The 280,353-nt window shown below is 39.8% G+C and overlaps 12 protein-coding genes across 26 annotated transcripts; 9 read left to right on the forward strand and 3 right to left on the reverse strand.

Moving 5' to 3' along the window:
• Positions 1 to 833: 833 nt before the first annotated feature.
• On the reverse strand, positions 834 to 85,136 carry adamts6 (ADAM metallopeptidase with thrombospondin type 1 motif, 6). Its single transcript, XM_022198339.2, is given in 27 exon segments — positions 834 to 4,658; positions 6,279 to 6,435; positions 11,061 to 11,237; positions 11,320 to 11,524; positions 15,404 to 15,533; positions 18,188 to 18,326; positions 21,609 to 21,772; positions 24,550 to 24,630; positions 25,322 to 25,445; positions 34,444 to 34,577; positions 35,925 to 36,027; positions 41,873 to 41,936; positions 44,946 to 45,091; positions 48,521 to 48,628; positions 53,809 to 53,950; positions 61,907 to 62,053; positions 64,790 to 64,895; positions 69,382 to 69,400; positions 69,402 to 69,426; positions 72,913 to 73,058; positions 74,939 to 75,022; positions 75,151 to 75,302; positions 75,305 to 75,373; positions 76,013 to 76,187; positions 80,754 to 81,136; positions 81,229 to 81,635; positions 84,437 to 85,136. Coding segments are annotated over 26 exon segments (3,390 nt in total). The 5' UTR covers positions 81,329 to 81,635; positions 84,437 to 85,136; the 3' UTR covers positions 834 to 4,548.
• A 13,469-nt stretch (positions 85,137 to 98,605) lies between these two features.
• On the forward strand, positions 98,606 to 102,166 carry plac8.2 (placenta associated 8, tandem duplicate 2). Its single transcript, XM_022198315.2, has 3 exons — positions 98,606 to 98,690; positions 99,439 to 99,563; positions 102,062 to 102,166. Exons 1-3 carry the CDS (start codon positions 98,606 to 98,608, stop codon positions 102,164 to 102,166), a joined length of 315 nt encoding a protein of 104 aa, XP_022054007.2.
• Positions 102,167 to 106,768: 4,602 nt separating this feature from the next.
• Positions 106,769 to 107,257, forward strand: LOC110954035 (lactose-binding lectin l-2-like). Its single transcript, XM_022198319.1, has one exon. The coding sequence runs from the start codon at positions 106,769 to 106,771 to the stop codon at positions 107,255 to 107,257; it is 489 nt and encodes a 162-aa protein (XP_022054011.1).
• A 1,510-nt stretch (positions 107,258 to 108,767) lies between these two features.
• LOC110954034 (lactose-binding lectin l-2-like) lies at positions 108,768 to 109,268 on the forward strand. Its single transcript, XM_022198318.2, has one exon. The coding sequence runs from the start codon at positions 108,768 to 108,770 to the stop codon at positions 109,266 to 109,268; it is 501 nt and encodes a 166-aa protein (XP_022054010.2).
• Positions 109,269 to 122,383: 13,115 nt separating this feature from the next.
• Positions 122,384 to 128,494, reverse strand: cops4 (COP9 constitutive photomorphogenic homolog subunit 4 (Arabidopsis)). Its single transcript, XM_022198338.2, has 10 exons — positions 128,331 to 128,494; positions 126,077 to 126,156; positions 125,831 to 125,982; positions 125,633 to 125,736; positions 125,395 to 125,548; positions 125,095 to 125,245; positions 124,815 to 124,985; positions 123,465 to 123,580; positions 123,295 to 123,379; positions 122,384 to 123,017 (listed from the first exon to the last, which is right to left on the reverse strand). The coding sequence occupies exons 1-10, from the start codon at positions 128,402 to 128,404 to the stop codon at positions 122,884 to 122,886; spliced, it is 1,221 nt and encodes a 406-aa protein (XP_022054030.1). The 5' UTR covers positions 128,405 to 128,494; the 3' UTR covers positions 122,384 to 122,883.
• A 2,589-nt stretch (positions 128,495 to 131,083) lies between these two features.
• Positions 131,084 to 154,054, forward strand: lin54 (lin-54 DREAM MuvB core complex component). 2 transcript variants are annotated; one of them, XM_022198336.2, is made up of 16 exons: positions 131,084 to 131,205; positions 133,772 to 134,556; positions 136,322 to 136,433; positions 136,564 to 136,694; positions 137,304 to 137,459; positions 138,594 to 138,795; positions 141,650 to 141,723; positions 141,813 to 142,010; positions 142,113 to 142,204; positions 142,944 to 143,015; positions 143,555 to 143,657; positions 143,748 to 143,885; positions 144,517 to 144,719; positions 148,768 to 153,116; positions 153,680 to 153,730; positions 153,935 to 154,054. In XM_022198336.2, exons 2-14 carry the CDS (start codon positions 133,801 to 133,803, stop codon positions 148,967 to 148,969), a joined length of 2,439 nt encoding a protein of 812 aa, XP_022054028.2. In that variant the 5' UTR covers positions 131,084 to 131,205; positions 133,772 to 133,800; the 3' UTR covers positions 148,970 to 153,116; positions 153,680 to 153,730; positions 153,935 to 154,054. The 2 variants fall into 2 exon arrangements, with proteins under 2 accessions (XP_022054028.2, XP_022054029.2); XM_022198337.2 differs by having other exon boundaries at positions 133,781 to 134,556.
• A 1,547-nt stretch (positions 154,055 to 155,601) lies between these two features.
• sec31a (SEC31 homolog A, COPII coat complex component) lies at positions 155,602 to 183,254 on the forward strand. 4 transcript variants are annotated; one of them, XM_022198332.2, is made up of 28 exons: positions 155,602 to 155,827; positions 158,324 to 158,403; positions 159,132 to 159,255; positions 159,348 to 159,546; positions 160,550 to 160,645; positions 161,904 to 162,044; positions 162,157 to 162,299; positions 163,135 to 163,234; positions 163,333 to 163,494; positions 164,254 to 164,406; positions 164,503 to 164,733; positions 164,842 to 164,916; positions 165,020 to 165,061; positions 168,892 to 169,188; positions 169,913 to 170,036; positions 170,337 to 170,515; positions 170,600 to 170,726; positions 170,811 to 170,956; positions 173,157 to 173,330; positions 174,140 to 174,382; positions 175,668 to 175,757; positions 176,222 to 176,324; positions 176,874 to 177,287; positions 178,842 to 178,897; positions 179,754 to 179,999; positions 180,134 to 180,253; positions 180,339 to 180,410; positions 181,687 to 183,254. In XM_022198332.2, exons 2-28 carry the CDS (start codon positions 158,325 to 158,327, stop codon positions 181,864 to 181,866), a joined length of 4,116 nt encoding a protein of 1,371 aa, XP_022054024.2. In that variant the 5' UTR covers positions 155,602 to 155,827; position 158,324; the 3' UTR covers positions 181,867 to 183,254. The 4 variants fall into 4 exon arrangements, with proteins under 4 accessions (XP_022054024.2, XP_022054027.2, XP_022054026.2 ...); XM_022198333.2 differs by having other exon boundaries at positions 155,603 to 155,827; positions 176,874 to 177,236; XM_022198335.2 differs by lacking the exon at positions 176,874 to 177,287.
• A 2,453-nt stretch (positions 183,255 to 185,707) lies between these two features.
• tmem150c (transmembrane protein 150C) lies at positions 185,708 to 195,096 on the forward strand. Of its 3 annotated transcripts, none has more exons than XM_051938201.1 (9): positions 185,708 to 185,931; positions 186,504 to 186,585; positions 188,175 to 188,228; positions 188,314 to 188,349; positions 188,434 to 188,501; positions 190,995 to 191,122; positions 191,212 to 191,395; positions 192,717 to 193,466; positions 194,917 to 195,096. In XM_051938201.1, the coding sequence occupies exons 2-8, from the start codon at positions 186,509 to 186,511 to the stop codon at positions 192,923 to 192,925; spliced, it is 756 nt and encodes a 251-aa protein (XP_051794161.1). In that variant the 5' UTR covers positions 185,708 to 185,931; positions 186,504 to 186,508; the 3' UTR covers positions 192,926 to 193,466; positions 194,917 to 195,096. The 3 variants fall into 3 exon arrangements, with proteins under 3 accessions (XP_051794161.1, XP_022054022.2, XP_022054023.2); XM_022198331.2 differs by lacking the exon at positions 185,708 to 185,931 and adding an exon at positions 185,993 to 186,054; XM_022198330.2 differs by lacking the exon at positions 194,917 to 195,096 and having other exon boundaries at positions 192,717 to 194,380.
• A 317-nt stretch (positions 195,097 to 195,413) lies between these two features.
• Positions 195,414 to 204,442, forward strand: enoph1 (enolase-phosphatase 1). Of its 2 annotated transcripts, XM_022198328.2 has the most exons (7): positions 195,414 to 195,535; positions 195,670 to 195,853; positions 198,201 to 198,302; positions 199,768 to 199,970; positions 201,952 to 202,084; positions 202,225 to 202,348; positions 203,585 to 204,442. In XM_022198328.2, the coding sequence occupies exons 2-7, from the start codon at positions 195,770 to 195,772 to the stop codon at positions 203,722 to 203,724; spliced, it is 786 nt and encodes a 261-aa protein (XP_022054020.1). In that variant the 5' UTR covers positions 195,414 to 195,535; positions 195,670 to 195,769; the 3' UTR covers positions 203,725 to 204,442. The 2 variants fall into 2 exon arrangements, with proteins under 2 accessions (XP_022054020.1, XP_022054019.1); XM_022198327.2 differs by having other exon boundaries at positions 195,517 to 195,853.
• A 2,651-nt stretch (positions 204,443 to 207,093) lies between these two features.
• hnrnpd (heterogeneous nuclear ribonucleoprotein D) lies at positions 207,094 to 214,549 on the forward strand. Of its 8 annotated transcripts, XR_002595901.2 has the most exons (9): positions 207,094 to 207,602; positions 208,822 to 208,990; positions 210,326 to 210,487; positions 210,676 to 210,807; positions 210,890 to 210,989; positions 212,479 to 212,634; positions 212,716 to 212,809; positions 213,157 to 213,258; positions 214,059 to 214,549. XR_002595901.2 is itself a non-coding variant. In XM_022198322.2 (8 exons), exons 1-7 carry the CDS (start codon positions 207,436 to 207,438, stop codon positions 212,781 to 212,783), a joined length of 954 nt encoding a protein of 317 aa, XP_022054014.1. In that variant the 5' UTR covers positions 207,094 to 207,435; the 3' UTR covers positions 212,784 to 212,809; positions 213,157 to 214,549. The 8 variants fall into 8 exon arrangements, 6 of the variants coding, with proteins under 6 accessions (XP_022054014.1, XP_022054015.1, XP_022054016.1 ...); XR_007937425.1 differs by having other exon boundaries at positions 212,716 to 213,258; XM_022198322.2 differs by having other exon boundaries at positions 213,157 to 214,549.
• On the reverse strand, positions 214,401 to 220,142 carry si:ch73-234b20.5 (uncharacterized protein LOC449923 homolog). The gene is made up of 3 exons (XM_022198325.2): positions 220,003 to 220,142; positions 219,070 to 219,240; positions 214,401 to 214,993 (listed from the first exon to the last, which is right to left on the reverse strand). Exons 1-3 carry the CDS (start codon positions 220,003 to 220,005, stop codon positions 214,856 to 214,858), a joined length of 312 nt encoding a protein of 103 aa, XP_022054017.1. The 5' UTR covers positions 220,006 to 220,142; the 3' UTR covers positions 214,401 to 214,855.
• Positions 220,143 to 226,852: 6,710 nt separating this feature from the next.
• On the forward strand, positions 226,853 to 239,791 carry mat2al (methionine adenosyltransferase II, alpha-like). The gene is made up of 9 exons (XM_022198321.2): positions 226,853 to 227,218; positions 229,413 to 229,490; positions 231,287 to 231,409; positions 231,497 to 231,609; positions 233,182 to 233,325; positions 233,451 to 233,669; positions 236,703 to 236,885; positions 238,640 to 238,773; positions 238,864 to 239,791. The coding sequence occupies exons 1-9, from the start codon at positions 227,143 to 227,145 to the stop codon at positions 238,964 to 238,966; spliced, it is 1,173 nt and encodes a 390-aa protein (XP_022054013.1). The 5' UTR covers positions 226,853 to 227,142; the 3' UTR covers positions 238,967 to 239,791.
• The last annotated feature ends 40,562 nt before the right edge of the window (positions 239,792 to 280,353 follow it).

The following is a 280,353-nucleotide window of genomic DNA, read 5'->3' on the forward strand; positions in this document are numbered from 1 at the left end:
GAAACATTGATCTTGCATTTTATAGACCAGACAATTATTTGCTTAGTCGAGAAAGTAATCAAATAAAAAATACTAATTAGTTGCATCCCTAATGTGTGTCCATATAAATGTTTCGTGTAAAGCAGCTACATCAGGACCTTGAGGTCACCTGTAGATACAAGATCCCTCGGCTTCTCCTTCTTTTTCCTCCCAGCCTGTCGCCCTGAGCTCTGCAGGTTAGGACTAATGTAATCACAGACCCCTGCAGAAGCTGAGCCAGACGTACAGGTATTCTAAACTGGTTACATTAGACCAAACAAGCCATCCGTCTCCCGCTGTAATTGGACACTGTGGATTAGAAGGAGACGGCGGTGTTTCCCAGCCAAGTGGGCTGGTTACTGTTTATTTGGAATTAATTATCAGGGAGAGTGGAAATCTCACAGCTCCCAGAGAGCGAATCCAGACACTTGGGGTCAGGATGAGTGGAAGGAGAGTAAGAAGACCATGGCAAGAGTCTCTGGGATGGTTCAGGAAGATGTTTGAGGCTGCTCAGTAACATTCTGCTCAAGCTTTAGATGATGATGCTGCTGGAGTTCGATTGGAACAAAAGCTCCTTCTCCGATTCGGTCACCCTAAACTGAGTGAATGGATGGTAGTAACGGGTATCCTGGTGTGATGCCAGTAGCTACTCTTATGTTGTGGGTGCTTTCCAAGAGTTGAATGAAAGGACAAGAGTATAAATCTCCTCGAGCCTGTGAGAACGGGGCATCCACGCTGGCACCGTGGGATTTTCGGTGTACGTTCTCACAGGAATATCTGTATCGCTGAAGAAGAATGAATCCACTGATACGGAGTCTCTTTAAAAGCTGCTCTTTTTATTGTATCTACTTTTTAAAAAAATGTTGGTGAAGGGCTGCATCACTGCATTTTTTTTCACTATGCTAAATTTCAGTTTGCATGCAGTGAAATAAATGTACAAGTGAGACAACGCAATAAATTATATAATTTACATTTGAAAAAAAAAATTAGTAACAGTGTACCAACATTAATACTGAATATAAAATATACTAATCACATGATGCCTCTCATTTTCTCTTGCACTTTAGGTACAGGTATAAGCAATGTGACATTCAAACATCCAAGTTCACAGCAATGAGTACCAGTTTGATTGAGTTCACTTCTCTTTTTCTGGAGGCTCCTTTATCCCACGGCCAGCGGACGAGTCAGTCCAAGCACTTTGAATTTGAAACGCTTCATGGCGTCCATTGTCCGCTCTGCCCCTTTAACCAATAAAATCTGTCATACTGAAGGTGGCTACAAAAAAGTAGCAGCAGCAAAATTTCATTGTTAACAGCTTCGATGAGATCCTCTCACACTCCTACACTGTCTCTCAGGTTTCTCTCCACAACAGGTGTGCGATGGAGACATTTCATAGGTGTTCCCTTTCACAGCCCTAGCAGGAAGGGATCAGCGACGACCGGGCGAGTGTCTATTTTGTTGGTCGCACAAACAACAATACAAGGTTAACAATGCAAATTCCCAGTGTGAGGTATAAACAGATACAAACAAAAACAATGACATGACCAGCATTTTTACCAACGGAGATATTGACACGTATATTATTTCATATTGTTTGGATCCAGCCTCACTTTTAAGCACACTGGCGAGGGTTTGAATGAAAGCACCCACTTGATAGCACCAGAAGCCTGGGAAGGCCGTAACCCTCGGAGCACAGCGGGAGGAAAAGAAGAGGTAAACACAGTACTCCATGGAAATAAAATTTAAAAAAAATTACAATACAAGAGGAGGGGAAGCACCATTGAGTTTGCGGTTTTTGTTCTTTTCAGTGAAGATGATGGGAGGGAAGGGAAAGAGGACGAGAGGGTAACTTTATCTGAGGGAGGGTGTGTGAAGCCCGGATGTGTGGTGTGTATTCAGCAGGAACAGCTCAACATTTTGGGAGATATGCTTTTTTACCTTCCTGTGACTAATCTAATGTCTGTAAAAGAGATGTTAGCCTACAGTAAACAGTGGCAGCAACTTTAAAACCCAATAATTATTAACTACTGTAATCTTATGAATTTAATCCAATAAAACAAATCTATGTTTTGGAAGGAGGTTGTGCATTGGACTATTTCTAAGGAAAAACATACTAGGAATAAAGGAGTGGCTGAACAGGACTGATAAGTAGCAGCTTTGAAACAAAGCACACATTTTTCTGAGCATCACAACTCCCCCCAAAATGACTCTTTTTGTAATCAGAATTTGTCCATTTGGTCCAGTAAGTTTTAAAAAGTCTAGTAAGAAATATATTTAAATTATTTTAGAGCGCAAACAACAATTCAACTAGCTCGAAAGGTACAAGTCTTGGACACGTGCTCTCTATTGACTCAGCTGGAGACTCTAGTCCTGCAAATGCTTGTATCAATGCTTGCATCAATGGTTGTATGTGCCCAATGAATGGCTGTCCGATACTTTAAACTTGGTATCAGATCTCTTCAATACATCTATTAGCCAGACACAGTGAAGTCCTCGAGTCAGATAATCAACAGAGAGTCCAGGCTCAGGACATCACCTCCTTTAAGCTGCAATGAAACATTAAGTCTTCAGATGAAACTAGTGGCTGTATTATCACTGTCATTACTCATGCTTCCATGTCATTTAACACAAACGTTTGAAATGTGCCCAAAAAAAAAAAAAACAGAATGGGAGTACGGCTCGGTTTTTTTAACTGCTTTGGAGTGAATAAACTGGACTGCATGGTGTCATCAGAAGGTGGTGGCTTAAGCTACATGACAGTGATAAACAGAGGAGAAGAAGTTGGAAACAAAACCAGTTGTCTGCTAACTGCTACGAAACCTCAGTGCTGAACGGAAGACAGAATCGGCAAAAATGTTACAAAGCTATCATTGCTTACCAGCCTTGGAACTAAAACAACCTGACAGCTCAGTCTTGATTTAGCAGAATAGGTCGCCTCCCCAACCGTTCCAACAGATTTCCACCTGGCCTTGCTTAAGCTGAGCCAATTTAAACCATTTATCTAATACTAGGCAGGTTTGATACAAGTGGAATACTACTGAGACCTATCACATTGCTGGTAATTGAAAATGAATTGAACGACTTTTGAATAATTCACATTTGTTTGATGATGCCAGACTTATTTCCTTTGTTCTAAAATGGATTTGAATGGTGGCGCGGTTATTAGTGCGTTTAAATCTTTAAACCTCTCTTTTTAATCTCTGATTTTGTAGAAATATATAATTTAATGAGCTTTAGAGGAGCTGCTGGTGAGTTGAATCTTATTACCTTCAGACAGAGCCCTGCTAGCAGTTTCCCTCCATCTCCAGTCTTTATGCTAAGCTAAGCTAATCCTCTCCTGACTCTACTCTCCCATTCAACTCGTAATCTCCACATCTAATTCTTGACAAGAAGGCAAATGGGGACATTTCCCAAAATGTTGAACTGTTCCTTCCACTCTTGCAGCTAAAATACAAAAAAATCTGAGCAACTCTTGACAGAGAAGAGTGAGAAATAGTGACTGCACTGTGACTCCAATGAACAGGCTGCTTCATAGAAAATGCTCCTTCAAGATGAATCCTTCAATAATGAACTGAAAACTCCTCAACTGGATGTTTAGTAAAGGCCATCTTGGTAACAGTGTTTCACATGGCCCAGGCACCGTCTGACAGCATATTGTGGACTAATGATTGACACTAGGGGAACTTTTACGTGACTGAAGGCACCAGTCTGGGGAAAGAAAAATTAAAAATCCTCTAACCGTGTGGTAGTTTCTGGTCCTGGATTAACATATATATTAATAATATACAAATCCTTACAGTATATAAGGGTTTAACGTATGTTACAGTATGTAATATTCTCATTCCAGCACGTTGAATATGAATTCAATCACATTACATTCCCTTCCATGACAGTAGGCTACTATCTGACGAAAACATGACAGAGGACAAAATCTCAGCTCTGTTTGGAATTGTACAATAAATATACAGTACACTGATGGGCTTTCTCTGTCGTTTTTGAGCGGTACAATTGGCAAAAGTATTTACACGAAAAAGTGCACCGAAGCCAAAAGTCTGCCTGCCAATAGCACCATCACAGTCGTCCCACAGACAGGAGCTGGAGCCTCCCGTCCCCCTCCTCTAATCTCCGGGTACATCCTCTGTGAGCGATGTGTCCAGCACTTTGGATTCATTAAACACGGAGGAAGACTAACAATGATATCAATAATTATTATTATAATAAAAATAACATCACCAACAAATAATCTTCCACTTCACAGAAGTGAAAACTTAAAAAAAAAAAAAAAAGTGTTTGTCAGCGTTGCGTGCTGAGCAGTGGTTTGGATTCCACCATGATGGAGGGCAGGAGGACCGGTGTGATCAACAGGAAAATCCTTACTTCTCTCCCCCTCTTTCTGCAGCGCTGATCCTTCTATCTTTCTCCCACTGGTCCAGAGATGGGTTGGCACGCTGTTTTCTTCTTCTCCCTCTCAGTGCCGTTTCCCTCCATCCTTTTTGCCTTTGTGTCCGAGCTTCTCTGTTGCTCCGAGGGTCAGTGCCCCTGACAAGTCTTGCAGCACATCTGTCTGAAGTACGCTCGGCTGCAGAACTTGAACTTCAGCACCAGCGGGCAGTAGGCCACTTTGTTGACATCTTTGCATTCTGCAGAGACAGAAAGGGGCTGGTTAAAATCTTTTATTCATGAAGAGGTGACCTGCTCATAACCCTAGCTTGTGTTGCTCTCAAATTCAACTCAGTCCACTTCAGTTATATTTAAATAGCACCAATTCAGAACATAACTCCTCTCATCTCACTTGGTAAGGTCAGGATTTTTTAATATTATATGATGCAGACAAACCCAGGGAATCTAAAGACTCCCTTTAAGCAACACCTTTGCAGCAGTGGGAGGAAAAACACGAATCAGTCTGTCATTTCAGACGAAAGCTTTTGAGAATTTCCTTTCTGTAAATCAATTAAATGTAAATCCACTGAGGAATGATGACTGAGATCCTGTTTTACTCGTCTTGCTATAGCACTGATTTCTTCAGTACACATGAGTTTTATTGGGATGTGTGTTGAGTTATCATTAGTTTCTCTGTTCAGTGTATGTCTGGGATCATCCACTGAGACAGAATAAGCTTGTAATTTCACACATGCTGTATACTGACAATATACAGACCCCTATGCATGCCATTTTTTGTGGTTTTGTGTGTGTGTGCTGTATATATTGATGTTTCTTTTCAATTTTTCATGTTAACACAATATAAAGCGCAGATATCTTGCTTTTGTTTCAAATTCAAAGCAAAATATCTTTCAAGTCTTGTTTAGGGAACACAGTTTTGAACTTGGGAAATAGGTTGAAATCTTTTGTATTGTGCAAGAAATGGAGTGTTTTTCTACTCCGATGGTTAGAGTAGTCTTTAAGGATTCAGAAAATATCTTCAGGATAAAAGTAAGCTGTTACACGACCTGGTGTATTTGTAGGAAAATTGCTATTGCTGCACAAACTGGGGCTAACCTGCTGCACGAGGACCAATGCATCTCCCTCAGGCCTGAACAGAATGAAGCTCTGCAGCTATACTTGGACGCAGAGGCTAAGACTGAGACAGATCCTGGCCTCATTCTCTAACTGGGCTGACTGCCATCCCTACGATCCACACTCACACACACACAAACTGTGTGCTGGATGCCTGACAGGCAGCGCTCTAAATGCCTTATCACGATCAGAGTGTCTTCCCTTATTAGGCTTTGGCCCCTGCCTCTGCAGAGCCAAATGAAACGAGACAATGCTTCGCTGCTGTCCGTAAAGGAACAATTAGCCTGCAGCTAATCCCATTAGCCAGCCTGTAAACGCTGCTCACGTTTTCCATTCAGGCTAATCGAAAGGCCCTTCTCTATGCATCTGAATAGCCATCCATCATGTGTAAGTGTATATGGAGGGCTGAGCTGTTTCGCTTTGACCAGGAGCCAACCTCACTGGAAAGATTAATGGAGCTGATTAGTGTAGAGGAGTGTGTCATCCAAGTGTGTTTAGGTCATAGCAGAACAGTGAAGATGAAGATAGAGACAGTTTATAACCTTTTCAATTGGGCCTTTGTGTGCACAAACAGCACAGTATGTGTTCACATAAAACCATCTGCCTGTGCATTCAGTGGAACTGCACACCGTCTGGTGGCCACAAATTTTCTCCTCAGCTGTGATGAAAACTGCAAGCAGACAATCCGTCACACAGTTGAGGTGAGCCAGCACCACTAAAGTGTGATGGCAGACGCTTCGTCTTACCGTCGCCGTTGGAGATGGGGGTGGCGTCACACTTGCTCTCACACTGCTGCATGGTGGTGGGTCGGAGGGACTCTGCACACTCATTAGAAGGCTGTCCGGTGTACGACAAACACTGCACCGTCCTCATCTGCTGGCCAAGGCCACACTGAGCTGAACACTGCAACAGAATACAGAGGAAAAGTTCAACCAAACTGAAATGTCACGTAAACGAGGACCATGTTTCCCCTATGACCCTGAGCGTACCCAGACACACACTCAGTCATCCCGTAAGCAAATCCTGCACATACATCGCAAGGCTTGATCCAATCAAACGATAATCAGCGCACAGAAACGGCAAGCAGTCACCTTCCTCAGATCTGATCTTGCTTGTCACTGTCTGCTTCCCAGCTTCAAATAAACAATTCAATTCATGTTCAAAGAGCATCTTAACCTTCTGAGTTACTTAAATGTGTTTGAAAGGCATGCTACCTTTAAAAATGCACTATTTATCAGCCAGAAACTGTTAAAACAGAAGGAATTGTCCGATTACACTGGAAAAAATGCCCTTCTCAAAACAAGGAAAAAAAAAACTTATTTCAAAGAACTTTTACCTTGAAATAAGATATGATATTTAGAATATTGAGATCTTAAAATTAGTTGGGAAAACTTATTTTAAGCTCTATTTTACCAGGATTGTCAAGATTAGGTGTCTTAACCCTCCTGCTGTCACTAAAAAATATTGTTGCCTTGTCTGAAAAAAAATCCAAAAATTCAGCAAAAAATTCCCCAAATTTATAAAAATTTGCAAAATCTTCTGGAAGAAAATTCCTTAAATTTCCCTTAACAGTTTTATTTTTATTTAATCTGCAAATTTGGCAAGAAATAAAATTTTTACAAATAAAAATAAATCAAAAAATTGTAAAAAATTTCTAAAAATGAATAAAAATTTTCCAAAAAATCCTAAAAATATCTAAAGTGATTTCATATATATCATTAAAGTTCTAAGATTTTCTTTAAGAACATTCGGGTAAAAATCAGATTTTTTTTTCTGAATGTTCTTAAAGAAACAATTTTTTTAAGCATTTCTTTTTCTTCCATCAAAAAATGTTCAAAAATTTCCCCAAAAAATTTGAAAATGTGGAAGCTTTCATTGTGAAAATATATATATATATATTTTCACATTTTTTAAATTTAAATCAGGTCAGTTTGACCCACAGGCCTCGAGGGTTAAAACAAGATAATTTCAAGATTGTTTGACTTAACAAGATATTTAAGATGGATTGTCTTAAAGAAAGTCCCTCCATCTTGCTGAAAAGTCACTTGTTAAGTTAATTTATCCTAAATCAAGTGGGATGAGACATTTGGACTAAAAATAAGACAACTAATCATATGTGAAATGCTGTTTAATCAAAGATAATTAACCAAGTTTAAAATTGCAATATTTCATAAAAAATGCCTTATTCTGATAAATGTTTGATTTAAAAATTTGTCAAAAATAAAATGTTTACACTAACCAGATTCTGAAAAAAAAAAATTGCACTTCTCAATCAAACTGCGAAGGTATGATTGACTCTGCTGTGAACAGGTATGTGGCAAAGAAACAAAAACAAAGAGGGCACAAAACCTAGGATAAAGAAAATTAAGTCAAAAAATGAAGATGTAGATTTTGGAAAGGACACGGCGGATGTATCCCCCTCAATATTTAGAGCGTGTGCATTTGGTGACGAAGTTGCATTATGACACAACAGTAACATTCACTTTTTTATGTCAAATGAGTGGGTGCCTTTTCAGTACTTTCAGGTTGTTGTTGATTGATACTTTCTTTAATCCACTTTTTCTTCAAAAAAAATATACAATAAGTATAAACATCTACAGGGGTTGTGCTGCATTCTTATTTAGAATTTGTTTGTATTGTATCTCCAAACACTGGAACAGCAAATGTCATAAAGTCGTAATTACAGCAACCTTAAGATACCTCCTTTAGCATGTGGTCCGTATTAGCGTGACTTTCTAAAGTGGACAAGAATCAAACAAAGACGTAAATGTTTGTTGACACGTGAAAAGTTTGCTTTTGCGAACCCAAAATGTGCTCCCGCCTGTCTTTGACTAACTCCTATCAGTGTGCCAGTTGTAATAAATGCTGAGATTGGTCCTATGGGCGGCCATTAAACTCCTTTGCAGAAGAAAAGACCAATAAAAAGCAATAACGGCCGATAGGTGCCAACTCACCTTCGGCAAAACACGAGCCTGAAACAAACTGTCTCTGTAATGAATGGGAAACACTGAGGAATAACACACCTGTCAGCCATCACCATGTGTGTGCGTGTGTGTGTGTGTGTGATATGAACTCGACTACCCCCCCTTTCCGTCACCTTCAGTGATCCTCTCTGGCTGCCTCAGATCAGCGAGCCTGCATGTCATCCCTTCCCAATTAGACCGTCTTTATTAGGGCCCGCTGCCGGCCATGACAGATGGTGTACGTCAATGGCGCAACTTAAGCGGGATTTGAACCAGTGACCTTTTGGCCTGCGAGACCAGGCGCTCAGTAGCTGGCAACAATCTCCCCTTTCTGGTGCTTGGAGGGCCGGGACTGGAGCGGCGAGGGCGAAGCTTGTAATTACAGCCAGGAAAGCAGAAGAGGTGGAGACGGACGCACACACACTGCTGCAGCGGATCAGAAATCGCTGTGTAAGAGCAAATTCCAACTGTTACTCGACGAGGTATTAACCTCCTCTGACGGACCACACTGAGGTTATCAGTTTTCTTTATGGCTGTTCTTAGCATTGACTGAATCGTAAAAGTGCATCACTGGCGTTTGTGAGCACATGTGGCCGATAAGAGGAAAACTGCGACCCAGACAGCCCGACTCTTGACCTCTGACCTGAACAACACAGCTAAAGCCATGATGTAAGCTCCGCCAGAGCACGAGCGACTCACGCGGCCACCTTCTAAACATTAGAGCCCACTGTTTAAAATTTTACACTGAATTATCAACAAAGGCTCCAAAATAACAAGCCATACTTTTTGCAGATACAGCCATCTCTGACGCACGACTTTTTGGCGTCGTCTCCTCAACATGAGTCAGCTGTGTTGTAAAGTGCTCAGCAGCTTTCTTTGAGCGCACTAAGATACGACGGGGTGAGTCTAAGAATCCTCTGTCTTCCTCAAAACCCCGTTCCTGGAAGTGACAGAGAGGCATGCTCTGACGCAGAGATAAACTTCAAACAGCTGGGAGGATATTCCTGCCACCAATCACACACTCCAGGCATGCCGCAGCTCTTGGACACACAAACACAAACACAACCTCAGGTCTGTTTGGAACCTCCTCCGCATGTCATCCAGGTGTAAATTACACTAACCATTCACCTACACATGGGATCTATCTGTGCGTGTTTTGTCTTTTAAACATTCAAGCTATCCTTTTAAAGGATTAACCAATGCTGCTTTGGAAGTTAACCCTCTGAACACCAAAACCCACCAGCAGGTTTGAAAAGTGGGTTTCGTTTTTTTTTTTAAACAATCCTCCAAATTACACTACAATCAGGTCAGAAACCGCAGAGACTAAAAAAATGGATCTCTGCTTAAAATCATATTTCATTGAAGTAACATTGGTGTCTGCAGCTGTCTGTGTGCTCAAGCTGGTGAACATAATGGAGCATTTAGCAGCTCAGGAGTTGATAGAGACCAACATCCATCCGTCCATCCATTATCTTTACACTGCTTAAGCCTCATCAGGGTCGTGAGGGGCTGGAGTCTATCCCAGGTGGCTTAGGGTGAAGGCAGGGGATGCCCTGGACAAGTCTCCAGTCTGTCACAGGGCTACATATACAGACCAACAATCACACTCACATTGACACCAATGGGCAGTTTAGAGTAACCAATTAACCTCAGCATGTTTTTTGACTGTGTGATTAAGCCAGAGTACCCAGAGAAAACCCACACATGTACAGGGAGAAAATGTAAACTCCATGTAGAAAGATCCAGGAGAACAGATGTAAACCGTGGATCTTCTAGCTGCAGGGAGATGGTGCTAACTCCCAAGCCACTGTGCAGCCCTAGAGACCTACAACAGTGCTAAAATAAAGTACCTAAATTCACCAGTTGGCCAGAATATGACTGCAAATCAACGTAAATGCCTTCACCAGACTGGATAAATATAACAAACATTCTACTTTCCATGTCATCACTGTGAAACCATAGTTACTCCACTAGTAACCAACACTCATGGGACAAAAGTTCCTTGAGATTTTTCAGTTGAACTGCAGACTATGACTACAAGTGAAATTGCAGGGAATTATAACATACTGGATCAATAAAATAAAGGCAGCATTGCTCAGGTATACAGAGGAACAAGTTGTTGGAAGATTCATTCAGCATGGTGAAAAGTCTTTCTAGAGCTGATTTGCAAAGTGAAGTGAAAGGAAGTGAAATATTTGAGCTATCACATTCGAAGTCCTTATTTTTTCAGTTTTCAGAACATTTTTTGGCATTTGCAAAAACACTGCTTATTTTTTCCAGTGCTTTTTAAAAAAAATTGCAAAATAATGTATTAAACCATTTTAACTTGTTTTTTTAAAAACATTTCTGGTATTCTGAACTTTGTCATACACCACAGAAGACATTTTGAGTTCTTTCTAGTTTGACCTAGTTCTAGTTCTTTCTAGTTCTGTTTCCACAGAGGTGCAGGACTTTATATTACAGTGAAAAATGAGCCCACATTCAGGAAAATGTGACTGTTTGGGGTTTCGAGGATTCACAAAGAGCGATTGTGTTCTTGATCATATGAAGGAGGCGCAGTCCCACCTGTCCCCATTCTCCAGGGATCCAGCGAGGAGGAGGGCAGCGTCCTAAACTGCAGCGGATTCGGACTGGAGGTTTGTTGTTGCTCGGGCAGTGGGCGGGAGGGAAGGTCTTGGTCAGGTCGCTGCTCTTACACAAGGCGATGCGGTGTTTGAAGCCGGGACCACATTTCGGCGTGCACTGAGGAGGGAGGAGAAGGTGTGAGCGGAAGATCTCGACAGCAAAGGGGGCGAGAAGAAACAGTTTAGGAGTCTCGTTTTACCTCAGACCAGTCCAGAGTGACCCACTTTGGCGGGCAGGACTGGTTGTTGCAGGACTCTCTTTCGATGGGCCGGTGAGTCAGACAGTGGGTGTCCTCCAGCGTCTCCTCCTCAGCAGGGCCGATCTTCCTGATGCACAGGACTGTCCTCGTCCTTATACCGCCATCACACGTCTTCCCACATTCTGACCAGTCGCCAATAAACCACCTGGAGGAGAGATGAAACGACACCCACAGCTCAGTTGGAGAACGTTCCTGTGATTTCTGAATGTTGTTTCTCTGTGTACCATTTGTGCTACACTCCCTGAGATTAACTCCTTACAAACAGGGCATTGGTACTGTACATTTAGGTCACTTTATCATGGTCAGACTACCAAAAGAGCAAAGGAAGGCAGTCCAAAAAGTTGTTGAGGTTAATTGGTAACTCTAAATTGTCTGTAGGTGTGAATGTAAGTGTGTTTGTTTGTCTCTATGTGTAGCCCTGTGATAGACTGGTGGTGACCCTAAGTCAGCTGGGATAGACTCCAGCCCCCCTCCCACGACTCCAATGAGGATTAAGCAATGTATAAATAATGGATGGATGGAAGATGGCGTTGATTCTCTATTTAAGTTCATTATCTCCTTTCTTCTTCTCCGATCAGACAGTTCCTAATTTATGGCATTTAATTAATCTTAAAACCTTTGATCATAGAAAAAAGTGTGTGCTCATGACATGAAAAGAGAAACCAGTATCTATGAGCGTCAAACCAAGTGAGCACTCTGCTCCATGTCAACAAATTCAGTCCCCTGAGGATCGACCAGCACAGTGTTGTTTGGGAAATTAATTCTCTGAACCCCAGACTCTCCACTGGAGAGTTTGAAAGGCATGTTTTCTTTTTAAAATTTGCCAAACTTGCACCATTTATCAAACCCAAAAAGTGTCAAAACAGACAGGATTTTCAACTTTCTGCCTGCTTTTTAACTACTCCTCTGACATGTGGATCCACTGGCAAAATGAATCCAATCAAAGCTTAAAATTGCTACATTTTTTGATCACATTCACTTAATTCTGCATGTCTCGTTCAAATATTTGCCCAAAATAAACCATTTGCACCGGAGTCCGCAAAAAACTAAGAAGCCATTAGTGACTCAGCTGTCGTGTAAAAAAAAATTCAAGGACTTTTTAGGTGAACGGCAAGCTGTGTTTACACAAAGCAGAGAGGATGTGCAGATGAGTGTATTTTAGTGTCCAGTGCCATGCCAGGCCACCGAGGTTGTGACATCGAGAAAGCCTTCAGAATGAATATCATAAAACTGCACAGACAACAGCCCTCCAAACACATCCAGGCTGTGAGATATTACATCATGTGAAAGAATGTATACAGCATTAACGACGTGTTAAACATCTGTGTGAGCTTTCATTACCCGAGCCCATAAAAGCCTGGCGATTCTAAAACAATCGTGTTTACATGACCTGCTTTAGTTGGCCTCTCCTGACGCTGCAGAAGAGGTGTTTGCCTTCTGAACAGACACAAATACCATGTGTGCACTGTGACTTAGTACACACATGCACTGCCGTATCCTTCAAGTACTAATGAGTCTGTGTGCACTGAATGCAGATGTGAAAATAAATAACCCAATCTGTAGTCTTAACATGTGAAAACAAATTACCACCGATACAGTAGATTTACAGTGCTATCAGTTTTTTTTTTTGACTGAAACCCAGCTGACAGACACCGGCACCCGCTCTCAGGCACAATTAATTGTCAAGACAGTCTGAAACTAATTAACCTGATGCATTTAATCCCACTTTTTCCAGACGTGATTGAAGCGAGTCTGGCGGTGCTTCCAGCTGAAGCGAAGGGTTTACGGACATTTGGCCACCAAACACAAGTTCATATTCCACCTGTATACGTGTATATTACCCCTCGAGGATCGGCGAAGAAGCCAAAACAATCAAACACAGGTGGCCATTTTCGGAGCTCTTATTTTTGGCGTGAAGCAAACACTGAAAATAGTTAACATATGAAGTTATAAATCACTGCCGTTTTATTATTTTCTTCCAAACACATTTTACAACTCGGGCTCATTGAAGGTGAATTAATATCATGAGTCAGTCTCATTTTTACGGAGGGTTTTTCTTTTGAAAGTATTAACTTATGCTGCTATACTACATATTTTATATTAACAGCAGATCAAATGTCTGTGTGTAATGCTATGGGTGTCGCTCACAGAGACAAACCTACAGAGAGACATCAGCTGATGCAATTCTCCTCAGCTCTGGAGAGCCTTTTAGCCGGTTTCAGCTTTAGGTCTACTCGCTTGCAGTTTTTGTTCATTCTGCCTGCGCTCAGCAGCATTTTTTTTTTAACTGTTATTAGCAAAAATAGCTCTGAAAGAACCCTTTAAGTCTTGATGATACTGAATGTGCAAATGGAAAGCTGCAGACACCACATTCATTACAATGGTAGTACTTTTAAGTCTGCGGGGAGGATATAATTAATCTTCCAAAGAAGATTTAGAGTGGTATCCTGGCCACCAGATGAATTAAGAGTGTATATTTATCTCTTTTTAGTTCTATTTTTATGCTCTACCAACAGATGAGCTGCTACACTATCCAGTGTGTTCACCAGCTAGCTGCCAATTGAGATTTGTTCCCGGTGTTACTGGGAGGTGACAGGAGGTCACTGTTAAACCTTGTGAATTAAGGACGAGCACACGGACATCTGTGGACACTGTGGATGCAGAGTTGTTGTCATATAACTACTGTTCTAGGCTAAAAGAGTGCACTTGGTGGACTCTATTCCATACATGCACAGTTGGTTGGATCTCAGGATGTCCTACACTAATGCTGTGGACATTTGCCCTGTGCCAGTATTGCTGTAGTAACAGCAGGCACAGTTAGCAACTACCTAGTGAGCACACTGCAGCATTTACCAGTTCAGGAGTTAGTAGAGACCAAAAACAGAGCTAAAAGGAAGCAAATATTGGGCACTCAGATAGCTCAACTGGCTGAGCAGGTGATCCATGAACAGAGGCTATAGACCCTGAGGCAGTGGCCTGGGTTTGATTACAACTCATGGCTGTTTAGTGTATGTCTTCTCCCTACTTTCCTGGCTGCCTCTCAACTATACTTATCTAATAAGGCCAAAAAATAACTTTAAAAAGAAGAAAATACACCTAAATTCAAAATTAAATTGGCCAGAACACAGTTCCACATCAATTCAAATGTTGCTCTGTATTTGATGTGTAAATAACCAACCGTTAGCCTATCAGCTTTGGTCACATCAGCCTGTCCTCATCAACACAGCACTGTGGTTATGCTCTTTTTTTAAATCTTTTTCTCTCTGCTGTACTTTTTTCTCTACTCTCCCCCCAACCAGTTGAGGCAGATGTCTGTCCTCACTGAACCCGGCTCTGCCAAAGATTTCTTCCCATTTAAAGTGGGTTCCTCCTTCCCAGTATCGTCAAGTCCTCGCTCAAGAGGAATCATCAGATTTGCTGGTTTTCTCTATATAATATTTTTGGGGTCTTTTCCTTAATATTTAAAATAGGTCAATTTATAAACGTCAGTTTTGTTTCTCTTCTGGAAGGCACTTTGGCTCGACATCTGTTGCTTTAAATGTACTACTTAAATAACAGCGACTTGACTTTGAGGTGGCAATATGTCAGCATTTAGGTTAGAACTTGTTTCCACTAGCAAAAGTATAATTTACTGCCTTTTAGAATTAATAAATACTCCCTAAAAGGGTTCAAGAAGCATTTTTGACACCTTCACTCTCATTTTTCTTAGACAAAAGTACAAAACTAAGCAGGCTAGTTGGAGAGCAGGACCTAGCTGTGAAACAATGAGTCATAAAGTTAATCATTTATCAAGCAAAAAGTCAAATATTCTCTGCTTCAAGGTTCTAAAATGTGAGGGACTGCAATTTTTTTTCTGTTTTATATCATTGTAAATTGACTGTTGGTGAGACAAAACAAGCAATGTGGAGACGCCACCTTCACCTTGGGCCCTATAAACGTGCGAGTCATTATTCTAATGCCTGACATTTTACAGATTTTGCAAAAGCAATCAGCTGAAAATAAATCAAGCCTCGGCGTTACGTACTCCGGGGGACACGGCTCAGTGTTGCAGTCTCTCTGGTTCTCTGGAGGTTTGCCGTCTGGGTCGCAGTAGCTGTTCTGCACCACCGAGTTGTCGTCCAGCCTCTTGCACACCACCTCCTGTTTCTGAGCGCCTGCAGGGAGGGGAAAGGCTGATCAATAAGGCGGCACAGAGCTCAGCTGATCTTGCATATTAAAACCCTTCAGGAACACGGAATCAGGGCGAGCAGGGGGCGTGTCGAGTGCTGTGTTTGAGCGGAGATGGTATCGTTTTCAGTCTGTAGTAAATCCAGACATGTAAATTCCTGATTCTTTGCAGGATATGTTGGCAAATCACTTTTACAGAGCGGAGAGCTCTTTACTTTGGCTGCTACCAGAGAGAGTGAGGGCTACCGTATCGGTGTCACACCTCCCACTGTGTATGTGTGCGTGCATGTGTGTGGGTCTGTACTGTACCAACTAAGAAAAGGGTCTGTTTGGACCCTCCTGGGACATATCCCACGGCAGACTTGTCTGGCAGATGTAATGAGATATGGATGTGTGTGTATGTGTGAAGTATAGAAAATCTACCCATCTGTGCTCGCAGTGAAATACAGTTTAGAGGAACAGTGCAAAGCATGGGGTAAAAGAGTTTCAGTTGTAAGGCTGTCAAAAGGTGTTTTTCATAGATTTTATTACTGTAGTGATATATTAAACAACACTTCATGATTAGCTGAGCTTGCTCAATCGAATGTGTGCACGATTAAATAACATTTTACTGATTTAAAGCTCCGCACGGCCAGAGACGCACGGTAGGCACAAATTAGATCATTTGGATCAGCAATGCAAAGGCATGTTTATGATGCTGGAAGGCCAAGTGTGCTTCCCCATCTAAGGAATAGCTTCAAACTCCTGCTCTGGACTTGGAAATCCTTCCTCGGAGAAACCCACATGCTTATTCAGTCATGCTTTTACAAAATATTACAAACCCGTCCAGGCCACGCTTGACAACTGGGAAGAAACACTATTTATTGTTACATGAAACCCATTGCTTTTGGGCTAAAAGGTTTGGTTTAGTCATTCTTGAGGCCACGGTCAACATTTCACTGCGGTTTCAGATTCTGAATGTTTGACTTTGCAGGACAAGCGCTCTGGAAGAGTGGCCGCGTCTCTGTGCAGCGCTGGTAAACCAGAAGCTATGCAGAGCAGCCCATTCACAGAACCTACACCATATTCATTACTTTGGTTAAAATATGGAAAATATACATGCTGAATTTATTAGAGGGCTGAATCTCCAGCTATAAAGGAATGATTCTGGAAACCCGGCTCAAATTATGATCCTGGGTTTCCGCACTCTGCTCCTCAGCATTTGTGGAAATATTGGTTGGGGAAGATTTACAGAATGACACACACACACACAAGATATAAAGAATTAAATGTTTAAAAAGGTTAGAAATATTCAAAAGGAATTTAAACACCCCCAGTATGTTACGGTATTCAACACCAAAATGCTTTGAGTTCTCTTTTTCAAAAGGCAACTGGTCGCTTGAGCTCAGCAGAAGGTCGACACAGAGACAGTGATGTTGTCTGTAAAGAAATAAACTGGAAATAATGGCAGAAATGGCAGTACTTAATAAAGATGTATTCTATGTAAATATATGCTGAATAATAATATGTGGAGTGTTAGAATTCATTTACAAGTTCATTTGAATCTATTAAATCTGAACCTCAAAACCTGCTGCTGGGTTTGAAAGTGCAAAAATGATACCAATTATCAGAGCCAGTAGCTAAAAAAAATAAAATGTTCAACTTTCTGATTGCTTTGAACTACTCATTGTGATGTGCCGTTTTAACTGCAAAATCAAATCTAAGCTTAAAATTGTGATATTTCATCAAAATCACTTCAGTTTGCTCTAATCAGTGAAAAATTAAATGCTGTGCTCTCCTGTGCAACCATAAAGATATGAGTGACTCAGCTGTGACCAACAGTGACATAACAAAAATTCAGGAAGTCCTTTGGCAGAACGGGGTGTTTTCTGTTTGTTTTTTAATTTTGTACTTTCTTTGTAAATACCCAGCTGTTCAAAAGTTTGAGGTCACTCAGAGATGTCCTTATTTTTAAAAGGAAGGCATTTTTTCGAATGAAGATGAAATTAAATGAATCAGAAATACAGTCTAGACATTGTCAATGTGGTAAATGACTATTCTAGCTGGAAACGGCTGATTTTTAATGGAATATCTACATAGGAGAACAGAGGAACATTTCCAGCGACCATCACTCCTGTGTTCCAATGCTACATTGTGTTAGCTAATGGTGTTGAAAGGCTCATTGATGATTTGAAAACCCTTGTGCAATTATGTTAGCACATGAATAAAAGTGTGAGTTTTCATGGAAAACATGAAATTGTCTGGGTGACCCTAAACTCAAAAAAAAAAAAAAATCAACAGTTGCTTTACTCTTCTTTCATAATTTATAACATTTTCACTTTGGCATTAAGGTGCAAAACTTTATATAGCAGTGAAAAATGAGTCCACAATGAGTAAAAATGTGAGAAAAAAACACCCAGAAACTGCTTCGAGTTCAGAGGGTTAATATGTAAAAAAGTTTTACTGGTCCTGATTTTTTCCACCAGGCTGACAGATGAAAAGAGAGAAATTGTGGTGTAATTAAGAAGAAATAAATCACAGAAAATACAGCGCATAAACATTTAAGAAGTACAAAAAAAGTCCAAACTAGTAGCAGTGGCAGAAGACTAGAAGAGAAGAGTGGAGGGGAAAGGTCCAGTGGCGGTTTGAGCTGTTGACTCACCTCCAGCGCAGGTAGCTGAGCATTCAGACCAGGGCAGGTGGTGCCAGGAGAAGCCCACCTCGTTGTCACCGCTGCCTGTGCGCTGGATGGGCACGTTGAACTTGTAGCGTATTCCGAGGTTCTGCTCCTGCAGCAGGACCTGCAGCGGACAAAAGTTGATTCATGTTGTTAAATTTCTACTCACTGTTTATTCGGACCACTTGAGGAGCAGCCCAACAAGCAGCTGATGTATGATGAGCTTAATGGCTTGTGTTTTGATTGTGTTAGTAAGAAGTAGACTATTTAGACATCAAGCAGACAGGGAGCAGCATTAGCATTAATTTAACTGCAATAATCACTCGCCTTATTTGGTCTCCATCAGCTCCTGAAGGAAAAAAATGTCTCTTTAGCTTCTAAGTGCTCCACTGTGTCATGTCTAACCCTGCTGTTAGCTGGGTAGGTAGCAAACAGAGTTTTAATCTCTTTTTTGCTGAATCCAGCTGATGAGAGCACCAAGAGTGAACCAAAACAGCAACGTTGTGGCCAAAACATTGACCTGAAAGGTTTTACAAAGCTCCTTAGACCTGAGGAGGGATACAGAATCAGGTCAGATCACTCAAACGAGACCAGAACAGTCCATATTAGTGAGGTTCTGTGGGTTTTATATCAGTCTGCTGGATGCAAGGAGAGACTGAGGAAGTCGGGCTTCAGAAGCCACAAAGAAATGGCCAGTGGTCGAGTGGCCGGTTGCTTGTCTATTCCAGTGGTGCTGTGTGGTCTGGTATTTTCAGCGTTTATGTCGGGGCAGAAACCGCTGAGTACTACGACAAGAAAATGCTCAGCAGCCTCACATCAGCTCAGAAACATGCGGGGAAACATAAAACCCATTTAAAATAAAGTGTGCATTCACACTGACATGTAGCTGGCAGATAATATCCATGAGCAAACTACCATACAGTAATGTAGTCGTTCTCCAAATCATGCAACATAGCAGTGTTTTCACCCTCCACATCTGAATAGCTTTTAACCCCAAACCACAGGCTGAGGGTCAGCTGAGGTTAACACCCAGATGTTGTGGACTGAGACACAGCAAGAGTATTAACAGTACATTCAAAAAAGATATGAACACAGAGCTGCAAAGTAAGAGGAGATCTTTAGGTGTGGCAGATGTCAGTGTCTGCACAGATTCTATTTGGAGTGCTAAAAGATAAGCAGCTACTGATTCTTTCATAGAAAGTTAGAGATGAGTCAGTGCGCATGAAAAATTAACAGTGCCCAGTGATGCTTTTAGCCACGATTACTGTCACATTTATGAGCAGGTCCCCCTATAGTTTCACAGTTTTCCACTGACCGTGGACAGAGGTCATCTTCAAGGAGATAAATCAAGTCTACTTTTGAAGGATGTATACAGAAAGAAATGCTCAACAACAGAGCTTAACCCCTTGACGCCTGAATTTACTTACAAACAAAAAACATTTTCTTGTGTGTTTTTGTTTTCCAGCTGATGTGAAAATAAGTGGAAATTATTAATTTATCTATCTAACATAGAACATAGATACATAAGTATATAATAATAACAACAGATATATAATAATTAGGTCCCATTCCGACCGGTCCTACTAGAAACCAGAGCTGTCAAAAGGTTCCGAGGTACGTATTAAATATGCACAAATTGGCAATGGGGGAATGGATACGCTATCTCAGCAGCAGTTTGAATCAAAGTGGTACGTTGCGAATTTGCAACAATAGGTGTAAAGGGGTTAAAATTCTCCGAGCTAGCACTGACAGAAACGTGGAGTTTTTGACCTTTAGTTTTTGACCTACTTTTGATGCACACATGAGGATAAACACAGATTTGTATGCATCTGACTGCCAATGGTCTTACCCAGTTAAGTGAGGCTATATAAGCATCAATTCCCATTTTGAAAAGCATTTTAAAGCATCTCAGCACTTTTTGAGACACACTTGAAAAAGCATATTACATCTATCCATTCTCTATACACCACTTAATCCTCATTAGGGTCGGGGGGGCTGCAGTCTATCCCAGCTGATGTAGGGTGAAGGCAGTGGACACCCTGGACAGGTCACCAGTCTATCATAGGGCTACATATAGAGACAAATAATCACACTCACATTCACACCTACGGACAATTTAGAATCATCAGTTAACCTCATTAGTTCTTGGACTGTGGGAGGAAGCCGGAGTACCTGGAGAAAACCCACGCATGCACAGGGAGCACATGCAAACTCCATGCAGAAGGATTCGTGGCCCATATCACATGACATGCATAAATATGAAGCAGAAAGTTGGTTTGTCGAAAATAACACAAAGGTAGCACAGCAATGATGAAAGGCAAGACCAAAGAATTCATTAACTGCACAGCAGCTGCTGTTGACATCAACAACCAGGTCAGCAGTGCCTGCAGTCTAATTCATTATCTGTCCCTGCTTTTTAGATCACATACTATTTCTTCTTACTTTCAGTGCAAACTGCAGCTGCTCTTACAGAGTACATACTGTTACATGCAGTATGCAAACTGCTTGGACATGTTACTTTGTCTTAATGCTGTTACACAGTGTGTTCTATCCTCAGCTGTGCAGAGGATTGTGAGTCAGAATGGTTAAAAAGGCTTGCAGTCTTTAAAGGCATACTAGCATACTGCATTTGACACACTGGAACATAGCGAATCTCTCTCTTTCATACAATATAATATAGTGGTATGACATCTGTAACATACTATATTGAATTAGCCACTGGTATTTAGTGTCTTTGTCTACCAAAAACAGTCACATGATGCGATCATGATGAATCAGAGACCAAATGTAGTGAAAGTAAGGCCCAAGAAAAAAGAAATATGGCATCTGTGTTATATTTCCAAAGTGTTTCTTTCCTGCACATCCAGACCAAATCAGATCTTTCACACTAAAACGGGCTCAGCAACATATCCAAAAATCTCTATTTAAGTGGTTCTAAAACACCAGAGCAGCATGGAAGATGATTAAAAAATGGTTTGCAATGCAGCAACAAATGTAAGGAAGATGAGAGCTGTGAACCAATAAACATGAATGTAAACAATGCTGGATTTAGGACACTTTATAGGAGCTTAGGGTTTCCACAATGCATTTTTGTGAGTAATAGTGAATGCAACCATAACTTTTGCTTGTTTAAAAGAAAACTCCACAGAGCATCAAGTCACTGAGGAATTCTGAGCCGGTTTTGTATGTATGGCACAGTGATAATGTGAACACTGCAGAGACGATGCTTTTTTCTCAATCTGCACTATTTCGGTTCTTGTGTATGTGATTTATGTGTATGTAGTTATATTTTCATGGTATTGTCCACTCACTTTGCATCACTGCAATGGTGATGAAAAAGAACATAAAAATTTAACTCAAACTGTGTTTCTAGTGCACATACAAAGGAAAAGAGCTGCTACATTACCATGACAAACAGGTTTTCAGTGGTGGCCCCCAGTGCCTCTAAAGACTCCGGTTCATCCGAGGGTCGCCTGTAGTGGAAGGCCGTCCCTGCGATGTCAAACTTTCTGGGCCAGTCGATGGTCCATGCTCCGTTGATGTAATAATCATCCCCCTCGGATTTCAACGCTGAAATGAGAATTACTTTCAGAAAGCTGCAATCAAAAGCGGACAGGAACGGTAGCTGGAGACAATCACTCGGTGTGATGTCACTGCCAGTGTCCGTCTCCTTCACCATCATCTTCAGCCTCCCTGATGTCACTGACAACCTTCCACCCTGACAGACTCAGCAGAAACACACACACTGCCAAAGAGGACGTGCACGTGCGCCGACACGTATGTACGTCTAATTTAGGAAGAGAAAGAAAACACAGCTCAGGTGAAAGCCTGGACGAACCTCATGAATACCACTCTGTCTGGTTGTCAAAACAAAAGCCGGTCTCCAAGCACAACACATCTGAATATATCCACTTTCTCTTGAAATGGGGCCAAATTGAGGAGAAACAATCCAATCATTGGCTATTCTGACTCTCTGCCTCTGCAGACTCCTCTCTGCAGCATTTAGATAACATGAACAATAGTGTACTGCTCTTTAACGTATCACGATCTCAGTGAATTATTTTTCGGCACATCTGGCACTGATTGTGGGCATTGTGATTTCTGAACAGTTTACACAAGTCTTCACAGCCTCTGGATTTATATTGTCTCACGTAGTCTTAATAAAACATTAAAAAATGCAAACTTTGCTGACCTAAATAGCAGAGACCTAGACAATGCTACATAAGAAAAATATTATCATTATCACCGAGGTCACAGATGAAACTCATAACAAAGTTACAAATTGCTTGGACAGGAAAATCAAGTCCAACACAATAGCTGAAATTGCACTCTTTAAACTTTGATATATAGACATCATATCCCCCGTAATCCTAGTGGACCAGGCAGCTGTCACCACGGCCCTATAAATCTGATGCAGCTCTCTGCTTCAAAGTGTAACTTAAGCCCTCCATCAACACCATCCGCTATAAATTCAACACGCTGTCACATGTCCTTCTCTTGTTAATGAAAAGACACAGAACCACGTTAATTGAATCCGGTTGTCTGATTGTTTTGATTGTGACATTGCCAGTGTTGCAAATAGTTTTTGTTTAGTCTGGAATGAAAGCGGATGAGTGTGGTGCCAAAGCAGCCATCATATGTGCAAAAATTCCAATTTCTTTGTCACAAGCTTGTTTTATGGCCTCACATTAGGCAACAGGAGATTAAATGATGGCATCCTCTAATTCTTTCTTGACAAAGTCACAAGGAAATCCCTGGAAATGTGGTCGACACCGAGGAGAACAGATAATGTGAAACAGCCGCGAACTGCCAATTCATCGCATTGCAGCGAATTACAGGGCCTACAGTGATTGATGGATCGAATGTGAAACAAGGGTTTGCAGCAACACGGGTGAATCTGTGAAACTGTACTTAGACAAAAAGGCTCAGTTTTGCTCCTTATGCAGGTCACATAGCTAACCACTGGCTTCTTAAAAAGAATTTTAAAAAACCCAGAAGGTTCTGTGCTGAATGGTTTTTTTTTTCAGAAACTTTAGAGAATCCTTTAACCATGTGGATGACAAAGTGTTTGGTGTGCAGACTGGCAAAAATATTTTTGACCTGTTTTTTCAGCTGTTTTTTGTGTTGTTTTTTTTAAAATCCAAGTAGTAATCTTTGTTTTAAATGAGAAACAGATGAGGCTTACAAAATGGCTAAAAATCCAAATAGTTAGATGGTTACCCATCGGTCCAGATGGTTGGAGGAGTCTTTAAAGTCCTTCTGGTTGTTGGTCATCCTGCTTCTGCCTGATGTTTCCTCCTTGTAAAAGGGATTCCTCCCACTGTTGCCAGTGTGTGCTCAAAGGGAGTCTGGAGGAAGATTTGTTGCACTTCTCTGTACAATTTTTAAGATTCTCACCTTACTATGTAAAGTGCCATGAAATGACATATGTCTAAAATTGAACTGAATTAAACTGATTTAACATTTTAAAATTTATCTTTGGGCATCGAAGTTACATATTTAAAAGGTTTTTCCACAAAAATAATCCCTTTCTGCCTTATAAAATGGCTTAGATTTATCTCTACACCAGTGTTTCCTCGAGAATGTGTAGACCTGTCAAGTCTCTGCCACTTTCTCAACTCAGTTTTCCACACTCACTGCTGCTCGAGCACACCAGCTGACCTAAGACGCTGTTCACACACTGTAAAGCTACTTTGGGAATTTGGAATATCGAAGTAATTCACGTTTAAACTGCAAACTGACTATAAAGAAAAAATCCCATCCTGCACACACAGGACTGATTTCTTCAGTGTTTATGTACAAAACCCTAAAAGTCTGAAACAGTGTTATTGAGACAGTATCATCAGTACACATCTGTTACAAAGTGGAAATACTCTGCCATAGTGTTGACTGTGTTTTTTTAAACTCAATAAGTGTCTTCTCGCATATACAATTCGCCATATGGCATTTCCATCCATCCGTTATCTATCAGAAAGGTCTGAAAAGGCCACTTCTGAGGCTGTACTTGTAAATGTTCACACCATCTCGTGCCCGCCCGGAGTTTCTACACCTCTTGTCTTTGCAAGTATTTGGTCATGAACCAAAGTGGAGTCAGTCATTCTCAGGAGTTCATGAATGTCTGCGCCAAAGTTCAATTTGCAATCTAATTAAAAGCGGGTTCTGAGGTCAGAGGGTTCAAACCACAAACATCAACCTCATTGTGATGCTCCGATGTGGAATTTTACATCGATGCATCCTGTAGCTGTTAATATATTCCAGTCTGGACCAAAGTCCCATCACCATGATTAATAAAAAATAAGGCTCAAAAAAGTCTTATTTCATATAATAATTCTAAGACTGCCACTTACCAATGTAATTCTTTGACATGGCAATTTCTTTAATCTCAATGTGAACCGATCCTTTTGGGATTTGAACCACCTCCATGTAGCCTGGAAAAAAAAAGACAGGCATCATTACAGTCGTATTTCTCCCACTCAAGGCCCCCAGCATTCATTTCTATGTGACATATTTTACAACAAAGAAGACATAAAGTTGGGTGGGAGTACATATAGAATCAATTCCAAATCACCCAAAAAGGACAAAGCAAACCTGCATGAGGACAAAACAACCCTCTCCTTTTTTTTTTTTTACAGTCACACACACACAGTATTTTTAGATGGTTTACCAGCCATACCATAGAAGGAGAAATATGTTTTCTCTCTCTCTCCTGCTCTCTATAGACAACCTCAGGCAACAGCCAACACCAGGTCCCTATCTCTACTCCTGATTTCTACACCCCATGATGTAATTAATTTGAAAAATATTATGTTTTGATCTATACTCTGACAACATAATTCTAAATAGCTAAAAACATATGCTCCGTCGGTGGGTGACAAAGGCCAAAAAAAAGACACACTTCCATGAGAGATTATCTTTCTGGCTTCAGGGATGTGCTGGCTGTCAGACAAAAGCCTCTTTGCCAAAAAGGACGATGAGTTTCCTCGCAGTCATCTCCGGAGAGTTTAAGTTTGTCACATGTGGCCATCAGACCAAAACACACTATCGCTGCTCTGTAGTATGTCAGTAGATTTCTAACAGAAACCTGAGGTGACCTGAAGCAGCAGGTCTGGAGCTACGCACCTCCTCTGGGCAGGGAATCGTTGAAGAGTCCCTCGGTGGCCTCACAGGTGCTGCCATCTCCTCCACACACACGGCATCGATCCTCTTTAGCATCAGAACCCAGGATGTTATCGCAGCCCACATGCTTTAAAGCCAACAAACAAAGCCGGAGAATGAGAGTCAGACTTGTTTTAATTGAAAACTGGAGAAGGGATTTGGATAATTTGGCACTGCGTTATTGTGAAAATATGAGTTTGTTACACATCAGAGGTCAGATTTCAGAGCACAGTCTTCAGGGTCTTTAAAAATAGTTGGAAAATATGGTTATTCATTTTCCTGCTGAGAGAAGATTGATACCACACTAAAGTGAATATTCATTAAAAACAACATAACTGTCTCAGTTTTCGAAATGCCAAAAAGCTGATTGGCTTTGCTCTGGAAAAACACACAGATCAACCCTTTCGTAATAGAAAAATTACAACCGATACAACACCAAAAAAACTGAAGAGGTCTGGCAACCCTTTCAATTCACTTCCATTTATTACTCTGTCAAGGAACGTGGCGGAGTTATGTGACAATCGGTGTATGTTTGTCAGTCTGTCTGTTAGCAACATTGCTCAAAAAACAGACTAACGGATTTAGATGAAATTTTCAGGGAAGGTCAGAGATAACACAAGGACCAAGTGATTAGATTTTGGCAGTGATGCAGCTTATAGTCTGGATCCATGGATTTGTTAAAGATTTCTGTACCACTGTGTGATAGTGGCACGCGTCAATGTAACTATGACAACAAGTGAACACTACTCACCTGTTCACATGAACAGGTGCGGACTTATCCATCGGAAATGATACAAGGAACAATTGATTAAATTGTGGGGGTGTTTCCGAGTCCCATCAATTCCTGCTGCCCGCTTCATATTTAGGTCACACAATTTGGTATCCGTACATAACATACACATGCAGAACACACACCTGAGCTCAGCGTAAGGTCATTTTGTTTGCGGGTACATCTATATTAAACGGCCACATTCTAGGTTGCTGTGATTTCCGATCATCAATAACTAACAAATAAATGCTGCATTTAATAAAATGTTGCATTTCTGACAGTGCCATATGGGGGAATGAACAGCCTTTGTGGAGTACTGCGCTCTCTGAGTGTTTTTCTAGTTTATATAGTGCCAATTCACAACATTTTACTTTATGACCTATGTGAACGATCTGGATTTAACAAAGAATCAAGCGAATGAATAAGTGGTTGCTTTTAAAATAAGTAAAGATATTGATGGAAAAAAGCATAACTGGAAGCGGCTAGTTAGCTTAGCTTAGCTGGAAACTGGAGGAATGTGCTGGCCTGGTCCTGTCTGTGTCTAAAGTTCACTAATTAATGCGTTTCTTTAACCAGTACAAAAACCGCAGTGTAAATTTGGCTCATTGTAGTTTTACAGAGTTTTCTAGACGTGACAACACTTGAGCTTCTACATGGACTAAACAACAACACATAATGTGCTAATTACTGAGCTTTACAGCTGCTGGTAAGGAGTATTTTTTCACCTTCGGAGCCAGCTTGCTGTTTTGACTTCTTCAACACCATTTTACTTTGACTTTGTTGCAAATCAAAGGTCAGATTTCAGAACAAAGGCTTCAGAGACTTAGTAACAATTTAACATTTTGGAAAATATGTTGATTTACTTTCCAGCTGAGAGAAAATTGATACCACTCTGGTATGTATATTCATTAAAACCAACATGACTATCTGAGTTTTCGAGATGCCATAAAGTTAATTTGTTTTGCTCTGGAGAAAACAAAACTCACAGATCAACCATTTTACATTGGATGACATCAGACCTTTCATTTGGAAGATTAACACATAGATATTGAGAGATAAATTAAAAAAAATGAAACAGCTTGGGGAAAGATTCTGGGTTTAACAGAGAACCACTGAGAAGTATAACCTTTTGTTTCTTATTTTGTTGAGATAACCTAAATTAATTTTGAATGAATTTTACGTGACCACGAATGTAAAGAGTGTAAACAGGTTGCTTTCGAAATGCTAAAGCTACTGATAAAAAAAAAAAAAGGAGAACAGAACTGAGAGCAGCTAGTTAGCTTAGTTTAGCATAAAGAGAAGGAAAATGCTGGCCCACCTCTGTCTAAATGTAACAAAAGACACCGCCTGCCCTACTGTTCATGTGGTACCAAAACTGGAGTATAAAAATGGCACATTGTGGTTTTACAGGGTTTTACAGAGGTGACAAGACTCCAGCTTCCACATAGATTAAACAGCAAGACATAATGTGTTAATTACTGAGCTCTAAAGCTGCTGGTTGGAGTATTTTGTCAGCAACAGAGCCAGGCAGTTTCCCGCATGTTTCCGGACTCTATCAGCTGCTAGCTGTAAAGTAATATTTAACAGAGTGGCATCGATCTTCTCATCTAATTCTCAACAAACAGCTAATTAACACATTTTCTCAAATGTTCAAACTGCTACCTAAAAGCACATAAAGCCTGTTCCTTTAAAAAAAAACTGAGCTAAAACAGGAGTGACTGGCACAGTGAGGGGGATTTTTGGGGGGAAGGATTTGTCTTGTTTGTTTATAAAGGAAATCACCAGAATACAATGCCCTCCTTTTTATATTTATACAGCATTCACACAGTCCCATGCAAGTACAGCCCTCTACTGTTCGGGCAGCTTCAGCTGAGACATCATTTCACTCCAGATTCCTACGATTTACTCACAAACTGAAAGCCAGAAAAAAGCTAGAAAGTGGCGCTTAAGTTCAAATTTCTTTTCTTAAAATTCTGGCACATCCAAAAATGGCCAAGCTACAGTTGCACAGGAAAAGAACTGCTATCGGGCTATCAATATTAGCATATGTATTTTGATTCCATAAAAAGACATTTCTTTTGTTCTGTTCAGCTCCACTGAGTGACATTTTCAATGACTGGATAAGGAAGCCACAAACAACTAGCTTGTTCTAACACTATATTTATCTCCTAAATTAATAAATAGCTAAAGATAAATTAATACTTGCAGTTATGGCTGCAATTATTAGTCACTTGGCAGGTTTTTTAGATCATAAAAAATGATAGACTCAGAGTTGAAACTATCCAGCGTAATGGATATAAAATGTGTTGGCTTCAGATAAAATTTAATATGGAGGTCGCATGGAGCCCATTAAATCTTTATCTGTGCTCAATTTGGAGTGATTGCTTCATTTCTTGATTGGTAATGCCTCAGAGCGTCATGGGGGGAATGCTGCTATTCAGTAGACTTTGACTGAAGGTTTTCATTATGTCATTATTTTTCATTACTTAGGGGTCTTTAAGGCCCGCTACACTAGCAGTGTCTTCTGTTGATGGTTAAGCAAATGCAACGTGTATGCAAAGCAACCATTCCTCACGTGTACATTAAAACTTCTAAACATATGTAAATACTTAAACTTATGACAGAGTGGAAAGCATTAACTGGTTCCTCTGTGCAGTGGTTTTTATGCACAATGTTTAAATTATTTTGCATCTTGAAATATATTTGCCTGGATGTACATAACTTTTACCATCTACACTTCCGTTATTCTGCTTCTTCAAATAATTTGCACACAATTTTAACAGTTCTTGATTAAACACAGATCAGGCAGAACTTCATAACCACCTGCCTAGTATTGTGTTGATCTCCCTCATGTCATCAAAAATGCCCTGATCCATTCGTCCTGGGCAAGAAGACCTCTCAGGACGTTGGCAGTGGATCCTTTGGGTATTTTGGGTTGTGCAGCGAGGCCTCTACGAATCAAACTTGTTCCACTGCATCCTGTTGATGCTTGACGAGAATGGGGTCTAGGAAGTTCGGAGGTAAAATCAACATCTTGGGTGATTGTCATGTTCCCCAAGATGTTCCTGATTGTTTGATGTTTTTTGTGAGGTGGTGGGGTGCATTTTCTTGAAGTGAAAGGCTAGGGATATTTGGGATTTCCATTTGCATGGAGTAGTGTGCTTGTTCTGGGACAATGTTTATTTTGGCGTCTATATCTCATCAACATGAATGTCAAAATTCAAGGTTTTCCAGCAGAACACCACATAGCACCAGTAGGATCAACGTAATTCACTTCACCTGTCAGTGGCCATAATTTTGTGGCTGATCGGTATATGTTGGGTTGCACTATCTTTGAATGGCAGAACAATATTTTGGTACTTGTGTGTGTAAAGGCAGCAAAGTTAAGAATCATTCTTTCAAAAATGTTTCACTACTTGGTAAGTATAAGATCATCATGTTGCATTATCACTGGTGTGTGGATTATTTTAGCCATTTTTCATTCAAAAAATAAAAATCAATCAAATTCTATTCAGTTTAAGAACCACATAGCGTTGATGCCTAAACCTCACCAGACAGTGTGAAAACTCCTGCTGCTGGCCTCCATGCTCTCTGTGTCAACTCAAGTACAGTCTCACTTGGTGAGAAAACGCATTTGTTTCACAGTGTAAATGAGAAAACATTTGTCTTTTACACTGCATTTCTTCTGTAAGGTGAGGTCTAGAGGTCTAGAATTTCACACAGGTGTGGTTGACAAGATGTACAGTAGAAGGTTACAGATGAGTTCTGGCATAAAGCATGTCTTAGTTATTGTTTAAATATGACTTTTTACAGTTGAGGGAAAACAATAACTGTTTTGAGGCATTTAGAGAAGAAGTTAGCTCTCTTACATGTAAGTGGCCACACAGCTCCTCTGGTATAAGCTTTTCCAGTTTGGATTTGCCAAATAGGCAAAAAAAAACATTACACAAAAAAGGGCATATGCAGGTGTTGACCTATTATTATCATCAAATTTGGTATTTAACCTGTTTTTTATTATCAGCATTGTTTTTGTAACTACATTTTTTACAACTAAGATCAGTTAAAAATGCATTTGTGGAGCGATTGCCTCTTTTTGTCTGTAGTCATGAATAATTTCTAATCAACACTGAAGAATAACTGTTCAGAAGTTCACTTTTAATGACTCATACATACAAAAAAGGTCAGTTGTCATTCTCTTTTGATTACTAATAATTTGTGTCAGCCTTGATAAAAGATATCTGTGAATGCTAAGATGTTACGTATCATTGTTTTGTATTTTTAAAACTGATTTCTTAACTCACGGCTAACTCACTGAACTGCGAGAGATTATTAAAATAAGTGGCACACTGCTCTGTAATCTCCGCTCATATTTACACTTCTGCATTAATGTGAGCGACATGGCAGAGATTAGACGCAGTGCAACTTGTAGTAAATGGAGTATTTTTGGACACGGCTGCCGTCTCTTAACAGGGTCATAACAGCTTTATCAAGTGCAGCAACAAAACTCAAGTTTCCAAGTGTGTCAGGATGAATGTTGGGGAACTTTATATAAAAATGATGCCTCAGAGATCAAGAATATTTTCATTTGATGGCATGTTCATAAAAAACTTGTGGGTTTCCATCCAAAAAAGACAGTTTTCCTGATGGAAAAGGTAACGCTCAAGTCCAAAAATTAAATCGGAGAAAAAGGTGGCACTCCATAAAAAAGTTGAGTTTCTCTCAGCTGAAGCACCATATAGATTTAATGGAGTTGGATTTAACCGATACTGTCCTACAGCGAGGAATAAGGTGATTTTAACTATTTTAAAGCTACTTAAAGAGGGGAAAAGTGTCTGTTTATGCTATGTGAAGGATTTCTGTTGTTTCTGACACTGCTTTGGATCTCAGCTTCTTTGTAATGTCTATCACTTTCTCTCCTGTCTCTCTGTTATTCATAACCTGTCTCTCTCTCTCCACCACATGTGCACAGCTTTGCGTTTTGAGTGTTTCTGAGAGCTTTCCAAGCAGACAGAGATTTATCACAGTGTGGCAGCAAAGTCAGAGAGCCAGCCTCTGGAATAAAACGACGGGCTGGACTCTGACTGGAAACAAACCTGAAATGCTCCTCTGGTAGGGAATATTCCACCTCTTGGGAGTTTTTCTTCCCATTAAAACACACATCATGTTGTGTTTTTATATTAGAATCAGAGTAATGTCGCGGGCACGGACGCCGTGTTTTCATGCCAAACAGGAATCAAATCGTATGGTGAGGTGGAAGTCAAAGCAAATACTTGAAGTGAGGAACCAAAAAGTTATTTCAGCTGCATTTCAGAAAATACTCAGAAACCCGCGTCCATACACACACACACACAAAGTACACAAAAATGATTTATGCTCATGAAAACAAAGACAGCACCAACTGCCAACCTCTTTAAATAAAATCTTATTTGGCCTTGTTATTAAATCTGCCTTGTCAAATATATATAAAATCATTATTCAATAAAACAACAATGATTTTTGTGTTTTATTTACCACAAAACAATCCTGGCCGAGGCTGCAGAGGCCTGATAAGAGTCTTGTTCGATCACAATCAGCAGCTCAAAGGCCTGATTGTTCTTCACTGGAGAATGGTGTGGTTTTGTGCTTTGGCTGCTGTGTTATGTGACCAGTATCTAGCCAGCAGAGCTGTCAGAGATAAGAAACTGACTGAGAGGCTGAGGAAACTCTTAGTAGGTCAGTTTTAATGCAGAGACAAAATGTCACTCTAGCAGAAATTTGAGAAAATACACTGCCAGTCACACACTCTAATATTTCATTGGACCACCTTTAGCTCTGATAATAATACACATTTGCTGTGGCATCATTTCGATAAGCTTCTGCAAAGACACAGCATTTATTTCAGTTCAGAGTTGCATTATTTTTCTACCACGATCTTGTGTTGATGATGGGGAGTCTTCTCCAGAACATCCCGAAGATTCTCAATAGGCCAATCCATGTGTGAAAATGATGTCTCATGCTCCCTGATGCACTCATTCACAATGTGAGCCCCATGAATCCTGACATCATCATCTTGGAACATGCCAGTGGCATCAGAGAAGAAATGCTCCATTGATAAAAAAGACCTGGTCATTCAGTTTATTCAGGTAGTCAGCTGACCTCATTCTTTTGGAACAAAACACTGCTGAACCTGATCATAACCCGAACCCCCACAGACTTGTAGGCACTAACCGTGGTGAGTGCTTCACTTCATCTGCCACTATTCTTACTCTGATGCATCAATCACTTTGGAACAGGGTAAATCTGGACTCATCAGACCACATGACCTTTTATTGCTCAACAATCCAATCTTCATGCTTTATAGTAAAGTGAAACCTTTTTTTTCCTGATTAGCCTCACTGATCAGTGGTTTTCTTAGAGCTACACAGCTGTTTAGTCCCAACCCCTTGAGTTCCCTTCACATTGTGCATGTGGAAATGCTTTTGCTTTCACTATTAAACATAGCTGTGAGTTCTACTGTTCATTTCCTACGATCATCTAAGAGTTTGTTCCGACCACATTTGTTCCTCAAACATGATGGTTCACCACTATCCTTCAGGTTCTAATAATGCACTGTACGGTTCTTAACCTGATTTTAGTCGTTTCATCTCCTTAGTTGTTTTCTTTGCTTGATGCAGGCAGATAATTTCACCCTTCTCAGAGAGATTAACATCCTTTCCATGACTAAAGGATGTTAATCATTTAAGAAATAAGAAGCTCCTCACTGCATCAGCTGGGGTTAAATAAGTTGTTGCAGCTGAAACATATTTATCACTGCAATAATTATCCAATGGAAAGCTCTTATCTATTTGCTCAGTTCAATCCAAGTGGTGACTTTTTTGGACAGGCAGTGTTTCATATTTATCAGCCACACACAATCACAAGAGCCCAATATGGATAACGTCATGTATGGTGTGTCTGTTTATTTTTTAATTGCATTTGATGCACAAATCAATCACTATACTAAAAACATTTGGCACAGTGCAAGATTTGGCATCCGCGCATTTGCAGTAGTGACTCATCACATATGGGTGCTTGGTCACAAACCCTCAGCTTTAGTTGCACTGGGTTCCTTTTGTAGCATTTTTCTTCGACATTAGTGGGTCAGACTGACATAGTCCTGGTAGGGAGGCTGTGCTGCTGGTTGCATTAGTCAGAGATGAGACAGTCATCCTGGATAACTGGGTTGTTGGAAAATTCAAAGCAGAATTTTTTCTTTTTCGCTCAGCTTTTTTTTTAATCATTATTTGTGTCATTTTCCATGGCACTTTGGTGACGTTTAAGCACCAATACTACTGAGCTAAGCTCAGGATTAAGGATGTGGTTTGCGCTACAGTACAATCTTTTTAGGATGATCCAGCAACCGAAAGTAAGTTATCTGTATAGCACATTGCAACCACAAGGAAATTCAAGGTATATTACATAATACTTAAAGGCACCAAACAAAGTCTAAGAAAACTCAGAAAAAAATCATTTCAGCACAAAAAAAGTAGACAGTAGATTTGTAAAATAAAATAGAAAGTGCAGGTTACAGTGCAGTTTAAGATAGCCTCAGATTTGGTTTAATGAAAGGCTAAAGAAAACAGAAGAATTCAGGAGCACCAATTATTGCGCGCTTTTTTTCTCTGTTGCTTTTTGTCTAGGTTTATGCAACAAACTAGCATAGAATATCAGAAAATTTATTGGATAAGTCAGAGGGCGCTATTCTTTATCCTTTATCAAAATAGTCTGCTGCATAGTTTTGTGCTGATTGATTCATCACTTAATCGACTAATTGTTTCTGCTCTGGTGAATACACTGATGAGATATTTGATAGCACATGGCCGGAATGAGGACATGAAGATTGTAAATAAGTTTCCCCTGCAAACACTTAACCCCTTGATGCCTGAATTCATTTATAATTAAATAAAAAACCTTGTTTTGGGTATTTTCGCTTTCCAGCTGATGCTAAAATAAGTGGAGATTGTTCATTTATCTATTAAACATAGAACAGATATATAATAATAATAATAATAATAATAATAACAGATATATAATAATTAGGTCCCACTCCGACTGGTGCTATGAGAAACCAGAGCTTTCAAAAGGTTCCGAGGTACGTATTGAACATGCACAAGCTGGCATTGGGGGAATGGATACGCTATCTCGGCTGCAGTCTGAATGAAAGTGGTACGTTGCGAATTTGCGACAACAGGCGTCATGGGGTTAATAAAAGAGAATCGAACAGACATCTCCAAGCATATCCAGTGTTTGACACTGTGGTTTTGGCTTTTAAACAACTTTGAAAGCAGTCTTTTCTTACCTTACACTCTCCATTGATGCAAATGTCCAGAGAGTCGGCCTGACAGCGGGTGCCATCGATGACTGCTGGTGAACGCTCTGTGTAGAAGTTATAACCCTCTGCCAGGCAGTTCAGAGCGCAGGGCTTCACGCCACCTAGGATGCACAGAAAACACACACACACACACACACACACACACGACTATCACTATCTGTAATTTAGCCTGCACACAGAGAACAGACAGCATGACCTGAACCCTGTCAGACCCCAACAACACACAGAGACCAGCAAACTCCGGTGTCGTCCCGGGCCTCACAGCCAGCTCTGGGATCTCCTTTGCACTTGTTGACAATAATAATCATGTGGAGGAAAGTCAGCGGCTCTCAGATCTAAAACACCGAAGCTGACGTCACTGTAACGCCGACACCAGGAGAGACAGCGCGGCCTGCCAACAACAATTAACACTGACATCCACACGCAGGTTATCTGCTGTTTTTACATGACGGCTCCCAGCCCACAGAGCGCCGCAAGTCAGGAGGTGATGGATTGGACAAAACAGACCCCTTTGATAAACCAGATCAAACTTAAGCTCCTCCATCTCTGAAGGAAAATAAGAGCCGTGTTTACATGCTTCGAACTTCATCACTTTTCTTTCAGATATTTGTGTTTTTAGTTAAGTGGATATTTTCCATGATCTGCAGACATCAAGGAGAGAACATAGGGGGAGAATGACCTCAACGCCTGCCAATAACTGAGCGTACAACAGCACTTCCACCCATTCTGGCTCAGTCTCATGGAGCTGATCCAGAGGGAAAAAAAAGAGCCTCGGAGCTTCTTTTGGGAGAATCTTGACTTGAAATGTGTCAAGATGTCAGTTCAGCGAGAAAAATCTCCCAGTTTGGACCAGCAGCAGCAGCTAGACCAGCAACTGCTCAGTATACAGGAATCTGAAGAATTCTCTCCCCATCAAACAGACCTTCCCTCTGTTGCTGTTGACAGAGAACAGAAGACAGAGCAGCCTGCAAACTGTCATGTGTGACACAAAAAGGATGACAGGACGGTTTTACAGCTCAGTAACTCAGACTGGTTATAACGTGAGCATTTGATAAGTGAGGATTAGGAGAAGTCAAATCTGATCAAGGGCTGCACAGTGATTTGGTGGTTAGCACTGTCGCCTTGCAGCTAGAAAATCTCTGGTTCGCGCCCTGGCCTTCCTGGGATCTTCCTGCATGGAGTTTGCATGTTCTCCCTGTGCATGTATGGGTTTTCTCTGCGTTCTCTGGCTTCTTCCCACAGTCCAAAAACATGCTGAGGTTAATTGGTGATTCTAAATTGCCCATAGGTGTGAATGAGGATTAAGTGATGTATACATAATGGATGGAGGATGGAAATCAGATTTTTTCTGATTTTTTTAAATTTAGAAATTAATAGTTTTTGTTGTAGAGAAATAACACCAAAGATATACCTCACAAACAGCAGGTGAAACCCAGTCCTGAACTCACCACCAGTGTAAGGCTTCCAGTTGTAGTACTTCCCACGGAAAGGCATGCTGTCGAAATCGGCGCACTGCTTCTCTCGGAAATCACGAGATCCTGCAGGACAGGCCTGAAAGAAACAAACAAAACGAATGTGAATGTTGGATATTTAAAGGGTAATGATTTAGTTCAATTCAGTTTTATTTGTACAGCGCCAATTACAATTCAAATTGTCTCAAGATGCTTTACAGAACCCACATGCCTGAAGCCCCATAGCAAGCCCTAAGGTGACAGTGGCAAGGAAAAACTCCCTTTTAACTGGAAGGAACCGTCAGCAGAACCGGGCTCATGTGGGGGAACCTATCTGCCGCTGGGCCGATTATAGGAGGGTTTACATGTTTCATCCCTGTTTGAACAACTCAAATGGATAAAACGGTATATGTGTTGGACTATTTAGCACTTAGCTGCTGATTGGCCTCTCATTCATCTTTAGTTTTCGTTGCATCTTTTGATGTCATGAAGCCTGGAAACAGTGTTGTTGTATTCTTTAGTTGAAATTGAAAAAAAAAAAAGATTGTCTAAATTTTTAAAAAATTCTAAAATTATACTTCAGTATCAACTAAAGGAAACAAGTTGTCAAATGTATCACATTGAAAAAAAATCACACCTGTATTACCAAGCAATGACAACATAATTCTGTCAAAAGCTTTATATGATTTTATATTGATGTTCGCTAATCATGGCGAGTAGTTATTTCCTCCACTCCTGGTATTTTGGAGCAAAATGTGGCATACTTAAAATAAAAGAGTTGGTGCCTGAGATGTTCCCAGAAAAAACAATAAGTGCATTGTCAAAGAGGCAGAAAAACCTGAATTTTTGTTTACCCAACAATAAAAAAGTATTTCTCAGTATGGATAAACTCTGTACAATTTGTATTCCTATAACTTACATCGTAAAAATGCAAGTATGACTCACAGCAGTCATCACAATTTTGAATAGAGTAAGTTTAGACAGCTCTTGTGTTTTTTTAAATGTAAGAAATAAAAGAAAATTAATGCTATTTTTGTGAAGAAAAGCACTTTCTGAATCCTTCCTTCCTGGGATACCAATGTCCATGTTTGGTGACATTGTGTGCAAACCAAAAGACAGAAAATCAAAAAATGCAGGCGTCCTCTGGGAGTTTATAGAGTTAAGAGGTTGTCCGTTGACTTTTGTATCACACACAAAACATTATGAAATGCAAAAAAGCCAGAAAAATGTACAGGATTTGCAGTCAAAAACTAAAACTTGCAGACACACTGGTATGGCCCTGAGATGGAGGCCTGCATGTTGTTGCCATTAAAGCAAGTAAATTATCTGTAAAAACTATTTCTTTATTTGCACAGACAACAGCTTTATTAATAACTGGACAGAGTCCGTATAAAATGTCACATTTTATTTTCACACACTAAAACAGACTTGTTTCTTGGAAGCTCTAACTGAGAGCCGTGTGTTTTGCGTTTGGAAGGATTGCTCATGTGTGGATTTATGATGGATAATGAAGCATTTCTTTGGCTGCGTAATTAGAAACACAAACATAGCCAGAGGAGGTAGAAAGGCCAGCGTGGTGCAGGCTGGTGCAGGCCTCGCTCTGGTTCTGGACTTATCTGGGATGGCACTCCACTGTGTGCATACTGCCCCAGTAAGGGGAGGTAAAAAGTGGAAAGAAAACACTTTATTGGTGTGAAAAGGTCCTCAGAAACCCCAAAATGCTCTCCCTCAGGACAAATAAAAGCTCTCAGGTCAAAGCTGTATTTCACATGCTGAAAGCGTTCCATGTTGGAGCGAGCCAGGGGGAGGCCAGGCCACTTTCATTACCGTTCAAGTGTTTTGCCAATATGGCAGCTTTAAACTTGCACATCAAACATGCAGATCAAGTCCGAAGAGACAGAATAATATTGTTGCAAGTGTGTGTTGAAATGACAACGCAGGGCCAAATGAGATTAACACGTGCTAACACGTGTTTGAAGAGAGGAAAAACTTAATCGATCACATTAAAAAGGCTGAAAGTAAGTATTATTTGCATTATCAATTATCCCTATTGATTAATAGTTTGGTGTACAAAATGGAAGAGAGTGTAACCAGAGCAGGTCTGGTGTTTCTTTATAATAAATCACTTTACGTAGAAGAACCGAGTCTTATATTTTAAGAGGCAACACCAGTGTCCTCAAACTACAGCAATGTTACACATCAAACTCCAGGTGTTAACTATGCATGGTGTTGTATAATGTCATCTGTGGCGCTTGAGCAGCTTTGTCAAGCTGGGGAGAGTTCAGTAATCTCAGTTGGAGCTTAGAGACAACTAATTGTTCCTGCATGGTCCTGTGGATGGCCGACAGATGGATCTCCGTCTCGGTCGGTTAACCAGTTTGGTTCAGACTGAAACATTTAAACAAACACTAGATGCAGGATGCATGTCATAAAATTCACACTGAAGATATTTATGGTGCCCTGAGGATGAATCCTGGAGATTTGGGTGATTTTTCTCCTTGCATCACTGGCGGACTGACATGTTTTGAGTTAAAAGGCTTGAGAAATGAAATGAGTTTCATAAAATCGGTACACTGGTTCATGTCCTCCTGAAGATAATTCCTCCAACAAGACGCGGTTTGTTTTTCTGTTCGTCAGCAAGATTGCGATGAATGTGAGCACGTCCATGCTAGCCACATCACTACACCACTAGATTTAATGTTGACACTTACATCATCAGTATACATTTTCCTGCCTCAGTATATGTGCTACCAAGGTTTTTTGCCTTAGTAGCACGTACATATGGTGTTGCTAGAGGACACATCATGACTGAGCATTTTAGCCTTGAAACTGCAGTGTACTGATGACAAAAACACGCACTCAGACTTCTGGGGTTTCATATGAAACAAACCCAAGGAACCAATTCTATCATCTTGCAGGTTGGGGCTTTCTGTATCGTTATTCTTCTTCAGAATCGATTATATTATAATTGCCATTCCTATAGCAATGCAAGATTAAGTTTGGAGTTGGTCAGAGGTGAGTTGGTGTGTTCAAGTTGCAGCAAGTGAGGAGGAGTGGGTGGAGAGGGAAGCAAGGACTAATGAGTTACATCAAGAACATTTTAAGGCAAGATGAGATTTTCATGGATCTCGAAACTTTGACAGACATCCGTCCATTCATTATCTATACACCGCCTAATCTTTATTAAGGTTACGTTGGGCTGGAGTCTATCCCAGCTGACTTAGGGTGAAGGCAGAGGACACCCTGGACAGGTCACCAGTCCATCACAGAACTACATATAGAGACAAACAGTTACAATTTAGAGTTACCAATTAACCTCAGCATGTTTTTTTGACAATGGGAGGAAGCTGGAGTACCGACACATGCACAGGGAGAAAATGTAAACTCCAGGCAGAAAGATCCCAGGCCCAGGCCAGGATGTGAACCGGGGATCTTCAAGTTGCAACGCGACAATGTCAACCACTTACCCACTATGAAGCCCAACTTCGACACACAGAGATGAGTTTTTATTTAAATCAACGATTGGAGGGGAATTTTATTTGAAAGCTGCACAAGATGATTTGTCTGGTCAGGGTTATATTCTCCTACTTATCTGATCAGTCATCTCTTAATATAAATACAAATGAAACCAATTTAAAACCAAAAAACCTGGGCAAAAGTCATATAAAGCTTGCTGTGTTTAGAAAAGAATGAACACTTCTGAGGTTCGGTTTGTCTATCTTTTTAGACCAGAGAGCGACTTTAAATACAAATTTGTGGTTATGTACGTCCTAAGAAATTACCACTTAGCATTTGCAAGATGACCAGAGAATCAGGTCAGCAGCAGTTTGGGATCACCACAACAACAGCAGAAAGGTTTTAGGAGAAACTCTGGGAGCTGACAAACCGTCCTATGTGATCTCAACTTCAACTTTTCAGCATTACAATAACGGTACTCTCTTACAGTTTCAAAACAAATTATGTTCACGGAAGTTCTCAAGAGAATAGGATAATATGGTAATCTGTCCCCCAGTGGATTTTCGTTTTAGAGATGCACTAAAATAAACACAGTACCAGTCAAAAGTTTGGACATGCCTTCTCATTCAATGGTTTCTTTTTAATTATTTTGTAAAATGTAGATTGATACTGAAGACATCAAAACTATGAAAGAATACATCTGGAATTATGTGTAAACAAAAAAGTGTTAATCTTCAGTACTAATCTACAATGCAGAGAATAATACAAATAAATAAAAATCACTGAATGAGAAGGTGTGTCCAAACTTTTGACTGGTGGTGTGTGCCCACAAAGATGCTGGTGTTGTTGCCAAGTACCGTGGCAGCTTTATTCTGGTTAAATTGTCTGTCACAGTCCATCAAACTTCATTGGAGAACATAAGTAAAGTGCTGGAGTATCCCTTTAGTGTCAGCTATAGTCTGCATACAGTAGATAACTGTGTCCCAGTTTCATGACCTAATATCCACTCATCAGATGAGTCTCTCTCTGATAGCTCTACATGCTAATAAAAATGTAAAGCAACATCCCACAGGACGAATGCAGTAGCAACAAGAAAGGAGAGACATGCAGTTAACAAATAATATCTGACCAGAGATCAAAATGAAAACAGGAATGTATAAACCTCAATCGATGCATGTAAATATGGGAGTATTTGTCATTGCATCTACATCTGGTGCTCTCTCGTCACACACACACACACACACACACACACACACACACACATTTCCTTGGAAGAGGTGTGGTCCGTGTGATGAAATAGCGGTTTGGGACGTTGTTTGTTTTCCAAAAATAACACTCAGCTCTTGCTCTGAGCTGTTATTTTTAAGACTTGCGGTTAAATGTCCACTCGGGCCCTAACTATTTCAATTTTCACCTAGTGAAAAAAGGCCACCTAGAAATAGTTGAACAGAGATCTCAGCTTGCAGCCATGTAAAATATTTGTTTAAAGCGTTGCTCCAGACCTAAAAAAAAAGGCCTGTGAATTGCTTTTCATGAAACACACTGAAACTGTCAACATTGTTTGACTCAAGTGAAATGTCACAAACAATATAAGAACCATGAAGAGACAACGGGGCAAATAACCCCAAAGTCACCAGGGGAGTATTGAATCTCTGCCTGTGCACTTTTATCATTGTCTGTCCAACGTTCCAGGAAGAAAATATGTCAGAAAGCTTAACGGCGGCATGATGCTGTGAGCTGATGTGCAGCCTGTAAAGCTTTTCCTATGATAACATGTTCTGCAGAAGAAATGTGGAGCAGCTGAGAGGAGATTCGGCAGTTTTCAAGTCACTTTGAATTAACTCTCTGAACTCCAAGCAGGTACTGGATGTCTGCTGGTCCTGTTGCATATTCACCCACTGAGGACTCATTTTTTTACTGCAATATAAAGCCCTGCACCTCTATGGAAACAGCAGATACATGGATGGAAGCAGAGAGAACTCAGAAATGTCTTTTGTGTAATAAAACACTGTTGTAAAGTTAAATTGCTTTGCAACTTGTTTCCATACTTCTCTCCTATCTGCTTTGTGTGAACACAACCTGCAGTTCAGCCCAGTTCAGTCAAAAAGTTTGTGAATTTCTGACTGTTGGCTGCAAATGGCTTCACTGCTGCAACAAGAAGTTCTGAATTTATCGTTTTTTACAGATTCTGGTTGGAGCAAACCGTTTGTTTTGGCATTTTTTTTAGAGAAGATGTGGAATACAGTGATTTTGATGTAATATTTTGATTGCAGCTTAGATAAGCTAAGTGATGCATTCAAGGATTGTTGGAAGTTACAAATCTGACAATTCTTTCATTTTTTATGTTTTTGGCTCCAATAAATGCTGTACTTTTTGGCAAATTGTATAAAGACAACATGTCTATCTACCATTTTGGGGGTTTTGGGGTTCAGAGAGTTAAACACTAAGCAGAAGATAAAACAGGGAGGTAAAGAAATGAAGAAACTCACGTCGGTGTTACAGGATCTGTATCGTTTTCTCTCTCCGAGACAGTACTTGCCTCCTCCAGACGGGCTGAGAGACACAAGAGAATTAAATGAGAGTGGAATTGAAAAGAATGTGAAATCACAATAAATTACAATCATAATTTCGTCGAAGAAATTATCTTTAGGACGCGGAGAATACATAAGGAAAAGTTGGGTAACAACAGGTCATGAAAACTTGCCTGAAAAAGTCTCTGCCAGAAGACAAAGTGTGTTTGTGTGTGTGCATGTGCTGCTTTGTGTGCCAATGATTCATTCATGAAATCCAAGCTGCTCTAAGAGCTCTTAAGTGTGACATGACATTTAGATTTGGGAGAGAGACTAAAGTCTGTAACCTCAGAACGACTCGCTCTTTTCCCTCATCCACTCTTCACTACACATCTACTACATCTCCAAAAGGTTTGTTTTTCTTCTCTTATCACCTCTTTCCTTCTTCTCACCTTCATTAGCCTCCATGACTATTTCCACTTCACTGCGAAAAACTGCGAGACAGCCTGTGTAATGGATGTGTTCGAAGCTGGTCTGCCTGTGTTTTTTCTGCCTCCCTCCTCATTGCCTGATGCCTGAGCAGCAGCGATCACCTTACACAGGTGTTCCACATTATGCTGGTGCCTTCTCCTCTTCCCCCTCGTCCCTCCTTCCCCCTCCTTTTTTTTCCCCCTTCCCTCTGGTTCACCCTGGCTCTTTCCCTTGTCTTCCCATGACGTGTTTGACGTAATACCTATCTTCCAAAACAAAGGAATGCAACGATGGAAGAGTGATAATGATCCCAGATGTCTACTTGCCAGCCAAAGATGCACTGGTCAATGATTTGTCTAGTGAGGACACATGGGAGGCTTTAAAACAAAACTACGCATCGCCATAATCTTCGGGGGGGGGGGGGGCTGTGTCTTAACTTATTGCACATGCTACATCACTGAGATAATCTTAAAGTGCATGAACCGGCTTTTTGCACAAGAAGTTGTACTCTAAACAACTAATATGACAGAATTTGTAGTGACTTTAGGTTGTGATTCCATTCAGACTTGAAGAAAAAGTTTTTGTGTGTGTTTGTCTTGACAGTCTGTCATATTGGTCGCCCATTCATTTTCCCGCCTCAGATCCACCCAGAAAAGCTCTAATTCAGAAATAAATTAAATGCAGGCTTGAAATAGATACTTTCAAAGCCCATGTCTGATACTTCTGCAAATTTGCATTCTACTTCAGTCTGTGGAGCTGTCTTCTAGGTTTATTTAACGTTACACATTGTACGCTCTACCTTTTACTAGACTTGGAAATTAACTGGTAATAGCACAATGAATTTCCTTTTTCTGCTTTGTTTAAATCTGATTCTAAATATTAGATGTTGAAATAGGAAAACAGCTGCTTATTTACATAACCAGCAGCTATGAAGCAACATTATTAGTCATCGAGTCCTGCTGTTGACCTCCAGACAAATGTAAGTCACATGTTTCTCTCTCTTTCCACTCCAGTTTTGGTCTCTATAGAGATGGTATGCCATCCCCTGAGTGAAATATCTGGCTCTTCAGCTGCTAAATGCTCCATTCTGTTCGCCAGCTAGCCTCAGATTGTCCATTGTTTGCTGCTGAGCAGGTAGCAGGCTTTTGGAGTCACCATGAGAGCAGTGGAAGATAAATAGACCAATAAAGTTGCAACTGAACAGTTAATCAGTGACCTGAAGCTCACTAAAGCTTTGATAACACACTTGTATGGATCCACACGACACCCACGGATGAGCAGTTTGTTGTTATTAAGCCACTAAAGTCGGACTTTGGCAGTAGGTTGCATCTGCATATTCTGCATGTACACTCTACTGCCGTGTGTGTGTTGTATCTACCCCACAGTAGGTAAGTTTTTGCCCTAAAAGATGGACATGACATAGGCTTTACAAGGGCAAAAAGTTGATTCTGAATTTCATTTGCAGTTTGATTAGCTGCTCAGCTGATCACTGCCTGTTTGTGGCATTATAATTTAGCAAAATCACAAAAGTCGGGATCCCATGAGCACGTAAATCCTACATTAGCTCCTCAGACATAGAATAAGCAAGCACAACAGCAAATTTCTTCCCCACACCATTCATGCTCTGCTTGTGTTCGGTGGAAGGTTGGAACAACTACATTTACACTACCATTCAAAAATTTGGGGTCACTTAGAAAAGTCCTTATTTTTTTTAGAAAAGCATTTTTATCAAAGAAGATAACATTAAATGAATCAAAAATACAATCTGAACATTGTTATTGTGGTAAATGACTATTCTAGCTGGAAATGGCAAGATTTTTAATGGAATATCATCATAGAGGTTAGGAGGAACATTTCCAGCAACCATCACTCCTGTGTTCTAATGATACATCGTGTTAGATAATAGTGTTGAAAGGCTAATTGATGATTAGAAACCCCTTGTGCAGTTATGTTAGCGCATGAATAAAAGTGTGAGTTTTCATTGGAAACATGAAATTGTCTGGGTCACCCCAAACTTTTTAACTGTCGTGTATATGTCACCAATGTCGCTCCTGAACTACAGGAAAGGTTTTCAGGAGAGTCTGCAGATATGAGCACTCTTAGAAAGGGCATCGAAACTTGGACCATAATTTGGCGCTTTGAGTGGTTCATAAGTTAATGTAAGTGCTTCATTATGTCCTGCGACAACAAAAAATATCAGAGAAACTTAAAAGTTAATCCTTCACTTAAAAGTCATTAAACAGACTGTAAGAGTTTCTTTTTCCCAAGGAGGCATTTAGTGCTGGAAATATTTAACAGCTGCTTCCGACACAGTCTAATTACTGCGCTCTGCTCCCACAAGGATGTAACACACACACACACACACACACACACACACACACACACACACACACACACACACACACACACACACACACACACACACACACACACACACACACACACACACACACACACACACACACACACACACACACACACACACACACACACACACACACACACACACACACACACACACCCTGTAGGCAGGACCTGGATGTGTGTGTTCAGCTTGCTGTGGCTTACTTTGCCTACTTACGCTGGGCTGTCACAGTGCCTCATGGAGGAAGATACACCGCCCCCACAGGTCCTGCTGCACTCCCCCCACAGCGACCACGGCCCCCAGCCTCCGTCCACGCTCTGAGGCCAGGTACCGAACGCCACGCACTCCCCCTGGTAGCACCACTGTCCGGACACGCACAGAGAGACGGGGAAAACTTTGGTTATTCCAGAAACACTGAGACACGTTAACGCGTCTTTGGTCACAGAAACTCACAATAACACACAACTTATTACAACAGAGAATGCCTAAGTGTCAGTTTTACAGTTTTCCAACAGATGTGAGCTCGCATAGATTTACTTGCATCTGTAAACAGTGAAGTGCAGACTACACAGAAGCTGACTGTTGAAGTTTTCCTACAATAACATATTCTCTGTCCCTCCTGCTGTGTTTCTTTAAAAACACACACACACTAGCTTGTGATTACACTATTACTCACCCTATAATTTTATTGCTGCATTAGTCCTGTTATTTTTCCCCTGCTACCGGTCATTTTCTGTTTTGTTGTTGCTGTCCTGGTTTCCCCTTTGTCCATTTTTTTGTTACTGTTTATGTAACACAATTCAGGTCATGTCCATTTTGTCACTGAATAAATAGTCACACAGTTACTGGTTCACATGTTTACGTTTCTAAGATGCTTGATGCTAATATGCTGGAAATTCTAAACTCACAGACAGTGTCCAGAAAGACTATAATGAGGAATTATGATGTTTGATAACTGTCTGAACTCCAAGAAATTTCTGGGCTTTTGTTGCTCCTGTCACATTTTTATTCACTGTGGACTCATTTTTTACTGCAATACAAATAGCAGGACTTCTATGGACAGAGGGAGAACTAAAAAAATGTATTTTGTGCAGTATGACGCAGCTAAAATACCAAAAAGTACAACAAAAAAAAGTTACATTTCTTTGATTATTTATTTTGCCCCCCCAAAAAAAATGAAAACAACTGCAATGTTTCTTTCCAAATGTCTGCAAGTGTTAACAATGCTAAAAAAAATACTGGTGACGCCACATATTATCAATATTTTAATTTTTAATTTTGATTTTGATTTCATACTCGTTTCCTTTCTGCTCTGTGCAAACACAACCTACAGTTCAGCCAAAAAAAGTCCCAGAATTTTTAGCAGGTAACTCTTGGTCACAGCTGAGGCTCTTGTGACTAATCAATAAAACAATAAAACATCAGAAAAAAACATTAAAAACATAAGAAATTTGACAGATGAGGAGAAAACAAATGATAGTATTTCTTAAAGTGTTGAACAGTTCTTTTAGTTTTAACTTTTTATTGTGCACCTTTTTTATGATTATTGGTGCGGCGAAATCTTAAATAATGGAATAAGTTGTCATATTGAAACTGAATGGTTTTACTTGTATATTTAATGTTTGCACTATGAGGTGGCTAAAGTGTGTTTCGGGAATGTTTTAAGCCTCGTGTAAAGCTGTTCAGAGCTGCAGAGAGGGAGAGGGGATCAGAGATATCCAACTGTGTCAGTAGGTTAATAACCCGGAGAGACCGGGACAGTCAAGGTGAAGGCTACGTTGGGCCACTGTCCTCTTTATTGGAGTTACTCATTCACGTCCTGAGATGCTGTCTAAACAAGATTAGCAGAGGGAGAGGAGGATCAGGACACGAAATCTTGGAGTATACTGTCCGTCAGTGTGTCCATTTGAGCTCCCAGTAAAAACACAAAACCTCCTCTTTGTTGGTCAGTTTGTCTCCCTCTGCCCCCTCCCCCAGTCTCCATCCCTCCCTACTCCTGTTGGAAGGGCCTCTCTCCATTACACGCTGGGTGAGAAATGGCTGACATTCATATTCCTTTGAAGCTGCCCCCGGCAGCGGCAGACAGGGTATGCCACTGGCTCTCCTAAAGCTGCTCCAAAAGCTGTTCCAAAGCCCCCCAGGCTCAACCTGGGGCCCCCTGTGTTGTCCAGGACTCTGTCCGCGGGCCCCGGTCCTCAAAGGCTCCACTGAGCTAATGGTAATGACGGGTGACAGCTCGTGACACTCTCCTATTCTTCCCTTTTAGACCTCGGACCATCCGGTGACAATGGCTGCCGTAATCCGTGTTAAAACTGTCTCCCCTAACCTGGCTGGCATCAACAGCGGGACGATGACCTAAAGCCTGGCCTGCATGCAAGTGTGTGTGTGTGTGTGTGTGTGTGTGTGTGTGTGTGTGTGTGTGTGTGTGTGTGTGTGTGTGTGTGTGTGTGTGTGTGTGTGTGTGTGCATGAGTGCACACTCAGGGTTTGGAGTGTAAGTGAAGGCAGTGAGGTACCACCAGTTGATTGCTGCACTGATTTCACATCACCAGGTACTTCATTTAGTATATATGCAGTCATTAAAGGACCTATCCATTCAAATTACAAAAAACATGAACTTTAGTTAGGGCTGAACAATTTGGGAAAAGTATCCATTTGCAGTTTGATTTGCAGTAAAAAACAAATTAAGTTTCCATTGTGATGTTGGCTTTGTAATAGATGTAAAACGTGATGGAGCATCATAAGACACAAACAAAAGTATGAAGGTCACACAAGGAGGACTGTCAAACCACTGACACCACAGTTCAAATTTTGGGTCTGACTCTCAGCCTTATCAATTTAAAAGGAATCCTGGTATGAACGCATTTAGGCTGATCTTGAAATAGGAAAGAAATCAAGAATCCTGTAATAATGATGTTCTCTGTAGATTGATTCAGCTTTTGTTATAATTTAAATAAAAGCCGTTCATGCTTGAAAACCTTCATGTGCTGCTGTTATTTACTACGACACTGTCTCTAACGGTATGCACCAATACAGATAATCTAGGTTTGATTTGTGGTTATTTTACATGAGTCTTCTGAGTGCACTCCAACAAATTTATATAACTGTATTTGTTGTGTTCCCATATATGTATATTTATTGTTTATCAGAACAAAAACTGTAAAAACTGAAAAGAACTATTAGATTTTCCCATTTCTCACTCACTAATGCACAGTTCCATGATGAAAATTGACCAAATACAAGCTTAAAATCATTACATTTTAATAAAAATGTAACTTCTACACTTGATTGAGAAGAAAGGATTAAAATATTTATACTATGTAGAGCCACCATTTTTTTCCAGTGTTGATAACAACCATGGACATTTGGAAAATGTTGTACATGCTAAAAAATAATCAAAGGAATTCAGTGCGATTCACATCATACATCATAAGAGATATTTCTGAGTTCTGAGAACCCTTGTTGACAAATCTATATCCTTTTTTTCTCAGACTCATCTTGAAGTTTGAAGCGGCGGCAGAAGCGTATTTATTTCAGTGTTCAACTGGAGTGTTCAGTCATCGTTCTTAGTGAACGACAGACTGGTATCATCGCTCAGTCGTGTGTGTGTTCAGATGTCAGCTTAAGAATGTGTCTGAGGTCAGTTTATCCATTTTTTCATAACCCTGAGCTAACAGCATGGTGGGGAAGATGTAGGCAGATGAGGAGGCAAGAACAATGTAAGAAAATGTGGTTCTTCTGTTGGGGATTTTGTTGAACCTTTATGTGTCTGAGATGCACAGGAAGACTTACCCCCTTCTCGATGCTGCCTGTCTGGCACAGAGTCCCCTCTGCAGCAGGGATACTGTTAGTTACACAGCGGTTGCTTTTGCTAAGGCACCAGAGCTCTCTACACACTTCCTAGGAAAGAAGGCAAAAGCAAGTTGGTCAGAATAAATCAATTCAAAAGACTGAGGGGGGGTTGGATTGTTAAATAAGGGTGAAAATGATTTATCAGAGGCCTCTGGTGGCTTTCGTCTTCGTGTTTTTCTTCTGCAGTCCGACAGCTGTGAGAAGAAGAAAAAAGAACACAAAAACAGCACAGAAATTCATCTATAAATCTACATGATTCCAGATCAAATCAGAGGAGGAGAGGAGTTGATGAGACCACATCAAAACTGCTTCTAACTTCAAGAGCCCATATGCTTTGGATCACAGTGCATCTTGAGCAATACGCCAAGGGTCATCGGGTGCTCTTCATGTTCTCTTATGAGAAATGAAGAGTCAGCTGGATCAACACCATGACTAACGTTTGCTCACGTTCACCTCAGGACCACACGGGACCGTGACATCAGTTCAAGAAATCCCATTCTGGCTTCTTATGGGAAATCAAGAGTGAGCAATAGGCCTCCCAAGTCTTAGATAAAGACGGCTTGTAGGCCTAACAAATATCTTTAGTATTACTGAGTGGTCTGAGTAAACATCATCTCTCCTCAGTCTGCAAGACAAGGAGAATGCATTTAGATCACTAAAAGAGAAGGAGGAGCGCTCTAAGTTGCTCCCAGATAGATAATAGTACAAAGTGAACACATGTTACAAGGACAGCGCTGCATAACCTTGCATTAGATTTCCCATTAAACCAAAGCGGGGCTACTCGAGTCTCGACTTCAAAGGCTTTTACAGGACAATTGTGTACAGCAGATAAGCAGGCCCATGAAAAAGAGTTATGATCCTACGCATAGATTCTGACCCCCGGGGTCAGTAAATATGCCACGGCCCCACAGCTCCCTGAGCCTATCCAGATTAAATAAAGCAGCAAACTGCCACTCTCTGGTTGCAGTGACTCCCCTCTGCCAGCTGGTTTCAATAAGCCGCCCTGCTGCTCCATTCACTATCTCAGCCATGGTAAAAGGTCAGCGGCTCGGGCCTTAGCAGACAAGGATGTGGGTCTGATAGATTTACGCTAAGAGAGAACACGCTGGCGATAAAAAGGCAGAGGCCCTCGCTAATATAGCCATCAAAGTTTATTTGTTTTTCATACCTGCAACCTCCAGGTTTAAAAAGCACTCTTATGCTAGACTGAAGTCTGTGTTGTAGACTACAGTCTAACCGAGAAGTGAGGTGCATCATTGTGACCAAAGTTTTGCTATAAATTACCCCAGCTTCCTCCCCTGACATCTGTATTAGTTTTCCCACCTCTTGACACAGTCTCATGCTGTGATTTAAAGTCTGCGACACCCCCACGGTTCAACGGTCTTTAAAATCTTTGCATTTAGCTCAACCCTCTGCAGACTTTGGGGGTTACACTCAGAAATATCGCTGTTGTGTCGCTCTACTTCAGTGGTTCCCAACCTGATCTTGGCAGTGACCCCAAAATGCAAAACAACACATACTTTAGAGCTGTTGATCTGAAGTGATATATTTTCTCTTCTTAAATTGCTTGAATTTATTGAATTCTGTCCAGTTACCTAAACAGAGCCTCAACACCATCCAATCATCAGGGTTGTTTATTTTATTTTGCCAACTCTTACTGACGTAAATGTAATGCTTATAATAATATCATATAATTAAGCAGTGCAGCCTCCTACTACATCCTCTGAAATGACAGTAAACTTGAATCCTCTCTGCAGTATGTTATAACCTCCATGAGGGGGAGGATATATTGCAATACTCTTGTATTAGATTGCATTATTTTTAAGCTAGGTGTAGCTAATAAACTCTTTGTATATATACTGAATGCATGTATGAACAACACACCTCTGGTATTCTGTTTTATCAGTGTAAATTTAGGCAAACAAAAACTAACTCTGTGATAAAAAAATTCTCTCTGAACAGATGTAAGAGATTAAAAGGTCTTAATGCTAGAAATGTGATGAAAAATACATCAAATGGATGTGAGGTCAGATATCCATTCAATAATAAATGATAATAAACAAGAAGTTTTACCAAACTTGGACCGCCCGGCGACAAAGATGACCCCTGTGACCTTGAAAATGAGGTCACGGTCACCAAATGCGAACTTGACCTGTGTCTTATTATGGTACACCTGTGTACCAAATATGGTGAGGCTACATCAATATTTTATCGAGTTATCGTGCGGAAATCAAATTGTTACAGACAAGCAAGCAAGCAAGCAAGACCATGCAGCTCAAAACAATACCTTCTGGAAAACGATGTTCGCCGGGCGATAATAATAAATATATTCTGTAGCCATAAGTTATTTATAAATTGCATTGTTTCAAATTGTCATTATGATTTTAAATAAATTAATTCTTCAGTTCGGGTCAGGACCAAAGCGGTGAATGGATCAACCAACACTTTCATCCCTATAGCCACACCACTATCATGGCTAAGAATGTTTTTGCAATGAGCTGAGATGTCACTTGTTTTTGTTGGTGACCTGAAATCTTGTCTGTTGTGATACTCAATCAAAAAAAAAGCAGGCGTTGAGTGATGGCGAACTAAATATTTGGGGAAAACGATTTGCACCAAACGGTACAAAAAGCAGCCCAAAGTATCACAAGTCTTCCAAAACTAGCAGTAGGAAAGCAGTAATGTGTAGCAAGAAAGTCTGAACAATAAATCTCAGTGTGTGCAGATGAAATTTGATTTTTTTTTGCTTATTTCCATTCTGATTATCATCTAAGAGCCACAGCTCCCAGTCTGAGGGTCCACTCTGGCGCTGTTCACACCAGGTCATGTGTGGTGGTAAATTTCCAACCTGTCCTGGAGATAAATGAATTTGCGGCCAAAACTGAACATTTTCTGTGGCTGCAAAACTTACAAATCATCCCGTTATCTCACAGTCTGAGCCAGAGGAATGGTGTCTTAGGCAACATCTTTCACCAGAGAAATATCCCAACCACAAAATGATATTATTTATAGATATATTAGAGATAAACTTTGATATGCTGTGGCTAAACGTCCCTTCTTTTCTTATCACTGTTTGTCTGCAATCTTTTGCAGCACTGAAAAATAAGAAAATATTCCTCCAAATGTGGAAAAGTTCAGTGGCTGAGCTTCAGAAAGAAGACTCTTCCAGTTATTAGAGCTTTTATTCTCCTCTGAGGCTGCGTCCGTCCTGTCACAGAGGGCATCTCTTTCACAGATGGCTGTATGAAACAGATCTGATTGTCAGATGAAAAACTCCAATCTAGCTGTGTTGAATCAGCGCTGGAATCCCATCCGCTCATAAATGTGTCTCTTTCATCCTGATCTAAAACCACAATTATGAGCTTAGGAGCCTAAATAACAGGGCTTGATTTGGGGCCTGTTGTAATCTGCTGTCAGATATTTCTTTCAATGAAATGAAATAACTCTATGATCTCAGCTAATCTCCATCCCCTTTCTTTGGCCTCATCATCCCAAATATTTATGTAACGCAAAGCAATATCACATTATTGTTCACTACATCTTTGAGGTCTCAACCGCTCATTTTATGGTGCGGTTGTTCCCCGTCTTTCACTGCCTGTGTCACCTCATGTGCAGAGGTTTTCTCATTAGTCGGGCAGAGGGGCTGAATCATTATCATCACAGACTGAAGAAAACACAGATGAGGGGAGTGTTGACTTCATCCCTTCATCTCTTTGTCTGGAAAGTTTCTAGATGAAACAGAAGAATAAGGCAACGTGTGGACAGACACCTCTTAAAAGGCTCTGGCTGTCAGACAATAATAAAACAATTATCTTTCTCTCATTTTAACTCCCTATTTTAATCTCTACTAGGAAATATACATTTGAAGGAAACCGTTATTATCCCTGCAAGGCTTCAACAAACTGTAAATGTACATCAACACTTTTGTTTAAACCTCTGAACTTCGAGCAGTTTTGGGGCGTATTTTGCTCCTGTTACATTTTTACTCACTGTGGGTTCATTTTTCACGGCAATATAAAGTCCTGCACCAGTATGGAAACAACACAACTATGGCTGGAAGGAGAGGGAACTCAGAAGTATCTTGTGTGCTGTATGACACAGTTATTATCTCAAAAATCACTCCGAATTTCTTTGATTATTTGCTTCACAACATGTACAACATTTTCCAAGCAGACATGGGTGTTACCAACACTGAAAGAAAATGGTGGCTCTACATACTATAGATATTTTACTGCCTGCATTGTAGTTTTTTGTTTGCTCTCTGCACTGTGTAAACACAACGGCTCATAAAGTCCCCTGATTTTTTGTTCCAGAATTGTTGGTCATATTCACTACTGGCATTTCATTTCCACTTAGTTTGGGCTGTCACCCTCGAAAAAAAGGATCAAAAGTTCTAAGGATTAGAAGAATATATATATTGTTTTGCCATTTCTAGGGCTAAAAATAAAATGATTTTCTATTTTATTGATGACCTGACTCTTATTCTCATAAATAATTGTAATTATTTGGTGTATAAAATGGGAAAAATGACAAAAAAATAACAAATAAATGATCAACAGTCCAAAACCCAAAGGTGCTGCATCTTCCTATGACACAAGACAGAGATAAGAAATGATGTAACAATTAATAAATTTCCTTTCAAATGACTGAATCATTCTTTGTACCAGTTTCAGCTCTGAGGTTGTTTAAAACAGATTTATGGACTTTTGCTCTTGATGAGTTTTTGGAATCCTGACACCGACTATAGCACGGTTTCTATGGAGGAATATTATTGCAAAAATTCAGATCGATTTATGTGGAAACAACATATTTATATATATGTTTTAATCTACTTTTAAAGTAAAGTTCAGCCCCGTGTGGCTACTGTGAAATGTTTTTGACTTTAGCAATTATTGGTAAAATGGGACACTTTGTAAAAATTTGTATTTTGGAGCAATTTACACAATCATTCCAGTCATTCCTCAGCTCCCAACTATAAACATTAACCACTTCATTAATATATTTTTAACGTCAGAACATGACGATCACTGTGATTCAAGGATCAAGAGTCCGTGTATGTGGTGTTAGGCAAACTTCATACCCATGTGAAGTTTTTGTCTTCAACATATTCCCGTCTGAAAGCGTACGACCGCGAACTAGAAAACTGCATCCTAATTTAAAATAGGGGGCCAGTATGAAGAAAAGAAAACGTGAGCAGCAGAGCGGCGTGAGAGTTGCTGGTTTCTTACCCCATACTTGCACTGGCGTGAGGAGGCTCCGTACTGGAAGCGGCACTGCTCGTCTGCATCGTACACCTGCCCCGGGGCCACTGTTGGGTACAGGAAGTCTCGTTTCAGAGGTTCATTGTCCAGACACGTCCCCCGACCTGAGCTGTCAAAAAAACAAACCTACAATAGGATTGTTTCTTACACAAAGGAACCTTTCTGCACTTGGCTAATGGCAGAGCTAGAGATGCCAAGATCGGACAATTAAAGTCACCCCCCTCCAAGACCTTGGCTGGTGTTGTTTGACTCGTTTAATTTTACCACCAAACTACCATTGTAGGAATACTTGTCAGAGATCTCAAATGACATGTAATTAATGTTGATATTACACATCAACGCCTCCTCATCAAAGGGAGTGTTGAAGCACAAGCAGGGACATTTTACCGGGAGGCAAAGGGGGCAGGCTGTGGGCCCAGAAACACCGACCTCCCTGATTATATGGCTCTGAGCTCCACTGTTCTGTATGTCGCTGCTCGGAGCGAGTCCACCGAGGAGCCAATAAAATGACAGTGCAGGGAGAGGAAGAGAAAAATCTGGAGTGAGCTGTGGGTCATACATCCAAGCCTTGGATTATGTTTAGTCTGTTTTGTCAAATAGAAATATGTGGCTCGCTAAAAACTCAAAGAAAAGAAAACACATGCACGCACACAGCAGTTTTGTATTCTAGTAGCTAAAACAGTGAAAATGCTTGTTTGCGTTTGGTTGAGATGAGGTTCGTGCAGATGCTCTTCTTGTTCCATGCATGAGGGCAGACACTTGCTAAAAAGAAAACTGATTATTTCTTTCTGACAGGCTGCCAGAGACTCAAATCACACGAAAGACAAGCGCCAATAAACAAACGCAGACATATCTCCTTTCAATCTCTGCCTCCTTTGCTTCTCTCTGAGTCAGAGGATTCTCTCCAGGCAAAATATTACTATGACTATTTACTATAACACTGTGTTCTTTCCAGCTGCGGCAGCTGCAACATGCAGTGGAATGCTTCCCATCCCTCGAAAGGAAAAGTGGGCCTGGTGACAACAATAACGTAGTGCTCGACTTTATGATCGAGCAGATTGCAGCTCAGGCCCAGAATACAAGAGAAGAATAGAAGACTGGATGCAAAAAGTCAGAGAAAACTTAACAGCTGCTTCACCCTAAGTACTATACATATATATATAGTCCTATATATACATATTCTCAGTTACCTGTGATGGTTTCATGCCAAGCAAATAGTTTTAAGACTATGTGCCCAGGTTTTAGCGATATCTATCCTGAGATTTCTGCCTTCAAATCACAGAAGTTAACTGATGTTCATTTTGGTTTTTGGAAACGACCATTTAAAAGGTTCCTACAAACATTTAAAGTTAGAGAGACTTATATTCATAGACAACTGGAAAAAGTTCAGATTATTATTATTGATAATGTATTTATGGCTTTTGAAGAGTAAAACCTCCAGTCATCTCCACAGTAAGGAGTTGGACATCCTAAAAACTCCCATATTATACTGAAAATAGAGTGGAACAATTAACTGAAACTGCAATCTGGCCAAGAGCAATATCCAAACTGCAGATACGTGTCACAACATGCAATTCTAAATAAAGCACTGTGATGCTACAGAGATGCCATGCCAATAGTATTCTCCAGATACAAGGAAACATGCTTGTACTGTTCAGACTGCAGCACAATCACGTTATAATTTGGTGTAAAAATAAAGTAAAACTCATAATTCACACTAAAAATTGCGACTCATGTCACACTTGCAATATGATTTGTGTACAGTTCAGCCCTAATGGAGAGTACAAATGTGTACTTCTCATACACATCTGGGTCTGTCTCAAGACTGGACAGCATCTGTCTTTTCTACATTTCAAGTACTAGCTAATTCCAAACTCTCTACTTTCTAACTTAGGTTACACCACCAAAGGAAAAGGTTGACATCTTAGGATATTGTAAATAATTGTTTATAAATCTGGCATTACTTTGTCATGTACAAATGATATGGCTCTGGGATAGTAGCATGTATGCACCTTAGAATTAGCGTAAAATACGTGATGCTAACCCCAATGCTACTACCATAATATTTTGTAACTAGAGGTATAATGTGTCATGTATTGTGAAATGTTATTCAAATCTAACTTCTTACTTTACATTGTTTTGCATTTATATTCATAGACAGAAAAATACTGAGTTAGTGGGAAATATCCAGTTTTGTCATATAACTGATGCTATTCTAGCTAGTCATTTCGCTATTCTAATGAGATCACACACAAAAAATTTTTTTGAATTGAGGTATACTGTGTTAGCCTTGTAAAATGTAAGTTAAAATGTTTATATCAGTTCACATATTAGCAAGCTAACTTTAGTAGAATTTGTTTTAGTCAAATAATAATGTGTTACTTGTGTAAAATTTAATTTAACCCAAAACTTTACCAATAACTTTGCAAATTACTACATTATTTTGCATATATATCGGGCTTTGCAAAAGTTCTGTTACACTTGTTGAGACATTCACAAAAATTGACACTAAGATTTTTTGGTGCAATAAGATAAAACTTTTGGGTGGCCACATTTCTGATTAATATTATCATTAACACATATATTGAAATATTTAGAAAATAAAAAATTTCAAATATGTAATTTGAGATATAATTATACTTGTATGTTTTATTTTTTTTCCAGTCAAAATGTAAACAACATTTAGACTTGCATATCAGGGCAGTTGTGTCAATCCTGTTTTTTTCATTATTCAGTATTAATGGTTCATATATTGGCAAACTACTGTACAAGTCACTTGGCTTAATTATGCACGTAGTGGCAACATCTCTACAAAAGACCTTAATTTATTTACAATTATACAATTATATTAATATTGTAAGTAAGTAAATGTAAATAACTGAGGTCTTATGTGCAGAATAGTTATTACTAAATGTAGTTGCGTGTAGTAGCAACTATTCCCTACATAAGACCTCAATTTCTTTCTTGTTATATTAAACAAATGTTGAACTGTCAAACATGTAGTGCAACAGTTTGGCAATTTGATTATGTTAGGTGTTTTAACTGCAGGTACACGTAATTGAAGATTTCAATTTATTCCAGAAAATGTGACTACATAAATTTACTGTGACATACAGTACAACAGTCAACAATCAAAAAATGTATTAAAGAGGAGGGAATACAGGTGAGTGCAGTGAAATTTTAAAGATATCACCCTGAAACACTCATATGTAGAATCAATACGAAAGGTAGGAGAAAAAAGTAATCTTAGGTAAATGACCTTTAATAAACTGTTTTGCAAAACTTATTTTTATTGGAAAGTGCTTTTAGGGGTAACAATTCTAACTGACGTCTCCATGACACAATTGATAATTTACATAAAATATGAAAAAAAAATCTAAACATAGACTCGTGCATGAAAAAAACAATGGTTTTGTCTATGGTGTCTTGCTTTAAGCAGAATTTATACATTCTACACCAAGAAGAGCACATCTTTCTACCTTCCTTTTTCACCTCTCTGCCCTCGTACTTTTGTCTTTCTTCCTCTCTCAATCTCCTGTTCTCATTTACCGAATAGAGTAATCCAATTTCTTGACTCCCGTTCCTCTGAGAGCCTTCTCATCACAGGGAGAAGCAGACAAACCAGCTTCTGAGGCCCCCAGACTCCCTGTGCACTGAGGGAAAGTCTGACTATTTATTAGTTTGGAGAGAGTCAAAATAGTCAAAGTTTAAACATAGAAGCTATTATTTGACATCGTCGCAAAGGCTTCCTGTCCAGTGGATTCAGCCAAATTCATTATGCTGAGCGGAAATATCTTTTAATAAGAGGGAACATCAACGGTCCCTGAACTCTGGCGCTGATCATTCATGGACATATCCTGAGTGGATCCAACCATCGGTGAGACGGCAGCATGATTTAATCAGACTAAACCTAACAATTATCATAAGGCACACAAGACTCATATCAAATTCAAGTATGTGTATGTGGTCTCAGAGTTTAATAAACCCAAACTGCCTGCCTTTTAACATTTATAACAAACTGGCATGTAGACTTGGGAGAGTAAACTATGACTAAACTGTGAGTGCATTCATAAACCATTCCTAAAAAACCCAAACAAAGCACCACATATTGCTTGACCAAGACGGTGAATCTAGGCCAATACCACAGCCAAAGTTGTTTACTTGGCAGGGGGAAGCATGTGCAATATCCAAAACTCTGATTGAGGGAGAGAAAGGGAGGATAATTGGAGTTTACACACAGAACCCTTTTGTAAGAAACATGAAAGCTAAAGGCAGTAAAATCAAAATGAAAAGAAAAAGCTCAAGACACAACTCCTACAAATAGGCTTGTAATATAAGATAACGGCAGTCTATTCTGCTTACAGATGAAGTAAAACAACTTTGTCTCTTTTTTGTTAGAGTGCAGCTTCGGTCGTCCTCAGATACTGGAGCCAGAAATGGACAGGAACCCGACGGGGCGGTGGAGAAGCAGCTCTTTGTGTCCCAGTTGGAAGCTGGCATTTAATACTGTCATCTCTGTCACAAGTGCTGTTCACTAAACCTTCTCTAACAGCTTTCAGCCGGAAACATCATCTGACAACCACAGCTTCTATTATCCGCTTTCTTGGAGAGCCTCGCTAACACAACATGAATGCACAAACAGACACACACACTGCAGACTTGCCACCAATACTTCACCACAAGGATGTACAGAAGAACATGCAAGCAAGTCTTAGCGATGAGAAATTAAGTTGAACTTTAGGGAGAAAAATGTGTGCCAATGTGTTCTAAGTGAGATTTTTGCAATCCCATGTGTATAAATTAATAGGCTCTATTATTCAGGACGTAACAAAAAGTAACACTCTGAATGGGAGTAATGTTTGCTTTACATTTTGGTGTTTTTCTACACTCACATCCAGCCAAATAAACTCAGACTAACACTCACAGGTAAATGTGCATTACTTGCACAAGCATGCAAAAGGCCGTACTAGAAAGTTTTTGTTTATGCTCTCCTAACTGTTAAGTGTTTCTGACCTCTTGTTCTCTGTCTGAAGCAGGAAATAGTCCAGAAAATATGTAAAATTGTTCTGCCTGACTTTGCTAATATTTCCATTTGTTGCATGTCCAGTTCATTCAGAGAACCAAAACTGTTCTAACAAAAGAAACCTGTATAAATACAACAGACTCCAGCTCAACGATACATTAGGCCATTATCCACTGCAGGAAATTGTTGGCCTTTTCCAGTTAACTTGAACGTGTGTGTGTGTGTGTGTTCCACTTGCAAGAACCAACCTTGTAGAACCTCTATCAAGGCTGATTGTGCGGAAGAGGTGCTGGCACCAGACCTAAATAACTACTCATGACATTGAACCTTTATTCTGCCTTCTGGATGTCCTCGACATGTAGCACTCTCCTTCCCACTAACATCAGCATCAACGTGGTAAAATGTGTTACACAGGTTGACAAAACAAACCCTCCATCGCTCCATTTCCTTAGTGTTCACAGGACTGAAGGTATTCCGCCAAGGAACGCCACGGAGTTAAGTGACGATCTGCGTCAGAAATGGCACAAGGCCCAATTGATTAAATTTTGGCAACGATACTGCTTACAGTCTGGATCCACGGATTTGTAAAAGATTTCTGTATCATTGACAGATAGCGGCACGGCGTCACTGCAGCCCTGACAAGTGAACTTTATATCAGCTGCCTGCTGACGATCACATGATTGCGATCCGAATACAAATCCACCGTTGCCGACTTATCAGAACTTATCCATCAGAATCGATACAAGAAACAACTGATTAAATTGTGCGGGTGTTTCTGAGTCCCATCAATTCCTGCCGGCAGCTATCTATTTAGGTCAGTATTCGTACATAACGTACACATGCATAACACACGCCTGTGCTCAACACAACGTCATTTTGTTTGTGGATCCATCTATATTAAACGGTCACATCCTGTGTTGCTGTGATTTCTGATCATCAGTAACTAATAAATAAACAGATGCTGCATTTCTGACAATGCCATATGGGGGAATGAACAGCCTTGGTGGAGTGCTGCATTCTGAGTTAGTTGTCACTGTTTGACTCAACAGATGTTGGATCTGACACATCATTGTAAAACAGAACGGACGTAAGGGCCAGTTCACAGTACGCTTTTGTCTTGTGATCACTTGTTAGACAATGATGCGGCCGATATGTTAAGGTGCAGTAACAATGACCTCCAGGACCTCAGAGATGTCTACAGTGTTGGCTGATAACTTCACTGGCCTTCTGTCTTTCATAATTTGCACCAAAAATGATCAACGAATCTACTCTACATAAAGCAAAGACACGCAGATACCAAAAAATAAGAAGTTGTAACAGTCACTCGTTTTCAAAAACACGCAGTGGGTGGCGGTCTAACAAGCCTGCTTCTAGAATATTTTCTTAGGCAACAACAACATTAATAACCGTACTCTCAGTCCATTATGAATGACGTTGGACAATGGCATATGTGGGTCATTTTTTGCAGTGAATCTTAAAGCTGCAGTCAGCAGAAATCTTGAAAAGGCAACAAAAAGCCAACAGAATTTGAAAATACAGGCTCTTTCTCACCTTCCTGTGTCCTAAGCCCCTCCCACATATACAAGCTGTAACTGTTTTTATTAACTATATCTTCCTTTTTAATTAATGCGCATTGCTTTTGCCATCTTGGCCATTTTGCTACTCCCTGGCTGCACTAACATTGCAATTTTTCCCTCTATGGGACAAAAAACAGACTATCGTATTGTATCAAACCGTAGTGTATTGCATGTTATCTTATAGCAAATCCAACAACAATTGTTGGTTGAACTGCACTGTGGGGAATGTAGGTTTTGATACAGAAGAATTATCTAGAATGACAGAGATAATGGTTATGGTTCTGGAGCACTGACATCCATCGTTTGCTCGTATTTTCCACATTTGCAGATTCATGATTTTTTGCGGGGGTATTGCTTTAATGGACACACTTTAATGTTCAGAAAACACTTAACTGTATTTTCATCATTACTGCAGCACCTTTTCTCGGCCACTGTTTGAAATGGCCTGTTTGAGTTCCTGTCTCTTTAAGGCCCTCCTCCCAAAAAGCTCAGTGTGCTCTGATTGGTCCAGTGGGCCAACAAAAGCAACGGTAGGTTGCCTGCAGTAACCCAGAAGTTTAGTGATGTGGTCGCAGCAGTAGCAATTCTAGCGATGAAATAATGGTAAACTGCGAGGAAGCAGTTCATTCATTGTTTGAGGGCCAAACTATCCACCATGCAGAGGTTATGCAGATGGGCGACATGGTGACATAGATATGTAACAAAAGAAAAGCCTGAACTTCCAACAAGACATTTCAGGCAAGTAAGGAGCAGAGTTCTTAGTGGAACTCTCTGCTGTGGACTTTGGGCTTTTAAAGTTTGCACAAAAAAGCAGCGACAGAACACACTAAAGGAAAGGGAAAACCCAAGAAACAATAAAAGAGGCTCTTTAAACTGCCACATCCCAACAATGTGTCAGGACAATGTCATAAATTGGTAAAATGGTCTTTTAATCATCAGATTCTGGGGCACTCTAATTGTCTGTCCTATCAAATAAAAATGGATTTATGTGAGGTATCTGTTTATTCAGTTATTCCAGATGTTTGGTCTGGCCTCAGGAATAGAAACAAGTGTGTTACCATTCCAGGTTGGCATTCTGCTTTTATTTATTTGTGTGCTCCATTTTTTTTTTGTCTCCTTTGACCTCTCCTCCAAACAGCAGAGCAGTGGTCCAAGCCAGCTGGCCAGCACATCGCCACCGAGGACCACATGAGCTCTAACGTCACCCGCCTTGTGGTGCGGGGATGCAGGAGTGGAAAGCAGTCGGTTATCATCCACAGCCACAAGGAGGTCTGGCAGGAGTCTCAGCGATGAAATGGATGTGAATAAGACAGCCGAGCGGGTCACCACAAGGGCCAGCCAGTGGCAGCGGGTTGTAAAGCGAGACAGCTGCAAGCAGTGCACCTTTTCCTCTCCTGCACACACACATACACACAATCCAAACACGCCCAGACAGTCCCACGGGGAACAACCATCATCCACTTACTCGAGAAAGCTGGTGATGTAGTCTTTGCTGCAGGCAGACCAGGAGAAAGGGTTGGTGTTGGCTGTTATATGAGCGGCCATCAGCTTGGCTGTCTCATGGCCTTTGGTGCCGCAGGAATTCCCGATCCCATCGTGGTTCATCCCAAAACTGAAACACACAAATTAAAAAGTGGAATGACTGCAGCTGGGAGTAATGATCCACAGTTAAATACACAGTTTTGATAGGAGGATGCCGGTCAGTCCAGGTTTCTGGCTGGAGGATGTCTACCCCAGTGGCTGTAAAGATCAAGCTCTGTGGCTCTGAAACAGCTGTGTGGAGGGGTCAGAGGTCAAACCCTGTCTGGTGCTCAGCAGGAATGAAAAAGTTCTAATCACCACTCTGATGCCTGGCTGTCAATCAGCGGCTGCAGGTCTGAGCAGGTCGTGAGCGGGAGTCACTGCCGGCTTTAGATCAGTCGCTGAGAGAGACCCAAAACCCAAACAGCTCCCAACCTCAAGGTCTGTTGTTAAATCTGCTCATTTCATATTGAATCCACGCTCGAAATAAATCATTTTAACAATTCATTTTTGAAAAACCTTATCTGTCTGGATATCATTGGAGAGAAAATCTCATGTTACAGCAGGATGTCAAAGCTCACTTTTCCTTACAGTCCAGCAGCACAAATCAGGTCTAGTGTATATAACAAACCCAACCACATTGCACAGTCTGAACCTGTTTTTCTAAGGCCGGCATTTATGACATTTTACCCTACTCTGGAAATAAATCAGGCCGGTCAAAACCCCGCTGCAGTGTGTTTTTTTTATACATCCTCTAGAAGCAGAGACTATTTTTACAACTGCCCCACAACAGAAGCAGACATGAGACATAATAAAGGAAATCGCCATCTTGCTGAACTCTCTCGAGAGGGATACGTAGACTAATACATCATCATTATTTTGCTTTATATTCAGAAGGAGAGACCCAGAGGTATGTGGACACTGACATTTGCATGAGGAAATATGTGGAGATACAGTTCAAGACGTCTGCGGGGGGGGGGGGGGGGGGAGGCTGCACGCAAGTCTGGTGAACCCGAGTAGTAAGAACTGTTTGTTTAAGAGCAAATCACAGCTGTAACAGCGATAAAAGGATTGAAGATAAAGTGAAATAAAGAGGAATTACAAGAGGTGTGGACATGAGTTAGAATCAAGTCTGATTTCTTTGAGCTTCATTTGATAAAATCAAAAAAAGACTCACAACTTATCCTCCTGTTAATAATGCCAGAATCGTAATGTCACCGTTGATGTGTTAATGTTACTACATTAACCATCTTAGTTTAGCATGTTAGCATGCTAATATTTGTTAATTAGCTCATTACAACCAAGGCTAATGGGAATTGTGTCGATTTGCAGGTCTTTAATCATTAACCAAGGTTCTAGGGCAGACATGGTTCAGGATTAATCCACACTCACAGACTTACATACTTTTAGGTGCATTCACGCTAAGTCCAGGGCTTAAGACTGTGCATGAGGATCTCTCACAGACATTTGGAGCCCTTCATGCAAATTTTCCATTAGTCTGCCTGTCTGAAGACTGACGGAGGTAATTACCTACAATTTATAGTACTGTGACGAGAAACACGGGGTTACCAGGGGCAGCTCAGAAGCATGAAACCGGAAAACAAATAAGCATGGAAGAAGCAATGAACCCCAGTGATACAAGAAAAAAATAGGTCTACGCCTAGGTATAAACACAAAGCTCATAGGTAATACCCAGAGCTGTGCATTTGTGCTTGATGGCAAAATGATGAATTCCAAATATGTTTTTCAGGCCCTGGGTCACAAAGAAAGTAAAACCTACAGTCGCACAAAGCCTATCACATTTGTCAAGCTAACATGACGGGTATGTCACAAAGTTGTGTGTGCCGTTTATAACATTTTAAACCATGCTGGCTCATCATGTAGTACAATGGTATTGGTATCTGACAAACTCAGGATGTTTGTTTCAACCAGATGATACCACATGTTCATGATGACTTTCTGAGATTAGATCATTAGTACACTGTAAGCACTTAACATTTCCGTACAACGTGTTTTGATTGACTTCACACCATAGAGCCTCCAGTCCTGCTGTCAGAAATGAGCAGAGTGATAACAGCAATGTCAGGGCATCCATCAGCTGCTGGCGACAGCAGCTTCAGAGCAGTGATGCTCTGGGAATGAAGTTCGGCACCAAAATACATCTTTCAAAAGCAACTTTAGTTGATTTACACTATCGTTCAAAAATTTGGGGTCACCTAGACAATTTCATGTTGTCCATGAAAACTCACACTTTTATTCATGTGCTAACATAATTCCACAAGGGTTTTCTAATCATCAATTAGCCTTTCAGCACCATTAGCTAACACAATGTAGCATTAGAACACAGGAGTGATGGTTGCTGGAAATGTTCCTCCGTACCCCTATGGAGATATTCCATTAAAAATCAGTCATTTCCAGCTAGAATATGTATTTATCACATTAACAATGTCTAGATTGTATTTCTGATTCATTGAATGTTCTTCATTGGAAAAAAAGTGCTTTTCTTTCAAAAATAATAACATTTCTAAGTGACTCCAAATTTTTGAACAGTGTATATCACATGACAGACACGGGGATGGATGAAATATTATATAGTAGATAATGGTACACTGTCAGATATTATAAATATTTCTCTGGTTAAAAACTTGCAGAAAAACCTCAAGGCTGTCAGAATGAGAGAACTCTCCAAGCTACTGCTTAAATCACTCGCACTTAAAAACAAATCAGTTTGAGGCCCTCTGACTGTGTCCCACCTCTGCAATTTGCATCAGTGAGCAATGTCACATTTTATATTTTATATTAGGATCTTAAAAGTCTTAAAACTCACTTGTGGCCGATCTCATGGGCAATGGTGAAAGCAGAGCCGAGGCCGATGTCTTCATTGATGCTGCAGCTTCTCTCCGGCTCACACATTCCAGCCACTGAGGCCAAACCTACACACACACACACACACACACACACACACACACACACACACACACACACACAGACACACACACACACACACACACACACAGACACACATAAGCCAGACAAACATGCAAACACAGGGTCAAGGCGCAGCATTCTCAGGAGTCGTAAAATTGGGATTCCACACATATGATCTTCCGTTTACAGCGGTGCTGCAAGACAGTTTGAGCTAGTCACTGTTCTAGGTTCACCAGGGAGAGATGAGTTTAGCATCACCAGCTCAGTTGCCTCTTTTTTTTCATTTTTAGCAAACTGCAGCGACTGCTGGAAAATGTCTAGACACGGCTTAGATTTATACATTTCAATTCATGTAACAAGGGATTGCCTTCAATGTGAGCCAAAGAAGGGAATATAAGAAACCCCTCACCAACACTGTGCCCCACCAGAAACCTGTCAGGAAATATCAGTGTTTTCCTCATTTCAAAACTGGAGTTGGAGTACGAGGGAAACAGGAGAGGAGAGGGTGTTTAAAGCTAAAACCGCTCCACAATCCAGGTGTCGCAGGTCCTTTTTTCCTAAAGCCTGACAGGTCAGATAGGGAGACTGCAGGCAATTCTTCACAGATTACATCTACAGGTGACTGAAGAGTGGATCGAATGACAGTGAAAAGCAGGTGTGTTTGTCTGCTTGCGAGTGTGTGTGTGCAATAATGTGTAAAGGTTCAGTTCACCCAATTTACAAAAAACACATCTGCTCATTCATTTCTTGGTGTGTTGAGCTACATATACAGCTTTGATTGTTTTTTCCAAGACTTCTGTGTTCTCTTCAAAGAATAATTAAAATAGCATGCAAAACAATGTTCTTGATACTCAGAATAATAATTACAATGTTATTACAAGTGAAATTTCCTTCCAATTATCAACCAAATTTCCAGAATACTAAAAAAATAAGCAATAAATGTCCAGTCAGATGCTACAAGTTCATTGCAGCCAAGGGCACAACAAGATGACATGATTAAAAGAGCTCCAGTCAAACCTCAAAACATGAATGAAATATGGCATTTGTTTGTTTCCTGTATCTCATTAAACCCTGATTATACTTTGTTGCTATATGATACATGTCCACAGGATCCATCACTTCAGTAATTCTCACTTATTACTCCGGAACGTGACGATCTGCGGTGGTCTGTCTGTCTGTCTGTCTCCAACATTACTCAAAAACGGACCAATGGATTGGACGAAATTTTCAAGGAAAGTCAGAAATGACACAAGGACCAACTGCTTAGATTTTGGCAGTGATGCAGCATATACTCTGGATCCACGGATTTGTTAAAGATTTCTGTTTCATTAAGAGATAGCGGCACAGTGTCAAGTGAACGTTATGTCAGCTGCCTGCTGACGATCTCATGATTGCGACTACTAAAAGTCGATCGCTGTGGACTTTTCAGGACTTATTCCTCGGAAATGATACAAGGTACAATTAAATTGTGAGGATGTTTATGAGTCTGATCATTTCCTGCCGCCCATTACATATTTAGGTCACATGATTCGGTATCCGTACATAACGTACACATGCATAACACACGCATGTGCTCAGCGCAAGGTCATTTTTTATTAAAGATTTCTTCCGTTGGACATGATACAATGACTGAGCTCTCAGAGTGCTTTTCTTGTTGTCCATTTAAGCAGTCTGTAATGCATTTTGATAACAAGGACACGGGGTATCGCATTGCCTGCTATTTCTATTTCATAAAGTTGAGGTCTAGACTACTTCATGCAAATCAAAGGTGTCCAGATACCGCTTGCCACCTCTGAAAACTTCCAAGCTGTCAGTCCACAAATGAAGTGGCCAATTCATGCTTTCCACATCCACAAGGGACAACCTTAACACAAGGCTGCCATGGTCCATATGGACCCCTCTTCAGCATCCCAAAATCTGCACATACAGATTGTTCGTATTTCAAGTGTACCAACTGCATGCGTTCGGAGCCAAATGTTGCTAAAAAAAAAAAAAACAACAGCTTGTTATGAGGAGAGGGTGTGTTTCTGTGTTCAAAATAAAGGGAAATCCAGCCATCTGAAGCAGACTGATGAGTACTTATTGTAGTATGAACAGAAATATGTGCATATCTGCGGTCTTCCTTCAAAGCACACATCAGTCATTCAGAAACCATGAGTTGGCTTTTGGTCCATGTAGACTTAATGTTTTCATCTGCTGCAATTTTTTACCTCTTCAACAGAGAGGAAGAACCATAATCCATCTGCTACATCTGTTTCCGTTGCTCTTTGTCATGATTTGTTTTTATCGACACAACTTTTCCGACTTTTTTGCCATATTTCGTGTGTACAAAATCAGGTAGATGGAAGCACATTTACAGACAGCAGCTTGCAACTGGACCCTCGTTCTACTTAGCAGGAAGCAGATATCTGGAGGCTGAATATTTGGATAAATACAACAAAGGGTACGTGGGAAAATTTGGATGGACTGACCCTTCAGACTTGGTTTCAAATATTCAAACACTCAATGTGGCTTGCACGTAGAAACAATAGGTTTTTGCCAACTGTAATAACGACATGCCCCTCAGATTATCCTGTAGAGCTTTGGTGAACTCCCTTGACTCCACTTTTCTTTATTAAAAGCTAAAGGCTCGTAAATCTAGTCAAGTGTTATTCCAGATTTTAACCAAATTTCCAGAAAATAAATACTATTGCAGTTTAAGGCACAACAAATCGAAAGCACCAGTGGAACCTCGAACAAACAGAAGGAGAAAAAAAATCTAAATACGATATTTATGTTTGTTTCTTCTTCAGCAGAGAACTACAATATGCTTGCTATATCTGCTTGCATTGCACTGTTTCACGTTTTGTTTTTTTCCCCCAATTTCAGGCATTTTTCACGCACTAATTTGTAATATGTATAAAACAAGGAACACTCCAACAGCTTGTGACTGGACCTTCTTACAGATATCTGAAAAACTGAAAGTCTGAGTGACTTCATACGACAAAGAATAAATGAGAAAATTTGGATTTGGATGGACTGACCCCTCAGCTTGGTCTCTAGTAACTTAAACTCTTGTTGTGGCTCGCATGCACAGACACTAAATTTGTGCTAAATGTGATATCGCTGCACTTGACACACCACCCTTCACACATAAGTTATTGTTAGTTGGTCAGCGCCTAATGCACATTGTCCTGTATAGTTTGAACAGCCTTGACTCGGTGCTAAAAGGGGCACAGCTTTTGTATCCTCTTTACTAAGAGGCTAAACAAGAATAGACTCGCAAATCAGGAGGCCACTGAAACCATTACTGCAGGGAAGGAGGGAGCCTGAAGGTGAAGAAAGGAGGAGGAGAGGGAGGGAAAGGAAGGAGGGTGGCTACTCTACGATTAGTTTAAGAATGTGTGTGTGTGTGTGTGTGAGAGAGAGAGAGTTAAGTGAGTGTGAGCGTGCACACATTCTCACACACACACCGAGGTGGACTGTGTATTATCTCCAGCGCCGTGATTACTCGGCGACCCTAAAGGCCAGCGATCTGACCCGAGAGCACGATCCCCGAGAGGAGAGGGAGGGGGGAGAGGAGAGGGAAGGAGTAGGGGGGTGAGACAACGAGGAAGCCAAGCAGATGCCAGGGCAATTAAAGCGACTGGGGAATGTGACGAATGCGGTCAATCTGTCAAACCACCCCTGAAGTCACAATATTACCTCCAAGATATACTGTGGTGCCTGCGGGGCCTTTACAAAGATAAGATGGGGAGAGGAGGGCTGGGTGGACAGGAGGTTTGGGGTGGAGCTGAAGGGTTTTCAGAGAGAGAGGGGTGGTGGTGGGGGGAGAGTCTCTCTCTCTCTCTGTCACTGCTTGCTTGTCCTTTTCCCACCCCCAATATCACCACAGCCTGCATATCATCCACTCTATCTCCCTCCTGCATACTCTAGCACTCCCTGTAATTGTCCTTTTCCCCTTCCATTTTCCTTTCAACTCCTCCTCTTCTTCTTCTTCTTCTTCTCCTCCTCCATCTCCTCCTTTCTGCTTCCCCTTTCCTACCTTTCTCTCCTGCCTTAAGTCTGCCTCCTTGGCTTTCCAACGCATGCCTTATCCTTTCTGTCTCTCAACCCCCGGTGGAAGTGTAAACACCTTAGACAAACTGAGGTTAGAGGAGGAGGACGCAGAGAGAGAGGAGTTTTGTAAAGTGGAGGAGGTGACTACGGCTGTCCAGGTTCAGGGCTCCGGGCCTCAGCCAAGATGGGGCGAGCCGGCGAGGAGCTATAATAACACAAGTGAAAACATCCTTCTCATTATGTCTCACAGGAGCCGTCTGGTGTTCCTCTAAAGGAGGCTGCGAAGGTTCCTAAATAAGGTTTGTCTGAGGGCACGCTGAATGTGAAAATGAAAACCTCTCCGGAGGGAAAAGAGAAGGATGAACTCCTAAACCAGAGATTCATACTGTCAACATCAGATAAGATTACCAATTTGGCAAGAAAACATGTGTAAGCAAGTTTTACTCCACTCACCTAAAGTACCACAGGGTTTTGTTCTTGTAGGTGCAGATGTCATATCTAAAAAGAAAAAAGTGGAAAGAACAGAAAAAATTGAATTAACTTTACTTTTTTTAAAAGATTTATACAGTTTTCTTTCACTGGCTCTTTGCCTTTCCATTCTTTCCCTGTTTAATCACCTAGTCTGGCCAGATATAATCTCAGCCGTTAGCATAACAATAGCATGTAATGAAGTCATGACAGGTTTGGGTCTAGAAAACACCTGGTTCACTCCTCCATCCATAGCTTTCTGCAAATGTCACTTAACCCTCTGAACCCCGAGCAGCTTTTTGTGCATTATTTAGCACATTTTTTTCCCTCAGAGTGGGCTCGTTTTCACTCTAATATAAAATCATGTACCTCTATGGAAACAGCACAACATAGCTAGAAGGAGAACCCAAAAATGTCTATATGCAGGATGACTCAATTAGAAAGCAAAAAAAAAAAAAAAAAATCAAGAAAGCTATTTCTCCATGCAGAATGTGTCTTACAACAACTTGCTTCTCTGTATACCATTTTTATGCTGCATTTATTTTACTGATTTTGCACTCACTCTCACTGAAGCCGAGAAGTCCTGAATTTTGTCACATGTCGCTAATGGCTTATTGGTTGTCCTGAAGAGCTCACATTTTTTTTGTTCATTTCCAGAATGTGATTGTTGCAAATTTTGGCAATTTTCTCATGATTTAAGCTTCGATTTGGTAAAATTTGTAGACTGAACTGCATGTCACAGTAACGTTGGAAATCTTTTGGTTTCTCGCTCTGTTTAATTCCTTTTTAGCATTTTTTTTAAACATAGCACCCCTTTCAGACCTGTGGTTAAAAGGGTTAACTAACGCACATTGCTCAGACATGAATGTGAATCCACAGAAAGGCTTCGGTCATGCTGTGTCCCTACTGTTAACCCCTGTAACCCGCATACAGGTAATCCAATAGAGCCGCAGCGCTTCAAGAACACATCATACATTTCAAATGAAGGATCCGATCAATTGCTAAAGCTTTTAATCTATTAAAACCAAGGGCACTGCAAATTTAATTCATTCTCGTTCCTCCCCTCCCTCCTTTCTCCTTCCCTCTGTCTCCCCATAAATTCCTCTTCCTTCCTTCTCCTCTCTCTCTCTCTCTCTTTCCTCTCTAGTGGAGCAGCTCCAAACCAGTCAGGTACAATCATGACCTCGTTTAGGACGTTCTGTTTGTTTTGATTTATTTCCCCCAAATTTCCCTCTGTGCCTTTTTTTGAACGTGACAAGCCACATTCAAACAAGACTATCTGACTCAGGAACTGATGCATGAAGCAGCAGTCATATTTCTTGGAAACTTTTGGTCTTAAGACAAACTTTTTGCATGTTTCTGTTAGCAGCGATCAAGCTCTAAAAATTTCTAGATGTGTTAAGTACGCCCAATATTTGCAAGCAGCATTACTTACAACAGCTTTATAGTGTGTATTATAATGCCAGATTGTTGGATCTGGCTTGCTTTGGAGTCAAATCCATCAAGTACCCAAAAACTGAAAGAGACGCAGGTTTATACATCCCCCTTCAATATTTAGAACACATACATTTTGTCAATTAATAAACACATTAAAGAAGCAGCAACCACTTTGGATGTATTGTACCATTCAACAAGTCTTATCATTGTACATCATTTCCATACATATAGCAGGTAGATCTTATCTTCTAGTAGTCTCAGTAGGCACACTAATCAACCTATTGAACCATCTGAAACCCAAATCCATTTTATACTTTTAAAATGACCAAAACTGCACCATTATCAGAGCCAGGAACTGTAAATTGTCAGATTTCTTGATGATCCTTGAGGTTTGTCAGAAAAATCTTAGCTTAGACATTTTTTTTTAAAGTAGTAAAATAACTGTAGTATGCAGAGTGGCTTTTCGCAGTACTGGTAACACCTGTGGCCACTCGGAAAATGTTGTACATGCAGATTTTTTTCAGTTTTGCATTAAATAATATTTTTTAATGATTCATAAACTATAACCGTGTCATACTTACACAGAAAACATGTTGGAGTTCTCTTCTAGCCATGGCTGTTGCTGTTTATTGAGGATTTATCTGCAAGGTAGCATTTAGAAAGCGCAACAAATCTACTTTTTAAAGTTTAGAGGAGTGGTTCAAGGAACAGACTTTCAGCCTGAGGACTTGAGTTCGAGTTCTGTCTCAGGCCATATTTTCTTTTGACAAGATGATCATTTTGACTTTTGCTCTCACTTGCTGTTCATCATTCACTGTTTGGTTACATTCAGGCACCAAACTACTAGGATAGAACACAGCCAACCACGCTATTTGTTAAAATACACCCTGCTGCCTATGTTTGCCGCTTAGCACATGTTACAAAACTCCATTTTGTCTGGTGCATGTAAAATCTCCACCACAGACATGACCACAAAATGTTGTCAGTATTGTTGGAAGCTAAAGGTGTTCCTACTAGAACACATGAATGGGAATGATCTGCACAAATGATGAGCCACTTATTGGTCTATTAAAGTCCAAATCAGATGAATGTAGAAGATTTTATTTTGGAAAAAAACCTGAAAGCTGTAGTGTATCTAATAGCAGCAACAAGGTAGGTGTCTGCACAAATCGCGTGCACAAAGGACCAGCAGCCTCTAACCAATATTCAAATAAAAACCTACGCCTGTGATTGTCATAAATGCACCTTAGCTAATCAGACAGAAAGAGTTTAACTTCAGAAGCTGTTTGCTGGTAACACTAGTATGTCTGCTCGTAGGCTGCTCGACAAGTTACGAGCAAGTCTTGTCACGAGGTGTTTGGTGTCAAAAACAATGAGAACAGGCTATCACCGTTCTCATCTTTCTGCCGAAAAGGGATGCCAGAAAGATAAACCTCCATGACCACTGCATGGAGACTCTCCTGAGCAGCCTTTGGTGCTGGTTTCTCCCTCAGTGAAGCTAAAACCAATAACAAAAACAAAAGCCAAAGGAGCTGGAGAGCGTCAACTGACAGACAACAAGCAAGAGCAACACTATGATAGAAAGGCTGCTTTGCACAGAGCCCAGAGAGTCAAAAGTCTTGGCTTTAGCCCATGTCAATCACAGAACGCCATCCTCTCTCTAGACATAGCCAGTGGGGGGAAACAGAGCTACACTTGAGTTGCTAGGTTATGTGGCCAAACAGTTCTGGCAACAATGAAGCCTATTCCAGGTAATGACAGCGTTTTGCTGTTTTATGGCAACACCTTGACATAAATTGCAGGGGTGACAGGTACAGGAGTGTCTGTAACAGCACATTTTATTTTCAGAACTGAGGGCTTTATTCTCAGCTGCAGGTACAGTGTGTGCGCAAGAACTGGAGCTGCCAGTGTTGTAGCTGCAGCTGAAAATAACCTGCAACCTATTTGCTCAAAATGGGGAAATTAGCACTACTTACAATGAAGGTAACAACTGGAAAAATAACTCTTGAAGCTTCCAGACTGGATCATTACAGTGGCGTGTGAGCAAAATGTGGTTGGTAGATGCAGCCAGACTCTTACCGGGTGATTAGGACGGCATTGTCATGGTGAGCCATCCCGTTCTCTGGAATACTGTTTCCATCGCTATGATGAGACAGGATGGACTTCTGCCACTTACAGAAACTGTCCAGAGACTTGTCGGCATGGTGATTAATTTCCAGGTTTGGCTGCAATAGACACACCAAGAGTGCGACGTGATGCAGCAGAACAAAACAAAACCAAATGATACAGCACCAAAATAGTTCAGTACAGTACAAAATCATAGTGTCTTGCAGTGATTGCAGCATGTCATGACATACAGCATTATGTGATATTGTGATGCACTGTGTCGGATCTCGTTGTGTCGTTTTGTATCAAGTTGTGTTGAATCATTTTAGATCAAATTATGACTGTGTAGAATGGCTCACTTTGTAGCATATTTCTTTGTATAATCTTGCGTTGTATTGTGCCATATTGTGTTGTGTTTTGTTGCAACCTGTAATAGCATGTTGTATCTTGTCCTACCACATTGCGATCGTGGTGCATCGTTATATCTTGAATTGTGCTTGTATCTTATCGCATCCTTGTGCATCACACTGCGTGGCATCGTTTTATATCGTATTACATTATAAATTGGCATTTTGTATCATGTCTTATCATATTGTGTTGTACTGTAAGATGCCGAGTCATGCTGTGAAATGCCATAAACATGTTGCATGTTTTCGTATCGCACTGGAACCAGTATATGTCATATTGTACTGCATTGCATCCTATTGTATCATGTTGTGCAGTGTTGTACTGTGCCACTTTGCATTATTGTATTGCATTCTACCACATCATTTCATCATCATGCTATACTGGATCGTGTTGTGTCATTTTCTAGCACATTGTGTCGCCGTGTTGAACTATAATAAACTCAAACTGCATTGTGTAGTACTAGATCTAATTGTACTGCATCATATCTGATCATGCTGTGTCTTAATTTGTGTTGTAGCTTGTACCATACACCTTTGAAAGACATTTTACATGGAGAATAAGTTTAGATAGTAGTAGTGATATTGCCTAGAGGTGAGTTCCGGTCTCCACGTGGTTAAGACACATATTGTACTGTGGACCTAGAACGTCTCTGGTTCATGTCTCAGGTGTCTGATGTCCAATAATGGCCGGTGTGCAAAAACAACAACAAAAAAAAAATCTCTTAAAAATTAAAAAAAAATAAAAACAGCATAGAAGTTATTGTCCTGTGTTGACAGTGCTAACCACAGAGCCAGAGCAGAGCGATTATCTGGATGAATTATTTGGAGGAGTGCTGTACTGGGATCAGAGGGAGGTTAGAGGACCAATTTTTGGAAGAGAAAAGGTTTTCGATATGATTTAAGAGTAGTTGCAGTTGTAGTAAAGGTAAACAATTTATCGCAGGGGGAGATAGATGAGTAGTAGAGGGGGAGTAGATCGAGGACTTATGCTGTTAAAAATAAAAAGTAGGGCAATTGGGGAAGTTGTAGCGAGTCTGCAAAATGCATCTAGTTCCATGAATGTAAACAGCAATCATGTAGAGCTGGTTCCAGCTTGCCCACTGTGCAGTTATAAGAAAATAGAGAACAAGTCAACAAACATGTCAGGGATTCACTTTTGCTATAAAGTGTGTATTCAGCTTATCCAGCACAGGATCAAAGTTTGACGCCGCTCTACATGCAGACTTGATTTTTGGACCTGATGCTACATAAAGAGCCGCTATGACCCTTTCAGAAAAAGCAGATGGCAGGAGGACACTCTGTTTCTCCCATCACACATACATACAGATGTACAGTGCATGTAAAATCCTCGATCAAGGCTCCCTGAGGGAAGATGCCTGAGACATCTTTCATCTGAAGTGGTGGCCATATGGTGAATAGTCTCTCTTCTCTCTCCCCCTTCAGTCGCAGCAGTCACATAAAATACTGCAGCTTACTCACGCCAAGCGCATCAGTTATTCACTCACTACAGGTGAGGGCACAGATACTAAAAAAACAGGCTAAAAACTTTAGCGCAATAGAACATTTGGAATGAAAAAAAGACTCTTTCTCACCTGATCTTCAGTCAGAACAATCAGCCGGGTCACAATAATGTTCACAACATTTCCTAGACTGGCATCACGGTAAAGTTTGGCAACCTGACCTCCAGAAAAGAAGAAAAGACACAAAGTCAGACAACAGTACGGATACACAAACAAAACATTCATTAATAGAAGGACCCAGCAGTGTGGTGAACAACATAAGCAAAAAGTAGGATCAAACTTACAATATTCATTACAGACAAGATGTAGTGCTCGATGTCTTTGCGTCCGTGGTAGCCAACCATCATTTTATCAGCGACCACAAGCGTCTCAACGAAGCGCTCGGTGCTGACAGAGCGTCTCTGTCTGTGGGTGCTGTTCGACTGCTCGATGTCGTTTTCGGAACAGAGGGCGAGTGGACAGGGGAAGGTGTGCTAAACTGGCAAGGTGCACTGCTTTTAATGAGGTCTGAGGATGACAAGCAGACACAGACGGGTTGGTGAATTATTATATAACAATCTACAGCAGAATTGTGGCACGTCTTCTGTTTGAGGGAGAGCTGGTTTGTGTATGATGGATGCAGATAGGCAGTCTGGCCCTTTGAATCTTGCAGCCAAAGCCTTTGTTTTATGACCCAGATGCTCTGGGAAAAAGCTATAAGATGGTACATGTTAGGGCATGCTAGCTTCCTGGCGATGACAGCCTTCACTGTTTCTTATAAGACCTTGGCCCAAATACCTAAATATCCACCTGGTTCTTTTTCCAATTCGTCATATCTCAGCAGACACAGCAATCGGTGGAACCAAGTCATCTGACTTTCAGAATCCGAACGTGATTGTTGGTTTCATAAATAGGACTTGTGCTTCGATTAAAGTCAGAGTCAAGCAGTCTCTATGCACTGAGGGGCCATTTATGAAAACTGGCGCGAGACTTTCTCTTACAGGTTGAAAGGTGTCCAGGCCAGGAGCAACTATAGCACACAAGAGGCCCGGTCATGTCCAGCACAACATGGGCCTAGAACCAAACCAGCACTTCCTCTAACCTGCTATGTATAGTTATTCCTTTACGTCAGTTCCACCCACACAACCCAGATGGAGGTTCACCAACCTGAAAGGCCACAGCTGAACTCCTGGCTATGCTCTTGTGGTGAGGGAATGGCAGACATTTTATAAATAACATGTTGCTGTGCTTCTTCCAGGTTCCATTCACTGGAGGTGGCGGAGGATATGTTCTTTAAAGGCTCTATTAAATACTGTTCTTCCTCTGTTGTTATAACACCATGCTTGTCGAGGGAGAGAAAATCAGTGAAAAAACAGATTACAAAAAGCAAACATTGGTGCTAAATGCCTAATATTAACAAAAATACAGGAAAAAACAACTTACATGCTGGGTGTATCGGACTGTCTTGTATGCACTCATTTTATTAAAGGAGCAGTCCTATTTTAAACATGAATTTCAGTTTGCACGGGACTGAAATTGAAGTTCAGCGACTCACAGACGAGCAAGTTTGAAGTGCGTAAACTACAGATTGGGGTGACGTCACCCACAGGTTTGTTAACTCCAATTTTGAAACCTTGAGTCTGTATTTTTCAAGTTGTTGTCATCACGGTATTTTGAAACTGAATGCAACAAGCGAGGAGTGAATCTGACTGGAGAACCTGAAGGCATTATACACACCCATCACACCCATGTACTAGCAACCTGTCATCACAAGGGAGCCACGCCCCTAAAACATACCCTGCTTTATCAACTATTTCCTTCTAAACAGGACCTTCATTTGCTAAATGAGCATCATGTTGTATTCAAAAAGTCTTTAAACTAGCAAACAAGCTCATGAACTAATGTGGCAAATGTTTACTGAGGTAACAGATCGAGTAAAAAGTAGGGTTGCTTTCTCCTAGACTTCTATGCAATCTGACATCTTTTTGCAACCAGAGGAGTCGCCCCCTGCTGGCTGTAAGAGAGAATACAGGTTTAGGGCACTTTTGCATTGGCTTCACTTTTCAGTTCCTAATGAAAATCGTCTCGCTATGGACTCTTGGGCCAGCCTTAAGTGGCCACTCACAAAGCTGCAGGTTTTGGCACTTCCGCAATTGCTTCCATTTGCTGCTTCAAAGGCTGCAATTTGGTTTTAATTTGAGAACTTAAAAAAAAAAATCAGCTTGACATAAAAACGCGAAATGACAGAGGGTGGAGGGACACAACAGAAAAAGCTTAAGTTACTGGGTGAATTCTGAAACCAGTCAAAGGTTGAGTTGAGCAGCTAGATTGCTAGCTACCTTAAACTGGGATGACACTTCCTGCCAGTTGCTCACATGTACAGTTGTGGACACCGCAGTGCAGTTGTTTAAAAATATTATGTTCTAATCCGCTTACAGGACTTCATTCTACACACTTGCAGTAGATCAGTGTGTATATTTTTCCACAGTGCACACTACTGACCTTGTCCACAAGGACACTTTGAGATGCATACAGGAAACTTGCAGGAAATACAATCCTGGCCTTAATCTAATATCCAATATCTTATTCAGTTGCAACCATAGACTGTATATAACAGACAGACATAGCCAGAGATGATATAAAGGCCACAAAGCTAATCGTCTGCTCTGTAACAGCCAAACTGGCATCCAGTCAGCTATGTTGCTGCACTGACGGGAAACCAAACATTTTAAGCAGAAACAGCAGCTATGGTGCTCTCCTTGTTTACTTAGCTAGGAGCCCAGCACTGTAAGTTCCAAACAACTGAATAGGAGTATTATCAAGACAGCTGTTGGGCACTTTCACGTAGCTTCCAGGTCTGAAAAGTAAAGCCAACCTAGAAATATCTGAAGCCTGCGTTCTAACAGACAGCTGGGGGCGCTCCCCACTCCACTTCTCACTTGATTTGTTACCTTAGTAAACATTTTCCAAATCAGCTAATGGACTCAGCCAATAGTTTCAAGTCTTCTTCAATACAGAATGATTTAAGTTTGTAAATTAAGGTCCCATAAAGTGAAATAGATAAGAAAGGACATTTTCTTAAGTCTATAATTATCTTAACATATTAGCCTGATAGCATCCTCAGGGTTATCTCAGCATGGGCTTGTATGCTTTACATTTTTCCAGGAAGCTGAAACATACTGTGGCTTTAAAGTTTAAAATACTTGAGCATTTACCCAAAGTGTAAATAAAGGTTGAGTTGTTGAAATGGGAAATGTAGAATCCATCATTTTGCAAACTAAACAACTGGATAGCCCTTTTATTGCTACTTTAATTTTAATGAATCTTTAAACTTTGTGGAGGTACAATACTAATTAGCTGCAGTGCCTCTATAAACAGCTAATAAGTTCCCTCATGACCTCCTCTTCTTGATGTCATGAAGGACATGTTTTCACACATACAATCCATTAGTCACTAATCTGCAGTCAGATTTAAGAACCCCCAACAATCAATTACATCAAGAGCAACATTAAAACATTCTTCTCTCGCCTTTAATACCCTCCTCTGGGGCAAAAACGGGGAGAAGTCCTTCATATTGGGTTTATAGGAAACACTGGTCTGGCTCTGTAAAACCCACAATAAAAGCAATTAACCACATATCACACTAGTATGCAGAAACATTTTGGATTTAGGGTTTTAATAGCGTGTGATGTCAAGATCTCAAACTGTCCAGACAGCTGATTACATTAAAGCGCAGACACAGTTTTGTCCATTTTTGGTGCTGTAAGAAAAAAGGGCAAACACTAATTCAATTTATGATGCTCAGTGCAGGTCCTGCCAACACATTTGGCTACATGTTTTCTCCACATGACTACATTTGCCAATAAGAAGCAGGGCCTTTTTTAGAGTTATTCTGAAGCAAGGAGGGATAGAAGCTATTAAAATTTCTTCCAATTCCTTGATTAGCAAAGAGACGCTGGACAGCCTGTGGTTTAAAGCCCGAGGAATAAAAGCATAGACGGGATAATTAGTTGCCTTGTTAGTGCTGTTTGGTTTTGTTTTAGAGCACTTAAAAACTACACGTGGAGCACAATCTATGGTATTTAAAGATCAACGAAAGAAACGCGATCTCAGCTACTGAAGTGTGATATTCGGTGCTTGAATGGGAAGAAAAGCCTAGATGCTTATCACTAACAGATCACTGAGATGATGTGATTTTTCGACATGTGCATCACCTCACTCCAAGTCGCCTGCAGGCTCAGTGTGCCAAATGGAAAGAAGCCAAGTTTCTGTTAAGCAAACTACAATTGGTCTAATCCTCAGAGAGCCTGGCTGCAATGAGAGCAGCACAAGGCAGATATATGTTAACATTAATACGAGGGTTTATTTGAGGTGATCAGTGCAGCAGTAACCGGTCACTTGAAGTCATAAGTGCAGATTTAACGGGGGACACAGATGATAAGCCCCATTCGATATTTAGCACATGTATATTTGGATATTTGCATTATAACAATAGTCACAGATGAAGCAATGTAGATGTACGCAAATGAACAAATTGGTGCGTAAATCATCATCATGACGAATATTCTGAAAATCCCATGCTTAATCCTCTAAGCCTCAAGTCGTTTCTAGGTGTTTTTTTGCTCCTGTCATATTTTTACTCACTGTGGGCTCATTTTTCACTGATATATAATGTTTTGGAAACTGCACAACCAGTTAGAGAATTCAAAAATGTCCCCTCTCCAGTGTGATAAAGTTCTAATACAATATTTACAAATCATAAAAAAAGACAAAAACAAAAGTTTAATTTCTCGATTAGTGACTGTGCAAAAATTTTAAAAATCTAGAATCAACATGTACATTTTTCCAAGTGCCAAAAGGTGTTACCAGTACTGGGAAACTATACGTATTTGCCTTTTTACAAGCAAATGTTTTTCATACTACTCTGCACAACTCCATAAAGATATTTCACTGTGCTGAAGGTACCTTCCAAAAAATTTGCCCGTAAATTGTTCTTCTGTATACTGTTTTTCAACCAGTATGAATTTAATTTATTAATCAAGAAGTGCATTTAATTTTGCTCTCAGTCTCTCTGATTTGTTTGCATGCTTGTCCCCTCGCCACGTTGTGGAAACACTGCCTGCAGTTCAGTTGAAAAATCACAGAGTTTTTGTCACATGACTGTTGCAGATGAGTCTCTACTGGCCCTTAGGTTGTGCCCGGGAGCTTAAAAAGTGTTTGTTAATGGTAAACAGTTTGTCACAATATCTGACCTAAGTCTTTGTCATGTGACTGCTGATCACAGCTGAGTCACTAATGACATCACAGTGAGGAGCGCAGAATTTATTTATTTTTTTTACAGAATCGGATTTGAGCAAACAGTGTAGTGCTGGTGATTTTTTTTTAAACATCTATCTTGGCCTTTATTGATAGGACAGCAGTGAGAGAGAGAGACAGAAAAGTGGGGAGAAGAATGGAGGTAGCACCTTCAGCAAAGGGCCCTGACCTAGATTCAAATTCATGACCGCTGCGTCAGGGACTATAGCCCCCGTTTATGGATCGCCCGTTCAACCTGTTGAGCTACTGTGGCGCCCCGTGTTGGCAAATTTTTAAAACAAAAGTAGTATAAACTGTATTAGATGAAATATAATTTTACTCTTAGATTTGGGGATTTTCCTGATGGAACTGTGCACCACAGATGAGTCGCTTAGGGACTGCTGAAATGTTGAAAGTCTGACTGTTCTTTAAGTTTTTATGGTTTTTGACTGATTAATGGTGTAGTTTTGGCAATAAAAAAAATCGCAAAAAACTTGCCTTTTAAACCCACTGGGGGGTTTTAGGGTTCAGATAATTAATGTCCTCCCAGATTGTTCAAACAGACCCTACACCTATTCTTGGAACAATAATAAAACAGCCACTTTGTACTCACCAGGCCCTTGCAGTTGCTGAGTGCCACTCGGGTCGTGCTGTGCTGATTTTGCAAGAATCCCACATAGTGACAGTTATCTGCCATTTTATGGCGCCACTCCAGCCCCTCTTTGCCCCAGTACTCCACTGTGAAATGTTTGGACACCAGGTGGGGGCTGAGAGTCAGGTTTAAGTGAAAGTGCTTTCCGTAGGCTGACAGTCTGTAGAACAGCCGGGGCTCTGGAGGGTCTAACGTTGGCTGGGGTCCCATCACGGGGTCCACCGCCCCCCGTCTCCGTCGGCCCGGCCGGTGGTGCTTCACAGTGTAGCTCAGGAAGTCTCCGTTCTCATCCACCCGCATCGGGACAGTCAGCTGGTAGTGCTGCAGGTAGGACAGGAACTCCTCTTTTACAGGGGAAAAGAGGAAAGAATTGAGAAGACAACAAACACACTGTTGGCTACAATAGAAGAGCTTTCTGACCACGTCACCTTCATACCTTGAGAGTTGTGTGAAAGTCTGTTGACGCTCTGAAATTCGGAAGCAGCCATCACCACCAGGCTCAGTGTCCAAGTCAGCGTCTTCCACAAAATTTCCATAATTCAGGGAAAGATGTGACATGGGGTGGGGGCAGAGGGCGCTACAGGCGGGTTAACAGCACGGGATCAGTCCGACGTGACACCATAACAAGTCCATGGTTCTACTCCTTCACTTTAAATGCTACAAGGCTCATCCGGGTCTCAGATTCCTCCTGAAGGCGAGCGCTTCCACATGTCAGTGGCCTCTGGATTCATGTCAGCAGCTCGAAGAAAACACTGTAATCCATCAGACAGAGTCAGGCTCAGGTGTAACTCCAAACACGAAGCTCTATATTGGAAACTTGTCTTGACCGATCCATCTGCATTCCTGTGGAGGAAATCAAGCACAGATTATTGCTCAAGAATGATCACTCAGTCTGATCGGCTTCTGTTCCAACAATTAATTCATGGCTTAAATCACATTTTAAGTATTTGTTGCAGTTTCCCAAATGTTATTTTCTGCCTTTTAAGGCAAGATAAGCCTTTGTTAATCTCACAGTTGGGACATTTGCAAGATGTGACAAAACATTAGACCTCTTGATCTGCAGGTTGTTTCTGACAGCTGACATTTTTCTCTATTTTCTGTTACTGTATTGACTAAACGTTGAAGAATAACGGTTATGATGACTTTCATAACTGACTAGCCCACTTAATCATTGTCACAAAATATCACCAAATAGAAAAAAGTGGCTTTTAACATTTCATAGAACACAAAGATATTGGGTTTAGAGCCACAACAACTAATCAGTTAGTAGTCAACGATTAAATTAATGGCCAACTGGTTTTGAGAAAAAAGTTTCAATTCCCGAATTCCAGCTTCAAAAATGTAACTCTCTTTTACTTTTTTCATCCTCTATCACAGTAAACTGAATATCTTTGGATCGTGGACAAAACAAGACATTTGTCATCATGGCTCTGGGCAACGCTGATCAACATTTGGTTTTCTACCATTTTACACACCAAGTGATTCATCAGTCAGTCAAGAAAACAATCCACAGATTGACAACAATGAAAACAACCTTTAGTTGCACAGAAAATAATTACAGACACTACTGTTCAAAAGTTTGGGGTCACCCAGACAATTTCATGTTTACCATTAAAACTCACACTTTTATTCATGTGCTACAATAACTGCACAAGGGTTTTCTAATCATCAGTTAGCCTTTCAACACCATTAGCTAACACAATGTAGCATTAGAACACAGTAGTGAAGGTTGCTGGAAATGTTCCTCTGTACCTCTACGTAGATATTCCATTAAAAATCATCTGATCCCAGTTAGAATAGTCATTTACCACATTAGCAATGTCTAGACTGTATTTCTGATTCATTTAACGTTATCTTCACTGAAAAAAAATGCTTTTCTTTCAAAAATACGGACATTTCCAAGTGTCCCCATACTTTTGAACGGTAGTGTATATTTAAGAAGTTGACAGTTTGGGCATTTTTGTTAATGAGTTGTAAAAAGTGATCTTTTCATAATCGATTCTTGACCAGGTGGTTGGTATTTTTGAGTTTTCATCAGTTCAAAAGTAGTGTTGCATTAGTGCTACTTCAGTGATTCAGGGGACCCTAAGAGCGGAATTTTAACTTTAAATTGCTAATTGCATCATTAGTTGACTTTCTACTTAAGTAAAGCAACAACAAGCAGCATAATCTCACATTACTGGAGCCCCTTGTCCTTTGTGTTGAATCAATTAACAACTAACTGTTGCAGCTTCAATGAAGGAGTCATTAGCTGCAGCTGAAGATAACTTTAAATTAATCAAAAATACAGTGTAGACATTGTTCATGTGGTAAATGACTATTCTAGCGGGAAATGGCTGATTTTTAATGGAATATCTCCATAGAGGTACAGAGGAACATTTCCAGCAACCATCACTCCTGTGTTCTAATGCTACATAGCTAATGGTGTTGAAAAGCTAATTGATAATTAGAAAACCCTTGTGCAGTTATGTTAGCACATGAAAGTGTGAGTTTTCATGGAAAACATGAAATTGCCTGGTTGACCCAAACTTTTGAATGTAGAGTAGATTTAAGAAGCTGTCATTTTTGTTAATCAGTTGTCTAAAGTGATCTTTTCACAACCGATTCTTGACCAGGTGGTTGATATTTTTTGAGTCTTCATCAGTTCTAACTGTCCCTTTGGTGGTTTCCTCTCAAAAGTAGTGTTGTATTTAGTGCTACTTTAGTGATTTAGGTGCCCCCAGAGGCTGAATTTTAACTTGAAATTGATAGTTGCATCCCCAGTAGACTTTAAACTGAAGTAAACCAACAACAAGCAGCACAATCCGACATCAGCGGAGCCTTTTTCCTTTCTGTTGAATCAATTAACCGACTAACTGTTGCAGCTTGGGTGAAGGAGTGATCAGCTGCAGCTCTGCTCTGCGTTGAATGAATGAAAGCTGAACACGTTTCAGCTCGGGTTTAGTTTGATCATGTCTCTCACTCAGCACTTTCTTTAACGGAGCTTCCAGGAACAACACTGATCTTTAGTGCCATTAGCGCCATCATTAATTAAACACTGACGACAGTTTGATGAGTAATTCGGTGACAAAAACGTTGCTGTGCGATGGAGCTGTGAGGTGGATGCATGCATCTGAGCTTCGGCGTGATATCATTCGTGCACATTGTGGGGGTTTTTTTGGCTCAGTGACGCGCTTCACGGCAGCATGTGCAAACTCGAGGCTTTATAAACAGACGTCAGGTGATAGAGGACTGGAAGACTGCTGTATTTCCTGCAGCGGTCCAGACAGACAGACAGACAGACAGACAAGACAGCGCTACCTACTTGGCCACTCTGACCCAGACAGTTGGCAGCCGGCCCCGAATGCAAAACACCGGCAACTAAGATACGAACTCTCAAGGAGCGTCTGCAAACTCACAGAAACTTGCACAAAGCGTGGAAGTTTTCCTGGTTTGCCGAGGCAGGCAGACAAGCGGAGCGTTGCGCATGGAACGTTGCAAACTTGACGTGGATACGGTGCGTAAATGTTGCTGAAAGTACGCGTTTTTCCATGCAAACTCTGTCTCAGCTTCAAGCTGTGCCCGCTTCCCTGTGAGGGTTTAACTGTGCTCCGACTAAACTACCAACAAAACACACGGACGTGGGAGTGTGAGGAGATATTTACCAGGCTCATCTTCATTGTCAGCTCCAGTCCAAGTGTTGCAGCTCAGGACAAAAGAGTTGTGCAGTTCTCTGGTTCCTCACACAAACCTCCTCTGCTCATCTCCTCCTGAGCTCTGCCATCCTCTGATTCTCCCCCCCACCTCTTCAGCCCACCGCGGCAGTATCTCAGCACAGAGACAAAACAAAAAGAAGAATTCAGCTGTTTCTGTCTTGGATCTCCTCCAGCAGGGCTTCTCTTTTCTGTCTGTCGTCTCTATGATGCGTTCATGGCTCAGAAAAAGTGGAGAGGGGAAAAAAGTTGCATCCTAACAGCAGCAGGAGTTGTGTTGCAGCTGCTCCCCCTCTCTCAGACACCGGGTCTGTCCCAGTGCAGGGCAGCTTCAAACTGCCAGCTTTTTCAGGGGGGGGAGATGACGTCAGTGCAGATGTGCCTCTCTTCCATCAGCTGTGCGCATGTCTATCAGTGCTGCCCTCAAACAACAAACTTCAGCTCCAACAGCTCACATCCTCCACTGGTGCAAAAACAGCAAATCCACACATAGGAAGACCTCCGTTACATGGACCCTACAGCTGGAGCTTCTCAGAGTGAGACTTTTATGTTCAGAAACACATGGCAGGTTTAGTTAACACAACAGGTTATTAAAGATTAAATCACTGGATGCCAGATGTTTAGGGCCGCAGAGGTGGAGCAAGTATTCAGATCCTTTGCTGAAATAAAAGTAGAAAATCTACTGCTTCTTTCCACATTGTCATTTTTACCTGAAACACATATGATTAACTCATAAAACACAATTTATTGTTATAAAGATTAAACGCTGGATGCCAGATGTTTTCATCTGCAGCGTCAGAGGAAAGAATTCACATCTTTTACTGAAGCAAAAGTAGAAAATCTACTCTAAGAACAAACTATAAACTGATTGTCCTCTCTTACATTCAGTTGTTTTTTCAGATTAGATTATATATGAAGCACACATGATAAACTTATAAAACTCAACATGTTATTATAGATTAAATGTCCGTAACTGGATAGCAGATCCTTTGACCTGCATACTTTGAGGAATCAACACTATGACATTGTACTTCATTATATTTATTGCTTTTCAGATTTATTTATTTATTTATTTATTTTACATTTTTTTATATGAAACATAGATCAAAGTAACCTATTATTAAGTAGTGGATTCCAGATGTTTTGACCTGCAGTGACAGATAAAGCTGAGCCTTTATTTAGGCAAAATAGGTAATTCAAAAAGCAAAAAGTAGTGCATTACAAGTATTAATACGAGTATATTTATTTTGTGTGCCGCTTTTCAAAACACTCAAAGACACTTTACATAGTTTCGTTACAAAATCAGCAAACATTAAAACATCGGAGCATCATGAAACAAGCCATAAAACAAACTGGTATTATATATTAAAAGCAGTTCTGAACAGGTGGGTCTTGAGTGAGTTGAAAGTGGTCGGGTCGGTGCAGTCACGGGTGAAGTAAAAGTTGTGTTTATTTTTTATATATTTGAAAATAAATTGAACTGTGAGCAGTGGAGGAAGAATTTAGATTCTCTACTTGAAGAATAAGCAATAAAAGTATGTTTATTTATCAAACACACTTAAAAACAACAAAAATCCTGCATTCAGAAGTTTTTGTAAGAAAATCTGAAGTGAAAAATACATCTACTCGAGTATTTTCATCCTATTTCACTATATGTACACTACTGTTCAAAAGGTTGGGCTCACTTGGAAATGTCTTTATTTTTAAAGCAATGCTTTTTTTTTCAATGAAGATAACATTAAATTAATCAGAAATACAGTCTAGACATTGTTAATGTGCTAAATGACTATTCTAGCTGGAAACAGCTGATTTTTAATGGAATATCTCCATAGGGGTACAGAGGTACATTTCCAGCAACCATCACTCCTGTGTTCTAATGCTACATTGTGTTAGCTAATGGTGTTGAAAGGCTAATTGATAATTATAAAACCCTTGCACAATTATGTTAGCACATGAATAAAAGCATGAGTTTTCATGGAAAACTTAAAATTGCCTGGTTGACCTCAAACTTTTGAACAGTACTATGCTTCTTTTTCTCCACATTTCAGAGAAATATTTGACTTTTACCCTACCGGATTTACTCCATTGCCACACAGACATGTGTGATTATGATTTGACATGAAACGCATGACAAACTTATGAAACTCAACCTGCTATTCAAGAGTTAGCTAGTGGATGACAGCAACTTTGAGCTGCCGTACGTGAAAAAAGAATGTTTTGGCTCAACAACAACAAAAACGTATATGAATAATGCAACAGAGATTTAAAATCCCAAATCACACCTGAAGAAACATGTAGTTTTCAAGCCAGTTTCAATACATTGCATCTGTTACCTTTCTTTTATGCTTGAGGCAATGGATGGAAATGAGCCGAGTGCTAAATCCAGTTTATTAATGGCAATCTTGTGTAAACTGCTATGAGATCGTATATTCATTAGTATGCCAAATAAATACATTTTTAAAAAATAATAAGAATAATTATGTCCTATCAGCTTGAATTTAGTTGCTTGCTTCAGGTAAAGTATACTGTATTTAGGACAAAATGTATTTATTGATCCCCTTTAAAAGTAGCAAAAGTCCTGCATTCAAAAGTATTTGCAGGAAAATCAGAGGTAAAAAAAATTACATTCACTGAAGTGCTTTACCTTCCTCCATTTTCTCCTACTGTCTACTTCTATTTCACAATGTTTAACAGGCAAATATTTGAAATTTTACTTGGTTCTCCACTACAGTGTCTTTATCGTCAGATTAGGAATTAATATGTAACACGCAGAATATTGTCAAAGATGAATCCACTGGATGCCACTTATTTTGACTCACCTTGGCAAAAGAAGTATTCAGAAGTAAGTATAAGTTAAAATGCATGTTTCACCAACAAAATTAGATACTAGATTAGTGAAACTTGATTAAAATATCAAAAGTAGAGCACCTGGAGCAGAAAATAGCCTCACTGAGTGTTACACATTTGTATTATTTTACTGTAATTGTTGACACATTCATTTTCAAGTAGCACTGTGCTGTTTTAGCTGATCATCATAGCACTATTTTTAAACTCCTTTATATTCCGATTGGCAGTTTAATGTCGCAGTACATCACATTTTATAAGCTGTTCTTGTATATGTAAATCAAAGTTAAAATAATCTGTTGAACTAAAAATGATTGCATTTCCCATTGAATTTGTGAGGAAGCAGAAATATAAAATGGCATTTAATGTAAACTGTCACATAAGTGTATTTACCTCAAACTGCTACTAGTTATTGTTGAACCGATCTTATATAAAAATCTGTCTAGCTGAGATTTTCCCTCTAAACTTCTCACGTGTTCATTTAATCAACAATACAAGGCGCAAAGACTTGACATTATCTACATCCTACAAGAACAACACAATCTTGAGCACACAGAATATGTTATACCTTCTTTCACTCAGATTAATTATCTTTCAACGCCTTATCATGTGAGTCTTTCAGTGGGACACGACCCCTAGGTTGGGAAATGCAGGAAAGTGCTGCTTACACACAGATGCTTTTTTTAAAAAAAAACAATCTAATAATGGTTTATAATAATAGTGATAATAATAATAATAATAATAATTTTAAAAAATGTATGCCACAAAGCCGCTTTTTTTGCAGAAAAAGTACTTTTACATTGTGCTGATCAAAATATACCCTCATCATGGAGAACACTTTCTGAGCATTAACTTTGAATGTATCCCATGAAAACTGGTCACACTTGCACATTAGACAGACTTTACTTGCCTTAACCCTGCAGTAAGCAACACTTATCCACTGTCAGTGAGCAGCGTGTTTCACAGTGATGCCTGAATCGTTGGGTCTGTATATCTAAGGGTCTCCTGTGGATTGCAGCCTAATAGCCACCCTGTGAATTTCAGTGTAATTCAGCCCACGTCTATCTTTAGTCTGTCGGAAATTGAAAATCATGCCTGTCCCTGAGTTCCAGTCACAGCCGCTCATTATGTAGGAGCCTGTATCATTACAGTCGGCTCCTCATTACATGCTCTCCTGCTGAGGAGGTGGCAGCAAGTTTTGTGGGAGGCAGCGCCACCGTGTGTCTGAAACAAGCACAGCAATTGTTTGAAATGTGTTTTAAGCTGATTTTGTGCAGTGCAGTTCCGCTCTGTCACTTAAGGTCACTTCTGGTTGATTACTTACTGGAATACACTACCGTTCAAAAGTTTGGGGACACTCAGAAATGTCCTTATTTCTGAAAGAAAAGCAGGTTTTTTTCAACGAAGATAGCATTAAATGAATTAGAAATACAGTCTAGACATTGTTCATGTGGTAAATGACTATTCTAGCTGGAAACGGCTGATTTTTAATGGAATATCTCCATAGGGGTACAGAGGCACATTTCCAGCAACCATCACTCCTGTGTTCTAATCCTACATTGTGTTGGCTAATGGTGTTGAAAGGCTAATTGATGATTAGAAAACCCTTGTGCAGTTATGTTAGCACTCGAATGAAAGTGTGCGTTTTCATGGAAAACAGGAAATTGCCAAGGTGACCCTTAATTTTTGAGCTGTAGTGCCTATTCTATTGCTGTGGATGAATATAAGGTGTGTCGGCTGTTTAGACTCAATGTTTATGACAATTTACTACATGAATGATAAAAACAGTGTGACCATCCACCTCCTACTTACTGGGCAAATTATAATTTTGAAATAATTTGTCATTATATATGGGCCGCAGAGTGACTCAATGGTTATCACTTTCGCCTCACAGCGAGAAGATCCCCAGTTTGCCTCCCGGTCTTCCTGGGATCTTTCTGCATGGAGTTTGTATGTTCTCCCTCTACATGTGTGGGTTTTCTCCAGGTATTTGGCTTCTTCCCACAGTTCAAAAACTGTTAATTGGTAACAATTTAGGTTAATTGGTAACTCTAAATTGTCCCTATGTGTGAATGTGAGTGTGATTGTCTGTATGTGTAGTCCTGTGATAGACTGGTGAGCTGTCCAGGGTGTCCTCTGCCTTCATCCTAAGTCCTCTGGGATAGACTCCAGCCCACTATGACCCTAATGAGGATTAAGCGGTGTACAGATAATGGATGGATATAATGTATTTATTTCTGTGCACTGTTGGCATTGTGTGCTGCTCTTTTCTTTGTACTGTTTTATTCTATCTGCTGCTGTCACACAGAAAATTTCCCATTGTGGGATCAGTAAAGGTTTTATCTATCTATCGATCTGTCTGTCTTTCTACTTAACATTTACTTTGGTTAAAATTGTATAATGAATGTAGCCGCAAGGGGACACAAGCCAGTGTCTTATTGTGCCGGTCCCAAGCCCGGATAAATACAGAGGGTTGTGTCAGGAAGGGCATCCGATGTAAAACTTTGGCCAAATCAAACATGCGAATCAAATGTATGACTTCCGTACCGGATCGGTCGAGGCCCGGGTTAACAACAACCGCCATCGGTGCTGTCGACCTACAGGGTGCCGGTGGAAAATGAACGACTGTTGGTCGAAGAAGGCGGGGAGGAAGGTGTGTTCGTAGGGAGAGAGAGAAGAGGAACACCAAGAGTCTAGGACTGAGATTAGGGACTTTGAATGTTGAAACTATGACAGGAAAAGGTAGAGAGCTGGTTGACATGATGCAGAGGAGGAAGGTGGACATACTGTGTGTCCAGGAGACCAGGTGGAAAGGTAGTAAAGCTAGAAGTTTAGGGGCAGGGTTCAAGTTGTTCTATCATGGTGTAGATAGGAAGAGAAATGGAGTAGGAGTTATCTTGAAGAAGGAGTTTGTTAGAAATGTCCTGGAGGTAAAAAGAGTGTCAGATCGAGTGATGAGCCTGAAGCTAGAAATCGAAGGTGTGATGTTTAATGTTGTTAGTGGGTATGCTCCACAGGTAGGATGTGAGCAGGAGGAGAAGGAGAAATTCTGGTTGGACCTTGATGAAGGGATGCAGAGTATCCCTAGAAGTGAGAGAGTTGTCATTGGTGCAGACTTCAATGGACATGTTGGTGCAGGAAACAGAGATGATGAGGAGGTCATGGGCAGGTTTGGTATCCAGGAGAGGAACGCAGAAGGACAGATGGTGGTTGACTTTGCAAAAAGGATGGAAATGGCTGTAGTGAATACTTTCTTCCAGAAGAGGCAGGAACATAGGGTGACCTATAAGAGTGGAGGTAGGAGCACACAGGTAGACTACATCTTGTGTAGACGGTGTAATCTGAAGGAGATCAGTGACTGCAAAGTAGTGGTAGGTAAGAGTGTAGCCAGACAGCATAAGATGGTGGTGTGTAGGATGACCCTGGTGGTGAAGAAGATGAAGAGGGCAAAGGCAGAGCAGAGGACCAAATGGTGGAAGCTGAAAAAGGAAGAGTGTTGTATGACTTTCAGGAAAGAGTTGAGGCAGGCTTTGGATGGTCAGGAGGTGCTTCCAGATGACTGGACAACGACAGCAAATGTGATCAGGGAGACAGGTCGGAGATTACTTGGTGTGTCATCTGGAAGGAAAGGAGATAAGAAGACTTGGTGGTGGAATGAGGAGGTGCAGGAGTGGATCCAGAGAAAGAGGTTAGCTAAGAAGAAGTGGGACACTGAGAGGACTGAAGAGAGTAGACAGGAGTACAGGGAGATGCAGCGTAAAGTGAAAGTAGAGGTGGCAAAGGCCAAACAAGGGGCTTACAATGACTTGTATGCTAGGTTGGACAGTAAGGATGGAGAGACTGAACTGTACAGTTTGACAAGGCAGAGAGACAGAGATGGGAAGGACGTGCAGCAGGTTAGGGTGATAAAGGATGGAAGTGTGTTGACAGGTGCCAATAGTGTGATGGGAAGATGGAAAGAGTACTTTGAAGAGTTGATGAATGAGGAAAATGAGAGAGAACGAAGAGTAGAAGAGGTGACTGTTGTGGACCAGGAAGTAGCAAAGATTAGTAAGGATGAAGTGAGGAGGGCATTGAAGAGGATGAAGAGTGGAAAGGCACTTAGTCCTGATGATATACCCGTGGAGGTATGGAAGTGTCTCGGAGAGGTAGCAGTAGAGTTTCTGACTGGGTTGTTCAACAGGATCTTAGATAGTGAGAAGATGCCCGAGGAATGGAGGAGAAGTGTGCTGGTGCCCATCTATAAGAAAGTATAGAAGAAAACTCCAGTTCCACAGAGTATAATACTGCTGTCACTATGCTTGATGGTAGGTTTGGTGTTCTTGGGGTTAAAGGTCTCACCTTCTCTCCTCCAAACCCATTTCTGCTCAGTTTTTGTTCCATCTGACAACAGAACTTTCCTCCATTTTTATTTATTTATTTATTTTACAGTTGATCCAAAACGCTGCTGCGAGAGTACTGACAGGAGTTAGCAAAAGAGATCATATTTCCCCTATACTTGCTTCTCTTCACTGGCTTCCTGTTAAATCCAGAATAGAATTTAAAATCCTTCTTCTGACATATAAAGCTCTTAATAACCAATCTCCATCATATCTTAAAGATCTGATAGTACCTTATTATCCTAGTAGAACTCTTCGCTCTCAAGCTGCAGGCTTACTTGTTGTTCCTAGAATTTCTAAAAGTAGAATGGGAGGCAGAGCCTTCAGTTATCAGGCGCCTCTCCTGTGGAACCTGCTCCCAGTTTGGGTTCGGGAGGCAGACACCCTCTCTATTTTTAAGACCAGGCTTAAAACGTTCCTTTTTGACAAATCTTATAGTTGGGGCTGACTGGGTGACCCACAGGGGTTCGGCTTGTGTCTTCATTTGCACAGCTGACTCCCTCTTGGACGTCCCTTCGTTCTGCCTCTAGTCATGCTGCTATAGGCCTATAGGCTGCTGGGGGACTTTTCTTGACGCACTGAGCCCTTCTCTATCTACCTTTACATTTAATATGTATACCGTTATTGCAGTACATTCACTCTGTTTCCCCCTGTGCTATTTCTCCGAGTGTCCCTGGTCCCAGAGCTGGATGCTTCAGATCTGCGGTTGATGTTCCACCAGCTGGTCCAGTCTCCACCATGTCCACTGTGGGATGCTGCTGCTGACCTTCCTCCAGCCCTCTGCTTCCAACTCCCTTTTTCCACCAGTCAACTCTGCATTGCCTTCACTATACTGTTATGCTAACTTACATACTGTTTGAATTTTACTGCTAGCTATATATGGAGTATGTTTAATGTCAGAGCCGTACATCATAAGAGTAAATTATGAGTCAGTTTTCAATGTTAGTTTATACTTTGTCTGTGTCACATATCCTGTCATGCATGTATCCAAATGTGTGTTATGTTTTCCTTGCTTTCCCACCCCTCCCTCTTCTCCCATCCCTCCCCCTTGCCCTCTTCTGTCCCTCTCAACCCACCTGGCCAGCAGGCAGATGGGTCCCCCCTATATAGAGCCGGGTTCTGCTCGAGGTTTCTTCCCTGTTAAAAGGGTGTTTTTCCTTGCCACTGTCGCCTTTGGGCTTGCTCTGGGGGTCAGGCATTTGGGTTCTGTAAAGCGTCTTCAGACGAGTTGACTGTAATTGACGCTATATAAATAAAATTGAATTGAATTGAATTGAATTAAGAACAAGGGAGATGTGCAGAGTTGTGGCAACTACAGAGGAATAAAGCTGATGAGCCACACGATGAAGCTATGGGAAAGAGTAGTTGAAGCTAGACTAAGGGCAGAGGTGAACATCTGTGAGCAGCAGTATGGTTTCATGCCAAGAAAGAATACAACAGATGCAATATTTGCTTTGAGGATGTTGATAGAGAAATACAGAGAAGGTTAGAAGGAGCTGCATTGTGTCTTTGTAGATCTGGAGAAAGCATATGACAGGAGAAGAACTGTGGTTTTGTATGAGGAAGTCTGGAGTGGCAAAGAAGTACGTTAGAGTGGTGCAGGACATGTGAGAGGACTGTAAGACAGTGGTGAGGTGTGCTGTAGGTGTGACAGAGGAGTTCAAGGTGGAGGTGGGACTACATCAGGGATCAGCTCTGAGCCCCTTCTTGTTTGCTATGGTGATGGACAGGATGACAGACGAGGTTAGACAGGAGTCTCCATGGACTATGATGTTTGCAGATGACATTGTGATCTGTAGTGAGAGCAGGGAACAGGTGGAGGAGAAGCTAGAGGCGTGGAGGTTTGCCCTGGAAAGGAGAGGAATGAAGGTTAGCCGCAGCAAGACGGAGTATCTGTGTGTGAATGAGAAGGACCCAAGTGGAAGAGTGAGGTTACAGGGAGAAGAGATCAAGAAGGTGGAGGATTTTAAGCACTTAGGGTCAACAGTACAGAGCAATGGAGAGTGTGGAAAAGAGGTGAAGAAGCGTGTACAGGCAGGCTGGAACGGCTGGAGAAAAGTGTCAGGTGTGATGTGTGATAGAAGAGTTTCAGCTAAAATGAAAGGAAAGGTTTACAAAACTGTGGTGAGACCAGCCATGTTGTTTGGTCTGGAGACAGTGTCCCTGAGGAAAAGACAAGAGGCAGAGCTGGAGGTAGCAGAACTGAAGATGCTGAGGTTCTCTTTGGGAGTGACCAGGATGGATAGGATCAGGAATGAGTACATCAGAGGGACAGCACATGTTAGAGGCTTTGGAGATAAAGTCAGAGAGGCCAGACTGAGATGGTTCGGACATGTCCAGAGGAGAGAGAGTGAATATATTGGTAGAAGGATGCTGAGTTTCCCACTGCCAGGCAGGAGGCCTAGAGGAAGACCAAAGAGGAGGTTTATGGATGTGGTTAAAGAGGACATGAAGGTAGTTGGTGTGAGAGAAGAGGATGCAGAAGACAGGGTTAGATGGAGGCAATTGATTCGCTGTGACAACCCCTGAAGGGAAAAGCCGAAAGGAAACGAAGAAGAAGAAAATTGTATAATGAATGATATGGTCTTAACATTATTTATTTATTTATTTATTTATATTTTTTTTTTAGGGTGGGGGGGGGCAGCAAGAATGAAAAGAAAAGGCATTGAAAACAGTGGTGAGATCAGAGATGTTGTCTGGTTTCGAGACAATGACAATGAGGAAAAGACAGGAAGCAGAGCTGATGGTCACAGAAATTAAAATGCTGAGGTTCTCTTTGGGAGTGACCAGGATGGATAGGATCAGAAATGAGTCCATCAGAGGGACAGCTTAGGTTAGATATTTTGGAGATGAAGCCAGAGAGGCCAGACTGAGATGGTTTGGACATGCACAGAGGAGGAACAGTGAGTATATCAGTAGAAGGATGCTGAATTTTGAACTTCCCGGCAGGAGGCCTAGAGGAAGACCAGAGATGAGACTTATGGACGTAGTGAAAGATAAGATAAGATAAGATAAGACAGACTTTATTGATCTCACAAAGGAGAAATTTACCGTTACAAGGCTCTTAGAAACAAAAACAAAGGAGTGCAAAAGTCACAAAAGTGCAAGAACAAGATAATAAATAATAAATAAAGAGGACATGAAGTTAGTTGGTGTGAAAGAAAAGAAAGCAAAGAATGGGGTTAGATGGAAACAGAGGATTCACTGTGGTGACCCCTGAAGAAAAAAGCCAAAAGGAACAGAAGACCAAAGGTCACTTCTGGGTGATTACTGACTGGAATATATTCTGTTGCAATGGATGAGGACAAGGTGTGTCGGCTGTTTAAACTCAATGTTTACGACAATTTACTACATGAATAATAAAAAACAGCGTGATCATCCACCTCTACGTATTGGGCTGGTTCAAAGACCATTTTTGGATTTATTGAGGTTTTCCGCTGCATCTTAGTCTGACTATTTAAATTTGAATTTTGAAATAATAGTAAAAGTAACTTGGGTAAAACTGTGTAATGAATAATATGCTCTTAACATTATTGTTTAAACTTCTTGCACAAATTTGCCTTGTTATTCTGACAGGAAAATTCTTCGGTTCAATGTTTTAAATGTTTCATACAAATCACTTGACCATCACCTGTCCTCAGAAATGGAAAAATGGAAGTATTCCGATCAGAAGCAAAGTAAATTTTGTGCATTCAGTCTAAGCAAAAGTCAAAAGCTTTAATAATCACTGTAGTAAGGTTTCACGTAAAATTACAGTAAAATCTTATCAGCTGTGGTCACCATTAGTTCTATGACTGCGGTGTTAAAATTGCATTTATTAACAGCCAATCACTGTGAATTTAATTACAACGCTCCACAGTACAATATGGGGTTTGTTGTAACTAGACCCACAATGAAACATGCCTGTGCCAATTTTAAAGCCTGGACCTCCCTATCTTTAAACTGTCATGTATGAAGCCAATGGTATCGACTACAGAGCCCAGAATTTACAATTGTTAGGCAATTTCCTAACAATCCTAATCTTTTTTAATGGAGAGCATTTTGTCATAACGACTGGTGTTTACAATGTGCTGCGTAAAAAATACCTACTGGACTCAACTTCATATCACTTGTAACTGCCAATTAACACTGAAAGATAAATGCTTAAAAATTGTCCTTTAACCCTTCGATGCACGAGTAATTGGATCCTACACTCTTCCATAAGTGGCCCAAAAGTGATGAGAATCAATGTGTTTTTTTGCCATTGTCGTCATTTTGGTTGAGAATAATCCTTCATATTATTGATGTTTGTATTATAATTTTGTCCATACAAGAATTATTTCATTTTTGAAATATGTTTGTTACTTTTTACCATTTTTAACATTTTGATAATTGAAAAAGAAGGATATTATGCAGAACAGCAATATAAAAATGTCAAAATGCATTATTTTTCCACTTTTAAGCATAATACCCACATGGACAAAATTATTGGTACCCCTTGATTAATGAAAGAAAAACCCACAATAGCCACCGAAATAATTTCAATCTGACAAAAGTAATAATAAATAAAAATTCTATGAAAATTAACCAATGAAAATCAGATATTGCTTTTGAACCATGGTTTAGCAGAATTATTTTAAAAAATAAAATCATGAAACAGACCTGGACAAAAATGATGGCACCCTTAACTTAATATTTTGTTGCACAATCTTTTGAGGCAATCAATGCAATCAAATGTTTTCTGCAACTGTCAATGAAACTTCTGCACCTCTCGGAAGGTATTTTGACCCACTCCTCATGCATGAGCAGACTGTTCCAGTTGTCTCAGGTTTGAAGGGTGCCTGCACAGATTCAAGATACATTGTGCCAGATGCAGCAAAGCAGCCCCAGAACATAGCAGAGCCTCCTCCATGTTTCACAGTAGGGACACTGTTCTTTTCTTGATATGCTTCATTTTTGTGTCTGTGAACATAGAGCTGATGCACCTTGCCAAAAAGTTCCAGTTTTGTCTTGTCTGTTCTTAGGACCTTCTCCCAGAAGCTTTGTGGCTTGTCAACATGTAATTTGGCAAATTCCAGTCTGTCTTTTTTATGATTTGTTTTCAACAATGGTGTCCTCCTTGGTTGTCTCCCATCAGGTCCACTTTGGCTCAAACAACGACGGATGGTGCACTCTGACACCGATGTATCTTGACCTTGGAGTTCACCTTTAATGTCTTTAGAGGTTGTTCTGGGCTCTTTTGTTACCATTCCTGTTATCCGTCTCTTCCATTTGTCAACAATTTTCCTCCTGCGGCCCCGTCCAGGGAGGTTGGCTACAGTCCCATGGATCTTAAATTTCTGAATAATATGTGCTGCTGTAGTCACAGGAACATCAAGCTGCTTGGAGGTGGTCAAATAGCCTTTACCTTTAACATGCTTGTCTATATTTTTTTTTCTAATCTCCTGAGACAGCTCTCTCCTTCGCTTCCTCTGGTCCATGTTTAGTGTGGTACACGCCATGTTACCAAACAGCACAGTGACCACTTGTAACCCTATAAATAGGCCAACTGACAGATTAGAAGTTCGTAGACACCTGTGCTGCCAATTAGAGGACATACCTTGATTGAACATGTCCATATGGTCACATTAATTTCTGTCTTTTCTAGGGGAACCATCATTTTTGTCCAGGTCTATTTCATGAGTTAATTTTTGAAAATAATTCTGCTGAACCACGGTTCAACAGTAATGTCTGATTTTCATTTCTTAATTTTCATAGAATTTTTATGTATTATTACTTTTGTCAGATTGAAATTATTTCTGTGACCATTATGGGTTTTCCTTTCATTAACCGAGGGGTACCAACAATTTTGTCCACTAACCCTTAAATGCATATTTTGTAAAACCTCAATTAACAAAGGCTTTTCAACAAAATTTCATGCCAAAATTTGTTTTATTCTAAAATTAAACACCAGGATTTGATTTTAGTATCAGTTATCAGGATTGGGCATGAAACAAACACCATTAATAACTGAATTTTGTTCAATGCAGTTACTTCAATTGTAAAATCCAAGCTGTCTGATTCAAAATTTCTCGACAGATAAACTGTTTGTTTGGACAAGATTCTGTAAAAATAAAAATCCATCGTCACCTGTACACCCATGAAGCAAACTGTGACTCTCACCAACAGTCACAAGATCAAAATTCAGGGATTTTTCAGCTGAACTGCAGGAAGTGTTTACGCAGAACAGAGAGCAGACATTTTTTGCCCCAGTAGTGGTAACACCTGTGGTCACTTGAGAAATGCTGTTTGCAGTTTTTGTACAATAAGATAACTAAGAAATTCAACTTTATTGTATTGTTTTTATGTTATTTATGGCATTCTAAGTTCCCTGTACTACAGTGAAGACATGTTCTCTCTTGTTCTAGTCATGCTTGTGATGTCTCTCTGAAGATTTGTATTGCCATAAAAATGACAAAATGTGACAGGAGCAAAGAAAGAAAATACCAAGAAATGGTTTGGGACTCAGAGGGTTAAATTTGCCAAAGTACAGCAGTTATATAAAGTTAAAGTGTTAGGAGGTCATACTGTAAAACAGTGAAGGTTTATTACAATATGTGGGCTGGTTTTTGGAATATCTTTCCACAATAAAGCAGCAATAAAGCCAATAACCAAGGTAGTGACGTGCTGTGATCGGTTAAAAGGCTCTCCTGGTTCCTGCTCTCAGTCTGACATCCAGGAGCCTCCATCTCCAGGTTCACTCAAAGGTAAGGTGTATTAGATTACTTGTAGATTACTTGGATTTCCCACATTGTTTGATGTTCAAAAGAGGAGGAAATTAAAGAGGTTTCTACAGGAGAAGATGATCGCAAAATAGGCCAGAAACATTAATAACAACAAAACCCTTTTCACCCCACAGAGAGAAGTTTTAATCCCGATCATGGCTGTGAGAAACCAACCGGCAATGTACGCACCTTCTGACTTCCAGACTAAAATGACAGACTGCTGCAGCGACATGAGCGTTTGTAAGGCCTCCTCCTGCTTGCTTTTTCTCCATTTAAATTCAAATATACACACAGTTAGGGATACATTTGGGTGCAAGATGTGGAAGGATAGGATCACATTTATAGGTGTGTCTAAAAACTATAGGTCAGATTGGAAAGAACAAAAAATTTTAGATGTTTAAAAACTGCTGTGATGTTTAAAAACTGTTCAAACAGTAATCATGTGTTTAGGTCTTACATGTTCATTTGTTGTAAATAATATGCTAATGTAAAAACTGATTTTTTTAATGTGGATGTTATGTACAGTTTTGTCCTGTTTTTTTCATAGTCAACATGTGGTTCATACTTTTCTGTGATTTTACTTGATATTATGTGTAGTTGAACAAAGCAAGGAAATTACAGCAAATTGTTTAAAATATTTGTTGAACTTGTTAAAAATGCAGAGTTTGTACCAATATAACATCCCTGTCTGAAGAGCTTTTAATGTAACTGATAAAGAACAAAATCCTTAACAACGTATTAAAAAGTGTATCTGAAGCTGAAAGGAGGCTTCGGCCTTCAAAATGAGTCAAAACAGTTTTTGACAACACATTTTTCCTTCATAGCTGCTTATTTTGGTTAATATCATTTACATTTAAAATGTACAAAGCAAGTTTTAAAGGGCAGTGTGAACAGGAGCAATGACAAAGAAACCTTTCTATGTTCATATGGGCTTTAGTTTTATAGACTGAAGACTGATTGTAGGACATTTCCTTCCCCTGTTCCTCAGGCCTCTGTGGGTGGTTTTTACTCCCCTGCCTTGGCTGCAGCATCGCCAGTGACATGAACGAGTGCTGCCTGTGTGGATCGACTTTTGCCATCCGCAGTGTCTACAGGACCAGATACAACATCAATGTGAGTAGGAAATGGATGAATGTGGATTAAAAATGGTCTGCTCGGTGCAGAATTACTACAATTTGTTGATAATCTTCTGTCGGTTTTATCCACAAAATGTAAAGATTCCATGAGAAAATAGAGAAAAACTAAAAGTAAGATCTAAACATTTCACTTTAGCCTTTTTAATAACTTCTGAATCACTTTGAAAGGAAGCTTTTAACTCATTTTCAGTACCGGCAGATGTTGTAGAATTGTTAGGTATGACAGTGTTGCTGTTAGTGTTTATTATGTTAACTTGGGTAGACTATTCCATAATAAGAGCTGAGCTTTAAAAGAAACTGTAAACACTAACTCAAAAGGAACAAAAAGAAATTATATAGCGGGGTTTATGAATGATAAATTATTATTTATATCACTAATAGATCCTTAATACTAGCACATCAATGTGTAAGCAGCAGTTAACTGCTGAAGCTGCTTAAGGCAGAGCTAGTTTTATCTACATATACACTGATCAGGCATAACATTATGACCACCTGCCTAATATAGTGTTGGTCTCCTTTATGCTGCTAAAACTCCTCTGACCCAGTGGGGCATGGACACAGAAGCTCTGGGATGTCCTGTGGCACCAGGATGGTGGCAGTGAACTCTGTGCTGTTGCTAATTATGTGTCAGCAGCAGGCCGACTCTCCCATCATCAATATGAGATCTTGGTTGAAAATTAATCCAAATCTGGACAGAAATAAATGCGGTGACATTGCAGAAGCTTATTGAAATGATGCCATGGTGAATGTGCGCCATACTCAAAACTAAAGGTAGTCCTGTAGTGCCGAAGAACAGGAGTCTGAGGCGGAGTGTCAAATGCAGGTGCTAACCTCTTTACTGACATCAGTCGACAGAATAATAACTCTCAGTACATGTGGAGCGTAACTTATCAACATGAAGCGTAACAGCATAAACAGTCCGTGTGCAAAACACAACCACAACTCTCAACGTTCCGTGGGTGAATTATGTAAACCCACTACAGTCCAACAAAATATTAGAGTGTGCAATAGGGTTTTTTTTTTTAACCGGCAGTGTATTTCTGCCATAGTGGAAAGACATTTGTCAGTACATTAAGCACTCACTGCCACAGATCTTCCTAAATATAGTTTCAGATCTAGAAACTAAACAAAACCAAAAAGAACCTGTGTTTCTGCTGTTGTGAAATTCTTTGAAATTTCCAAATAGAAAAATGTTAAACTTCTAAATCACAGGAAGTTTTAAGGTCTTCTGTTGCTCATGTGACATTTTCAGTCACTGTTAGCTCATTTTTCGGTGCAATATAAAGTCCTGCACCTCTGCTGAATCAGCACAGCCATGACGGTCTTCACTGCAGCATAAAACAGTTTTAATGCCACAAACCATAAAAAAATTAAAAGTCCAGATTGTCTGTCCCATGACAGCTGAGTCAGTCATAATTTCTCATTTGGACCCAGGAGTGCAGACATGCAGAATGAAGGGATTTTACTAAAATATCTCAAATTTAAGCTTACATTTCATTAGAGGAATACACATGATTTATTCAAGGACTGCTGGATAGCTGAAAATCCAAAACTTCTGTTTTTACAGCATCTGGCTGGAACAAAAAAAAAAATTAACTTTAGCATCTTTTTAAAAGATAACACACTTTTCAAAGCTGCTGGTGGGTTTTGGGGTTCAGAGGGATAACATTTATTATACATACACTACTGTTCAAATGTTTGAGGTTGCACAGGCAATTTCCTGTTTTCCATGAAAACTCACAGTTTTATTCATGTGCTAGCATAACTGAACAAGGGTTTTCTAATCATCAATCAGCCTTTCAACACCATTAGCTAACACAATGTAGCATTAGAACACAGGAGTGATGGTTGCTGGAAATGTTCCTCTGTACCCCTATGGAGATATTCCATTACAAATCAGCCGTTTCCAGCTAGAATAGTCATTTACCACATTAGCAATGTCTAGACTGTATTTCTGATTCATTTAATGTGGTCTTCACTGAAAAAATAATGCTTTTCTTTTAAAACTAAGGTCATTTCTGAGTGACCCTAAACTTTTGAATGGTTGCGTATAAAAGAAAATAGATTATTTAAAAAAGCATTTATAGCAGAGAAAGTAAGTAAAAGGGGCCCCACTTGCTCTGATCTGAGGGGTTTAACTTGATAGTGGAGACAAAATGGTCTTTTAAAACTGGTTTATTAGAAAATGCCACCTCCAACAAGTACATCATATCCCACCTATGCTTCAGCCTTTTCACATTCTGAGATCTGATATGAGACAAACCATTTCTGCAGTTCCCATCACAGACAGATAACACACAGTCAATGGCTGAACTAATGCGGCAGTGGTGGATATATGTGATTAAGGGTGACAAGATTTATCTGTAGTGTGTGCATATATACAATTGAAGCCATTTGAACAGGGAGGGCCAGGTGATTTGGAATCACCCATGACGCTGATACTGCACCTCTTACTTTGGCTGCTCTTGCTGACAGGGCTCGATGTGTGGAGATTATGTGGCGATGGTGTGCTGTGGGCCGTGCGCCGTCTGCCAGCTGAAGAGAGATATCAACCGCAGGAAGGAGCAAGGCATTTTCTGAGCAGGTAATAGCTGTAAAACACACACAAATAAACCTTTACATTCATGGAGCTCGTAAAATGATGGAAAATCTTGTGTTGACTTTATGCCCTCCAGATGCTGCCATGACAACAGAGATGCAATAAATCTGCTGCATTGCTGTGCTGATAAAGTCCAATAATATGTCACACTAGTCCTGTAAAGTTTTAACATCAACTGCACTCCTCTGAGGGGAATGACATTTGTCTTCTTGACTCGGTTAAACATTAGTCAGCTGGGAGTGGAGCATCGTGAATTACTGCTGCTAACTGTAATTGAATTTAGTTTCTGTTCTGTCCACATCCTACTGAGCAGTCAGTAGGAAGTGGGGATGACTGTTGTTGACTTTGACTGCTCCGGTGCTGTCGTTAACTTTTTTTCTGTGGCTAAAACTTGACATAAAGGCAGCAAGTTTTTAATGAAGCAATTATCGCAACTCTAGAAATCTGATTTTAGCTGAACTCTCATCAGGTTCTCAGTTTTGTTTGTGCAGCTCATACAAGTTGTCCTTAACAACGGACAAACCTGCAAGATAAAGACACAAATCAGACACTTATATTTTTGATGCGGTGTTGAAGGAAATTGCATTTTCAGCAAATTATTATTTTTTTTCTTCATTGGACCATATAGATTTGCATAGATGTATAAGAAACAACAATGTTTATACAATTTATGCTGTCTCATGTTTTACTGTACATAACGAATCATTCTGTGATAATAAATGTGATCAGCAGAGGAAAAAAAATCATGTCTTCTGTCGTGAACTTTAATTCATATCAGATACGACACTCATTGAATCAATTGACATTTATAACATTAGATCAAGCAGTTTTACTTCCTCTCTTAAGAACAGCTTACAAAGCATCAATTAAACTAATAGTGAATGATTCTGAAGAGATTTGAGGAGCACAGAGCAAAACTTCTCTGCTCTGACAACAAGATCATTTTAACACAGAAACTTAATAGGATTCAGAGCAGCTTTAATTAGGAATGTCATCTAAAGAAGGTACCTTGGATTGAACAGAAATGTAAGCTGCTGCAAGACAAACTCATTTATTTATCAAACAAACCCATGGCCATAAGTTTGGACACAAGTACCATGACGCTTGTGAATCTTAGAAAATACCACAAAATTGTCACTTACAATATAAATACCAGTCATAGCCATCAACCAAAATGAAATATATTTTGGTGCATTCAGAGTTAGTTAAACATCAACCAGGAAGGAAGAAGGAAATTTAAAATAAAAAACATGTTTCCAGTTCATTAACATGAGCTGAACTCCGACATTTTCAGATGATTTTTACTGTTTGCTTTGTCTGTGAAATTATATTTTTGTTGTATCATAAGTCTTCCTCCCATTCTGCTTCTTTAAACTCTGGGAATCACAAATATACTTGCTATCTGTTAAGATAATATGCTACATTGAGTGTTTACAAATTTTAGCAAATGGAGAGCAGACAAGCATAACAGAACAATGAACACTGGAGCTTTATGTTACGGGGGGGCAGCTGGAGAACCCAGGTGCAGACTCACAGTAACAGGCAAATGAGGAAAGAGATTTATTAAACTGGAACTAGAGCAATACACAAATGGTGAACAAGACTTAAGGAGACAGAACAAGGCCAAACTACTCAAAACTCTATAAACCACCACTAAAAGTACAGAAACGGGAATCTACAAAACTCAACTGCATTAACAAAACTAAGCTCTGGAGGGGTACTTACAAGGTGGGGGAACAGAACACAGTGGAGGGAAAACTGGCTGAGGAAGTCCATGAACACACAGGAGCACTACTGAGTCCAAAAGGGGGGGATCCAGGAGGGGGAGAGCAGCAGAGTCCATGGAGGCTGTAGAAGTCCAGAGGTGGCAGGCTTGGAGGGGAGAAACTAAATGCGGAGGTGCAACAGAGTCTATGCAGAGCCAAGAGTCTGTGAAGACGTGGGTAGCTGTGGAGATGAGTCTTTGAAGGGAAGTGATGCTTCGGGAGGCATGCAGGCAGATGATCCAGCGGGGTGTGAATGAATGAAAAGAGTATAAGTAGTGAAGGTGAGGTGGAGAACAGGTGAGTATGGTGAACTAATTACTGCAGCTGATGTGAATTGCAGCAATCAGCAGAGAGCAGACAGATGAGTGGGACAAGGGGCGCAGATACCAACAGAGGGAGCCAGAGGGACAAGATAAGGACAGCGACAACAGGGAGAGAAATGACAGGAATATCAAAGAGACAGAAGAAAAGGACAGGAAGAAGGAGGGAGAAGGAAGAAAAGAGGAAGAAGTAGAAGGAAGGGCAGGGCTAGAGCAGGATCATAACACTTTATTGTCTGTCTGTGGAGTTGCATGCTGATGTACCATATAAAGCTTGTCTGCAGAACTGAAGTATCAAATTCAATAGAGCTGCACAGAGGAGACAGTGATAGAATTTTGTCCAATGAGAAATAATTTCTCAATACCAATACTTCTCATACAACCTGTTCTCTGTTATTCAAAGAGGCTCTGTGCCCCCCAGTATTTAACATCAACTTTCCTGATGAATTAGGATTTCTTTCAGCCCTTTGGTTATTCTTGTAATTCCCTTTTAGCATCTGTCATAGTAAAATCCACATGCATGGTAAACACGTGTGAACACGTGGTTTAAAAACTTAGTTTTATTTCCCCACAATGCTGAAAGTGCCAAGGCCTGTATGTATGACACTGAATGTGTATGAGGAGTTTTCTTCAGAGCTTCAGTAGAATAAAATAGACTTCTCTTTTATGTTCTTTCTAAAACCTCAAAAGAGGTCATTTCTTCATATTGTTATTTCTGTGTTTTTATTTTGTAATTCAAAGGACCAGTGTGTCAGATTTAGTGGTTTCTAGTGTTGAAGTTCCAGACTGCACGTGTCAGGACCAGAACACTGAAAGGAAAACAAGAAAATTCAGAAATAATAAATCTTTAATATTCGTTAACAGTTGATAAACTCTGGCAGATACGCTCTCACATGGTAGAATAAAAGTGTAATTCCATAGAAAAACAATCAATAAAGTTCCAGTGAAACATGCCAGAGTTAAACAACTGTTAACGAATATTAAAGATTTATTACTTCTCTGAAATGTTCTTGTTTTCCTTCCAGTGTTCTGGTCCTGACATTTGCAGTCTGGAACTTCAGCACTAACTACTCAGTCCAACACACTGGTCCTTTGAATAATGAAATAAAAACACTGAAGCTCTGAAGAAAACTCCTCATACACATTAAGTGTCATACATACAGACCTTGGCACTTTCACCGTTGTGGGAAAATAAATTTAAGTTTTTAAACCACGTGTTCACAGGTGTTTACCATGCATGTGGATATTTACTATGACAGATGCTAAAATGCACTTACAAGAATAATCAAAGGGCTGAAAGAAATCCTAACTCATCAGGAAAGTTGGTGTTAAATACTGGGGGGCACAGAGCCTCTTTGACTAAAAGAGAACAGGTTGTATGAGAAAAATGTGTATTTAAAAATGATTTGAGTTTGGTCAAAATGCAATTCCTGTCTCCTCTCTGTCTTGAATTTGAAGCATCAGTTCTGAAGACAAGCTGTTTTATGGTCCAAGAAAAGTGTAATTCCACAAAAAAACAACCAATAAATCTCCAATCTAGCTGTGCTAGAAATTGACAACTGTTAATAAATATTAAACTTTTATTATTTCGTCTAAAATTTGTTGCTTTCCTCCGTAGTTCTGGTTGATTTTTAGCCATCACACATAGGAGGGGAGGGTGAGGAGAGGAATATTCTGCATGTATGACATCAGGAAGTGTTAAAATAAACATTCAACGACTGATGTAATAGCAGTGTTTGATCAAAGAGAATATTTTCTCTACTTTTTAATAGAATGTAAATAATATTTTAGCCTCTTTTGATTCTCCAAAAATGTTCTGTTATTATCATGAAAATACAAATATTTAGATGGTTACAACAGTAGGATATTTCAGTCTGTGTATTTTTTCTCTTGTGATTTGATGAGTGACAATAAATTTTTAACAACTTGTTTGATGTGAATGATGATCAGAAGGTGATTAAAATGCCAAAGGATCAATGCAAATATTCAAGCTGCACTTTGTTTTTTTTTTCTCAATACATTCAAAGTGACACATTATAAAGTACTACATATGAGAACACACAACCAAGTGTTTACCAAAGGTAGCCTTTTGCAATTTCAGCACATGGGTAATGCATGTGTTATTTTTCAATTCGTTTTTTCTTTAGTCCATATTGTCTCCTCTCTGCAGACCTTTCTACTTTGATACTTCAGTTCTGCAGATAAGCTCTGATATGGTACAACAAAAGTGTAATTCCTCAGAAAAACAATCAGTAAAACGTGCCAGAGATTAACAGCTGTTTTATTACTTCTCCTGAATTTCCTTGTCTTCTTTGTGGAATCCTGGTTGATTTTTAGCCAACACACGTGGAACAGGAGGATGACCACGCTCTCTGGAGGATATAAGAGGAAGCAGCTGTCACGTATCTCTGCAGCATTCTTGGAAACATCCAACTGTGCAGATCATCTCCAGCAAGACACTGACGTCTCCTCACACTTCGAGACTAAAGACTCCAACATGATCTTGCTCCTCTTCTTGTTCGGTCTGGCTCTGGGTGCCCAGATTCCTCCAGATGACCAGAGAATGAAGCTACAGCGAAGCAACTGTCCCACGTTCTGGTACAGCTTTAATGATCGCTGCTACAAGTACATCGCTACACGTATGACCTGGGCTGACGCAGAGCTCCACTGTGTGTCAGAGGGAGCCAACCTGGTGTCTATCCACAGTATTGATGAACATAATTTTGTCAATTCCCTGATCAGGAACTTTGACCCTGCTCGTGCACTCACCTGGATCGGACTTAGTGACCTCCATAAGGAAGGCAGATGGATGTGGTCTGATGGGTCAAAAGTCAACTTTTTCTTTTGGGCCACAGGACAACCAGATAATGCAGGAGGAAAGGAACACTGTGGAGAAACCAACAGGGGAACAAATTTTCAGTGGAATGACATTCCATGTTCACGCACATATCCTTTTGTTTGTGTGTCTCGTACAGTTTTTCCTTAACAACTAAGACACCTGCAAGATGAAGACACAAAAATCAGAGAATCATCTCATGAACATTCCTTCTCATGATAACTGGACACTTGTACAAATAAGTTTGATGCTGTGCTGAATGAAATAGCATTTGAGTTATCTGAAAATCTCTTTTTTCCTTCACTGAATCATACAGAAATGCGTAGATTAAGAAGAAACAATGATGTTCATACAACTTGTGTTTTCTCATGTTTTACTTTTCAAAACTACAAAATGAATCATTCTGTGATGATAAATGTGATCAGCAGATGAAAAACCATTCATGTCTTCTGTCGTGAACTTGAATTCGTATCAGATACGACACTCATTGAATCAACTGACATATTTATAACACCATTACAACAAACAGTTTTATTTATTCACTTTAGAACAGCTTACAATCATCAATTAAACTAATAGTGAATGATTCTGAAGAGATTTGAGAAGAATGCATTAGAGATACAGTGAAGAATGTTGTACAGGCAGCACAGAGCAAAAATTCATTACATTTCAGCATTTGGCTGAAAGTCTACAATATATTACTGTAACAATAGCACAAGTGGCACCTAAAGTTTGCCAAAATTAGTCGTCGTTCTCTGCTGGTCACAACAAGTGATGCTGTAGCAGCAGCAGCTTCTGAGTGAATGAAGAAACACTGTTTTGTTGCATTTTCTGTGAAACCAAGCCAGTGATTCTTTAACTCCTAGAGCTGATGATCTGTTGATATTCAGCGTCATATGAAGGCCTTGTGGTCATCATTTTTGCTGTCAACCTGTACATGATGCACACAAACACACACACACACACACACCTCTGCTTATTGTGTTCAAAGAGCAGAATAATTGCTATTTCAGTTATTTATCATAATATATTGTTTATTTAAGACAATAAATGTTTCGGTTTCTGTGCCATGTTCAGAGATTCAACAAGTGGAAGTGCACACGTGATAAGAAAAGGATGTTTTGTGGTTTGAAGCTGCAGCACTGGAATGTAAAAGTACTTGTTGTGTTTTGTGGCCACTTGAGGGCAGCACGAGAGCAGCTCAGTGTGACCACTCTCAAATCTCTCTGCTGCCGTCAGAGGCTGTAATTGAGAGGAAACCACCAGGATGCTATCGTGAACGGCTTCCAATAATATGACACTTGGTTCAGACACCCTCTCTGAAGAATATATTTCCGAAAGTGGTCTTTCAGCTGCATCTGATAAATTCTTGATAACATGTAACAGCTGATGTACTCGTGTACAGAGACTTTGACACAAACATGATGTAGATCCTCTTTTGTTGTTTGATTTGGATCTGAGTCCTGACTCCTTCAGATGACCATGAACTGGAGCTACAACGTGATGAAGGCCTTATGCTCATTTATTTGACAAATCCAGCAGGCTTATACTTATTTTTGTAGAAAAAATAAATGGAAGTGTATCTCTGGCAGGATTTTTGGAAACATCCAGCTGTGCAGATAAACTCATGCAAAGCATCAACCTTTCATTAACCTCCAACATGATCTTGCTCCTCTTCTTGTTCGGTCTGGCTCTGGGTGCCCAGATTCCTCCAGGTGACCATGAAGTGATGCATCAGCGAAGCAACTGTTCCACGTTCTGGTCCAGCTTCAACAGTCGCTGCTACAAGTACATCGCTACACCTATGACCTGGCTTGATGCAGAGCTCCACTGTGTGTCACAGGGAGCCAACCTGGTGTCTATCCACAGTGTTGATGAACATAATTTTGTTAATTCCCTGATCAAGAACTTTGATTCTGCTCAGAATTTGACCTGGATCGGACTCACTGACATCCATAAGGAGGGAGCATGGATGTGGTCTGATGGCACCAAAGTCAACTTTATCTTTTGGAGCACAGACGAGCCAAACAACAGTGGAGAACAGGAACACTGTGGACACACCAACCATGCAGCAGAATTTAAATGGAATGATTATTTTTGTTCACTGTCATTTCCATTTGTCTGTCTGACACTTATGCAAATAAGTTTGATGCTGTGTTGAAGGAAATTGGATTGGAGTTATCTGGCAATCATTTTTTTCTTGACTGAGCCATATAGATTTGCATAGATTTAGAAGAAACAACAATGTTCAAACAACTTGTTGTCTCATGGTTTGCTTTACATAACAACAGAATGAATCATTCTATGATAATAAATGTGATCAGCAGATGAAAAAGTTTATCATTACCATTATAACAAACACTAGGGCTTTTTTGAACAACAAACCAAAGTTCAACAACTGTTAAGACACAGTGATAAGCTTTTGTCTCCACTCAGACATATTCACTGCCGTACTAAGACCTTGTTGCTTTCAGCGTTGTGGGGAAAATATAATTACATTTTTAAACCATGTGTTCACATCTGTTTGCCATGCATGTGGATTTATAAAACGGCACATGCTAAAATACAATAATAACACATAATCAAAGGGCTGAAAGAAATCATAACTCATCATAGAGGTTGATGTGAAATACTGGGAGACACATAGCAGAGAGCAGGTTGTATGAAAAGATTGATGAAACTGGTGAACACAGTCCCTGAGAATGAGCAACTAAACAAAAACAATTAAAGACTAAATTTACAGAACAGAACTCCAAAAGTCAAAAACATGAAACTTCAAGGGAGACAAGAGACAGACACGAAATACATGGAGCTAAGAGACGGGCCTAAGACTCTAAAATGAAGACATAACTAACTGGAGAAGGTAGGAGGAAGGGCAGGAGATACATTTAATGATCAAATTATCTGCATGTTATCAAGAATGAAAAATTCCTGATGACGTGCAGAAGTGCAGCTCATCTACTCTTGTACAGAGACTTTGACAAAACAAGATGTTGATCCTCTTTTGTTGTTTGTTTTGGATCTGAGTCCTGACTCTTCCAGATGAACGTGATACAACGTGATTACGGCCTCATGCTCATTTATTTCACAAATCCAGCTGGCTAATAATGGAAGTATTTGCCAAGTGCTTTTGGCCAATGATCTCACACCAACAGTAAACACCCTTTCTCAGGCAAATAAAATTTTCTTCCAACACATCATGGACTAAATTTGTTGTTTGCTGTTCAGTTGGTGTGATCAAACTGGATAAATTCAAATTCTCTAAAAATTAACCTGACATATAACCTTTGATATGATGACTGTTTACACACAAGGACTCTTGAAGGAATTTGTGGAAGAAATCACAGCACCATAGAATGTGGCCATTTAATATAGATGCATCCACAAACAAAGTGACCTTGCGCTGAGCATAATCTTTTTTATGGTGAGCATTTTATTATAACAATTGTTGTTTAAAATGTGCTGTGTAAAAATACTGACTTGACTCAATTTCATGTCACCTGTAACTGCCAAAAAACTGAATGATAAATGCTGAAAAATTCTCTGTTAATTAAGCATACACTACAAGGGTTTTCTAATCATCAATTAGCCTTTCAACACCATTAGCTAACACAATGTAGCATTAGAACACAGGAGTAATAGTTGCTGGAAATGTTCCTCTGTACCCCTAAAATCAGCCGTTTCCAGCTAGAATAGTCATTTACCACATTGACAATGTCTAGACTGTATTTCTGATTCATCTAATGTTTTCTTCATTGAAAAATAGTGCTCTTCTTTCGGAAAAAAAAAGGGCATTTCGAAGTGACCCCCAACTTTTGAACGGTAGTGTATGTAAAACTTCAATAAACAGAGGCATATGAACAAAATATCATGCTGAAGTTTGGTGTATTGTAAAATTAGTTATCAGTTATCAGGATTGAGCAGGAAACAAACACCATTAATTACTCATTTTTGTTTAATACAATTAATTAAATTGCAAAATCTAATTTAAAATTGTGATATTTCATTAAAATCACTTTATTCCACGTGTCGAATTCAAAATTTCTCTACAGATAAACCAAATTATATGAAAACAAAAACAACAATCTGTTATCCTCTGCACACCCATGAATCCAAGATCAAAATTCAGGGACTTTTCAGCTGAAACGAGAGCAGATGTTTGTTTTTTTTGCCTCAGTAGTGGTAACACCTGTGGTCACTTGAAAAATGTTGTTTTGCAATTTTTGTACAATAAGATAACTAAGAAATTCAACTTTATTGGATTTTTTTTTTACATTATTTAGGACATTCTAAGTTCCCTGTACTACAGTGAAGACATTTCTGAGTTCTCTCTCCTTCTAGTCATGCTTGTGCTGTCTCTCTGAAGATTTATATTGCCATAAAAATGACTAAAAATGTGACAGGAGCAAAGAAAAAGAAATGCCTAGCAACAGTTTGAAACAGTTTGAGACTCTGGGGGTTAAATTTGTCAAAGTACAGCCGTTACATAAAGTTCCTCATAATGATAGCAGCTATTAGGAGGTCATATTGTATAACAGTGGAGGTTTATTGCCATACGTGGGCTGGTTGTGGGAGTGTCTCTTTTTAGAACATCTCTGTGCAATAAAACAGCGATTAAGCCCATAACCAAGGTAGTGACGTGGTCTGATCGGTTAAAAGGCTCTCCTGGTTCCTGCTCTCAGTCTGACATCCAGGAGCCTCCATCTCCAGGTTCACCCAAAGGTAAGGTGTATCTCCCAAACAGATTACTTGGATTTCCCACATTGATGCTCAAAAGAGGAGGAAATTAAAGCGGTTTCTACAGGAGAAGATGATCGCAAAATAGGCCAGAAACGTTAATAACAACAAAACCCTTTTCACCCCACAGAGAGACGTTTTAATCCTGATCATGGCTGTGAGAAACCAACCAGGGAGTTTCACACCTTCTGACTTCCAGACTGGAGTCACAGATTGCTGCAGCGACATGAGCATTTGTAAGGCCTCCTCCTGCTTGCTTTTTCTCAATTTACACACGTGGACAAAATTGTTGGTACCCCTCAGTTAAAGAAGGAAAAACCCACAATTCTCACTGAAATCACTTGAAACTCACAAAAGTAACAATAAATAAAAATTTATTGAAAATTAAATAATCAAAAACAGTCATTACTTTTGAATTGTTGATTAACATAATTATTTAAAAAAACAAACTAATGAAACAGGCCTGGACAAAAATGATGGTACCTCTATAAAAGATTGAAAACTATTTGACCAGAGTGACATGATTAACTCAGGTGTGTCATTTAATTGACATCACAGGTGTTTCCAAACTCATAATCAGTCAGTCTGCCTATTTAAAGGGAGACAAGTAGTCACCCTGCTGTTTGGTGAAAAGGTGTGTACCACACTGAACATGGACAACAGAAAGCGAAGGAGAGAATTGTCCCAGGACATCCGAAAAAAAATTATAGACAAACATCTTAAAGGTAAAGGCTATAAGACCATCTCTAAACAGCTTGAAGTTCCTGTGACAACAGTGGCTCATATTATTCAGAAGTTCAAGACCCACGGGACAGTAGCCAACCTCCCTGGACGTGGTCGCAAGAGGAAAATTGATGACAAATTGAAGAGACGGATCGTTGGAATTGTATCCAAAGAGCCCAGAGCAACCTCCAAAGAAATTAAAGGTGAACTCCAAGGCCAAGGTACATCAGTGTCAGATCGCACCATTCGTCGTTGTTTGAGCCAAAGTGGACTTCATGGGAGACGACCAAGGAGGACACCACTGCTGAAAAAAACTCTTAAAAAAGCGAGACTGGAATTTGCAAAAATGCATGTTGACAAGCCACAAAGCTTCTGGGAGAATGTCCTTTGGACAGATGAGACCAAACTGGAGCTTTTTGGTAAGGCACATCAACTCTATGTTCATAGACTCAAAAACCAAGCATACGAAGAAAAGAACACTGTCCCTACGGTGAAACATGGAGGAGGCTCAGTAATGTTTTGGGGCTGCTTTGCTGCATCTGGCACAGGGTGTCTTGAAAGTGTGCAAGGTACGATGAAATCTGAAGACTATCAAGGCATTCTGGAGAGAAATGTGCTGCCTAGTGTCAGAAAGCTTGGTCTCAGTCGCAGGTCATGGGTCTTCCAACAGGACAACCATCCAAAACACACAGCCAAAAACACCCAAGAATGGCTGAGAGAAAAGCGTTGGACTATTCTAAAGTGGCCTTCTATGAGCCCAGATCTGAATCCCATTGAACATATGTGGAAGGAGCTGAAACATGCCATTTGGAGAAGACACCCATCAAACCTGAGACAACTGGAGCTGTTTGCTCATGAGGAGTGGGCCAAAATACCTGTTGACAGCTGCAGAACGCTCATTGACAAATACAGAAATCGTTTAATTGCAGTGATTGCCTCAAAAGGTTGTGCAACAAAATATTAAGTTATGGGTACCATCATTTTTGTCCAGCCCTATTTCATTAGTTTGTTTTTTTAAATAATTATGTTAATCAACAATTCAAAAGTGATGGCTGATTTTGATTATTTAATTTTCAATAAATTTTTATTTATTGTTACTTTTGTGAGTTTCAAGTGATTTCAGTGAGAATTGTGGGTTTTTCCTTCTTTAACTGAGGGGTACCAACAATTTTGTCCACGTGTGTAAATTCAAATATACACACAGTTAGGGATACATTTGGGTGCAAGATGTGGAAGGATAGGATCACATTTATAGGCCTGTCTAAAAACTATAGGTCAGATTGGAAAGAAAAAACAAAACAAAAAAAGGACAACAGTAATCATGTGTTTAGTTTTTAGCATGTTCATTTGTTGTAAATAATATGCTATTTGTAAAAACTGTTTTTTTTTTATGTGGATGTTATGTACAGTTTTGTCCTGTTTTTGTCATAGTCAACATGTGGTTCATACTTTTCTGTGATTTTACTAGATATTATGTGTAACTTCATTGTTAAACCTGTTAAAAATGCAGAGTTTGCACCAATACAAAATCTGCATCTGAAGAGCTTTTAATGTAACTGATAAAAAAACAAAATCCTTAACAACGTATTAAAAAGTATATCTGAAACTGAAAGGAGGCTTCGGCCTTCAAAATGAGTCAAAACATTTTGGGCAGTTTGGTCTATATTCATTATAGATTGAAGACTGATTGTAGGACATTTCCTTCCCCTGTTCCTCAGGCCTCTGTGGATGGTTTTGCCTGCCCTGCCTTGGCTGCCGCATCGCCAGTGACATGAACGAGTGCTGCCTGTGTGGAATGACTCCGGCCATGCGCAGCGTCTACAGGACCAAATACAACATCAATGTGAGCAGGAAATGAATGAATGTGGATTAAAAATGATCTGCTCGGTGCAGAATTGCAAAAATTTGTCGAAGATCTCATGTCAAAAGGAAATTACTCTAAACTGATTCTGATAGTCAGTTAACTGCAAATATGCAAAAGGTTTTATGGTTTTAGCTAAAAAATATAAACATTTCATGAGAAAACAGAGAAAAACTAAAAGTAAGATTTAAACATTTCACTTTCGCCTTTTTGATTTCTTCTGAAGCATTTTGAAAGGTCGCTTTTCTAAACCTGGAGATGGTGTAGAATTGTTTAGTATGACAGTGTTGCCTTTAGGGTCATTCCAGAATTGGAGGACATTTGAGCTTCAGTATTTTTGAAAATTAAACCTTCTCTTTTACAATTTTCTGCTACATAGTCATCAATAATAGGTAATAAACTATAAAAGGCTTGACTGGCTCAGCTTACACATCAGTGGTGCCATTTTTATTCCATGCCCTGCTTTAATCACAGTAACAGGGTTGCTAATCCATGCTAATGTTAGCTTTTTCTCAGGAGGAAATGCTAGGTATTTAGCTAGCTGTTACTGCTGACCAAGAGGACAAACTTACTGATGGAAAAAAGTAAAGAATAAAGTAAAAAGAACTTGTCTTATCCTGATAGTATGAGGTAAAGTGAGGCATTCAATCAAGGCTGACAATGTTATGAAAATATGAAAAATAGAAGAGAGGACATAGCTTATGCTAACAGGATTGTTGTGGGACATAGGCTCCATGCATAATTATTATTCAAAATATTATGTTGATTTTAAAAAATGTTCCCACAATTACAAGAGAAATCAATGAAAAAAAATAATACCAAAAAGAGACTTAAATTTCATTGTAATTATTTGAGATGCAATTTGGTCATCAGGGGGGTGGGACAAGAGAAAAATGGCATTTCAGTGGGAATTCCGCTCTTATTTGGTATTTTAAAAATATTTACTCTAATTCTGGAATGACACTTTAGTGTTTTTTCTTTTTAAATTTAATATGGGTAGACAGAACAAGAGCTGTAGCCTAGCCGCAATAGACAACCCACGGCAACAAATTTAATTCTCTGCCAGGGAGGGTCTCGTTACCCTCCATAAGGCTCGAGGCTGGATTCTCCTAAAACTGGCCGGACCAATCTCTATGAAGTGTAGAGTCAGAAGGCAGGCGTAACGAAGTGACGACAGAGGCATGACGATTCTGACAGAAACAACCAGCGCACAATAAACAGTTATCTTTCGACTCGGCTTTGGCCACAGCCCTTAAAGATTTGAAGCTAAAATTCAACTTGAAAGATAAACAAAGGACGGCACTGAAGTGTTTCATTGAGAAGAAAGATTTGGACTTATGCCGATGGGATATGGCAAATCCTTAATATACCAGTTGGCTCCGCTGGTTGGGAAGCTAATGGGATTTAGCCACAATCCGCCGGTGCTCTCGGAACTACGTCAGCCTATTCGTTGCGTTGATTGGTTGTATGGGAGACGCCAGCGTGTCGTCATTTGCTATGGTCACGTGGTACAAGACTGCCACTGGTTGGCAAGAACTGGCAGTAACATAACGGCTTGCTACGAGAACGGTAGCGGGTTTGAAACAAATACGTACAGTTATCGCTTTTCATGAATGAAATTGCACATGTATTTACCACAATGGTAATAGCGTGTGTAGTTGTTGGTTGTACGAAGCGTTTTGAGAAGGGATCAAGCTTGGAATTTCACCGAATACCGATGTCAGGAGAGAGAAGATGGCGGTGGCTTCAGCCATCAACAGGAAAAATTGTACCCCAGTAAGCAGCAGAGATCGTGTTTGTGGCTCCCACTTTTCTTCAGGTAAACTATTCAATAGTTTAGCATGTTTAGTATGTCCAACTTTGAGCTTATTTACCAAAAGATATTGATTTAGTGTCGCATCCTTCGCGTGAAGCGATCTCTACACTTTCGGTTTGGTTCAGTGTTGTCATGTGTTACCGATCACTTTTTAGACGATGAAAGTATACTAAAGTCAAATGAAGCATATTCAGTAACATCTCCTTAAGCCAGCAGCCTCCTATTTGTCACCATATGTGTTTCTGTATGCGTCTAGCGGTCGTTTTTTTAGAATTGTCCTATTTTCGATCACCAATGCTGTGGGTCTGTTACTGTTACATAGAAGCCATACTGCAGACAAAAATACAGCAACTTCTTGACGTTTCTTTGACATCTTGTTGAAGATTAACAGAAGATATATTATTTTTAATTCATAATTATATATTTTTGGGTGGGTGAACTGCCCAGCGGTGTCAGTCAAGTAAAAATAAATGTCGGCGAAGGAAATGAAGGATCTTCAACCCACCCAGTCTTCAAATTGTAGGGATCTGGCAAGGTTTTACCGTTTCCCTGATATCTCAGCTTACGTATATTTGTCGGGCCTCAGGTGATAAGGATTGAGCATAATTGGACAATTTCACGGAAGGATAGTTCGCATCAGCCATTGTTCCTCTGGTTCCTTTTGGCAACCAGCGCGGTAATCACGTGACTTCGTGACGTCACTGTTTGTAAACACTGGCGTCTCCCATACCTACCCAATTGCTGCAGAGGGATTTGATAGACAACCTTTTAGCCCGCCTCCCTCCCTGTCGAGCTTCCCTTGACCCTTGTGCCGTCAGAAACATGGGTGTAGCATGGCTAGGCTACAAGAGCTGAGCTTTAGGTCAGTTACAACACAAGTAAACAGGAACAAAAAAAATCAGCTACACTTCCATCAGACCCTGTAATTAGGCTGCTCACTTTCCTCTTTTAAGCGTTTATTGCTGCTTCTGCTTCTGTTTTCTTTTTACTGCACAAACTTTACACTCTATGGTTTCATTGTTGCTTTAATGAGCAATTTGACGTTTAACGGTGATGTTTAGTGATTTATTGTGACTGGTGATACAAAATTAGTAACGGCAACAGCAGACAGATACAATATTTCCCCCAGAAATGCAGTGGAGTAGAAGTACTGCTCAAGGAAAAGGTACAAGTGACTAAAAATTGTGCTGAAGTATAAAACTCAGTCAGTGTGTTTAGACCCTAGTCAAAGCGGTCAAAGGTGGCTGGAGGAAAAAGTGAAGCTGATTTTTGTTCCCGTTTCCTTGTGTTGAAATAATTCCCGTAATAGTTATGACAAATCAAAGCCATAAAATTTACAACATTATTGCAAGCCATTTTTCAATATCCACACACGTATACAACTTCCTACTTATCATAAACATTGCATAACTGCGAAAATTTCCTTGACTAAATGACCTTATGAACTACCTTATCAAGAAGGCAGTTCTGGATGAAGATCATCAGCTGCACCCATCCATAGAAACTCATACTGCGTAAAAGGTCATTCAGTGCAATTATTTTTTCTCAACCAAAGGATCATATGAAAACATCTATCAAGCCTCGTGTTGTCCTGCGGGTGAAATTGACCCGTTTCAGAGTTATATATTTTCACAGTGAAACTTCTGATGTCCACATTTTCAACATTTTTGGAAAATTTTTGAAAATTTTTTGGTGGAAAAAGATTTTTTTTTTTAAAGTTTCTTAAGAACATTCACAAAAAATCTAACAAAATCCAGCAAAATTCACTGGATTTTGTTTGATTTTTTTGTGAATGTTCTTAAAGAAAATATTAAAAGTTTTACTGATATATATGTAATCACTTTAGATATTTTTAAGATTTTTTTGGAAGATTTTTAATCATTATTTGAAGATATTTACAATCATTTTCTTGACAAATTTGGGGGATTTTTATTCACAAAATTTTAAAGGGAAACATTTAAGAAATTATTGTAATTTTCTTCCTGAAGGTTCTGCAAATTTTTAGAAATTTGGGGAGTTTTTTTTATTGGGTTTTGGGATTTTTTTCAGACGAGGAAACAACATTTTTGGTGTCGGTAAATGAAGACAACAGGAGGGTCAAGTTCATGAGATGTCAGAAAATTCTATTTCAAGCACTTTTTTCATTATGAATTTTTGATGTTTGATTCCTTCTAAGCTTTATCAGTCTGTTCAGATTCAGAATCTGAATCAGTCTCTTATGTTTTATATTGGGTTGAAATTTGTGTTGACCATGAACATCACTTCAAGGATAATTTGAAATTAATTAGTTATTGTTGAATATTTTAATAACAATATATACTGTCAAGCCAAATGAAGAATCTTCAGCTTTGAAAAATGTACATCTCTCACTATTTTTAATTTCTTGCAGTTAAATTTAGATCTGTTTAGTTTTAATATTTTTCTGTCATAGTGGAAAGGCATTTGGCAGCACATAAAACACTCACTGCTGCAGATTTTCCCCAAATATACTGTAGTTTCAAAACTAACCAAGACAAAGAATAACCTGTGTTTATGCTATTTTTTAAAAAATTCTTTCCATATAGAAAAATGTTAGCCTTCTAAATCCCAGAACATTTCAGGATCTTCTTTTGATCGTGTGACATTTTCAGTCACTGTTGGCTCATTTTTCTCTGCTGAATCAGCACAGCCATGACGGTCTTCACTGCAATACAACACAGTTTTAATGCCATAAATCATTAAAAAAAAAGTATGGATCATATGTCCCACGACAGCCGAGTCAGTCATAGTTTCTCAGTTGGAAACCAGCAGTGCAGACTTTTTAGAGACATGCAGAATGAATTGATTTTATTAAAATATCTTGAATTTAAGCTTAAATTTCACTAGAGGAATTCACAATTCAAGGACTGCTGGATAGATGAAAACCAAAAACATCTGTTTTTACAGCATCCGGCTGTAACAAAAAAAATTTATATTGGCATCTTTTAAAAAGAGAACACAGGGGTGATGGTTGCTGGAAATGTTCCTCTGTACCCCTATGTAGATATTCCATTAAAAATCTGCCGTTTCCAGTTAGAATAGTCATTTACCACATTAACAATGTCTAGACTGTATTGCTGATTCATTTAATATTGTCTTCATTGAAAAAATAAGGCTTTTCTTTCAAAAATAAGGACATTTCTGAGTGAACCCAAACTTTTGAACGGTAGTGTAGAAAAGAAAACAGGTAAAGGAGCGGTCATGTTTCTAGGAAGTCGGACCCGAGCAGAGAGCACACCACCAAGGCTGGGTGAAATAAAGTGATTTTATTCCTTAAGGAGGTGAATAGTGGAGGGAGGTGAGAGGAACCAGAGTGCGGCGGGTGGTGTTCGAGGATTCCTGATGGCCGGAGGCAGATGAGGGCGAAGAGCCAGCGGGGAGGCAAGTGTAGGTTTAAGCCGGAGAATGGCTGGAGGATTAGGGAAACGAGCCGAGTAGGGGTGTCCAAGGGGAAAGGCTTGGTGCCGACGGAATCCAGGAGGGATTTTCGGGGAGGCAGGCAGATCAGGCGGGGTTCCGGGCAGCTGGGTGTTCTAGTGGAGAAGAGAACAGAAAGGCATGTTAGTATGGCTTATCTCTGAAACCGCAGAGAGAATCAGTGTGGCTAGAGAGCAACTGACAGTAGTGTCTAGTTTAACAATCTGGCAGTGTGTGGGAGGATGAGCCAGTCTTTCATTGCAGGTTGTGTGTAATCAGCTGACGAGCCACAGCTGCCCGAATCCTGGGAGAGATGGGTAATCACCTGAGTGAAGGCAGCTGTGAAGCCACACTCCACTCAGGTGCAGCGCTGAGGAGAGAGCAGAGGGAGAGGAGAGCAAGAGAGGGAGAGACAAAGGAGGGAGACAGATAGGATGGGGTATTTGGGATGCCAGGCAGGAATAAGGTGAGGAGAGGACCCTGACAGGAGCATTTATAGCAGAGAAAGTAAGTAAAAGGGGCCTCACTTGCTCTGGTCTGAGGCGGTTAGCTTGATGGTGGAGAAAAAAGTCTCTTTTGAAACTGTTGAATTCAGAACTGTCACCTAAAACAAGCGTATCTTATCCCACCCATACTTCAGCCTTTTCAGATTCTGAGATCTGATATCATGAGACAAACCATTTCTGCAGTTCCCATCACAGACAGATAACACACATGGCTGAACTAATGTGGCAGCAGGAGTGAAATAACAGGCCCGTCCACACACGTGATAAGATTTATCTGTCGTGTGTATGTGTACAACTGAAAGATGTTATGCCAGTCGTACATCATTTAAAAATAATTTTAAAGCTGTTTGAACTGGGAGGGCCAGGTGAGTTGGAATCACCCATGACACTGCTACTGCACCTCTCACATTGGCTGCTTGTACTTACAGGGCTCGATGTGTGGAGATTTTATGACGATGTGGTGCTGTGGGCCGTGCGCTGTCTGCCAGCTGAAGAGAGATATCAACCGCAGGAAGGAGCAAGGCATTTTCTGAGCAGGTAATAGCTGTAAAACACACACAAAACACCTTTACATTCATGGAGCTCATAAAATGATGGAAAATCTTGTGTTGATTTTATGTCCTCCAGATGCTGCCATGACGACAGAGATGCTATAAATCTGCTGGACTGCTGTGCTGATAAAGCCCAATAATTTGTCTGATAAAGATGGTAAATTATTTTGCATAGTTAACACCACACTAGTCTTGTACAGTTTTGAAACCAACTGTACTCCTCTGAGGGAAAAGACATTTGTCTCCTTGACAGCTGGGTGTGGAGCGCAATAAAATACTGCTTCTATCTGTAATTGAATTTAGCTTCTGTTGTCCTGAGTAGTCAGTAGGATGTGGAGATGACTGTTGTTGACTTTGACTGCTCGGTGCTGTCATTAGCTTCTTTTCTGTGAAGGCAGCAAATCTATAAAATTGATTTTACCTGAACTCTCAAGATCTTTTTTAATAAAAATCTTTTAAGCATAAGATGTATTCCCTTGTTTTCTTTCTGTGGGTTGCTTCTCAAGTAAATCAGGTGTTCATTTTATCTCTTCTTGCTGCTTCAGATCTCTCAGAGCTGCACATTGTTTCTCAAGGTACCACTGCTAATGCACAATGTTACACCAACAACATTCTAGAAAAGGCTTCCAGTATTGGGCAAGAGGAAAAAAAATCAAGGCCTGTCACTGAATGGAAAAAGTTTAACAAACGTTCGGAATTGATATTTATGCAAGATGGTGCCCCGACTCACACTGCCAGTGTGACTCATCAATAGTGTTCTGAGCATCTATCTGGCTTTCTGCCAAAGGAGGAATGGCCACCAAACTCCCTTGACCTCAACCCAACAGAGAACTGTTGGGGAATCCTGAACAGTCGCATCTTTACCAGTTCAGCAACGACCACCATGAAACAGCTCAACTCCAGAGCTGTGTGGGAGTGGGAGAAGATAGAACCATCCACACTCAAGAACCTCCTACATTCCATGTCTGAAAGACTGAAAGCCTGAAAACAGTTATCAAAGTGAAAGGGGGAAATAGGGGTTGTTGAATAAATTAATTATATTGCATATTCCGTCTTTGAGCTTTGTTTTTCTGGGGAGAATGAACTTTTGGGACATGTCGTTGAGCAACAGGACAGCAGTCAGGGATGATATAATTATTGAGATCAATGTCTGCAGTGTGGCTTTACTGCTCAATATATAGGCAAAGAGCAAACAAGGCAGTGATTTTAGTCATTTAACATCTAATACAAAGTCAACATTGTGTCCTTTATTAGAATCATTCCAGTATTGTCTTTAAGGACAGAGGTTCTCCATTTTTTTTAGGTTTGTACAGCCTTTAAATGTAGTGTTTTGAACTTTTAACTACAGAATGATCTCTTTGTTTCACACTAAGGACTTCATATGAAATATCAACATCACAGTTAAAAACATTTTGTGTTTGCATCAGCCAGTCATCTGACAGATTTTAAAGAAAACACAGAAATCTTTACTCAGAGGGCATCAAGAGTGGACATCCCGGACGATGCTGCTATTAAAAGTTGCCTTAAAACAAACTCAGAAAGAACATTTCATGACCTTGTCCTATAAATGTTGATGTAAACTGTGTAACATTTCAATGAATTGCCACTAAGGCATTGGCACAATAACAAAACAGTGAAGCTGAACAATTTCTCTCAGGTTTAAATTTAATTCAGCAACATGGGCAGAGAGGTGTACAATGAATCAAGAACCATTTCATAGCTATTGCTGTGAAGTTAAAAACAGAAGAATGTGTTGGAGCACAAAAGTTCCAATGTATCAGTGGTACATGTTTTCTTTTTGGCCCAATTTAAAGTCAACTGAGTAAATTTTGCTTTTTAGCATGTAAACAATATAATGTCACACCTAAAGGTACATTTATAGCACAGTCCAGTTACTATTTTTATATGCCAAACACAGATTGGAAATATTGGCCAACAAGTGAGCAAAAGTAAGAAAACTGCTCTTTAAAAGTTTTGCCAAAAAGAGAAACATCTTATGAGTGGTGGTGATATCAGAGGGTGCTCCTTGGTCGCTTCCATTGCTGAGACTGCAGTGGTGATGTTTTTTGTAAGCAGGAAGACAAAACTTCAGGGTGGGATAAGGGAGCAGTTTCAGGGCATTTATTGTCTGGGAGGGGTGGAGATGTTTACTGGGTCATCTGGGCTTCCATAGCCTGTGCTGCCCACTCTGGAGCAGCCTGACGGATCTTCTCTAGGAGGTTGTTGACCTGGAAACATAAAGACTGGATCTGTTTGTCCCAGGTGGGAAGGGGTTCACGGGCTGCCAAGGAGGAAAGAAAAGAGACTCATTTCAGTGTCATGACGTGCGAACGACTATTCAAACACACTGAAGGCTGCTGGAAGAGCTTCAAGTCTTTTCATTTTAGTTTGAAAAGCCCGCCCCCTTTTGGCTACAGACACATACGACATTCTTTGGTGAAAGGAAATCAACAAATTCTGCATCATACAACCTCTCTGACCAGATTTTCCTCTCTACTTGTCATTGATCTAGTCCACATAAAATACAGAAACCAAACACGCCAGCCATCATCACTCACTTTCAAAGTGTACGATGCCATCTATTTGGTCGATGAAGCCATTCATGCGTCCTTCAGTGATCATCTGGGAAGCAATCTTCTCAGCCTAAAAGACCAAAAAAACAAACTAGAATCTCCACACACAGCAGTCTGAATGCTTTGTCAGCTCAATAACTCAACCCACGTCTCACCTTTGCTGGGGGGATTTCCAACAATGCTCCTAGTTCTTCAAAAGTGATGTTGTTGTACAGTTTACTAGCAGACAGGAGGTTGTGTTCAATCACAGCTCTGTCGAGGATGCTGGAGCCTGTAACAGAGGGAGAGAGGGAGAGCTATTCATTTGCTCTTTCTTCCATTTATCTTTAAGGAAGTCCTTATCTATTTCTGACAATATGACCGTGTTACAGCCCTGGGACGCTGTACTCCTCCTTCTTCTGTCATGATCTACTTTGTTGTATACAGCTGGGCGCCTGTCAAGCACCTTCATCCATCTGTTGTCTGGTCCTGCCTACGATCTCTGGAGCTGAAGCTGGATTGGGGCAGGCCAAACTACTGCCTCCAATGACATGCCAGTTGGCTTTTATAAGTTTCATTCATAGGGGTTCCGGCATTCGGTGCTGGTTGAGAAGCTGAGCTGCACAGTGAACTTTTGCAAAATCTGTGCCAGTGGTTGGTGTATGTGTGTGGGGTAAAAGCTAACGAGGGACCTTCGAATTGTTAAGAAAACAAAATAGAATGAGCACTGTGAGTTTTGCGATGCTACTGCGGTGTATTTTGGTTTTGAGAAGTGAACAGTCAGGGTTCATTTTTTTGTATTGATTATTTTTTTAGTTTCTCACAGGTTTTGTAAAACACACATCAACTTCAGAGTGAAATTCATGTGTTATGTATGTGTACATTATGTACGGATACCGAATTGTGTGACCGAAATATGTAGCGGGCGGCAGGAATTGATGGGACTTTGAAACACCCCCACAATTGAATCAATTGTTCCTTGTATCTTTTCCAACTGATAAGTCCTCATAAGTCCGCAGTGGCCGATTTGTAGTCATAGCTACAGTGACGCCGTGCTGCTATCTCACAATGATACAGAAATCTTGAACGAATCCATGGATCCAGACTGTAAGCTGTGTCACTGCCAAAATCTAATCACTTGGTCCTTGTGTCATTTCTGACCTTCCCTAAAAATTTCATCCAAATCTGTTAATCTGTTTTTGAGTAATGTTGCGCACAGACAGACAAACCAATGCGGATCATCACATTCCTTGGTGCAGTAACAATTGTAATATTTTTTGTCTAGCATGTGAAATACAACACATGCAGCTCAAAATGCTTTAGCACTGAAAATAAAAAAATAAATTAAAATAACGACAGTTCAAGTAAAAGCGCAAATTTAAGTAAGATTAAAAAGCAAGCAGGTACAAAAAATGACATATGTCATAGTAGGTGGCAAAAGAAGAAGGCTCAGTGAAAAAGATCTACTTTATAGTGTCATTTAAGAGCCATGTTGCTGCTGTGTAAAGCTAATTATCTCGACTTACCATCCGCTGTGGTGGCCTTCTGGTGAGGCATCAACATGGCAGCAAACTCCTGCAGCTGGTTTCCTCTGATGATGCGGTCCAGGTACATCTTCTCCAGAATGCCATAAGCAGCCAGCTGCTGACAGCGCTCATCCTTAAAGAGAGTGGCCAACATACGGGAACGCTGCTGTCCTAAAATAAATCACATTTTTTCCATGATACATGAGGTAAAACATTAACATGTTTGCTTCTTTCCATTTGGATTATTTTGAAAATATATTTACAATAGTCCTAGTGTTACCTGCAGAGGCCAGTATGGTGCAGTTCAGGGCATGTTTCAGTGCCTCCAGACGTTCACTTTCATGGACAATTGACTTATAAGACAGCTCATTGTATCTTTGTGCAGCTTCAATGAACTTCCTTCTGAAGTCTAGGACTCTGGCATAGCACACCTAAGAGTGAAAAGCATTAGGTACTGATCCACACAATCAGAGACACTACATTGTAATGTTTCTACACTGCCTTTACAGGACTTCAATCCCAGGCAACATCGACAACAGACAGGAGTACGCGGCTATGAAATCATTCAGGAAGCACGTACCTTATAGTGTATCTGCAGCTGTTCATTGGAAGACTCATTCTGAAGCAATGAGGCTCTGTTGATGTAGGCCTCTGCCTGGACAGGATCGTCGTCTTCTAAGTAGAGTCGGGCGATTTTCAGGTATGTATCCAACTTATAGTCAACGTTATATTGTCTACAAGGAAAATAAAAAAAACAGTATTTAAAGACATGGAGATATCACACAATGAGGACATAACTCTGCAAATAGCTTACTTACTTCTGTCCTGTTTCCAGGGGAATGCCAACTAAAACCTGCGCAGCGTTTCTCCAGTCTCCCTCCTTCTCATAAATGGTTGCTAAGTGCTGTCTGATTGAGGCTACCTGAGGACGTGTAGGAGCATTGCTCAGTTATGTACTGGAATGATACTACTTAAGTTTGACTGACTGAGAGATCAACAAATCTCCACTGATTTACCTGCTCCTCAAAAGAGATGACTCTTGGCTGAATCTTCTCCAAAGTGAAGTGATACACTGCTTTAGCTGTGGCATCAGGCAGGTTGGGCAGATGCGTGCAGAAATCAGTGAGCAGCTGTCTTGAGATGACAAGGCTGACATTTTCATTGACCACTGCAAAAAAAACATTAGAGGTAAGATGCTCGGTTTACATCCAGATGCACTAAACAATACGCTGATCACACAGAAGAAAGCAGAGACAGCATACTTGCTTCAACAAAGGCCTTCAAGGACTCCAGTTGATCTGCATCTGTGAACTGAATGGCCTTCTCCAAAATTTGTCGATATCTACAACAGATTTTACCGGTTAGAAACCACACAACTTCAAAACTGATGAACACAAATTTTAACGGTAAATGCACAGTAACATAAGTTTGTGTATGTGGAGTACAGTCATTTCTGGCTCTCTATCACCTCTGCTTCATTATTAGTAGGTCACAGTGTGCTATTGCTGTTATTGATTTACACATTGGGTATTTTTTAGTGTAGCAGACTCTGGGATGAGCTCAGTTTCATCCAGTCACCACAAACTGTTGTTAATTTGTCACTAAACTGTGTTGCTGAGATTTTATCATTGTGTTGCTGGTTTAAAAAAAAAAAAAAGTACACACGCTCTGAATGCAATTGTGCATGTTGGAGCACATATTGTCTGTGGTGCTTTGTGTCTTATTAAACATCCAACATGCCCCTGTTGGTTAAAGAAGTTATACTAAAAATACAAAGACATTTTACAAAATGTGCAGATTGTGTTTCAGGTGTGAGCACATCTGGATACAAAGAGGATTTAGTGGAAGCAGACTGTCATTTTACACATCAGCAGCAGTTACTACTACCTTTTAGCACATGCAGTACAGTCCTCGAGCACTTTATTCAGAACATCTGTGCAGCAGATAGCATGCTCACTACTAAGGCTGTGACTTTAAATGATTTACAGTGTCAATTAATCTGTTGAATCCGAATAACAGATTAGTTGCTTGGTCTATAAAATTTCACAGCATGGTAAAGAACACTGATCAGTGTTAGAGGAGGAAAGAAACTAAAATAGCTTTAAAAGTAAGAAGCTAAATTCAAACTAATTACTGCCAGGGCTCAAGGCTGCGACCAAAAGGGTTGCATTTGCAACCTTTTTTGGAGAATGTGACAGTTGAAGTTTCAGCTGGACACATTGTGCCAGTGCATGATGATCACTGAGCTGTACTGGTGTCGCTCCAACCAGCACAGATAGCTACTGTGTAAACCACAGTGGTGGAAAGTGGTACATTTCTAATTTTAGTGCACTGTGGTATTATTGCTTAAAAATGTAGTCTTCTCGTGAAAAGTGGAGCACACCTATATGCGCTGCTCCTGACATGTAGGAAAAAATAACTCAGTTTCATCAGGGGCAAATCTGACATTAGAACGCCCTAGTTCAACTCTTTTCAAGATCTTTTTTGATCACACCTGTCTGAGTACTGCAGCTTCCACAGCCTGCAATGTGGGACGATTAGGGAACTTTGGTAAATTATTACAGTGTCTATCGGTAAGAAAATGCTCAGAAAGTGATGTGTTTTGACTGTTACAAGGTGGGAGGTGCGACCAAATGAGAAAGTTGGTCACACCGGTGCTACCCCTGAAAAAATTAGTCTGGAGCCCTGAATACTAATTAATCAAAGTGATTAATCACCTGTCTGAGTAGTTTGCGACTCATTTAAAAGTCGATCACTACTCAATTAATAGCTATTACTCTACCTCCCATCATGCTCACATACATGTGAGGGGAAAAATAGAAATACCACTCAACATAATACAGTCTATGCTATCCACTACAACCTCAATAACAAACACACATTTAAGTTATCATATTTGTGACAATGTCAACAAAAACTGAAAATGCATTATTTTCACAGAAGAAGCATTTCTAGCAGGGACGTACTGTTGGTTTTAACTGATCAGGTGTTCATCATAATGTGTTCTGTAAGTGTTTATCGTACACAAACACTCAACGTGGTTAGTGCGACAAAGATTTGTCTCATTGACACAAAATGGCCTAATATTTGGCGTTTGTAAATTCAGAATTTCTTGTCAAATATCATGTCACTATTCTTGAGCTGTTAAAACTCTGAAAGTCGAGTTGGTCCTACACCAAGTGTGCAGCTAAAGAGCAGGGGGTGAGCTTTGAGATAGCTACTAAGTAGCTAATATAATATAATCAGCTGTTAACGTCGGGTAGCCTCTAGACTTATACACCTCTTGGACGTAGTGTTACAGTAAAAACGAGTATTTTACCGTTAAAATGCTGTGACATACCGTTAATCTGTCTCGGGTAGCTGCATGTATGGCTAATGCAGCTAGTTGGCTAACGTTAGCTTAGCTTAGTCCATCACGGCTTTTCCGCTGCTAGCTAACAGTTACTACAGCGTTTATTTCTTAAACTGTAAGAGCGTTTGCTTATTATGTGATGGTATGTAATCAGCGTTACATACTTGGCAGCGAGATCTTTGTGAGATCCACTTGAATTCATCAGCTGTGCCAGCTCCTGCCTCACTTCGGTCGCCATTGTCGTTTGTGTCGAAGTGTCAACAACACCAGCTTCCTCCGCCAAGAGACGGCGAGCCTTCAGATGGAGTCCCGGAGCGCGGTCACAGCGCGGAGCGCGGTCGGTCCTCCAAAAGTGAAGCGCGCTCTGCCTGCTGGGGGCGCGCACAAGCGAGCAGTTATTCATCCATCCATCCATCCATTTCTATACACCGATTAATCCATAGATGCACCAATGATTGAACCCTACAACTCTTGTGGGTCAAAAATTACCAGTATAAGAATCAGTGTGTTTTTATTCCTTTACTGTCATTTTGGTGAAGAAAAAATAATTTGCATTACTGTTTATATTAGATTTTTTCCACACAAAAATGTTTTCATGTTTCAAATATGTTTTATTTTTTTGTTTTTTTGCTTTATAACAGATTTTGAACATTTTGTTCACTGAAAAAGAAGAACATTACACAGGACAGCAATAGAAGAATCTCAACATCCATTTTGTTGACATTTTTCCACTCTTTTCCTGCAGCTGTTGCTGCTCTCCGTACCAAGAAGTTTGTGTACTGCATCACTCCTTGTATGATATTATCAGTGATAAAAAGCTTGGGGTCGTAATACAAGTATTGCAATTTTTTTAAATATATAAATTAACTTAAAAAATTAAATGGAATAACATCAAAACATATTTTTGAGGAATCCTTGAAACATTAAATGATAAAAACTTTTCATGTCAAAGACATTCCAAAAAGTGACCCCACCGGTTCATTTTTGACCCGCTTATACATCTAAGGGTTAATTCTCATTTGGGTCTTGGAGGAACTGGAGTCTATCCCAGCTTACTTTGGGTGAAGTCAGGGGACACCCTGAATAGGTCACCAGTCTATCACAGGGTGACAAACAATCACACTCACATTCACACATACAATTTTGAATCACCAATTAACATCAGCATGTTTTTGGACTGTGGGAGGAAGCCGAAGTTATTATTTTTAGTAGTAGTAGTCGCAGTAGTAGTAGGAGTCATAGTAGTAGAAGTAGTAATAGTAGTAGTAGTTGTAGTTTCACAGCTTTCAAGAGAGTTTTCGGTAGTTCTAAACATGTTATGTAAATAGCTTGATTATATTCGATTAGATATTACTGTGTTTAAGTCATGTAAGTTTCCATCAATTCATAAACTTACTGCTTGGCAAACCTGGTTGCTACAGAAGGAACCTGTACTGTATTTAAATTGAAATAAATTAATGAATGTTAATAATGCTGACCCTTTTCTTATTTGTAGGTTTCTGCTTCTTTTTGTCTTTAAATCAAATATGACTTCACAAAAGCAACCCTGATTTATTAAAAAAAGAGAGATGTGCTTTGTCTTGAAACACAATCACTTTATTCTAATTCTGTTATATATTTTTATATTTTTGTAGATTTAATTATATCTCATAAGCCACTGAGTTTTATGTGTTCATTTAGTTAAGCAGTGGTGCTATGGAAGAAGTCAAAATACCCCACTGCAAGTGACAGCTCTGCATGAAAAAAACCCCACTTAAATAAAAGTACATAGATGTTGACAGCAAAATATAGTTGAAGTCCAAGTTTGGTCTCTTTGACTGATATATTTTTGTTTAATCTGCCACCATTACTGAACTAGTGAAGCATCTGTGTGTCACTAGTATGTTACTGTTACAGCTGCTGCAGATGAAGCTACTTTGAACTACTTTATATCAATTTTCATATATAGAGACGTTAGATGATCTGAGGATTTGCTACCTGATAAATGGGACAGGATAGAAGAAAAAATATCATTTCTTATATACAAACCTGTTTTGTGCTTTATTATTCTTTCTCTAACTAGGTCACGTGTATTAGGACAGCATCATAAAAGGACTAAAATCAACTTGTGTTGGTATTGCAGGTAATGTTCCACATGTTATTGCCTTTTGTGAAATGTCTGAAATGTTTGCACATAATGAAAACAGTCCTAAATAATGATGATGCTGGGGGTGGTGGCTCTGTCGTGCCTTCCACAAGGCAACAGAGAGAAGGTGATGACTGGGTTGTTTCATCATTAAAAAGGGTGAGTCTGCTTGTTTTCTAGAATCTGTTTAGGACTTTGGAGATTTTCTTTGTCTTCTTATGCACAGTTTGCATACCATTCTGTAATGTAGTTTTCCAGTATACTCTCAATAAAACAGTATTTTAAAAAAGCCTTGAGCAACAATATATGCAGATTGAAGTGGCCTTAAAAAAATAAGCTGCTGTTGAGCCTTTTTAATGTGAGCAATAGAGCTGAGTGTCAAAGTGAGGTCCTGGGATATGGATCCCTGAGAGCCTGAAACTGAAGACCCCTTTCCTGTTCTGGCTCCTGATGTTTAAAAAAAGATGTCCGCATTATGTCTCTTGAAATCAGTGATAGGTTCTTTATGTTTATTTATGCTTAGGGTGAGATTGTTGTTTGTGCACCATCCTGTCATCATACAGACTTCTTCTCCCTGTAGGCGTAGTAGTTGTATTTTTTCTTTGTATTGAGCCGTATTTACTTGCGCTTATTAAATTGCAACGTAACAAATAAATCGTAAGCATAAAATTTTACCTAAATTTTGCCTAATTTAGCCAAATACTTTTTAATCAACTTTATTAGAGTTGCTGTAATGGCTCTGAGCAGAAACTGCGCTGTCTCTTTAAGCGCTACGTTACCGTGACGGAGACCGCGGAGGGCGTGGCCGGCCTGTGAAATGTCAGGGAGGAATGGCGCTCGGCGCGGTATTTTGAACAATCGCTTTTTCCTTTCCTCGTTTTATCTGGAAACGCTGGCCAGCCTAAAAACCTCGGGTAAGCACGACTACCCATCGGCCCACTCTAGCGTCCAACACCACTGTATCCAGTAGAAAGCCACTCACTTAGGAGCGTGTTCAGTGTTGAGAAATACAATGTTGTGCTAGCTAGCTCGGTGTTAGCAAGCTCAGCAAGTTTGCTAGTGCAGTTGTCCTGGCCGCTGGACTGCTGATGAGGATGATAACGATGGGTGAGGGCAGACCACCGTGAGGAGCAGGACACTCACAGGATAAATATTATGTTTAATGTCTAAAGCAGACTTATGTGATACCTTGTGGTTTAAATATAATATGAACTGAAGTTAACTTACAACGTCCGAAAGAGTAAAAGCTAACTTAGCCGGACACCGAGTTGTTTTGACGGGCTGGTAAAGCACTAAAATAGTTGTTTGTTCTGTTAAAGCTGTCAGAAATTGTAGGACACAAATCATCTGTTGGCTTTTTAAATGGAACATTTCTTTTTTTACTTGGCTGCAAATCTCTCAACATTACAATATTTGTTATTTTTCTTGGTTTGTACGCGGATTCTGACGTGCCTGGGTTAAAATTAGTACCTACTTGACTAAAATGTTAAACTAAAATGTGTTATTTGTAACTGCTTAGGCCAAGCTAACTATAGCTCCAAAGCACAAACTATGCTACACACACAGTTAGAGGAATCTATATTTATGCTTGCTATTGCTCTGACTGCATTGTGTAGCTGAATTATTACAATTCGGCTGAATATCTCAAGTGACAGGAGGGATTATTGAAAGCTAGCATTGTTTACGTTGTCAATCAGCTAAAAGAGTTTGTTACTTGCTTGTGGCACACAGTTAACAACAAGTCTGAGCATCAGGTTTCGCGTAGCTGATTTGTTTTGCAGTGAATTTTGGCAGGTGAGTGATTCTCAAAGCTTTATGTGAATAACACAAAATGCATTCAGCGTAGCTCAGCGTTAGCCGGATAGCTAACCGAGCTGATGACGAGGTAAAAATGGCGGATCTTTCGAAATCCAACCCCGGCCTGAAATAGTAACGCAGCCAGCGAGCAGCTTGTCGCTTTTTCTCACTCTTTCTCACACTTCAGTGGATGTTTTCATAAAATAAGTGCAGCTCTGCGCAATTTCATTTGGTCGCTTTCACCCGGGGACGTGGGAGCTCTCAGAACAGACAGCTGAGTGTGTGTCTGTGTGTGTACTATGGGGTGGGTAGGGTTCATATGTGCGTTTCGGTGGATTACTCTTGAGCAGAGTGCAGCAGGACAAAGATACGCCTGAGATGATCGCTGCGGCCTAGCTAGCCCAGCATCAGCTGTCAGTCCCTGTCAAAACCAGCACAAGCCAGACGTGACTCATGCACACCTCTGTACTGATTAAATCTCACGTGTTTAACTCAATTGCAGGTTAAATGATCAAACCGGGAATTTCTGCTGTGAATACAAGGCTAACTCGGTAGCTTGAACTGTTTTGTTTGTTTGTTTACATTTCCTGCAAAGCCTTTTGCAATCACACAACGTTATTATTCAGTTATGCATATGTATTAATTATGTAGAGCTGTGCATTGATAACCAATATTATATATGTGCATTATAAATAGGGCTGTCAGATATTAGAAAAAACAAACACTGTGATACTTTCAAGGAAGAAACTCAAATCATATTTTAGAAAGTTTGTGGATATGAACCGCTGCTCAGTGCAAGTTTTGCACTTTGCTTTAGTTATTACTAATTATTTATTACTGAATGTGATGGTGTAACTTTTCCCCTCAGCAGCATCTGCATCTCTTCTCCTGGACTATTTAAAGTGTTGGTCACCCAAATCATCATTAAATAAAATGAATATTAAAACCGAAAATGACCAGTAATAACCTATAAGATAGCCTCACCCCCGCTGGTAGCTAAAAATTGGCGACCCTGGTCTAGCTCAGTGGTTTGCAGATGTTTTTATCACAAAACATACAGTCTTGTCATACAAGTTGCGCAGACAGAATGCCTATTTTTTTTCCCAGCATCATCCTATCAGTAGCCAATACATTTCCATGTTTCTTCATCTTTAGTGTTTGATATGGTCGTGTGGAGAAACTCTGTCTTGTAAATAAAATTTCTTCAAAATCAGTGTATTCAAGAATTTGAAAAGAGTAAGTTATGTTAAATTGAATAGGCTTTTCTTGTAGATTGACAGTATCTAGTGTTAGATTTGTTTTAAGGAGCAAAAAAAATTAGAAAATGATGTGTTTGAGTTAATTTGCAGTACTTTGCATCACTTTTCCAGTGATATAGCTCTTGAGCATGTGCACATGCCAAAGCTCAAGCAGTGTATGTGCAGTCCTTGTCTTGTTCTTTACAATTACTTGCAACAAGCATGTGTAAAATAGTCAATATATACTCAGATTGTATTTCCATGTGTTGCAGTCTCTATGCTTCATTAAGTGCAGTAAATGCATGCTTCTAAATCCTTTGAAAAGACTTCTGTTTCAATAGCACAAAATTACACTGATTTTCATTTAGCTACGGTCTTCTTTGTTAAATTGAAAAGTGAGTCCTTACCCTTTACAATAACGATGAAAATTGCATTGTTCTTTCAGGATTTACAGAGAGCTGAGACTTTGCAAGCATGGATGTGGTGTCACCAGAGCTTAACAGCCTCCTTCCTGATGAGATCATGGACACTGAGGCCATAGAGGACGTCCCTCAGTCCCAACCTGAAAGCACCACGTCCCAGTCAGAACCCAGCGACGACACATCGGTCCCAATGGAAACGGATACGCCCATGGCTTCGGAAAATTTGGGCCTTTGCTCAGATGCAACTTCAACAGAACATACTCAGGCTCTGACCACGTCCACGGCTACAGACTCCCCACTCAGCATCAGCCCTGGAAGTCGGCTTCCTATCTCAGTTTCCAGTACATCCTCGCCCATTCTCACCCTCAAACCAGCCTTGGCTACTTCCACAGCCACAACTAAAACTACAGATAGCGTAACTGGGACTAGTGTCACTACGAGTGGGTTACAGAAGCTCACGGCTCCGTTCACCATCTCTGCTGCAAACCACCAGATTATTCTCAACAAGGTGGCCTCATCTCAAGCCACAGAGGCAGCAAAGTCTGCAGGTACTACACCCCAGGTCATCAAGCAGGAAGGACAAAAACTTTTGCTCACAACAATAGGAAAGTCGGGGCAGCCTATAGTGCTTCAGTTACCCCACACAGGCAACAAGCCTGGCATCTCACAGACTGCAGGAGACGCCAAGTCTCCGGCTCCACAGTTTAAAGTGGTGACTATCGGTGGGAGGCCGGAACTGAAGCCAGTGGTGGGGAGTGTTGGGAACCAGGTGACCACGTTACAGGCCCAGCAGCTGAAGACTGTACAGGTAAAACTGACTGAGTTGTGTGTTAAACAAGTGAATAGATTAAATATCATTGCTACTGCAGATGTTTTGCTTTTGGCAGAAAGACTATACGAGATTCTTACAAGCTAATTATAAGCTAGAAAACATTGTAGTAAAAGCTATACTGACCGAATGTCAGTGTCTTCTATGTATGGATGAGTGTTCAGTGAGCTTTGATGGAAGTAAACATCAACTCAGGCTTTAATGCTTGATTTTAACCTGCACTATCTGACTGCTTACTAGTGATGAGTAATAACACTGACAGATAATTGTTGAAAAGCTCCAATTTAGTCAAACTTATTATAAATGGACAAAAGAAATCTCAGTAAATGTTACAGTTTTTGCTGCTAATTGTTGTTGATCTCCTTTATTTTTAATATTTGGTCAGCCACTAGATAAGATCCTTTCGTCCTGTGTCTTCGTGGCCTGAAGTAAAATTGAAGTGTACGTAACCAGAGCACAAGCAAAGAATGGCTGGTCAGTTTGGTAAATGATAGCAAAGCCAGCTATGTATTTTGAATTTTCATTGTAAAGCTACCTTTCTCTTTGTATTTATAGTTATGGCTTTATGACATTACCTGTAAAGTTTTTATTTCAAGATAGTAGCTTTACAATTTGTAAACAAAAAATGGACAGTCAAGTTTACACTTTTTTAAATGACGAAATGCTGCAAGTTTACCATGTCATAAACCTGAGAATATGTGCAGTTAATTACAGCTGATACATTATGCTAGTTCAAAGTTAATCTCTAATGCTGACTACTCCATTGTAGACTCAAACTCCTTTAGTTCTATGAGCCTGAACGCCTGTCCACTGATACTGTGGCTGCAACTAATAATTATTTTGACTATCGGGTAATCAAATAGTTGTTTTGTCCATTAAATGTCTCAAAAATACTCAAGCTAATTAATAGTTTGGCATTTTTTTATAGGTTGTGGTGCAGCCGTATTTGGTACGTTCCTGCACTTGCTAATATTTTTTTTTTAAAGTCAACTAATTACACTTAACCTGATATCTTAAATGTACAGTGGTCATTAGACACTGCTTATTGTTTGACCATGAATACATTTTGTGTAAATGAAAGCTATTCTCAATTGGGCAGAATGAGTGACGGGTCAATGCCAAACACCACTGATTCATGTTCTGGAGGGGATCAGGTACATCCCAGAGAAGACTTTCAAATCATTCCAATCTGCACAATCTTGTAAAGAACAAATTAGAGTATTTGTTCCTTCCTCATGTTACCTTACAGATAGAACAATGACCCCAATAAATGATGCTCATTCGAGTATTCAGAACTGAAATAAAAAACATTGGTATTAAATTAGTATTTGATGTGAGGGGAAAAAGCTCAGCATGGCTGGTATATTGGCCAATAATAGCTTATAGCAGCTCTGTCAATACTAGTGAATCTGCCTGCAGATAACTGATAAGACGCTGTAGATCAGAAACGGCACTAATTTTAGAAACTGTCACTGTCTCAGAGCTGGTATATCAGAGGGGTACTGACGGCTAGATTTTTATAGTGTAGATTGTCTTGTACAGATGTATGTGGTCGTAAAAAAGCAGTTGATATATTGTTTTTGTCTTTTGTTTTTAACACTTTCTATGTCAGCCTCAAAAATCCAGTATCAGTTGGGCTGTACCTGGATAGACGTACCTAGAGCTCAGGTGTCAGTGTATCTCCAGAAAACACAACAAAACAAACAATAAGAATGCTCTTTGATTTTACTGAATGTCTTCTCAGATTGCCAAGAAAACACCAGCATCTTCAGCTGCACCTATCAAGTTTATCATCACAAAAACAGTTAACAGCAAAAGTCTAAGTCCGCAGACATCAGTACCTCCTGTGATTGCAGGTAAGCTCGTTTGAATGATTACTGTTTTTGTGATTATTTCTCAGCACTGACTTTTTTGTTGGTGGAGTCAATTTTCTAAATCTGCTGCGCTAATAACCCATGTTTTGTCGAATTTTGTGCCGTATGTTAGGGCGGGTCCTGACTCAGACTTCACCGGTGATTCCTCCGAGGACCATAAACCTCTCTGAGCCACACAACACTAGTATACAAAGCCTTCCTGGCAAAAAGATTGCTATTTCACCCCTCAAGACTCCCAGCAAGGTAGGCTCGACATTTCTGTTTGGATAGAGTTTTTCCAAATATGTTCAATTTAATGTGTAAACACACAGAGAGCAGGGAGGAGAGACCAAAATTACACTCGGAGCCAAGTTATAAATGACATTCCTAGTCTGCAAAGTGTTGATATATTGACTACTAGGGATGGCACAACACTAGAGGATTTCTATCAAATATGGTTTAAAAAAAACTGAATTCTTTTGCTGTACATTTGTGGTCATGGCCACTGTTGTGTGTAGTCAACCCCCAAAGGACTATTCTGAGCCAGGAAAAGCCCCAGTTGACCTAAACAAGATAATGTTAGCCTCTGTGAACGTTGTGTGCAAATGTAGCTGTTGTTTAAACATTTTGGGGACATGTTCATAAAGTTAACTTCCAAATCTCCAGATGTCTGCTTTTATGCGTTCTTCCCTTCCAAAGCTCAGTAACACCGTTTGCATTCTGGATTTTAGTCGTCTGTAACTCGTCAGTCACATGTTCAGAAGTTTAAGGTTTAAGTAGTGGTTGTCTTTATTTATTGTGCATCTCTGTGTATCTCCATCTCGGTGACCGTTGCATCGCTAAAACTGAGCTCTTCTTGCTCGTTTCTGTCAGGTGACTGTGGTGTCCGTGGCCTCCCCGACCTCCAACGCCGCTCAGAAATCAGTAGCGCTGCCCGTCAATGTAGCACTTGGTCAGCAGATCCTCACAGTCCAGCAGTCCACATCTGCATCTCCAGTCAAAGTGGCCACCAGTCAAAGTGCAGCACAGGTGAGATCAAAGCACATCTGGACTTGAAAGAGATGAGATGTTCTGTATCAACAATGATGTACGTGGGGTCGCTTTTTGGTTCGCTGACGGTTTCTCCTGCCGCTACGTTACTGAGGCCACCGTCACCTCTGATGTAGAAAACAGCGCACACAGTGGGTCAGCATGATAGGTGTTGTACGTTTTTAAAAACATTGTTTACTTTAATAATTAGTTGCATGTAGTAATGAAACTAAATCATCTTTAAATCTTTTTCTCAAATAACTGATTCCTCATTTGGTCTAAAAGTGTCAAAGCGGAGAAGTCTAAAGATGCTCGATTTACTGTCACAAAAAAGAGCATAAAATCCTCACAACAAAGAAGCTGGGTTCTGAGAATGTACTTAATTCGCAGAATTTGTCAAACAGTACAGTATACTAGCTTGTCAATGTTTGGTGGATGAGCTGATGGATTGATTGATTAACAGCTATGTTTAGACTGAGCAGTGAACTCTTGTCCCCTTATTCTCTGTGCCGGCATATTGAACATTCATGTGTTGGCAGCCAGAAAATTAGATTTCACTTTTGAGTCTTGTCACGCCACTGACAGTTGTGTGTCTGCTGCTTCCTGTCATCTGTGACAGTGTTTTAAATGTTACTGACTGTCATACAATTTACCCTAGTGTGTCTTTCTAAGATTTTAATACCTTTATTTTTGCTCTTTTTTTGGGTAAAGATGACAAGGCATACATTGAAAAGTGTGTCTTTATTGTGTAGGATGTCTGCTATGTGTACCAATTTGCAAAGATTAAATTATTCTGTGTAAGTTTTCCCTCTTGAAAGAAGCTTCTTATTGAAATGGAACAATTAGTCACAGGGATTTGTTTAATTTTACAACTATCTGGTCTTCCTGCCATATTTTGTACTTTGCACTCATAGCTTTATGACACAGATATTACTAAACGAAGTCCATTGGCGGGCTTTTTTTCAACATACACTAAAATACATGTAAAATAACTTACGAAAAGCACAACATTTAACTTTATGTTTTGTGTTCTCTTCACAGTATTGTCTGCATCAGTTGCAATGTGCTTGGTTGGTTTGTTTTCCAGTTTTAATGCAATGGAAATTGTCTCCTGTGTTATCTGAATGCTGTCAGAATATTAAACCTGTGCAGTCCGTGGCTGTGGGAGGAGTGGGCGGTTCCCAGTTTAAGACCATCATCCCGTTGGCCACCCAGCCGAATGTGCAGCAGATTCAGGTGCCAGGAAGCAGATTCCACTATGTTCGTCTTGTCACAGCAACCACAGCGAGCAGCACAGGACAGCCCAGCGGTCCCAGCACCAGCTCCATACAGACAGGTGAATTCTGCTAACAAAGCCACAATGTACTTCATGTTATACACTGCCTGTCCAAAAATCTCTACTCTGATATTTCACTGGACCGCCTTTTGCTCCGATAATAATACACATTTGCTGTGGCATCATTTTGATGAGCTTCTGCAAAGTCACAGCATTTATTTCTGCCCAGAGATGCATTAACCTTCTGCCAAGATCTTGTATTGATGATGGGAGAGTCGGGCCTCTGTACAAAGTTTTCTCCAGAACATCCCAAAAATTCTCAATGGGGCTGAAGTGTGGACTCTGTGGAGGCCAATCCATGTGTGAAAATGATGTCTCATGCTCCCTGATCCACTCATTCACAATGTGAGCCCCATGAATCCTGACATCATCATCTTGGAGCATGCCCATGGCATCAGGGAAGAAAAACTCCACTGATATAAAGACTTGGTCATTAAGTTTATTCAGGTAGTCAGCTGACATCATTCTTTGGGAACATAACATTGCTGAACCTGATCATAACCCGAACCTCCACAGACTTGTAGGCACTAACCATGGTGAGTGCATCACTTCATCCGCCTCGCTTTTTTCCCTGATGCCCCCATCAGTCTGGAACAGGGTAAATCTGGACTCATCAGACCACATGACCTTCTTCCATGCTCCATAGCAAATTGAAGCCTATTTTTGTCTGATTATCCTCGCTGATCAGTGGTTTTGTCCCAATCCCTTGAGTTCCGTTCACATTGTGCATATGGAAATGCTTTTACTTTCACTATTAAACATACACACGTGGACAAAATTGTTGGTACCCCTCAGTTAAAGAAGGAAAAACCCACAATTCTCACTGAAATCACTTGAAACTCACAAAAGTAACAATAAATACAAATTTATTGAAAATTAAATAATCAAAAACAGCCATTACTTTTGAATTGTTGATTAACATAATTATTTAAAAAAACAAACTAATGAAACAGGCCTGGACAAAAATGATGGTACCTCTATAAAAGATTGAAAACTATTTGACCAGAGTGACATGATTAACTCAGGTGTGTCATTTAAATGACATCACAGGTGTTTCCAAACTCATAATCAGTCAGTCTGCCTATTTAAAGGGAGACAAGTAGTCACCCTGCTGTTTGGTGAAAAGGTGTGTACCACACTGAACATGGACAACAGAAAGCGAAGGAGAGAATTGTCCCAGGACATCCGAAAACAAATTATAGACAAACATCTTAAAGGTAAAGGCTATAAGACCATCTCTAAACAGCTTGAAGTTCCTGTGACAACAGTGGCTCATATTATTCAGAAGTTCAAGACCCACGGGACAGTAGCCAACCTCCCTGGACGTGGCCGCAAGAGGAAAATTGATGACAAATTGAAGAGACGGATCGTTGGAATTGTATCCAAAGAGCCCAGAGCAACCTCCAAAGAAATTAAAGGTGAACTCCAAGGCCAAGGTACATCAGTGTCAGATCGCACCATTCGTCGTTGTTTGAGCCAAAGTGGACTTCGTGGGAGACGACCAAGGAGGACACCACTGCTGAAAAAAACTCATAAAAAAGCCAGACTGGAATTTGCAAAAATGCATGTTGACAAGCCACAAAGCTTCTGGGAGAATGTCCTTTGGACAGATGAGACCAAACTGGAGCTTTTTGGTAAGGCACATCAACTCTATGTTCATAGACTCAAAAACCAAGCATACGAAGAAAAGAACACTGTCCCTACGGTGAAACATGGAGGAGGCTCAGTAATGTTTTGGGGCTGCTTTGCTGCATCTGGCACAGGGTGTCTTGAAAGTGTGCAAGGTACGATGAAATCTGAAGACTATCAAGGCATTCTGGAGAGAAATGTGCTGCCTAGTGTCAGAAAGCTTGGTCTCAGTCGCAGGTCATGGGTCTTCCAACAGGACAACCATCCAAAACACACAGCCAAAAACACCCAAGAATGGCTGAGAGAAAAGCGTTGGACTATTCTAAAGTGGCCTTCTATGAGCCCAGATCTGAATCCCATTGAACATATGTGGAAGGAGCTGAAACATGCCATTTGGAGAAGACACCCATCAAACCTGAGACAACTGGAGCTGTTTGCTCATGAGGAGTGGGCCAAAATACCTGTTGACAGCTGCGGAACGCTCATTGACAAATACAGAAATCGTTTAATTGCAGTGATTGCCTCAAAAGGTTGTGCAACAAAATATTAAGTTATGGGTACCATCATTTTTGTCCAGCCCTATTTCATTAGTTTGTTTTTTTAAATAATTATGTTAATCAACAATTCAAAAGTGATGGCTGATTTTGATTATTTAATTTTCAATAAATTTTTATTTATTGTTACTTTTGTGAGTTTCAAGTGATTTCAGTGAGAATTGTGGGTTTTTCCTTCTTTAACTGAGGGGTACCAACAATTTTGTCCACGTGTGTAACTGTACATTGAACTGTTGATTTCCTGTGATCATCTAAGACACATTTGTTCCTCAAAGATGATGATTCACCACTATCCTTCAAGTTTTAATAATGCGTTGGACGGTTTTAACCTGATTTTAGTTGTTTCATCTCCTTAGTTGTTTTCTTTGCTTGATGCAGGCTGATAATTTGACCCGTCTGAGACAGATTAACATCCTTTCCATGACTAAAGGATATGTCTTCCAACATGGTTGTTTAAGAAATGAGAAGCTCCTCACTGCATCAGCAAGGGTTAAATAAGTTGTTGCAGCTGAAATATATTCATCACTGCAGTAATTATCCAATGGAAAGCTCTTATCTGTTTGCTTAGGTAAAATCCAAGTGGCGCCTTTTTTTTTTTGGACAGGCAGTGTATTTTGAAGACACACTGAGATGATGTTCTGTGGCAACTTACAATGCTAAATGTCCCACAGCTAAACCCATGGTGGTCAGTACAGGAGCAGTCAGGATGTCTGTCCCAATCGTCCCACCACAGACCATGAAGCAGGTAACCTCGACTTTCTGTTCGTGTTTATACAAACTGAGCTTTCTGTGAAATGTCCCTTGAGCTGCATTAATGGATTGTATTCCCTGCAGGTGGCTCCTAAGCCCTTGACATCAGCAGCACAAGTAGTAACCACCACTCAGACCCAGCAACGCCTCATCATGCCTGCAACTCCACTGCCCCAAATCCAGCCGAACTTCACCAACCTCCCTCCGGGCACCGTCCTGGCACCAGCTCCTGGAGGCGGGAACGTGGGCTATGCAGTTGTGCCAGCACAATATGTCACACAGGTTAGGGCTGTTTTGTGTGTATGGTACCGTGTATGTATCCACTACGCCTTTTTTTACGAGTGTGTTGAGCTTTTTCCATTGTGTTTTCGGCCTGTCTCATAGCTCCAGCAGTCACCATTTGTGACGCTCGCCAGCAGCTCCGGTTTCCCTGCGTCCGCTGGCATCCAGACTCAGGCCAGATTGCCTCTTAATGGGTAAGAAGGGGCTGAAGCCAACAAGGTTATACTGTAAATGTTTGTTTTTTTTTAAAACATACACAGTGCGGACAGACCAACTAAATTATTTGCATTCTGTTTAAAGCTATTTTGAAAAAAGTATCGTAAGTAAAATTACTGAATTTTTCGTGGTTAATGTACAAAACCAAATGCTTAACTGAACAGAAGTTTCAAACAGGCTTGGCTACTTTATAAACTGGATTAATACAGTTAGTTTTTAATTAAGTTCTACATTTATTTGTTTGCAAACAACTTAGACACCAACTACAAATGGGCTATTTATATGCCGTGATAAAAAACAGCATCCAAGGTGTGATGAAGAAGCTCTGAGATTTACTGGAAAAATCAAAAACCATGCACGATTTAAATTTGGATGCAATCTCCTTGTGCCGCAGTACGTTGCTGCCTGTGCTTCCCCAACACTTGTAACGCTCCCTGGAGATCCTGTTATGTAAACATGTCAAGCACCATCTGTGATGAAGGGCTGAATCTCCTAAACTGTGTCAAAACTCACTCTTCAATGTGAATTACATTTCTGGAAAGGGGAAGAAATCACAGCGAGCCAAATGTAGTGAGTGGGCTGGGTCAGGAGTGATGACTGTGTTGTTGTCCCAAAAATACCTCCGTACATTCACAATGTTAATTATTGGTCGAATGTTCTGTTACTTCCTTTTAATCTAAGTTTTTTTTTTTTTTTTTTTTTTTTATTGGTTCACAGCTTGTCAGCAGCAGAGACAACCTCAAGACCTAGAAAACCATGCAACTGCACCAAGTCACAGTGTCTCAAACTGTAAGTATCACTGTCACTAAGGCTAGTTTGTTGTGTTTTGTCTGTTTGATGAGATTAATGCATGTGTATCTTCCTATTTCTCCTATGGCAGTTTTTTCTATAACTAAATAATCGTGACTTTTAAGTCAAAATGTCAAAATCAGACCAACTTCAGGTCCTCTGATGTATTTGCTGGTTTGTTTGGTTTTCTAGGACATTAGCTTGAGTATTTGAGCTCCTGGATATTTGGTCAGATAACCGGTATCACAATTTCCACTTTGAGTAATTGTAATTCTGCTTTTTAACTGTTTTCTGCATTTTTTTGATTCTGAAGATTTCTTATTTAGTTTATAAAAGAATTTACAGCTTAACAAGCAGTGAGTGTAGGCTGTAAAATCATCCGTATTCCTAATACTCTAATCATTAGCAGCAAAATAGTATTACAGAAGACATCAGTTCTCTTCCGTTTGTGTTTGGAGACCACTAGGAACACAAAGCTGCCAACTCACGTTCATATTCAGGCAGTTTTGTTAAGTAGAGCTCTGCTTGTCTTCCTCTAGATACTGTGACTGCTTTGCGAATGGAGAGTTCTGTAATAACTGTAACTGCAATAACTGCTTCAATAACCTGGAACACGAAACGGAACGTCTCAAAGCCATAAAGGTGAGGTACAAGTTCAGTTTGAGTTACTGGACTGAGAGCAGCTCGCTGTCAGACAACGTGATGAATCAAGCTGAAAATGTGTTTTCACAGACGTGTCTGGACCGAAATCCAGAGGCCTTCAAACCTAAGATTGGTAAAGGCAAAGAGGGAGAGTCGGACCGTCGACACAGCAAAGGCTGCAACTGCAAACGATCAGGCTGCTTAAAGAACTACTGCGAGTGCTACGAGGTGGGTTTTTCTCTACTAGTGCACTGGAAAAAATGCCGCTCTCAAAACAAGACAAAAAAATTATTTCAAGGAACTTTTACCTTGAAATAAGTGAAAAAAAAATCTGCCAATGGAACAAGTGAAAAATGGCTTGGTAAGATTTCTTGAAATAAGATATGATATTTAGAATATTGAGCTCTTAGAATTAGCTGGGGAAACTTATTTTATGCTATATTTAACCAGGATTGTCAAGCTTACGTCTTAAAATAAGCCAGACATGCTAAAAAAAAAAGTTTTTCACTCAAAAATAGATTTTTGCTTTCATGTAACCTCTGAATTTGAGATTTATCAACCTTGTTTTGAGTTTTCTTGCAAAATTCAACTCAAAACAAGATAAATTCAAGATTGTTTGACTTAACGAGATATTTAAGATGCATTGTCTTAAACCAAGTCCCTCCATCTCGCTGAAATGTCACTTAAGTGAATTTATCTTAAGTCCAGTGGGATGAGAGATTTTAACTAAAAATACAACAGACTTGGTAAGATTTAGAGTTTTTGCAGTCTAATGTGACTTTTTTTTTGTTTTTCCTACTTGACTGTGATTTATTTGGTGGCTCTTGACTTTCATTTTTTTCCCTCGTGCACCTCAAAGGCGAAGATCATGTGCTCATCCATTTGTAAGTGCATTGGCTGCAAAAACTTCGAGGAGAGTCCGGAGAGGAAGACGCTGATGCATCTGGCCGATGCAGCAGAAGTGAGAGTACAGCAGCAGACTGCAGCCAAAACCAAACTGTCCTCACAGATCTCAGATCTGCTCATGAGGACGGCGCCTGTTATTTCAAGTGGAGGCGGGAGGTACTCCAAACACTTTCAAGCTTTTCAACAACTGTGAAGAACATTGCTATGGAATAACTATTGACATTATTATTTGAAACTCTACAGCTAAAACATTTTTTCCTAATGCTTTTTAATCATTCACAATTTTGATTTCTACCTCGAGCAATAATACAGTCATAAAAGCCAAAGGAAAAGAAAAATCCAAAAGAAAGAAAAGTGGAAAAAATGGATAAAACAAACATCACATTTTAATACAGTCTCATTGAAATCAGCACCAGGGCTGTAGTAAACCACAAAAATCTTCACCTCAAGTTGTACCTGCCCTTCAACCTATCAATTGGTTGTGTGGCAAAAGAAATCTTCACATTATTTCCAGATGAACTACACTCAACAAAAATATAAACACAACACTTTTGTTTTTGCTCCCATTTTTATGAGATGAACTCAAACATCTAAAACTTTTTCCACATACACAATATCACCATTTCTCTCAAATATTGTTCACAAATCTGTCTAAATCTGTGATAGTGAGCACTTCTCCTTTGCTGAGATAATCCATCCCACCTCACAGGTGTGCCATGTCAAGATGCTAATTAGTATAAGGCACACCTGTGCACTAATCATGGTGTCTAATCAGCATCTTGATATGGCACACCTGTGAGGTGGGATGGATTATCTCAGCAAAGGAGAAGTGCTCACTGTCACAGATTTAGACAGATTTGTAAACAATACTTGAGAGAAATCTCATAAAAAATGGGAGCAAAAACAAAAGTGTTCTGTTTATATTTTTGTTGAGTGTAAATGAATAGAGTTCACTCTACCAGCTAGTCTTATTGGCTTATATGATTTCTAAATAAACATGAAAAATTAGTATTTGCATAATATTAACCCTCTGAACCCCAAACCTTGTTGGCGGATTTGAAAAGCATTTTATCTTTCCAAGTTCGCTAAAATTACACCATTTATCGCAGCATGAAACTGTCTGATGGTCCTTGAACTAATCATGTGTGGTGTGATTCTAAGCTTCAAATCACGTTTTATCAAACTAACTTTATGTATCATTTAATCATTCAGCAAAAATATACCCTTTGCACAAGAAAAAGTAGTGGTGGGATGCGATTTTAGAAAATTTTGTAATCAATTAATCGTGGTTAAATACATTTTTTGTCAAATAGGAATATTTGACACAACAAAGTTTTTTAATTCAAGTAATTTTTGATTGAAGACTGAATCGATGAATAGACGTATATGTGTTTATTATTTACACACGTGGACAAAATTGTTGGTACCCCTCAGTTAAAGAAGGAAAAACCCACAATTCTCACTGAAATCACTTGAAACTCGCAAAAGTAACAATAAATAAAAATTTATTGAAAATTAAATAATCAAAATCAGCCATCACTTTTGAATTGTTGATTAACATAATTATTTAAAAAAACAAACTAATGAAACAGGCCTGGACAAAAATGATGGTACCCATAACTTAATATTTTGTTGCACAACCTTTTGAGGCAATCACTGCAATTAAACGATTTCTGTATTTGTCAATGAGCGTTCTGCAGCTGTCAACAGGTATTTTGGCCCACTCCTCATGAGCAAACAGCTCCAGTTGTCTCAGGTTTGATGGGTGTCTTCTCCAAATGGCATGTTTCAGCTCCTTCCACATATGTTCAATGGGATTCAGATCTGGGCTCATAGAAGGCCACTTTAGAATAGTCCAACGCTTTTCTCTCAGCCATTCTTGGGTGTTTTTGGCTGTGTGTTTTGGATGGTTGTCCTGTTGGAAGACCCATGACCTGCGACTGAGACCAAGCTTTCTGACACTAGGCAGCACATTTCTCTCCAGAATGCCTTGATAGTCTTCAGATTTCATCGTACCTTGCACACTTTCAAGACACCCTGTGCCAGATGCAGCAAAGCAGCCTCAAAACATTACTGAGCCTCCTCCATGTTTCACCGTAGGGACAGTGTTCTTTTCTTCGTATGCTTGGTTTTTGAGTCTATGAACATAGAGTTGATGTGCCTTACCAAAAAGCTCCAGTTTGGTCTCATCTGTCCAAAGGACATTCTCCCAGAAGCTTTGTGGCTTGTCAACATGCATTTTTGCAAATTCCAGTCTGGCTTTTTTATGAGTTTTTTTCAGCAGTGGTGTCCTCCTTGGTCGTCTCCCATGAAGTCCACTTTGGCTCAAACAACAACGAATGGTGCGATCTGACACTGATGTACCTTGGCCTTGGAGTTCACCTTTAATTTCTTTGGAGGTTGCTCTGGGCTCTTTGGATACAATTCCAACGATCCGTCTCTTCAATTTGTCATCAATTTTCCTCTTGTGGCCACGTCCAGGGAGGTTGGCTACTGTCCCGTGGGTCTTGAACTTCTGAATAATATGAGCCACTGTTGTCACAGGAACTTCAAGCTGTTTAGAGATGGTCTTATAGCCTTTACCTTTAAGATGTTTGTCTATAATTTGTTTTCGGATGTCCTGGGACAATTCTCTCCTTCGCTTTCTGTTGTCCATGTTCAGTGTGGTACACACCTTTTCACCAAACAGCAGGGTGACTACTTGTCTCCCTTTAAATAGGCAGACTGACTGATTATGAGTTTGGAAACACCTGTGATGTCAATTAAATGACACACCTGAGTTAATCATGTCACTCTGGTCAAATAGTTTTCAATCTTTTATAGAGGTACCATCATTTTTGTCCAGGCCTGTTTCATTAGTTTGTTTTTTTAAATAATTATGTTAATCAACAATTCAAAAGTAATGGCTGTTTTTGATTATTTAATTTTCAATAAATTTGTATTTATTGTTACTTTTGTGAGTTTCAAGTGATTTCAGTGAGAATTGTGGGTTTTTCCTTCTTTAACTGAGGGGTACCAACAATTTTGTCCACGTGTGTAAAATATATAAAATTTAAAAACAGAACATATGGAAAAAATTATTTGGATGATTTAAAGCCTGGACTTAGTTTGGTTTTCCCACAGTGTGGCATATAATATAAGCATAAGTTGACCAAGGAGCTTCAAAAAGTTGAAATCCATAGAGCTGTTCTGTTTTCATAGTTTCTGGGTTTGATCAATTTTAGGAGCATAAATTTTTATAGATAAAAAAAAAATGAAATCTATTTTTTATAAACCAAAAGTGTATAATTACATTACTAAAAAGACAGACAGGCAAACCAACACGCATAACTCCAAAAAATGTTAGTTTCATTTATATTTATCTGCATTTTTCATCTGTCGACTACATTCACAGATTACTGCAAACTCAAAGTGCAATTTTAGTGATTATATTCAACATTTGAAGACTTTTTGTAAACTCAAGCACTTTCAATGTTTGTTTTTTTTTTATTATTATTTATCTGTTTTGCCAGTAACAGAACTGTCGTAGCTAACGTCAGCTCTGTTGTCGCAGCAACATGTTTTGTACTGAGGTGATACTGTCGGCTTGAAGTGCTGCAGTGATCACAAAACTCTTTGCACATAACCACGCTTTTATCCAAGCTGCCATCAGGAAGTTTTTTTTTAAGAAAACTTTCTACCCAACAAGCACAATGCGGTTTCATCTTCTTTCACTGTTCACCACCCACTATCTTGTGCGCTGATGTCACTCAGCAGGCATCTTATTCACGGCTGACAAACACACTTTAGGTTCATCACCGCCACCTACAGGGCTGGAGTGTTCATCAGTGTTACTGGTGTGCCAGAAACAGAGAAACGTCCAATTAAATGTGTTATTTTTTTTAATGCGTTATATTTTCTGTACCTAATTAATCAAAATTAACGCACTAAAGTCCCAGCCCTAGTAAAAAGAAAAAATGTGGCGCTCCTCGACACAACAGAGAGGCCATGAGTGACTCAGCTGCATCTAACAGTCATGTGACAAAGATTAGGGACTGTTTGGTTCAGCTACAGGTGGAAACAAAGACTGAGAGGAAAATACAACAAATGTGATCAATACATTTGTCATGGCTCAAAATTGCTATCCAGAGAATATTACAGATAATATTATAAATAAATGATGATGTATTCTCTGACTAAGACCTCGTTTTCCTCTCATCAACAGGCTGCCGTATACGTTTGTAACAAAGGAGGTTTTGGAAGCGACGTGCGAGTGTTTGCTGGAACAGGCCAAAAAGGCAGAACAGACTCACCAGCCTCAGGCAGAGGCAGAGAGGATGATCTTGGAGGAGTTCGGACATTGTCTCATGAGGATAATCAGCTCGGCGGGGAAAGCCAAAGCAGACTGTGCCTCTATCAACTGCTAGGCCGAGCTCTCCCGGCGCTCCCTCCAACCCTCCCCCGGCTGTGGGGGCTGAGACACACAACTTCTTTGCACTCTGTCTCGGACCCCTGGGGCTCCTGTCCTGCATGGAAACAGGTCGTCTCCGTCATCAGAAGGCAGAACAGTAACCTCGAGACAGACAGATTCCCCCCGCCTTAGGCAAGCAGGAATAATAAACATGGAACAGATCGCACTGTTCACCTCACTGAAGGACAAATGGGCAGAGCTGCCTTTCAAGTTGTCATCACGGTCGTCCACCTGGTTGTGATGGGCAGAAAGCAGACTGACATAGTGCTAGACATGAATTTAAGCGTTCTTTCACATCCCTTCAAGCCCCTATCAAAGCTGTTTGTTCTTCCATTTTCCTGTTTTCCTGTTATTCTTTCTCATTTTGAGGTTTTCAAAAAAAAAATCGTCTGTAATTTTTAAGTAATCAGTATATTTGTGCTTACGGTAGACAAACAGGACATGTATCTTTTATATTTATTTTTATTGTTAATCATTGTGAGCGCTAATATTGTGTGGCTTATAGTGCTGCAACCTGTTAATTAACCAAGGCTAGACTAAATTGTTTCAATGAAAATAAGTAGAGGCAATCTTTGCTTTAATCCTAAATGCAAGTGTAAAATGAATGCAGTCACACGCACACACACACGTCTAAAAATACACAGCACTGCTCAGAAGGGTTGAAACATGGCTATACCGACTGAGGTGCACAATTCTCCTGGGGCTGTCTCATGTTTTATTAGTCACATGCTTACTGTACATTAAAAACACCATGAAGTTAAAAATAGTGACTTATTAAAAGATGTTCTGGATAATTGCTCCTAATTAGAGGTGAGCAGGCGGGACAACACGCACTCACAATGCAAAAATGCTCAGGAACTGCTTGACAAACAACCAACAGACCAAGATGTTGCCTCCAAACTCGGATCCAATCTGATCAAGTATCCACAGGATGCGCTGGAACACGTTTAAAGATTCTTTGCCCACGTCCCAATGTCAGACACCACAGGATACCTTCAGAGGTTTAGGTTTCTGTTCCTGAGTAGGACCGACACAGTATTGTGCAGGTGGTTTTAATGTTGGTTGCAGATCGATGTAGAATGCCTATAAAAAGTATTCATCTCCCTTGGATGTTTCACCCTTTTTGTTGTGTTTATGCATGAAATCATGGTTAATATAATTTGCCTTTTTTCAACAAGAATATAAAAAAGACTAACCCTTTAATATCAAAGTGAAAACAGATTTTTACAAAATCGTGTCAGTTAATTACAAATATATAAGGTAAAGTAAATGATTGCATTAATATTCACCCCCTTCAGGTCAGTATTTAGTAGATGCACCTTTACCCTATCTCAATCAGCCTGAACATCTGGACACTGCTATTCTCCATTCTTCTTTGCAAAACCGCTCAAGCTCTGCCAGGTTGCTCGGGGATCAGGAGTGAGCAGCTCTTTTTAAGCCCAGCCACAAATTCTCGACTGGATTAAGATCTGTTCTTTGACTTGGCCGCTCTAAAACATTCACCTCGTTGTCTTTGAACCGTTTCTGTGCAGTTTTGGCTGTGTGCTTAGGCTCGTTGTCTTGCTGGAAAATGGTCTGTATTTATATAGCGCTTTACTATACCTGCAAGGTACCCAAAGCGCTTTACAGAATATGTCACATTTACCCATTCACACACACACACTGATGGCAGAAGCTGCCATGCAAGGCGCTAACCACGACCCCATCAGGAGCAATTAGGGGTTAGGTGTCTTGCTCAGGGACACCTCGACATGAACACAACGGGCCGAGGATCGAACCGGCAACCCTCCGGTTACAAGACGGCCACTCTACCCACTGAGCCATGCCGCCCCAATCGTAAAGTGTCCCCACATTATGATGCTGCCACCACCATGCTTCACGGTGGAGATGGTGCGTTTGCTGTGATGTGCAGTGTTTGGTGTTCGCCAAAAATAGCATCTAGTCTGATGGACAAAAGGCTCAATTTTTGTCTCCTCAGATGAAAGAACCTTCTTCCAGTTGACCTTGGAGTCTCCCACATGCTGTTGGGCGAAGTGGTGGGATTTCATGAGCTTTTTTTTCCAACAGTGGCTTTTTCTTTGCCACTCTTCCATACAGCTTTGACTGGGCAATAGTTTTCTAACACAAAGTCACTCCGATTTGAGACACTGAAGCTTCTATCTCCTTCAGAGTGGTCGTGGGTGTCTTGGTGGACGACGACTCTTCTGGTCCAGTCATTCAGTTTGTGAGGTTCTAGGCAGATTTAAACAGCCTTACTCCTTTCATTGCTTAGTGATGGACTTATCTGAACTCCGTGGGATTTCCAGTGAGTTGGAAATCTTTTTGTAGCCATCTCTTGACTCATGCTTTTCAATTATCCTTTTCTTCATGTTGCAATTGTAGCAGGAAAACCGATGAAGCAGAGACTAGACATTTCAGATTCAGGTGTTTTTATCGTACAATCACTGAGACACATCAACTGCTTTGTGACAATAGGCCAGTCACTTTAAAGGGGTGAATAGTTATGCAGTCATTTACTTTACCTTATATATTTTTAATCACTTGACATAATTTTGTAAAAATCTGTTTTCACTTTGATTTAAAGAAGTTTTTATTGCAAATTCTTGTCAAAAAAACCAGGTCATATTGACAATGATTTCATGTATAAAAGCAACAAAAAGGTGAAACATCCAAGTGAGGTGAATACTTTTTATAGGCAGTGTATGTTAGCGCAAAGCAGAGCTCCTTCAGCAGTTTATTCAGCTCACTTTAGCTCCTCTACTGCTTCTCAAATGTGTCCAGTTCCACTTCCTTTTCAATGAAAACCATTGTTTGTTCACCACCGTTCTAGCATGGTGTCTCAGTTTTGTTTTCATGTTATTACTTATGATTCCAAACAATATTATCTAATGCAGATGGATTCAATGAGTCATTTTTAACATGAAATAAAACTATTTAATCATGAATCAATTGGAAATCAAATTTAAACTTAATTTTATATTAGGTTTAAACTTAACTTTTAAAATCAATCAAATGCAGTTCAATTGCTGTACAAGTAACTGACAAAACAGGATGCTGGAAATAGATTAAGGGACTAATAAACACTAAAACAGCTGAATAATATAAAATGTTTGACAGGTAGTTAACACGATTAAAAAATACACATATGAAAAACATAAATTATCAAGTAGAACTATACAAATTTATGGTAAATATAGAATATACATTTAAATGTGAAAACCATGAAATGCTTAAACACTGTATGAAAGCCATATTGAATAGATGGGTTTATATCAAACATCAGAAATGATTTTCTTTTTTGTGTATTCAAACATACTAACGACCAAACTTCATGTCTTTAATGCTCTTCTACATTTTGAGTATGATTTTTTGATCATATGAGAGACTAAATTTCTTATCTATAAGTTTTTACTTTACTTTAGCATGCTGTTGACAAGCATTATCACTGGCGGTGTGACTGGTACTTTTAAAATGCACAGTGGTCTAAAATGAAACCCATAAAAGAAAGGACATTTTACCAAAAGGACTCCTGCTAAAGTGAAACCTTTATCCGAAGTGCTTCACTTTGGGTTCTCTAGAGGTATTTATAACTTACTGCTTGATTGATAGTCTAATGCTATTTTATGCTGAGAGTCCTAACACAACGTGAGAATCTTGAAGCACATTTTAAAACAAAAATGATCAAAACTGATGAAGCAAAACCAGACTTATCTTTTTTATTCAAGATGTTGTTGTCATAAGCTGGTGCCTACATTACCTACAATACAATTCCGTAGCTGCCCGCTTCGTCGCAGATTCAGGTGCATTTTATGTGCTGTAGAGACCAAAGAAACTACAGTCTCAATCCATACAGTCTATGTATCAATCACGGATGTTTCCAAAATATGCAGCAGCACTCACTAATACCCGAAGCATTTTAGATGTGTAAAATCGGTGGCATTGCCCTTTAAAAGAGGGGCGTCAATGCGCATGCTCAGTCTCTTAGATACATCCGACGCAGCAGGTGGCGCTAACGCATGGACAGAACAGGGCGAAGAAGTCAGCAGAAAGCTGGCACATGTGGATCAGTTAGAAGCTGGAGGATCTCATGAATATTTCTTGAGGTAGGAGCAGTTATATTTGATCTGAAAGTCCTCAAAAGTGGATTTTTTCTGTTTATGAAGTAAGTCCAGTCGGTACATGTAGCTAACTGACTCCATCATCTCTTTTGAGCATGCTTTTTAAACGAGGTTTTGTTTAATAACGTTAGCTGAAACGTTCTTACACGTGGGGGTAGGAGTTGATCATTGTTTAGGCAAGTATATTGTAAATTAAGTCCTATATGACACTTAATTTTAATGTTCATGCGTGGCAAAGGTCACATCCAATGGCTAGACCACGTGGTTAAGAAAATTTTGCGTCTCAGATTAATGTCCCGTCAAACTCCTGTTTGAAAGTTGCACATTTTCTAAAAGCGCCGTCATTTATCAGCATTCGTCACCAACAGGACACGAAAAATACATATTCAGAATTTTTCGCAGCCACTTAAAAATCAGCGCACATTTTATAATCTTAACAATGAACATGTTTGCACAAAAAGCTGATTTTGTAATCAACTCTGTGTTGTTTGTTCAAAATGCAAATACTAATACACTTGCAAGCTTAAAATGAAAACTTGTTTTCACAGATCAGCTGCAAAAAAGAAGTTCCAGCTAAATAAGCCACGTGGACCTGACACGTATGTATTACAGTTTTGTTATTCTGTAGTGAATTTAATGACAATCCCAATGATTATATCAATCACTACCCATCTGACCCATTCATATGTCTGGGGAAGATTATTCATGAGCTTCTAAATGAGGGTTTTGATGTCCATTTTCTAACTAACTTTATAAATCTGATTGAATAGGAGTTGCTTATTTTTATGATACTGTTCTTTCAGGATCATACTGCTAAAGTGAGGACAGAGTTTGGTCGGCCCAGCTACATCTGCCATATCCACTTGATGGGTTTGTTTTTTGTTTTAAATTCATTGCCAAATAAATGCAAGTTGTGAAACACAGTTGGTGCGTCTGGGTGTTTGTTTTTCGCATTTTAATTGCCTCACTATTTATGTCCATTTCATGTCTTTTGTGTATTTGTATTAAGATTTAATTTTCTCCATCATTGTCAGAATTGGGTGGCAGTGGTGGAAAGCAGCAAGTATTCACATGTAATACTTATTGAGATACTCTATAAGTATCTAGATCTCTATTTGATTCTTTTTCTAAATTTACAGGTTCTTGTTACTTCTCATATTAAGATTTTACATAAATACCTTGTCAAAAATGAAACCAGTACCTGCAAATCTTCTTGGCTTGTGAATCAAAATAAAGCACTTGGTGCATTTCTTTATATCGTACCCCATTAATCATCTCATGGCTCCTCTGATTTTTCTTGTGACCCCTTGGAAGGCCTCAATTCCCAGGTTTGAAGTCATAGGACTGAATTGACTACCTGCTACAAAAGTAACACGTTGCTCACAAAGTATTTATTCCGTGTTTAATACTTTTTTCAGTTCAGTGTTTTTTTATGTGTTTTTCCTGATACTTTGTACTTGAAGTAATGTACATTTTTTTCCTGTAAAATGTCTATTCTAAATGTGAAGTAGCAGAACGTGGAGTTTTAAAATATATAGCAGAAGTGAGTATCTGTTGTGTGATATCATTTAATGCAAAATGATTCTAAATTGTATCATCCCAGTAATTGCATTACTTCTAAGTTGAACAGAAGAGTTCTTGTTCTAAATTAAAATAAGTTTAGAGTTACTACAAACTCATCTTGGTCTCAGCTGATCAAGCAAGATGCTCCCAATATTCACCACACTTCTTTTCATGTGTTTTAACAAACTATCATTGTGCATTTTTGTGCTGAAGAGTAAACTTTTTTTTTCTTTGCTTCATTCTGTATGTTCTAATTACTGCTGCAGCTGTAGTGGTTGGTCACCAATGTTCTTTTATTAGATATTTGTAAAATCTCACCATCAGATTTTTTTTTACTTCTTTTCTGCAAAACAATCTTTTACATGTCGAGCCATGATGCTGACATGCAAATAGACACAGGCTATAAATCAAAAACTGAGAAAGTTCTGTTGTTCACAGGTCATTATAACCATGCTCATGTAATTAGACTGGTTAGAAGTTACAGGTATAGTCACTTCATTTCCTGTGATCACCATTTTTTTGTTTTATTTGTCAGTACCGACAGGTGTATTTCCTTTTGTTGCATTGAGTTTGCACTTTAGAGTCTTTAATTATTAATAATTTAAGTGATATTGCACAAGGTTGAGCTCACTGTATAATTTGCACGTGGGCCATTCTGCGTAATGAGTGCTTTTACTGTGGGTATTGTAAAATTAACTTTCATACTATTATTTTACTTATGTATTGTTTTGAATAATATTTGCTTTTTATTAAGATTAAAATATAAACAAAAATAATATGTCCAATGTTCCATGTACATGCATTTTGCCGAACAGTTTTAATTACAATGTAAGAAAAAAAAGCAGTCATAGTAAGCGTCGTTAGCATGCTAGCATGCAGGAGGGGGTCGTCCCCCGGAAGCCGTTCTTCTTCTTCTTCGTGGGAGGAGCAGGCTGTTGCTTAGTGCCACGTTGATGGAGACCAGTGGAGACGTGGAAATCTGTCTTGCCGGGACCCGGTAGCCTCTCCTGCTGTTGTTACAGCCGTTAAATCCGTGAGCAGAACCGAAAGGGGAACCTGAGCGGGCGGAGGTTGTTTTTGTTCGTGGCCTGTTTTATGTGTGCGTTCATGTGAAGAGCAGCGAAGAAGAGAAGGTAAGGCGGCTTAGTGAAGTAATAAGATCCTTGTGTGGGTCTAACTGTCGCCCCTCTATTTTATTCAATGCAGAGGCAGCTAGCAGGCTACTAAACACAACACCCCTGTGTATTCTTACTAGAACAAGCAGTACTATGTCCCAGTAAGCATGCACAGTAAGTGACAGTCGTGTTTATCACTGCTGGGACTCATTGTTAGCATGCCCGTGTAGCTTTAAAAGGTCCATCAGCTGTTAGCTTGCTGCTAGCTTGTACTTTTGTTTGCTAATGTTAACCAAAGACTACAAGAAGTACAATTTCTTTAGACCTACATGCCACATTTATAATGTCCAACACAGCTCTAAAGTGCAGGATATTTGGTGGCAGTCACAGCAGGCCTTTGCCTGTCACTCAGTAACCGGTGTAGTTACCTCTAATGGGAGTAGAAGTGAGAGTAAAACCGTAATTAAACCTCCCTCATTCAGTTAATATCGTGACTAGTCTGCCGCCTGCTGCTTTTGAAAGACAGATTCACCCCTTTCCAAGTCAAGATACACATAGCAGAAACTAATACAATGTAATGTTTGCAATTAAATAGATGTGTTGTTGAATGATATGCATTACACTGCCATGTGTTTCTATACTTAAGGGTTTACCAGTTAATTCAAATGTTATTACAATATGGCCAAGTGCAATATTAAAATTGTTGCACCTGCATTTTTTTTCCTAAAGCTCAAACGTATCACATCCTGCTATTACAAAGCACGAAGCATTGTGGTGGTACAGAGATGCAGTGGCCTACAGATAATTCTCTACGGATGTAAGGAAACATGCTAGTTTGTTGCAGAGTGCAGCAGGACATTCCTGCTACAATTGTGATACATTGTTATCCCAATATCTGTCAACATAATGACGATGATTTGTTTTGCTTATTGTTTAACTCTATAGCAGTGGTGGGATTAATGGGGAGTAAAAGTGGGATTACTTGTGTATAACCTGCCTCTGTTAGTTAGCACTGTGCTCTATCTGACTGAGTCTGAGTCCTACTTTTTAAACTGTCAGTGTTTTAGTACAAAACAAACACCCAGTTTGAGCATTTATGTACTACAGTCCAATCAACAGTGGATTTTTAGTGCCATGTTGATTTTAGGAAGTAAGAAAATGCAAAGTTACTCCTTAACTCCGCACCACTATCTGCACAGCTGTGATATGTACTCTGCTACATGTGCTACTGAGTGTTGCAGACAATAGAGTCAAAGTTGCTCAAACTTTGTCATGACACTGTGTTAAATTTACCCCATGCATCTTTTTTTTAGTAAAATTTTGACTCATATTGCAATAGTTGTCAAAAAAAATTGCAATGATGTTTTTTTGCATATTGTTCTGCCCTATTTATCAGAGCAGTAGTATGACTAGGGAGTAAAAGTGTTACTTAAACCGTAATTACATGTGTATAAACCTGCCTCATACAGCTATCACTGTGCGATACCTAACTAGTCAGTCTCAGATTAGCCAGATTCTCTTTGCTGTTGACATAATCATAGACATCCGAACAATAAGTCATTTTTATTGTGTGTTTTGCTTACTTTGTCAGTGTTTTTGGGTTAAAGAGCTGCCTAACTTGCTTCCTGACCAGTTTTGTTGCAGACAGTCAGCCACTGAACATGCTTATTTGTATATATAGCAACAATAAATCTGTCATAACAGGCAAGGTTGAGCACTTGTCTCACTGTGAGGTTCATTTCAGTACCAGTTCATAGATAGCAGAGGTACGACAATGGTAGCCATAAATGTTAGTCTGCATATACATGCATGGCAACAAAGAAAGAAAATACTGTCTCCATGCTATTATATGTGACCTGCAAACTGTATGATTTGGTCACCACATGCTAGCCAGCACTGTAATCTAAAGCCATTCAACTGAGCAGCGCCACACACTGCTGCCTTTAAGATGATCGTGCAGCACATCACTTACAAAAACTTAACATTTCAAAACTCATAAAGCTAGGATTTGAGCTAAGTGTATCTGTGATAATACACTGACAACTGACAACTCCTATTTTTAAAAAAAAGGTTGTTAGTGGCTGTATTTGTTCCTGCTATTTATAATTGCATTGAAATATCCATTGAATAAATTTAATTCTTTTTCTCTGTTAAAGTGCTTTTTAAAATCATATTGACAAATTGTAAGAGTATCCTCTTTGTGAAACTGCTCTGCCACCGTGGCTTAGCAAGAAAACCCAAATAGAAAATTTCCAGCTACATAATTACATTGCGTAGATTGCGTTCACATTGTCTAGGGATCTTTACAGAGCCATTACAGCTGTTCATTAAATGGGAAAACAAGCGGTATAAGCTCTGTTTGATGCCTGTCAGACCTGAAATGCACCAAATGCTCTGTCGTCTCTGGTGATTCTTTAAGGAGACAAAAAAAAAGCAAAGTAAAACTATGGTTTATTTTATATACTATGTTGTGATTGCTGTATGATTGTTAAGCATATGCCTTTATTTCTCCAGGATGAAACTTAAAGAGATCAACCGCACAGCCATCCAGAGCTGGAGTCCTGCACAGCACCACCCCATCTACCTGGCAACAGGTATGAGCATGTAGCGAGCACCGCCGGCTACAGCTGCTATTTGTGGTTTAGACAGCACATTGTATAATTTTTGTCAAGCATTCTAGCCTTTTATACAGCTACTTAAACTAATCAGATGCATAGAGCATGCACGTCGCATCACAGAAAAAAAATGCTGCACTTAGTTTAGATACGAGATTTCTTCGGTTTTACACCTGTTTTCTAAAATCAGAATGGACTATAACGCAGATGGGCACCTTTTAAGATATATTCTGTGGTGATTGTACAAAATGTATGAAGAGTATGTTTTGAAATGCAGTATATGTGAATAAGAATACATGTAGGGTGATTTTAGTCTGTTATTTCCAGCTGTTTCTTTTACACTGATTCCCAATGTGAAACTTGAATTACTTTTAAAATGTAGTTCTGATGCAGACGTCTCTCTATCTGTAGTCACCTCTCTGTGGAGCTGAGCAATGCCCCGCCTACAGCTCTATCTGGTTGTAGCAGTAATATACGTCAACAGGCATTTTCAAACGCGTTTCAACATTGTTTTGCGTTAAATGTTAAAGGTTTTGTGTTATTCAAAATTTTGACCCCAAGATCCTAATGTTTACCATAAACGTTGATCAGCTGGTTGTCTGAAAAATACCATACTTTGATTGTTCTTGCACATTTCTACTGATTGACTATTTGATTGAGTGCGACTGCAGCTCTATGCCAAAGGTTCCTGTGCTCTGTTCGTGTAGGAACATCAGCCCAGCAGCTGGATGCCTCCTTCAGCACCAATGCCTCCCTGGAATTTTTCGAACTGGATTTGGCCGAGCCGTCTCTAGACATGAAATCATGCGGCAGCTTCACCTCCACTCACAGGTAGAAAGAGCTCACCGCTACACTAACGCTGCTGGCTTTTTCTTCTTTCATTCTGATGTTCATCTCACACAGATTCTCATCTCTCCACACAGATACCACAAACTCGTGTGGGGTCCGTACGGTATGGACGCCCAGGGCCACCCGTCTGGCGTCCTTATCGCAGGAGGTGAGAACGGCAACGTCATCCTCTACGACCCTGCGAAGATCATTGCTGGAGAGAGTGACGTGATCATCGCTGAGAGTGACAGGCACACGGGACCAGTGAGAGCTCTGGACGTCAACCCATTCCAGGTATGATGCATTTCACTCTGTATACTTACAGAGCACATTTTATCCATGTTATTCTCTTTCCTTCAGTGTGTTCCGTAGCTGCTTTTTGATACCTGTAAAAGATCTGCTAATGTACCCACTTGGATCACCATGTGGATGTGAAATAGCATCAGTAATGATACTTAAACATACCGAAACAGTCATGAATTATGCTACATTATGCACGTACTACAGCATGTAAAGGTGTATCTTGGACCACAGTGGACCACAGTCCCTCACAGTCCATCAGTCCAGCGAGTTGAAAATCTTTACTCGAGGATGACCCTAGGAAAGCAAAAAAAGCCCGGATTAACCTATTCTAATGTTTTGTTTTGTTGAAAACACAGAAATTGTTTAGTTGAATATCATTACAGTACACACATTTTGCATTTTGTGCTTCACCGTGTTTTACACTTTTGGATTTTGTGCATGAAAAAGGCTAAAGAGAGAACACGGAAAAATCTATTCCTTATCTGCCTGAAAAGCCCTGTTTGAAGTCCAGCCTTTTCTTCTGTTACTGGTCTTTGTCACCATGTTGAACATTAGCATGATGCCTGACCTGCAGCTGGTTTGATTCACCATCAAATTAAGTCTGAGTAGCTGCCTCTCAGACCAACACCGCTTCCTCACTAGAGCTGCTTCTGCTAGTTGTATGTCCCTATATTCATGCATCTAGGGTTGCATTACATAACCGACATTACCTCACTTTTGATGGGCCAGCTGACCAATCAGAACAGATTGTACTTTTAGGAGGCGGGCCTTAAAGAGACGGCTGGCTAAAATAGAGTGTTTGGGACAGGAGCAGAGAAATGGTGCTGCAGTGATGTACAGTATGAGAACGATGTGCTTTTTTTTTTACCATTAGAGCATGTAAACACATTTTAATCAACCCCCAAAATGCAATGTGCTCTTTAACGTTGTATCTACAGTTTAGTTCAAACCAAATGCAGCTCTTCATTGTGTGTTTTTCCCTCTTTTTCTGCAGACAAACCTGGTGGCATCAGGTGGGAATGAGTCTGAAATCTATATCTGGGATATGAATAGCTTTGGTTCTCCAATGACGCCAGGACCTAAAACACAGGTACTTCTTTCTCCATTAAAAGCATTTTGTCATCAGTTTCTACTATAGTTTGTACGTCTCATTTACTCATTTAAATTTTCTTAAATAATAATAATAATGATAATGCATTTTATTTGTGTAGCGCTTTTCTGGGCACTCAAAGACACTTTACAAGTAACAGGAAAATAATTAAGCATAAAATAAAGTCTGATGCTGACGATAAAACCTACAGCCCCCGTGCATTGTTTCTCTTCTTAGAGGTCTACTTAAAAATCCCCCTTGCTCTTGCAACTCAGAATATTTTTGATCATCCTGAGTAAATTATGTTTCTCGTAGTTTGAGAATAGTTTTAATAAAGATAAAACAGTCTAAATTCTGTGACTTTAGCTCCTTAAAGGTGAATATTTTCTGCTTCCTTTCCTCTGTAACCGTAAACTGAAGATGTTTGGACTAAACTAGACATTTAAAATTTTTTAAAAAGAAACTAACAGCAGACTGCAGGTCCAATAAATTTTAAAACTGAAAGCTGATTAAAATGAACAATTAAATCACTTTTTGCAGTAATAAATAATCACAGTGATGTACCTGGAGTCAATGAATTTGTAGCAAGGTTTGATCAATTAGTCGTTAACTCTTTAAATGAATCGCTTAATCAATTTAAAAATACTTTTAATTAAAACCTCTCTAAATTCTGTGTTTGCAGCTCCTTAAATGTGAATATGTTCTGGTTTCTTTCCTCTATGATAGTAAGCTTTTTTTTTAAATTAAATTCAAATAAATTAAAAAATAAAGTTTAGGGATTAAGTGTCAAACTGTCTTTTGAGTGATATACAAAAAAAATACAATGCAAGTTATTATTGGCAGATATTCCAGTATGAGTCACCTTTTTTTTTTCTTTTTCACTGACAAAAAAAGATGATGTGGTTTCTGCTGGGGTCTGTACCCAACAAGCCATCATGTCTCAGGAATAAGATTTTATGGCATTTATAATATTATTTTGTAACATATTATGCCTTGATCAGAAAAGTTTCACCTCCTCTGATTTGGATGCTACACTCAGAGAAAATGTGATTTCAGCAATTTATTGATTGAATGAGTTATTTTATGAGATGTCACCATAATATCTGATCAACCTGATGTGTAGTTTAAAAGCGTGCATTGTTGTGTCAGCCAATTGGGCACAAATTTATCAGCTCATGTGTGTAAATAACGGTTTTTCACAGTTTAGATCACCTTAATGTAGGTTATAAATTGAAAAGTTGATGCTTTTGTCTTAAAGCCTCTGGAGGACATCAGCTGTGTGGCGTGGAACAGACAGGTCCAGCACATCCTGGCATCAGCCAGCCCGAGTGGCCGAGCCTCAGTGTGGGACCTTCGCAAGAATGACCTCATTATCAAAGTTAGCGACCACAGCAACCGGGTACGTTGTCAGTAAAGTGAACGCATGCTGTATGGTATCACAGCACAGCAGCTACATTTTCTTACAGTCCCTTGGCACCGGTGTATTTTAATGAGGATGCTTTCGTTTTTAGATGCACTGCTCTGGGCTGGCTTGGAACCCAGAGGTGGCCACTCAGCTGGTCTTGGCCTCCGAGGACGACCGGATGCCCGTCATCCAGATGTGGGACTTACGTTTTGCTACCTCTCCTCTCAAGATTTTAGAGCATCACACACGGTAAATACGCTTGTTAACATTTTTGCAGCCTTTTCAAACTGTGTGCTTTTCATACTATGCACTACTCTAGAGAACTATTTCACCATGCTGAATGTATCTTCCAGCAATTTTCTGACATCTTGCTTCTCTGTATGATGCTGTTGAACCTTGCCATATTAATTTTATCCATTAGTCTGTCTTATTTTCCTCTCAATCTCTCTGGTTGATTCTCTGCTCAGCCGAAAAGTCAATGAATTTTTGTGTGGTTACAGTTCATACAGTCATTGCTTCTTTTTTTATTGTTTTACACATCTGGTACAAAATGTTTATATAAAATAAACAACCAATGAACATATTTTTCTAACTCATCTGTGTAGCCAGAGCCTGATATGTCTTATAAAATCTGTCTATAGAGCCCCATTGTTCATACATATGCCTTTATTACAATGAACATGGCTGCCTTAGTTTTTGTTTGAGTCAGTCCCACATACAATGTCCTTCTGCCAGAAATTTTCACTATAGAACCAAATGTGGACTAATCAGCTGCTGAAAATAGTCCGCCAAAATACACTGGTTTGCCAAGTTTGCTGTTTGAGGAAGCTGTTTAACCACCGATTCCAAAAAAAATCTAATATATATTTGTGATATTTCTAGAGACTTATGTCTACGATAGTAACCAATAGCCACTAAAAGACTGGAGAAATCAAAGTACTGAAAGACATGTTGTTGGTTTTGATGTTTTTAATGGAATTTGTTTACAATAAGAAAACTACAGAGCATGATCGGTTTTATCCTTACACGTTTGTTGGCTTACAATTTGATGTTGTCAAATAATTATACTGTTTTTTGCATCCAGCGGTGTCCTGGCCATCGCCTGGAGCTTGGCTGACCCGGAGCTGCTTCTGAGCTGTGGCAAGGACAGCAGGATTCTGTGCTGGAATCCAAACACAGGAGAGGTAAAAGGTGTCCATATAGGTTATTCCAGGTGTACTACAATGAAGAAGACTTTGTGATGTTCTTATGAGGTCTTTTGATCATCGGTGTGACTCTCCAGGTTCTGTACGAGTTGCCCACCAGCAGCCAGTGGTGCTTTGACATCCAGTGGTGCCCCAGAAACCCCGCGGTGCTGTCGGTCGCAGGTTTCGACGGACACATCGACATCTATTCCATCATGGGAGGCAGCAACCAGGCACAGAGCCAGAGACATGCTGACCAGGTAAAAGTGCAAAACAGAAGTGCGATTAGGAGGAAGTCTAGCTTTAACCCTCCTGTAGTCTTCATTTATGGGCACCAAAAAATATTGTTTCCTTGTCTGAGAAAAATCCAAAAATTTGCAAAACCTTCAAGAAGGAGATTCCAATAATTCCTTAAAAGTTTCCCTTTAAAGTTTTATTTAAAACATTTTTTTAAAAAAACCCAAATTTGACAAGAAAATTCTTGTGAATATTTTCCAAAAAATGAGTAAAATCTTCAAAAAAAATCCTAAAAATATCTAAAATGGTTACATATATATCAGTGAAACATCTGATATTTTCTTTAACAACATTCAGAAAAAAAATCAAAAATGTTCAGAAATTTCCTGAAAATGTGGACATCAGAAGTTTCACTGAGGAAATGTATTTTTTTCCACATTTTCAAGCTTTTAAAGGGGTCAATTTTGACTTGCAGGATGACAGGAGGGTTAAAGGAAGGACAAGCCAAAAAACAATATTCTGAGTGAAAATATTTACTTTAAACACGTCTGAAAATGCTGCGTGGAACCTGGTAATAGCACAATCATCCCTTTTTTATATTATACTGGTGATTTTTCTGGTATATTTTGCAGCATAGGCCCTTCCTTCTTAATAATTCATCAAATATTGTGTGACTGTTTGATGCTGTTGGGCATTTACAAGCAAACAGATACATGTCTGTTGTATTCTCCTACCTCTGTCCATGTTTGTGTGTAACCTTGCTCTGGGTGTCTGTATTACAGATCAGCAACTCATTTGGAAACATGGATCCCTTCGGAACCGGACAAACGCTGCCTCCACTGCAGCTGCCCCAGGCTCCTGCCCCTCCAGCGACAGTCAACCCTCTGAAGAAGCCGCCCAAGTGGATTCGCAGACCCGTGGGAGCCTCATTCGCCGTGAGTCCCAGTTCCTATAGCTCAGGTTTATAGGAAGGCAGGGTGTTTTTTTAGCACCTAAAATATTTCGAATCTTTTGACTTTGCTCGCTTCTAGTTTGGTGGGAAGCTGGTGTCTTTGGAGAACACAAAGCCGAACCCTCAGCAGCCTCAGCAGCCCACTTCACACGTTGTGCACGTCAGCCAGGTTGTTACAGAAACAGCCTTTCTGAAGCGCTCCGATCAGCTGCAGGCCACTCTGAGTTCAGGCAGCTTCGTGGACTTCTGCCAGGAAAAGATCGATGTGGCCGAAAATGAGTTTGAAAAGACTGTTTGGTCTTTCCTCAAGGTATGAAATCCAGCAACAGTCTTCTGCAGAAAAACCTGGAAATGTGCCGTTTTCAAAAAACAACGCTGTCATCCTTCCAGTTGTTGATATGACCGTTTGTGTTTTCAGGCTAATTTTGAAAGCGATATCCGCAGCAAGTACCTGGAACTTCTGGGGTACAACAAAGAGGAACTTGCCTTAAAGGTGACTGTATGATATAACACATGTACTCTAATATACTAATAATAATCCTGTTAAGTGTTTCATTTTAGTGCATCTTGTGATAATTGTGGCTATCTGTTTTCAGATTTCTGCAGCACTAGAGGAAAAACCTGCAGAGCCTTTAAAGGTAAGATTGTTCAAAGCAATAGTTCATCCATCCATCCATCCTCTATACACCGCTTTATCCTCACTTGGGTTGCGGTGGGGGGGTGGGGGGTGGTGGCTATCTTAGCTGACTCGTAGTTCAGCTTTTTTGAAAAATATAGTTCACTGAGAAAATTGATCCTACTCTCATCTCTGTCTATTAAATATTAATTGAGTAATATAATGTAAGGGAGATTGTACGCTGAGTGTTGCATCAAGACCAGACACAATAGGGGAACAGGTAGACTGACTCTCTCCAAAATAAACCAAATCCACCAACCAGTAGCTATGATGCATACCAAATAACCATCTAAAGCTGGTTTGAAAGGCATGTTGTCTTTTTACAAAGTTGTCAGAATCAGACTGTTGATGAGAGCCAAGACACTGTGCAAACAAAAAAAGCCATCAGCTTGACGACTGTCCAGCAATGACAATGTGTTGTGTGACATGAAGAATAAGTAGTCTAAAATATGCTTACATTTGTGCTATTCATCATAATCACATTATTCTACATGTCTCATTCAAATATTCAAAGATGCTGTAAAAAACAAAAAGCTCCTTGCTCCTTGGCACAACTTAGGAGCCATGAGGAAGCTGACAACTTGCTCCTTTTTTTGGAGTTTTGTAGCTATGCTGCATTTATTTTAGAAATCAATCAATCAATCAGAGTTTATTTGTATAGCACTTTTCATACAAAAGTAGCACAAAGTGCTTAACAATTTAAAAACAAACAATAAAAAACAATAAAAAGACAATGGCCCACATCCCTCCCAAACCCTGCCCCACAGCATACTTCCTAAGAACACACAGACATACACACGCAGACAGTCAGACACACACGCACACGCACACTATTGTAAAAGAAATAATAGTGTGTATTGGCTGAGAGCAGAAGCACCAGAAAGAGGAAACACCATCAATGAGAGTCGCCTGCACCCGGGGCAGCAGCAGGCCCCATCAGGGCCAACAGGCCACCTAGCTCCAGGGCCATTAGGCCTAGGCCCTGCCAAAGCCCCAGATGCAGACGACTCCCCACTGAGGAAACACTGGAATCTAAAATAGGCGTGTTAAAAATAACACGTAAAAACTAAAAATTGAAGAATAAAATAGCTACTAAAAGATAAAGAATAGTAAAATAGTAAATAAATAGTAAAATAAATGGTAAAATAGATAGTAAAATAAATACTAAAATAGTGAAATAATAATATAGTATACAAAATAATAAAATAAATATAGAAATAAAAGCAAAACCAGGGAATAAACAGTATAAATCAAGGCATTAAGATAAAATAAAAGCATTATGTAAAAGCCAGTTTAAAAAGGTGAGTCTTGAGCCTGCATTTAAAAGTCTCTACGTTCTCTACAGCCCTCAGGTCCTCTGGCAGGCTGTTCCACAGGCGAGGGCCATAATGTTGAAAAGCTGCCTCGCCATGTGTCACTGTATTCACCTCAGGAATTATCAAAAGGCCAGTGCCAGAGGACCTGAGGGTCCGTGAGGGTTCATAAGGTAAAAGTAGATCAGATAAATATGAAGGCCCAAGACCATTAATACATTTAAAAACTGTTCAAATAATTTTAAAGTCTACCCTGAAGCACACAGGGAGCAATGCAGTGATTTGCAGTGCACTTGATTTTATTTCATGCCTCCTGTGTTGAAAGAAGCATCAGAGCGAGACGTGCTCTCATTGGCGAACCGTCACATGAGTTTCACAAGTTCAATTCTTCAGTTGAATAGTTTTAACGAGGTCCTTAAGCATTTTTACCATGAAGTGATGTGAAATGTTAGGTGTGCCTGATTTAGAAGGCTACAGTTCATATTTTAATCAACACTTTTATAAATATAGTTAACAAATATATAAAAGAAACCCTTATCTCTGAGTAACAACTGCTGAGGATTGGCTCTTTATTCCAATTAAGGTGGCAAATTAATAAAACCAGAGGTCTGAGTGGCAACCATTGTTTGGAAAGCGCCAAAGACAAAAAACCCAGGAATCGGCATTCAGTTTGGATTTAACACTTGAGTAAAGCTCCTGTTTAAATGCAAACAGGTGTGTAGCCAAAAAGTACATTTACACCCCAGAGAGGGAGCAGTTCAAAAACGCCATCCACATGTACAGGAAGCAGTAGAAAGTCAAATGGATCACAGCAGATTCAGGAATTCTTACAGCCAAATCACAAGTCTTCAAAGATTATTTCCAGCGTCCTGTGAGCGGTTTCAAATAGCGAAGTAGAATTTACAGCGCTGAGATACGGCTGCTTTACGATGCTTGCAACACTTCCTTATTGCGCAACGTTAAGACAGAGGCACACAGTTTGTTTCAGCCAAGAACTGTAGCTCTAATTACTGCCAACATTAGTCGGTCAGTTTGTTGTTCTGCCAGGGAGTGAATGTGAACAGCACAGTAAGCAGGAACAAATGGAGAGTACAGTAAAGTGCAATCTGAAGGATTCCAGCCAACTGTTGTGAATTTTTAAACACTGCCTGATTTTGTTTTATTTCTTAATGTTTTTTGGATTGGAAAGGCCAAAAAAACCACAGTAGCACATGCAAAATCACTGCATGTTGTAATAAACAGCGGTAATTTATTATCACACATTGTGTATGAAAGTTCTTGTGGGCTATTTTAGCCTATGTTTGTATCATATTTTGGCCAATTAGAAGAGGTTCTTTTAAACGATATTGGTCTGAAACCTGCAACAACCTGTTTGTTGACGCCTTAGGCGGCAGCAGAACCACAGACAGGTCACTACCTTCTTACCTAAACTTATCTACACATCCAGCAGTTATGAAATGACGTTATCCTATATTTAAAGATGTATTTCTGTACACCTGATGAGTGTAAGCCCCAATATTCATAGTCTTTTTTGCTCTGTTTTTGCTCAATATTCGTAGTCTTTTTCCCCCTCCTGAGGGGCATATCTGGATCTTCAGCTGCAGTATGTTCCGGTGTATTTCCAAGCTAGTCCTGTAGCTGCCTGCTGGTTGTTGCTGAGCAATTAGTGTACATTTGCTTTTCAGAGCTTTTTCTATGAAAACGACTGCCTTCTGCAACTGAAACAGCATTATGAGAGCGATGAGAGTGAAACAAAACAGTGAAGTTGTAGCCAAACAGCTCAGCTAAGAGCTGGTACTGTTTAACAATGCAGAGACACTAAATGTAAAGTTCTACAAACTAGCTGCACTGTATATCCTTTCTGAGCCATGTTACTAGTACCATACTATACTATATGCAATATGTTTTATCTTTCTCTAGCTCTTTGTGTCCAAACATGTCTCCTATCTGCTTTGTTTGAGAAATGTCTGCTGCTGAGTCCAACAGTCTCTGCACTTTCTTCCCATGACTGTTGCTAATGGTTTCATGGTTGCACCAAAAAGCACTGAATGTTTGGTACTTTGCAGGATACGGTACAAAAAGATTATTTTTGGCAGTTTTTTAAATGACACTTGTAGAAAAAGATTGATTGTGATGTGATGGTGTGGAAATTTCAAACTTGGATTTGGTCTTCTTTTTTACGGATGGAGCTATACATCATACATGATTGGTTCAAGGACCGTCAGAAAGTTGATAATCGAACACTTCTTTCTATTTTTACAATTTCTGGCTCTGATAAATGGTGCCATGTTGATGATTTAAAAAAAAAACACACAATCACATGCCTTTCAACCCTGCTGACTGGTTTTAAAATATGCCTGGACTGGCTAATGGATAGAGATGAGCTCACACTGTCTGATTAAGGCGCACAAATCCAATCCTTGTTCAAATAACCAAAATATCTGCCTGACTCTGAATCTCCATCTTCCCTTTTTTTCAGGAGGACGTGCCTGCTCCACTCAACGTGCAGCTTTTACCAGACCTCAACGTTATGCCGCCTGCAGATACTCCAGAGGCAGCGTTCGACATGATCGCCGCTGCAAACCTGCAGCCAGCAGCCACACTTGAACTGAATTCCACTCCAGAGCCAGAGGCTGAGGATCCAGCAGCACCAGCAGCAGATCCAGAAGATGCTCCCAGCGGTGAGCCAGAGGCAACTGCTCACCAGGTTCTCCCAGAGGAGGAGACTGAGGAGAAGGAGGAGGAGGTGGAGGAGGAAGAGATCCCCTTGGAGGAGGTAGAACTTCAGAATTACTACTGTGCTCGTCTACTTTTAACATCCCTTCATAACTCATAAAGGTGATGCTGATCATTCTGGTTGATTAGACCTGTTGTCAGGACTGTGTGGGAGTGAACATGCACTGTTGGTATTTGGGAGTGTTCAAGTAGCTGCTTGTTTGATGTATTTCTGGTAACTGCACCAGTGTTAGAACCAACATTAACACTGTCAGAGCCACATTTAATCAATGAGAAGTCAGGCATCCAGATACCGATGCCTTGTGGGTGTAATTCCATTCCTACGTTTTTTACTTCAACCCAAGTAGCTTTAAATGTCCTGACTTGAAGATCAGCCCATCAGCTAACCAAATTATTTTGCTGATCCTCTTCCTCATAGTCAGCATCGACTGAAGCTGGCCTGAATTGAACATTTATATAATTAATAAAGAAACAGGATCAGCCATGCAGTGCAACATTAAAATTACAATGAGACAACAGTAAAACAGTTTGCTTTGTGAGAGTCACACAATTATTTTGCATTTCTGTAAGATAACACTGTCAAAATCACTGCTTTGACTATTTCAAACATGCAATATTATTGTCTTCACTTATGAAGGTGAGTAGACTTCTTATATTAGTGACTTGCTAATTTTAAGATTCTGTCAGTCGGTGAGTATCCTGCAACACATGGAGGATGGAGAAGAGCAAACATAAAGCATCATGTGATGTTTCTCTTGTGTCAGGAGATGACAGTATCGGCAGCAGCAGTAGAGGAAGAGTCCAGTCCTGCAGAGACACCAGCTCCGGCTGAGATCCCACCTCCAGTTCCAACCCCTGCAGGAGGAGTCAATCTCAGCATCAGTCAAGGTAGCAGCTCCGTCAGCGCCTCATGAGGTTAAACTCCATTCAGACAGGATGAGCATTACAGAGGGTGCTGGGAATGAAACATTGTTCTCCTGAGTGATTTGACCCATTGATCGTAGCTTTGGACATTCAGCAGGACAAGGAGAAAGCGAAAAGCAAAGACACAACTAAGTCAGATCTGAATGCAGTGCTTATGCCGTACACTGTCTCCTCTGATGTTCCTTAGATCTGCTGCTCAGAATATGCCTGAGAATCATCCCTTTGTTAGGTTTTAGTGTCAGATATTTCTTATTTCTCTGTTAGATGTGGACGGGCTGATCACACAGGCTCTGTTGACTGGAGACTTTGAGGGAGCTGTGGAGCTCTGTCTCCATGACAACCGGATGGCGGACAGCATCATCCTGGCTATTGCTGGAGGGGCCGAACTCTTAGAGAAAACCCAGAAGAAGTATTTTACAAAAACTCACAGCAAGATTACCAAGGTAACCACTAGTAGAATTTCGGCGTTTGTTTTTTTTAAATGAAGGTTGTGTTATCAATAACGTGACTGTGTGTTTGTCCTGCAGCTGATCAGTGCAGTGGTGATGAAGGACTGGCACGACATCCTGAAGACGTGTGACCTGCAGAACTGGAAGGAGGCGCTGGCCGCCGTCATGACCTACGCTCAGCCGGAGGAGTTCTCTTCCCTCTGTGGTAAGCTGTATAGTTATATCAAGGTTTTCTCTTTGTTTAAATCATGTTTCCCCTCAGCTCTCTAACTGACCTTGTGTTTGTTAGACCTTCTTGGCGACAGACTGGAGGCAGCAGAAGACGCTCAGCTGCAGTCCCAGGCCTGTCTGTGTTACATCTGTGCTGGCAACGTGGAGAAACTCGTGTCTTGCTGGACCAGAGCACAGGGCGGACAGTATCCTCTCTCTCTGCAGGTCTGTACAGTGTATAGTATGCAGACACATTCATTCTAGTTCTGCATCTTAAACAGCATTAAGAAGGTATAATTATTATTATTATTATTATTACTACTATTGTTATTATTAGAGTTATGTGACGATCAGCGTCTGTCTGTCTGTCAGCAACATTACTCAAAAACAGACTAACAGGTTTGGATTAAATTTTCAGGGAAGGTCAAAAACAATACAAGGACCAACTGATTAGATTTTGGCAGTGATGCTGCTTATAGTCCAGATCCACAGATTTGTTAAAGATTTCTGTATCATTGTGAGATGATACAGCAGCACGGCGTCACTGTAACTATGACAACAAGTGAACACTACATCCGCTGGCTACTGACGATCACATGATTGCGATCCTACTACAAATCGACCGCTGTGGACTTACCAGGACTTGTCTGTTGGAAATTACACAACGACTGAGCAGCCTTGGCATACTACTGGACACTCTGAGTGCTTGTCTTGTTATTGCTGTTGTTGTTATTATTATCATTGCAAACAAATCATATTTTCGAGGGGCTAAAGGTGCTCCAAAAAAATCATACAACTTTCCCTCAGATGTGGTGAAATTTTTTAATTTTTTTTTAGGGTTTCACTTTAGGTTTCTTGCACATGTACCAAATTAGGGAGATACATATGTCACATCTGGATGTACAAAAAAAAAGTCTGTTAGACTTTTACCCCAAGTCAGAAGTCAGACTTATGTGACATCTTTTCATTAACTTTAAGTTTACTCCCTGTGTTCTACATAGCATACAGCAGCATTATGCTTGCCTGGGGACCAGACAGCCTTTATATTGTGTATTAAAAATACACATAAAGTCAGTCTGGAACTGCTCCATTGAACCAAATCTAGCCCAGAGGCGGGACTACCGATCACCGCTTGAATTGGAGAGAGCCAATCAGCGTAACACATGTGTGACGCAATCACTAAGCGACCTAACAATTGCCTTTCCGCCATGATGTTTTGTAGTTTTAACAGCTTCCTTCGCCGTACAGGGGTCCTGAGGAAAATCTAAGCTCTCCCTTTCAACAGTGGAGGGCAGCATTACACATTCTATCGTACAGCCTGCTGGAATTAAAAATACATCCTTTTTAAAAAGAAAAGCTTTAAGAGCTGCTTCTTGTTGAGGTTTTAAGGACAAATTCAGCCCGTGCAAAACAGAGGAAAGTGCACGAGAGAAACCTCGCTCTGTTGCGGTCGCATCGTTAACTCCCGCCTCTGGTGCTCTGATTGGTTCGGTCTGATCTGCTCGGAGCTTGAAAACCTGTCAAAATGTGTCAATGGAGGAGGGCTAGACCGTATTCCCGTATATCCCTTATAACGGGAATACAGTCTAGCTAAGCTAGGCTAACATTATGCATGTTTGCCTCATGTTCTCTGGTGTCACACGGTGCACACAAAAACTGATATGAAACTTGTAGTACATTGTGTCCACTGAGAGGACATTAATATGTATTTGTTTCTGCACTGAGTGATGGTTGAAAAGTGTGCAGTTGCTTCAGCCAGCATCCCATCAGCACCCTGATATGCCCAAAGGTGCAAGAGCCTGATCATTAGTGCTTGTAGCTTTAGCTCTGTTTTTGAGCTCTACCAAGTCCTCATCGAAATGTCTGACTATGATCACCAGCTAGTTACTAACTGTGTCCATTTGCTGTCTGGTGCTGAGTAGGTAGTGCACACTGAGTTATTAAAGTTTTTTTTAATTAGAGAGGGTGAAGCAAAATAGTGCAGGTGGGAGCTAGACAACTAAACATTAAGCTGAAACTCATCATAAAGGGATGGATTTGGTGTGACGCTTCGTCATTTTTTACTTTTCTCATCATAAAAATATTGATTATAGTCACTTTAAAGGTTGTACTACTCAATATTTTTTGTATTAACACTGGGTCAGATCACTTTAATTAAACACAGAAAATATCAGCCAGTTTCAAAGAGCAGCACTGAGCTTTCTAGCCTTTACAGCTAACCTGTCCAACATCCAAAAGCAAACAGACACAGTTAGCAACTGGCTGGTGAATGTAAAGGAGTGGTAACAGCTAAAGAGCCTGATATCTTATTTAAAACAAAATAGAGAGCAGACAGTGGACATTACAATCATAGAAGTGTGACTACAAATGAATGCTCTTTGTCTGCTGGTTAAGTAAAAACTACAATCCCAATTTCTTCCCTCAGGACCTGGTGGAGAAGGTGGTGGTGTTGAGGCGTGCGGTAGAGCAGACTCAGCGCTCCGGTCCTGCTGCAATCGGCATCCTGCTGGCTGAGAAGATGAGCCAGTACGCCGGCCTGCTGGCCTCACAGGGCAGTCTGTCCACTGCCATCACCTACCTGCCCGACAACACCAACCAAGTGTGTACCTTAAAATGTACCCATTCCTTATTAGCTCCAGATCCAGAGATACATGAAGAGATGACAAAACACAAACCATGGGAGGGAGAAAGCACAAAGTTAGTGTAGCATAGTGGTGGTATATAAATGTATACTGAGAGAAAGGGGAGATAAGAGGTGCTCAGTGCATCACGGGATTTCCTCCAGCAGTCTATACTGGCAGCAAAGGAAGGTTATGGTCATCCTGAGGCAGCACTAACTATAAGCTTTATTGAAAAAGGAAAGTAAAAGTAGAGAGGGTGTCTTCCTCCTGAAATCAAACTGGGAGGTGTTTCTAGAGCAGAGGAGCTGATAACTGAATGCTCTGCCTCCTGCTCTGCTTTTGAAAGCTCTTCATGTTAAGACATTGTAACAGCAGGTCTTAAAAAGTTGTAAAAAAAACAACAAAAAAACACTGATTCAGTTTAATTGAGGAAAGCCTTTCTAGGGTATTAAAAAGTCCCAATTTGAATTGAAATACAGCAGAAGCAATCAATAAATTGTTGTTTAATTATTAATGAGACAATGGGCACCACTTGTATCTTATTCTGGCTAGTTCACTGCAGTAGTTTTTTCTTTTATAATTTAAACCATCTATTGTAGCATTATATCAGTAAGTAGCATCTCTCTCTCTCTTATTTTACCAGCATGATGCAGCCAGTGAAAGTTAGTGCAAGTAAGCATGTATGTAGTGTTCACTTTAAACTCAGTGCAACACAATGCTGTCACACAGCTGACTGAAGTGATTTAGGGACACACCAGCTAACAGAAGTCTCGTTTGGTCCATCCAGGTTGCCATACAGCAGCTTCGTGACCGCCTCAGTCGGGCTCTGGGGCAGCAGGCGGCAGCTCCAGCACAAACCCAGAGAGCTCCAACTCAGCAGCCTGCCCCTCAGCCTCGGCCCGGCTCAGCCCTGCCCCACCATCCATACACCCAGATCCAGCCCGCCATGGTGCCTCAGCCTCCCCCAGCAGCTCCGATGCCGATGCCTACGCCTGCCTCCGCTCCTGCGCAGCCGCAGTATTACCAACCAGTATGTTTCACTGATTTACCGCTGTACCACACAACAGAGTTCATGGGTTTTAGTTTTCCACTGTTTTTCATTTTGAGATAAAGTTTCTCACAAGCCTCAATCGATGTGAAACCTGAAGCCAGATGCCTTGAAGTTTGTGTAGAGTACAGCAGAAATCTTCCTTATTACATTTACTTGTATAACTTCAAAGTTTTATTATTTACATGGAGGGATTTTTCACACAGACACATAGATCACACAAAAATCCGACCCAGCATTCACAAACACACATACAAATAGAGAGAAATGATTAGAAGACCAAGTACTTCATCCTAACCCTCTGAACCCCAAGTAGGCATTTTATGTGCTGCTGTCACATTTTTCTCACTGTGGACTCATTTTCACTGCGATCCATGGATCTGTCTCTATGGAAGCAGCACAACCACAGCTAGAAGTGAACTTGTCTCCTGTCTGCTTTGTGTAAACACAGCCTGCAGTTGAGCCAAAGTGTCCCTGAATTTTTGTGATGGCTGAGCGCAGATTTGAAAGGTTTTTACACAATCTGTTTGAAGCAAATGGTTTATTTTCAGCAAAATTTTATGTGAGACATAGAAGAGAATAAGGTGATTTTAATGAAACATCACAACTTAAATTTTGACATATCACCCACGATTAGCTTAAGGACTGTCAGAAAGTCACAAATCTGACGACTCTTTCTGTTTTCACGGTTTCTGGCTCTGATGATTTGTGCACTTTTTGGGCATTTTGTAAGACAACATGCCTTTCAAGGATTTTGGGCTCAGAGGGTTTTGTAAAATCTTAACTGTCGGTGTTTTGTGCGTCCATCCCATGTCGGTATTTGCACATAGTTAAATTTGGGATTTATTAGACCTGAGGGCAGACTTATCTCTTTCCTACTCCTTCCCTATAACCTAACATCTCCACACTAACTAACCATCTGGTGAATTGCTCACTGCTGTTGTGTTGTAGTCGTTTCATCGACCGAATTTCCATTCCAGCCAGGGTTTAAATGACAAGCTGTTAAATGTGCTTGTTGCAGGAGGGACTTAATGAAACCAGAGTCTGGGACCAAAGTGCTTTATTTACTGTGTCTGAACATTTTTTTCAGGATGTTTTTGTTCTTGTAATTTGAACCTTGGCTCCTTTAAAGTCCTCTTTTGTGTCCTCTGGCCTGATGCTCATACATTGTGGTGTTGTTGTTGTTGTTGTGGTGTTGTTTGGTGTCCCCCTCCCTCCCATGCTGCGGCCATCATTGCTATGTGCCGTGTGTCTCTGTGTGCTTCAGGTGAGGGCTGCCTCCACTGTCACCTCCTGGAGTAACCAAACTCCCACAGCCCTCCCCAATGTCCCTCCTCCTCCTCTTCAAGACCAGCAGGTATACTGACCGCCCATCCAGCCTCCACACACACACACACCTCACAGCGAGAAACTGTTCTGATTGATCGGCGATGCTTGATATCCCAACCTTCGCTATGACAGCTGTGCTTTGTCCCTAGTAATGCCTTCCCCTAAAGCCAGCCATCGCCACTCCACCACCTGTTGATTCCTGAGGCCACGATGCATTTACTGTCCTCATTAAGTCTTTCCTTTGCTTCTCCTGCGTCCTCATTATTAATGTGATTTATTGCACGACTCCATCGCTCACTCATCACACTTTAAATCTGAATGCATGCAGCAGTCATCACGTTACTTTCACATGCGAAAACAAATTTAAAACCTCTGTTTCCAAGCTCTTGCAATCAGAAAACACGCTTCTGTTGTCGAGCACAGGCACAACTATCAGCGGACTGGTTTCTGTTTTGTATCTTGGAAGCTGATTTGTTTTTTCTGTTTCTACAGGTAGAGCCTTTGAACTCCATGTTCGGGATGCCAGCCTCCGGCACCGCTGCACCTCTTCCGGCCTCCTCCACTCCTGCATACATGTACTCCCATCAGTACCAGCGTGAGTGTTTTAACAATTTCTGCACATCGCTGACAGGAAGATTCAACTTTCAACTAGAAAACAACGATAAAGAAAGGAAAGTTTCAGGCGCTTGTAGAAATTCCGTTTGTATGCAGTCAATTTTTTGTACCATACTGAGGGAGTTTTTAGCTGTTATTTTAATTTTTTTATGCCATTCTGCGGGCTGATCACTCACTCATTTGTGTCAGTGATGTGATAATGAAGCTTGTCTCATTTATAAGAGACAGGGCTGTAATGACAGATGCCTTGTATCACCAGCAAGAAGTCCAAGTTTCCTCTTTAAAACTCAGTCAAACATTTCTAACTGATAATGTTTGACTTTGTAACATCTGATCTCTTCTGTGCTGTTTTCCTTAATGTTAGTCACTAACAGAGTATGTTTAGCATGTTTATTCTTTGCCTGTTGAGTTTTTTGTAGCCTTTATTAGCACTTTAGCATGCACTGTACTGTAGCTGTCCTGCTGCATGAAGTAACTGTTGTACCAAGCAGCAGTTTTTCACTAACAGAACATCCTGTGTGACTCCCAGCCTACCCCCAGGTCAACCAGTACCCACCTGGAGCTGGGGGGGCGCCTATCTATCAGCCTCTTCAGTACTCCTCCTCTGCTGCTCCTCCTCCTCCTCCTCCTGCAGAGCCTTCCTCCCCTCCTCACCCCCCTGGTTTCCTCTCTCAGTACACTCAACCTGTCCCGTCTCAGCCGATGCCTCCTCTGTATCCTGGACAGGCTCCCATCAGCCAATGCCCGTCTTCCCCTCCTGCCTCCCACCCTCTCTTCTTTCCCGTCTCCTCTTCCTTTTCCGCTCCTCCGGCCTCCGGAGCGTCTTTCCAGCATGGCGGTCCAGGATCTCCTGTGTCGTACATGCCTCCTCCTCCACCGAGCGGAGTCTCAGGTACACAGCTCGATCCCGACCCCGGGCTGATCCCCGCCTCTCAGAGAACAGGTCTGCATGGCTCTGATCATCCTCACTGTCACTGTCCTCACAAACTCACTCAGCTTGTCCCATAGCAGACACTCCAATTATCTCTGTTCACGCGCACTAACAGGGTTTAGTAAGTTTGTCTTTCCATCCATCCATTATTTATAAACCTCATTAGGGTCATACACTACCATTCAGAAGTTTGGGGTCTCTTAGAAATGTCCTTTTCTTAAATAAGAGTAGTTTTTTTTTTTTATGAACATAACATTAAATTAATCAGAAATACAATCTCCACATTGATAATGTGGTAAATGACTATTCTGAACAGCCTATTTTTAATAGAATATCTCCATAGAGGTACAGAGGAACATTTCCAGCAACCATCACTCCTGTCTTCTAATGCTACATTGTGTTAGCTAATGGTGTTGAAAGGCTAATTGATGATTAGAAAACGCTTGTACAATTATGTTAGCACATGAATAAAAGTGTAAATTTTCATGAAAAACATTAAATTGCCTGGATGACTCCAAACTTTTGAACAGTAGTGTGTATATATAAATAGATTGATTTGATAATCACGTAGCTTTAAATTGTGCCCAAACATAACGGGAAGCAGTTTGTTATAATTTGGGTGAAAGCAGATAGATTTGGAAGAGACTGAAATGCTAAAAGTTTGAATCAGAGATTTGAAGGTCGACATCCATGTAATCGTGTTTGCAGATCTTAAACAGCTGCACAGAGTTTAGTCATTCATTACCTGACTGCAAATAAGAGATTGAAATCAGGGTTTTAATTGTGGCTTGCTACAATCATTCATCTGAAAAAGAAATTTGCACGGCTTTTTTGTTGATATTCGATACCACCTTGAAGTTACAATCAAGATTATATTGGTCTTTAAAGTGCTAAATTCCACAATAGTTAATCAAAATTACAAAACACAACATAATAAAAGTAGCAAATCAAAGTTTTAACACTTTACTTTATCTGTGCCGCTGTTCCGCATTTACGAGCTGCTATATAAGTATTTAATAAATGAATTGTAACACAGTATAATGTGGTTGTAAGCCATTATAAGTATTTTTGAATGTATTAGTTAAACATGGATGTATAATATGTTGTATAAAAATGTAAATTCTATTTGTTGACATTCTGTACAGTTATAAGCACTTGAATGTCTTTATTTCTGCATAGAGCTACATTTTATTCTTAGTTATTGTCTTATAAAATAATTTCATATTTAATCTAAATGTTCTAAGCTAAATTTATCAGCATGTAATAATTTAATAAGGGGTTCGAAGTATATATTCTCCTACTTTGAGCAGCCATCAGTGGAAACTGTTGTAAAAACACATAGTAAATGACATTATAGTAGACAGATTTATAATAATACATTATAAGGGTTCATGGGAAAGCACATTAATAAACAGAACGCATTAGGAGCTGCTTACAACTTCATCATAACGTGTTACAATTTAGTAGTGATGTAAAAAATATTAGGAGATGCGGAGTAGGGCAATTTAAAGTAAAGTGTTTGTGAGGAATGTTAAGCTGACTGATGATATTTGGTTTTCTCTGTAGGACCTCAGAACGGCTGGAATGACCCCCCAGCTCTGACCCGAGCACCAAAGAAGAAGGTAAGTCTGCTCACTAAAGTATGAAACTGCACTCTGACTCTAAAGCCACTAATAATTTTAGAACGTTGCCACATTTCTACCTGATCGGTTGTAGTTTGACTTGCAGTTTTAAACGGTGTTTGGTTAATTGAGGTCCATGGAGGAATTGCAAATGAACACCTACCAGTGGTCAATAAAGCACATTCAACAAAGGTCCAGACTCATGACATTTACTTACTGCTTGCACGTTATCACACACGTGACTGTGACATGCACCATGGACAAATCCTGGAACTCTCTGATCTCCTTGTAAACAAAACATTAGTTACATCCACAGCCTGAAACTTAGATTTTAGCTGATCAGTATCAGAGAGAAGCCTGATCCTTTGTTTACATCCACTGTCACAGGTGTGCTCTAAATTGTAATAATTTACTTAATCTTCACTGAAATATCAATCAGTAATTGACGAGTGGTTTATTATATAAATTCAGCACACTTTTTGTTGGCGGTGCTGATGTAGCTGGTGGCACAGGCTCTTAAAACAGGCTGTGAGAGCAGCAGCTACAAATACCACTGGGATTAAAGACTGATGTGCTAATTGATCCTGGATTGAATTATTAAACATGTGCTGGCCAGAGGTCATTAAGCCTTGCAGAAGTCTTTGCCATGGTGCCCCTTTACTAGCTATACCCCCATTATCTGGCTGTCTACTCTAGTAGCTGCAGCATTAAACAGAAATAGGCTCCACTTGGTGGCACAACCAGGTACTGCAGCTGATCTGCAATACTTAAAAGTGTAGCAGATACTAAATATTAAAATATTCAGAGCGGATGGGGGTTCTTGATATCTCTACAAAATATGCTTGTCTTAATGCAGCAGACTCCACAGAACTACACCCCTCTTGCCCCCATCACTGCTCCCATCATGGCTCCTCTGGGTGGCGATCCTCAGGCCCAGCCAGTGTCCTCAGGGGCCCCTCAGGCCATGGTCCAGGGCCCCCACGGTGCCCAGGTCCCCTACTCAGGCATGCAGCAGCAGCTCTCCCCTCCACCTATGAACCCTGCGATGCCCAAGACCAGTACAGAGGGAGCACCAGGAGCTCCGATTGGAGATGTGATCCAGGTACACAGTTCTAAAGAAGCTATAGTTCTGCCATTTTTTATGTACTAAAACTTAAATGAAAAATGTAGCTGCTTGTTTTCAGGATTTTACAAAAGTGATTTGAAGAATTTGTGGCATCCCTCTCCCCATTTCAGCCTCTGCAGTCGATCCCCGCTGAGAAGATCACGAAGAAGCCGATCCCTGATGAGCACCTGGTCCTGAAGACCACATTTGAGGGACTCATCCAGAAGTGCTTGGCTGTAGCTACCGACCCTGTGAGTCTGTGTGTGACGAGAACAACCCTGCAGTTAATCTCTGTGAAGCAGGCGGGTGAACGTGTATCGTTTTTTCTTTTCACAGCAAACTAAGAGGAAGCTTGACGACGCCAACAAACGCTTGGAAGCACTCTACGACAAACTGAGGGAGCAGACGGTGAGTATCCAGCTTGGTTTTGGCACCATTAGTGGGATCAACTATGGGTCTCCTACAAGAATCAAATGAACTGGTTCAGTGGGTAGAGTGGCCGTCTTGTAAGTGGAAGGTTGCCGGTTCGATCCTCGGCATATTGAGGTGTCCCTGAGCAAAATACCGAACCCCTAATTGCTCCTGATGGGTCGTGGTTAGCGCCTTGCATGTCACATCAGTGTGTGAATGTGTGTGTACATTCTGCGTGTGGTTGTTTAGGTTGAGTCATGAACAGATAGTCAGCTGTTCCCACGGTTTGGTTTAATCTCCTGAGACCTGGTGTCCACATACGGGGACTTTTTTTTTCCAAAAAGAGCGTATTGTTCATAATAATAATATAATGGAAATATAATAAAATATAATACATGTTGTCTGAATATTATATTTATTGGTTATTTCTTATCCCAAATAATGAGAAGAAATCTAAAATGCAGCCCAACCAAAGCTCAGGTCTTAGGAGGCTACGGCTCTCACCAGAGCTTCAACTTAAGTTTTAAGTCGACGACGAAATTCTGAAAAACACGGCGGTACGTATTTTCTGCTGTTGAAGACTGTGTTTGTTTGAAAACACCATTCCACTTATTTGTGTTATGTACGTATTTTTTCATGTTTACAGTGAGGTTATTTATTATCTGCCTTCTTTTTTCATTTATCAGGCAGGTGAACACTGCAGTAGAAATGCTAATGCCACCATAAAAAGTTGATTGTTTTACGTAAGAGTAGCATTTTTTTTTTATAACTTAAAAGCCACATCCAAAGTTTTTCCAAATAAAAAGTTGATGTTGAATTACGTTCATTTCATTGGTTCAGTTTTTGCTGTGTAATCAAATTGGTTTCAAGAACAGGGGGTCTTCCGTTCCTTTGTTCACCATAAGTCGAAACTCACATACTGTGACGTACGTGGCGGACAACTGGCAAACGTAAACAAAACCGTCTTCCTCACCGCGTGACGACGTATTTGTACGCTCCGCTCGCCATCTAGTTCCCGCGTGAAATTTGGTTTAATGTTGCAAACGCTGTACGTCGGATTGACGGAACAAGACTTCCTTAATAAATTTATCGGAGATGGTGACAGCTATGAAACGCCGTAGGTCGACGATGTCGTAAACCGAGGACCTACTGTGTTTAATTTAGTTAGTAGTAGCGGTTCATAGTGGTGCGGTGTTGTTTTGTTGGAGTCTTTTCAGCACACTGACTGTACAAAGGCATTACTCTGACAGAACTCTGCTGTTCTTCTCCACAGCTGTCTCCTGCCATTGTAGGAGGACTTCACAACATCGCCAGGAGTATAGAGGCCCGGTCCTACACTGAGGGCCTCAACATCCACACCCACATAGTGAGCAACAGCAACTTCAGCGAGACGTCGGCCTTCATGCCTGTACTTAAGGTGGTGCTGACACAAGCCAACAAACTTGGGGTCTGATGAGGCAGAAAACCCCCGAACCACTCCTCCTCCTCCGAGTGTTCGACCGACGGCTGGTGGAGAGTGTCCGGTCAGGGGTCGAGCTGGCGTTTAAAAGAAAAAAAAATCTGTCGGCTACTTATTTCACAGGGAGCTCCATTTGACTTGCAATGCAAAGAATTCCGAATCATAGGAAATACTGTTCGATCCTTCTTTGTGCCATTTATGTTTTTCTGACTCAAACACAAGCCATGCTGTCAGTCGCACTCAGTGGTGAAAGTAAACTCGGAGCCAATTAAAGGGCTAACAACTGGCCGACAAGTCGCACTAAACTTTAGTTTTTAAGTCAGACTTGTTGTCAAGAGCATTTCATGAAGATGCGACAATCCTGGCAAGCCAAGTGTGAGGAAGTGACAGTTTCAGCACATTTGATATGAATTCAACATAAATAAATATATATAAATAAAAATATAAACAAAAATAGGAAAAGCAGCAGGAGGCTCATGAATTTTAAGGGCATTTCTGTCTACATGATTAAAATAAATGTAGTCATTTTCAAGAGCAAAGCCAATCTCAAAGAATCATGGAATAATAGCAGACTCCTGATGCATGCTTTTAGCTCTCAATTCATGCAATCATGCAAATGACATTTAGATTCAAGAAGTATTAGCTTATTCATCTTTATAGTCTTTCAATTTTTGTGCACTACAGCAATGCTGAGATACATTATAATCCATAAAAAAGCTGAATTTTCACAGAAAAGTGCAAACTAGTGCTATATTTGTACATGTAAATGCATCATTGCTTGCATGCATTTTGCAATAGACCTGCAAACTAAGCTGCAGATAGACACAGATTATGGATTAATTAAGAAAACGTCCCTCTCACATGCATTTAAAGTAAATGAATATGTTTAGTGCCAGTTCTTTTTTAATAATATGTTTGTTCTCTAAACCCGTCTTTCTGCTTTCACTGACTTACTTTCACCACTGGTGTCGCTGCGTACAACCCTTTGGACCAAGGTATTGTCAGTGTGTGGGACACGCCAGCGCGAAGTCATGCAATCCCACATGTCGAGGACTAGTAATGTTTTATTTCTTCTTTTTTTTTTGTTCAGTGTAATCATGAGGCTCAGCAGAGTGCAATGAACTTTTTTCTTTTTATGGAATTTTTAAAGTATGCATGCTTAAACAAACGCTAGCATTTCCAGACATTACAGGTAATTATCAACTAATTGATCGGACCTCAGAAGGAAAGCAGAAGCAGACTTGTACTTGATTTTCATTCCAACTACGATGAGGGCTGAAGTCTGAGGGGTCAACCTCGCTTTATGTTGTTAATACAGGAAAACAAGTCTTTGTTTTAGATTGACTACATGCAATATTTTCAATAAATAGTATTTATTTACAGTTTGGTGCTGCCGTTTTGAATTTCTTTCAGATTCACAAAGTAATGCATTTTGTTGGTTCAAATGTTATTTTTAGTGAATAAATTTAAAGTATGAAATGTCCATCTCCTGGATCACCACCCCTTGCTTCAGTAAATCAGTGATCATGAAGACGTTCCTCCTCCATCCAAATTATAAGCCACGTTAAACTGGGACCTTCATCTCTAAACAAAACTCTTATTATTTTATGACTATTATTAGAAAGAAATAGAATAACTTGAATTAGTTTAGAATCAGTGTTTGAAAAGTGCTTTGACAGACCACCCAAAAGCAGAACACTCAAAAGGCAATCAAAGGCTGGAGACTGAAGAGTGCAAAATTTAATTCAGCAATATTAACAAATGCAAGTAAAATAATCATATATATATATATATATATATATAAACGCTACAAGGCAAAAGTTTGGACACCTTATTTATTGTTTTTCTTTATTATCATGAATATTTACATTGTAGATTCTCACTGAAGGCATCAAAGCTATGAATGAACACATATGGAATTATGTAGTAAACAAAGAAGTGTGAAATAAGTCAAATGTTTTATATTTTAGATTCTTCAAAGTAGCCACCCTTTGCTTTGATTACTGCTTTGCACACTCTTGGCATTCTCTCCATGAGCTTCATGAGGTCGTCACCTGAAATGGTTTTCACTTCACAGGTGTGGCTCGTCAAGGTTAATTAGTGAAATTTCTTGCCTTCATAATGGGGTTGAGACCATCAGTTGTGTTGTGCAGAAGTCAGGTTGGTACACAGTTGATAGCCCTATTTGACAACTGTTAAAATCCATATTATGGCAAGAACCAATCAGCTAAGTAAAGAGAAATGACAGTCCATTATTACTTTTAGAACTGAAGGTCAGTCAGTCTGAAAAATTGCAACAACTTTGAATGCATCTCCAAGTGTAGTCGCAAAAACAATCAAGCGCTACGACCAAACTGGCTCACACGAGGACCGCCCCAGGAAAGGAAGACCAAGAGTCACCTCTGCTGCTGAAGATAAGTTCATCCGAGTCACCAGCCTTAGAAATTGTAAGTTAACAGCACCTCGGATTAGAGCCCAGATAAATGCCACACAGAGTTCTAGCAGCAGACACATCTGTACATCAACAGTTCAGAGGAGATTGAACCAATCAGGCCTTTATGGTCCAATAGCTGCTAAGAAACCACTGCTAAGGAAAAGCAACAAGCAGAAGAGATTTATTTGGGTCAAGAAACACAAGGAATGGACATTAGACCAGTAGAAATCTGTGCTGTGGTCTGATGAATTCAATTTTTAGATCTTTGGTTCCACCTGCCGTGTTTTTCTGCAACACAGAAAAGGTGAACAGATGGTCTCTACATGCATGGTTCCCACCGTGAAGCATGGAGGAGGAGGTGTGATGGTGTGGGGGTGCTTTGCTGGTGACACTTTTGGGGATTTGTTCAAAACTGAAGGCACACTGAACCAGCATGGCTACCACAGCATCCTGCAGGTACATGTCTTCTCATCTGGTTTGCGTTTACTTGGACCATCATTTATTTTTCAACAGGACAATGACCCCAAACACACCTCCAGGCTGTGTAAGGACTATTTGACCAAGAAGGAGAGTGATGGAGTGCTGCATCAGATGACCTGGTCTCCACAGTCATCTGGCCTAACCCCAATCCAGATGGTTTGGGATGAGATGGACTGTAGAGTGAAGGCAAAAGGGCCAACAAGTGATCAGCATCTCTGGGAACTCCTTCTAGGCTGTTGGAAAGCCATTTCAGGTGACTACCTCATGAAGCTCGTCGAGAGAATGCCAAGAATGTGAAAAGCAGGAGTCAAATCAAAGGGTGGTTATTTTGAAGAATGTAAAATAATTAACATGTTTTGACTTATTTCACACTTTTTTGTTTACTACATGATTCCAGATGTGTTCATTCATAATTTTGATGCTTTCAGTGACAATCGACAATGTAAATAGTTATGAAAATAAAGAAAAAAACCATTAAATGAGAAGGTGTGTCCAAATCTTTGACTGGTAGTGCATATGCAGCTAGTCAGAAATGGAATAAGAATGCCATTACAGCATTACATTGAGGTTATGATCATACAATATTTACTATAAAAATGTACCTGACTAATTTTAATATTATGGTTAAAATCCTGCAATGTTATTTATTAAATAAAAGTATGTGATTAATTAAAATATTAAGTTTAAGACCTCTGAATGTTGTTTATTATATAAATGCACTTGGAAATTGTATAGAATAAATTTAAGACTCTAGAATAATGTATAAAATGGCAATTTACCTGACTAAATAATACATAATGATGAGGTATGTGTGCAAATATGAGGTTTATGTGACTCAAATCGACTACAGAGATGGAGGGTGGGGATCTCATCAGGTCAGTTCTCCGCCTCACAGGCGGGCTTTTATTTTGAAGGGCAGACGTCGTAAAAGCGTGCGTCCAACCTGCAGCAGGAAGTTGACAGCGTGGAGGGGCTGGAGACTGACATCCTAGAGACTTTAATGAACTTGGGAGCGACACGGACATGTTTTACCGACAATAAACGCCGTTAACGTGGATGAACGGAGCAGGTGTGGTTCATCTGACGGCTCCTTCCGGTGAACTGTCCGCAGACAGCTGGTTGGCGGGTTCTCCCCTCAGAGACAGGTGAGATCCACACATCCGATCACACACACCTGAACACAACACACTGCTCCTACCTACGCTGTCTCAGGTCACATGGACAAGTGTTACTTCCTGTTTTGCTTCCTATCCGAGTCTCCCCTCCAGGTATGTTGAAGGGTTTAAACAAGACTTTAGATCTGTTATTTACCAGGTTTAAGATAATTAAAATGATGAATTAAATATCCTCCAATTTTGAGTATGTAGCTATTTTGTATTTCAAAAGTGGGCTTTAATTTTAAATGTTGTGTTACTATCACACCACATTACAGCAGCTTCCATGTCCAATCACTCTCACTCCACTCCTGTATGTAGTTACACCCATTATAAACCTCATAAAGACAACAACTATACTACATGGTATTATTAAACAGCTATCAGCTTGTATCAAAGTAATGGAAACAGGAAACATGATGCAGTGTAGGTCAAAAGGCTGGATCGTGTCTTATAAGGAAATGTTCTCCATGTTAATTAAACCGTCTTCTTCCCACATCACACACAGAACAGCTGAATGTTTTCGTACTGACTAACAGCTTCTTCTTCTTCTGTGGTGTCAGAGGGCATGATGTGGAAGTGCAGCCCGTGGGCTCTTCTGCCTCCTGCCTACTCCATCTGCACCGCTGCTGGACTCTGGCTGGTGTAAGTTTGAGACACAAACTACCTGCAAAGGGAGAGAAAAAGATTGCAAAGGGATAAACGATGACTGCAAATAGGCTTAATAATTGTAAAGAGAGAAACAGCAACTGCAGTGAGACAAAACGGCTGCGAAGAGATGAAAATACTGCAAAAAATATTCTCAATACAGCAAATAAATACTACATACCAACATGCACTAGTACTACCGTTCAAAAGTTTGGGGTCATCCAGACAGTTTCATGTTTTCCATGAAAACTCACACTTTTATTCATGTGCTAACATAACTGCACAATGGTTTTCTAATCATCAATTAGCCTTTCAACTCCATTAGCTAACACAATGTAGCATTAGAACACAGGAGTGATGGTTGCTGGAAATGTTCCTCTGTACCTCTATGTAGATATTCCATTAAAAATCAGCCATTTCCAGCTAGAATAGTCATTAACCACATTAACAATGTCTAGACTGTATTTCTAATTAATTTAATGTTATCTTGGTTGAAAAAAACTGCTTTTTTTTTTTAAAAGAAGGATATTTCTAAGTGACCCCAAACCTTTGAATGGTGGTGTACAACTGTTAGAAAGAGATGCAAAATTACTACAAAACAGCTATTTAGCCACAGCAATTACAACTAAGAGATGCAAAATAGCTACAGAGCACGGGGTTATTCAAAAAGATTGAACTGATTTCATTACGCAATATTTTAAGAAGGAAAAGCAACAGAGAACTCCCGCCACGTCACAAGTATTCTACTCACAATCAACTTTTATTCCGTGTCTTACAAGTGTTCAGTGTGGACACCACCTGCAGCACAGACAACATCAATGTGATAAGAGAATTCCTCCTAGACGCGTATCAGCATATCACAGACCACTGAGTTGATTGTTTTTGTTATTCAGTGTCATTCGATGACTTTAAACATCAAGTAAAAATTGATTGTGAATAGAATACTTGTGACTTGGCTGGAGTTTTCTGTTGCTTTTCCTTATTAAAATATTGTGAAATGAAATCGGTTCATTCTTTTTGAATAACCCGGTATTGAAACCTCTACACAAATTTGCACAACCTAGTGTGACTACAACGACACCGAACAATAATGAGGAGACACACAGACATATGCAAAGAAATAACTAGAGACAGTCAAACTAGGCACAAAGAGATGCAAAATGGCTCCAACAACACGAGAATTCCCAGAGACAAAAAGGTCTACAAACAGATGCAACCACTGCAAAGGGAAATAGCAGCAATAAAATGACAAAATCTCTTCAAAGAGATACACAATAACAGAGAGAGAGAAATCTTTAAGAGAGTTTGTGGTCCGCAGCGGTGGATTTGTAGTCGGATTGCAATCATGTGTGCATCACTGCCAAAATCTAATCACTTGGTCTTTGTGTTATTTCTGACCTTCCCTTAAAATTTCATTCAAATCCGTTGGTCCGTTTTTGAGTAATGTTGCGTACAGACAGACAGACAGACCAACGCATACACAGCTGTGTTGTCTTGCTGTAGGAGGGTCAGACACACATACTTACACCTGCACCAGCTGAAGTTCCAACATGTTTATTCATCTCTGTTTTCCTTTATTCGAACAGGTACATTGTGGCTATTTACAGTGAGACTGTGCTACCTCTGAATTCTCAGTCCAGGTATGATTATTATGTTCCATTTGGTGCTGAACACAGTGGTTTGGAAGCATCTTCGTGTCTTTAACCTCATTTTGTTTTGCGTTAGGACAAGAAATGGATCCAGATATCCTCCCTTCATCAGGTACAGACACCACGTGTCCTCCTTTTAACGATCAACGCTCCTATGTTGGGTGTGATTTCTTCTTAGAAATGTCTCTTCTCTCAGTGTTTCAGGAAACTTCCCACCAGCCAGCTGCATCTTCAGCGGGGTCATGAACATGGCAGCATTTGTGGGTAATTGATAATCCAGTTAGAACACAAGGTCCAGCAGATGCACAGACAGATACAGTACCTTTCTTTGGCAGCAGGATCCCAGATAGCAAACTATGGGTGAATCAATGTTGAACCTATGTTGAGACCTAACGTCGAAATTATACAGAAAGCGCAAGGTTGATAAAATGTTGAGTCAACGTTTGCTTACATAGATTACATGTTTGCAAACATAGATTCAACATTAATTAAACATTGACCTGTCAAACATTTTAATTAAACCAAAATACAATGTAGATTCAATGGCATTGTTGACAAAATGTTGTTGAATCAACGTTGATCCAACCATCAGTCTTCAACCGTAACCACAATTCAACCTTCTTAACCCTAATTCAACATTGATTTAACATCTTTTGCTATCTGGTTAAAGTGTGATTTATGGTTGAAAAGCAAACGTTGACTCAACATTTTATCAACCTTGCGCTTTCTGTATAATTTCGACGTTAGGTCTCAACATAGTTTCAACATTGATTCGCCCATAGTTTGCTATCTGGGATGGTCTATGTAGGATTAAATCTAATGAAACTATGAAGCAATATGTCATCCAGTGCAACACTGATGTGATTTACATGGCTTCTGGACAACAAAGGAGCATGTGAAATATCAGACTTGGGATACACAGAAAATTACAGTGTCTTCTAGTGTATGAAAAATGTATTTAGTATTGTTTCGAGCCAGAGCTGCACAGTGGGTTGGTGGCTACCACTGTCGCCTTGCAGCTAGAAGATCCTCAATTTGTGTCCCAGCCTTCCTGGGATCTTTCTACATGGAGTTTGCATGTTCTCCTTATGCATGTGTGGGTTTTCTCTGGGTACTCCGGCTTCCTCCCACAGTAGGAATAATTTTATTATTGACAAATATTTCCTTAAAGAGCAACTTGCAGGTTGAATTTTTCACAAAATTTATACCAAATATTTCTTGTAAATAATTGTTTTATGAGACATAATTCTTAAAAAAGTCAGCTTTTTAAACACTGTTCTGCATAAAAATTAATCTAAACTGTTGTGTATACATAGTTAGATTACTGTAAAAAATGTAGACACTACTATTCCTCTACATACTAAGTCAGCACTTCACAGGAAGAGTCAAAGCAGACTCTATTTACTAAGAACACTGCGATCTTTTGGGCTGCAGGGGGCGCTCCTGAAGACATTTTATGACTGGTGGCATCGGCCATCTTTTATGGAGTGGTCTGTTGGGACAGGATCATCTCAGCTGCTGACAAAAGGAAACTTGATCGGCTGGTCAAGCTCTGTCCTGGGGAGCCCCATGGATCTAGTGCAGGCGCTGAGAGAAAAGAGGACGTTAGCCAAACCCACCCTATGCATGACACTCTGAGGGCACCGATCAGATCCTTTAGTGACAGACTGCATCGCCCAGGTGTGTGAAGGAGCGTTACTGCAGGGGATTCCTTCCTGCTGGTGTCAGACTCGACAATAAACACTGCTCCCAACAGACCACACACACTCATTTAAATGACAGTTAGCAAACTGTCATGTGCAATACACCAAAGAGCAATTCATTTGAATCCATTTGTGTATATATTCTTAAATTTTGTGTTATCTTTGTGTGTGTTTTTTCTTTTTTATATTGTGTGTGTTTATAGTGTATATATCTTCTGCCTTTCATTTATAGATGTGTTCTCTTGATTTTTCTTCCTGTCACGTTGCCGCTGTGACGTTGCAAATTTCCCTTTGTGGGACTAATCAGAGGATATTCTATTCTATTGCAGCCAATAATGTGCAAATTTCACTCATACGAAGCAAATTATTGCATGTTTGTCCCTGTGCCTGTGTGAATTTTCTCTGGGTTCTCTGACTTCCTCCCATAGTCCAAAAACATCCATCCATCCATTCTCTATACACCGCTTTATCCTCACTAGGGTCGCAGGGGGTGCTGGAGTCTATCCCAGCTGACTCGGGCGAAGGCAGGGGACACCCTGGACAGGTCGCCAGTCTGCCGCAGGGCTACATATCCAGACAGACAATCACACTCACATTCACACCTACGGACAATTTAGAGTCACCAATTAACCTCAGCATGTTTTTGGACTGTGGGAGGAAGCCGGAGTGCCCGGAGAAAACCCACGCATGCACAGGGAGAACATGCAAACTCCATGCAGAAAGATCCCAGGCCCAGGCCGGGAATCGAACCGGGGATCTTCTTACTGCAAGGCTAAACTGCTAACCACTACGAGTCCAAAAACATGTTGAGGTTAATTGGTGATTCTAAGGTGATTGTCCATAGGTGTGATTGTTTGTGTCTATATGTAGCCCTGTGATAGACTGGTGTCTCCTGTCTTCACCTTAAGTCAGCTGCGATAAACTCCAGCCCCCAATGACCCGAATGAGGATTAAGCGGCGTATAGATAATGAATGGATTGATGAATGGATGGAGGCAGTTTTCCATATGCGGAGTGCTAACTTTTCACTTCTTGCTGGTTCTTCTGTATTTCAGGGTGGATCATTGGCGTCCTCAGATACCTTCAGCTGAAAAGAGCACTTGACAAATCGTGGCTGAACTTCGGCAGTCTGCTGAGTTTCTCTATCGCCTGCTTTGGGATGACGGTGGTAGGAAACGTCCAGGTAACCAGGTGAACTCTGACAGGCAAAGACAGATTCAGCTGCAGGTTCAGTACCAGAGACCTAAAAGTTCAAAGAGGTTTCATTTTCAGGTATTCAACCAGATGATGATTCACAACTCAGGCACCATAATGACGTTTGGCCCGGGCTGTCTGTTCTGCTGGCTTCAGTCCTACCTCACACTGAGAGCTGACCTGAGGAAGGAGGGGAGGAAGACCGCCATCGCTCGCTTCCTGCTGTCTGCAGTCATCACTCTCTGCATCATAATCCATTGCAGTATCCTTTTATTTCGACAGAGGAATGTTTTCTATATTCAACATCGCTGTAGCTGCACACAGTAGAAAGTGTGTACCGAACCTGAAGTGCAAAGCAAAACTATGTAAGATAAAAACATCATTGAACAAGTACGGAAAATAGTCTAATTGTAGATGAGCTGAAGTGTGAAGAGAAATTGAAGCTGTCATGAAAAGTCCCATATTTAAGGACAAATTAATAAAAAAAACTGACGGTTGAGTAGTCATCTAGTGCTATTTTCTGAACCACATGCAGCTGCATGTCACAATAGTACAAAACAAAGCCTAGTTATATTTTTAAATATGAAACAATTGTCTACGAAAATGTACAGGAAGTTGTTTTTGTCGTTACTGAGCAGGTATGACAACTTGTAACACCAAACAAAAATACTGGTGGATTTTCAAAGCCAAGTACATCAGAGTTCAACTTTCAAAACAGTTCTCCAAATATATCCATAAAAATAGATATTTTTTTAATAGATGGATTAACGAACAATCTCTGAAAACTACACTACTGTTCAAAAGTTTGGACACACCTCATTTAATGTTTTTTCTTTATTTTCATCACTGTTTACATTGTAGATTCTCACTGAAGGGATCAAAACTATGAATGAACACATATGGAAGTATGTAGTAAACAAAAAAGTGTGAAATAAGTCAAAACATGTTTTATATTTTAGATATTTTAAAAGCATTTGATATATGAAGCAAAAAATTTCACAATATCTGTAGAAATATCCATATTGTATGCTATAAAATTTCCAGGTAAACATGAGCAAAATATGATTTTATTATTTACAAATATGTCCTGAAAGGGCAACTGGCTGGTTGAATTTTTCACTAAATTTATACCCAATATTTAATAAAATATCATGAAACTTTCTCTGTTTTCTGACTCATAAAGGCAGTAATTCTGACAAAAAAGTCAGCTTTTTAAACACCGTTTTGCATAAAAACTCATCTAAACATTATTGTTGTGTATACATAGTTATATTATTTTCAAAAATGTAGTTACTACTATTTTGCTACATATTAAGTCATTGCAGTCAGTAATGTGATAATTGCACTTGTATAATGCTAATTATAGCACAGTACCCACATATATTCAGTTAATTGTCACATTAGATACAAAAGAGCTTAAAATTCTCACTTCTCAGAAGAATAATGTTGCTGTAAATATTTTAATTAGTTTGACAGCACCTTGGTTTTGTAATTACTTCTTGTCTTGTAACAATGATTATTGATTTCCACGCTGCCTTTTTCTAGCTTGGCTTCATGTCTTGACCCTAACTCCACCACTGCAGGCTTCATTGCAGTTCGCTCTCTTCTGAATGCAGCACGGTGGCAGTGGGCGCTGGTCATGTTCGTCCTCATGTTCATCGGCACATTCGGCATCGAGTTTCGTCACAGCAGCTTTGAGATCGTGTGCACGGACACGCCGAGGCATCCCGTCAGACAGTCTGAGACGTCTGAAGAGTCCAGGCAGCAGCTGGAGCAGCCGTCGGAGCTTTAGCGCTGACATCCGCAGGTCCAACTACAGGAAAGTATTCATTACACCTGAAGAAGCTGTTAATGTTTCTTTGTCAGTTCCAGCAGCATTTCCTGTGGTAAAACAGGCTTGTCTGCATGTTTGAATGGTACATATTTTATCTTTAAGCATTTAAAGGTTACAGTTCTGGTCAAAACCAAACATAATGAAGTCTAAATTCTGATATTGCAGCTTTTTAAATGTGATTTTTTTTTTGTTCTTTCCTCTTTTGACAAAGCAGCAAATTGAATATCTTGAGCTTGGGACACTTTCATCAATTTTCTGACGCGTTATGAACCAAACAACCAATTGATTTATCAAAAAATAATCAACAGATTAATCAACAGTGAAAGTAATTAATTGCAGCCCTGCTGACCACTTTCAAATCTAAGTTAAGAACTTACCCGTTTATAGTTGCTGTTAATTAGCTTTAATTTAAATCAAATGTATTTGATTTAAATTTATTTTATTGTTTTTATTCTGTTTGCTTTTGTTATTTTAACTGTTTGATTCTTTTATACTGACAGTCAATAGAAACTTTGAGGTAGAAATGTACACAGAATTCTACTTGTAGGGGGGTTGTAATTATTCATTGTGGATTTACTGATGATCTAGTGCCCTGGTAGTTGAGATAATGATGAGTTGTCATTTTGTCATGATTCATTGCACATGGGTTGGTCACTTTGCAAAAGGGAACCAAATACACACCAAGCACTACTCAGTGAGTATCTGCACAATTTGAGAATGGGTTTTGAAGGCCTATATAAAGGCCCAAAAAAGGCCACCATTGTTAGTCCAGTGAACAGCATCATGCCGCGTCTATCACATGAACAACGTCTCCGGGCACTGGGTATGGTGGAGGCCGGTTTGAGCTACAGTGATGTAGCCAGGTGTATGGGCTGTTCCCAACCCACAATCAGAAGCCTGGTCCAAAGCATGCGCCGACGGATTGCTGCCTGCATGGAAGCAAATGGAGGCCATACTCGGTATTGACTGTTGTGACTTTGTGTTTGGCAGGTGCCGTTTTCTTTTGTGAAATTCTTTATTTTGAAATCATTCTTGAAACTTTAGATTTTTGTTTCTGTATGCCAATATGCTAAACAAATGATTCATATGAAGAAAATCCAGTTTCGGGCTTCAAAATAAAAATTATGTTGAAAAATATGGTCTCAAAGTTTCTATTGACTGTCAGTGTACTTCTGTCTGGGTTCTCTGTGAAGCCATTGCATATAAAATACACTATATAAACACATTTTGTATTGCTAAGTCTGTCATTGTTTGATCTGGTGAATTTTGATACTTCTTTTTAAACCTGATTTCTAGATGACATATTTTTGTAACCTTTCAAGCGGTTTAGTTTTGAACTGTATGAATCTTTAATACTATGACTTATGTATTCTCAGAACCAAGTCAGTATCAATAAAGCAACAGCTTATTCAATGAGGTGTTGAGTGACTTTTGTGTATCCAGAGTAACTACTAAAAGCAAATTAGATATGACTGGTACCCCAGTCATATCTGCCCATTCAGTGGCTGGATCCACAAGTTAGCTTAGCTTAGCATAAACCTTGTTTGCAACCAAAATGTAGGTTTTAAGGTAATCCCAGTATAAAACTAAATATTTTCTAAAACATGACTTAAAGTAAAAAAAAAAAAAAAATGGATTCAGTGGTTCTCTAACAGAATTTGATTCCCAGCAACATCAATTAAAAACAACAATATCCTAACTGTAGCTTAGTTCAGTATAAAAAGTGTAGACATGCCATTTACTGTTTAACATAAAGAGTTTTGACATGCCATTCTACTGTTTAACATAAGGAGTGTAAACATATCATTCTGTTTAACATAAGAGTGTATAAAGAGTGTAGGCATGCCATTTTATTGTTTAACATCCATTCATCCATCCTCTATATACCGCTTTATCCTCACTAGGGTCGCGGGGGGCGCTGGAGCCCATCCCAGCTGACTCGGGCGAAGGCAGGGTTATTGTTTAACATAAAGAATGTAAACATGGTATTCTACTGCTTAACAGTGACGCCGCCTGCTGCTTGCTCTTCACATGAAGTTTTGACATTAAGTGTCACCATTTTGACTGGTTGAGTGCTGGTTAATGTGAAAATAAATCTTCATGACCACTTATCTGCATATTTATTATTTTGTAGTCTGTAGGTGAATTTGTAGCATAAAATTACATATAATGTAGGACAGGCTATTAACTGTAAAATTTAAAATACTCCAGTACATTAACTTGAAAATAATACGAGTTTCAACCTTATTATCTGAAACATTAATCATATTTTTGGAAAGCACTTTGGTTTAATGATTGTTGTTTTAAATGTGCTATAAAATAATGTGGTCATAAAAGAATATTTCTAAATGGGAGAATATGAGACGGAAAGAGGAACACAGGACAAAAAATGTGGCTGTTTGTTGAATTTGAATTATCTGTCTTGCAAAGCTGTCTGTAGATGGTCTGTAGTATATTAAGTGCTTCTTCTTCTTTTTTCTTCTTCTTCTTCTTGTGTTTGTTGTCATACAAACACTCGGCCAGCAGCGCCTCCTGTTGAGCTGCAGCGGAACTGACGGATCTGAACATGTGAGCTCATCTCTGCTTTCTGAATCTGTGTGTTAGTTAGCTGCGAGGTGATGGCACAGACAGCTAGTTAGTGGCTACTATCCAGCTACGTTTCTTAGACTATCTTTGCTCTGCTCTGTCTGTGCGGCTCGTAGAACCAGGGAGAACCGCCGCTGACCGTTGAAACACCGCCCTGCTGCTGCTAACTGAGCTAACGTCGGCTAACGAAAGCAGCTGCAGACTGTAAGAATAAAAATGGCCTCTGTTTCTATTCCTGCCTGCACCAGTGCACTGCTGCTGGATATTGAAGGCACCACCACACCGATCACATTTGTAAAGGTGAGTTACATCAGATGAAACCTCTGCTTGAAGCATGAAATGCTACCAGTTTAACAGCATTGGTAGCTAATTACGTACGGTTTAAATGCTAACAGCTGCCTGTCAGCGATAGCAGACCGCTGGATAGCTTTATTCTAGAGTTGCAGAATTAAGTCTATATTTAAACACTGCTTTCTTTTATCTGTTTGTATAATTTATTGTTGGTTTTCTACATGATTCCCTTCATGTTTCCTTTATGTAACTAAACGCACCATCTGCTAACAAACGGACGGTGTGCTGCTTTCAGGTTACACTGGAGTTGTCGTACTTACGAGTTTCGTGCTTGTAAATAAAGATCCTATTAAATTTTAAGTCTTAATTGCAAACGGCTGTCGTTTTTATTAAACAAGCTTTGATACTTTGTTTTATTTAACGCAAAGCAATGGACATGGACAAGTGAAATCATGCCAAATCCATCGTTCAATCTCATGATAAAATACAAATTTAAATTCTATAATGATATTTTTGTGAATTCATGGTACTTTTACATGTCATATAGCATTAGAGCCTGTGATTGTTGGAAGTCATTGATCCCATCCTTTTCCATATGGTGTGAACCCAGTTTCATCGAGTAATTGTCAATGTAAGGCTCTAGAGGTTGTGATAAGAACCCATAAAACAAATAATTGTACCGCAGTGTGTTCAAAAATGTTCATATTCAACCAAAAACTGGAGGAACTTTTCATTACGGTCAGCCTATTTTATGTACACTGATGCTTACTAAATAAACCCCTGCTGATTAGTGCACATTTAATGACCCATTTAACACTTTTTTCAGGAGTTCAGTTGACAGTCTATTGTTGTGTTGTAGATTGGCAAACTGTGAATGCCTGAATGTTGGCAGCTTGTAGTAACTGTACATTATAGTGCAGAGTTATTGTACACACTGGTAATCAAGAAAAGCACTCAGAAAGGGCAGTACTCTGCGAAAGCTGCTCAGTCGTATGATTTCCAACGACTGAAATCTTGAAAAAATTTGTGGCAGAAATCATGGCAACATAGAATGTGGCCATTTAATATACGTGTACCCACAAACAAAATGACCTTGCGCTGAGCACAGGTGTGCGTTATGCACGGATTCCGAATCGCATGACCTGTATGTAGTGGGCGGCAGGAATTGATGGGACACCCCCACAATTTAATCAATTGTTCCTTGTATGATTTCCGATGGATAAGTCTGCAGCGGTCAATTTGTAGTAAGATCATAATCATGTGATCGTCAGCAGGCAGCTTGCGTAGTGTTCACTTGTTCTCACAGTTACAGTGACGCCGTGCCGCTATCTCACAACGATACAGAAATCTTTAACAAATCCGTGGATCCAGACTATAAGCCACATCACTGCCAGAATCTAATGAGGTGGTCCTTGTGTCATTTCTGACCTTTCTTGGAAATTTCATCCAATTCCGTTTTTTACGTTTTTGAGTAGTGTTGCTAGAAGACAGACAAACCAACGCCAATCGTCACATAACTCCGCTGAGGCAGTCCCTTGGCAGAATAATTAGGTACAAAGATAAAGCTAAAAGAAAAAGTTGTCATTATCCTTAGTGTCCTTGTCAGACTCTTGAGGATGAACAGTTTCCTTGTTTTACAATAAATCACGTTTCTTTGACTTGATAATGGGAATGATGTAATCGTAGTGTACGTTTCATTCTTTTATTATGTTTTTGTTGTATTTCTTTCTTGTTTTGCTGTCACTCTTTTCTGTAAAGCACTCAAGTTTTGAAAGGTGCTGTGGAATTCTAATTTATTTTAAGAAATATTTTTATTACTATTATCTATCACATTTACTGTCATGTCGCTCTTTGAATGCCTGTCGGAGAGACTCTTTTCCAAGTTGGACATGTTGTCTCCTTTTAAAACATCTTTTACGGACAGGCTTTGCTTCCCTTACTGTAGTTGTGTAAGCAAAATAATTTCATACTTCACTTTCTTCTACAAGCTGTGGACGGTTGGCATTAACGCTTGAATCTGCCGACATGTCTTGAGGCTATGGAAGAGAAAAAAAGCTGTTTGCTGCTCGCTGTGCCTGCAGGGAGTGGAAGCAGACACTGCAAACACACAACATAAACTTTAACCAGCAGAAACGCTGCTTGGAGCAAAACACTGCTGATCAGTGTAAGCAGCTGCACTAATAGGACAGGATTTAGTAATGTTTCTAAAATGACAACTTATTGGGATACTTTTCTAGTATTGGTGAACTGTGCAGCGCTAGTGGGAACTAATTAGTATTGAAGAGAGTAAAGTAGGAATTACTAAAAAAAATGTTAGATTTATTAAGTGTATATTTTTTCCTTTTTGTTATTTCAGGACATCTTATTTCCGTACATCAGGGAGCATCTTGAGGATTACCTGTCTTCTCACTGGGAAGAAGACGAGTGCAAACAAGATGTTCATCTCCTAAAGAAACAGGTAACGAGAAGAGAAGTTTCCAAGTGCGGACGCATCGTTCACAGAATTTAATTTACTGTAGTTTCATTTTGCAAGGAACATTTCTTAGTGTCAGCAGTAGGACTGCAACTAATGATTATTTTCATTATTAATTCCTCTGTCGATTATTTTATTGATCAATCAATTCACTGTTTGGTTTGTAAAATGTCAGGAAATGATGGAAAGTGTTCATTAGCGTTTACCAGTGCTCCAAGATGACATCGTCAAATGTCTTGATTTGTCCACAACCCAAACATATTCAGTTTACTGTCACTGAGGAGGAAAGAAACCTGAGAATAATGTTTCTAAAATGACTACTCATCGGGGTGGTATAGTAGTTAGCGCTGTTAGCTTCTCTCTGTGTGGCATTTCCATGTTGTCCCTGTGCATGCGTGGGTTTCCTCTGGGTGCTCCGGCTTCCTCCCACAGTCCAAAACCACGCTGAGGTTAATTAGTGATTCTAAATTGTCCGTAGGTGTGAATGTGTGTTTGTTGTTTCTATGTATAGTCCTGTGATAGACTGGTGACCTGTCCACGGTGTCCCCTGTCTTCACCCTAAGGTGGGATAGACTATTGATTACATCGTTAAAAGTAATTGATTCATCGTTGCATCTGTAGTCAGATTAGTGAACAGAGGAGGAAAGGCATGTTTGGGCTGCAACTAGTGATCCTTCACACCATCAGTTAATCTGTTCATTACTTATTGATCAGCTTTCCAAAACGCAGAATTGTTCATTTTAATAGCTTAGCAGATGTAAAAACCAGCAGGTTTTCGCATTTTAAAAGTAAGATACAGGGGAGTTGTTGTTTTTCCTTCAAAATGGGGAAAATAATGAACCAGTTGATATCTCAGCCTCCTCTCTGCTGCATCATACTGTTGCTGACTGTTTGCACAGATGATGGATTTGATATGTTTTAAGTGCATTATAAAGCATTTGTAACTAAACATAATATGCAGTTTATTTCCATTAATGGTATTTTAGCCACTTGACTTTGGTCACCTGCAGTTATCTAGCAATGTACACTGAATATTAGAATTTCCTCTCTGTAATTCAAATGTAAAAGCCTCCAAGTCCAAACTTTGCAGTTTACAGTAGTTGTTTTGTTTATATTTATTGTTCTGAGGTGATGTTCAGGTTGTCAGAGAACAGAACTTTGCAAATGAATGTATTTCTTTAGCTCCAGTTATGTAGACATAAAGCAGGCTCTGTAATGTTATATTGCTGCACTTTAAACACCTGAAAGCAACAAAAGCAATTAAATACTGATACAAAACCTTTTGAAAAACTTCTCATAATACCTGAAGATTAAATCTAAAAGACTTGAACTTCCTTTTTTTCTCTTTTTTGTGACATTTTAATGCATTTCATTCCTGCTTTTGCCTCTAAATAAACGATTAAACTTGCTATAACGCGCCCTTTAATAAAAAGTCTGACTGTCATGGCAGATTGAAGAGGACATGAAACAGAACCGGGCGTGTCCCGTCCACGCCGTGGACCAGACGGTTCACACGGACGAGGAGAAGGCCATCCGGGAGGTGGTGGAAAACGTGCTGTGGCAGATGGCGGCGGACAGGAAGTCCACAGCACTTAAACAGCTCCAGGGTCACATGTGGAGGTCAGCGTATTCTTCAGGGAGAATCAAAGGCGAGTAAGTACACCCATCATTTTCCTCACTTTCAGAATTCATTCATATGTAATTATTTATTTAGACTTTGCAAGTTTGCCTGAAGCACAGTGAACTTGAGCAGTGGGTTTGTCCCGATAAAGACTGCAGGCGCGTGGACGTTTATCGGAGCTCATTTGGTTAATATTTACATCCCAATAAACGGCTTCTGTGCTGTGCATGACACAGCTGATAATTTGTGGAAACAAACAGCAGTCAGATGACAGAGCAGACATTTAGGAGCTGAGGGGAGGAATAAACCGCCAGCATACAGCAGTTAAATCGAGTTCTGGTAGCACGATGTCTGCTGGACATAAAACAGATGAGGGCCAAACAGTTAAGTGTAGGGCTGCAGCTATTGATTATTTTAGGAATGGAGTATTGTATCGATTATTCTGGCAATTAATCGAGCAATTGGATTCCGCGCTTGGCATGCTCTTACAGCATCAAAAGCAGAAGTGAGCTTGTGCGCAACAAATAACCATTCTGCTGCAACATGGGCGGACATGTATTGTACATATAAAGCATAGTACACGTGTGTTATATACATATGCATAAACCTAAAGGCCCCATGGTTTTACAGTTTGCTGCAACACTGTGGAACAAAATCCCCCTAAAGTCACAACAGTTCAGTCAGTGCCTCAGTTATAAATGCTTTTAAAAACCTTCCCTTGCAGACAGACTTTTGCACAACATCTTTCCAATGTTTCTGTACTTCAGGAATGTTTTTTTTTTTCCCAGTGTTTCATTGTCTTTCTAATATATGATTGTCTTTCTGTTAGTGTTTTATTGTTGCTCTTTTTTGAAAGGCCCCTTGTAGCTTCAGTTAGAATCAAACAAATTATCCAGCAGGCTGTTCAACAGTCAAACTGTGCAAATATCTGATTAAGAAGAAACTTGTTTTGCTCGTTTGACACAACAGAATGCAGAGTTCATACACATTAGTTAATAGAGCTTGTAGCAAAATGTTCCAGTAAACCGGCTCCACACGCTGCAGGACAACATCCTGTCTTGTTTTCCAGCATGCATTATTAATTGAAGTGCATATTATATAAAACTGGAGAGTAGAAAACTGATAAAATCAGCCTCTCCCACATGGTGTAGCCATTTGTAAGGAAATATTTATCTTTTTGCTGAAAACCAGGAGACACAGTTCAAGATCATGAGCGATGTCTAAGAGTGACATCAGTACTGAGCATATTTGCTATTGTTTTAATTAGGGTTGCTGCTAAAATGAATATTTTCATCACTGATTTATCTGGGCTACACAGTGGCTCAGTGGTTAGCACTTTAGCCTTGCAGCTAGAACATGCCCGGTTCACGTCCCAACCTTCCAGAGATCTCCAGGTTCTCCAGCTTCCTTCCACAGTCCAAAGACATGCTGAGGTTAATTGGTAACTCTAAAGTCAGCTGGGATAGACTCCAGACCCCTGCGACCCTAATGAGGATTGAACGGCGTATAGAAAATGGATGAAAGGATGATTCATCTGCCGTTTTTTTAGATTAAGCTTTTAGTGCAATAGATTCACAGCTTCTCAGAGGCCACAGTGATGTGTTCAGCTGACTTATTTTGTCAAGCAGTCGAAAACCTAAATGGATTATTTGACTGTCATTAGTAATGAAGAAAAGGCAGCAAACTGTCACATTTCAGAAGCTGGAACGAGAACCGGTTTGAAATAGAAACCTTCATCAAACATCTTTACATGTTTGGGGTCACAATGATTTTGAGACTAATCAGAATCTACCAGGTAGGTTTACACACATGACAAATATGAGTTTGAGTTTTGGTGCTTAAGGGTAAACTACTACAGATTTTATTGGGTCAGTATCGTACGTCAAAGCTATTTGAAAAGTAATAGAAATATTTACAGTTTTAGTAAATGAAACGGCTGTGCAGATAAATGTCTGCTAGCTTTGTAAGTACAACATGAGGTATGAGTTGTTGATGTTGGGCTGTTGCACACAGGGTCTATCAGGACGTGATTCCATCCATCAAAACCTGGAGGGAACAGGGCCTCAAAGTCTACATTTACTCCTCCGGAAGCGTCGAGGCACAGAAACTTCTGTTTGGTTATTCTGTTGAAGGAGACGTTTTAGATGTAAGTGTCTCTAATCGTTTTAACAGAACAGGAGCTTTCATCTTGGAAATATATTTTTTGATTGCTTGAAACACATTGTGAGCTCAAGCTGTTAATGTCTTACATACTGAGTCTGATTGGATGATATTTGATCATTGCAGTTATTTGACGGTCACTTTGACACCGGTGTGGGGGCTAAAGTAGACTGCAAAAGCTATGAGAGAATTGCAGAGAGAATTGGCTGCCAACCCGAAGAAATCACATTCTTGACAGACGTCACCCGAGGTGAGTGTGTTTGCATTTACTGAATTATTTCTTACTATTGTGCATTGAAAACACACATACTAATTCAGTTGCAAGATATTTTCCCTCTATGTAATTAATATATTTTGTCAAAAAAGGAAGAAAAACATATATTTTGTTATTTCTTGAATTGGGAATAAACAGCATGACTTTTTTTGCTTGGTTACACATTAATGAAATTTAAATCTCCAACTAAATAACTAAATTGCTAGCCATGCAAGTCAATAAACTCTTTGCTTTAGAGGCTCGTATTGTTGCCTTTAGCAGACATAATGTCTCTGATCTTGACTTTTTGAAATATTTATTATCATTATTCAGTGTACAATGAAATTCCAGGTGACTTTTTCCCCTTTTAAACATTCAAGACAAATAAGTTATGAAAATTAAATGAGAATAACAGTGGAAAAAAAACTTCATAGTAAAAGATGTAAATAGGAATCTTTTACAAAAAATGGCCTCTCTTTTGTGAAAAAAATCCTTCTGGTTTTAGATGTAAGAAGCACTACTCCTTCGTAGGGCTGGACCCGAATATCCGAATATTCGTTCGCTACGGTGGTATCCGGATATTAATTTTGGTATCCGAATATTCGGTCGGGCGTGACCGGGCGGAACGAATATTCAGCGTTACTGTCTTCCCTCCGCCTTCGGCTCATATCGGCTCATCCCGTGGTGTGATCACATAAACATATCCACATGTCTATGTGATCACCCCCTCCTCCCCCCAGACGAAAACGGGAATATTCGGAGCTCATCTCTTCCCTTCGCCTTCGGCCCACTTCGGCTCATCCCGCCGTGTTCGGCTCATCCATTCGTGTTTGTTACCACCACCCGAATGGCCGGGTGGCTGCCGACTCTGACGTCACGCTTCACTTCGTTGCATAAACATAAGACAAGATGCAAAATTTGCGTCTGGGAGACCAGACGAATGGATCGGTGACTGTGATTGGTTTAAAGACATAGAAACAAGCAAGAGAGTTTTCTCCACTGTAGCAGAATAACATTGTGGTGCACCGACACCGACCAATTTGGTTTGCAACACCAGCCAACAACGAAATTCATACCGTAAAAAAACAGTATAGTACAATACATAGAAACATGGATACAAATAACATAATAATAAATGTCATCAGGTAAGTTATCATGGCCATGTATGTCGTCTACAGTGGAGGACACAAGCCTAAAGCTTAACTAAACTTCGTGTTTCCGTTGTCGCTGCAGAGGCTAAAGCAGCAGAGGAAGCCGGGGTGAACGTGGTGGTGGTGGTCAGGCCTGGAAACATGGAGCTGACGGATGAGGAGAGGGCCCACTATAACCTCATAACCTCCTTTAGCCAACTTCAGCTGATGGGACGAGCTTAACAGAGAGCGAGGAGGGAGGCAGGGACCACTTCTCTCTGACTTCACTTCACATTGACCTTCTCCTTCTCCTCTTTGCCCCCCACCTTTTTGCAACTCTGGTGTTTTTGTTTGTTCCACGTTGACAGTAGAGGAGGCGGCGCTGCTGGGCCTGCAGTTACCCAGCAGCAGGGCTCATAATGAAGAGTCCGGCTCTTTCGAGACGCCTACAGACGTAGGGAGCGTAACAGGAACTTAAATGGAACATCGCTGTCATCAGACCATTTGAATGACTGGGAGGTGCTGAAAATCAACTACGAGCTTGAAGGAATCTGCACATGACCTGTGATACCTTTTTACCTTTTAGATGAAACGTATTTGACTGCCACTTTCCAACTCTTTGTGTGTGTGCGAGTTGTGTTTGTCACCATTTCGTAACCGTTTCCTCCCTCTACACTTACAGATGTGCTGCAGCTGTATGACGTTATATCCAGTGATGAGCTGTCCTGTTTTAGAGAGTAGAACCACAGTGTAGATGCACTCAGCAGTGGTGCTGTTCAAACGTCATTTGAATGTCTTAATTAACCCCCTCGCAGGTGAATGGTGTCTATTTAACTGTGCCATCCTTATTGTTCATCTGTAATATGGGTAAAAAATTAAAAAAAATCATTGCCAAACTGGTGATTTATGTGTGAAACATTCAGGAAACGTACTTCCAATAAATGCCTTGTCTCACACAGCAGCCCGTCTTCTTCTTCGCTGCACGTTCTGCTGCATTTAAAACAGATATAAGATACAGTGTGATTGTTCACGTTAGAACAGATGAAGTCAGTTTTCACAGATCAGAGAAGAGATTTGCTGTTGTTGTTGAGCCACACACCTTGTTTTGGTTTGTGTGCCAGGAATTTAAACTGATTTTAACATTTTTGAAGATACACTTATTTAATAAGTAATGAATTAATAGTGATAATTGCTGATATTTGGAGGTGCTGCTGCCTTTCCTTCATATATGGAGTACAAATATAAGAAGCATTTCTGAAAATTATAAAGTTCAAAAGCATATTTTCAATTTTCAAGCCCTGCTTTGTAGGCTGGAGACCAGTGAATCGTTACCTATTTTACTTACTGAATTCCTAAAGTGTTTGAAATAGATGCTTGAAGGTAAACTTTCAAGTACTTCCTATAATTAATTAGAAACTTTAACGTCCTGCAGAGTCCAGCTTGTACCTTTGGTCCTGAAGTTTACTCCCAATGGGACGCAAAGCAGAGAATCCTTTTAGATCCTATCAAGTGGTTTTCACAATGAGAATGACTGCCACTGAAGTCGTTCCCACATATATACATCAGGTCACCAATAATTATACACTACCAGTCGAATGTTAAAGCACTCCTCATTTAATGTTTTTTTTCTTTATTTTCATGAATATTTACATTGTAGATTCTCACTGAAGGGATCAAAACTATGAATGAACATATATGGAATTATGTAGTTAACAAAAAAGTGTGAAATAAGTCAAAACCTGTTCTATATTTTAGATTCTTCAAAAAAGGTACCATTCTGGTAACTGTAGATGTCATTCTAATACTTTCTAATTTAGGTAATTACACTTTTAATGCAGGGCTGTCAACCTCATTTTAGTTCAGGGGCCACATTCAGCCCAATTTGATCTCAAGTGAGACCATTAAAAGCTGAGAATAATCACCTATAAATAACGACAACTCCAAATTTTTCTTTCGTTTTCGTGCAAAAAAGTATGTTCTGGAAATGTTCACATTTAAGGAATTATCTTTTTACAAAAGATCATGAACAACCTGAAGTTTCTTAAGAAAAATAAGTGAAATTTCAAAAAACATTATGCCACAGTTTATCATTTACATATTACAACCTACAGATCACAGTGTGTCTACAAAGACTCAAAATATTTCGCTACAGATATCTGGAACTGAACAATATAGTGTTTTAATTTATGATCAAAATGACAAAAACAACAAAATATAGCAAAAATGAGACACAAAGTGACAAAAAAGACAACCAACACAAGCAAGACAAAAAAGACACAAAATGACAAAAACTAGACAAAAACAACAAACAAAGCCAAATGCAAAATGATTAGAAAAAATACAAATATTAAAGTGAGACAAACAGGAAACATAAAAGGACAAAAACATGAGACAAATGACAAAAATCGCCCGATATCGGAACGAGATTTGCTTTCTAGCATCCTGAGATTTGGATACAGACCACAACAAAGAGCGATCGCCAAGTAATGTGGAGGTTTTCGTTCACTTCTCATCGCTAGTATGTTGTGGGACACTCATTGAGACTATCCGAGCTGGTCAGTGTGGGGAAAAAAGCACGTTAGGGCGGACTTTGATGCGGAGGGGCCAGCTGCCCCATACTTTTCACTAGCTGAGCTGCTAGCTGAGCTGCTAAGCTGCCTACCTGGCTAAATACTGGAGCTTTGTTGAAAATTCACTTCTCCATCACTCACATGTATGAAATGACATTTGAAAACAGACCCCAGGTTGAAAAAAAATGAAGTTCCCCTTTAATGTCTACTCTGTAATTTTTACACTTTACAAAGTTGTTCCACAGGCCAGACTGGTCCCTCTGGAGGGCCGGTTTTGGCCCGTGGGCCGCATGTTGGACACCCCTGTTGTAATGAAAACGCACATACACAAAATCCTACAAATACTTTTTTTTTTCCCTCTTCAGTCTCACTCTATCTGGCAGCTAAACGTTTGCAACTCTGGCCTTGCTCAGTGCTTCTCAAATGTTTCTGTATGTTTAGATGTGATTCTTGCTGTAAATCATAAAGTCAGAGAAGCGCTCAGCTCGTCTGCAGTCTCTGATATTAATGTGGAGCACAGGCTAAGAATAGACAGAAGGTGGGATGACCTGACTTTGCCTAGAGCACAGTGTCTCAGCATACTTATTCCTCATGACTTACTCATTACTTACTTAATACAACTTAAGACTTAGAGGAAGGTAATGCAAATATTTATAATTTGTAATGTGAATAATGTAGAGTACAGAAAATATGTAGTGTGCAAAATGTAAAAAATTCACAATGTAAAAAAAAAAGTGTCCCAAAACGACAAAACTAATGTCTTAATATCACATGAAATAGAAAAATATATTTGTAAACATTTGGAACAGTCTCTGGAACGCAAGTATAGAAATAAACATTTGCTCCAGTACATTACACAACAATAATTGATGTTCATCGAAAGAAAACACACATTTTTCTTGCTTTTCTTATCTCTAATTTGCTTTTTTAAATTTATATATGTTTTTAACCTGCTCGAGGAATGAAAAAGAACAAGTAGAAAGTTTTTATAAATTAATTTTGTGCCACACTCCGGTGCAGCAGGTGCCGCAGTGAATCTTTTACATTCATTTGTATAAACACCAACGAAGAAGAGGAAGCGACGGCGATAAAAACAAAACGACGAAGTCTGCCTCAAAATTGTCGTAACTGGAGCTAATTTTTGCCTTATTTACACCCATTCTGCCTGAATTCACACTGAAGTTGCATTTCAGTCACGTAGACTAACTAGCTAGCTTGCTCTAACCGGCCTCAAGCGTTTTATTTAAAATCTAGAAATCATTAGCTAGCCACGAGCTAACGTCAGTTAGCGTAGCTTCTTTGGGGATTTCTGACGTATCTTCAGTTTTGGAGCCTTTTAGCGGTGCGACTTTAGTTAAAAAGTAGTTACTGAAAGAGCGAAAACATGTCAGATGATTATGAATTCAGCGATGACCCGACCATGATGAGAATGGAGGAGGACGGGGAGGCAAACAGCGACGACCCGATGTCAGCGGCTGGGGACTGTGGCCTGATGGGGGGAGAGGCCGAGGGATCCAGGATCGACGCCAGTAAAAACGAGGAGGATGAGGGGTACAGTCACATCAGCTGGACTCATCTCACACGTTTCTAGCTGTCACCACTGAAATACTATTACAAAGCTGTGTAGAGGTTCACCTCCTGAGGGACCCCGGGGGGATTCATGTAGTGTTGTGGCCATATTGACCCGCTTTATGCACATATTATATTCATAGTGTCATTATTTTACCCACACACTGTAGCGATCAGGTAGCGCTTTAATGTGCAGTAATTTTGCTAGTTGATTTAGCATTTCAAATTAGGTTTTCTTGTAAAAAAAAAAAGAAAAGAAAAGAAAACATCTGTATCAGAGTATTACATGTGGATATGTGTTACTTATTCAATCGTCAGTGAAAGAAAAAATATTTTTGTCAGCTGATCAGACAATTAAAGAAATCAGAGAATGTCCACTTTAAAGTAGAGTTGAACTCTTTGGGGAAAATATCTAATCGCAATTTCCTTGACAAATATTGTGACTTGAATTGGTAAAGCCAAGCTTCAAATCAGTATTTCCACTGTGATAGATTTAAAATGTGAATAAGGATTACCACATGATTTGTCATCAAATATGTGACTGTCACACAAGCAGGACGGCAGACATTTGTGAAGCATGACAGGTTAAACCCTGCGTCAGACATCCTGCTAAATGTAAATAATGATACAGAGCTCATGTCAGTTGAACCCAGCGTGCATGATGATCCACATAGTGTGCACTGATCAGTGGGTATAAACAGCCTCTGAAAGTTAAATAACACTGAATTACAGCATTAGTCTCTGTGGTTGTAATTTAACGTAGAAACAAGTGTGTTGTTCATTTTTATTTTTTGCACAATGAGCAGTCACTGGATTATAGAAAACATTTGTCAGAGGCTGACAATGAAAGTAGTTGTTGGTAGCAGCCATCAAGTAATCAAGCTTCATGCAAGTTTTCTGTGTCTTAATTACTTGATAGACAGAAAAAACACAACATAGTATGATAAAGCACGACAAATAATAGCAAAACAAACTACAACCATAAAGTCCTGAAGCTAGAGTTCCTCTGCTAGATACAGGCTATGAGATTAGGAATAAAGTTGTATTTGAAATTGTCCTGAAGGGTTGTAAATTTAAAACAAATTGCAGGTTAAATCTAATTATCTTAAGTTTGTCCAGCTTTTCATAGCAGTTTCATGAAGTGTTTTGTTCAAACAGATGCAGCATCTTATCTTTCCTCAAATGTCTGCTTTGCCAACAGGAAGATGTTTGTCGGAGGGCTCAGCTGGGACACGACTAAGAAGGACCTGAAAGATTACTTTTCAAAGTTTGGAGAGGTTGTAGACTGCACGTTAAAACTGGACCCCATGACTGGACGTTCAAGGGGCTTCGGATTTGTGCTCTTCAAAGAACCTGAAAGTGTTGACAAGGTATTGTCCTGCACATAATACACCTTGATGCTGTAAATAACGGTACCTGTAAGACCCCATGTGAGGAGCCTGTTTAGTGTCACCTTTTATGTGCTGCTGTTACATTCACATGACAGGTGGTGATGAGCCAAGCAAAGCTTTCTAAATCATTGAATCACTGTAAAGCAACAGTTTACTGTTTTGAAGGTTTGATTCAGTGGAAGATGGGGACATCTGCTGGACAAATCCTACCCCTATATATTTGTATGGATGCATTAAATCTGAGACCATGGTGAAGCAGTTCAGCTTTAAAAAAAACAAAAACACAACCCCAACAACAAATCCGTGGATCCAGACTGTAAGCCGCATCACTGCCAAAATCTAATCACTTGGTCCTTGTGTTATTTCTGACCTTCCCTGAAAATTTCATCCAAATCCGTTATTGCGTTTTTAAGTAATGTTGCTAACAAACAGACAGACAAAGCAACGCCAATCATCACATAATTCTGCTACGTTCCTTGGCGGAGTAATAACACATTTGTTAGTGTAAGGAAAAAGAGGTAGAACTAGAAAAAACGGTTAAAAATCTTATTTATCGTGCAAAATACAGATTTTTTTAATCAAGACTGTCAGAACAGTGTGTGGATTTTGAATAAAAAACAGTGGAATGTTTTGTTCAATTACCTTTTAAAATATTTACAGATGTTTATTTGAGATAATCAAATCTTAAACGGCGTGACTACAGTTGTAATACAGGAGAGGCACAACCTGGAACTAAATCACTGTGTGTGTCTGTGGTTTGTTCAGTAGTTTGGGTACTGAATGAGAGAAGGAGATATGAAACAAATGGTTTGTGCCTCCAGCTTGTCAGATGGGATGTTTTCCTGCTTTTGTTAATTCTACAAGAAAGTAAACTGAATATCTTAATGTTTTGACAACAACGGTTATTTTAATCCTCAATTAATGATTGCTTTTCAAGCAAAGTGTCAAACATCAGTTGTTAGCTGCTTCTTAAGTTGCACTATTTGCTGTTTCTGCCGTTTTTTTATGACTGTAAACTGTAAATATTTGGATTCTAGAATTTTTATCAGACAGTTTTGGTGATTCCAATATGAAACTCACTGGTCTGAGTCTTCTGACTTTTAACAGGAAAAGAACAGGGAATTAACTGACTGAACAATTGACCAGCAAATGTAATTTAAAATAGTTTCTGCCTGAGAATGTGACGAAAAAATATGGCAATTCAGTCGTGACTTTCAGTCTGACGACAACCAAATCTTCTTTCTATTTGGCTCAGACAAGTACCACGTAACATTTCTACATGATCTTTTATTATATTTTTACTTTGTTGTGAAGGTTGCCTCACAGAAGGAACATAAACTCAACGGGAAGGTCATCGACCCTAAAAAGGCCAAGGCCATGAAAAGCAAGGAGCCTGTAAAGAAGATCTTTGTCGGCGGCCTCTCTCCAGACACACCTGAGGAGAAAGTCAGAGAGTACTTTGGTGCCTTCGGAGAGGTTTGTTGGTTTTTATACCCACAGATTTAACAGCTAGTTTAATCTGCTTTACAAACATCCTTCTGGTTGTTCTGCAACTCAGCAGGGCTGCTGATCATGTGATCCAATCATTGTTTCCCTTCAGTACTTTTCATGGAGACAACCACAAAATCCTATTTCTTACATTTCTTTACTGACCATGTGAACAGGTGGAGTCCATTGAGCTTCCCATGGAGAACAAAACGAACAAACGGAGAGGCTTCTGCTTCATCACGTTCAAAGAGGAGGAGCCAGTTAAGAAGATTATGGAGAAAAAGTACCACAACATTGGACTGAGCAAGGTATTTGTTTCAAATCAGACTATAGCATTAAATCTAATGACTTTCTGTTGATGTAATAAATCGGTGTGATTGTCTCCTGTAGTGTGAAATAAAGGTGGCCATGTCTAAGGAGCAGTACCAGCAGCAGCAGTACTGGGGAGGCAGAGGTGGATACTCATCCAGGTCTAGAGGTCGAGGTGGTGGTGAGTGGAGAAAACCTTTATCTTTCACACAATGTGTCACTGATAAAGACTCATTAAGGTAACGAGTGAATTCCTTCTGATAAGACTGTGAGATACGGAAGCTTTAGCCTCTTTCAGACATGTTCCTTATTCCAAAAATGCAACGGCAAATTAATATATTAGTCACATGAACCGGAATCTGATGTCAACACCATTGGATTACGTTTAAATCATTTTAAATGGAGCAGTTGTTGAAACCGGGGCGGGACAATGAGTCAAAATGGCAATATGTCCAACTGCAAAAAGTAACAAGAAAAGCATTCAGAGAGCGCAAGGCTGTTCATTCCCCCATTGTCAGAAATGCAGCTTTTTTTCTTTTTTTTTTAGAAATGCAGCATTTGTTTATTAGTTATTGATGATCAGAAATCACGACACCATAGAATGTGGCCATTTAATATAGATGTACCCATAAGCAAAATGACTTAACGGTGAGCACAGGCATGTGTACGTTATGCACAGATACTGAATAGCTTGGCCTAAATATGTAGTGGGCGGTGGGAATTGATGGGACTCAGAAACACCCCCACAGTTTAATCAATTGTTCCTTGTATAATGTTGGACGGACAATTCCACAGCGATAGATTTGTAGTAGGATCACAATCATGTGATTGTCAGCAGGCAGCTGATGTAGTGTTCACTTGTTGTCATAGTTACAGTGACGCCATGCCGCTATCTCGCAATGATACAGAAATTTTTAACAAATCTGTGGATCTAGACTATAAGCCGCATCACTGCCAAAATCTAATCACTTGGTCCTTTGTGTCATTTCTGACCTTCCCTGAAAAGTTCATCCAGATCCATTAATCCATTTTTGAGTGATGTTGTGCACGAATAAACAGACAGACAAACATATGCCAATCATCACATAACTCTGCCGAATTGGTTGAGTAATAATCTTATTCTGCTGCAGAATCATTTTATCTTTTTTACATTTGTTTCAATGGAATAGTTCAAATTAAAAATGCCTGTTTCCACTGATGCCGTGACTCATATTGTAATATTTGTCAAAAATCCCAGTGTCAGGTTTTTTTTCTGCATATTTTGTTCAGCTCCAGCAGAGAAAATAACATTTTCATTATTTCTTTTGATAAATTCAAACATTAAAAAGTGTCTCATTAGCCAGAGTTGTTAACCCAGATGTCATTACTGATGCCTGGTAATGCTCAAAGCAAGTGTGAATCAGAAATGTGCTGGAATAACAGTGCCAAAGACTCTTTATCCTCACAATCAGCTGAGGTGCTTGAAGCACACAAACTACAAACGAGGGCAGAACGGCAACACCAAGGAACACAACAGCCGAAAAAACTAAATATCTGTCATTTTTTCCAGTTTCATGCAGCTTGAGTGTGTATTAAAGTATTTGATTGAAGAGATATTAAAGCAGAAGAGTTAACTCTGAGTGTAGTGAACGCCTGTTTGTCATATTATGATGATTTCTGTTTGACTGCAGGCCCCAATCAGAACTGGAACCAGGGTTATGGCAACTACTGGAATCAAGGCTATGGAAACTATGGCAACTATGGTTACAATAATCAAGGATATGGAGGATACGGAGGCTATGATTACTCTGGTTACAACAACTATTATGGATATGGTGACTACAACAGTGAGTAAATCTGCCAGTGTTTCGGTTGTTGTCGCTGATTTTTGGAACGTTTGAAATGTCTTCTGTGTGCTGCGCTTGTAGATCAGTCTGGTGGATACGGCAAGTCGCCACGGCGTGGTGGTCACACCAACAGTTACAAGCCGTATTAATGGGGAAAACCCTCATCTTCTAGTAGGTATGTAACCGCCAAAAATACACATCTTACGTTAAACTTAAAGTAGTTACATTTACTTTGGTGTTTGGTAACATTTTGTATAATTTCCTCTTATAAATTTCTTTTTCTCAGCACCCTCAAGTGCTTTACAGTAGTGGTAACATAGAGGCTACGCTCTTGTGGCGATTATTTAACAACCGGCCTTCTGCTGCCTCTTTTGCACCTTCTCTTTTTTTTTTAAACTGTAAAGTTAACAGGTAAAGTACTGCTACTACAGTAAATGGATGCCAAAGTTAAGGATGTGCAAGGAAACAGAAAAGGAAGTATGTTGTCTCCTAACTCTGACATACCTTGTTTGTACCTGCCAGCGGAGCTTCCTTGCAGGCCATGAGCTGACTCCCAGATACTCTCAGGGCCCGCTCAATGCGGACCGGGTACGAGAAGCATACGCTCTCGAATGCTGCCATTTGGTATGGTCTTACAACATCCTGTATCAGCATTTCTAAACTAAACAATATGGGACACGTCCAGCTTTGTCATCTTTCTTTCCATTTTTAATTTCTTTGCAACTGTTTGTAATGTAAAACTTAAAATATACACATGTAATTGTCATTTTTTACAGGCCCTTACTCCCCCACAAGTAATGATTATAAATATGAAAAAATAACTATTTGCTTTTCAAAGGATACGTACAGCTTTCTCTGGACTTTCCAGTTCCTAATGTTAATATATGCATTCCTAATCTTACCTAAAATGCTTGTTTCTTTATTTAGCTCTTGTAGCCAGTAGTCCATGAGCTAAAAGCTGGTTTTGGACTCTACTGTGTTGGGGGATAAAGTGCTTTACTTTGTGTACATGTATTGTTCTGTTTTGTGTTACTGACAGCGATGGAAAAGACTCCTCTTTTGTTAATTTTCCTGTAACAAATTTTCCTCTTACAACCTTTGGTAAAACAAGGAGAATCAAAGTGTCACTACATTTCCAGAAATTTGCATGTGATGCTTTTCTTTAATGTGTATTTTTGACCAATCTGATGGTTTCTTCCATTTAATATTTTCAATTTATTGCACTTCAGGTTCTCTAGCTTAACTTTCTAACTTTTTTTTTTTTTTTTTAACTGTAAAATGTTAAAATAATTGTTCTCGGTTTGTTTTTTCTTATTGTTTTTATTACATTGGACATTACAAACACAGGGGATTCCTATTTTCTTTGTGATCTGACGGTTTTTCGTTCACCTATAGCTGATTTGTGTCTGGTTTGTTTTTCGTAGGTTTCAGAGCGATGAAAGTCTGCTGTGCGCTGGTGGAGCGTTGGCCAGAGAGATGGTGGTACCCAGCAAAGATCACTTAGATGATTGTAAGAGAATAAACGGAGAGCACTATGACCTACTGTTCATTTCCTCTATATTTACCCGAGTATTTCAGTGTTTTTGCATTTGTTTAGCCCGCTGCAGCAACGTTTCATTAGCAGTTCCTCATCCATTCTTTTTTTGTATTTAATGTTCTCAAACTGCTACTTGTGAATTGCTTCATTTACTCCATAACTGAAATGTAATATTGTTTGGAACAAATCACATATATACGGTACTGTGGTAGCAAAGATACAAAATGAGTTGTCACCATTGATCCTCTTTATCTTAGTCATCAGTCATAATATACATTATGTTATTACAGAGTTTGATGGCCACAAACATACAGCATCTATATATATATACAGTGTATTCGACATTAAAAAAATGAAACAAATAAAAATAAACACTCATTTGGATTTGTGTTCCATTAACAGAGCGGTGCTGCTGCGTCACATGTGGATCGGAGTGTTAAAGAAGTGTGTCAGCCAGCTTCATAGCAATTTAATCTCTGCTGCTCTGAACTTTATCTCCACATTATGACGCCGCAGAGTGACCCGATCACATAATCGTTTCCCCTTTGAAATTATACGCACATTTCGATCGAGAAATACAAAACCTCTCTTCTCTGAGCTGAAATGATCACTTGAACGCAATTAATTGTCTGTGGTTCGGAGTCTCTTTCATCGCTTTCAGTCCTGAGCCGGTGCAGATGGGATTTATATCACGTTTGTGGCAGCGAGGATGATGAGGATGAGGATGATCACCACGATTACCCCGATTATAACCATCATTTTGATGTTTCTCCACCAGTATTTCCTGGAAACCCTTGTGGACGTCCTTTGGAATGAGTCCGCCTGAAAGTAAAAACAAGATAATAAAACAGGCGGCAAGTCTTTTAACATCCTATAAAGCACTGAAATAGGTTCCCATAGAAAGTATTAGTGCAGCTATGTCTTTGTTGTTTTCATCAGTCACAAACCCATTGTTCTACATTACAAAATACCTCGTGATTATGACTTAATTTTCTTCCACTGAAAGATCAGTCCGCTAACTCTTGGAACTCTAAGAATGAATCATTTCTAAATAATTTCTTCTGCTTCACTGGGTCCATAAGAAACTGAAAATGTGATGTAACGAATAAGTTGTTTTTTTTATAACAGTCTTACATTTAACCTAGATAAATTGTTTACAACCCTAGAGGAGTATTGCTGCATTTGAGAGTAAAGGTTAGATAAAACTTGGGAAGGAGCTCATTCAGAAACAAATCACTCTGGTGTGGAATCCAAAGTTATGTAAAACAGTAGTGCATATATAACTTTCAGCAAGACAAGTGCTTGAAATAGCTTGGAGGAGTTTTTCATTGAGCCTGACGACCGGTTTAGGACTGCAATGCTAAACTGGTGAATGTATCAAGTAAAAACACCAATAAAATGATGTCAAATGCCTATCGCAACCAGAAGTCCCACTTTAGAGGAAGTACATGAGCGTGAAAATGTAACCGTCAGATAAAAATGACGGGTAAGCACTGAAAGTATGCAGTCAATGGTATTAGATAAATAGTTAAGAATAGATATTGCTGGGAAGATGTGGTTGAAATGTGCAAAGGTAAATGGTTGAAAGAGGTAGCGTAGCTGTAAGTTATGGACAAACAGATGACCTTGTTAGTTTAAAATAATAGATATCTTCAGTTGTAAGAGAAAGAAGTAGTAGTTAAAGAGTAGCTTAGTGGTTGAAATAGCTAAAATGTATCTAAACAGTTGAAATGGTTGATTTAAGTGGTGATTTTTTTAGCTTTGTCCTGCTCCAAGGACTGAATTGTACCCTGCAGTGTCTTAACCGAGGCACTTTCCCCACGCAGCACCATCAGCTCACTCTTCAGGTTTTCCACCTGCTGGTCCTTTTCTGAGCTTAAGGCACTGTTTTTATGGATGGACTGCTGGAGGGCAGCCTTCTCTTTGTCCAACTGCTCCTTCAAGGTGCTCTCACTTTCCTTTATCTCGTCCAATTGCTTTTTGAGTTTTGAGTGCTCACCCTTCAGCTTCACAAGATCGCCCTGGTCTCTGTGATTGTTATCAAGCTCCTGAGTCAGCTTGTTGTTCTCATCTTGCAGCTTCTGCAGGGACTGTGACTTCACAGAAACTGCTTCTTTAAGCTCCTCAATTTCCTGGCACAGACTCTTAGTCCTCTCAGTTTCTGTGCAAATTTGCTTTTTGGATACATTCAGATCTTCTCGGTATTTGGAATTCTCTTTCTTCAGAGATTCCAACTCTGTCTCTCTTTCCTGCTTGGCGCTCTGGAGCTTTTCAAACAAAGGCTGAACTTCATTCTTCTCCTGCATCAAAGTGGGGCACTGAGGTAGCTCTACTGGTTGAGTGGGCGACCCATAAATGAGGGACTATAGTCTCCAAAGCTGCAGCAGCCTTGGTTTGATTCCAGCTCACAGCCCTTTGCTGAATTCCACCCATTCTTCTCCCAACTTCCTGTTTAATTAAACCAACAAAAGGCCAACAAATAGCCAAAAGTTATGGATAAATGCTGAAACCATTAGCTATAAGTGTAAAGAAGTTGATGGCCCATTGAATAAATTGCTAAAAAAATAATTGAAAAGTGATTTAAATGTTTAGCTAAATGTTATTAATACAGTTTTCCTTAAAGTTGATAGTTCAACTGAACAAAAAAAAAAAAGTATTTTGACAATATCCACTGCCATATAAGCAGTAGTGTTGAAAAACATCCATTTAAACTTTGAACATCAGAAGGGGAGCTATGTCTCTGAGTTGATTTGACAGAGCTCAAGGTGGGCTTAGTGTTTAGCACTGATGTCATACAGCTAGAAGATAACCAGTTGACACCCCGGCCTGGACCTGGGATCTTTCTTCATGGAGTTTGTATGTTCTCCCTGTGCATGCTGGGATTGCTGAGGTTAATTGAGGATTCTAAATTGTCCGTAGGTGTGAATGTGAGTGTGTTTCTCTCTATATGGGTCAATATAAAATTGAGGGGCTTTTGAAGTCCATGGGATATATCTTGTGTACATTTTTATTCAAAGTAAAAAAAAAAAAAAAAGTTTTTATGATCATGTCCTTACAAATTCCAATATTATTTATTATGGAAATAATTACTTTTAAAATATATAGATGTCACTAAAATGTCAACTAAATAACTGTTTGAATTCAATAACAGCCACCTTCTAATTAGCTAAACAATAATAAAATGAGCTCATTCAAAACTTGTTTCATTGTGTTCTTTTCATTAACTTGAGATAATGTCAGATATTTCTTTATTGGCAATGTATCAAATTTTATATGGAAAATAATAAACTGTATATGTGTCCTAGAAATCACTTTTGACTAAGTTACCCGTTACAAAAACACCTCTCAAAGAAGTGTGTTAATTCCAGATCACATGACCTGCTCCACATGATGTCATCTCCTCCTGAAGAAAAGACCGATAAGACTCCAAGGCTTTCTGAGTTATTTAATATAAAGTAGTGCGTGAGTCAAGTGTGGATTTATTGCATGTCAACAGGTTTACTACAATGTCTTTATGAATAACTTTCAATTTAAATTTTATTCAATGGTATATATTATATTTTAGACCAATCTTTCTCTAAAACGGTCATGTGGTGTTTGTTTATATGCGGCCATGTTGATTTTAGGCCTGAAAACAGCAAAAATGTGAACTATGATACCTGCCCACCGTGTTATAAAAAGTCCTGCAATTATACATCGACCCATATGTAGCCCCGTGATTGACTGGTGACCTGTCCAAAGTGTCAAGTACCAAGTTAATCTTTCCTTTCTGGACTTTTCTCAATTCATTTGTGCCTTTTTGTGTCAAGTATGGAATAATTTGACTTTTGGGGCCCTTAAACAAGAAAAAAAATTAAAAGTAGAGTGGAAGCCACAAGCCAAGTATCATATTTCATAAACTTATGAATTTTGAAATTATAATTAGATCTTAATTGTTTATCTCTGTCTGTCAAACAGTTAAACTGAGAATATTAGCCTCTAAAATCTGAGTAGAATCATCAGAGCAAACAGCTGAAATGGCAAATATTGTAAAACTGTACTCAAGTGCTCTATTAAATACACTTTTCAGCACAGTTAAACACTTTATTTTAACTGCACTGGGGTTTAAATAAGTCATGTTTGATAAACAAAGAACATCAAGCTCATCCTTCACTATGACAGTTATGTTGGAAAGAAAGAAAGAAAGAAAGAAAGAAAGAAAGAAAAAGAAAGAAAGAAAGAAAGAAAGACAATTTAAAAGACAGCAAAAAAGAAAGAAAATCTGACAGCAAAGGTGCCAGAAAAAATTAATTTCTGTAAAATAATGATACTTTTAGCTGATTTGAACACAGCAAAACTTTGTAATTTTACAGTGAGACATATAAAACAACAAATTACTGTTTGTAAAAATACAGATTTTTGATGTGAGCATTGTGTAGTTTTGTCCTACTTTATTTTTTCTTACAGCCAAAATGTAAGTGAATGCTTTGTAAATGTTATTTCACTAGATACTATCTGTACTTCACGAAAAATGAGAAATCTGTAAAGTTTAAAGAATAATTAGACATTTTCAATCCTTTTATACATAATTGTCTTTCAAATAATAGTTTTAAAAATGCATTTATTTATTGGATGATTTAAATACAGTAAAATCTAGCATAGTTTTATCGTCAAATATTGTAAAGGAACAAATTATATTTAAAAAAAAATATTGTTTTTTATGTTCATTTTATTTACAGTTTTCTCTGTTTTTTCATTTAATGGAAAAATTAAGACTATTTTTGTAATTTTACTAATTATCTGTAATTTAACAAAACAGGATAAATCTGTAAATTAACTGTTACAAATCATTATTTTCAAAAGCTAATTAGAAGTAAAAGCATTTTTCATCAAACACATTTTTTTTTCAGTGTACTCACGGATGCCTGCAGGTCGTCCGTTTTGCCGATAAGATCATCTAATCGGTCTCCTCTCTCTAGCACTTTGTTGATGTTGTCTTTCAGGATAACTTTAACCTCGTTCACCTGACCTTGCACTTGGTCAAGCTTGGCGGTCGAGCTGGTGGTCGGCGGCTCAGGTTCCATGTTCGCCTGTGGAAAACGGTCACTTTTAGAGCCGTCGGTCTCAATCAACAAACATTTACTAAAAATGAAGTCACCTGAAAGTCTGCCAGCCAATGCAGGAGCCCTGCAAACACAGCGTCTAGTGACCTAATGTCACTTCCTACTACTGTGTTCACAGGAAAAAAGAGCTGTCAGGCTACAAAGGCCTGTCACATGAAAACTCAACCAGTTAATCTAGTGAACAAGCAGTCTAACTTAGATGTTTTAAATAGTATCAAGATGATTCAAATCCATAAAACAGAACAACATGAAACTCGACTGTAGCACCACTTACGATAGCAGCTCAGTTTCTCAGTCTCAACCAACAAAACTCAACTTAATACAAGCAAAAATGAATCCTCCACAGACTCGTGTCGTCCAGTCCACTTAGTTTGGTAAACAAACTGAAAGATCTCTACTTCTTGTCACTGTGCAAGTCATACAACAAGAGCTGAGCAAATGTCTGCTGAAGGTTGCACCTCTTCCAGTTACTCATTAACCACGCCAATCAAAGTCTCACTGGCTTTTACCAGAACAGGTCACCATCTCCACAAAGATCTACATTCAGTCGGATCATGAGCTGTCATTTCCTGCTTTTCAGAAACTAGGCTGCCACATTTTCACCACCTAAAGGCACAAACATCACGTAGACTGAGCCGCAGGGTTAGTCCTTGAAGACAAACAAGAAGATGTTTTAGTTAAAGTGGTAAAAAAACGAGTCTGTCAGCCACAGATCTATGTGTTACGTACCATCAGCTGTTGGAGCAGTGGAAGCAGGCCAGCGCTGAACTGATATGTCCGGGCAAAGGGCTTGGTGTGCTCAACATAGGGTTATTTGCAAGGCAATAAAGAGGTGAAGTCACTCGGTTGCTCCACTTCATTTCCTCATCCTGTGCTGTGCAGCGTGTTGTTTCAGCAGTGTACCAACCACTCCACAGGATGTATGTGTGCAGACATGCTTCATTCATGCCTGTTTGAAGCAACAGTTTAGCTCAGCGTAACACTTAAAATGCTGGAATGATGTACAGTAACTCCACATTTGAAATGCTAGTACAAATTCTATTCAACAGAGAAAGTTACCCCACCCACCAGCAGGCTGTAAACTTATGCGTGTCAAGGACAGATTGGAGAGTCCCTGACGAACATTTAATTCATAAGAAGCTTCTTTTTGTCTCATTTTGGCCATCTTGTATTTCTTTTGTGTCACTGTGTGTCTCTCTTCATCACCCCGTGGCTCTTATTGGAACATTTGTGTCATCTTTTTAGGTTTTCTTTTGTCCCTTTTGCAGCTGTTTTTAGTCACATTGCCCCCCTTCTTGGGGATTTTTTTCTACTCATTTGTATCTATTTTTGGTCATATAGGATCTATTTTTGGTCATTTTGTGTCTATTTTTGTTGTTTTGTGTCACTTCTTGGTCACATAATGACTTATTGGTCCTTTTTCATCTCTTTTTGGTTGCTTTGTATCACATTTTGGTCATTTTGTATCTCTTTTCGGTCACTTGATGTTTCTCTTTGGCTGGTCTGACACTGTTAATGATCTCTGCATCTCCTTCTGGCAATTTTGTGTCTCTTTTTTGACGGTTTTGTGTTTCTTATTGAGTGCTTTGTGTCTCTTTTTGGTTATGTTGTGTCTCTCTTTGGTTGCTTTGCGTCTCTTTTACGTCTTGTTGCATGTCCTCTTCTTCATTTTTGTGACTTTCTTTGGCCATTTTTTTTTAAACTTTTGTCCTTTGTTGGTTCTTTTCAGTCTGTTTTTGGATTTCAGGATTTACATTTGTGTAGTCATTAGCCATCTCTGCTGAGTTATTTTTGTATCTTTATGGATATTTTGTATCTCTCTTGTTTCCATTTCTCTTTCATCAGTTTTTGTGCATATCCTGATACCCTCGTATATCTTATCAGTCCTTCTGTATCTCTTTTTGGTCACTTTGCATCTTTTTGGTAGTTTTGGGTCTCTTTTGGGGAACTTTGGATCTGGTAAGAGTCTCTTTACATTTCCTTTTGATCATTTTATATCTGTCATTGGTAATTTTGTGTCTCTTTTTAGGAACTTTTGTCTCTTAACGATAATTTTTTGTCTCTTTGTGGACACTTTTTCTCTCTCTTTGTAGTCTTTTGACTTCTCAATTTAGTCATTTTACATTTTTTGAGCTAGTTACTATCTCTTAGGAGTTGCTTAAGTTCTTTATAGTGATTTTGTGCCTCTCTAGTTGCTTGTATCTCCTTTTTGTAATGCATTATCAATTAAACAGGGCTGTTTTAAATCACTGAGTTGATTTACAAACCTCTAAAGACTGCTCTGTTCATGTGACTGAAACATTTTTACCCCACTCCATTTAAAAAAAAGTTTTAACTTGTTTTCTTAGTTGCAACTCTGCTGTCTATCCACGGAGCCAGTTGAGTAGTACGACTGTTTTGACAGAAGTAAACAATGAAAAGAGTTCAAAGATATGTTTTTGTGCAGATAGTTAGAAGAGTAAAACTTTTTCAAATACTGTTGGCTAATTTACTTTTTAGAAAACCCACCGGTTACCTCCTGGGTTTAGTACAGCCTCATAGAGCCTAGTCTTATTATCTAAAATATCGGTGGTAACAATGTACGTAGAGTTTGCATGTGACTTTAATAGAAACCCTCCGCTCAGAGCTAAATCTCTAGTTTGGTTCCTCTCTTTCAGCTTTTTCCCACTCATGCATTGCAACACAACCATTTGTGTGTTTCTCTCAGTGTCATCAGAGCAGCAAAGGGAAGCAAAAACCAGACTGAGGAGGAAGATCAGAAACAGGAAGAGGAATAGCTGTCGACTTAATAGTAGAAATGCTGAATTCATTTATACGTTTATTAATCAAACAACATTCCTAAAAACCTCTATAGAGCTGTAATAGATCAATAAATTCCCTTGCAGCTTCACTGACCTCAGGATGTGCTTTCCTGATAAAAAGGATCTGGGCGTGAGTCATGTTAACTGGGTGGATGCTGTACTTCAGCAGAGGCTTGCCAATATACTTACATCTACTGAAAGTATTTGGCAAGCTTCGTAAGAAGCCAAAATTGAATAAATAAATGAGTCTGTACTGCAGTATCACCTAAAATTACTATCAAACCATGCTGACTGCACTTTATACAAACCCCAAATAAAATAAAGTTGAGACATTGTGTAAGACATAAATAGAAACAGAATACGATTTACAAATCTTTTTCAACATATATTCAATCGAATACACAACAAAGACAAGATATTTAATGTTCATACTGATGGACTTTATTGATTTCTTTGCAAATATTCGCTCATTTTGAATTGGATGCCTGCAACATGTTCCAAAAAAGCCGTTACAGTTGCCTGTTTACCACTGTGTTACGACACCTTTCCCTTTTACAACACTCAGTAAGCATTTGGAAACTGAGGATACTAATTGTTGAAGCTTTGTAGCTGGAATTCTTTCCCCATTGTTGCTTGATGTACGACTTCAGCTGCTCAACAGTCTGGACTCTCCGTTGTCGTATTTTGTGCTTCATAATGCACCACACATTTCCAGTGGGAGACCGCTCTGGACTGCAGGCAGGCCAGTCCAGTACCTGAGCTCTTTTAATACGAACTGTGCTGTAACAATGCAGAATGTGGCTCAGCATTGTCTTGCTGAAATTAACAGGAACGTCCAGAACCTGCTTGAACCTTCCAGCATTAATGGTGTCTTCACAGATGTGCAAGTCATCCATTCCATGGGCACTAACACCCCCCCATACCATCACGGATACTTTTGGTAGCCGAGCCGCACTAGACAACCCACAGCAACGAATTTAATTCTCTGCCAGGGTGGGTCTAGCTACCCTCCATAAGGCTCGAGGTTGGATTCTCCTAAAACTGGCCGGACGAATCACCATGAAGTGTAGAGTCAGAAGGCGGGCGTAACTAAGTGACGACAGAGGCGCGACGATTCTGACAGAAACAACCGGCGCACAATAAACAGTTGTCTTTCGACTCGGCTTTGGCCACAGCCCTCAAAGATTTGAAGCTAAAGTTCAACTTGAAAGATAAACAAAGGACGGCACTGAAGTGTTTCATTGAGAAGAAAGACGTATTTGGACTTATGCTGACGGGATATGGCAAATCCTTAATATACCAGTTGGCTCCGCTGGTTGGGAAGCTAATGGGACTTAGCCACAATCCGCCAGCACTCTAGGAACTACGTCAGCCTATTCGTTGCACTGATTGGTTGTATACCTACCCAATTGCTGCAGAGTGATTTGAAAGACAACCTTTTAGCCCGCCTCCCTCCCTGTCGAGCGGCCCTAGACCCTTGTGCCTTCAGAAACATGGGGCTAGCGCGGCTAGGCTAGGCTTTTGGACTTTCTGATAACAATTTCGATGGTTCTTTTCCTCTTAAGGCTCTGAGATTATTTGATTTTAAGGTGTATGTTTTAATTGTTGGGATTTTTTTGTTTCTTTGTAAAGCACATTGAGCTACTCCTGGGTATGAAATCCGCTATAATGCGCTAAACAGTGGCATGTCCGAAAACATGTTCTAAATTAGTGAATATTTGCAAAAAAAACTTTAAAATTTATCAGTTTGAAGAAGAAGAATTTTGTCATTGTACACTACTGGTCAAAAGTTTTGAGGCTCGTTCTCATTCAAATAAATGAGAACTTGTCTCAAAACTTTTGACCAGTAGTGTAGTGTATTCGATTCAATATAGATTGAAAAATATTTGCAAATCATTGTATTTTGTTTTAATTTATCTTTTACTCAGCGTCCCAGCTTCATAGGAATTGGGTTTTGTATCAGCAATCACAGCAATATTAGACTTTGTACAGCTGAGACGTGTGACTTTTATACAAATATTATTGAAATGAAAGAACAGACATGGGTACAGGCAAACTTGTGAACACAGTGGAGCATTTAGCAGCACATCAGCCAAACCAATCCTAAAAGGAAAGATGCATTTATAGCTTTATTTTTCTAAAGTTGAAAAGAAATGTATGGTTAGAAATATAAATTACTAGAAATTGCATAATTTGCATTGCTCAGTTTAAATAACTGGATTAAAAAAACGAATGTGATTTATATCATTTGAAATTGAAACTGAATTTAGTTCCATATCCAGTTTTGTTTTTTTTTTTTAATTCAGGCAGTTCTTGTAATTCGAGTTCAGTTTCTAGTGATACATATCATAAGGTAATAAACTATACAAGTCCTAGTTATCATACAGGTGCTGATGCTACTGTGGGAAGTCCTTACTGTGTCTAGCATTAGTGTACAAAACAACAAGTTATTACTGCAGTACATTACAGGTGTTTTTGAACATATGACAGATAAAACTGAAGAAGGATGTGACTAATTATAACCTCATGGTGTACATATAGGTGACTAGATTGACCTGGCAGTTGCTTGCTTCTATTAATCCTGTCTAAACCAGCACAATAAATGCTTATTATTCTTTTTTTATTTTACAGTGTAGATTAGACATGTTAATCCCAAACATTTAGAGCTACCCTTTACATCAGAAATCAATTCCCCACATTAAATGTACAGATAATGTGATAACAATACAATACAATAATAACTTTATTAATCCCCGAAGGGAAATTCAAAAGGGAAAACATATCAACATAAAGTCCTGACAGATGTCACTTGCAGAGATGTGATTCTACAGCTTCAATTGGCTTCGACAGACTTTTATGGTGAGTTTATTATTTTTTCCAAATATACTACATTGGTTCACTTTTACTGCCAACACAACATGGTTTCTGTATGTTTGAGGCAGCTCTTTACAGACAAATGGTTCGGCAAAGTCACTGGACACTATTTGCCGGTGAACAAAGTGAAGCATTTAGCAGCTGCAGAAGCAGGCTGGCAAAAGGAAAGAGGACCCACATGCAGAGCAGCTGGCAGAAAGAAGAAGGTCAGTGTCTTTATTAGAGGAAGTAAGGGACGCTTCCAGGCAGAGGGACAGATAGAGGCTTATGATCTGGCAAACAAGCAGGTAAACAGGCAGGTATACTGACTAATGGAAGCAGGTGCATGAGAGGGTGTGGTACAGTTGGAGATCAGACGTTATAGCAGGACAGATGGCTGAGAGTCAGCTGACCGGGAGGGGAAGAAAGTGTGAGGACATCTGGTGGACAGAGGGAGAAGAACAGAGTGGAGTTCACAGCAAAATAAAAAATACTGGGCTTAAATTGGGTGCTTCACAGTGGCTTGGTGGTGGTTAGCACTTTCGCCCTGCAGGTAAGAAGACCCTCGGTTCACGTCCCCACCTTCCTGGGATCTTTCTGCGTGGAGTTCGCATGTTCTCCCAGTGTAAGTTTGGGTTTTCTCTGGTACTCTGGCTTCCTCCCACAGTTCAAAAACATGCTGAGGTTAATTGGTAGCTCTAAATTGTTCATAGATGTGATTGTTTGTTTCCATGTGTAGCCCTGTGATAGAGTGATAACCTGTCCAGGATGTTCCCTGCCTTCAACCTAAGTCAGGTGGAATAGACTCCACCCACAACCCTAGTGAGCATTAAACGTTGTATAGATAATGGATTAATGGGCTTAAATTCAGGCTCATGACATAAAACAGTTTGTATCTATTTATGCTGATAATATAGAACTACTACAACATTTATATTAATAATGATAATGTTAATAATTATAAAATAATAATGATCTCTGGGTAGTGAAAGAAAGAACGAGATTGTGGATACAAGCTGCTGAGTTGAGCTTCCTCCATAGGGTGGCTGGGCTCAGCCTTAGAGATGGGGTGAGAAGCTCGGACATCTGAAGGGAGCTCGGAGTAGAGCCACTGCTTCTTAGTGTCAAAAGAAGCCAGTTAAGGTGGTTTGAATATCTGATTGCGATGCCTCCAGAGAGGCTTCCCTTGGCAGTTTTCTGAGCATACATGTCCGCCTGGGAGGAGACCCCGGGGTAGACCCAGAACCAGCTTGAGGGATTATGTATCTGGCCTGGGAACACCTCAGGATCCCCCAGGAAGAACTGGAAAGTGGGGAGGAATGCGACCTGACCCCACATAAACAAAGAAAATGGATAGATGGATGGATGGATGGATGGATGGATGGATATTAATAATTCATTATCAGATAGATAGATAGATAGATAGATAGATAGATAGATAGATAGATTTTGACAGCAACTGTTAACTACTTTGTTAAGGGGCAATCTAATACATTTCACAATTGATTTTTTGTTTGATTTGTGAAAAAAAAAATCCTAAAATCCAGAGTGACATTTTCATTGTGCTTCTTTTGTCAGTCTGACCTTCAAAATGGTTTAAAACAAAATAATTTAAAGTAGTCTTAAAGAGCCAAAAAGCAGTGAATCTTCTACTTGCTTTGGCTCCTACTTGTATTTACAGATGGTTGAATCCATCTCCAACAAAATGTTATCTATTTGAGAGTGTTATATATTTTTTGCAACAGTAATCTGGCCCAGTGTTCTCTCTGAGGAGTACACTACTGGTCAAAAGTTTTGAGACAAGTTCTCATTTATTTGAATCACAAAGAGTCTCAAAACTTTTGACCAGTAGTGTGTACAGAGGCCTGTAAAGAGTATAATCCATTAAAGTCTGTCGTGCAGCGACATCTTGAGGCTGTCCTGCAGCTTTCACATGTAAACATTCCTCCTTTAGCTGCCACAGCTGTTAGCACATCCCAGAAAGGAAATGAGTACTCCAACGTGCCTCCATCGGTTCTATCTTCCTGTCCGGGATCAAAGTTACTGCGGTGTCGTCTGAGCTACAACCTTCAGAGTTAATCATTGCTTTACAGTGTCGGTGAACATCACAGGCTGCATTCACATTTATGCTGCGGCCCTGTACCGACACGTTCACCGTCCTGACCGTCGACGCTCCGCTTAATTCAACTTTTCTGCCGCGACCGACCAGCTGAAAATGAACACGAGCAGCGCAACCCGCAGCGGGAAGACTTTCCTGTTCACATCCGAGTCGGTGGGAGAAGGACACTCCGGTACTGTACACGTCTCACTGGACATAACACGCGATAGACAGATCGCACATGTCTGAACATGTGTGCACCGCTTTATACAGTCAGTGGTCTGCACATGTGAGCCTCGATGTCGATCGCTTCAACTTCAGTTAAATCAAAAAAAGACACCGGATTTACAGCTGTAGCCATGTTTTTTAAAGAAACACTACCTTACAGATATGAGCCATTTGAATTAAAGAGAAAGTGGCGAAAATAACACACACAAAATAAGCACACCTTAGTTAAGTGGTAAAAGAGGGAATGTAAAATGCCAATATTACAACTTTAAAAGTCCGATTTGAAAAATGAAATGAAAATATAAGCTAGAAACAAAACTGAAAGATAGATATTTTAATATTGTTTTTTTAATATAAGTGTTTATTTTGGGGAAATAAGTATTTTTTTTTCGAGATTTAGCAGCCAGCTAGCTCATCTTTTCTGACAGCTAGTTAGTTTATCTTAGCTAGTAGTTATTGGTCAGCAGCTCATTAGCTTGTCTTAGCTAGAAACCAGTTAACCTGAGTAAACTATTAGACTAACTGGTTACTTACTAAGAGAGGTTTGCTGAGCTAAAGAAATAAGCTAGTTAAATTTAGTGCCTGCTACCTATTTAAGGTAAGAGGCTGCTAGAAAAGATATGCTAAGGTACTGCTAGTAAAGATAAGCTAACTAACTGCTAATAAAGATGAGCTGGCCACTAGTTAGTTCATATTAGCAAGCAGAAGGTTAGCTTATCTTCACCTAGAGGATACAGAGAGCACATTTCTGTCTGTACAAAATCTCTGTGCCTTTAAAGCTTACAAAACAGTATACGGGTCATTCCAGGTAAAATGACCAGATATTCCTTGGGAGTGTTGCTGCACCATCTTCAAATTAGTCCTAATTTTTTTGTTTTTGTTTCTAAGAGCCCTGTAATGTTAAATTTCTCCTTTGTGAGATTAATAAAGTCTATCTTATCTTATCTTAAAATTTGCATGCCAATAGATAGTCACAAAAGTACTTTCTATGCAAAATTGTAGGCCTGTAGCTCAAATAGTTTCTGAGTTGTGGGGGTCTGAAATTTTCAGAATTTGGGCTATAAAAAGCCTCGCCAGCGTTTTTTTGCATCTTTAAGTGGTTATTTCTCAGCCTCTAGACATACCAGAGAGCTGTGAGTTGGTAAACAAGGCCTCTGCATGTGAGGTCTAGTTTAGAGCCATACCTGTAGATATCATGACATGCTGACACCCATTTGCAATGCAACTGAGATTTTTGCCCCCCAAAATAGCCAATTTAAAATCTTGTCCAACTTTGGGAGCTCATATTTTCCCAACTGAGGTACCTTGAAAGCTCCAGTTTGCTAAGTTATCACACAAGTTTGTGTAGAATGGAACCCATGGGTGTTAGAACACTTCTGTGCTGTATTTCTAGTACTTTTAAGGTCCCAAACTCCACTCGTGAGAAGGTGTCTCTTAATTTTTTAGCATTTTTAGCAAGCCCCCACGGCCTGCAGAGTGTAGGGAAACACCTGGGGATGTTTGTGGGGCACTAGCTACATGCAGAGGCCTTGTTTACCAACTCACAGCTCTCTGGTATGTCTAGAGGCTGAGTAATAACCACTTAAAGATGCAAAAAATGCTGGCGAGGCTTTTTATAGCCCAAATTCTGAAAATTTCAGACCCCCACAACTCAGAAACTATTTGAGCTACAGGCCTACAATTTTGCATAGAAAGTACTTTTGTGACTATCTAATGGCATGCAAATTTAGGACTAATTTGAAAATGGTGCGGCAACCACCATCTGGCGAAACCACATGGAATGACCCATACACAAAAATCAAATCAAAACAATATTCTGAATCCTTTATTTGCCAACTGATTTAATTAGTATGACTGGAGACAATTTTAAATATAGTGAGTCTTTATGTATACATAGTTTTTATTTTTACCTATAGGAGGTGTTTAATGTTATCAAAGTCACAAAACATTCGACTATTTAATCTTGTGCACCTAAAGTGATTAGACAACTTCTAATTCTGTCCTAAAAATTTCTAAAAAAAAATGTATTAACTTGACCTTAGGGTCCTTTGTAGTAGCTACTGACCTGACAATACTGCATTCAACAGCTATACATGTATAGTTATCTATGGAGGCCTCTGTTTCTGTTCTCTTCTTTATTGATTTATTTGTGTTCACAGATAAGATGTGCGATCAGATCAGTGATGCTGTACTTGATGCATACCTGAGACAAGATCCTGACTCTAAAGTGGCCTGTGGTGAGTCTTCTGTCTCATGATATTGATGTGATCGTGTTTGTCTTCATTAGACAGGTTTCTTTACAGATTTAGAGCAAATAATAACTTAAAATCTACAAAAGAAAATGCAAATTAATGCATGTCTCCATGCACTACTATAATGTCAACATTAAAATCACCTTTTTTTGTGTGGACTCCCACAAATGTAAATAGTAATAGTTACTCCACCAGGGAGTGTGCCTGAGTTTTGTGGCGATTGGCGTTGATTTGTCTGTCTGTCCGTCTGTCTGTCTGTTCGCAACATTATTTTAAAATGGATTAATGGATTTCGATCACATTTTCAGGGAAGATCAGAAATGACTCAAGGACCACCTGATTAGATTTTGGCAATGATGTAGCTTGTAGTGTAGATCCACGGATGTGTTAAAGATTTCTGTATCATTGCGAGATAGCAGCATAGCGTCACTACAAATATATCAACAAGTGCATTTCTGACAATTCATATAGGGGAACAGCCTTGGCAGAGTACTGCGCTCTCTGAGTGTTTTTCTTGTTAAATACAGTTATCAATACATGTCTTAGCCCAGTCGCAAAGTAAGCTAAGGTACTTTGACAGTTATTAATAAAGCAGTGTTTGCTCTTCGATCAAAGTTCAATACACCACAATCTGGTCATCAAATGCATTCATCTCTTTCTTAATTAACAATGACTCCATGCTTTTTCCACAGAGGTTCCTCTTCTTCTTTGCCTTGTTGACTTATTATCTGTGTAGCTGCTTCAGATTTTGAAAGAACACAAGAATTAAGATTTTTAAGGAATTTGTGTTCCTTTTTTTTTTAACCAAGTAGAAAGCTCATAAAGACTAAAATCTCTGCTTCAAGCGAAATACGACCAGAAATGTGCAGCATAGAAGTAACTGTTGCGTTAAACACTAGTGGTCGACAGATATGTTTTTTTTTCAGTGCTGATCTCGACTGATAACTGATATTTGAAACTGATGTACATTTTCAGTTAAAATGAAACTCTTACTGTCAAAATTTAGAATAGCACCAACACCTTACAAAATCAATTTAAAATACCTTTAAAGGTAAGTTAATCCATGTTTTACTTATGTTAAGATTAGTTTAGACTAAATTTGTTACTAGTACTTGGAGAACGAAATGCAGTTTAGGGGAAAGAAAACTTTTCAGCATTTATCCTTCAGTATTGGTTGTCTATTAATTGAGAATAATTAGCAAATAGTGCTGATCCTTACTGAAAACAAATTAGAGAGGAAGACAAGTGTCAGACACCATAAGGAAAAAAAAAAACGGGGACATATGGTCAGAGTATACACGATGAAATAAAAGACTGAAGTCCAAATAAGAGGCTGATTCATTATTGACAGAGTGTGTTCTGATAGTAGGAACAATAAATTAAGCAGCAAAAACACTGACCAGCAGTACTATTGTCCAGATTAAAGCTAAATAGTAGTAAAATGTCGAAGAAAAACTGAAATGTTAAAACCCAAGGCTTGAGGAATTTTTGGCAACTTCCCAAAGAATACTCACCATCTCCAGAATAAGAATTTTTTAGAAATTCACCAGTTTGTTAACTGAGGTTTCCTCTACTAAAACATATTAGACATGTTCATCTAAAGATCAGGAGAACTTGGGAAATGCTTGGGAATTTTTTTTCAAGCAATACAAAGCCTGAACATGCAGTTGAGCATAGTTATCCATAGAATACCCAGGAAAAACTCTGGACACCAATGAAAATGTCATCCATTCCGAAGCTGTTTATTGTTCTTAATGTGGGGCCTCACTGCCTTGTTACAGAGTGTGTAGCGAAGACGGGGATGATCCTACTGGTGGGAGAGGTGACATCTAAAGCCACTGTGGATCTCCAGTCAGTGGTACGAGAAACTGTGAAGAAGATCGGCTATGATGACTCCTCAAAAGGTACAGCAGGGAGGGATTGAGTGTTCTTATTTGATGAAGTGTGGCGAATGAGACTGTTGCTTATTTTGGCTGAACCGTGATTTGCAGGTTTTGACTACAAGACCTGCAACGTGCTAGTGGCTCTGGAGCCGCAGTGTGTGGAGATATCAGACTGTGTGTTTGAAGGCCGAGACCAGGAGGACATCGGTGCTGGAGACCAGGTTCACTAGTTCACCTTCTATAATCAAGTTTTTTGTTTTTTTTAAACACTTGATTTATCCATGAGGGGCAAATAAAAAGGCATAAAGAGCAGCATCAACAAGGAACAGAGCAAGAAAAACAACAAAGACAGAACATTAGAAAATAAAACCAAGGCAAAGTTCTATCATTGAAATTTAAAAATGAAATTCTATCATTTAACAACAAAGTTCTATCATTTAAATTTAAAAACAAAGTTCTATAATTTAAAAGCAATTGTCATGTCAGTAAAGTGCTCTATGCTAAACTCTATGGTGCTATGTACTCTTAGTTGTGGGGTTCGTGCAATGTGTGGACAGGAACGGTTCAGAGTTCAGAAGCTGGACTGCTGTGGGGACAAAGGTGGACCTCCTCCTTTGTGTTCTGCAGTGTGGACATCTTAACCTACGGCCTGATGGGAGCCACTCAAACACTAAGTTTGAGCTGAGTTGTCTGACCTCTTTAAATCGATTCTGATTGGTTTTGACAAAGTAACATAAGATAAAAGTTTTTATTCCCAATTTGCATTGCTGGCAAGACATTACAATAACTTGAGAATATATGCAGTATCTAGTAGAAAAATACATGACCAAATCTTGGAAAAGCTTCGTGGCCGAAATCACGGCACCATAGAATGTGGCCATTTAATATAGATGTACACACAAACAAAATGACCTTGCGCCGTGTTATGCATGTGTACGTTATGTACAGACATGGGATCACGTGAGCTAAATATGTAGCGGGCGGTGGAAACATCCCCACAATGTAATCAGTTGTTCCTTGTATCATTTCCGACTGATAAGTTCGGAACAGTTGTTTTGTAGTTGGATCGTAATCATGTGATCGTCAGCAGGCAGCTGATGTATTGTTCACTTGTAGTCATAGTTACAGTGATTCCGTGCTGCTATCTCACAATGATACAGAAATCTTTAACAAGTCCGTGGATCCAGACTGTAAGCCACATCACTACCAAAATCACTGCCACTTGGTCCTTGTGTCATTTCTGACCTTCCCTGAAAATTTCATCCAGTTCTGTTAGTCCGTTAGTCTGTTAGTCCACTGGAACAGAAAGGGAGGAAGTAATTCTGGGAGTGATACTGAAGTACTGGCATATAATATGAGAATACTGCACATGACAGTGTGGGTGCAGTGGTACACAAGATTCACAGTTCGATATATTTTCACTGCAGCAGAGAACACAAATACGTAAATTAACAGTTTTGTCATTTATATTTAGAAACGAAAACATTTAAAAGTGCTTAATTGGACACAATTCTTAATGTAACAGTTAAGGCATTGAAATGTCGTATCATGTCAGTAAGAAAAGACTTGTCTACTTTAAAGTAACAGAAATACGTCAATCCAGACAGCAGTGGACCAACCAACCATTTCCCATACATAAAACAGCATTCACAGTGTTACAGAGCCGCCCTTTGAATATCTCTCATCCTTATTTGGAAATGGTTGTATTTATTCCATTTGAAAATAGACCTTTCCATGACTATGTATGATCACAAGGCTGGGTTTTCATCTTTATCTACTGTCTGTCTTTTCAGGGTTTAATGTTCGGCTACGCCACAGACGAGACTGAGGAGTGTATGCCTTTAACCCTCCTGCTGGCTCATAAACTCAACTACAGGATGAAGGAGCTGTCACGCAGTGGAGAGTGTTCCTGGATCCTGCCGGACTCCAAATCACAGGTCAGCCTCTTCAGAAGAACACTGGGGCATCTTCAAGGGCGATGGCATCCGTCTCCTCTGTGGTGACATTTTTTATAATACGAATTAAAGCATTCACTTTTAGCTTTCTGCCCTCTATTCTGCAGGTCACAGTGGAGTATCGAGACAACATGGGAGCCATGGAGCCACTGCGTGTCCACACAGTGGTCATCTCTGTCCAGCACGGCCCTAACATCACCCTGGAGGAGATCAGACACAACCTGATGGAGAAGGTGGTGAAAGCCGTCATTCCTGCCAAGTACCTGGATGATAAAACCATCTACCATCTGTTGCCGAGTGGGAAATTCCTCATGGGAGGCCCACAGGTTAGTAATGATTAATCCATGTCTTCACCTTCTGAACTTAAATCAATTTCTGGACATTTTTTGTTCACTCCGGGCTCATTTGTCACAGCAGTATAAAGCTTTGCACCTCAATGGAAACAGTACAACCATGGCTAGAAGTAGAGAGACCTCAGAAGTGTCTTCTGTGCAGTATGACTCCCAAATCATAGAAGAAAGTTGATTTTTTTTTATTTCTTAAACTTAAAAAAACCCCTGAATTTAACATGTTTCCAAACATTTATCAATTTTCCAAGTGCCCATAGGTGTTATCAGTACTGCCTCTACATATGACATATTTTTCTACTTGCTTCCATATTTGCTGTAGCCTAGCCGCGCTAGACAACCCACAGCAACGAATTTAATTCTCTGCCAGGGTGGGTCGAGTTACACTCCATAAGGCTCGAGGCTGCATTCTCCTAAAACTGGCCAGACGAATCACCATGAAGTGTAGAGTCAGAAGGCGGGCGTAACTAAGTGACGACAGAGGTGCGACAATTCTGACAGAAACAACCGGAAACAACTAGCCTAGCCGCGCTAGACAACCCACGGCAACGAATTTAATTCTCTGTCAGCGTCGACAACAAAAACGACAACAGTCGTTGAGCTCCATTAGCACCGACTCTGAATAATCTTTCTGTTAACATGTCTGTAATATACTTGAGCTTCACCCGTTGACTGTATAAATAAGGCTTCACCGAACTACCGCATCCTCTGATTTCCGGCGCTCTCGGAGCCTATTCGTTGCACTGATTGGTTGTATACACACGTGGACAAAATTGTTGGTACCCCTCAGTTAAAGAAGGAAAAACCCACAATTCTCACTGAAATCACTTGAAACTCACAAAAGTAACAATAAATAAAAATTTATTGAAAATTAAATAATCAAAATCAGCCATCACTTTTGAATTGTTGATTAACATAATTATTTAAAAAAACAAACTAATGAAATAGGGCTGGACAAAAATGATGGTACCCATAACTTAATATTTTGTTGCACAACCTTTTGAGGCAATCACTGCAATTAAACGATTTCTGTATTTGTCAATGAGCGTTCCGCAGCTGTCAACAGGTATTTTGGCCCACTCCTCATGAGCAAACAGCTCCAGTTGTCTCAGGTTTGATGGGTGTCTTCTCCAAATGGCATGTTTCAGCTCCTTCCACATATGTTCAATGGGATTCAGATCTGGGCTCATAGAAGGCCACTTTAGAATAGTCCAACGCTTTTCTCTCAGCCATTCTTGGGTGTTTTTGGCTGTGTGTTTTGGATGGTTGTCCTGTTGGAAGACCCATGACCTGCGACTGAGACCAAGCTTTCTGACACTAGGCAGCACATTTCTCTCCAGAATGCCTTGATAGTCTTCAGATTTCATCGTACCTTGCACACTTTCAAGACACCCTGTGCCAGATGCAGCAAAGCAGCCCCAAAACATTACTGAGCCTCCTCCATGTTTCACCGTAGGGACAGTGTTCTTTTCTTCGTATGCTTGGTTTTGAGTCTATGAACATAGAGTTGATGTGCCTTACCAAAAAGCTCCAGTTTGGTCTCATCTGTCCAAAGGACATTCTCCCAGAAGCTTTGTGGCTTGTCAACATGCATTTTTGCAAATTCCAGTCTGGCTTTTTTATGAGTTTTTTTCAGCAGTGGTGTCCTCCTTGGTCGTCTCCCATGAAGTCCACTTTGGCTCAAACAACGACGAATGGTGCGATCTGACACTGATGTACCTTGGCCTTGGAGTTCACCTTTAATTTCTTTGGAGGTTGCTCTGGGCTCTTTGGATACAATTCCAACGATCCGTCTCTTCAATTTGTCATCAATTTTCCTCTTGCGGCCACGTCCAGGGAGGTTGGCTACTGTCCCGTGGGTCTTGAACTTCTGAATAATATGAGCCACTGTTGTCACAGGAACTTCAAGCTGTTTAGAGATGGTCTTATAGCCTTTACCTTTAAGATGTTTGTCTATAATTTGTTTTCGGATGTCCTGGGACAATTCTCTCCTTCGCTTTCTGTTGTCCATGTTCAGTGTGGTACACACCTTTTCACCAAACAGCAGGGTGACTACTTGTCTCCCTTTAAATAGGCAGACTGACTGATTATGAGTTTGGAAACACCTGTGATGTCAATTAAATGACACACCTGAGTTAATCATGTCACTCTGGTCAAATAGTTTTCAATCTTTTATAGAGGTACCATCATTTTTGTCCAGGCCTGTTTCATTAGTTTGTTTTTTTAAATAATTATGTTAATCAACAATTCAAAAGTAATGGCTGTTTTTGATTATTTAATTTTCAATAAATTTTTATTTATTGTTACTTTTTTGAGTTTCAAGTGATTTCAGTGAGAATTGTGGGTTTTTCCTTCTTTAACTGAGGGGTACCAACAATTTTGTCCACGTGTGTACCTACCCAATTGCTGCAAGAGTGATTTGATAGACAACCTTTTAGCCCGCCTCCCTCCCTGTCGAGCGTGCCTAGACCCTTGCGTCTTCAGAGCATGGGTCTAGCGCAGCTAGGCTAAGTAAAAGTAGTAGTACCTTTAAAATCTGAATGATGCCCATTCTAGTCATGGATTGTCAGTGGGGCTAGGGAGCACAAAATTTTTGTTTTCTGAGAATCTCTTTATAATAAATGGTTAAATTTTGAGATTTTTAAAACTAAGACATGTAAAATAAAATGATTCTGATGAAATATCACAATATCTAGCTGAGATTTGGTTAAGTTTCCTGGCTGAACGGCACAAATGAGTAATTTCGGCCAATTTTTTAATACATTAGCATACATTAGCACTGTGTTACTTATGTTGTATATTTGTAAATAGACTGTTTTGCACTATTTTTTAAGATTTCTTTGCACTGAAAAGGAGAAGCTCGCCAATCCGTTAATACACTGTATAATGACATTATACTATTCTGTTCTGTCCAAACCTGCCTGTGGGTTTTGAGGTGTAGAGCTTTAAACCAAGTCTTTGTAATGGGATGTGGTGGTGCATGACTTGACTTTGATGTTTTTGACCCAACAGGGTGATGCAGGACTCACAGGACGGAAAATCATAGTGGATACCTATGGGGGATGGGGTGGACACGGAGGAGGAGCTTTCTCTGGAAAGGATTATTCCAAAGTGGATCGTTCTGGAGCTTATGCAGCACGCTGGGTCGCCAAGTCTCTGGTCAAAGCTGGACTGTGCAAGAGAGCCCTGGTTCAGGTGAAGATGTTTACAGCTTCAAGCTCGTCTTCTTACTCACATTTTTTGCAGTTCCATCCCTCCATTATCTCTACACCACTTAATCCTCAGTAGGGTGGTGCTGGGGCTATCCCAGTTGACTTAGGGTGAAGGCAGGAGACACCCTGAACAAGTCACCAGTCTATCACAGGGCTACACTTAGAGACAAACAAACGCACTCGCATTCACACTTATGTACAATTCAGAGTCGATTTAGAGCATGTTTTTTGGACTGTGGGAGGAAGCTGGAGTACCCAGAGAAAGCCCACGCACACACAGGGAGAACATGCAAACTCCATGTAGAAGAATCACAGCAGGCCCAGGCTGGGATGTGAACTGAGGATCTTGTAGCTACAAAGCGACAGTGTTAACCACTGACTCACTGTGCAGCTAATTCAAAAACTATACTGCAGATTATATGCATCATTTTACATGATTTAGAAAACGGACAAAGCTGCTTTTCAAAATGCTAGATGAAAAAGAATCTTAGTGTAAAGTCTTCAGGGGTATTCACCTTGTCTGGTCAGGCTATGTTAGCTCTCTCTTCAAATCATCCTCATGTCCAAGTTGCTGTGGCGTTGTTCCATTGTCTCTGATTTCTTAGATCTTTTTGTTATTTGGTACCAAAAACTATATACCTCCTATATGAATGTATCCTTTACTGCCAAAAATGCTGTCTTGGCATGTCACCAACTTTCGAGGCCTCTAACATTATTAGAATTTGATGTGTGCCAAATATGGCAAGCCAAAACTTTGTGCTAAAATACTATTAACACAGTATAAATCACAATGTTTTCACTTAGGACTTTGAGGTTCGTGTCATGTGTCAGACCATCATTTTTCCACTTGGTTTCATTTTCTTTTGTAGCTTAAGTTGCATTTTCACTGGCTGTTTAGTTAAGTTTAAGCACCGAAAATGCTTGGTTGAGCTTGTTGTTGCATGTTGGGGTTGAGATCGGGCCATTCATGGTTGTAGTTTTAGTTCTGTAGCCTCAGCATTCCAGAACCATGATCCAACGAGGGGCTCAAAATTACAGATGTTTCGATTCGTTGTCATGTCTTTGAAATTGGTTTGTCAAGTAGATCCTAACTTGTCTTTAACTCATGAGCTCTAACTGCATGGTGGATGTTGCTAACTAAACCCCCACAATGCTCTCTGCTTGTCAACATGAAATGCCCGTAGTCTGAGTGACCTCCACCTGAAGTCACTACAGTATTGAACAAGAAGAGGCTCCACCTGGTTTAGCACAGTACACCCAACCTTTTCCACACTACATTTCAGACAGCACTCTACTGGAGCTTTTAAACAAGGTTCATGACCAGCTACGTAACATTAAGGAACAGCTTGGATGCAGGTTTTTTTCTTTCTTTGTAATGCCTTGCAGAGGTCAAGTACATACATTGGATTGATTCTAATAACTTAAATGTACTTGGAGTATGTATTTTCTTGCCACATAGTATCAACATAGTATCAAATTGAGACTAAGTATCAGCAGATACTAAATATTAAATGACTTTGATCAGATTTGGGGCAACAAAACTCAATCAAAACATCACTAATTCAAACTATGATGTTGTTGAAAGAAGTCCACTGTGTCCAAGAAACCCTTCCTTCGGTTATTATTTTGTGTCTAATGTGAAAAACATCCTGATAAATTTAAAAGCTGCATATATGATAAAGCCTGAGAATTTGTTACAGCTGACGGCATTCGTGTCTTTTCCGTTACACATTTCAGATCTCTTATGCCATTAGTGTGAGCCATCCGCTCTCCATCACAGTGTTTGACTACGGCACGTCAAGCAGGGACGAAGACGAGCTGCTGCAGATAGTACAGAAGAACTTTGACCTGAGGCCAGGAGTCATTGTCAAGTATGTGCAGTCTTTCATAGCTGCAAGTCCTTAAATGAAACCTTATATTTCATTTTTTGGGGCGTAATACTAACTGTGTTTCTATTACAGGGAGCTGGGTTTAAAGCGGCCCATTTACCAGGCCACTGCCTGCTACGGTCACTTTGGCAGAGCAGAGTTCCCCTGGGAGAAACCAAAGACTCTTGTGTTTTAAGTCTGGGATTAAACACGTTCCAATTATGTCCTGATAATCATTCATTAAACAATCAGTAGTCCAGTTTGAGTCACAGACTCCACGTATCCAGATGCAGCTTTGCAAATCATGTCCTCTGTTCATTTCTGACCCTAAATTGTAAAGGCAGTGGTCAGTGCCTTTTAAAAAATGAATTAAGGTATTTTTTTAAATAATTATAAGAAAAAAATCAGGTGCTGTTGTTTAAGAAACTGTAGTTACTGTTTAAGAATTATTTCTTGAAATAATTGTGACTTTTTATTAACGGTTAAATCCTGTATTTTTTATTACTTGATGATTAAAATTGCATTAAAAAAATTTTTTTTGTTGTTTTTTTATAATAGCTACAACCAGTTGTGGAATATAGAATTTGTTCAAGTACTGTATTCAATCTGAGGTACATTTCCTTGATGTAAGTATTTCCATACTAGTACTTCAACTCATTGCTTGATTTGTTTGACAACTGTATTTACAGTTGTTAAATCTGTTTTGATAGTATTGTGTATTTTATACAATAATACACATTGAATATATTACACAGGAAATTGAAATTAGCTGCACATGGACTGACTGAAACGGCAAAAGGCTGCTTTTATGTGAAACCACCAGTCATAATAAATGATTTAATATAGCAGTTATGGTAGCAGTTTTGGCAGTCATCGAACACAAAAAATGCAGATTTACGCATAATAGTCGTCTATCTTTTCATGCAACTCATGATTGCTTGTAAAGCAAAAAGAAGAACAAGAAATCTGATGATTAAAATTACAGAAATGGAGCAGGAACTGAAAGGCTTCAGAACTTGAAGGTTTCTTCAGTGTTATTTCTTCAGAGTTATTCACTGATAGTTTTGTATACATCCAGTGGTAAATTGGCAGCTGTATATGTAGCGCCAAGGAATGGAGCTCTTCAGAATTTGCCTAAGAATCCCTAGAGTGTTTAAGCAGTTCCCAAATCAAAGTAATTCAGTAATAGTTGACAGTACATTTATTGGTACATGGAAAAAATGTTAATAGCTAATCCAGCCTCCTTAATTTTTGATGTTGAACAAAAAGAGGCTTGAAAAAATGGATGAATATTCTGTACCTGAAGAGGACAAGGAATAGGGAGTGCTTCAGTTTGCTTGAAAACCTGCCAGTTTTAAAGATATCCTCATTATCAGAGTAATTTACTGACAGTGCATCCAATGGTACAAAAACAAGCTGTTTGTAGCTAATTGAACGTGCTCTTATTTCCAAAACTTAAAGAAATAAGCCAGCATATAAATCAGGTTTTTATTACTTTTTGCCATGACTGAGCAGCTCAGAGACAGAGTGTAAAATGATTATTTAAATTGATAAATAAATAGATTTGACACAAAGAATGAACTTTGCCCCTGTCACGTGACCTGTGTATATGCAGTCAATGCATCCAAACTGGTCTTATTGAGGTCCTGTGATGGCTAAAGGTGAGTCTTTCAAAGTTGTGAAAGTAATTTCGGACAAATAGTTTAACCAGTAGGATTCCATGTACAGTGCCTTGTGAAAGTATTCGGCCCCCTTGAACTTTTCAACCTTTCACCACATTTCAGGCTTCAAACATAAAGATATAAAATTTTAATTTTTTGTCAAGAATCAACAACAAGTGGGACACAATCGTGAAGTGGAACGAAATTTATGGGATATTTTAAACTTTTTTAACAAATAAAAAACTGAAAAGTGGGGCGTGCAATATTATTCGGCCCCCTTGCATTAATACTTTGTAGCGCCACCTTTTGCTGCAATTACAGCTGCAAGTCGCTTGGGGTATGTCTATCAGTTTTGCACATCGAGAGACTGAAATTCTTGCCCATTCTTCCTTGCAAAACAGCTCGAGCTCAGTGAGGTTGGATGGAGAGCGTTTGTGAACAGCAGTCTTCAGCTCTGCCCACAGATTCTGGATTGGATTCAGGTCTGGACTTTGACTTGGCCATTCTAACACCTGGATACGTTTATTTGTGAACCATTCCATGGTAGATTTGGCTTTGTGTTTTGGATCATTGTCCTGTTGGAAGATAAATCTCCGTCCCAGTCTCAGGTCTTTTGCAGACTCCAACAGGTTTTCTTCCAGAATGGTCCTGTATTTGACTCCATTCATCTTCCCATCAATTTTAACCATCTTCCCTGTCCCTGCTGAAGAAAAGCAGGCCCAAACCATGAGGCTGCCGCCACCACCATGTTTGACAGTGGGGATGGTGTGTTCAGGGTGATGAGCTGTGTTGCTTTTACGCCAAACATATCGTTTTGCATTGTGGCCAAAAAGTTCCATTTTGGTTTCATCTGACCAGAGCACCTTCTTCCACATGTTTGGTGTGTCTCCCAGGTGGCTTGTGGCAAACTTTAAACGAGACTTTTTATGGATGTCTTTGAGAAATGGCTTTCTTCTTGCCACTCTTCCATAAAGGCCAGATTTGTGCAGTGTACGACTGATTGTTGTCCTATGGACAGACTCTCCCACCTCAGCTGTGGATCTCTGCAGTTCATCCAGAGCAGGGTTCGGCAACCTTTAACACTCAAAGAGCCATTTCGACCCGTTTCCCACAGAAAAGAAAACACCGGGAGCCGCAAAATCCTTTAGGCATTTAAAATGAAGACAACGCTGCATATATGGCTTTTTTACCTCTATGCCCTTGTTAAACAGTCGTGATTAATTAATTACAAAGCCTCTAATTAGATAGATTCATTTTTTAATTGTGTCCTTCCACTAATATTTATCTTACTTGGTTAATGTCATTTTTGCTCCTGGACCTCAAATGTTACATAATGTTAGCTGGAAATCAATATTTTGCGAATGTCTATTTAACTTGGAAAATCTATTTATCTTAAGCAAATAACTTTTCTCCAGTAAGTCGCTGCCCTATTTTTCCAAGATGACACTCTTCTGACTCTCTGACCTGCTGCCTGGATGTGACATCGAGCCGTGTTCTTGCGAGTAACGTGTATTACCCTATCATGAGTACTTTTGACTCAAAGACGTGTCTTTCTTGGAGTGGAGCTTTAATATACAGGCTTGCCATTCTTGAGTACAAAACGATGTGAAACTACAGGCGTTGCTTCTCCAGGAGTAAAATTTTAAAAAAGGCATGAAACGTGTGGGAATCGGAAGCTCCGTGTTGTCTCTCTGCATCAGCTTTGCGCTCTCATGTAACAGGCACAGCACATCCGGTGGAGTGACACGTCAAAGTAAGAGCGGTAATTTCACAATAAAATTCTCTATATTAAAATGCATTGAAATGCGCCTGAAAGGCAGAACAATGTATTTTCCAAAGTTACAGGGAGCCACAACAGAGGGCTGAAAGAGCCGCATGCGGCTCCGGAGCCGCGGGTTGCCGACCCCTGATCCAGAGTGATCATGGGCCTCTTGGCTGCATCTCTGATCAGTCTTCTCCTTGTTGGAGGTGAAAGTTTAGAGGGACGGCCGGGTCTTGGTAGATTTGCAGTGGTCCGATACTCCTTCCATTTCAATATGATTGCTTGCACAGTGCTCCTTGAGATGTTTAAAGCTTGGGAAATCTTTTTGTATCCAAATCCGGCTTCAAACTTCTCCACAACAGTATCTCGGACCTGCCTGGTGTGTTCCTTGGTCTTCATGATGCTCTCTGCACTTTAAACAGAACCCTGAGACTATCACAGAGCAGGTGCATTTATACGGAGACTTGATTACACACAGGTGGATTCTATTTATCATCATCAGTCATTTAGGACAACATTGGATCATTCAGAGATCCTCACTGAACTTCTGGAGTGAGTTTGCTGCACTGAAAGTAAAGGGGCTGAATAATATTGCACACTCCACTTTTCAGTTTTTTATTTCTTAAAAAAGTTTAAAATATCCCATAAATTTCGTTCCACTTCACGATTGTGTCCCAATTGTTGTTGATTCTTGACAAAAAATTAAAATTTTATATCTTTATGTTTGAAGCCTGAAATGTGGCGAAAGGTTGAAAAGTTCAAGGGGGCCGAATACTTTCACAAGGCACTGTATATAAAAATCTTCACACATTCTTCTGAACACCGTTTACACCACGTCTCACGATATTGCCGCAAGTTAGGCTAACACATGAACCAAGTAGCTAGCTAGCGAACACATTCAGCTAAAGGAGAACAGAGACTTGAGCATAATAGAAATGTTCAGCAATCATTTAAGGCGTATTTAACCCTTTGATGTGAAGTATAAGTCAGGAGATACTCATTTTCAGTTGGATTTGGGTCACTTTTGATGTTACTGTAATGTGGAGTTTGTCTGTTTTCTCAGATGTGTTGTTTAAAGTTAGAATGTCGAAAATACCGAAACATGCATGTTGAAGCATTTACAGTAAAAAAACAAAACAAAACTTGAAAATATTCAGCCACAACATTAAAACCACGTATAACTGTGAGGGTAATTTATGAGTTTAAGGAAAGATTAGACAAGGCACCAAGTGACATACACTGCTCAAAAAATTAAAGGAACACTTTTTAATCTACCGTAAGTACTGCATGAAATCAGTGAAACATGTGGGATACTGATCTGGTCAAGTAAGTAACTGAGGGGCTTTTTAGTCAGTTTCAGCTGCTTTGGTGTTCATGAAATTAACAACAGATGCACTAGAGGGGTGACAATGAGGCAACCCGCAAAACAGGAATGAGTTTACAGGTGAAGGCCACTGACATTTTTTTCCTTCCTAATATTGTCTGACTGTTTTTCACGAGTTTTGCATTTGGCTAGGGTAAGAGTCACTTCTGGTAGCATGAGGCAATACCTGGACCCTACAGAGGTTCCACAGACAGTCCAACTCCTCCAGGATGGCACATCAATGCGTGCCATTGCCAGAAGGTTTGCTGTATCTCCCAGCACATTCTCAAGCACATGGAGGAGATTCCAGGAGACAGGCAGTTAGTCTGGGAGAGCTTGACAGGGCTATCGAAGGTCCTCAACCGATCAGCAGGACAGCTATCTGCTCCTTTGTGCAAGGAGGAACAAGATGAGCACTGCAGTAGCTCTACAAAATGACCTCAGCAGACCACTGGTGTGAATGTCTCTGACCAAACAATCAGAAAGAGATGTAATGAGAGTGGTCTGAGGGCCCAGCGTCCTCTAGTGCACGCTGTGCTCGCTGACTGGCACCGTGGAGCTTGGCTGGCATTTGCCATAGAACACAGGAATTTGCAAGTCCACCACTGGTGCCCTGTGCTTTTCACAGATGAGAGCAGGTTCACCCTGAGCGCATGTGACGGGCATGAAAGGGTCTGGAGAAGCCGTGGAGAACGTTATGCTGCCTGTAACATTGTTCAGCATGACCGGTTTGGTGTTGGGTCAGTGATGGTGTGGGGAGGCATATCCATGGAGGGACGCACAGACCTCTACAGGCTGGACAATGGCATTCTGACTGCCTTTAGGTATCAGGATGAAATCCTTTGACCCATTGTCAGACCCTACATTGGTGCAGTGGTCCTGGATTCCTTCTGGTGCATGACAATGCCCAGTCTTATGTGATAAGAGAACTCATGCAGTTCCTGGAGGATGAAGGAACTGATACCATTAGCTGGCCCCCATGCTCACCTGACCTGAATCCAATAGAACGCCTTTGGAACATTATGTTTTGTTCCATCCGACACCATCAGGTTGCTCCTCAGACTGTCCAGGAGCTCAGCGATGCCCTGGTCCAGTTCTGGGAGGAGATACCCCAGGACACCATCTGTCGTCTCATTCAGAGCTTGTCCCGGCATCATCAGTCATGAATACAAGCACATGGAGGCCATACAAATTACTGAATATCATTTTGAGTTGCTGCCAAGGAATTTCAGCAAAATGGACCAGTCTGCCACATCAGTTTTTCACTTTGATTTTGGGGTGTCTTGAATTTAGCCCTCCTGGGGGGTTGATAATTTTCATTCCCATCAAACAATGTGGCGCTTTTCATTCCTAACACATTATCCAGTCCATATCAATGCTAATATCCAGTTTGTTTTTTCCCCATATTGAAATATGTTTTTTCAAAGTGTTCCTTTAATTTTTTTGAGCAGTGTATAATGCAGTAACAAACAAAAGACTAAATCAGAATGAATAGCATTTTTTCAAACCGTCCACATAACTAATAGCCTAGTTTATTTAGATTTTTTTTTTGTTTCATGCAGAAATACCAGCAACTCTCTCCCTTCAGAAATGATCATGTGGATTGTGTATCTGTTTGATGCTGGAGGTATTTAATAAACTCAGAGGAAAACCCTAAAACAGCTGAAAGCAACAAACTTCACTGTGATTCTCTGTGTGTGACAGCTCACCTGTCTATTTAAAGAAAAGTACACAGGAGGACTGTTAGGTTCTGGTTAGGACTGACAGTCCTCCATGGCGTAATTATTTACTTCATTACTGGCGATGCTGTTCCACGTGTTCTAATGTGTAAAGCTGTCTTGCTTTGAAGACACAAATATGGATCCTGCCGTTGTTTGTTGTTACAGGTATTTTATAAACTCAGGAAGAAAACTACAAGCAGCTGAAAGACACAAAGTAAACTGCAGCAGATGTTAACAGCTTGTGGGAAAAACAAAAACGGATGAATTTAATTATTATGGAGTATCATTAAACTAAATTGTAAGTGTCTGGTTTTATTGAAGAAACGTTTTGTTATTATTGGCAGTTTATAGCCAGATAGATCAGAAGAACAGATTAAATGATTCGGTGAAACGTTTGGAATATAAATGATCGCAATTATTCAACTTGAGCAGTGTTGAGTGATATTTTCCTTAAATACAACTCTTAAACTTCAGTCGAAATAAGTCATCTAATTCTACACTAAACCATTGTTTAGCTTTTGGAAAATAAACTGAAGGGTTGTATTTTAGCTGTTTCAGCCTGTTTACGGCCAGCTCTGAAATCTTAGCTGTCCCTAAAGAAAAGGCCGACCGCTTTGTCTGAATGAGGGCTTAAATAAATAAAGTAACCCAAGATCACAATCAAGTGGATACGATACGACGTTCTCACGTGATCTGATGTCAGAGGTCGAGAGTAGAAACAAGTGACTGCTGTGGAGCAGGCTTATGAAGGCTAAAAGTAGCAAAAGCGTTCAGTAATGATGAGATTAGTGATTTTTTTTAAATGAAATTCCTATTATTTTGAGTCTGTAATTATACATATTACCTGGAAGTGGTCTGTATGTGAGATGAATAGATTCAAATTTAATCCAAAATCCTTTGCAGGCTTGTTTCAGGCATCGTAGATAAGAGTCTTTGTAAAAACGGTGCATTTACTGATGTATTTATCACCTTAGAAACAATTTTATTCTATATTCTGGCATTTTACTTTCAATTTTCTGCCGGTTTATACTTGAACTCCACCATATTTGAAAGACTAGTTTTGTGCTTTAAACAGTGGTTACTTTGGGCTCACCTCACAGAAAGCAGTAGTTTGTGATTTCAGACACTTGCGACTTGTTGTCATAATGCTGTGGAATAGCGCCACTGTTAATTGTGTGTATCTAAAATGCAATACCCTGCATTGTGGGATTAACTAGTACTCTAAGTGCAGAACATTAACTGGACAGAGTGCGTTAAATTGTTCTTTGGTACCTTTTCTTCACAGTAAGTCCAAACAGTCTGAAGCTTAACACTAAACAAAAAGCTGTATTGGCTCCATCATGTGGTTACGAACGGTCGTGCAGTAAATAATCTGGAGAAGCACGAGGACATCATAACTAAATACTGGCCCCCATTAAAGAGTAACACACCCATACTGAAAATTACACAGATATGATTTGTGGTTGCTTTGTGACTCCAAATGTGCATCTTGCAAATATTTCACATCTTTTTGGTTATTGTATGTCTGTTCTTGTTAATATCTTTCAATGTTTGCTTGTTTTTCTCACATTGTGGTAATTATGTGTCACATTTTTGTTGTTTTGCATCTATTTCTAGCTATTCGGTGTTTCTTTGAGGTCATTTTGTGTCGCATTTGATACATTTGGCATTACATTTTCATGGTTTCACATCTCTTTATAGCCATTTTGTCTCTATGTTGTCAGTTTGTCTTTTTATTTAAGCCTCTTTTGTGTTTTTTTTGGACCTGAAAAGGAAACAAAACCAGCACCTTCCTTCTCAATAAACTCATATCTGTGTGTGTAGCATGGGCGCCTGCCGTCCAAGTTCAAACTAGCCTATTAGGTTGGCAGATGGAGGAGTGTAACAGTAAATATACATGATTTTCTTAAATTGCGTATGACATCAGAGGCTCAATTCATGGTGCAACACTTCGGTATAAAATACTGCACACTCATTATGTGCACATTGTTTGTGTAGCCTTCATTGTTTGTCCCAATTACCTTTAAAATCAGCACTGTCCTTCACACAGGTTTATAGAAGAAAAATGACACAATTAAATTTTCTTGAAAAAAAGCTTTGCTCTTGGCTTGTCCATCGTGTTGATGCCATGCCATTTCTTCCACCATGCATCATTCTACATTCATGAACTAAAGCTTTTACATCTGACTTTCAGCCCTGTAGGAGACACACTTTACCAACATTGAATTCAACTTAACTATTTAGTATTTAAATTCTTTCTGTTTATTCAACTCTTATTTTTCAATATTTTTATTCTATTTATCTACATTAATTTTAATTAACTGTAAATTTATTTGACATAACCGCTCTCAGGTTATTTAATGTAATCATATTATTCTGATATAGCAATATGATGGAATATTTATTTATTATTTTTAATTTAAAAAAAATCCTCTTATTCTTATTAACTATCAAAAACAAGATGATAAACAGATTTAATGACTGTTTAGGGTGCAAAAATTGTTTGCAATATACCTAAAATGTCAATAAATGCTGAAGATATACACTCAACAAAGATATAAATGCAACACTTTTGTTTTTGCTCCCATTTTTTATGAGATGTACTCAAAGATCTAAAACTATTTCCACATACACAATATCAGCATTTCTCTCAAATATTGTTCACAAATCTGTCTAAATCTGTGATAGTGAGCACTTCTTTGCTGAGATAATCCATCCCACCTCACAGGTGTGCCATATCAAGATGCTGATTAGACACCATGATTAGTGCACAGGTGTGCCTTAGGCTGCCCACAATACAAGGCCACTCTGAAAGGTGCAGTTTTATCACACAGCACAATGCCACAGATGTGGCAAGATTTGAGGGAGTGTGCAATTGGCATGCTGACAGCAGGAATGTCAACCAGAGCTGTTGCTCGTGCATTGAATGTTCATTTCTCTACCATAAGCCGTCTCCAAAGGTGTTTCAGAGAATTTAACAGTACATCCAACCAGCCTCACAACCGCAGACCACGTGTACCCACAACAGCCCAGGACCTCCACATCCAGCATGTTCACCTCCAAGCTGGTCTGAGACCAGCCACTCGGACAGCTGCTGAAACAATGGGTTTGCATAAGCAAAGAATTTCTGCTCAAACTGTCAGAAACCGTCTCAGGGAAGCTCCTCTGCATGCTCGTTGTCTTCATCGGGGTCTCGACCCGACTCCAGTTCGTGGTCGTAACCGACTTGAGTGGGCAAATGCTCACATTGGATGGCGTCTGGCACGTTGGAGAGGTGTTCTTTTCACGGATGAATCCCGGTTTACACTGTTCAGGGCAGATGGCAGACAGCGTGTGTGGCGTGGTGTGGGTCAGCGGTTTTCTGATGTCAATGTTGTGAATGGAGTGGCCCATGGTGGCGGTGGGGTTATGGTATGGGCAGATGTTAGAGTTGAATTTGTAAATACATTTATCATAATCGAGCCTTAGAGCATTAACTGTGTGTGCATGGTGTTTTACATGACTATTTTTATAGAATACCACTCACTCACTTCTATCTGCACACATCTCTCCCTCTCTCTCTCTCCCTAGTCTCCACATCCCAGTATATTTCCACTCTTTCAGCTTAGCACACCCCCTTGTGTAACTCGAGCTATTTCTTATCTTATGCTATGTTTTCATTCCTGCTTGTGTATAAAATAAACTTCGTATGGGAGCAGTCTTTGTAGCTCGCACTAACGTGTCTTGTTACACTGTGCTGTGTTACCCTTGCAAGTAAAAAGTTACAGTCTCCGTGTCTTTCTGGTTCGGTGAATATCTTCTTATGTTATGTGGGAGCTCTCAGCGGAGCTTCTCTCTGACATATAACTTGGTCCTTCGAGCCGGATCAGTAGGGTTCTTCACCGGGTTGAGACGTCAGCACCCTATTGTGCTACTGACCCCTTTGTATCGGACTTCCACCGCTACCCCGTCGGTTGATCTGGCTCTGCTTCCAGTTGTATCAGCTTACAGTGCGATTGGTGGATCCACAAAGGCCGTTCAGCAATTTTTACTGCCGTGGGTGTCGTCAACAGTATTTGATACGGCCCTTACCACCGAGGCGACCTCCGATTCTTCCCCCTCAGGACTCTGATCAGGACCCAGTCTCCAGGCTGAAGCTTCTGTGGAGACAAAGGAGAAGAACACTCTGGCAGATTATTTGAACTCTGAACTTCTCTCATTTTCAGTGTATGTGCTTTCCAATCTGCTCACTAAGATTCAGTGGATTGTTGTTTTATGGAAGTGGGAAAGGTCTCCCATGCACTGTCTCAAATGGTGTTATTGCTTTGTCTCCCGTAGGCGTAATTCTCATCCACAGTTTAACCAAGGATAAACAATCTGGCCAAGGCCTTTTAGTTTCTTCCATAGTTTTGGCTAGTCCGGTTTTTATTGTGCCGTTCGTTCCGTTCGTACAAGGCCAGCACTTTGTGGATGATATGCACAGTGGTTCCTTAGTGTGAGCAATGTGTCATAATTGCATTTACAAATGTGTACCATTATCTGATCTAATTATGGCGGGAATACAACCCGGTCTCACGGGGAATCGTGAAACTGTCACGTAAGTTTTAGTTTCGGTTTCGTGCGCACCAACACGATTTCGTCATGTTTTTCGTGCCGCTCACCACGAAATGTTTTTCGCTGTGGTAATCACATCTGAAAGTGGTTTATACCGGCGGATTCATGACGATCTAAGCTGTCCATCGGCGTATACTGCTTGTGTGATCGCGTTTGCGGCCGCCGGACATTCTTGAAATTCCTATGCAAATTGGTAAGTGTACCACCGGCTTATGGTTAGGTTATGGTTAGGGTTATGGTTAGGGTTATGTTTAGGGACGATGTCATGCAAAATATAGCGTTGGATTCGCCACGGTTTTACATTAAAAATATAATATACACATTCTTTTGAAATACGTTCTGAGTGGCACGAAAAGTCCGCCGTTTAAAATACATTGGTGCGCATTTCGTGGTGAGCGGCACGAAAAACATGACGAAATCGTGTTGGTGCGCACGAAACCGAAACTAAAACTTACGTGACAGTTTCACGAATCCTCGTGAGATCGGGCTGGGGAATACCATAAGTTGGGAAGTAATGGTTGCAGAGAGCTTTTGCTACACTTATGGCTGTGTTATCTTCGGTTGGGTATATTTCAACTCATTTTGAAAACACATCTATAATCACTAAACAATATATTAGTCCTTTCGATGCTGTTAGTTCAATAAAGTCCATATGGATTGTGTACAGTATTCCTCGGCAAAGTCAGAAAAATTTTCAGCGAAGAACTGTCTCTGCATCATGTGTACCATCCCTCCTGTTGAGACATGGGTGAGACCATGACTCACTAGAGGATGGGTTTGTTTTCAGTGTGATAGAGGTTTGTCCGTGAGAACTGCTCCGCGCTGGAGCCAAGAAGTTTGTTCAGATATGCGTCTGCTAAGATTTCTAATTCCATTGTTCTCAAAACATTGTGTGCTGAATGAGGCTTGTCTTGCACCAGAGTCGGCAAGGTCACTCAGTGTTATAGTGGAGTCATCCGTTCGATGAGCTTTGCACTCACACAGTGCGAAAATGTTCCTATGGATTATAATACCATCCGCAATACTCTAATGCAGAAAGAAAAGAAAAACGCAGTATGGTGAAACCCTCCTAATAACAGATCTAATGTAGCCTTCGACAATCATCTCTTAAAGGTTTTTGTCTCTACAGTTTTCAATTACTTGTAGATAAATGTGAGGCAGGTTATCCATTAGCTAAGCATGTACTGCTTTAAAATGTGTTAATATTCAGCAGATTTCAACTTTAAGCATCAGTTAAATATTTTGGCATCATAGGACAGGACATCTGTACATTACTCCTTTAACCCTTGGGTGCACAGTGTGGGTCAGGATACCCATTTTCCGCTGGACTGGGTCACTTTCGACCCATGTAGTGCATCAAAAGGTAAAGTATCAAAAGCAAGAAAAGGAAATTCCTGCTACTAGTTCTAGACGTTTCGCTAACCGTCTCTTTGTTCATGTAATGTTATGTTGTGTAATGCTGTGTATGTAATGTTGCGCAGTTATATGCCAATTGTATGTGTCACTGCACTATGATTCTTGTGGTTGGAGATAAATGCTACTACGAGAAATGGAATTTATCTGTGCCCAACCCATATAGAACAGTGTTTTGGTGCTTCAAAAGGGGTCTCTAAATAAAACTAAGAAAATGCTTTCAATACACGTCGGCAGGTTTAGTTTGCTTTTAAGACGGTAGTTGCTGTTGTTATTGCACAGCCCTCACAATGATTATCTCGAACGTCGTTCGAAGCGGAACTGTCCACAAAAAATATCAATAAAACCAGGTTGTGGTAGAACAAAAATATCAGGTCATGGTCTAGTTTCTTCATTCGCTGTTATCACTCAAACAGGTCAGATGGTTTATTATAGCCAGGTAGAGCCAAAACAACATCAGTTTTCAGGACTAATTTAAGATTTTTAGAAACCTTCTCAGCATGTCCAGTCCAAGTAATTTCATCTGTTAATGACATGTCCTTGCCATATATTAAATCTTGCAGTGGCTGAGATAACACTGCATAATCTGGAATCCAAGATCAGCAGAAATTACAAAGGTCGGAAAAGGACATCATTTATTGTTTTTTTGCGGCTGTGGAGCATTTTGGATTGCATTTTTTCTGTCAGAAAGCAGAGCTTTCCCATGTTTCTGAAAGTATATAGCCTCAACACGGTCTCACGGGGATTCGTGAAACTGTCACGTCAGTTTTTGTTTCGGTTTCGTGCGCACCAACACGATGTCGTCATGTTTTTCGTGCCGCTCACCACGAGCGAAACCCGCTGTGGTAATCACATCTGAAAGTGGTTTATACCGGCGGATTCATGACGATCTAAGCTGTCCATCGGCGTTTGCGGCCGCCGCCGCTGCCGCCGCCGCCGCCGCCGCTGCCGCCGCCGCCGCTGCCGCCGCCGCCGCCGCCGCCGCTTCGGCCGCCGCTTCGGCCGCCGGACATTCTTTAAATTCCTCTGCAAATTCGGCGGATTCATGATGATCTAAGCTGTCCATCCGCGTTTGCAGCCGCCGCCGCGGCCGCCATTGCGGCCGCCGGACATCCGGCCGCAGTGGCGGCCGGATCACATCAGAAAGTGGTTTATACCGGCGGATTCATGACGATTTAAGCTGTCCATCGGCGTTTGCGGCCGCCACTGCGGCCGCGGCTTCGGCTGGATGTCTGGCGGCCGCAATAGCGGCCGCGGTGGCGGACGCAAACGCCGATGGACAGCTTAAATCGTCACGAATCCGCCGAATTTGCATAGGAATTTAAAGAATGTCCGGCGGCCGCAAACGCCGATGGACAGCTTAGATCGTCATGAATCCGCCGGTATAAACCACTTTCAGATGTGATTACCACAGCGGGTTTCGCTCATGGTGAGCGGCACGAAAAACATGACGACATCGTGTTGGTGCGCACGAAACCGAAACAAAAACTGACGTGACAGTTTCACGAATCCCCGTGAGACCGGGCTGATAGCCTAGATATACTACTCGTGGAGCCCATAACTGAAGTTAGTTTGGCGAAACCTTATGACCTGTTTCATGTAAGTGTCGTAACACTGCCATCGTTGTCTGTTTACAGTGTTCCTGCGTGTCATCAACATACAACAAAATTTGGCTGTGTTCTGGAATTTGAAATTTTGCCATTGAGCACCCGAGCGTATACATGGGGCTTTCTGTAAAGCCTTGTGGTCATCGTATATAGGCGTACTGTGCACCCTTAAAGCCAAACCGAACCAGTCTTGTGAGGTAGGGCGCAGTAGTGTAGAGAAGGAAGTATTACCTAAATCTATAACTGAAAACCACTTTTTATCTGGGGCCACGTCATTTAACAATGTATGTGGGTTTGGACATCAGGCGTTTTCTGTACACTATCATTCACTGCTCCTAAATCTTGAACCATCCTCCATTATCCTGTATGTGCTTTTTTTAAACAGGGAAAATGGGTGTTTTACAAACACGCTCTTTTGTTTTCACAATAATCCCTGATCCTACCATATCTGCAACAACAGGTCCTATACCCTCTATCGCTGATTGTTTCAGAGGATATTGAGGAATCTGTGGTCGACATGGAGTGGCTGCTTGTACTTCAACAGGTGGAAAATCTTTATCAGTCCTACATCTGTAGGGCTGTTGGACCAGAGAGCACCGGGCAGGTTTTTTTCTTTAAATTCTGGGTAATCCTCTATAGACAAACAAATTAACGATCAGTTTCTTTTTCATCCCAATGTGTGGAGGGTGTGGTTTTTACACACCACCCAAGAGACTGTTTCATGAACCGCAAAAGTTGTCGGAATTCGGGTGTTCAGCTCTATCACTCTGGGTTTCAGGTCTGCACTCTCATGGGATAGAGGTCGTTTCTTTTTTCCGTCCGTTAAGAGATATGCAACCACATCCATATATTAATATCCTTATATAGTAATGCATTTATACTTTATTACATCTATGGTCTGTTAACATGAAATTCTATTTTAGCTTGATCTGTTGAACCGTGTGATAATTGTTCCTGTGGTCTCAAAACTGCAAACAGACTGAAGTGTTTGAAATGTACCAGGCTGAGCTGCATTCCAGAGATAAAAAGAACCTTGAAGCAAAAGCAGCTGAAAGTTAACCATTTTAAGCACTGAGTTCTCATTGTGTTATGAACTAACAGCAAAAATACAGTCTTGGTCTCACAGGAACAATTACCTCACACACCTCATAAAAGTTCGTCATTGAAAAATCCCAAATCTCTAAACATATGAACAACTGAAAATTAGATTCCTATTTCACTGACTCCATCGCAGGTTTCTACAGCCAATGTTACAAAGCAAATCGGACCACAAAGTAATTCCTGTGATCATGCTTGCATATGACAAAGTTATGTCAAGTTATCATTAAGTTATATGCCAAAATACAGGTAAGAAAAAAGAGAAGCACATATGGTGCAGACATTCTGAATTCAATTCATGCTTCTTTTCTGCTTTTTGTAAGAAAGTTTTCTATAAACACAATAACATCATTTTTAGTGTCTAAAACCATACTTTTATAGTAAGTGCAACTGTGTCAAAAGACAAACTCACATCTAGGTTCTAAATCCGAAGCTACCAACACATAAAAAGAGTTACATTATCAAGTTATTGCAGCTAGTAGTCAATGTAGAAGCTGGTCTCATCCTGACTGAATGGAGACAATGTTGTGCTAAATGAATGGTAATACAGTTCACAACTGATATCGGAGGTGAACCCCCTACTGAACGGAGACAATGTTTCATCTCTGCAACACAGAAGAGCATTTCTTCATGACACACTGAAGAAATGATAAATCCTTTGTCTAATCTCTCACACCTCACAGCCTTGATTGTGATCATTTTGATAGAGGACGCTAGCGGTTCTATTTTCTCATTCTGTACCTTTTTGTTTATATTCACAGTGTCGGTGTGTAAATTCAGTCCTTGGGTTCGTGATCTGTCACCCTTGTTATGGGGTGGGAGGTTGGGAGGGGGTCATTTATCTGGTGCTTCAGCTGCCGCGGCGCCTTCGGCCTCTGATGCACCAGGCCATCGTTGTTGTCTGTGTTTTTGTACACTATCTTATCACCTTCTGCTCTGGCTGCACAGGCCTCAGTTTTTTTTTAAATTTGTTGCTGTATTTCTTTTTTTTTTTGTGCTTCTTTCAGCCATATTTCTGCATAATGAAGCTGTTTTTCAGTTTCTTTTGATTTCTTTTATCAGTTTGTTGTTTTGCAGTTAATTCTGTAAATAGCTCTGTGCAGCCTCCTACTATTAATTTGCTATTAAATTCATATTTCTTTTCCCAATCTGACAAGAATTGTATCGAATCTGGATGCTTCTGTTCTGTTCTGCTTATTTTGCATCGCCTTATAGTGAAATTTTTGTTTTGTTTTGTTCAAAATTATTTTTATTTAGAATTTGTGGTGTTTTTCAAAATTATTTTATTGAGAATTTGTGAAAAACAATGCGTCATAAGCCAAAATTCAGCCCTTGGAAAACAAGCTTCTCGGCCAGCTCTGTTAGCTAGTCCGGTTTTCCACTAGGGGTCTGATATCAGGACTAAAGGTCGTTTTAGAATTTTCACAAAGTCCTCCTAAATCTTAATGACTGTTCACACTCAGTGATTTACTTCAACTGACAACAGCCGTACGTTCACACCGATAGGTTTCAGGCTGTCCGCTGCTTCAGTCACTGACCAGTCCTTTCACACTCACAGTTTTACACATGCACACGTTTTGTAAGTTTTCAGCTTTCCCTAGCTCGGGACTTCACTTTCCTACTGTAAGTTTTGGCTTCTCTTAGCTCAGGACTTCACTTTCCTAAAGCGCTTTGTTCGGATGCCGTCAACCTGGAACCCCGCAGAACCCGGACAGGGTTTTAACCGGCCGACGTGGAATTCAACCACGGAGGGCTTTTGTCCCCAAACCTAGTTCCAGGGGGCTGAGCACAGACTTCGGTCTCCCTCGAACAGCTCCTTAGGTTCCCAGGTGTATTGGCATCCTTTCTGCGCTTCTTTTTTTTTTTCTCCACTCTTTATCTGAAGGATTTCAGTTTTTAGTTTAGTTTGGAGTTCTAAGATGTCTCTCTCATCTAATTTGCCTGAGAAATTATGTTTCTTTCTCCATCTTTTTTGACTTATTTTTCCTGATTCTTCCACATATCTTTCCATAAACTTCTCATCGCCTTCTAGTACGTTTTTTTTTTATCCCATAGCTGCTTGTTGTTGAGTTCTCTGGCACGAGACAATGGGAGGACACTAACACATCCTTCTACTGAGGATAAGCTGCAGCGGTGTTAGTTTTTATGAGTCTAGCTCGCCCTTAATCCCCTTGTCACCAGTACGTCGTCAACAACAAGGAAAATAATAAATCAGAAATTCAGCAAGGTATTCTAGACCTTATAATGTGCTTGAAGTTCTCAATCACTCTTCACATTCACACCGTGTACACCTTGCTGACGGAATCTCTTTCCTCATGTCGGCGGAATCTATTTTATCATGCCATTATGGCGAAATCTCTTCACATTCACACCTGTGTACACCTTGCCGGCGGAATCTCTTTTATCTGGCCACGAATTCACGTCCCAGGATTTTCAGATCTCGCTGCTTGGCGACGATCGCTGTCGACAGACTTCGGTGTCGGCTCTCCTCGACGTCGGGAAGGAATCCTCGGATCCGACTCGAAGGACCAAGTTATATGTCAGAGAGAAGCTCCGCTGAGAGCTCCCACATAACATAAGAAGATATTCACCGAACCAGAAAGACACAGAGACTGTAACTTTTTACTGGTCTGTTATGGACCAAGAACACAGGTGCATTTTATTGATGGCATTTTGAATGCACAGAGATACCGTGACGAGATCCTGAGGCCCATTGTTGTGCCATACATCCAAGAACATCACCTCATGTTGCAGCAGGATAATGCACTGCCCCATGATGCAAAACAAAACTGCACCTTTCAGAGTGGCCTTGTATTGTGGGCAGTCTAAGGCACACCTGTGCACTAATCATGGTGTCTAATCAGCATCTTGATATGGCACACCTGTGAGGTGGGATGGATTATCTCAGCAAAAGAGAAGTGCTCACTATCACAGATTTAGACAGATTTGTGAACAATATTTGAGAGAAATGGTGATATTGTGTATGTGGAAATAGTTTTAGATCTTTGAGTTCATCTCATAAAAAATGGGAGCAAAAACAAAAGTGTTGCGTTTATATTTTTGTTGAGTGCAGAAAGAGTTCAAAAGCTAATGGTTTATTAATTTTTATTTTTTATTGATTTCATTATTATTGTTTCACCACTTTTATTTCTTGTGTGCCATAGTCTCAGGTTGTTTAACTGTCTGCTTATTTTCAGCTTGTCAGTCACCTGTAACATTCTTTCACCTGCACTGCCCTGCATGAAAAGGTGCCAAACATGCCAACATGTGATGTTGTTCTGCAGATGCAGCGCCTGGAGATGGAGCTGTTGCATCATGTGTGGGATGAACTGAACCTTTGGCCTTGTAGCTACTGTACTTTGTGAGTAATGCCCCCAAGAGGAAATTCTGTTTCACAGTCGGTGCAAAAACATGACATACACCTACAGACTGAACAGTTTCATCAGCTGTTTCCAAGAAACTGCAGCACGGAGCGAGATGAATAATATCATCATGTCGTCAGATTTCAATCCAGAGGGGGAGTGTGCTGAAAATGTGGGAAAGAGAGAAGCACTTTCAGTGACCTTGGCTTTTAAGTTAATGCAAAACTCCTACCTTTTACCACACACTGACAGAAGTCTAGTTTCTAACATGCTGCATCATTTTAATGGTGGATAAATGTAAAAGTTTGTTTGTTCAAAGTCACAGTTTTGCTGTTGGGCTTGATTGATTAACATTGCTGTGTCCAAAAATAATTGCAGGCTTTATTCAGGTGTGTTGAGCTGTGAAGATGAGCAAATGTGAACTTCAGTAGGAGCCAAGCAGCCACTAAGACCATCAACGCAGCCTTATTTGTCAAGCATGTGTCGTCCAAACTAATGGGAACAACAGCAGGGTGCTGGGAAGCTCGTTATGCTATCAGAGAATGCAGTGTTGCGTAGTGTAACCAAACATTCTGTTCACGTCTGTAACACACACGCAGTAAAGGACACTAAGGTAAAAACTAAAAAACTGGAGCATCCTGAGTTTTCTCTAAATTCTTCTGTATATACCTTCAAAGTTACTAAAACATTTTAAGTAAATCTGTTACCAAAATAATAGAAACAAATTGCTAAATCCAGGTTGCTATGACAGCAGCGTTATGACTGTAGTTTACAAATGATTGGACATTTTTGTACATTTTGTGTATCGTTTTATGGAAATTTCACAGCCTGACATAAAAAATGTCAACACAAATTTATACTAGTCACTGTACAATATGCAAACTAAGGCTGCTGATAAACCTGCTTTTAACCAGTGGTTAACCTCATCAACCTTGACCTGTTTCTGGGTGCATCCGTTTAACCAGGTGAGCTAATTTGGTGGCCTGTGATTATTTATTTGATCAAAAATTTGTTTACGTGATTGCTGTGTGTAAACACGGCCTGCAGTTCAGTAAAATAGTCCCTCAATATTTGCCGTGTGGCTGTTATAGTGCCGAGTCATTCGTGGCTACTGGACCCTGCTAAGGAGGATAGAATTTTTTTGCATACTCAATCTTATGCAGATTCATCAATGAGAAATGTATAATAAAGTAATTCCGGTGAAACAGAAGCAGTTCAAGGAATGTTTGGAAGTCTCAATTTTGATGATTCTTTCAGTTTTTATAGTTTCTTGCTCTGATAAACTACCATTTCTGTGTTTCATTTAAAAAGAACAGAGCTCGGTATAAATGATAATGTATTGTAAAATAATTAGGAATGAAAAATAGTTTTGTGTTTCTTTACCCTTGGTAGTCACGTCTGCATTTATTAAATTTAGTTTTCAAATTGTGTTTGGTTAAATTCTGTCTGATATATTTCCTGTGTATGGGGACCTGGCCAACTGCACACAATGACAAAATTATTGGTATCCTTCTGTTAAAGAAAAACCCCAAATGGTCACTGAAATAACTTGAAACTGACAAAAGTGATAAACACATTTTTTAAAATAAATAAAAATGTATTGAAAATTAACTAATAATAATCAGACATTGCTTTTGAATTGTGGTTCAACAGAATCATTTAAAAAAAAACAAACTCATGAAACTGACCTGGATGAAAATGATGGTACCCTTAATGTTTTGTTGCACAACTTTTTGAGGCAATCATTGCAATCAAGCGATATCTAAAACCTTCAGTGAGAGTTCTGCACCTGTCAACAGGTGTTTTGGCCTGCTCATTATGAGCAAACTGCTCTAGCTGTCTCAGGTTTGAAGGGTTCCTTCTCCAGACGGCATGTTTCAGCTCCTTCCACGGATGTTTAATAGGATTTAGATCAGAGCTCATGGAAAGCCCCTTCAGAATTGTCAAATGTTTTGTTCTTGGCCATTCCTTGATGTTTTTAGCTGTGTTTTGGGTCATTATTATTCTGTTGGAGGAATGATTTCCCGCGACTAAAATCGAGCTTTCTGACACTGGGCAGCACATTTTGCTCCAGAATGCTTTTGTCTTGAGATTTCATTGAACCCTGCACAGATTCAAGACACCCTCTGCCAGATGCAGCAAAGCAGCCCCAGACCATCACCGAGCCTCCTCCATGTTTCACTGTTCTTTTCGTTGTATGCCTCATTATTGTGTCTGTGAACATAGAGCTGATGTGAGTTGCCAAGAAGCTCCGGTTTTGTCTCATCTGTCCAAAAAACTTCCTCCCAGAAGCGTTGTGCCTCGTCAGTATGCATTTTGGTAAATTTCACTCTCCTCTTTTAATGATTTTTATGGTTTGCTTTCAACAGTGGTGCCCTGTGTTTTTTAAGATAATTCTGTGGAACCACAATTCAAAAGCAATGTCTGATTTTCATTGGTTAATTTTCAGCAATTTTTAATTCATTATTACTTTTGTCTTTTTTAAATTATTTCAGTGATCATTGTGGATTTTTCTTTCTTTAACAGAAGGGTAACAACAAGTTTACCCACATCTACAAGTGTGAATGTTAGCCCTTCAACTTCTGGCTAGCAGGTGCCCCAAGGCTGCTCTGATTGGTTACTTCAGATTTTTCAGTTACTTTGTAAGCATATCGAAATTATACTTTTATGATTTGATCGGTCATTTCCAGCAGCACTGTCTCGCTTGTCCCTCCTTAAGCCTCCACATACATAAAGTATATATGAAACTACATATGTAAACCCTGACAACAGTATTGCAGCCAGGGTCGACACATTGGTGTTAGCAAGTGTATTATATATTGTTGGTGTAATGCAGTATCCTAACGCTGTGAAACTTACTGTGGTTTTCACTTTAGGACTCTAAGAAAGGTGTTTAAGTTAGAGCTGAGAATGACGTCACTGTTCTAAGATACAAGTTGGAAAACCAAGATGGATGTTTCCAGGAAAGCCTTTGATTTCAGGTTAGTCACAGATACCACTTGATACCAATGTGCATTTAAAAAAAATACAAACACATAGAGGTGGGACAGTACTGCATGCACAGTTGATTTAGTAAGGCACAAAAACAGAAGTGCTAATAAACAGTATATCGCTACAGCTTTCTCAGCTGTTTATGTGCCGAGGTTGAGTTTGGTGAAGTTCTCACAACAGTCCCAGTCTGATATTTGACCAAAGACAGCATTCAAGTTTAAATTTCGTGCATCATATTTTCTCTTTTTATATCATAATTTTACATTAGCATTTTGTTGTTAGTGGTGCTCTCAAAAATACAACAGTAAAGCTTTACAAGACCACCAGCATTTAGACAGAGTCTTTTCCTCACTAGCTAATAGCCTGATATTGCCATGTGTTTGTTTGTGAGAGCTGGCTTAGTTTTCTGGGAAATTGTTTTCTGCAGTTGGCCTATCTTAAATACAGATTTTTGTGGCTGTGCAGAGGCAGCAGAAACAAATTACACATTATTGAAATGTCTAAACTAATTCCAATACTCACTCTCTTCAGGTGTTCTAGGGGTCCAAAAGCATGCGTTGAACCCATCAGTTGAAATTAGAATAACAGTTTTTTGCTAATCGTTCAAATATCGTTACATGGATATTTAGTAGTGGTTGTTGAGGTTGGAGACATACCAAACACACATAAATATGGAAACTGAAACACTGTAGTATTGCTTTTAATCAGTAAATGTCATGTCTGATTATAGTATGAACTGCAAATACGTCTATGGCTTTGATTATTAATAAAAACAATCGTTTACTAAGACATACCATTACTATGCACAAAAGGCCATGTGTATTTACACAATATGACTGTTTGATACAGATAGAAGCAGCTTTAGACATACATTATGGCTTTATGGGAGATATCAGTCACTATGAAATGTCAACATTCCTCTCTTTCAACTCTGTCTTTGATCTCCACTAACTTTTGATGAAAAAATGTCTTTTCAGCTGCTAAATGCTTTTTGCTCTTGAGTGTCTTGTGACTCAACCACAAAGACATTATGAAGTGTCAGAGTTTCAACAGAATAGTTTGGTAATTCAGCCTAATTCATACTTGCTTTTCAGAAAAACATACATTTTTATATCATGGTCAAGAGAAAACCTTTTTGATTGTTTGTTTTGGTAGCAACAGGTAATTTTTCCTCATTAGGAGACCCAGCCATCCATGAATTTTTGCAGATGCTTTAGTGACTGTAACAAAAACTAAATTACACATACTGTATGGTCCCTAATTCTTCTGTGTTAATCTAAAATAATATAAGGAATAGGTGTTTTGTAAGCATAAGAGATGTAAACACAACAAAGATGTTACATTTTAACTAAAGATCTTCCACCTAATTAAATCTAGCTCATCCTGCATACTACTAAATGAAATATCCACACTAACACCCCCTTTTGTCTCACATTGTACCTTTCTGTCCTTCTTATTCGGAGAGCTTCATTTCTTTGAGAATCACTCTGCCAAAGAAATTATTCATAGTTTTCAATCAGCAATTCGTCTGTGTTTAACAGTAATTGAATTTTGATATGGGGGCAATTATTCATCATTTAAGGTTATTTGCATTAATTTGAAATATTAATGGGTTCTTTTGGGGTGACAGAGGAGATGAGTATTTGGTCACAGAGGAGCTACGCCACTTCAGGCACATATCCTCTGATATTACCCAGCATCCTCCTCGGTTTCTTCAGGTCGGATGGAGCGAGGCTGCAGATTGTTCCTGCTTAAAAAAATATTATCCAGAAATCTAACGGGATTCTGGGGACATTTCTGGGGACATGCAGAGAGGAGCTTAAGAAAATCCTCCAATGTCCCTTGAATCCATTTTCTCAGAATTATAATTCCAAGTGGTGACTTCTTAAAATCCAGTTTAATCTATACTGTAAAAAATGTACATTTTTAAAAATGCATTTAAGTGTAATTTTTTGAACAGTTACTGTTATTTTGCAGAATTACACATAACTAGTAAAATTACTCAAATAAAAATATAAATGTACATGTTTAACGATGAAAAACGTGCCAAAACTGTAAATAATTTCCACAATTAATTTTTTTATTACAAGAGGTTCTTCTCATGTTTTTACAGGTATTTAATGGGAACTTTATCATTTCTGTACTATTTGGATTTTATCATGATAATTTACCGATTGCTCTGCCAAGGAGCAGCAGAGTTATGTGACGATCAGTATTGGTTGGTCTGTCTGTCAGCAGCATTACTCAAAAACGGACGAAACGAATTTGGATGAAATTTTCAGGGAAGGTCAGAAATGACACAAGGACCAAGTGATTAGATTTTGGCAGTGATGCGGCTTAGAGTCTGGATCCACGGATTTGTTCAAGATTTCTCTATCATTGCGAGATAGCGGCGTGGCGTCACTGTAACTATGACTGCAACGGAACACTACATCAGCTGCCTGCTAATGATCACGTGATTGCGATCCGACTTCAAATCCACCGTTGTCGACTTATCAGTCAGAAATGATACAAAGAACAATTGATTAAATTGTGGGAGTGTTTCTAAGAGTGTGGGTACATCTGTAATAAATGGCCACGTTCTATGTTGCTGTGATGTCTGATCATCTATAACTAATAAACAAATGCTGCATTTAAAAAAATGCTGCTTTTCTGACAATGCCATATAGGGGAATGAACAACCTTGGCGGAATACTGCGCTCTGAGTGCTTTTCTAGTTTTTTCCTGTTTAATTACAATTCCAACACATTTACTGTATGTTTTTCATGTGATAATAAATTAGCTTCCCTTATGTGTAGAATTTGAGGATGGTTACTGTCAGTGATGTTTTATACTTTTAATTTTTTTAAGGTTTTCATTAAATTACAATGAGTAAAGTAAAGCACTAAGTTATATATATATATATATATATATATATATACACACACACATTGTATTTGAGATCAACACAGTAGCAGATTTTTAATGTTTTTAACATTTATCTGGCATCCTTGCAGTCAGATTTCCCAGCTTCTAAAATAACACTGGAACATGTGGTGACGTTGTCGTAGTGACCAAACCTAAAGCCAACACTGAACTGTATTCTCGCTTAACGAGCCCAATCCTGTACATCATGGTCTGGCTGCACTCCATGGTCACTCTACTATCAGGGGGGTTGGACGCTCAAGCTTGTTTGTGTTTCTTCAAAGCATTCACAGTGGTCTGAGACAGAGTTAAGCGAAGGATGTGGCTTCGGTTTCCGTCTGAATAGTGGCAGGTGTTTGTACAACATTTGCGTACGGGGAGACGAGCACCGTAATTAAAATGGATAATCCACCCAAAAAAACACGCAAGGCTGTATCATCCAAATCCTCAGCACAACTTGAAATTTTCCGTTTTCAGAGTGGCAGGTTGCTGCTGAGGTGGATCTTGGAAACGGTAACATGCAGATAACCTTAGAGAAAGGGAGATGACAGAGTCTACTGGAGTTAGTGGCCAAGGCAAACATACCTGCAATATACCTGCAAACATTCGTAGTGTTTTTCTTCCCAGTCATGAAGAACATTTCAGATATTCGTATCTATATTTTAGCATTGTCTGACAAACTGAGCACCTTCAGAAGTTAAAGATGACGACTGTGCTGTGAATCCAGCTGTATATTTATAAAATCTTAAGTTATTGATTAAGTTATTCTATAGTATCCTCCATTTATTATACACTTTTTCACTTTAATACATTATTTTGGGGGGTTTTATACGTTGGGATTTCCACTACTGACTCAAATAATAAGCACTCCTTTTTTATTTATTTGTATTAATGTAATCTTTCATTTGTGCTGCTTTGTACAATATCATATAGTTTGTCAATAACCTAAATAGAATAATCCTTGTGCTTTTTGGGGGGAATATTAATTGTTTGGACAAATAGACTAATTTCCGACAGATTAATCGATAAGTAGTCGTAGTGGCTAACCCGAAACATGAATTGGCCTTAATTTGTTCCTTTAAGAGTTTTAAACGGAGCTGAGCAGTGGTGCTTCAGTGCACTCTGCTGGTGATATCGTTAAAACACCTGTCAAATGCTTATTTTCATTCGGTTTTGTGTTCCTGCATCACTGACAGTGCTATTTTCGGTTTGTTTGTCCCCTTAGACATTTTTAGCACCAGCCTCCACTGATACTGACATTCAGCTCGGAGTAATGCTGTAAGCTTCACAGTGCTGCAAGCATGGCTGTTCTCAATTTTATCCCCCTTTCTTTTCCCTCCGAGTAACAGATGATAAGAACCAATCCTGTGGTGCTACATTTTCCACTCAAATTTCAAGTGTAATGAGATTTTTTTTTTGGGCTGGACGCACGGTGAGGTTGCAGAATGAGGATGGTGGGCTGTGTGAGATAAGAACAGATTGGTGTGTTAATAACAGAGAGGAGACCGTTTCAGTCTGAAAGAGATGATTTTCTGATTCAGTGCTCAGAGGTGCTTGATTGTTTTGACAGCCTGTTAAGAAATTTAGGAGGAGGATGGCCAGTTCATGAAATTTGCAGATCCTGATTGACTTTAGGATATTTTCCTAAAGGCCATCCATGTGTGTGTAGGCTGTTGGAGGTGGGTTTGGATGTCTTTCTCAGCTGGCCTCTTCTAGGATTCGAGACAGGAGGGGCAAACTCCTCCACCCAACAGGGTAGCTTCTCTCTTACATCCAGCAGACAGACAGATATTGGATCTTTTTTTTATCTTACGCTCCTCGCCGTCTGGTCACGCTTGACTTTACTCAGTCTTTGCACATTCTGACAGACCTCAGAGACTTTTCGGCAGGTGTGGATGTACTTAATTTACTGCACCGGGCTGTAGCTGCAAAAGGATTTTAAAACTACTGAGGCCATGAGTCCAAGTCTCCCCAAATACTACCACAGAGAAATCTGGCCACACTCCAAAAAGAAAGTCTATAAAATATGTTTCATTACTGGGAGTTGTGAGATCTATAAAATTTATTTCTGAGTTTAAAGGTTTAAATTGTGTTTCATTAACTCATCTTGCAAAGCCAGGAACTTCTGACTGGGAAATGCAGTTGATTTTTTTGGGAGCATTAAAAACGTCACAATTAAATATACCGATCAACATTTTTGCAGCTTTGGGACGACACTGATTTACCAGATTGAATGACGTTATCGTCTTGGTAGCCGTGTTAGTATACAGTAGCTTTTTTTAGTCCAGCAGTTCCTGAGCAACCTTATTTTTCATGCAAGTCTGAAATTCACTCTCTTTTAGCTCTGCTATGGGTGTTTACAATTCAGTCCCTCCAGGATTTTTTCGTGATCGTTGCGGCCGAAAATGCCTGAATTAGGAATTACTATGCTAGTCAAAAATGTCTGTAAGCTAGTGACTGGGTTTTTTTTAGGTTAATTACCAGCATAGCTTAGCTAGTGTCTAGCACTTCTAGGCTATTGCCTAGCATACATAGACAAGTGACCAACTCTTCTAGACTACAGCCCCAGTGACTAGCCTTGGAGTTGCAGTCACTAGCCTAGATCCTGTCAAATTTCTTCTGGCCTTACAAGTTATCAAGATGCTAATGTCCCTCAATACAACATGGTCTTCGTTTTTAAATGATGGTCGCATTTAGAGAAAAACAGACGATAAAGCAAGATATGCTTTCAGACAAGGCTACTGTAGGGGCTTCCATGGTGTCCTCGAGTTTTCAGTCAGGTCCTTGTGATGTCTTTCAAAAAAACTAAATTGTGACAGCCAAAAAGGCATCAAACCAATGTCTGACGTCACTGAGGCTACGTCTGCCTTTTATATACAGTCCTGCTCTTAACCAAAGCTTTACTGGAATCAAAATGGAAACCTCTGTTACTAAAATTCCCAATTTCCCATCAAATCTCCCGACCTCTATGTACTTTACCCTGATGCTTTACTTTTTGCGAGTTTCTAACATCAAGTATTCAGTACGTGACTTTGTGAAGTCAAAATGATTCATTTCCACGCCCTAAATCTGCCATCCACCCTCAAAATCCACCTCAAGTAATCCAACTGACTGCACAGACCGAAAGATGTCGGCTAATATGCAGATCAGCGGCTGGAGCGGATACTTTCCCCTCCTTTAACTTCTCTGTTTTAATGTATCACCTTGAAATCCACAGGGCATCCTCCCAGGAGTCCCTTTGTCTATGAATGCTAATGGGATCTCTCTGTGTTAATAATAAATAGCTGCTGATAAAATAATAAATTTCTAATGTCCCTCTCAGACCCTTTTCTCTCTCCTCCTTCTCAGATTAGTTTATCAGGGCTTTGCTGCCCCCCAAACACTTTGGGCTTAATTATTTAAAATGCCTGAAAAATTCATATCCTTCTTTTTTTGGGGTGCAAAAGCCATCGTTCAGCCTGTGAAAATTTGGAAAAAGAGGCGGAGGCGGATGAAATATTCAGCAGCGTGCAGGCCCTTCAATTATTTTTCAGATGCATGAATGTTAAAAAACACATGCAGAGTGAAATGAGCATTTTAAGGCAGAATAATTCCTACAGCAATATAATACAGCACTGTCAATTATTTAGGGCCAAATCTCCCTGCTGAGACTTCACACATTTATGTTTAATCACGTTTAGGGACTTTGGATACAATAACTTGGCTGTCATTTGTTTTTTTTCACCCTGCAGCAATGCAATTAAGTGTAAAAAATAGATATTTTATGCTGGCAAATATTAAAAAAAGTGTCCATTTGGGAGCACATCCCAAAGGCTTTTGCTTTTTGTTGGATGGTCAGACACTGAAGCTGTTTCTATCCCGTCCCAATCAATGTTTAACAGACAACAAAACATGAAAAAAAAAGATGTTTCCATTCTCATCTGTAATTTAAGCATTCCTCCGTGTTATATCCTATCCCCGGTATCGCTCCGTTCCAACACAAATGCTTTTGTTTGCTGGCTGTCATCGTGCTGTATTATTTAGAGGCAGAACAAACAGGAAGCCCTCGCCGTCTTCTTCTCCCCTTCCTAATTCATTTGAACGCTGGCTCCTCAGGCCTGTCAGCGCATCCACCACAGGGATCAATTTCACCACCGCAAACCCACCGGATCACATCAGATGGGGACGCACGCTCTCAAAAACGCCCTCACTATCTTCAGTACCGGCCCTCTGAGGGTGAAATCTTTTGGGGAAAGTTTTTCTTCACGCTGGGAAAAACTTTGAGGAGACGAGGTTGCGGATTAATAACAGTTTAAAACTCCTTGATGTAATTGAAAAGAACATAAATGAGAGTTAAATGATGGGCTTGGAGACGTATTTGAGTCTCAAATTAATTTAAATTGCTGCGTGACATGCCCAGAGGTTCTGGGTCAGTTTTTTTTCTCCCACCGTCTGTCTCCTCCTCTGTCCCTGTTTTACCTACTATTGAAATAAAGAACATGGAAATACAACTGAGATCTACAGATGAACCTCTTAGATGAAACAGGCCACAAGGTTGCTCATAAAAGTAAAGAGAAGTTATTGGAAATTTCATTTTCAAGTTTGACAGAGGTGAAGTAAGTGAAACAACGGCAAAATAATCAGGAACTTTTTTCATTTAAGTAATTTTTGCTGCCAAAGGGGCCCAGAATTTGATAGGAAGATTTTCATCTTTTGTCATTGTGAACTCATCTTTGTTTTTTGTATTGAACATATAAAAACAGGACATTAATATGAAATTAAATTGCTGTCATAACTGAGCAAAATCTCCCAAGAATTTAACCAAAATTAAATGGTAAAGAAAAATGCGACATTTAATTGAAAGATGAATCTGAAAACGTTTTCACATTTCATCACTATCAAGCTTTATTTCAGCCTGCAGCCTTATCTACAACCAGTGTTTATGCACACTGACTGTCTTGGAGCCTAAAGTGGACATACGAGGAACTGCATGTTTTGGCACTTAAACACCGATCTCATTTTTCAGCACTGGAGGTTTCTCCTTGGCATATGAATGAACCTTCCCTATGCTGTTAATTGCTCAACATTTATTCATCCAACTGACTTTTGAGACTTTCCAGGGACAGTGGCTGATGACCCTGATGTGTTTTATCGGCCGTAGAAAATTGCATTTTGGCAGTCATAGGTTCTGACTTTAATTTGAACGTGGCACAGATAGCCAGTTGTAAAGATCAGCAGTATTCTTGAGTATTGGATAGACAATAACAACAAATGCAGTTAGTGGTCAACATTACCTGGTTAATCTGTCAGTAACTGCTGTAACCAATGAACACAGATCATACAGCTAATTAACAGAGTGGAGTTATCAGTCACTGCCCTGCTCTAAAGATTCAAAAGTCAACTTGGTGAGCAAATGTTGGAGCAGTTCTGAGGACAGCATTTCTCCATGTGGCGCAGAAATATTCAACTGTAGAAATTGTTCTTTGTGCTCATATGATGTGGGTCTGATTTTTACTTGTAAGGGTTTTGAGATGAATTGGTTAGATTTGGAAAAAGATCGTTTCGGGTAAATAGATGGCCGCCTTAGTCTTTGTTACAATGAGAAACACACATTTAATATGATGGAACAGTCACTGACTAATAGCTCGAAATGAAAAACAAATTAATCTCAAAGTCCAAAGTTTTGTTGCTCCATCCGTTCACCCAGATCTCCTCTGTAAGTAATATGACATAATTGCGTTTACATTACACTGTTTTTACTTTGCATTCACACAAGTTGGAACTAAAAAAATATTAGACCAAATGTCAAATACACTGAAATTACTTTATACATCCTGTACAGTACCAGTGTTGTAGCAGCACAGTATTTACAACATACCACTTCCTTATTTGGTACTGCTTTGTTCGTAGTCTTGCATTTTCTCAATTTTCTACAGTTTTATACCTCAGCCAAAGAACATGTCAGAGTTCTGTGATGATCGACATTAGTTTGTCTGTCTGTCTTTTAGCAACATTACTCAAAAACGGACTCACGGATTTAGATGAAATTTTCAGGAAAAGTGAGAAATGATACAAGGACCAATTGATTAGATTTTGGCTGTGATTTGGTTTATAGTCTAGATCCATGGATTTGTTAAAGATTTCTGTGTCATTGTAAGCTAACGAATTGTAGAAATTGAAGTTTAAAATGAGCGTCAAAGACTCCAAACTATGAGAGAAACATCCATGAAATACATCCTGTAGTAAACGAGAAGATGGACAGTGTGTGAATGAGCAGGGTATTATTTTGAATATGACTTAATTTAAATAAGTAGCCATGTGAATGAAAGCAACCAGATTTTGAAAGCATACAAATCATTAAAACATTTATTAACCAGCTTCATGCAATAAATTATGAATTTGGACAGCTTGTTCTAAGAGTCAGGGTCTGCTACATAGCTCACAGTGTCATCATAGTGATAATATTATATTAGCATTATAGTATGAATTATTAACAATTCTGCTTAAACTGCAAGTCTGGACTGCTTGATGCTGTTGTGGGGCATCACAAGTTACACAAAATAGAGAAGGAACTAGCCTTAATGGAAAATCACACAAAATAAGATTTAGGAAAGGTATCAGTTCAGCGAGACGCACAGTATACGCACACACACACACACACACACACACACACACACACACACACACACACACACACACACACACACACACACACACACACACACACACACATATATATTAGCATATATTAAAATGATAGGTTTTGCACTGCTTGTGTGTGCCCTTTTCATCTATTATTGTTGACAGGTCAATTTTTTCTAAAGTCTTTAGTTTATGATCAAATACCTGCACACAGCCAAGTTTTGTGTTACTTTTATATTAGCAATCAGAACCATTTTAATCATCAGTTTATTTGTTTGCACAATTGTTGTCTTTAATTTGTTTGTGTGTAAACCAAGTAGCCAATCAAACCAAATTAAATGACTCTGACATGCAAATGCAGCGGTCTTATAATTTATAAAATACTGTTTTATAATTCTTTATTTCAAAAAAAGTGTAGCATGTTTATCAAAATCTGCACATCAGACTAATGCTTGATACACTGGGATGCAGGAAATATAAAATTTAGCAATTTTATAACACATATTTGAAGAAGTTTTGTTGAAGAAAATATGTGTATTAAATGTCTTATTTTCTCACAGATAAATTAAAGTAGTTGTATACCAGATAACCTTCCGTTTTTCGGGACACAAAACATTACTTGGGAAGAAAGAAACTTCTGGTTTATTTTCTGACTGCTCACGGTAGCATTAAAAACACTGTCTGACTGTTCTCTAAAGCAAGAAACGGCTCTAAGAATCCCACTTTGAAATAGAAACGTTGATCTCAGTGCTGTGCTAAAGACAAGAGTAAAACACCTGGTTCCATTAATTAATAGGCATGTGACCAGGTGTGACTGGATGGGGGTCTTCTTCGTGCACATCTGACATGAAGTCTGTTTTTCCTCAGAGCAGACTCCTGAGGGTCTTAAGTAGAAGTGATGGACACACAGGGTCAGTGATGCTTTTAGACTGCGAAGCATGTTTTGCAAGGGCAAATGCAGGCTTCTGCTAGCTGTAGCCTCCACAAAGGGAGGTCTGAGAGTGTGGACAAGGGTGCTGAAAAGCTCAGGTGGTTGTGGACTTCCACACCTCAGGATACAGACAGGGCAGCCATAGGGGAGCAATGGAAGGTGAAAGGGCACCATTTGCAAGGTGTGGTAGGGTGTTTATCAGCCAGGAAAAGGAACACGTCCATGAAGCCAAACATTGCGTTTTTATCTTTTTTTTTTTTGCATGGTGGTTTGCATCTAAGGCATTAAAGTGAAACTAATGAAAATTCACCCCATTATAAAACATGCTATTGTTTATCTGTTTAAAAAAAAGACATCATGCTGTATTCAAAAAGTCTTGAAACTAGTGATTGAGACCATAAACTTGTAATGAAAATGTTTACTGAGGTAGCAGATCAACAGGGAAGTATGGTCATTTTTTTCTTCCACTTCTACACAATCAGCCTTTTCTCTGCATCCAGAGGAGTCACCCCCTGCTGGCTGACTGAATTAATGCACATTTTAAGTCACTTCAGCACTGGCTTAAGTTTTCAAACTGGATGGCTGGGTTCCAGATTTTCTATATGTGCATAATTTGCATCCTAAAAATATCTTTTAAGCATTTTTGTCAGAGCAGCCACGACCTACATATCTATGAGAATATATTAGCTATGAAATTACAGCGACGTGAATTAAAATAAAAATGTGTTTTAGACATCAAGTGTGCTGAACTGATGAGCTGTCGATGCTGTTACTGAGCATGTGTTATACTGTAAGTGCACACGCTCACATACATGACTGATTTTCCCCGCAGGCCCCGGGGCCTTGCTCTCAGGCCCCTCAACTGGGGTGACAACAAACCTGTCTATGTGATTTATGGAAATGCAGATGGAGTTTTTATTACACCTCCTTGTGATACACACAGACACATACAGACATTCCTCTTGGTTCAGCTGAAAGAAGGACAAAGGAGGTCAAAGCACAATAAGAAATGTGTCAACTCTGCAACAAAAATGGTGATTAGATCATGGGCTGTGTGTGTCGTTGTATTAGTCATGTTGTGAGGATATTAATCTCTTTATAAAGTCTCATAAGTCAGTGTTATGTCCTCTAAAGTGATGGCAACACTACTGCTGTGTGTTGGATCTGTGCACCAAGATGTCTTGATATTTAATTGCTGTAATTAACATGATTAAGGATACAATCAATTATACAGTGTTTTCTGCATCTAGTAATTAATGCTCAGGTCAGTATGTTGTCTTCAGATGTTATTTAAATATTTTATTTTTCTGTACTATCTATGTCTGTATTCATGGGTTTTCTATAGTTTGAGACTCCATGCTTTATATAGATTGCAGTTTTTCTGTAGAAAAATGCATCCTATGACTAAAATATTATCACATATCACATTATTAGATTCTTTTTACTTGTGCATCAATGTGTTAGCAGCGTTGAGTGTTGTAGCTACCCACAGTGTTGCTTGTTTCACTGACTTTATACACATAAATGGCTCATACATTTTTTTACTCTGATTTTTCTTTGTATTAAATTAATTTATCTGTGTATTCATTTGCATCTACAGTAAATTGGGAAATAGTTTGCACATAATTTTCCTAGTTTCTATGGCTATTTCCCACAATCATGGTTCTGACATTGCTAGATTCCAGGCAACCTACCCTACACTGTATTGAAAAGATATTTCTACTGCTAGCATTTTATAGTGAGCATCTATGAAAATAACAGTTTCATGATCAGACTTTTTCCCTTGATGCATATAAAAATAGGCATATATTAAAGTGTCAGTGTTATATCAAATGGTTGAAGATCTGGATGGATGGTTCTGTAAAAGACAAGATACAGCAAGTATGGTTAGCCCTCATCATGACCCAGATAAGACATAAAAAGCAAAGCTAGTGACTTTATCCTAAAATAGTCTTTGGTTGATAGGATTAATCCATTTACTGTGTTTTACTGCTGTGCATTATGGCACATTTATAATGCTATGAATCATTTAAATTATTATCGTCAGTGGCTCGTAGAAGCGCAAGATTTTTTTTTTTTTTTTTTTTTTTTTACAAAATGTGATGCAAACAGTTTATTCTGGGTGAATTTTTAAAAGGGACATGCAGAATAAAGTGATTTTGAGAAAACGGCACAACTTCAAGCTGAGATTTGATTAAGTTTCAGAGTGTGATGGCAAGTCACCAATGAGTAGTTCATAGGCTGTCGGAAAGTTGAACATCCTACGATGTGTTCTGTCTGTACTGTTACGGATTCCAATAAATGGTGCCATTTATGTGAACACAATGTGGGTTCTGAGTGTCAAAGAAGCAGAAACACTCATAGAAATGCAAGAAATAAATCAAAGCTATAAGACACGTGCTGGTACTGCTTGTGCACACTGCCAAACATAAAAAACGTATGCAACACGGCTGAAAAAGAGAGTAAATCTTACACCTATGGGTAATGAGGAGGGTAATCAGAAGTAGGAAAGAAACCTTAGTGAAATTATATTTGTGTCCTTCAGCTGAATATTTATAACCTCCAGATCATTTGCGAAGGCAAGGGGCACGTTTAGTGTAGGGGGAGGTAAAGGTTTCTATTATCAGGGAACGTAATCCTCTTTGTGAACGATACTCCCCGTCAGTCTATAAAGAACAAAGGGAGAAAAGGAGGAAACGATAGAAGGATAAAGGAGTTTAAAAAAAAAGAGGACTATGGCGAAGAGCAAGGTTTCGCTTGTCCACACACTTCATCATTCATCTGCTGTTCCCGTGGAGACGCCTCTCTCTCCTCCACACTTAAATATAAGAGCCTCAATCACCTCTCTTTCATTCTTTCCTTCATCAGTGCCCTCCTCCTTTTTATCCTCTTTACATCCATTGGCTCCATCCATTCTTTATTTTTCACTTCTGTTTCTTTTTTTCTCCCCCCACTCCCCTTCCCCTCTGGAGTGCTCTTTATCCCCCAGTCCTCAGCATCCTCCCTCCCTCCTCTCCCTCTTCTCATCTCACCCCCACATCCCCACCCCTCAGCGTTTAGTGATTAATGCGAGTTTTAATTGTCATGCTCACTTTTATGCTCATTAAAGTGTATTATGCAGCAGTTAGGGTATTAAAGTTCAGCGCGAAATTTCATGCATACTGATGAGAATGCAAATGAGCCCAGCGTGAACCGATACTATGGTTTGTGTTGTGTGTGTGTGGTGTGTGTGTGATTATCCCCAGGAGTGAGCCAGAGTGTCATTATCACCCTTACTAGCCATTTTAGCTGAGCAGAGAGAGTCCGTCCATAGAAATCATGTTAATGGCAGTCTTAAAGCATTCTTTATGCCTGAATACCTGCGTAGTATTTAACATATGATGCTCTGCGTTGCAAGAATTTTTTTCCCCAGGCATTATTCAGAGGTGCAATGAATTTAGGTGGGCATGCAAGTAATATACATACAAATAAAACTGTAAAAGTTGACATTAAAAGGTTTAGCGTTGATATCTTCCATGAGATTTGTAGTCATGTAGTGTGTGTAGTGAACAAAACAAAAAAAGTTTATAGCAGCAGCTTGGATATTATAGAAGAGCTACATTACACTCCATGCTGTGTGATTTATTTTATTTTATTATTTTTAATTTCAGTAACAGTATAAATATTTGGATTTCTTCATAGTGGTTCTAATGTGGTACACTTGTTTTTTTTATTTGATTTGTAATACTTGTTTTTGTCATTTCTTACTGTAATGCACCAAAGATACAGTCAAATGAAAATATGACAAAAAAAGAAACAGATTCATATTCTGATATCATTTATTAAATTACCCACACATATAAATGCATGTATCTGTCAAGGCCAATGGTTTAAAATAATCACAATTCACTTATACAGAGACAATGCTTCTGTTGAACAAAATGTAATATACAATAAGCTAGAATTGTATCTGCAATAACCACGTGCTGTTTTCTTGTTTACATAGCTGTATAAGTCCATGCATTGTTTAAAGAAAGTCCACACAGTGGCACAGAAAGCCCCACCATTTTTGTGCACATTGTCACACCGGAGAAAGGCACTGAGGACAAGACTCAGTCAAACTTCTGCTTCAGTTATCTGTAAAGCTAAGGGATCGTCAAAATGTTTTGATTTAATCCTGAGCTTAGATGTATGAAAAAGAATTGAATACCAAACTCAACTATGCCCAGGTTTGCTTCTGAGTTGTGCAGCCACCTGCACATGCTCAGTAGCTTTCCCACTCTATCCATGGACATTACATTGTGATAAGGAAACAAAAATAAAACCCTTTATTCAAGGTTCTGGGCAGTTTATACAGATATAAAAACCCTGTGGATTAAGAACACCATATCCATACCATATATCTTTAAATAGTGACCGGGACATTTATTTGAAGCCAGTTTGCATTAAAGTCAGGTCTTCATTTCTTAGTTTTTATTCCCTCTCGTTAATGAGTATATTTGGTCAGACTTTAGCAAGAAGCTTTGTTTTGATTCACTCATATTTAGTCTGTTGAAGTTCCTGCAATAAGGCTTTCTCTGGTACGGTGCTACGCGTAGCTATACGCACAGGCACATCTGCCTGTTGTTGCTAAGTGCTGTCCCATGGGGGCACTGTTGAAAATACGATCATGGAACAGTCAGAAATGTAGGCTACTCATGTTTGTGCTGTAGTTGGACCTTTAGTTTTTGGTCCTGTTGCATCAGCAACCACAAGCAGCAGCTATAAAGTCATGCATTGTTTGTCGTACTGAAATGATTCCTTGTACTTTATGGTTGTTATAAATTTCTGAACTAGTGAGCATTCAACCTGCACACAATGTCATCACCAAGGGGCGACGTGCAGCTGGCTTGTAGGAGGACTGTGTGTCTGTAGCTTCTGCACTGGTAAAATTCCCATCATCCTTCCCTCTGCGTATACATAGAACTATGCAAATGGACACCAACTCAGAACCATAAATCCACCTTTATGCTGTTATAACAAACTCAACCCTTCTGTCAATCGTTTTAAATTGAATGCCATCAGTGAACAGAAACCTTAAATTTCTTAACAGGGTTTTTATAGTGAAATGTACACAATGCTTAACTTGCATGAATGTTATCTGACCAGAAATTTCTTGCATCATTTTTGTCCTCCGGCCTTTTTTGTTCACGCTGACCAGACACAATTGGAGACCCAGCTTTAAATTGACTAGTACATATCCAATATGTACAATGTCAGTATTTTAAATATCACTATTTTCTACTTATAGAACGATCTGTGCAATGTCAGTGCTTTTCTGCGTTTAGAAAATCGAGTGGAATATCATTATTCTCCACATTCAAAGGAATCTATACAAAATTTGGAATTGCTAGATATGGAAGAATCTGTGCAATATCAAGAGTACTTCCATGTATTTCTTGTTAATCTTTATTTCCTACTGATGTTCCATACATTTTTTCATTGTCCCTTTGGCTGCTGTAACACATGATGATCTTATCTTTAGTACTTTTACAGATGTTTCTTTTTGTGATTTTTGTCTTTGACTTTTTTAGTTGAACATTGCAAGTGACTGCTGCAACAAAATGGCAGCAGGGCACTCTCTCCATGACTATCACTATGTGAATGAAATTTCATTGCAGAAAATTGTGAACCTCAAGGTGGCACTAGAGAAAAACTAAGAGGAGTTCGGCAGTCATTAGTATGTATCATGGGGAACCGTAAATGTGTGTAAAAAATTTGGTGCCACTCCATCTAATAGTTGCTGAGGTATTTCAGTGAAAAGTGGTGAACCAACCAGCCGACAGATCGACAGGGGTAGACAGCAGTATGGCAGCATTTTAAATGAGGCATGTTGATGAAATGTATCTACTCGCAGCGAAGAAGATGACAAGAATCTTATTAACATAATGAGCGGCTGAAATTTAAATTTAATACAGTGAAAGAGAGATGCAGCCGAATGCCTGAAAAATGAGCACGAAGTCAGTTGTTAGGTTGTGCTGTCTTATTCAACACAGTGTTCTGTGTGTGTCTGTGCTGCCGTCTTCCTTTTCCCAGCCCACCCACTGTTCCCACCATGCTGTGTGAATAGGCTCAGTCATTACTGTGCTTCTCCTGTGCCGTCTGCAGGGTAAAATGAGACAATAGTCAAGATTTTCAACCAGGGGGCCTAAATCATTTACACAGCATGGAGCGAGTGTGCTGAAATGAGGCTGCTGATAACTCTGTCCTGCAGGAGCAGCAGGTGGTACTGTAACTGCAAGAAAAAGACGACAGATAAACTCATTACAGTGACAAATAGTGTGTTTATGCACGAGTAAAACTGTTTAAAATCGTATCTGAAATGTTCCCTTGGTGCTGATCAAAAGGAGAAATCTAGCATCTTTAGATGAGGCTGCAGGGAGTTTTCCCCAGTACAACATACTAAAGACAGAGCAGTAATACAGAAACACAGGTTTAGAAAAAAGTGCATGATAGTCTTGCTTTTAGTGCTTTTTGATGATTTATCATCGTCATTGACTTTGTTCAAGTCTAAAGTATTATTTAAATACCACAAACGCACATTCTCACTTGATACTTTAATAGTATTTGGTTAATAATGAGTTTAAAAAGTCAAAATTATGAATCAAGTAAAATTTTGACATGGTAAGTCAGAATTTACATTCAAGTACAAATAATCTGATAAAATGTCAAAATTGAAGTAAAAATAAGAAATAACCTATAATGGAAAAACACATTTTAGACTTTTACACAAAATCATGAGTAAAAATTATGAGTAAGAGTTAAATTTTAAGATAACCACAAGAGAATTTATGAGGACAAAAATCTAACTTTTAACACAGAAGTAATAGTTGTAAGATTAAATGGATTTTGAATTTCAAAACCAAGAAAAGCCCTCAGAGTGCAGTACTCTACCAAGGCTGCTCAGTCGTATCATTTCCAATGGAAGAGATCTTTAATTTAAAAAAATTACCTTGCGGTGAGCACAGGTGTGTGTTATGCATGTGTATATTACATCTAAATATGTAACCAAAGTAGTTTAAATCAATCCACTGGACTTTAAGAAAGTTCCTTGAAGACGTTTCACCTCTCATCCAAGAGGCTTCTTCAATTCTGGTGGTGGTGGGTGTTGCCTCAGCTTTTAAACCTCTGTGAGGTGTGTCCAGGGCTATTTTTCCAACGACCAATACCAAAACTCATGTGACTACACAACGATGGTCGTTGTGAGTATCAGTGGGGGTTGTTGAAATAATGGTGGTCATTAGCATGAGTCTGCTGAGTAGTTCTTTTGGGAGTTTTGAAAGGACCTGATTGTAAATTGGCGAAAGATGATGTCGCAGACCACCCCCCTCACCACCCCCCCATTCAGAGATGGCTTCTCTGCCTTGACATGGATGGCTTCTTTCACTCCTCTCTCAAACATCTGTCCTCACTGTCCAAAATCTGAACATTGGTGTCCTGAAACGAGAGTCCTTCTTCCTTAAAGGGGAACTTCATTCTTTTTCAACCTGGGGTCTGTTTTCATATGTTATTTCATACATGTGAGTGATGGAGAAATGAATTTTCGACATAGCTCCAGTATTTAGCCAGGCAGGCATCTAAGGCATCTCGTTCCGAAATTTGCGTGATGGCTCGCGCCAAAACACCGGTTTTGGCTCGAAATTGCGCGATAGCTCGCGCCAAAACACCGGTTTTGGCGCGAGCTATCACACGATTTCGGAACGAGATTTGCTTTCTAGCGTCCTGAGATTTGGATACAGACCACAACAAAGAGCGATCGCCAGGTAATGTGGAGGTTTTCGTTCACTTCTCATCTCTAGTATGTTGTGGGACACTCGTTGAGACTATCCGAGCCGGTCAGGTGGGGAAAAAAACACGTTAGGGCGGACTTTGACGCGGGGGAGCAAGTTGCCCTATACTTTTTGCTAGCTGAGCTGCTAGCTGAGCTGCTAAGCTGCCTGCCTGGCAAAATACTGGAGCTATGTCGAAAATTCATTTCTCCATCACTCACATGTATGAAATGACATATGAAAACAGACCCCAGGTTGAAAAAACCCGAATTTCCCCTTTAAGGTGAAGGAAGACTGCCAAATCCTGTCCTGAGGAGCTGGCTCTCCTGTGATGAGCCATGCGCTTGTTAAGTGGCTGTTTGGTTTCCCCTATGTAGAGATCTGAGCATTCCTCGCTGCATTTAACTGTATACACCAGGTTGCTCTTCTGGCTATGTGGTGTGGGGGTCTTTTGGGTGGACCAGTCTTTGCCTGAGGGTGTTATAAGTCTGCAGCGGTCAATTTATAGTAGAATCATAATTATGATCGTCAGCAGGCAGTAAACTGCAGAGTTTCCTCATTGTCATAGTTACAGTGACACCGTGACGCTTTATTGCCATGATACAGAAATCTTTAACAAATCTGTAGGTCCAGATTGTAACTCTCATCACTGCCAAAATCTAATCACTTGGTCCTGGTGCCATTTCTGACCTTTCCTGAAAATTTCATCCAAATCCGTGAATCTGTTTTTGAATAATGTTGGAAACAGACAGGCAGGCAAACGAACGCTGATCGTCACATAACTCTGCTGATTAAAAAAAAAAAGAAAAAATGTCAAATTTCGAATAATTAAATGTACCAAGTACCACATTTTGACTAACTTAATTAGAAATAAATTTTTAAAAAGTCAAATTGTAGACTAAGACAAATATTGGACTCACAAAGCCAGTATGTCATTAAATGTCTAAAGTATGTGGTGAAAGTAATAATTTTGACATGTTACATTAAAAAAATGACAAAAACTACCAATGTCCACCAAACTGTCAAACATTAGTTAAAAATAAAAATGAAGGTAGGAACTAAAACAAAAATTAGAGACGATAAGGAATGAATAACTCAATTTGTATAGCACCTTACAGACAAACATTCACCGGTTCACCAGTTAATTTTAAAAAGTCAAAATTATGGGTTATAATGTTAAAAATATGAGCTTCAAGAATAAAATTGGTGGATAAAATTGATTTTTTTCAATATATTTTAATTGGAAAATAAATTTTAAGAGATATAATCCATTTTAAGATTAAAAATATCTTGATTCAGACATAAAATTTGGAGTTTTCAATGTCAAGTACAAGAGACATTTAAGTCGTCCTAATTCACATTTTTCTCATCGTAAATGAGTAAAAGTGATGACTTAACACTTGAAATCCCAGGTTTTGCCATGTTTTTTTTTACTCCCAGAACTGTGCCATATGGCTCTGGATACTATATATTCATTTTGAAATGAGGACCATTTCTGAGGAATGTGAGCATTGTCCCTGATAATGGCTGATGATAAACACTTAAAATCCCAGGTTTCGCCATGTTCAAGTGGTAATACACACACTAGTGCCTTGTTGTCATAACAAAAGTGTCTGTAAACCAGGGATTAGTGCCAAGTGGCTCTTCTCTGGGGTGCAGAGATATATGTGCCAAAGGGCTCAGGGCTGGAATTCCTAGTGTTAAGATCACTTCTACCTTTAATACTGACTAACTCTCATTTTTGTTTTACTGGCAGAAATGGTCTTCCA

Source organism: Acanthochromis polyacanthus, chromosome 18 (assembly GCF_021347895.1).
Source record: "Acanthochromis polyacanthus isolate Apoly-LR-REF ecotype Palm Island chromosome 18, KAUST_Apoly_ChrSc, whole genome shotgun sequence".
In the NCBI taxonomy this organism is placed as follows: domain Eukaryota; kingdom Metazoa; phylum Chordata; class Actinopteri; family Pomacentridae; genus Acanthochromis; species Acanthochromis polyacanthus.

Excerpts from the sequence above, each read along its gene's own strand:
- sec31a (XM_022198332.2), top strand. The coding sequence starts at position 158,325 with ATGAAACTTAAAGAGATCAACCGCACAGCCATCCAGAGCTGGAGTCCT. Across the intron at positions 163,235-163,332 it reads GGAATCCAAACACAGGAGAG|GTTCTGTACGAGTTGCCCAC; the intron begins GTAAAAGGTGTC and ends GTGACTCTCCAG. Across the intron at positions 169,189-169,912 it reads AAGAGATCCCCTTGGAGGAG|GAGATGACAGTATCGGCAGC; the intron begins GTAGAACTTCAG and ends CTCTTGTGTCAG.
- cops4 (XM_022198338.2), bottom strand. The coding sequence starts at position 128,404 with ATGGCGACCGAAGTGAGGCAGGAGCTGGCACAGCTGATGAATTCAAGT. Across the intron at positions 126,157-128,330 it reads CACAAAGATCTCGCTGCCAA|ATATCGACAAATTTTGGAGA; the intron begins GTATGTAACGCT and ends AATCTGTTGTAG. Across the intron at positions 125,737-125,830 it reads TCATCTCTTTTGAGGAGCAG|GTAGCCTCAATCAGACAGCA; the intron begins GTAAATCAGTGG and ends ACACGTCCTCAG.
- tmem150c (XM_051938201.1), top strand. The coding sequence starts at position 186,509 with ATGATGTGGAAGTGCAGCCCGTGGGCTCTTCTGCCTCCTGCCTACTCC. Across the intron at positions 186,586-188,174 it reads GCTGCTGGACTCTGGCTGGT|GTACATTGTGGCTATTTACA; the intron begins GTAAGTTTGAGA and ends TTATTCGAACAG. Across the intron at positions 191,396-192,716 it reads CTGCATCATAATCCATTGCA|GCTTCATTGCAGTTCGCTCT; the intron begins GTATCCTTTTAT and ends CCACCACTGCAG.
- si:ch73-234b20.5 (XM_022198325.2), bottom strand. Across the intron at positions 214,994-219,069 it reads CGGACGACCTGCAGGCATCC|GCGGACTCATTCCAAAGGAC; the intron begins GTGAGTACACTG and ends TTTTACTTTCAG.
- mat2al (XM_022198321.2), top strand. The coding sequence starts at position 227,143 with ATGAACACGAGCAGCGCAACCCGCAGCGGGAAGACTTTCCTGTTCACA. Across the intron at positions 227,219-229,412 it reads GGTGGGAGAAGGACACTCCG|ATAAGATGTGCGATCAGATC; the intron begins GTACTGTACACG and ends TTGTGTTCACAG. Across the intron at positions 231,410-231,496 it reads CTATGATGACTCCTCAAAAG|GTTTTGACTACAAGACCTGC; the intron begins GTACAGCAGGGA and ends CGTGATTTGCAG.
- plac8.2 (XM_022198315.2), top strand. The coding sequence starts at position 98,606 with ATGGCTGTGAGAAACCAACCGGCAATGTACGCACCTTCTGACTTCCAG. Across the intron at positions 98,691-99,438 it reads CTGCAGCGACATGAGCGTTT|GCCTCTGTGGGTGGTTTTTA; the intron begins GTAAGGCCTCCT and ends CCTGTTCCTCAG. Across the intron at positions 99,564-102,061 it reads GGACCAGATACAACATCAAT|GGCTCGATGTGTGGAGATTA; the intron begins GTGAGTAGGAAA and ends TCTTGCTGACAG.
- lin54 (XM_022198336.2), top strand. The coding sequence starts at position 133,801 with ATGGATGTGGTGTCACCAGAGCTTAACAGCCTCCTTCCTGATGAGATC. Across the intron at positions 142,011-142,112 it reads CAGCACAATATGTCACACAG|CTCCAGCAGTCACCATTTGT; the intron begins GTTAGGGCTGTT and ends CCTGTCTCATAG. Across the intron at positions 142,205-142,943 it reads GCCAGATTGCCTCTTAATGG|CTTGTCAGCAGCAGAGACAA; the intron begins GTAAGAAGGGGC and ends ATTGGTTCACAG.
- LOC110954034 (XM_022198318.2), top strand. The coding sequence starts at position 108,768 with ATGATCTTGCTCCTCTTCTTGTTCGGTCTGGCTCTGGGTGCCCAGATT.
- enoph1 (XM_022198328.2), top strand. The coding sequence starts at position 195,770 with ATGGCCTCTGTTTCTATTCCTGCCTGCACCAGTGCACTGCTGCTGGAT. Across the intron at positions 199,971-201,951 it reads TCAGGGAGAATCAAAGGCGA|GGTCTATCAGGACGTGATTC; the intron begins GTAAGTACACCC and ends TGTTGCACACAG. Across the intron at positions 202,085-202,224 it reads TTGAAGGAGACGTTTTAGAT|TTATTTGACGGTCACTTTGA; the intron begins GTAAGTGTCTCT and ends TGATCATTGCAG.
- hnrnpd (XM_051938198.1), top strand. The coding sequence starts at position 207,436 with ATGTCAGATGATTATGAATTCAGCGATGACCCGACCATGATGAGAATG. Across the intron at positions 210,488-210,675 it reads ACTTTGGTGCCTTCGGAGAG|GTGGAGTCCATTGAGCTTCC; the intron begins GTTTGTTGGTTT and ends CCATGTGAACAG. Across the intron at positions 210,808-210,889 it reads ACAACATTGGACTGAGCAAG|TGTGAAATAAAGGTGGCCAT; the intron begins GTATTTGTTTCA and ends TGTCTCCTGTAG.
- LOC110954035 (XM_022198319.1), top strand. The coding sequence starts at position 106,769 with ATGATCTTGCTCCTCTTCTTGTTCGGTCTGGCTCTGGGTGCCCAGATT.